Genomic DNA, 288,358 nt, shown 5'->3' with positions numbered 1-288,358 from the left:
TTTTTAAATAAGCTTTTAGAATTTTTTCTCATTATAAAAGTCATGATGGCGTAGGAAGTATCTGGAAAACCTTGAAAAGATAGACAATTAAAATGTACCCACCATTTGTGACATCAAGATAAGCACTGTTACTATTTTTTATATTTATTTTGAATCAAACAAGAATATTTATTTTTGTATAAGCCCTCCTTAATGAATGTGCAATTATGTATCCTGTTTTGTATCCATGGTAGACGATGACACTGAAATCTTGCTGAATTACTACTTAAAAGAGACAGTTCGCCAGGTGAGCAGTGGCACACGCCTGTAATCCCAGTGGCTCGGGAGGAAGAGGCAGGAGGATTGTGAGTTCAAAACCAGCCTCAGCAATTCAGTGAAGCCCCAAGCAACTCAGTGAGTCCCTGTCTCTAATAAAATACAAAATGGGGCTGGGGATGTGGCTCAGTGGTCGAGTGTCCTGAGTTCAATCCTTCCAAAAAAACAACAGAGGTAGTGGGATGTCAGTGTAAGGAGAGTATCTTCCAATGGTGGGTGAGGCCAGTCCCCTACAGGGGTGTAAGGAGGTATCTCAGGGGAGGACCACACCCCACCAACTGCTCTGTGCTGACAGTCCTTGCTCAGTATCCCTGTCCTGAGAGGTAGCTAAGTGGTTCTGAGGAGCAAGGTCTGATAGCTGCCAATCCAGGGCTGGTATCTAATCTTGTTTCTGCAGTACATTGAGGGACGTGGTTTGCCCTCTCTGAACCTCAGCTCCTTATCTTCCAATCAATGATTGTTAGGATCCTTTCAGCTCCAGGATGCTCTGTCTCTTGAGTTAGTATCCTGCAACACAGATTCACTTGCTGGCTTCATTATTATTATTATTTTTAATATCCTCATTCTTTGGACACCTTTTAACTTGCTGCTATATTCTGGGCATTGATGTATTTTCTCATCTAGTGTCGAGAGCCGTCCTGTGGAACAGGTGTTGCTAGGATCGCATGCTATAGACAAGGCACGTGCAGCTCAACAGGCTGGAGCTGACCACATCTGGGCCCTACCACGGTCTTCCTGCAAGCAGGCCTAGGGAGCTGAGTAGTCATCACTTGAAGCTGGACACCGTGGGCAGTAGATGCTCACTCAATGATCGACTGGTTATGGTGAAAGATTAATGGTCCTTCCACCCAGGATGCCCTGTCTTAATCTTCAGAACCCACGATGTATTACATGGCAAAGGGAAGTTACAGCTTCAGAGGAATGAAGAGGGCTATGGCAGCGCTTAATACAGAGAGACCATCCAGGCCTGTCCATGTGGCCCAGCATAACCACATATTATAATCACAAGGTTCTTTAGAGGGGAGGTAGGGGGAGGAGGGGGCATGTCAGAGAGATGTGATGTGGGAGGGACTCCAACAGCCATTGCTGGCCTTGCAGATGGAGAGGTCAGGAGCCAAGGAGCCTGGGCAGCTTCTAGATGCTGAGGACAGATTCTCACTTAGAGCCTCTGAAGAGATACAGCCAACACCTTGACTTTTACCTGGTGACTCTATCATCAGACTTTCAGCCTCCAGAACCGTAAGGTAATACATTTGGGTGGTTGTAAGCCAGAGTTTGTGGTGGCTTCTTATGGCAACCCTGGGAAACCTGTTAACAGTAAGTGATCCAAGAGAAAATAGCAGACGTCTTGAGCTCTGGTGTTGACACCCAGGGCTCTGTCCTGTGTAGTGTTGGGCAGTGGGTGACTCTCACACGTGGTTGTGCTCAGAGGCAGGTGCCAGTAGCTTTGAGGTTCCCTGTCCTTGCCTGGCTCTGTGTAGAACAGGACTCAGCCAGTTGCTAGGGGCCTGCATGGGACCAGACTCTAGAAAACAACTAAGGTCTCCAAGAACAAATCAGGAAGCTGTGAAGGGGTCCAGCCTTGTGGGGTCAACGGGAACATAACTAGTCCCTGGCCGCCATATTTGACTTTGTGGGATATATTTTATGCCTTTATTCCATCCTCTGATGTTGGACTTAAGGAAAAAACAGCTGCAATGATGTTCAGGAAACATTTACTGATTGTAGACAAAGGTTGTGGTTATTCATTTGGCTTTCAAGTGAGCATGCACTTAACCAGGCCTTTATAATTGATATGTGAGAAGGTACCACAGATGAAGTCCGGTGTCCAACACATTTATGGGAGTTGCTTGGCTTCTCAGCAGCTGCAGTGTTTTGTTGGTCATGTATAAAAACTTAGAAGAGTCTCATCACATGGGAATTGCATTGGTCTGTTGGCTCAGGGAAACTAAGACCACTGAAATGCACATTGTTTATTTCAAGATGATGGAAACAGAAAATAATTCTGAACAAGAAAATGTCACCCAAAGTCAAGAAGCCAAAACAATAGTGGTTAATATCCTGGGATTAAAAAAATTCTAAGCCTAAATCCTTTCTCTCCTATTCAAACAAAAAGGCAATAACCATTCTATTTTGTAAGAATATCCTTGGGAATTACATATGAAAATATTTTTCCTAGGCCGTGTTTGTGTTTTCATGCTCTGTAATCTATTTTTGAAACAGTGTAATATCTGGTAACATCTGCATTGTCTGAACTTTATGCTCAGAAGGGTCACATGGCAGTGAACGAGGACATCCTGCCACTGTCCTGAAGGATTCGCCTGTTTATTGACTGTGTTTACAATTTTCTATTCTCTCCAAAGGAATCAGATCCAATAAAATAAGAGATGAGGTCAAGGAAAGGAGGGGGAAATCCATATGATAACTCTGTGGGTTAATAAATTTTCTGTGATGGAGCTTCCAATTTGGCTCTGAGTTTCCTAGCAGCAAGAGCAAAAGTATGATAAAATAATAAACATAAAACAAACAAATAAAGATACAGTGTTTCCAGGGGCAGAAAGTGAGGGTACAAATAATTTTGGGAGGCATTTCCCCTTTACATTACATATTTTTAAGTCATAAAAATATCTTCTTATTGCAACCATTTCCCAAATAGAGAACCTATGACTATATAATAAGATAGCAGTTTTGAAACCCTTGTAGGTGATGGAATCTCCTGGAGGGCCTATATGAAACAGATTTCTGGGATCCATCCCCAGAGTTTCTGATTCATTATGGCCTGGGAATTAACATTTCTAACAACTTCCCAGGTGACACTGATGCTGTTGATTTTGGGTGTGACCACACATGGAGAACAATTACTCTATGGGAATTTTATAAAGTGACACCTTTGAGGAAATACTAAGAAGCCTAGGGCAAAATATGTTTAAAAGAAGTCTTCTCCAATGGCAGTGTAATGCATAACTTGAGCGTAGTATCAAAGCCAGAAAATTGACATTGGTGTAATCCACAGATTGAACATGCATGTGCACATGTAGATGTTTACATGTGTCTATTTGTGTAATCAATGCACATCAGAGAATAATTCCGTCATGAGGATCTCCCAGTGCTACCCTTTAGAGTCACACCCACTGCCCATAACCCTGGCCATAAGAAACCCATTTTCCATCTCTATACCTTTGTCATATGAGAATATCTTATAGATGGAATCAGACAGTATGTATGCTTTTGGGATCAGCTTCTTTCACTCAGAGTTCCCTTGAGATCCATCCATCGTTTTTCAGCTCATGGATATTTGTTCCTTTTTATTGCTGCATAGTATCCTGTAACATAGATATGAAATATTTCATAATCCATTTTCTATTGGGGGGCATTTGCAGGAAGAGCCTCAGTGCTCCTGGGGTAAGGTATTAACAGAGGGAACAAATTTGGGAATTATTCTTTCCTGAAGCATCAGAAACAGAGCTGGCTTGGATTCAGTAAGTTAAAGAGGGATGGAGTTGGAGGAGATGCAGGTATCAGGGAGGGTATGGGCAGATCTCTCGAGGACTGGGGGATATATGGTTTTGGGGTGCTGTAAGCCACTTGGGGAAGGAGCAGTTGTTCCACCTGCTTATTCCCAGGCCCTGTGAGGCCCAGAGCTCCTCATCTGTCTGTCCCCAATGTGTGGAAGATGACTGTCGAGGGTAGGGGCAGGACCTACCTGAAAGAAGCAGGAACTCATTTCGACCTCTTTACCCGACCAAGAGCTGTATTTATGAATGTTTAAATAACCAAGACACCAGATGTGTGGGGAGTGGGACACTGAGGAGAACCAAGGCAAACAGATGGAACACTAGACTCGGGAAGCCAAAGACAAGTCAGGAACAAAGAATTTCAACAAGGCTAACTGTATTAGTGATTGTGACCATCATGGACCAAACCAAAACCAAGATACAACCTGCTGCCAAGAAGAAGAAATATGAGAAATGAATTCTTTTAAATTAAGATTCTCAACTAAAAGCAATTTTGCCCCCCCCCCCCGACCCCCGGACATTTGGCAATGTCCAGGGACACTGAGCAGCATCCTACCATGCACAGGGAAGCCCCAGAACAAGGAATGTTCTGCCCTAAAATGTCAGTCATGCCGAGGCTGAGAAACCTCACTCTCAGTTCAAAGTATTACTGCATTTTAATCAACCTCACTCTCAGTTCAAAGTATTACTGCATTTTAATCAACCTCTCAGAATGTAACGTGAGAGAGAGGAGAAGTCATGGAAGAGTGATTGGAAGACCTCAAGGATCGACCTACTGGGGCCCCATCCCAGCTGTTAGAAGGTCCCTGGAGACAGAACAGAGACAGCGGAAGTGTGGAAATAATCAAAGAACTAATAGAAGACAACTTTCCAGTGCTGAGGAAAGGCACAAGGCACAGAGCAGGATGAAAGAAACTATCCCAACACTGGGAGAAGCTGAGGGAGAGGTGTGTGCAGACACAACGGTTTTTGCAACAAGTCTATAATTAGTTCAAACTGAAATTGTCTAGACAGCTTCCAGTTTCAGTCTGGTTTCCGGTTTTCTCCTTGTTGTCATTAACTCCATGGAGAGCATCCTTGCAGATAGATCTCAGCACAGCTTGGTTCTAGGTCCTGTGGCTTTTTATTCATCTAGTGCCATTTTGCCTCTTATATCTGAGACTTGTGAAGGAATCGATGCCCAATCTTGCTCCTCGGTTCGTGGTCCCCTCCAGGGTTGGCACAGTGCAAAGGCTGTCTGGGCAGTGATGTTGATTTTGCAGATGAGGAAGCCAAGTACCATAAAACACAAGGTGCTAGTCCAAGGTCCTGGGTGAGGAAGCCTGATTCTCACATGAAGTGTACTCCACAGCCTGCCACGTGCTGGAGTTAAAGAGCACGTGGAGTTGGAAGTTCCGAGGGAACTTTTCCTGAGCTATCCATTGTCTCAAAGCCCTTGTAGTTTTTCCAAGCTTTATTGCGATACACACTGCAATCTTGTTGAGGGAAACTGCTCCTCTTTACATAGACCAACTTTGCAAAACAGCCTACCGTGTCTTCTCCTTAATCGGATTTAATGTTTATTCATTCATTAGGTCCTTAGTTAATCAGCGCCTACTGTATACCAGGTACTGTTTAAGGGGATGTGACAATGAACAAGATGGATAAAGTCCTCGACTCGTCGTTGGAGACAGTTAATAAATAGACAAGCTATGAGGCAGTTGTAAATGTAGAGACAAAATGAAATCTGGGTGGAGTGCGATTAGCTTGCTGTTGGAGGGCAGGAAAGGCCTCGAGAAATGCTTTCAGAGAGGATCTAGGGTCATCTTAGCACCTCCAGGCCTTCTTATCACAGAAGATTCAGCGGTGCATAATCATTTTTCATGGCTTTCTCTCTCTTAGACCTCCCTTTGGGGAAGGTAATTGGACTCCAAGAATTCCAAGAACTTTTTCAGGCCTAGAAAGTGACGACAAGAGACATTCTGCAGAGCAGCAGAGGTTCTTATCAGAAACGCCATGAACCTCAGAAGGCACGGAGATTTCCAGATAGAAAATGATAACATAATAATCGTGACCGTGTCTCCGCAAATGTGCACCTCAGCCCCCACTGAGGTGCGTTTGCATGCACACGTGTGTGCCTCTCTCTGTGCAGCGTGTGCCGTGGTTGATCATGAATGTTGGCTTCCTGATTCCTGCCACTGCCAGCTCATTTTCACCCCAGGATGTTGGCTGATGAGGTCATGGGAAAAGAGGTGGAGGAAAGAATGGGGGCAGAGGTCACTTATTCAGAGCAGGAGGTGCTTGTGCAGGTACCCAATAGTCTCTAGGGTTTTTGTCCTTTGTTTTCATTGTTTAAAAAGATCAGAGACAGGGGGCTGTGTCTGTGGCTCAGTGGTAGAGCCCTTGCCTAGCATGTGTGACACTGGGTTTGATTCTCAGCACCACATGTAAATAAATAAAATCCATTGACAACTAAAAAATATTGAAAAAAAAAAGAGGCAGGAATTCATGTCTTGCCTCCCCCCGCCCCCCCCATCCTGTGGTATCTACTCCCATCCCACATGGACGTTATTACTCAAACTTAGGCAACACTGCATCCTATTCATGAGTTCCTTTTGAAGAGTTGTGGGATCCTCCTCCTGCAATGAATGGGCTTCTTAGTTTGCGGCTTGGGTGAGCTTTCTCCCATCCTTTTGCTGAAGGAAAGTGTAACCTTGTGAGTGATCTAGACCTAAGGTACAGAGACCCAAATCAACTCCCCCAAACCCTGTCTCCTGCAAACACATCCAAACCTCGTTTGGGCTCCCCACATCTCTGCTCCTTGGAGGTGCCCAAAGTTCACCTCTCTGTGTTAAACCACAGCCATCTCCACCTCACCCTCACCTCATGGCCCAGCAGAGCAACTGAGATCAGATTTCAGTTGAATTTTGCAGATAGATGCCAAAATTTCTTACCATGGAACTCTGGCCTGTTCTTCCCCAATCAACTTTGGTTCTTCTCACCCATTCTCAGAAATCTGTGGATTCTTTGTAAATTTGTTCATTGGCTATGTTGCTTCCCAGGGCTCACCAAACAAATGACCACAGGTAGACAATGGACATGTCTTTCTGGGCCACCACCATTCAATCCACTATATTCACCGTCCTGTTGATGAAGTTATCTCTAGGTCAAGCATTTTGCCTGGGCTCCAGAAACATGTCTGTGACAAGAACAAAGTTCCTGCTTTCACAAAAGGGACAAAGCTTTTGGAGAGAAGAGCCAAAGTTTCTCAGGGAACTCCAATGGAAGAGGAATAACAGTGGCCCAAACCAGAGCCCTCCTGGACATTTAGCCTCCTGCAATGTGCTCTTCCTACAGAGATAACCATCAAATCTCATATGACCACAGATTTACAAAGCTCTCATGTGAATATCAGCTTTGGGTGATGGGAGAGTAGCCTCTACAGATGACCCTAATGGGTTGGTCTCTCATGGTGTCCATCACGGCGGAGGTCTTATTTTCTTTTTCCTGGAGGCTGAGCTGGCACCGTGGCTACTTTTACCAACAAAACATGGAGGAAATGAAGCCGTGGGAATTCCCAGGCCAGGCATTAAGAAACCATAGTTGTTTCTAATTTTCTCTTCTTACAATGCATGGGTGTCTGGCATGTTAGAGTAGCCACATGGACAGGACATGGTCTAAGAGACATCCCGGTTGAGCTTCCAGATGACACCAGCCCCAGCGACCATGCAATAGCACGGAAGACCCCAAGAAAAGCCAGCCGAAGAACTGTCTAGCAAAGCCAACTCAACTCATGGAACTACAAAAATTGTAAGATGGCTGTTTTAAGTCACCAAGTTTTAGAATGGCTTGTCAGGCAATAACGGGTGACCAGAGTAGGCTGTGAACGATTCCTCACTGCATGAGCTGCTAAGCTGGAATCGTGTTTTGCAGTATTGTTCTGAAAACAACAACACGAATGCTGCCAATGCTTTGTGCTCAGTGCCAGCTGGCGCCGGGAGACCTGGAGCGGCCTGCTGGAGTGGAGGGCTCTGCACTGCTGCTGCCAAAAGCAAAGATTCCTATGGCTGGTGAAGTTGGAGCCAGGTCCAGAACGGCATATCAAGAAGGCTAAGAATCTCTGTCTGGAGGTTCCCCTGGGAAAGGTTGTAGGATTCCTGCTTCTGGTGGAGGGCAGGATATAATTCTAGACACCATAGCCAGAGGATACCATACCGGAAATCAGCAGACCCAAATAGAGGCTGGAAATAGCTCAGTTTTCTTTGCTGCTCTCAGGACATTTGGCTCATGGCCTGGGATTTATTTTATTTTTTTTTCTCCTCTCACTTTTAAGTTTTCTTTTCTTCAATGTTAAAGTCAAACATGGCAAGACTCTTTTTGCTTCCTTCGAATCCAGTTAGATTTGCTCCTTTCTTGGTGGCCTGCTGAGGATTCAAGGGTTTCAGGATCTCTTTAACCTCGAGGGGCTGGAAATGGGTTCCTAGGTGTGGAGAACACAGGACCACATAACACCCGCTGATGACGTCACACTTTCTCATGACACTTAGGTCAGTCAGTGGTATCTCTCAGAGGAGAAGAAGGCAGGTTCAGAGAGGTCCTGACTTGGCCAGAGTCTGTCAGTTGGGATTTGAATCTCTGATTATCATTGGTTTCTCAAGTGGATAGCATACACCGAGTATTGTTCTTGGGCCCTTATTAATGGGGTCTCACATTATGACTAAGTGCGGGAGGTGGGGTAGTCATGGGAGCCTTCCAGAGAGGAGGCACCTGAAAGCCACTTCAAAGTCAGGTGACCTTGGTGCAGCACGCTCAGTTGGGAACAGGAACCAGCAAAATGGGGTCAGAAAAGCTTCATGATTTGGGGATTCAGGAGGTGCAATCTTCAATTATTTTCTCAACTATTGTTTTGTTTGTTCTTAAAATAACCGTGCAAGCCAGTGGAGGAAAATGAAAGTCAAATTTCCCTTTCTCCTCCTTCCTCCTCTTTCACGTATGGGGTCATGTGTGGACTCTTATTCCTGTACATGCATGTGTGTGTACATTATGCATATGCACACACATGTGTAGATACGTCTATCTATACTGGTGCTCTGTCCAGGTGTCCTTTCTGGGGCCAGTGCACCTACACCCCCAACTTTTGTAAGTATTGACTGCCAACAGCTCATGGCTGGTCTTCTTCTCCAAAGAGCTGACATCACCTGGAGTACCCTCTTCACCCGGGAGAAGTTCCTCCCTCCACCCTCGGGGTGTCCCAGTACCTGGCCCTCTTGTCTCAAGATGCAACTCGAGAGTTCTGCTCCTGGTTCCTTTGTTCTCCTCTCATGAATGAGGCCAAGGATAGACCTTACCTCCCACCAGATCCTTATCTGGCCCCCTCCTTGCTTGACCCCTCTTACAAGCTTGTCTTCAAGCTCATCACATGCCCCTCAATCCCTGTCTTAGGTTCTACCTCCAGACAACCCGACCTTAGCATGTGCACGTGTGCACACACATACATGCGTACATTCTCAGGTGTGTAAGTATATACACACATACATACAATGGCTATGTTACAGATAATACAGTTGAAATCTCTGAGGGTAAAAACACAATTTGATCAAGTTCACATGAGGAGTTGATATCAATACTAGGACTAGCCTTCTTTTATTCTGAAGTCAAATCCTGCCTTCATTCCTCATTCGCTTTCTTCCCAACCAGCTCACAATATCCGTGGCTTCTTAATTCACAGTTTTGGAGTTGATTATGCATGGGGGACCCTGTAGCTTACTTCCTTCGCTCCTGCAATGCTTATTGTACACAAAGGAATGTCACGCTGATTGATTTCAGGGAGAACTGTGAATACAGGTAACTTGACTGGAGGCGGGTCTGGAGTTTTAAATAAACTTTGCTTTGCAAAGCGAGAAACGTGCCCGGCGAAGAGACGCTGTCTCCAAGGCCAGGCATCTCCCAACCTGCGTGCATGGAAATTGCGGAATGGGGCTGTCGGAAACTTTACACATTCATAAATATTGATAGGCTGACAAAGAATTTTAATGTCGAGATGTCTGACTCTGATTATTTCTGAAACATAAACACCTTTTAATTCTCCCCTGAGGCCAAAGATCAAACTTTGGCTGTTGCCTCTTAGATAAGGCATCTGACTTCGAGATGTAATCCAGATTTGTTCCCATTTCTGCCCAGCGAAGCTAACCATTCAGCTGTCAAAGGAATGAGAAAGCAGGCCCTCGCCCGGGGACCTTCTTGTTTGTCTCCCTGTGTCACTCTGAGCACACCCTGGAGGAGCACGTGTGTGCTCTGCCCAGGAACCCCCCTCCCCATTCTGGGATGGAGGCCCGTGGGTCCTCCTGAGTACCCCATGGTTTTCCAGTTCAGGACGAGTGAAGCTCCTCTCTGCACTTAGAACCAACTCCAAGCCTTAACTGTGGCCTCTGAGGCCTTCTGGGGTCCTTCCCCTCCCTCCCCCTTTGCCTAGCATGCTCCCTGCGCCTGCCTCTCACTCCACCCACTGCCGTCTTTGACTTCTTTTCACCCAGGGCGTCTCCCGTCTCAGGGTCCTTGTTCAGGCTGTCGCGCCTTCTTGGACTATTAGCCTTCTTAGTCCTGCTCTTCCTCTGGGTGGGAACTCATCTTCTCATCGAGGCCCCTCCTGAACCTGAGGGTCACCAGGGTCAGTCTGTGTCACAGTGCTTTCTCCTTTATGTAATTTTTAGGAATTTTATCATGAAAGGTCAATATTGATCTGTTTCTTTCATTGTTGACATGTGAGCAGGGATCCTATCTGCCTTGTTTTCCTCTGTCCTGGTTATTTCTGAGTTATTGAAACATTTAAAAATGTACGTACTGAGACAAGTGGATCGCGAATTCATATTTAACTTTTTACTGTCTACTGAATATCAACATTTTACCATCTCCAGGAAGCATTCTACCATTTTTACCATAAATATGTCCTTGTCCCCCTTATCATTATTTCGTAGCTTCGTGTATTAAAAACCTGTTAGACAATATTTTAATGTTTGCATCCAACCTTCCTGTGTATCTTAAGAAACTCAGGAGAAGGATGGTCTGTTGTAGTTTTTGGTTTCCTCTTTGCCAATGTTTCAAATTTCTCTCTGGTATCATTTCCCTTCTCCCCAGAGAAATTCCCTTAGGACTTTAGGGCAGGTCTGTTGGAAACGATTTTATTCATTTTCCTTCCTCTCCTCTGAGCATGCCTTTATTTTGACTTTATTCATAAAGAGTCCTTTTTTTTTTTTGTTGGATGTATAACTTGCATTGACAGGTTTTTAATTTCAACCCTTGAAAAATTTGTTGTGCCAATTCCCTCTGGTCTCATGGTCTCCCATGAGAAACCTTCAGTCTTTTCCATTGTTTTTCCTCTATAGATAATGAGTTTGTTCTCTGTCTTGAGCTTTTGACTGCTTGCTTATGATATGTCCTGGTGTGGATTTATATTGGTTTCTCTTGTTGGGGGATATACTCAGCTTCTGGAATCTGAAGATCTGTGTCTTGCACCAAATTTAGGGTATTTTTAGTTTTTATTCTTCAAATATATTTTAGAACTACATCCTTTCTATTCTTTTTGGTATCCCATTCATATGAATGTTGAAACTTTCATCACCAAAACATAATTCCTTGGGTCCCTGTTACATATGTTTAGAATACTATTCCCCTCTTTTCAGATTGGACGATTCCACTGATCCATCTTCAAGTTCATTGATTCTCCAATCATCTCCATTCTCCCATCCAGCTCATCCAGTAAGTTTCACTTTTGTGGTTTTTGAGTTATTGAAACATTCAAAACATTTAAAAATGTTTGTTGGATTCTTCTGTATGTCTTCCTATTTCTTTGCCGAGACAACCTATTTTTCCTTTGATTCATATTCATATATATTCATATATATGTTCATATATATATTGCTCAAGCATTTAAAAATCAGCTTTTTAAAAGTCTCAGTCATATAATTTCAACATCTATATGGTCTCATTGTTAGTGTCTATTATTTATTCCTATATGAGTTTGGGTTTTCCAGATTTTTCATTTTCTGAGTAATTTTTGACATATTATGAACACCTTTAATGTTATGTTGAGAGACTCTTTGTCTTTCTAAGGTCCTATAGCAATCAGTTGATATGTCTGGGGTCAGGCCCTGTGCTCTACCCACCCTAGAGGGGCTGGGATTCTAAGGATTGTTCTAGGTCTTGCCAGGGTTGTTTGGATCTGTCCCACATGGCTCCACCTAGTGGCCAGTCTGGGTCTTGGCGGGTGGTTGGCTGGTTGATAAACATTTTGATGGGTGTTCTGAATAGGGTCAGATCCAGGCAGCCATGAATTGTAAGGGCAGGGAACCCAAATGTTCATAAGCACATTTAGGAGTTTGTTTTCTTGAGTTCCTTTCTTTTGTCATTTCTTCAGTGTTTTATGGTTTGGGTCTTCTGACTAGAAAACGGAATTAGTCAACCCAGTGTTGTGTCAGGGGCTAGTGGTGGGTGTGCCCCACCCTCTTGAGATTGCAACCCAGTGAACAGGCAGAAAAATCCCTCACCCTCAGAGTTTAGGATTTTGTTACTGGCCATGTCCCCCACCCTCACAAAACTGATTGATTTACAAAAACCCACACGTACACCAAAGATGATAATAAGAGGACCAGGAGGGGACCTCGGGACACATGGATATGTTTATGGCTTTGATGATGGCTATGGCTTCAGAGATCTGTACTTATCCCCAAGTGAATCAAGATGTATTCATCAAATGTGTTCAGTTTTTTACATGCCCATAAAACCCAAGCAAACAGAAAAGAAAATGAAAACAAAAATGGGTATTTCTACAGTCTCTTTTGGAGTTGGGAGCTCCCCTTTCAGGTCCTTAGTGAGGACTTCTCCCGTGGGTTTCTGTTGTTCATGCCCAGGTCTGGTGTAGGAAGCCCAGACCCAGGTGTGTTTCAGGAAATAAGTGGAAACCCAGCGCTGGGCCAGTGGTACGCCAGGGTCTGGTCTTCTCTCCATGGTTCATGTCCCAGAGTCCTTGTATAGTGGCTCCAGGTGTCAGGTCCACGTCTTACTGTCACGTTCAGGTTAAAAGGCAGGGTTTCCTCCATTATACCCTGATACCCAGAAAGCCTCAGGTTTTAATTTGGGCATCACACCCAAACTTCTGGTATTATTGCTTATTTGTGAACACAAGTCATCGTCTGTTTCACTCATGGGGACCAGGAGGAAATGACGTCCACTCAGGTGACATCTGCACTTGGAAGTTGTGAGACCCAACTTCTAGTGCTAGTGTGGGTTAGTCCTATCTGCCCTCTGAACACCTCCAGGTCTCTGTGTGAAATGTGAGTGTTGTAATGTTACCTGTCCAGCTTGTCCCTCACCCAGGGTCACTGCCATGATGGATGTGTCAATACTTAGAAAAGTACAAAGTGGTACACAGAGAACGTCATCGGAGAGGTTGTTCTTGGGGTCAGGCAGCCACTGGAACCTCCATAGTGTGGGAGGGTTCTGAAGTCCCCTGTGCTGGGCTGCCTCTTTGAGCCTCACCACCTGCACCGTCTCTGTGCATAGCTCACTGTGTTTCATTCCTTCCTGAGCATCTGTTCCTTCTCAGGTTTCTGGATACCATCAAAAAACATTGTTGGTATTAAAAAGAAAACCGACTGGAAGCCAGAAAACGTGACGCATGACTCTGTCGCTCATAACCTTTTTGCTCTTATGGAGTCCCAGTCTCCACCTCTTTATGACAGAAAGCATCGGAAGGCAACCAGGACCTTCAACCATGTCTTGAGGGTCGAGCATTGGCTTGTGGGAGTAAGAGCTTGGGGTGAGCAAGGGAGGGATGAGAAGGTGATTGTAAAAATCTCTGAATTTCTATGGGAGCAATTCTGCTATACTGAGTTTCCACATGGGGTTTCCCTTGACCAAAAAAAAGTCTTATAGCTAAAATAAATGTCAAAACTGCCACCTGAGAGTCCCCCTTTGTAACTGTCCTGGGATCCCAGACCTCTCCAAGGGAGTCTTCTGGGTTCTCCCTTTCCCTTTGTGGCCAACTCTTGGTCTCCCATCCATGTGTGACAACTTCCCATAAGTTTCGATGGCAAGCTTCATAACCAGTCTAGGAATTTAACACCAGCAGATCAGGGAATCTAGCCTTCCCAACTTGAGGTAAAATATGTGTAGGCTTATTTTCTATTTCTTTACCAATAGCTTAGGTTTTCTGTACTAAATAATTCTATATCACTGGCATCCAAATACATTTCTACTAATAGATATTAATATTACAATATTAATATTGCATGCTAATCTAGTAGCATCTCTTAATCTATTACTACTTATTAATATATTAGCACAGTTTTGAATCTTCCTTACAGATTGGTTATTTTTAAGTGATACAGAAAACTCTAAGAGATTAGGATTATTAATAGGATAGCTAGCTTCCTGTTGTGCTTTGGATATGATGTATCCTCCAAAAGCTCCTGTGTTAATAGAGGAATGTTTGGAGGTCGAGTGATTAGATTTTGAGAGCTGTAACTTAATTAGTCTGTCCTCGTTTGAATGGACTGACTGGGTGGTAACTGTGAGAAGGCATGTGGCTGGAGGTGGTGGGTCATGGGGGAGGTGCCCTGGCCCCTTCATCCTCCCCGCTGCCTTCTGGCTGCTGTGAATGGAGCAGCCATACTCCACCATACCCTTCCGCCATGATGTTCTACCTCACCTTGGGCCCAGTGGACTGAGACTCTGAAATCATAAGCCCCCAATAAAATTTTTCTTCCTCAAGTTGTTCTTGTTGAGTATTTTGCTTACAACAGTGAAAAGCTGATTAAAACACTTTCCCAAGTTTCAGAATGTATTACTTGGAGGTATCTTAAGATACTCTTTGAATGTGTCAGCTTTCCATGGCTGTGACAAAATACCTGAGGTAGACAAGTTATAGGGGGAAAGATTTGGGCCCACTTGGCCCCATTGCTTTTGGGCCTGTGTTGGGTGATAGACCATGGTGGAAACCTGTGGTGGACCGACTTGTTCACCTCTTGTCAGCTGCAAAGCAGAGAGAGAAAGAGGCCAAGATCCTAACATCCCCTTCAAGGGCCACCCTTAGTGGCCTCACTTCCTCCAACCAAGCCTCCAGCCTGTGGACCTTTGGGTTAATGTGTAAGAACTAAACCAGAACAGAATTTTCATTACTTAAGTGTTTCCAGTAGAAAAAAGTAGAAAACAACAGTCATAAGAAAACCCGAGGGGAGTGGCTAAGAACATGTACTTATTCATAAGGAGAACATGGTGTTATTGTATTTTAATTAAAACTGTTCAGTCCCCTGGAGTTGGGGACAGCACAGATACATCAGTCAGCTTTTTGCTAAATAAGGTAACTTTCTATCATCACAGAATGTAGTACTAGATAGTGCTGATGATCTAGAATGTTATTTAAATGAAATCTGGAAGAAAATAATGATTTTTTTCCAAAAAAAAAAAAAAAAAAAGCATGCTACCTGTTATTCCCCATTCATCTGTGATATCCGTAAGGAAGATAACAAATTGGTATTGTGCCCCTACGGAGTCCTCCGAGGCTTTGATCATGTAGTGGTTCTGGATGTTTCTTTCATGGCTCTGTTGTAGAACAGCTGTCACCAACCAAGAGAGTTACTGTGTATCTGTGACATATCCTCTTTTCTTCCTCAAGGATATCAGTGATGGACATGACCATCACCCAATAAAATTAATGAAATTGTTTTTATTAAATGCTCCTGCGTGCTCATCATTTTTGACAGCTATCAAGCACATGTGTCATGTCACAGAAACAAGTTTCAACTTCTGCCTAGGATGCGTGATGGCAGCTCCCCCTGGCACACACCCCCCCCATGCCTCGACTCCGTTTTGAGGTGCGCAAGCTATCAGGACCAGAAGCCCCCGGCAGGAGGCAGCCTTTCAATTTTCATTGCTGGCTGAAGTTTCCGATGAACATTTAGATGAATGATGCAAGTATCTAAAAGTCAAGAAGAAGAAAGGCCAGGACGTTCCAACATTTGTAAACAGTGTAAGGCTTTGTGCTGATCAGGTGGCCGCAGACAGGGAAAGCTAACACCGCCGCAGCAAAACCGGGGGCTGGCCTTTCATTGTGTGTCTGGTGCGGAGCTTCCAGCGTTTGATGAATGGCTGCCCGTGCCAGGAGGTCACTGGGGAGTGTCTGGGCCTTTCATGTGGCGGGGACAGCTGCGGGCAATCTGTGGGTATGGATTACCCTGCCGTGAGGATCAGCCACATGTGAAGACAGCACACGGCACTTAGGAGGAGTCAGGAGGTAGATGGATATCAAGAACCCATCTACGACCCCGGTGAAGTCTTTGTGGGATTTTCAACTCAACAGAAATCAGCCTCTTGGCTTTTGATGTCTCCTGGAAATGAGATCATACTTTTCCTCCGATTTGGTATTTACATGAGGGTAACAGCATTTCTCTCTACATCACTCCTGTCGTCCTTATCAGTTCTACAAGATACATTCTGCTTTTGATGCCTTGACTCTGAACAAAGGCTCAGAGAAGCCGGGGAGTTTGTCCTCAGTGGCAGAGCTCATCAGCGGCTGAGCTGAGACTTGAACTCGGGTCTGCCTGATTCCAAAGTGCATGTGGTCATTGCTATTGAAAGTGAACCGCAGCTCATGTGCATGTATAACATCTTGCTTCTTATGTTGAGCTATTGCTTTTTAAAAACATTATTATGAGAAGAAGCTATGGGGGGAGGTAGGGTGTGTCTCTTGGTCTGACATCCAAAAAAGGACCACACATGAGCTTCTGTACTCTTTCTTCTTTTGGCTTGACATTCCCCAGCTGGATCAGAAATCAGGGCAATGGGTTCCCTTCATTGTGTTTGAGAAAGAAATGCCTGCTGAACTCTGTCAACAGTGTTAACAGCCCCAGAGACCCTGGATCTATTATTCTCCCTGCTAGGAGTCCTGGGTCAGTTTCCCCTGAAAACTGTCTCCTCATCCACCTTAATAGTTCCTCAATGTTGTACCTACTTGGTGTTGGTCAAAATGCCTCCAGGTTTGTGGCTTTTACTGGAAGCCTTCTGCTGTTGAGTGCATGGTAGATGTCAGGGCTGCTGGAAGACACGCAGCCCGGGAGCTCTCTCCAGAGTTCAATCTGACCTCCTACGAGGTAGACCTGTTCCTGTCCCCACGTCACACGGGATCATTTACCTCCTCACAGCCTCCTTCCCTTGTCTTCTGCAGCTCCCTGGTCTTCCTCTGCACTCTCTTGACATCCCGTAAGCATTACTGGCTCATTTCCTCCCCAAGCATCTGCTCATGCTTCATTTCTTCTTGACCTACTTTTCTGCCATCTTTCTTTATGTTGAAAGTGGACCCATCCATTAAATCCCCAGTTCAAGCCTCCTCTTCTCCTGACAATTACTCAAGAACTCCTTTCATTTTGTGTGTGTGTGTGTGTGTGTGTGTGTGTGCATGTGTGTGGTGCTGGGGAACAAGCCCACACTGTCCCCCAGCCTTAGCATGTGCTCCACCGTTGGGCATCATCACCAGGCCTATCTCCTTTCAATTTTTATTGCAATTATCACCAACATACTATATTTGGTACTTGGAGTCTAATGTCATTTGGTATAAATGTATTTAGTTCTATGGAGCTGATTTAATTGCACATCTGTAAATGTGGAATGGAAAAGACCATCGATGGGTGTTCTAAATAGATCTATTAAAATGTTCAATATGCATGGCATTTGTATTAAGAATAATGCAGTTTCGAAACTAGAGATCTATGCCAAATTTACCATCAAAATATATACCCTTTAGCTAGAAAAATGTTGATATACAGAGTTGTACACCAGGCCCAAGTTCTATGAGAGCTCAAGTAAGTAACTTTTTCTTTCTATAAAATGGAATAATAACTATGGAATTGCACTCTATTGTGCTTGGAATGAGAAATATAAGGCAAGAGTTTTGTCTGTTTCCTGTAACCCTGGTGCCTATAGTAGTGCTCTGTACCTGTGTGGGGCATCACAGATACTTTTGAAGCTGGTACATGACATTTGTCAAGCATTTGGAACTTGGTTCATGGAAGGCCATGAGCAAATCAGGTCATGTTCCTAAGAAGCTAAGCATACTTGTTCAGTGCAGAGACTGTTTGGGCTCTTTCTTCCTCACACATAGGCCTACCACACAGCAGGGGGCTAATACCCACTTGTGGAATGACTAGACAATGTCCATTAGTCAGCAGTCTTCCTTAGAGAAGGTGGTTTCCATGGTAACTGGCTGCCATTTTGGTTTGAGCCTTTTTCTTCCCCATGGTAAGGGATATTCTGCTAACTGTTGTATAAGATAAAATTTTTGTCTTTCTTTTCATAATTTGAAGTGTGTTAATGAAGGGTGGTATCTTCGGGATCTTCTTAAGAATATTTATTTCACATTCTGAGGTGTTTTTCGTTTTCTCAGCTGTCCCCAGGTTCCCCCTACACCACTGGAACAATTTACCAGTTGGCCGATGGGAGGTCGATAATTACAGAGCTGTCACCAGCATCTTTGAGAATAAATGGTCACAGTGAGCAGGTTCACACTCAGAGCTATGGGGTTTATTACTATGTCCAAGTTCCAGCCTGGCTCTGCTGGAGAGTGCCAGTCTCCACCAGTGAGCTCAGGTCAGCCTTTATTCTGCAACGTTGGCTATCCTCTGGCCTCTTTCTCACTTGGCATTAAGGAGTGGCTTTAAAATAAAGTTTCACTGACATGTTTGTGAAGAGGTAAAAAAATGAATCCATGTCTGCCTGGGCATCTCATGCCCAACATTAAGCGTGTTGACGAACTCAAGTAACTCTCAGACATTTCATACCTACTTTTCCAACTTTCTCTATGACTTTGATCTTGAGTTTGGGGCTCAGTGGAGGCTAGGGCAATGAGGTGCATGAGTACCAGGTGTGGCACTGGACATTCCCATCAATGCTGACTCATCTACTCACAGAAGTTGCTGGCCTTGGCACGGTTATGAAGACATAGCCCAAAGAAATTTTGGGTTCCCCTCTGCACTATGGTTGCAATTCAATTTAATTATCTCCCAGGGAAGTGCATTCCAGACTTTGGGGGATTGTGGCGATCCTGGAACAGTTAATCTGTTAAAGATGAGCGGTGATCCTGTTGTTTCTACTTATTGTTCTCCCAAGTAGGTGGTAACCGCACTGGAGGTGGTTTGTGCAATTTGTGTGGTCAGATATTCTCGAGGTATTAATTGAATATTTGCTATGAATATTTGCAAGCCATCCTTAGGCAAAGAAAAAAACAATAATGTGAGGCATCAATAGAAATGCATTAAATAAGACATCAGTTTCTGTTCTTGGACTTGTTAGAAATATGCTTTTATATAATGCATTTTAAAATTATAACAGTAATGTATGTTACTGGCATATAAAATTAAGCATTTATTCCAGAAACAACTATTAATTGAGCATCTGGCATATAGAAATTAAGCACTTGTTCCATAAACAACTATTAATTGAACACTTATTATGTTCCAGGTTGTGTTTGGCCATCAAAGATACGACAGTGAACAACGTACATAGTCTCTTGTGGAGTTTATCTTCTTACGGGGACAAAACAGAAAAAATAATCCTAAATTATAGTTTATTTGTCTCTGTTTTTTTTTTTTCCCTCCTCTCTCGTTGCCTTGGTGCCATGAGAGAATCAAAGCAAGTTGTTGGGGTAGAGACAGGGTGGTAACCCTGTGCCCCTCAAATACGCATCTTGGGCATTTCCATGTGAACTGTGTGTAAGAGAATCTACTCGAACATCTGGCTTGCATTTGGTTTCGTTTTATTTCAATTAACGACCCATGTTAGGTTGTCGGACAAGGTGCAAGTGTGAGTGCCAGCTTGCATTTTCATGTTTTTTTGCAGATTAGAGGAGATGAGGTGTCCAGGGGGGGGCGCCTCGGCCCCTCTGGACTTACCCTCATTCCTCAGGCCCAGTATCCCAGAAAGAAGCCTGGCCGGCGCCCAGTGCACCTGGGACAGGCAACCCGGGGCACGGCAGGCTGAGCCCCGCCTGCACAAACACGCTCGCCCGCCGTCCCCGGCTCCAGCTCGCGTCCTGCCACGGCTCTTTTCAGCTGAAATAGCATGAAAAATGAGTTCTTGTGGTGTTTTCAATATAAATAGTGGAGATGCCACAGGAATGCAGGCTCTCCAGGGACGTGCTTTCTTACAGGGCTCACGTCCTGGGAAGACCCTTGAGTTCTGCCGTGCCATCGGGGCAGGGAGGGAGGGAGGTCTGGCGGTGTCCAAGGGCTGGGGATGTTCCCTAGGCTGATTGCTCCATCCAGTTGCTGCCATCCCAGAGTTCACTGGGCCACAGGACGGCCAAGACAGCGGTGCTCGGGGCAGCCTGTGCAGAGCGGGATGGTAAGTGCTTCAGGCTCTGCGGGCCCCGTGGTCTCTGCTCTGATCCCTGTGGGAGCATGGAAGCAGCCTTAGGCCATGTGCAAATCATGGGCATGTTTGTATTCCAATAAAACTTTATTTATATAAACAAGTGGCACAGTTTTGGCCCACAGGCTGTAGTTGGCAGACCCTGGGCCAAACACAGAACCAAAGGATGGGGTAGTGCTGGTGGCTTGAGCTCCCTCCTCTGTTAAATGGGGTTGACAAAGTGCCTGCTTTGGAGTCTTTGGTAATATAAAAGAAGGACTCCAGATGCGGCCACGTCTGGGCTTGGTTCCTGAGCAGTCCCTGCCACATGTCATCTCTGTCTTCCCAGATGGCTCTGACTTATGGACTCCCTCCATAAGTCCCAAAGCCAGTTTTTCCTGAACTCTGATTCTCCGCTGGCTTGCGGATCATCTCATGCCCATGTGTATGGATCTTGTGAAGCTTAATGGCCCATCTGCCTGCAAAATTTGTCCCAGTTTCCCTCCTAAGGTGACCTCCCACTCCCTTCTGCACCTTTTTTCCAGGTTCTAACTACACTCTAATTTTTTTTTTTTTGTTAGCTGTTGATGGACCTTTATTTTATGTGCTTATTTATATGCGGTGCTAGGACTTGAACCCAGTGCATCACACGTACGAGGCAAGTGCTCTACCGCTGAGCTACAACTCCAGCCCTTGCACTTTTTTAAAAAAAAGAAACATAATTTTTAGTTGAGGGTGGACACAATACCTTTATTTTATTTTTATGTGGTGCCGAGGATCAAACCCAGTGCCTCACACATGCTAGGCAAGCGCTTTACCTCTGAGCCACAACTCAACCCCTAGCTGCACTTTTGAATGGTGCTCATTCTTTTTCATACCAATCCATTAATTTCTTCATCCATTTCTTTGTCAGTGTGTATCTTACTCAGTTCTTTCATTGGACCTTAGACCTTCAAGGTCAGGAATCTTTCATTTCTCCTTATACCTAGAGCCAAACTCTGGGCTGGGCAGGAAGTACGTACTTGACAGTCTTTTATAATGAGCAAAACGGGTTCAAGCATTCTTTCTCTCACAACCTCCCGGCCTTAATATGCTAAGTACAGATCCTAATAAACAGTAGGCATCAAATAAATACTGGTTGGTTGAAGGCTACATCATTTTCTTTGCTTGGGGAACTTGGTTGCCGAAGATCTTGACCTTTCACCTTCTGTCCCGTGAAAGGTCTGGACCTCTAGACAAGGACGGGGCTCTGGGTTGCAGGGAGGGCGGGGAGTGTGGGCGTGCATGGTGGAGGGGGATTAGAGGTCCTTGTCCTCAGCGCCCATCTGGGTGGCCAGGAAGCCAGACGCATGTCCTCTTCTCTAAACTATTTACATTTCCCAGGCAAGATCCACCACAGGGAGCACAGGCTCCTGCCTCCTCTGATGTCAGATGCGGCCGGCCGTTCTGTTCCCCTCCTCCAGCTGACCTGAGAGGTTTTAGGGAAGAAAGGGCACCAGGCTCAGAGTCCGGGAGCTTGGCGTTTGAATCCCAGTTCTGTGATTCTGAAAGGTTGCTTTGCCCAGGGGGGTCTCAGTTTCCCCCTCTGTCCTCTGGGGTAATAAAAGTATCCATCTTACATAGCCCTGCTGTAAAAAATGCACCGGGATCGAGTCACCACACGTCAACCGAGGGCCTGCCTGCATGGCCCTGGTCACTATTGACACCTGGTGCCAACCATTCTTTGTGTCAGGGACTTGTCCTGAGTGTGACATGACGCTCAGTGGCATCTCTGACTTTGACCCAGCAGATGTCAGTCACACCTGTCCTCCCCACCTCGTGAAGACCAGGGACCTGCAGGTGTTGCCAGAGGACACACCATCGTCCCCTGTGAGAGCTAAGATGGAGCAAGTCACCGAACGCCCCTGCGGAGAGTGGGGGTCAGGGGAGCCTGCGGTAGGAACGGCCTCTGAAGTGACCTCTTACTTCCTGTGCAATGTATGTGTGTCCTTGAGGATCTAAGCACTGGAGGAGGTCAGAGGCCATTCTGTGGCCACTTGACCTGCAGAAGGTGGGGAGAAGCCAGACCATCAGACCGTCAAGGTCAGCAGGAGCTCTGTTTCATGTCCACCAAGTGCAATTGCCCATGTGGATTCAGAAGCCCAGCAGCCCAGCAGGGCAGGGTGGGCATCAGTACTGCCCGTGGAGCCTCCCTCCACACAGGAGGCCTCCTTACCTGCCTCTGCTCTGCCCCCTCTGACTTAGTCTCCACACAGCAGCCAAAGTGGGTTTTGTAGGAAGCTGATATGATCATTTTTCTTCCATCTGAAAGCTTCCAAGGACTGCTCCACTATACTTGGAACAAAACCTGAACCCCTGTTCAGGACCCTCAGGGCCATAGCTGACCCCTAACCCACTCTCCAATCTCATCTCACATTGTTCTTCCCTGGCTTTCCACAGCCAGCTCACCAGGCTGAACCCGCCAAGCCCCTTCCTGCCCCAGGGCCTTTGCACTCTGTTCCCTATGGCCTCTCACACATCTAAGTCATTTCTGCCGTGGATTCTCAGCTTCATTGTCTGCTGCTCTTCAGAGACGAACACTCTATCCCACATTCCCTGGCTCCCAAAGCTCTGTTACCTTGATTTTTTTTCTTTCTTAGGACTTTTCCTAAACTATAATTATTTGAGTTATTTAAATATGACATGTGCCCAACAAGACAGATAGGTTGTCGGGCTTTAAGAAACTGCTAGTCTGGTTGGTTTCTGAATCCTTCATACTTATCTCAGTGCCTGACACAAAATAGATTAAGCAATACTTGTTTACTGACCCAGAGAGTGAATGAACTCGCTGCCCCATCTCTCACAATCTCATCAAAATCTCCCTGAAACCCAGAGACATTTTGGGAAAGATTTATCAGAACTTATGCTCAGAATTATAGACTCACCAAACATGTCCTAACTTACCAAATCTATTAAAATTACATGTTTACTTGGCCCCTGAAGTTTTCATGCATTTTCTGTCTGTCATCTATTGAATTGGGTAGAATCAGATCTGTTCTTTCCGTGCACGCGCATGTATGCGTGTGTACAAGATTGTGTTATTTCTGTTAACTTATAAACAAGCTGTGCTGCACTTTCACCTTAGGTATAAAAGTAGAAATCATTACAGGTTTCACAATATCATGTTGTGTACGGGAAATACATGCAATTTTATCTGTGAATTAAAACTTAAAATAAATGCAGGTAAAAGCTCTTGAGCGGCACACTACTGCTCCTTGTAATGATAATGTCCGACATATGAAGAGTGCTTTATGATCAGAGGAATCAGGGCTCGTGTCTAGAGGCCACTTACATTAGAATCTGAGGCCCACTCTGATCTACAGATTGGAAGCTGAGGGAGGCTCTGGGGTGTTCACTTTTAAGCAAGAGACTCTGATGCCCACTGAAGCTTTAGGATTTCCACCCCATTGAGGGGGTCATAAGCTCCAGCTTAGAAACTGAACGCGAGGCCACATCTCACCCAAACACCCACTGGATGAGTGATCTGGAAAAGGCCATGCTGAGCTGCCTCTACATAACACGTTCAACGATATCTGCCCCCTGGGATAATCATAAGGGTGGAATACCTTTTCTGAGTATCTGGTAAGCATCAGGCACCGTGGTGAGCTCCGTGGGCAGGGTTTTATGAACTTCCAAAGGAAAAGAAACCCTTCACTCTTCATCATGCTGTGAAGGCACACCATGCCCATAATAGAGATTAAGAAAACTGAAGTGTATTAAGTCATGTCACTTGTTCATGATGACATGGTCCCCAGGGGCTCACCCAGGTTTTCTGGCTCTTCATGGATGAGACTCACCCCAGTGTCTCCTTCCCCAGGGAGCTGATGTACTTGGCTCCTGAACTCTGCCCAGGCCTGCGTTCAGCACCGATGTCCAGAATCCTGGGCAGGGGTAGCCCCAGAAGAAACCCCATGGATGTCAATAGGAGGGTCTCATCTGCAAAACGGATGCCAATTTTCCAACATTACAGGCAGGAAACGAGTTGGCTGGGGTCCTTGGCCATCTCTAGACACAAGGAAAGACTTGGAATGATTGTTAAGTGAAGGGACCTTGGTATGTGTTTTCCTCTGTCAGGATAACCGTCTGGACATTCCTAACCCCATCCCACCCCACCCCAATTTTCTCTTGCCTGTCACCAGTGTGAGGGCTTTTGCCACCAACAGGAATCTCCTTTCAGCTTCCCTTTGCGAAGACGTAAGAAGTGACTGCTGGGGAGGGCGAAAGCAAAGGTCAGCCCGCCTCACATCACCTGGACTCCACTCAAGAACCTCTTTTTTCCCGGGCCAATTAGCTGAAGGGTTTGGGGGTTTCCTCAAGTGGCACTGAGCATAATCACCAACAGGGATCTTTCAGGAAGCAGAGGCAGGAATGAATTGATGGAAGTGGGCAGTGTTTTCCTTGCGTTATTGGCTTCACTTGAAAACTGGGTTCAGGAAATTGTGGGCATGATTGAATCAGTGCCTCCTGACCCCAGGCATCCGCGTGGAGTGGGAGGTTATCTGAGTTCAGCAGTGCAGCATCAACGTGACATGTGACCATGCACGAGGCCCAGACACTCATGCAAAGGCACCGGGCGGTGTCCCTTCAATGCTAGCACCAACAGGCTCTCTCTCTCCACCTCAGCCCTGGAGCTACACCTGGGAACAGCAGCCAGAAGGGGCTGTGTGACAGTCACATAGAGGAAATTTATCAACCCAGATGAGGAAGGTGGCCTGAGACAGCCTTAGACAGGCTGGGTGATTGTCCAAGGTTATGCACTTGGGCACCATATCTGGAATTTTAATCCACCAAATGGGAGCCTGGGACTTCTTTCTTCTGTGTAACATTCCTTTTTTTTTTTTTTTTTTTTTTTTGGACCAGGGATTGAACTCAGGGCACTCAACCACTGAACCACATCCCCAGCCCTTTGTTGTATTTTATTTAGAGACAGAGTCTCACTAGTTGCTTAGGCCCTCGCTAAGTTGCCGAGGCTGGCTTTGAACTCATGATCTTTTTTATCAGTATATCCATTGTATGGAGAATCAGTTGTATGTCTCAAGTGCCTTTTCTGGAAAATGATTTTCTGTCTTACAGATTCTCAGGGTACATTGGATATTTCTAAGTGGCAGAGACCAGATATTTAGGGTTTCCTGCTGACCAAGCCAGCTATTAATGGACTGAGACAAACTCAATATGGTCTGTCTTTTCTTTGTCACTTAAATTAAGTTCACTTTGGTAGACTTTGGAATAATACTAGTTTTCATTTACACAGGACCAGTACATGCATAAGAGGCAGATGCCAAGCTGAAGATTGGGACCGTGATATTTTTTAGTCATCAAAGTAATTGCTTTGTTTTCTTCTAAATTGCTTTTTTTTTTCTTTACTTCTTTGAAAACACACACTGTTGCTTGTGCCCACTGCTTGCGGAGGCTCTAACTGGTAGCCAATACATTTGTCACCATTCAAACTATTCTAGGAATGAATAGGTTCCAGTTTGGTGCCATTTTGATCCTTGACCACAGGGTGGCAACCTCTCCAAGGAAACGGAGAACAAAGTCGCATCCTTCAGCCACTATTATTATTTAAGTATCTATTGGCCCACTCCAGGGTGTTTGGCACTGTACTGAATACTTAAAAGATTTAGCCTCTGCCCTCAAGGAGCTTACCAAATACATGTCTTCAAAAGCAGACGGTTTTCAGCCTCCTTATTCAATCACCCTCTATGTTCTTAAGTCTGAGTCTTAAGAGCGAGGTATAGGATGGAGATAAGTTTCATTGAGCCCTCCTATGAGCTGGTACCATTAGGAACTTTACCTATGGGACCTCACCACACATCTGGAATCAGGTAGAGACCATGCCCTTTCATCAAACCTGGGAACGAGACACACATTCTAACATTTGAAACTCTAACCCCACAGAGCCCGTGGAGGCAGAGCCAGACCCTGGGGTACCTGCTACACTGTCTCACCATGGGACACATTAGCCCCAAGAAGTGGTTCACAAATAGAACGAGCCACAAAAGCCTACAGGCGTTTTTATGGATGCCGTGTCCCTAAGGGACAGTTATGAAAGAAGACTGGCTTTTGGAGGCATATCTGGACCCTGTTGGGTGATGCCAATAGGGCCAGCCTGTCTCCCCACAAGCTTTCCTCTGACAGAAGGGATCATGTTTTTTTTTTTTTTATATTTCAGCTAAAGATGGGCTGCAACTTTAGCATTAGGCTAAGTTAATTCTTCCTCATTAAATTTGTCTCTCAGTCTATGTACTACATATTTACACACGTGTACATACACATCCATATTTATATATACATATGTACATGTGTGTACATAATGCAATACATGGATGAAGGGTAAATAAGGGGCTGTGTGTTAGACTTAGGTAGCATCCCCTCTTGTCTGTGAGCTCGCCAGGGGCAGAGTCTTGGATGTGTTTAGCATAGTACGCAGTCTGTTTTACACCTTATGATCCAAGGCCATTCTCTGAATTGCTTCTTATACAAATAAGTCTAGAGGCGTATTGGTCAGGTTCTCCAGGGAAACAGAGCTGACGGGATACCTATAGATACACAGGAACAGACTGACTCCGAGGGAGGAGCTCATGTGATCATGAGGCTAACAAGTCCTAGGATCTGACATCTGCCAACAGGAGGCCCAGGAAAGCAGGGTGTGGTTTCAGACCAAGCTCAGAAGGCCTGAGAACCAGGGGGCCAACGGCACAAGTCCCAGTCAGGTCCAAAAGCCCAAGAAACTGGAGAGGTGGAGTCCAAGGTCAGATAAGAATGAATGAGCCAGACCAAGCTGAGAGCAATTCTTTCTCCTCCATTCTTTCTTCCTATTCAGGCCCTTAAAGGATTGGATGATGCCCATCCTCATCGGCTAGGGCAGCTCTTTCTTACCCAGGATACCAATGCAAATGCTAATATCTTCTAGAAATATCCCCACAGACACTCAGAAATAATGTTTTACCAGTTATCTGAGCTGGGCACTGTGGCACATGCCCATAATACCAGTGACTAGGGAGGCTACAGCAGGAGGATCACAAGTTTGAGGCGAGCCTCCTCAATTTACTGAGACCCTTTATCAAAATTTAAAAAAAAAAAAAAAAGGATTGTGGGTGTAGCTCAGTGGTAAAGCACCTCTGGGTTCAATCCCTGGTACTATCCTTCCCACCATCGCCAACAACCTGTTATCTGGGCCTCCTTCAGTTCTCTACAGTGATACATAAAATTAGCCCTCCCTCTGCTCTTTCCTGCTTTCACATTTGAGAATGTTGCCGGAGAAGGGGGTGGAATGTTGGAGCTGGTGAGACGGGGGTACTCTAGAAGCCGACCCTGCAATGGCAATTTGGTGCAAGAAAAGTCTCCCAGGAGAGAGCAGGAAGGGAACAGGGGAGGCAGGGCAGAGGAAGATGCTGAGGGAGATCAGCCAGTTCCTGCTGAGTCCCACAGAGGGGAGCTTCAACCAGATCCCATCAGGGAAACTTTGGATGGCTAGTTGTGCCTTAAAATCTGGGGGGAGATGGGGATTTCCGCACCTGTCCTTCATTTGTTAAGAGCGGGGAGTAGGGGGTGGGGCTTCCTATGCTTATGAGCAAAATGAGCTTAATTAGCCCAAGATCAGACTCTGTAAGCATTTCCATTGCTGCCTGCTGTGATTTAAAGTGTGCAGAAGCCAAGGGGGTGCACACATGTGGCATAAAGGTATCCATAGACACCTGGGTGGGGTATTAATATTGTCCCCTATGCTTAATAGACTCGTGACACTGAAATTTTTAAGCTTATGGTTTCAAATAATAAGGCCTGCAATTTGTTGTATCTTGCAGCTAGATGGTAGCCACCAGAGTGACTCAGCAAGTCCCAGTTCACATCTGAGAGTAATGAACTCTAACCCATTTCTTATCTGACCAACTGGTGGTGATTTATTAAAGATTGAAAAGCCTGGAAGAGGTGGTGCAATCTACTCGACATCCATGCTTTCTCCCTGGCTGGCTTCAGCTGCCCTGGGATGATTGCAGTTATCTCGATTCGCCATCAGACTCGGCCGGCACTGCCCACTGCACAGGAATCCTCTCGCCAAAAGGAAGGGGAGGCGTGGGGGCTGCTGGTAGTGGCCAACTCTCACTGAAGGTCGCATGTATGAAGCAGACAAGAACCTTTGACCCATTTTGAGCCAAGTCCAGCCCCCACGATGGGGTGGTCCATGAACCTCAAGAGTTCGATCTGTGAGACTCTAGCTAGATGTCAACTTTCTAAGACACTATTGGCCTCTAGGATTTGAACCTTCAATCTCTACCTCTCAGAAACCCCTTTGGGTGCTTTCAGTTTGGGCCATGGTTGAAGCTTGGTGGCACATTTCTGGGAAGCTAGACTATACCATGCACCTCCACTCTTCAGAAAATGACAGGGAAGATCATGAGGAAAAGGGGCTACAGATGATTTTTTAGAAAATTCCAGAGCAAACGATTCTAAGGCAGCTGTTCCTGGTCATGTTGGAATCTCAAAGCTTCCAGGCAGAGTGGCCCTCAGCACGTTCCGCACAAGCAGAGGTGGCCCTTCCTGTTCCCAGTCAGCTCTGCATTCTAAAGGTCACCCCAGTGTGAAGCACGTGCATGCTCTGCAATCCCCCAGGGGCTCTGAAGTCCTGCCATAATCACTTCAGGGAGGGTGATTACACCTCTGTCCTCATTTCGGCACTCCCCTCACTGGTCTGCACTTGGCTTAAATTGCTTAAAGCTGCAGGGAACCTCCTACTACCTGATGACGGCTCCGTCCACCTGGGCAGTCGGGGAAGAACTGGGTCCTGGAACATCCTGGGCCTCATTTCCGAGTAGTCTGTCTCCTTCCACAGCCAGGCAGCAGATCCCCCTCAGCTGTCTCAAGACATGCAGCTCGTCCCCAGTTTATAAACAGATGCTACTGTACACAGGAGGCAGCTGCGAACTTCACAAAATGATTACAGGCAAATGTGGTGTGTAAACTTGAGGTTTCTGACGTCCCCCTTTTCCCCGGATTAGAAAGGAGATAGCCAGGATTCTAGCAAAACTTGAGATGCTGAAGTGTCTTTAAGGGAAAGAGTAGTAATGGAGGTTTAGAGAATTAGCAAGGGTTTTGCAGCAGTAGGGACAGTCCTAGTGGGAAGCCCTGAGGACTTGTAGGACCATGGAGAGCCGGGGCCATCATGGTGAGATTGCTGGCTGTGAGCACCCCACAAAAGCATCTTAGAAAGAGGCATGGGAGGGATCTGGATTCAGAGCACGTGGGTGAATATCATGGGGGAGTGACACTGTGAGACTAGGAGCTGGGAAAGAGCTGGAGGTGTTTGGTGAACAGAAGGGAGGCCAGGGTGGCTGAGGAGAGACCTGGGGTCTATGTGGGAGTTGATGTTGGAGGAACCAGAAGGAGCAGCACTGTAGCAACCAAAAGGTGTTTATTACCTCCTATGGCAGTGGGAAGCCACCTAAGGGTTTTAAGCAAAATAACCAGAATAATTCTCCTTCCCTGATCTTGGGTGGCTAGCCCTCCACTGGCAGAAGTCACTGCTCTGACTTTCCTTCAGGTCTACTTTGAGGGCTAGTTGCATTTTTAATGATGGCTGCTAACTGAGTCCTCCAGCAAAGATTTTCTCTCTTGACTCTCACGTGCTCCAGTGGAGGGAACTTGGCTCCTCAGCCACATTCTCCTTGGGGAGCTCCATTGCCCAGAATGCTCAGCCTCAACACTGCCAGTGCATTCCAAGATGGATCCTTGGCCTATCTGGATAACCCTCTCCTTTCCTCTAGAATTGCCCGCTTCCCCCAGCTGCAGAGATGTATGTGTCCTAGCCTACTTTCTTGAAGACTTACCCCAGACTGGTATCCTTCCAGTAGGAATACGCACCCGTTCTCCACTGGAATATCTAAGATTATTCTTATTGTGAATGTCATGGTTCACACTGGGATTAGGCTATGCATTTACATAAATTATTTCATTTAATCCTCACAATGAACACTGAGATGACTGTTACCCTCCTTTTCCAGATGAACCATGAACCACTCTGGAAAGTTTGAGTAAATCACTCCATGGTATGAGCTACCGCATGGCAGAGCAGGATTCAGACCCAGGACCAGATCCTAATCACCTTATCTAGAGATCAATGCCAAGGCTCAAGCTTCCTCGCATGGTGTGCAAACACTTAGCATCCCCCAGAGCTGCTCCTAGCTCTATGCGAGTCCATCCTTCAGCCTCCTTGTTCCCTGACCTCCAGGTTCTGAGTACCAGGGCACAGCACCACTAATCACCTCCAGCCATCTGGGTCCAGAACCATCATTTTTCTTCAAAGAAGTGGAAACAATGGGACCCTCTGGCTGGGAATCATTTACTCACAGGGTGATAATCTGTCAGGGTCAAAAGCAAGAAGAAAAGAGAAAATCAGAGGAATTAGCAAATTGAAGTTTTAGGTCCAACTGGAGGTGAGCCATCATTTGTGAATTATGAAGTTTACATCACTCAGATCACTTTGCAGGGAAAAGCAGCTCAGGATTAGAAATTGTCAGTGTTTATTTGCACAGATGCAGTGAAGGAAAACATTTCTATGGGTCATATTAGCCCGGTTGATGGACTGATAAGAGAAGCAGAACCATCTGCCAATGGCCAAGCTTCTGAGCACTATCGGGATTGCCGTGGACCACATTTATGATAATAGGAGAAGAAAAGATCTTCCTTTGGTCATCATGGTTGCCTGGAAGATTTTGGTTTCTCCCAAGTCAAGCCCTCTATTTATATTTTAAGCCAAAAATGAGTCCCCTTTTCTGGCCTTGGTCCTCTCTGAATGTCCCTGTACCTTCCAGTCTCTATTTACTTCTCAGAACGCTTGCCAAAGTCAGTGGTTTATACCTCTGAGATTCGGGGCTTATGTCATGGTGCACGTTATCCCATCTGATGAGGCAGGCTCATGAGGCTCCCTGGGCATGGAGCAAAGAGGAAGCATTAGCAAATGTGTAACAGAGATGCTGAGAAGCAATTAGCCCAGATACTATTCATTGGGAATGGATTTCAGACCATCATTCATTCCCACATTTTTCTTTGAAAACAAGGAAGAGAATTCACGCAATCCCTCTTGGGCTTTATGCTTCAGTGCCTATGTCTGTGAGGGGGTGGCCAAGGCAGGGAGGGGTGGGGTCCTGGCACATGTCATGAGATGCTTCTCTCTGGGCTGGCAGAGGAGGGATCATACTGCCAGAACACAGGGTCCTGGGTTCCCACTTGCCCTCTTTGCAAATTGTGACCTTGGCCAATCTTCTGCCTTCTTTGAGCTTCTTGGTATAGATAAAACAAGAGAAGAGTCCCTTGAATAATAGTATTTTGACCACCGCCAAAGTGCCAGATACTGAGTTGCTTAGCGCCTTGCTTTTGCTGAGGCAGGCTTTGAGCTTGCGATCCTCCTGTCTCAGTCTCCCAAGTTGCTGGGGTTACAGGTGTGGGTCACTACAACCAGCTTGGCCATCTTGACTTTAGCCCAGTGAGACTCGTTTCAGACTTCTGACCTCCAGAACTGTATGGTAATCCATTTGTAGTGTTTAAGCCATTAAGTTTGTGGCAATTTGTTACAGCTGCTGAAACCAATATAAACACTATGCTGTATTCTAAATTAATTCATTAGACATATAAGGTATAGCATCTAGTACAGGTTTTATAAAATTCTACCAACGGAGAAAAATAAGAAATAAGATGATTTTGAACACAAAATCTTCAATGTAAATAAAACATTCATGCATAGGCACTTAAAAATAAAGCACATCATTTGTAATATTATAAGCATATTAAATGATGCTTATTAAATACTTTATAGTAGGGCTAATGGGCATGAGTGGGAGAGAAGAGAAGTAGAAATCAGGAGTAAAAGGAATGGAGGAAAAATACCCTCATGGACAAGGCAGCCTGAATCCAGGAGTGTGATTTAACATGGAGCTTTGTTTTCCTATCTCAGGTACAGATAGCTGAGTTCTAGGACTTTTTAAAATACTGTGAATCCCAGTTATTGCCTGACTTAGAGAGGCAGTCTGAATTAGTGCAGAGTCTTTGGAATACCAATAATAATGATAACAACAACAACAACAACTTTCTTAATACATGAGTGCTCCACTGCCAGACTTAAATCCATGAGTTTGGGGACAATGTCTGTTTCCTCAAGCATCATAGCTCTAGCACCTGATATTATAGCTTCAGGACCTGACACATGACAGACATTCTGGAAATAATTATGGAGTAATTAAATGAGATACAGGACAGTTGAATGCGAGACTGAGTTAGTGAGCTAATGTTCAGACTCAAGTCAAAGCTAAGAAGCAGAGGGTCCGTTATCGGATCCTTTGACTAGTTTATCAGTTCACGTCAAGCCCTCACTAAGCACCTGCTAGGTGACACAGAGAATGTGTGGCGGGTGGGGTTGGCGGGGGAAGCCAGCCTGTCCTCTGTTGTATGTCTTCAGTGGCTGTTTAAAATGTAAATAGGTAAATCTTCCACACAGGAAACAACACGAAGAAAACAGCTCAAGAACAAAGGAGTCCTTGATGAAGTAGGCATGGCAAAGAACCTTCTAGAAGTTAAGTACCGTATGTCCTCGTACCAGGTGTTTCAAGTGCTCACTGGAGTATTTGAATTAATGTTCAGCTCAATTCATGTTAAACCCTCTCAGGTTTGCGCCTCTCACTTTGAAGGCTGGAGAGAAGTGGGGCTGAGAAGACCACAGTGCACTTTGGAGTGCGAGGGGAGAGGAAGCCGGGGGAGAAGGGGCTCAGCCGCTGGCTCTAAGGCAGGTCTCCACTGAGGAAGGCTGGCAGTCTCTCCCTGCCTCGCCCTGGTCCTGGCCTAAGGCAGTGGCTAGTGCTCAGGCCAGCTGGCCTGCTTCTCTGTGGCCTCTCCACCAGCTGGCCGTGGCCAGGCAGCTCTGATGAGCCCGGCTGCCTGGTGAGTTTTCCTCTTGGAAAGAATTGGGGGAAGCTGACTGGCCCACAGATAAGGACGCAGATCTGTTACTTGGGCCACAGCTCTTGGCAGGTCCTCCCCAGGATTTCCCTGAGGCTGTCTGAGCATCGTGGGGAGAAGAGAGGTCAGGCGTGGGCGGGTGGAAAACGCTAGAATCTTCCAGGCAACCATGGTGACCGAAGGAAGAAAAAAAAGTGCTCTGGTGGTCAGCCAAGATCTCCACTCTTGGTTAATAATTTGGACGTAGACACTTTTCCATTTGGGGAAAAATGGACCACTATGAATCAGCCTCATGGGCTCGTCTCCTGAGCACCTTGGAAGTTCAAGGAGGCTGTGTGGTAGGCTGGGTGGAGATTTTGAGGAAGATAAAGAGACAGGAAAAGAACCCTGAAAAGCTCCCACTTTTACCCACTGTTTGGAATTCACTGTGGGCAATGTCTGGTTCCACTCTGGGCTCTCTTAATTGGGGATGCTATGGTGCGTAGTGACTGGGGGACAGGGGTGCTGCTAAACTTCCCCCAGTGCCCGGGGCAGCCCCTCCACAGGGCTTATCCAGCCCCTAATATCAGTATCCCTAAGGCTGAGAAGCCCTTCTCCATCTCTGCCATTCCTGTCTCCACCCACCCCGGCTTCTCTTCAAGACCCAGATTCCACTTTGGTTCTGTCGGATTATGGCAGCTTTGAACTTAACAACGTGGTGAGCCACCGGAGGCAACATGTAGAAGATAAAAGAACAATGGCGACCACGGTCTTAGCTCTCGTCTATCGGAGACATTGATAAGCTCATGGTCTATTCTTCTATTTAACCCTCAAAGCAAGTCTATGACTATTATCACTCCCCTACTTTTCTTTTCTCACAGATGAAGAAACTAAGGCTCAGAGAAAAAGTTCTTACTCGGTCAAGGTCCTAGAGTTGTGGAGTTGGGTTTTAAATCCATGTTTGTTCAAAGAGCTCAGCCTGGGTTTTTCATGTATTCCTTGGTAGTTTGTCCTCCTGTCACCTCTCATTTCTTTTCTTTCCTCCCTCCCCGCCCAGGTCAGCATTTCCTGTCTCCTTTCCTCTTATCTTACCTGGAACCACTTCTTGTTCCTCTCCCGACCTTAACCACACTTCAGGGTTGAAGCCACTTCGGCACCTTCTCTGCTTTCTGCAGACTTTGCCACTGATCTTGGCCCTGCTCTCTCCACCAGATGGGCTGCCATGGTTTGAGAGAGGCTTAAAGTCAGAGGAGACCTTTGCAGTCATAGACTGGGAGATTCTGCAGGAGTGCATGGCAGAGTCTGGAGTTTGGGGGGATAAATTGTCCTGGGGCCTCTCCCCAGAATGTACCGAATCAGAATCCGAGAGTGGGGCCTGGGTAAGTGTGAGCTTTGAAAGCTGCAGGAGTGATCGTGCGGCACGTAGCTCTGGCTGAGTAACTAGTTAGCAGATGGGGAAACTGAGGCCCAGAGAGGGGAGGTGAACTGGCCCAGCACTGGGTCTCCCAATGGCCATTTCAGGGCAAGGTCCTTTAACTCCTGTGTTGCTCCCCAAGCTCCTGATGGAGGAGAAGCTAAGTAAATACTTCCTGGATGAGTGATACCCCAAAATTCCTTAAACAAAAACATTCTTGTCATATTTGTCATCTTTCGTCCCCTCCTCCCCTAACCTGTCAAGTTTTGGCCTTTGTTCAGGTAATGATATTAAGTTCATAGCTCATGATCTTCTATGTCATTCTCCCCATTTTCTCCCCAAATTAAAGCAATGCGTTTCTCTCCCTGATACTGAGAAATGTTTGTCTTCAGTCCTTCCTTTCAAAATCGTTCAGATTCCTAAGGCGAATTACAATGCAGTAAAAAGGAACATTCGATGATTGCTGTCGATGTGCCAGAACTCGTGTTGGTTTGGCATGTGTGAGTCGTGATTTCTGAAGTGACACTGTGACACAAGTGTCTTTGTATTGATAAAAATGAGATGCAGACAGGCTAAAATGAGTGGCCTGAAGTCACACTGCTGGTTTAGCACTGATGACAAAGGCTGTGGTTACTGCATATAGGTTCTCTGTGCAATACCATGTTAATGTAATTTAAATAATGTTGACTGACCACAGGGAAACTGTGCATCTGGAATTTCCCCCAAAGGCTCTCATGTTAAAGGCTCAGCCCCCAGCTTGGTGCTACTGGGAGGTGGTGGAACCTTTAAGGGGCGGGGCCTAGTGAGAGCTCATAGGTCATTGGGGGCGTGCCCTCAAAGGTGATCTTGGGATGCTGGTTTCTTCCTATTTCTCTTTTGCCTCCTGGCCATGAGGAAATGCTCACTTCCTCTCTCCCTCCATGAAGTGCTGCCTTACCACAAGGCCCAAATAGCAATGAGTCAAGCAACCACGGACTGAAACCTACAAAACTGTGAGGCAAAACAAATGTTTCCTCTTAAGTTGTTTATCTCAGGTGTTTTGCTAGTAACAGAAAGCTAACACGGTGACCAAGTCTCCCCTGTATTTTGTACCTGGATTCTGACTGTAGATTTAATGTTGATTATAAATGATAATGTTTGCTTGTTTGTCTTTGGCAAAGGATATATGTATCAGCCAGAGTGCAGCCAGGAAGACAGAAATCAGTCTAGGTCTTTCAAACGGGGGCAAGAGAGTACAAGGACTTGGTTACATGGATGAAAGGAAAGCTGAGAAACTAAACAGGAGATGAGCTAACCATAGACTAGCATCAGCTTTTCTACCCAATAGGTGAAGGAATATAAGGACTAGGTGGTGTTTTCAGAGTTCAGAGCCATGGGCAGCAGCCTGAGCCCTGGTAGAGCTTCTGCAGGTGGGAGGGAGGGAGAGAGGTGGCGGGAGGGGAGGACCTGACTTCTCTCTTTACTGTTTGAACTCTAATCTTCAACCCATCCAGAAGCCAGAAGGCCTGGAATATAGGAAACGGAGCTTACCATGTCAGTAGCTAACATTTGAACTGTCTGGGCCTTAATGGCTCCATTTGTAATTAAGGAATCAGACATTTTTTATATCACAGCATCGTTGTCAAGATGACGACATAGAAAGTGAAAGGAGAGTTTCTAATGCAAAAAAGTCCCTCAACAAGTAGAAATGTCACTGTTGTTAAAAAACATCTGTGAAGTTGGTATCTAGAAGGACTGGAGGTTGCAGCGTATCACAGGTAGATAGCAGGTGAAAGTCCAAGTCTCTCTCTCTTTATAGACAAGGTCAAAGATCCTTAAACGAGGGATTCAAGTTTTACTCCAGGAGTGGTTCAGTCTCTTCCCCCAGGTTTCTTGCTACCTCCTCTCCCAACACACACACACACACACACACACACACACACCATACAGCCCCCAACCCAAATGTGCACACTTTCCAATTCCATCCTGGTAGGTGTTGAATTCTATACCCTTTTCTGTACCTAAAAATCTTTCCCTGACACCTTGGCTTGCTCACTTTCCCTCTCTCGGGGCAAGGGTGAGTCTAAATCCAGGTTCGCAGAGGAAGAAACTTGCAGCACTGTAATTCAAGCTCCCATTCTGTCTGCCCCAGAGAGACACAGACAGTCTGACCTCCTGGCGAGGTTACCCGAAGTGCGAGCTTCCCGAGGATGTGTGTGTTCTTGTCCAAGAACAACACTCTCACTCCTGCCCCCAGCCCGTGATAAAGATGGAAATAATTCATTAACGTTTGAGCAGACGTGCTTGGGACAGCTGAAGCAACTGGGGCATTTCAAATCCAACTCAGTTCCCAGAGAAAGTTTCAGCAGGGCTCTTTTTGCAGGTTCCCAGATGAAAAATCACCTTTCAAAGGGAGATTCTCTACCTTTCCCTGGAAGAGATGAGATGCTGCTTCTGAAAGTGGCAGGTCAGGGCAATAAGGCAGAAGGTGCCTATGAACTGAGAGTCCTAGAGATCAAATGGCACATCAGATCACATGGTGGCAAGCTCCACAGATTTGAGACCCAGTCTGCCAATAACCAGCTGAAACTATATCTGAATGCAAATTTAAACCACTGACTCATTTGTTAATCCAAGAAGTACTTAGAGTGTGTACCACGTGCCAACCTATCTCAGGTGCCGGGAATATAACAGTCAACAGAGAGAAAAATCCTGTTTGGGGAGAGACGAATAATACAAAAGATAAGGATTTCATACATTGGGCATTTGGAAGTGCTAAGGAATAAAACTAGAGCAGAGAGGAGGTGGGGAAACCTGACTGTAACTTCAGACATGGTGGCCTCATCGAGAGGGTGACATGACCTGAGGGCCACAGGGTCAAGACACCAATCCTGATTTTCTAGGGAAGGTAGACATCCTCAGGAAGCTCACACCTCACGTAACCTCACGAGGAGGTCAGACTGTCTGTGTCTCTCTGGGGCAGACAGAATGGAAGCTTGAATTATAGCACTGTAAGTTTCTTCCTCTGTGAGCCTGGATTTAGACTTGCCCTAACCCCAAGAAGGAAAGTGGGCACTTCAAGGTGTCAGGGACAGATTTCGGATATAGAAAAGGATATAGAACTCAATGTCTACCAGGATTAAATTCTTTACAACTGCTGGGGACTCATGGAGCATAATGGATCAGTCAACACTGCGACTTTGTCTCTTCCTTTCTTGCCTTTGTGGATGGTACCATTTCCTGGTGTATATACCTAGGGAGTCACAAAGTACCCATCAGTACAAACAGAAAACTTTGATTCACTAAAGACTGGAATTAAAAAGGGTGTGTGTGTTTAAGTTCATTTGGGAAAATCCCTTGAATGTGGAAATTTCTCAAACGGTAAGATGGCAGGGTTGCCTTGGACTTGCAAGTATCAAGCTGCACAATGCCTTTGGACAGATCAATATTGACATTTTCTTCCTTTTAAATTTTCTTCCTGGGACATAAATGGACACTCATTCCTCCTGGACCTACAGGAATCCTAACCCATCTCTAGTTCCATGTTGGGGAAGGACCTGTGGGAATAGAATTGACTCTGCCCCCTTCTCGGCAGAATGTCCTTCCTCTTAGAGGAGCTGTCTCACCCAGGAAGTTATGCCCAAAGGGTAATAGTCCCCATCCAGTATCTGACTTATGAGGAGAACCACAGCCTGATCTAAAGAAGGCTACTCAGTGGTGTGATTTGTGCTTCAGAGCCTCTTGGACAGGTCAAGACTAGAACTCACCTGAGACCACATCTTCATGTGATCCCTTACCCATGTGTTCCTATTTTCCTCTTTAATAGGTTTTCCCTTAAGAGGACTCCCTCAGTAAATGAGGTGCTTTCAAATCTATCTGAAGATCTGCTTGTAGGAAACCCAATCTAATTCATTATCTGTATTAGTTATATTGTTATGTAAAAATAAAATTACCCCCAAACTTAGGAGATGAAAACAACAATAGCTCTTGATTATTTCACACCATTTTTGTGAATCAAAAATCTGGAAGCAACTTTGGGTCTCTTAGAAGGTGGCATTCAAGACCTTGGCTGAGGATCTCAAGGTGTGACCGAGGTTGGAGAATCTGCTTCTGAGTTGGGAGCTGTGGCTGGCCAGAGGCATCGATGCCTTGCCCCATGAGGACCAACCTCCCCCTTGGGTGGCTTGGTGTCTTCATGGAGCAGTAGTTGGCTTCCCGCAGTAGAAGTGATCTAAGAGAAGACCAGGGAGAAGTGCTGTGGCTTTTATGACCTCGCTTCTGAAGGCACATCCTGTCATTTCTGCACAATCTACTGATTCCACAGATCACCTTATTTATGGTTGAAGAGAACCACCAAAGGCCTTCATGTTGGGAAGTGAGATGCTCTGGGGACCCTCTTGGAGCCTGGTTACCATACCACCCAAGGTGGACTTGGTTTGAATTTTGATAGACCTCATGATCTTGAGATATTTGCCCGTTCCTTTTGGCTTCCCATGTGTTTTCCAACAGTAACTGTTTTTCCTCCAAAATAACATCTCGGATGCTAGTCTGGGTGACTCTGAAACTATTGATCTTACCTAGAAAACTTAAAATCATTTCCCATCATTACCAAGAGAAATAGCAGCATCAGGAAGACATTGTGTTTTGATGGCTGCAGATATACGTTGTTCCTGTAAATGTTCTTGTATCAGGGTTTGTGTGTGGGTTGAGAATGTGGTGTATCTATATTAAATATGAAACCTTATTTTCCCCTCAGACTGCTAGGTTCAGGAACATTTGTTTTAGGCAATATTAAGTGACTGGAAAGTAAGTCATGCAGGACCGAGAAGTGGGAAATGTGGGCCAGGAACTGTATTTCTGTTGTAGATATGAGTCCAGTGTATAGAAACAGAGGCATGTTGTTAATTTATTGCAAAACAGATATAACTCATTTCCACATTGCTTTATCATTTTCTTCTCTTTCAAGAATCTAGAGAAAAGGTTTCAGGAAAATCATAAATCTGGCCTGGAGGTAGAGATAGGGTCTCTAGCAGCGCTGTTTGGCATGGGTTCCGGAACCTTCAGCACACAGTGTGTGTGGGGGAGGTGTTGGCTTGCATCATGGGAGGCAATCTCTGATTTCTTCCTGGCCCTTCCCTCATTAGGAAAGTCACTGAAGAGAAGTAGGACATAGGGTTGTGGCATTTGTGTCATTTCAATCTTTTCTCATTTTCTCTACTTTCTGTGAGATCTTGAAGAAATCAATTAACCTATGTCCCTGTTTTTTCATGTTTGAAAGCTGAGTGCCCTCTTCCCAGGGTGGCGTTGAGGAGTCAATGTGCTCCTGCCTGTGCCAACTCAGTAAGTGGGAGCTGCCACCCACATTCCCCATCTTCCATCCTTGCTCCCTTGGTCATTTTCTGTGGACCTGATAACAACTGCTGGGCATCAGGGTAGAGCTCCCCAGACCCTAGGGCATTTTTACTTGAGCCTGGTCCTTCTGTGCTCTAGACCGGCTTGCAGGAATTGGCTGTGCACGCCTCCCAACTCTGAGTTCAGAGATGTCACATCCTAGCTTGGAATCAGGCTCGCTGAGCATATTTACACCATGGCAAGTGGCCCCAGGGTGAGGTATTTACATTTGACCCAATGAAAGAGGGCTCCCATGGAGAGCCCGTTATTAAAGATTTACTAGCACATCTCTTCCCAAGGTGTTTCTTCAGGAAAACCATCTGAATTACTGCCTCTCCTTGCTCTTTTCCCACTTCCAATGCCTCTCAATCTCTTCCCTTCACTCTCTCTCCTGGGCCACTGCAATAACTCCTTACTTTTCCCAGTTTGCCTCTCTCTTCTTCTCCATTCCTTTCCTGTACCTTTATCAGAGGAATATTCTAATAGTGCTGAATCCATTGCACCACTGATTCCTGTTTAGAATCCTTCCATGGTACCTGTGCCTGTGGTGAGGGTCTGCCCTTGATTCATCAGACAAAATGGGATTTTGAATATCCTGCCCTACTTCCCTGCCCCATAGACCCGACATGCATATCGCATGAGGCTCTGTTTGGCAAAAGCACATGCTTTAACATAAGAACAACCAGTTTGAATCCCAGCTCTGCCGCCCTGAAGCTGTTTGAACTTGGGAAACTCACCTCGCCACATTGAGTTGCTCTGAGGCGTTAACACATGCGTAGTTCTGAGAACAGTGACTGGCACACAGTAAGTGCTTAATAGGTGTGAAGTTAGCTGTGGTTGTAGGTTGCCCACATGTAGTCTCCTCTTCAACCCACCCAGGTTCTTTCCTGATCCGTGAGAATGTCACGTGCAACAGTACCTGTTGCTATTTCCCAAATAGGGGATGTCCCACCCTTCCCCACCCCTCTGCAATGTCAACTCACCATGTGTGATCAGAGTCTAGCCGTTCTTCCCTAAGGTCCTACCCGACATTCTCAGGCCTTCTTTCTCTCCTACCTGAGGAAGGAAGGGACACTCCTAGGGTAGGTATGCAGAGATGGGGCACGTTCATTGTGGGTCAGCCCTGAACTGGCGGAGGGACATTGTGGCTCCTGCCTTCTGGAGATTCTGGATTGGTGTTGGAAGATGGCTGCGAGTTCATCACGACACAGAAGAGTAGATGCTGTGATGGGGACAAATGAGGGCCGGGGAGCCCCAGTGGGAATCTAATCCACACTTGTGGCTCGAGGACTTCCCTGAAGAAGTGACAGGAACTGAGGGAACTGAGCATGGGCATCATCCAAAGGGAAATGGGAAGAGGAGTGGTAGGAACTGGATTGTTCCAGAGAGAGAACAAATCACTCAGGATTGCCTAAAGCTTGGAAATGAGAGAGAGGAGCCATGGGTGGTGGGGTAGGGGCCTTTGGCTGGTTTGCCATGGCAGAAATGTGGCCTCGGGATGGAGAGGGGGCAGCCTCCGGCTTCTCTGAAGTTGAGGTTTTGTCTTAAGGACCACAGGCTTGACGAGGGTGGAGGAGGCATGGCTTGACTAGCGTTCCACCCTTAGGGATCACTCCCCCTGTTTGCTTTTGTTACCCAGAGTTATGGTCCTAACTACAAGGTTGCTTTTCTGACTCTCAGTTGCTTCTCTCTCTAGAAGGGTAATAAATTCACGATTTTGCTGAGAACACCATAGAAGATGGTGTGCGGAACAGCATATCCTAAACCCTGAAGCTGTCTACAATTAGAGGGATAATTGTCCATTTTGGATGTAGGGTGTGGCCTCCTGGGTCCTGGAAAAGCTGAGTTCCCACCCTAGCCTTCCCACTACTTGGGAAAGTGTCTTCATGTTGAGATGATGACATCATGATTTCCATTTAATAGATGAGGAGAACGTTGAATGCATATGGCTCTGATGAAGAAATGTTTATAGTGCATGATTTTTTTTTAACATGGAAGAGTGTCTGATGAAGGTTAAATTCCACACACATACACTCCATATATCTGTTCCAATCTGTTGTCCTTACATAGGGGCAGAACATATATCTACATCTTAAAATAACAAACAAGCAACTAGCCAAGAACTGGACACCTAAAAATAAGTTCATGATAATATTAAAATAAATGGTGGAATCATGATTGTCTTTCTTACTCTGACATTGGACCAACTACATCAAAGCCCCTGCCCTCGATTTCCCCACCTTGAAAGCACAGGCACACACGTGTGTGCACACGGCCTACATCACAGCTGCGGTACAGGTCCTGCCATGGTGACTCAGGGCTCTGCCCTTCTATTTTCTCAATATACTTAACTATTCTGAGAGCAAAGAGAGGCCCGGCATGACCTGCATCCCTGGTCCTTTGTTAATCAACAACTTTGGATCTATGGGATCATTTCAGGTAACAATCAGACACACTCTGAGCTTTGAGAGTCAAGCTGGGTTTACAGAAGGAGTTCTTTAGTTTTCAAAATGTCACCCACACTTTCTTAGGACCCAGGAAACTCCTAGAAATGTTAAATCATCCTTTATTGCTAGGGGATTCCCACCGAATTACACATACGATCTGGCACATGGGTTGTAAACTTCATGGTTTTCATTTTCTGGGACCAGATAAGCCTAGAGCACAAGAGATTAATTAAAAGCAACTGATGGGAGTGATTACTCTTCCCACATCTAGTTCCAGGAGAAGCTTAGCATATCAGTCTTTGGTTTGTGCTCAGTGACATAATTTGGAAGCATGATTACCCTCTCCTTATAGGAGAGAAATCATAAAGAAGAAGGGGAAAATTTCAGAGTCACAGATTTCTTCAGTGCTGGAGAACTACAAGGGTCCATAGAAATGCTGGCCAACTAGAGGAATCTGTTTATGAGCTTCCAGCTTTGTGTCAGGCGCAGTACTGTTGAAACTGTAGTTCACACAGGACTGAACTCCATGTTGGAAACCTGGCATTAAGAGTGGGCTAATTAAAAAAAAAAGAGTTGGATCATTTAAAAAGTTCTTCTTAGATTTTTATCAATGACTTAGCATTGCCTCTGCAAAGCCTGCTGTTTATTATGAAGAGGTCGATGACGACCTGTCTGTAGCTTGTAGAGAAAGAGTCTAGAGGCCATGATGGCCTGTGAGTTGGAATGAAAACAGGGTCAGAGGATCAACATGGTGGCACTGTGGCTCAAGATGTTGACTCAAAGACAGTAATGACAGAGGCCAAGAGACCTCTGCTGTGATCCCCAACCCAGCATGGTGAGTTGACATAGGAACTGGGCCTGTCCACCTTCTTCCCATCTCTTTCTCTGCCTCCCTGTGATGAGGATGGAGTCTGTTCTCTGGCTGAAGAGGTGCTCAGTCTCTAGGGGAAGAGGACATCCCTCCCTCAGGACTCTCTTTACACCACACATCATCACTGCCATGCGTCTGAGATCTTCACCAATTCAGGACTGTCGCAAAGCATAGGGGTTACTTTGTATGGAGGGAAAAATGTCAGCCACTAAGTAGGGTGAAAGAGGGGCTTTGGAAAACGGAAGGATGTAAAGAATAGTTCATCAAAGAAGAAATATAACTGGTTGGAAAGCATGGACTCAAGTTCAGCTTCATGAGAAAGCAGAGGATGATATAAGAAAGCTACATGTTGTGTCTATCAGTTGGCAAAGATGATTTTTCTTCAATGAAATTCTCTAAGGCTGGCAAGAATAAAGAGCCACATTCAGGATCACAGGAGTCTCATATGTCAGTTATCCACTTTCCATCTGAAGGAATAGGAAGCAAGATGCTCAGATCAGCAAAGCAATATTAATTAGCAAAAGATGGGAAGATAATCTAAATTACCCATACTAAAGATATAGGGTAGGTGACCATGAGTGGTTAGAAATGATGTAGTTCTCCTAAATGACATATTGAAACTGCATAATGACTAGCAAAACTCTTAGAAGTATTAAATAAAAAAAATTTAGAGAGACTGTATATACACATAATCAAAATTATTTGAGATATACCTAATAAACCATAAGGAAGTCACCCCAATGTGCCGCTAGGGGTTATCCTCAATATTTAACTTATGTTCTGTTTTGCAGTGTTGGGGATTAAACCCAGGGCCTCCAGCATGCTGAGCCAGGGCTCTACCACTGAGCTACATCCCCAGCCCTTATCCTCAATATTCAGTAAGTCAGAGAACAGCTGAGACTTTCATGGAAAGATGCTCACAGACACGAAGAAGCTTTGTGAACAGTGCTCGTGTACAAAATTGAAGGAGCTGCCATCTTTGGTCTCCCAGTGGATTCAGATTTTATTTAGAATTGTTTCTGATGATTCCGATTTCTATTACCAAAGCTCATTTCAAGGTTTTGTAAAATATTTTTAAAAATTTTGTTTAGTTATCAATGGATCTTTATTTATTTATATGTGGTGCTGAGAATCGAACCCAGTGCCTCACACATGCTAGGCAAGCGCTCTACCACTGAGCCACAAACCCAGCCCCATCATTTCAAGATTTTTATAGTGCGAGTGAAAGAAGCTTCTGCTCTGCTGACGAAGTAGCAGGTCTCGGTAAAGAGACGTTGGTTTTAGATTGCATTAACTTAGACCTGCTCCCATCGGGCCCTCTCTCAGCCATAAGTGAGGATTTGAGCCGGGAGAGCCATGCTCTGGAGAAAAATAACACTCCCTGAATGAATCTTCTTTCTCAGAATCACACATCAAAAACTTGAGAACATATCTAGGGGGAAAAAATTGTATTTGACTTAAAAGGAAACCAGGGCCACCGTGTTTTGCTTTCCCCCCGACTCTCTCTCCTCCTCCCCTAGCTGGGAAGGCAGGATCCGTTCTGCTACTTGCTCACAGTATGATCCTGGTCAAGGGAGGGCTCCTCTGTCGGGGCCTCGGGTTTCCCCATCTGTTAAATGTGTTCAACTCTGAACAACTGGAAGATGGAGCCGGCATCAGTTGAGACAAAGAACAAAATTTCCTAAGGGTAAATAAGGAGCCACAAAAAAAAAGTCTGTTGGTGTTTATTTTACTATAGTATATCAACTTCCCACAGAATTTACACAGCAGTAGGATGCAAGGCAATCCGACTTTGGCATGGATGATGGAGGCCTGAGTCTACTCCTGCTTCAGAAACAGAGGACATTTAATGGATTTCCAAGTAGCCCTTCCAGACTTAGCAGCCTCATGTCTGGGGCTTGGATTCCCACTTAGACTCCTCTGACCTTTGCTGCTCTGAGACAGGCATCCGAATCCAAGACTTTCCACAGCATTGGTCGTGGTGCAAGGGAACACCGTTTGAGACCCAAGGCCCTGGTGCTAAGAGAGATGGCAACGTGATGCTGTGACTAAGGATAATATGATGATATGCTCTCTTTTTAATAATCGATGTTAGAGGGTTTTAGTCAGCTTTTTGGCTGCTGTGATCAAAAGACCTGACAAGAGCCATGGAGAAGAGTTTATTTTGGATTATGGTTTCAGAGATTCAGTCCACAGTCAGCTGACTCCATAGTTCTGGGCCCAAGATGAGGCAGCGTGGTGGAAGGGCATGGTAGAGGACCGCATCTGAGGGCCCAGCAGCCAGGAGGAAGAGAGAGAGCTCTGCTCACCAGGGACAAAACGGAAACCCAAAGGCATGCCTCCAGTGACCTACTTCCTCCAGCCACACCCTCCCCACCTACAGTTACTGCCCCGTTAATCCACATCAGTAGTGGATTAATCTTAATCAGTGGATTTATGGTTTGGATCACTGATCTGGTTCAAGCTCTCATAATCCAATCATACCACCTTTCTTATATTGTCTCACACAGAGCTTTTGGGGGACACCTCATATCTAAACATACATAGGGATAAAAGTGCTACTATTCATGTTACTATTAACTGAACTAGTTAAGGGCTTTTAGATGCAAGACACTAAAAACTCTCTGGACAATTGGAAAATAGGATTTATTTATTTTTTTTTAGAACTACAAGGCCTAGCTCGTATGAAAGACGGACAGATGTCAATAAAGACAGGAACCAAGACATTTATGGGATGAGATATCAAGGAGGAATGAAAAGCTTCTTTGAGGTAACATTATTGACATAAGTCGCCTCCATCCCTTCGATTCAGTCTAACTTGTCTAGGGAGAGAGCGAGTAGAGGGTGCTATCTGGAGTTTCAGACTCATTATCCAGGAGAGGGAGCAAATCTTTCTTCTTTTTGACCATATGTATGACCACTTATGAGAAGACATGTGCTCCCATGATATAGATGTCATATTCCTAACCCTCGGCACAAACTTTCAAACTATTACTATGTCTTTTTAACAAGTATAACCTTTGAGGTCCAGAGGGGTTTAGTAATTTGCACAGGTCCACACAGCAGAGTTGCTGAGACTCTAATCTGGGTCTCCCTGCCAGAGAAAGCTGCTCTCCATGGTTCTTGATCCAGCAACACATCCAAAAATCAACGGCACATGTAGAGCCACAAGCCATATTTACTATGCACGGTCTCCTTTCCTGTCCCCTTTCCTCAATTTCTGCATCAGCTGATGGGGAATCATCCTGGCCGTGGACACCCCTGTTCAGACTCTGAGATCTACACTTGCTTCAGACTTGAAACTCAACACTGTTATCATTGCAAGGACCTTGGCTCTTTCACTCCATCTTGACATATATTCTGGCAAGAACTATTACCTGGAGCAAGAACCTAGCCCCCCTCCTTGGTCAACAGGACTCCAGGACCCTGCTGCCTGCCCCTGGGTCCCTGCATGAGGGCACCCATTTGTCTCGGGTCTCCTGAGTGATGTCAGCAACACAGCTTCCTTTGTCTCTCGAGGTCACCCTGTTCCTGATACCAGCCAGCTCTATCCCACCATATCTCTCACCATCTGTCTGTTCCCAGGGCAATCAGGATTCCACGGCCTGACATATTCTGCCATCTTTCTCCCTCGTCTCCTTGTGAATTCAGTCTCCTCACCTCAGGTCCTCAGGGAGTTTGTAATGGGCAGCCCAGAGTTTTCTGGAGTGGGGGAGGGCCCTGTCAATCACTCTGCAGGTGAAAGTTCCCTGGGCAGGCCAGCACCTTGCAGGGTGCTTGGGTGGCTCTCCTCTCTCTGGCCTGGGCTGTTCTTCACCCCTGTCTCTGACACATCTTCCCATGTGCCCCGCACTGGGCCATGATAGATCCTCTTCTGCTGCTCGGATTTTTTTCCCCAAAGGGAAAATGTAATATGCAACTACTCCGCCTGCCCTCCCCACCCTCTGAAATCCTACCCCTGTTTCAGGACCCGGCTCCCTGCCACTTTTCCACAGTGCCTTCCTTCGTCTCTGTGGTCAAAAATCAGGTCTGTCTCTCTTTGGGCTCCTAGTACATTTTCTGCTTTTTTTTTTTTTTTTCGAAGACAAATAGCATCTGCTTTATATCGTGATCTGTGTCTGTCCACTCTGCTGGACCAGCAATTCTCAAGGGGATGTTCTTTGACTTCCCTTGGCAGAGTCACCTGGAGGGTGGGGGAGGCTTATCCAGTCTCACAGCAGGTATGGACACCTGTTTTTGGTGCCGTACAACATTTATTTCTGCTTTTTACAGAAAGAGCATCCTCACTTCCCTGGGGGAGGGGGATTTCCTTTGCTGATTTGCATTCAGCTTCCATGGGACTAGCATCCAAGGTGCTCCTTCTCTTCTCAAGGGACAGCCAGGTGACATGTGCTATTCTCTTCCTGGCATTCTGAATTTGGGGTCCCAAAGGGACAGAAAAATTGTTCCCTGAAGATTTGTCTATTACTTCCTCCAACCTAAAACCTCCTTTTCTTTTCTGCCTAAATTTAATTTAAGCAGGGAAATGCCAAATGAACCCATGAATCTCTCCTGTCATGAGAACCTGTGGATTCTCATCTAATAGAAGGAAAGCTGAGTATGGGTGGCAGGGGGTGGGGGAGTCTTGAAAGGGCAGCCACCAGGGCCAGGTTTCCTTGCTTCCAAACTAAGAAAAAAAAGACTTACTGAAACAGAAGATTTTGGGATAAGGACCAAGAGATCTGCATTTTTACAAGAAATTTCCTGGTGGTTTCTTTAAAAATAAACTTTTTTTTTTGGCCTAGTTTTAGACTCACAGAAAAGTTGTGAAGATGCTAGAATTCCCTTCTATCCCACACTCCCTACCCCTTATTAACAGAGTTCCTTATTTCCTGTAATCTAAAGCACCCACGGTGGTATGTTTGACAAAACAAAGAAACTAGCATTGGGACATTCTCATCAACTAAATTCCACACTTGGATTTTACCCGTTTTCCTGTTAATGTCCTCTTTCGGTTCCAGGATCCACTCCAGGGTACCATATTGCATCGGGTCTGCCATCTCCTTGGGTCTGTGACAGTTCTCAGTCTCGTTTTTTTATAACCTGGACAGTCTTAAGGGACATTGGAATGTCCCCATTTCTCCTGGTGATTTTGGCACTGCAGCAGACTCTAAGAAGCTTGAGGACAGGGCTGCGTCTGCCTAGTCCCCATTACACATTACATGCTCAACGCATGCCCAGCACAGAGTAAGAACTCAATAAGCACATGCTGGAATAAACATAGCTGCCCATCTTGCTAGTCCTCACCACCCTGCACTGGGAACCTGGTCTTGCCCATCCTGCATTCCACAGCATGCCTGCCTGACCAGGGCAAACCTGTGCTGGACCTGCCACCACTGGACAGAGCTGAATACATCTGACATGGGTAGGATTTTCAGACAGCAATGATTGCACAATTATGAAGGAAAACCTAGTCATGGCCATGAGGCCACTTTTGGACACCTGTCTTTCAGTTCATTCATGGACGTGTGCTCACGGCCCACTCATGTGAAAAGAAACAGGGGAAGAAGGGGTTGTAGGCGTGTTCTCGCCAGAGCTGGGGAGAGAGACTCTTGCTCTAGGCATGATTGTAAATTTAAAAATATTTCAGATGCTTTGGCGATTCTGCTGCTTCTGGTTCAGTGAACGGGGGGAATGCGTGTGGGGGTTGGCATGCACCTCCTGGGCGGCTGCATTAGGGATGTGCTTCCCACTGCACAGGGGAAACCCTGTGGTACTCAGGCTGCTGCTTCCCTGGGCTGGGTGGTGGCTCAATTCAGACACCAACCAACAATAGGGGTGAGTACGTCTTCCCAATAAGTACCTCCCACACATAAATGCCTAATGCTGATACTACTCTAAAAAAGCCAATCATTTAAGTTCTGCTTTATTAATGAATAGCAAACGATGAAAGATACAGTCTTGAGAGGTCAAGGAGAATGTTCAAGGTCACCAGGCTGAAGGGGCAAGGCTGGGGTGGGAACTTGCATCTCCATGGTGCTCTTTATTCTGCACTTCTGTTTTTACTCTACAGAGACCCCGGAAGCCACCTGCTTTCCTTTTCCATGTAGATATGCACATGTACATTTATCGCTCATTGATTATTTTTACTATTAATAAACAATATTTTTTCCAGCTCACAGATTCACATCCAGCACTATGTAGCGCAGCAGTGACCCTCTGTATCAAAACCCCATGAGCTTATCAGAAATGCCAGCTCCTGGACTCCAGACACCCCGAAACAGATACCTGGGAGTGGGATCAGTGCTTTAGAAACAAGCCCCGCAGCAGATGCGAATTCTTGCTAAAGTCTCAGAACCTGGGCTGCAGGGAGGAACACATGACTTGCAATCGGGGCCTCATCCAGCTTCAGTTTTGGGATTTCTAGCTCGTTAGTCTTGGGCAAATCAAAGCCTCTGCAGTTAAGTGGGGAGTCCTGGCTCCACAGAATGCTGTTTGCATCATCAGAGACGCAAAGGACAGGAGCTTGGTCTCCCTCGGCCATAAGGCTCTCAAAGTTCTAAATACGTGGGAGGCAGAGGTCCACGTCAGGACGTCATGATGTCATGATTCTGTCATGTCTGTTTCTCATCTGGGGGCAGGAAGTTTTGATGGGACTTTACACACCCTGCATAGTACCATGGCCCTGGAGACCTCTGTGCTGAGAGAAGGGGATTGATATGAAGCCAAAATCAGACCCAGGAGGGTGGGCCCTGTTAACGGCACCGGCTCTCAACCCGGTTTCTAAACCTCAGCATCATAGATATTGAGGCCCCATAATTCTTCACTGTGGGGCCCGACTGGGCATGGTGAAAGCTTGGCAGAATCCCTAGCCTTCGTGCAACCCCATGCCGGTAGAATCCTGTGCCCTGGTCACGACAACCAAAGATGTTGTGGGGTGTTGCCGGCTGTCTCCCAGGGGAAGAATGGACCCTGGTTGTGAACTGCTGTATTCCTGGAGGAGATGGAACTGGTTCAAATCCTGGTTCTACCATTTACCTGAACTTGGGCAACCTGTATAACCTCCCCCCCCCCCCCCCCCCCCCGCCAGCCAACATCTGTTTCATTAGCTGTAAAACAGGCAGGTGATATTCTCAGGCCCTACTCTACTAGGTGTTTGTGAGGATTACATGAGAAAGTGCTTATCAAGAGTGTAGCAAGATTTTTTTTTTTGGTTCTGTGTTGTGTGTGCCCACGTGCAAACCTTCACGTTTAGTTTAAGAAATCCTGGAGTATTGTCAGGCTCCCCGAATTTGAAAATAAAAACACACTCCTCCTTTTTGTAGAAATGGATCTTCAAAAAGCTGGCCATTCTTAACCTCAGGTCAGAAGCCATGAACTGAGGGACTTGTTATGGGAAGGGAACTGAACTGGTCTGAGCTGATTCAGAGACGGTTTTACCTAGGACCAGATTGCTGCTGACACCTGATGTTCTATAGATTATAGCTACAGAGACTTGAATGGATCCAGTTAAACCAGACTCTGAAAGATAATGGAACTGTGCCGGTTCGTGCTCCCGAAGCGTCTCTTCCAAGTTGCCCACACATTCTTTCCTGGTCTTTCAGGACCCACCTGCACAGCGGGCTGACATTTTGGGCCCCACTCTGAATGGCTTTTCTTCGGGCCGCAGGCAAAAATCACTCTTCTCGACGTGAACCTGCCAGTTGGACCCACAGATGGAGTTGAGACAGACGAGGTGTTTGGTTTAGCTCTCTTCGGGTCTGGCTGTTTGAACACCGAATCTGTAGACGCCTGATCTTTCAAGAGAAGGGGAGGTTTTTAACATTTGGGACAAATTAACCAGTTTGACAAAAGCAAAACAGTCCTCCTTTTAAGATGGAGTGCTCCTTAAGTGCCTATACAGTTTCCAGCCCAGACCGGACGTTTCTCCTCCCATCTGCTCAGAAGGGGCGTTGGAACCCAACGTGTGTGTGCAGCAGGGTCAGACACCAGGACTCTCCTGTGGCTGGTCTCGGCAGAGCTGAGTGATTAGGCCATGATAAGGATCTCAATCAAGCCTGAACTGGGCCTGAACCTGCAGATATCCGTCTACCGTGCCATTTCTTTGGGTGATTTTGGTGTCCCCTCAAGCCCCCACCCCCTCATTTGAATACTTTCTCTTCCATTGTTTCTCCTTCATAACATGCAGCTTGATACTTTGCTGGCATGGGCCCAGTGTTGAAGAATACCAATCAGTCACCTAAATCCTATTCTTTCCAGAGCCTCCCCTATATTTTCGGGGACTGTGGCATGCTGCCGGGGGTCGGAATGAACATCAGAAGCAATCAAGATGATGAATGTCTGCTGCCCTCAACTTTTAGTAGCTTCCCATAGTGGCAGAATCATCTGCTGGTGACCCTCCCTTTGATTAAATACTTCCAAGGACATGAGGCTCACTACCTTGTAAAATGATATATTCCCTTGTGGGACAATGTCAGTTGGTGTTCTTGACTGTGGTAACTGAGCTGTGTCCTTCCTAACGCTTACACGCATCTGGAACTATTTAACTTATTTGTTCATTCATTGACTATCTGGTCCCCCTCCTCCCCATAGAGGGAGGATTCCTGAAGACAGAGAACTTCTTGATGCTCTCATTGAATGTCAATCAAGGGATGAGTGAGTGAGTTAACTAGTTCACTAACAGCAAGACGGCTCTCAGGGTGGGCACTTGAAGTTCAGATCCATATTTTACTCCTAGCACTTAGCTTGGGGGCTGAGCCTGAGTAAGCATTGTGATGTGGTGGGAAGAATGGGGATTTGGGAGACAGACCTTGTTAAAATTCCACCTTGTTCACTTTGCAGGGGCCCTAGGTAATTAATATTTACGAGGTGTAAATGTTGCCCTCTGTAGAATAAGTTTCACACACAGGATAGTGCCCAACTCACATGTTATAAAGATTAAGAGAGGTTTTCCTAAACTACTTTCTGGTGCCTGGCCCATAGTGGGTGTCCAACTGTACAGTTTTCATTGTATTGATAAGACCAGATGACTCTTACCAGGTGACCAACAAAGACAAATAGCAGGAGAGTGTCTCCCTCCAGCTGTCTTTTCAGAGGTGAGTAGACCAAAATGACCTGTTAATTGGTTCTGGAAAACCATCTTAGTATATCAGGGGGTCTCCAAAAGTGAACCTGCAGATGAGGTGGTATCAAGAGGGCAGGAACCCTGTACTTTGGCCAGGGGCCCCTTTGTTTCATGATAAAGTTTATTTCAAATATGCATTTATTTTCCTTTTCCTCAAACTTGCAGACTGCCTAGATTTTAAAGTTGTTTTTTACCCAAATGTGCCTGGATGCTGGGTGTCATATAAAGGCAACACATTCATATTTCCTTTCTCTCTCTTTCTCTGTCCAGGATTTGTCTGTCACTTCTCTAAATTAAGAACAAATCACAGTCAGTTTAAATCTCCCAATTTAATAAACACCAGATCCTCCAAATGTCAGAGAGTCTAGTCTTTTGCAAGGTCTTTAACTTGTGGCTCATATTTGAGACTAAGGAAAAATGTGGTCAATGATATGAAATACGAGGGGGGTGGTGTAGGAGCAGATGGGTTGCTCACAAGGCCAACCAGTGGTTTGGGGCCCATCTCTGCCATGCATCTGGACTGTGGACAAGCCTTCTGGTCTCTGAGGACCCTGCCTGGAGTCTTGAGTTCTGATCAGGACAGCCCAAACTTCTGCTTTACAGTGAGTGGTTAGCTGTTGAGTAACAGGGAGTTTCTCCACAGAGAAGTTTCCAGAGTAGAAGGCTTTCCAACTCGTAGCAGGATGTCAGTGTTCCAAAGCCCGAGGAAACCTCATCTTTGTCCTCATTTTGCAAAGCCATATGGTAATTTTGACCTTGACTTGTATTGTATCAAACTATGCTTCTTTTTCTGGTTGTTGGTATTGTTCACAGGAAAGTCTTTTAAAGTAGAGAGGTTAGGGAAGAAAAAGCAAGAAGAGCAGGAGTCAGTTCGAGACATACATCTTCCATAAACTTCTTACAGGTTCTAAAAGAAATTACTTCTGGCTCCTGGGCCTCATCCATGGTCTAAGGAAGGTCTCCGATTAGTTGCTTTGAGAATGTGACTTTGCAGCATTGGGAGGCTGCTGGAGTTTACTGTTCTCACATTGGCAAGCTTAAAAATGGTTCCCAGAACATGTCCACGACCAGTCCCTGGGACCTGTGAACATGTGACTTTACATTGCAAAGAGGACCTTGCAGATGTGATTAAATTGAGGATTTTGAGTTGGGGAGGTTAAACTGGATTATGTAGTTGCCCTAGTGTGTTCATGCAACTCCTTATAGGAGTAGGTGGAAGAAGGAGGTACAGTGGAAGTAGTGGGGAGCAGAGGCAATGGTCCTGTGCTACTGACTTTGAAGACAGGGAAGGGGCTGAGAGCCAAGGAACCCAGGCGGCCTAGCAACTGGATGTGATTTGCACATTGGGATTTTTCCAATGAGATTTCATCTACAGAAGGATTTCAGTGGTTAAAAGTGATTGAAAGCAATGGGATGTGGGGGCACATGCCTGTAATCTCAGTGGCTCGGGAGGCTGAGGCTGGAGGATTTCGAGTTCAAAGGCATCAAAGGCAGCCTCAGCAATTTAGAGAAGCCCTAAGCATTTAGTGAGACCCTGTCTCAAAATAGAATATAAAAAGAGCTGGGGACTGTGGCTCAGTGGTTAAGTGCCCTTGGGTTCAATCCCTGGTACCCCCCGCCCAAAATATTGATAATTTTGCTACTGGGGAGTTGGTCCCTGAGCTTAATCTCAGTTTGAAGTGACTGTGACTGAGTCCTTAATATAAAAAGTCAACTTGGGGACAAGGAATGAGGATGCTTACAGTCCACTTGGGGACCAATACAGAATTCTTCAAAGAAGGACATTATGTCCTATCCTCCTCCTCCGTAGCTTCTGTCAGGCCACTTCTATCCTGCCCACTGCAGTATTTCCTAGGCTGGCCCTGTCACAGATGCTGAGTGACTATTTTTGGACTGAATAAATAAATAAATGGCCAGTGACTGTGGTAGGAATGTGAACTGTTTTGGCCATTTTGGAAGATAGTCCAGCAATTCCTTATAAAATTAAACATCACCTTACCGTAGAATCCTGCTATATCCCTCCTTGGTATTTCCCCCGCTGAGTTGAAAACCTTGTGTCTACACAAACACCTGCCCATAAGGCTTATAGGAGCTTCATTCATAACTGAGAAAACAAGGAAGCAACCAAGGTGCCTGTCAGTAGGTGAACAGTTAAACAAACAGTAGTACGTCTAGACGGTGAAATACTATTCATGCTAAAGGGAAATCAGTGTGGAACCCCCAACATTTAATATGTTAAATGCATATTACTAAGTGAAAGATGCCAACTTGAAAAGGCTGTGTACTGGGTAACCCCAACTCTATGACATTCTAGAAAAAGCAAATCTGTAAAGACAGTAAAAAGATCAGGAATTTGCAGGTGTCAGGGGAGGGAGGGATAACTTGGTATCAGAAGTTCAGGGCAGTAGAACTATTCTTATGATACTGCAATGGTGGATGCATGTTTCTACTATTTTTTTTGGGGGGGTATGGGTGATTGAACTCAGGGGTACTCAACCACTGAGCTACATCCCCAGCCATATTTTGTATTTTATTTGGAGACAGGGTCTCACTGAGTTGCTTAGCACCTCACCTTTGCTGAGGCTGGCTTTGAACTCATGATCCTCCGGCCCCAGCCTCCCAAGCAGCTGGGATTACATGTGCACCACAGTGCCTGGCAAAGTTTACATTTTTTAATTTTTATTTTTTTGTGTTGCTGGGGATTGTACTCAGGGCCTTGTGCATGCAAGGCAAGCACTTTACCAACTGAGCTATATCTCCAGCCCCTGGATGCATGTTTCTACACTTTAGTCCAAACCTACAGAGGGCACAACACTAAGAGTGAACCCTGATAGGTCAATCCATCTGTTATAGCAGATGGATTGCTCTGGTGAGGGCTGTTGATGGTGGTGGTGGTGGTGTGTATGCTTGTGGCGGTGGGGGGCAGGACAGGGCAATATGGGAAGTCTCTACTTTCTGTTTAGTTTTGCTGGGAACCTAGAAGTGCTCTATAAATTAGTCTATAAAAATTTTAAAAGGCCACTAATCTACTTGTAATTTTCTAAACAGACTCTGCTTTTTGTGCTACTATGCTTTGCAAAATCTGTTACTTCCCTTCTCTATTCTCTTGCCTTCTCTGAATAGCTCCTATTTATTACCCAAGGCTCCCCTGAGGACTTTGCTGACTCTCCTCCTACACCCCCAACCCAGGCTGTTCCATGTCATCCTGTCCCAGTGCCTCCTGAGCCAGTACCTACCCTGCCACTGATCCACCCTGCACTGTCATTGACATACTTATCCATGTGACCTATTGCACTGCGAGTTCTGGAGGGGATAAAAATATTTTTTATTTGCAATGCTAAGGCCCAACGTGGCTCCTCAACACAGCAGGGCTCCTTAAGTATTTACTGGCTGAATGATTGAGGTTAAAGGACCCAAATGTACTTCGTAGCATCTGTCTGGCTTTACCAAAACTTCCTTTCTTTTTTCTTTTCCCAGCTCCCAAATCTCTTCCACAGTTATTTCCCTCTCATTCCTTTGTTTAGTTCAGTTATATGCATGTCAGATTTCTGTCCCAAGCCAAGGCATTCTCCAAATCCCCAAATCTTGAAAATATGAATGGGGCTCCTTAAAAGAGCCCGTTTCTTAATTGCATTTGGCTGACACTGAAATGAAGAATCTGTGTTATTGACAGGCGTTGGGCTTATGCACTTTCTTTTTAGTCTTCAGGAATTGTGTTTGCACTTGTGAGATGCATCACATCCTTCTGGAATGATGTGGCGTAAACACACACACAGGTAACAAGGGCACTTAAGTATCATCTTTGGGATGAGTGATTGAAGGCAAAATGTGAGCATATAACGTCACAGTCAAATTCCAGGGCTCTGCAGATTCTGATAGAGGGAGGACCCCACCTGTGAAAAGTCATAGGAAGTAGTTCTCTGAACAGACCAGTGGGCATCTCACCAAGGGGACTTCCATCTCATAGCATCTGCTTTATCGTCTTACAGATGCCTATTATTTGCCAAAAGCAGACATTCTACCAGTGCCCATCTTTCCCCTAGTCAATATGTAAATTAAGGTAGAGCAAGAAATAATTACCAGTTGTACTGTCTTGATGTGAGACATTGCTTATTAATTCCCTTACCAGAAGGGGATTTTAATATCTAGACAAGGTCTAAAAGAGAAAGGTCTTTGAGGGAAGAGTTGGGGGAAAGTCCACCAGGCACAGGGAGGATAAGAGGGGAGTTTGGGGTAGCAAAGATTTAGGTGCATTGATTTCCATTAATGGATCCTGTTCTAAAGTTCCAGCATGCTATTGAAAAATGGAAAGTTTGTGTTCCTGTCATTTGGAGGTGTCACAGATTCTGAGAGGCAGAGTGCAAACACATTGACAAATGGCAGGGGTGGTCCTTCTCAGATAGGATGTGGTTTACATTCTGCTGACAGCGTGGAGCTGTGGAAGGAATTGGGGTGTGAAACTTGGAGCACCCCCAGAGGGTGGGGAGACAAGTTCAGTGGGTCCAGACAGCTCAGTGCTGACACCGGAGAGTCAGCAGATGTGTGGGTGTCACCCTGGAGAGCAGAATGGGGCCAGGAGCAGTAGGCCAGAGCATGGATTCCAGGTCCTGGCAAGGAGGGTGACGGATGCCCCTTCTAGAGCTGTGCAGGTGGATATGGAGGACATGGCTCTCGGAGTGAAGTTTGGGTAGAAACTCTGATGGCTCTTCTAAGGATAGCTTCTGATGAGGTGAGCCCTGGAGGCAGTCACGGCTGCATCCTGAGGACAGAACTCAAATTCATTTCCAGAAACTGTGCTTCTCTGGGTCATGCCAGAGGCTTAACAAAATAGGAAGGTGGCCAATCTTGTAGGCCAGGTAAAGTGGACTCTAATCCTGGTTCCTCCAGTTACCTTCTGAAACAGAGGCCCAGAAAGACTGAACAACTTCCTGGGGGAATCAACTTTCCTACTGGAAAGAAGGTCATTGTTGGGCCCAAAGACAAAGTATGAGCACCTCTCGGTGCACAGTAGTTTTAAGTGCCGTCAGTTTCATCCTGTACACGACTCAGAGCATCGTCCGTCTGCCTGAGCATTCGTGTGACCCAAGTGTGACTCACTAAGGAGACAGGGTCACACGACATTTATTTTGATTTGTTACCAGGATAGAAAAACAGGCTTAAACATTTAAAACCTATTTTCAATAGAACAAAGAACTGAAAAAAAAAGTTTTTATTTTTCCTGATAAACTTACTCGATCCTTCTTTAGTTGAAAGCTTCCATATCTGTCCGTCTAGCTGCATAACCACATAATTGTCTGTCTGCCTATCACCTCTCTCTTACCTTATTCCAGAACCAACAGTTGATTATGCTCATTGCTTTAGAAAATGCCTACTTTCTCTCCTGCCTCAAAGGTGTAGCATGAATGTAGCCTCAAAATATCTTTAACTAAATGCTAAGACAATCTTCTCATCATTTTCCCGTCCACTTTTTAACAAAGGTCAAATACTGAAAACTTTTGGTTAGCTGGATTTGGATGCATGACATCAGCTTACACTGGATTCGAGAGCCCCATTTATACACTCTCACTTCCACAAGAAATTAAAACAGGTTTTAGTTCCCAGCATGCAAATATTAAAAATGAATATCATCTTTATTACCTGACTCTTTCTTCCAGGAAAATTTGAGATGGTCCTTTACTTTACTTCCCCTTCTTCCTTCAGTGTCTTCCATTACAAACCCGACTTTCCTCATGACAGCGTTAGAATGTGAGGATTTTCAGCCTCTATTTATGTAACAGTTTCAATTCAACTGGCTTAATATAGAAATTCGTAAATAAATTATTTAAAATAAACTCAGAAAAGGAAGCAACGGCCCCAAGAGTGCACAGAATCTGTCATGTTCAATTGCTTTTGCCTTCCATGTTTCAGAATAAGGCTACTAGAAAGAGAAATAAATGCTAAAGCCATGGCGTCTTTGGTTTCTAGCAAGGCATATGATAGTCATTGTGAAAATCAGAAAAATATGCCTGGATGATAATGCACTGGGCCAAGAAGCTGGTATTCAACGTTAGGTTGATGGGTCACAAGCACCTGGGGATGTTTGGTAAAACCACTGAATTGTATAGCCTTATACATGGGATTAGAATGTCTGATGGGACATTGATACAGGTAGGTCTCTAATCTTCCCTCCATTCCTAAAGATCTATGATCCTGTGAAAATATGTGTTCAATCCAGGTAACAGAATTCTCAGGACAAAAAAAAAAAAAAGTACTTGACCCTCAAAACAACAGTCTTTAGTCTTTTAGGGCTTTATTAGCTTAATTCTGGCCAGTTTTTTTTTTTATAGCTTTCATGAATCTAATTCAAAACACATTGAGAAGCCAAGTCTTTGCTGGGCTTGAGAATGTAACTAATAAAAAAGGCAAATACACCCCGGTTGCCAAACGCTGCAGAAGAGAAGTATATGACACCAGCTCTAATGTGAGAAATTGTAGAGCCTTATTTTTGTTCTCCTTTTGATAGGAAACATAAGTGTGTTTTCATGTTCTTGGAGAAAGGCCCCTGCAATATGTAGCAGTTATTTTGAAAATATCGCAATCAAATGAGGAGAACGTTCATATCATGGCAGTGAACTATGTGCAATCCAGGCAATGCCCCCCCCCCCTTTTTTTTCTGGGGACCTCCATGTAAGAGGATGCTTCTCAAATTTAATGTTTTCTGGCAGCCAGCAAAACCTCAAATCCTGTTGAAAAACCAGAAGCTCACGTCAGGGTCTCTAAGGTGATGTTGAGACGCAGATGGCCACAGGAGAAGAGTCATGAGGGCCAGGATGGGTGGGCCTGGGGGTGAGGAACCTTCTCTTCAACTCCTTCGCCCAGTGCCTCCTTCTCTGCCCCCACATAGGCACAGGTGGGCCAGTGCCCTCGTCCCTAAGACCTGAGTGGAGACCCAACAGACACAGAACCCTCCTGCCCATTCCTTCTGCAGAGAAGATCACTTTGCCAAGTAAGGATTGGCTTCCCTAGTTCACCCTCTAAGACCATTAAACATGCACAGTAGAATTTTGTTTAAAAAAATATATTTCTGCACACTTCAGTGCACTTCACAAAGCTGGTACACAAAAAGTGCATGTGAATCACTTTTCTCTGTTGAACTTCATGGAGTTTTGAGGATACTTCTGGCGACCAGGAGAACCATAAGCAATTTTCCACTCCTCATCTAAACACACGTCTGCTTTCCTTGGCTTCTGGGTGGCTTTGGCATCTCCCATCTGCCACGCCCCTTCTGCAGCAGGGTGTGTTCTGCAGGCTGCTCCTTGCACCTGGGATTCTCTTCTTTCTCTCTTGGCCTGGCCGACCGATGGCCGTGCGTTCCTCAGACCTCAGCTCCACTCTGCCCTCCCCTCTGTTCAGGGCATCCTTCTTTAAGCTCTGTGGATCGTTCTGATCAGCAGTCCTCACTTCAACGACACTGTGATGGGCACAAGGGCTTCTGTCTTGGTCTCTTCTGTCTCCAATGCCTTGGAGAGTATTCAGCATAAGCTCGATAAATAATTGTTGAGTGAATGAATGAGCGAATGAATGGACTTGCCATAGTCTCAACTCTGGTGCTGCCATCAACTGGTTGATGCACACTTCCCTGGACTTTGGTTTTAGTCTATAAACTGGAGTATAAGAATATTGTGCTTCCTACCCCATAGGATATTTACTAGATCCCATGAGATATTGCACGGCATTTGGCATATTGTGGAAAACCAAATTTTGCCAAAATAATTTGGCTGAGTTTTAACATGTTTGATAGCATTTCATGTATGTAATGTTCCTTTCATTTTATATATGAAATATATTTTATATATTTTCATTTTATATTCTCAGGGAACCTCTGATCTTAGGTCATTTCCCTAAAATTTCCCTGCTTGATATCGTCTTCCCAAGTCCTCCATGTCTGCTAGGCATGACCTTATAGTAATGGTAATAACATCTCGCATTTGTATATTTCTTAAAAGTTCTTGGATTACTTTGCATCACTATCTGCACATTCCCATCGATAGTAGAATGGATTTAAAAACTGAAGATGTTCATATAATGAGATATTCTACAGCAATGAGAACAAATGATTAAAGCTACTCACTGCAACATGGTTGAATATAACACGTTGCGTGAAAGAGACAGCATAACTCATTCCTGTGAAGAAAGAGGCGCACGTAATTTTGGTATTAGAATCAGGGTGGTGGAGGAAGGGACTGGACGTGGGCAGAGGGAGCATGTTCTGTTTTATGACCTGGACGCTGGTTACATGGGTACAATCAGTGTGGGAAAATTCACCCAGTTGTGTGCTTCTGAGTGGCACATTGTATTTTACCTCCATGAAAAGTTTAGTAATCGTTTCTCCATCTACGGTTTAATACAATTTCTCCCTCAACCCTGGGGTTTGACAGAGCAAGTATTTTAAATTTCATTTTCGAGAAGCATTTAATTACTTGAAGAGTAAATGCCTTATTGAAACTTGCATACGGAGCGCATGCTGTAGCCGAGATTGAAACCAAGGTATCCTTTGTGTAGGGCTCTTTCTACTAGATCACATCATCTTCAGGAGGTAGCAAGGGACTTTCAATATGCACATCTCCCAGAGGCCCATGTGGCGTGGGGTAAATGCTGGAAACCTTAGGTAACTTCTAAGGGCTCATCTTGGAATGGAGAGGTTTTGCATACACTCCAAAGCCCATCCCTGGCACTGTCCCCCATTTCTGGCTGGAGTAGAGGGATATTTATGATGGTGTACCCACATTAGCTGCTAATAGCTATATTGGGAGATCCAAATAAGTCCCCAAGACAGGCCATGACATCGAGAGCAGATGCTGAGGAGGACACAGGCCAGCAGATGTTAAGCAGCTGGAAAGTCTCTAGCACAGCCAGTCAGGCTCCAGATGAACTGATTTTGTCTGTGGCCTTTGGTTGAGCACCCCACGTGCTAATCCTTGCAATGGGAAGGCAGAGCCTGGCTCGCACCTCATCACCGAGGGTTGAATTGGGGAGCAGAGACTTAGCAAGGCTCTTTCAAGACCCAAGGGGCTTGGTGGTGGATGGGAAGGAAAAGGTTCCAGATGTAAGCTGTGCAGGAGAGGTCTTGAGTTCACAGGAAAACTGGCTACAGGATTCTGTGGGTTCAGAAGTCACATAAAGGGACAAGGAGAGACATGAGAAGCTCACTTCTCAAGGCAGAGCTTAAGATGTTATGTTAGGGTGCAGAGCTCGAACTTCACAGTTCCAGGGCTAGAACCCAGGCTCTCTTCACTTCCAGACCTGTGATTCCTGCTTTAATCTCCCGCTGGGTGACCTTTAAAAGTCATTTCACCTCTCTGACCATGCATATGAAGCTTGTGTACTAGGGCTTGTGGTAATGTCCCTGGCGGAACCTGACATTGCATCCTAGCAACCAAAGCCTGTTTATGGGTAAGGAACAGAAAAACAAGTTGGAGGGATCATAAAAATACGTTCCATTGAAGGAAAAATGAACCTTCAGCACTTTTCTTTGCACAACAATGGACGTGCACGAACCTCAGAATATTTGACAGATTACATCCAAATAGAGTCCTTATTCAAGATAAACGCATAGCGTTCTATTGACTCCCTCTATTCCTGAACCATGATAATTTTTATTTGCTTTAGTATTGTTGGATTTTCTCACTATTTTCTAACATTGCATTGTATCTTGGGACTTGATTTGGACCCATTCTGTGTGTGTGTGTGTGTGTGTGTGTGTGTGTGTGTATGTGTGTATGTGTGTTGGCTTTATTGGAGACCAATATATATATATATATATATATTTTTTTTTTTTTGGAAAATTGAGGTTTCCTGAAATCTGGTTTTATTTTCCCAATAAAAGCACAAAATCCATATTTTGATTTTCTTCTTTATCTTTTGGTTTTTCATGGAAATTAATAAAAAGTTCCCTATGCAGTAGAGAAAACTGAGCCCGTGCCCCTCACAGAAGTTCACTAATCAGAGTTCATATTCCTTTCACACAAATATTCCAACCTGCCAGGTTTTCAATGTATTTTGAACAGCCGGGTGCACATTCGTGGACATCCATCTTCTATTTTGAGTAGGATGCCTTAGCCCTTGTCCTTAAGTCTCACATATCCCAGAGCTTATGTGTTTTACCTCTGGATGGCTTCAATCAGCGTGATCGACATGGAGGCATTGGCTGATGAAAGTGGGTTCTACTCTGGTGGACCTCTGCTTATTTTGGCGCGCGCTCTCTCTCTCTCTTACAATCTCATATTTTATCCAGTGCACGATTTGCTATCAGCTTCAGACACCAGCATCACCCACTAAGAAAAAGAGGGGAGGCCCGTCTCTGACAGTGGTAAATTTAATGGTGCATTAGAAACCCCAACCAACACACACCATCTGCTGCCATCCCAGGGAAGACTTATTTTACGGTTTCAACTTTATGGCCTTAGATTTCAGCATGACATGACTGATGTGGAAGGGAAGTCTATTTGGATGATAAGATGAGGATAATTTGTCCCGGGAAATTATTTGCAATTGTGATAAATAATCCCTGGCACACAATAACAGAAAATCTCAACCCTTGAACTGAATTATATATGTTTGTGTCTCATAAACAAGGTAGAAAATACATTTTTTTAAAAAACCGCTGTGTTTGCAAAGTCCTTTCACTTCCAAGCTGCCCTCGTTAATAATCATAAAGAAGCACATTTCCAAGCTCAGAATCCCATTAATCTCCCTCCACGTGACCTGATTATGCACTTTGGGGAGAATGGATGGGATGCAGTTGCCGTCGTGTGTACTCTACGTTCTGTCTAGTTTTCTTGGTGGATGCCTTGAAAATGCAGAGTCTGGGGGGAATGATGGAGAAACCACTAAGATTTTTTAAAAAATGAGTGTTTCAAAAGAATTGGACTTTTTGTGGTTAATCACTGAAACAATGATGGAATGAAGAGATAGGGCCTTTTCCTTGTTTTCCTATGCTTAGAGAAGGCGAGAAGGGAATAATGTTTCTGTTCTTACTCCTGAGCCTTCCCATCATATCTGGAAAAGTTGATGGGGAGATTTAACAGAACTTTTTGTCTGAAAGCTTTTGCTTATAAATGTTATAGAATTTGGCTTTTCCAAGAGGGGGAGGTTATCCAAGGGTTGGTGGACAGGGGAGTGGCTATATGCAAGAAAGAACGTGAGGCTTCCTCCAGAAGGCCATGCAGATGGAGAGTGGGGAAGAAAATGGTGGAGTGGAGCCAATGAACAGGCAAGGCAGGCCCCTGCCTCCTTCAAGGCTGCCACCAGTGGTGCATGGTGACTCAGTTCCATCTATGGCAGTTGGACACGGAGTTTGGGACCTTGAGATTAGATCTTTGCAGTCAAATGTGTGGTCAGCAGAGAGTCCATGGAAAGGAGTCTTTCTGCCAGGTACTGTTGCATTAGAGTGTTTTCAGATGCCCAGTGCCTAATAGGAGCCAGAGGGACCTAGAGGACGAGCAATGGAAATGGAAGCCACCATGATGGGTCAATAACACAGGCGCCAAACTCTTCTTCTTAGCACTGCATCCCCCTGCGACCCTTCCACCGTGGCCCCTCTGCTTCTATCTTGTTTATTATTTGATGGTGCTGTACAAAATTTTGTCACAGAAAGGGATCTTTTAAATAAAAACCAGACTTTGAAAGCATTGATTGAGCTAATCTGTGTGAGCGCTCAAAATGCGATTCCATATCTGTACTGTGGGGGAACGGATGCAAATCAACGTAAGGAGCCTCAGAAGAGTGCAAAGGGATTGTGGGAGAGACTTGGGGGGGACAGATGGCATTGTCTTGGAAACTCCACAGGTTATCACGGGGACCAAATGAGATTGAGTGCCCAGAGTCACTCAGTATGTAACCCAGCTTGAGTACCTCTGCTCCTTACCTATGGAGCAAACTCATTCATTATGTATTTGTGAAGCATTCACAACTATTGTGTAATCTGTTCTGAGTGACAAAAATCCTGACATTCTAGAATTCCTGTTTCAGGAAATTTAGGGAGAAATGCTTTCAATTTGAATTCTACAATCGGACAGAAAAGAAAGAAAGAGGACTCAGAACACCTTAGGGTTTCTTAGAAGGTGCTCACCTGTGATTTCAACTTGTCTTGAGCTCTCAAGAAACTTAGATGAAATGATGGTATTGCTGAGTGTTATGTTAAATTCTTGCCTTGTGTTATCTTGAACTCAGGAAAACCTCAGGAAGCTACGATAATGTCCATTGCATAGGAAGACAAAGGTCGGACATCTTGCAGGACCTGTGGGATCAGACAGGGCACACATGTTTGGAAGTAGAGCTGAATGGTTGGAAGCTGATGTTTTGGAATCAGGCCTGAGTTTCAATTCTGACTTTGGCACTTCATAGATGGGCCATTTGTGGAAGCAGTCTGAGGTTAGCTGGTGTGTACAATGGAACTTATCATTTACCTCCAGAGGAGAATTATCATGGGAACTGACTTAAGAGTTACTAGACAATGTTGTGGAGCACTTGGAAATGTGTTTGGCACGGTTAGGCCTTTACAAGTGATGTGTTTTCAGTATCAGGAGAGAGGAGAAAGAAATACAGACTGGAGGCCATAGATTCACGTGTGGCTTTGGAGAGGGCAGTGCTATTATGAGACACAGGATTCAGGGTCACAGGCTAGCTCTGGATGTTTTATCTTGTTCATTGCCCATAGTGATGATCTTGCATTTGTCCATGTGTTTTACCCAGGGTCCCTTAATCTGAGCAAATTGATGTTAGAGACTGGATAAATTCTTTCTTGTGGGATTTGCAAAGTGGGAGCTGTTCTGTGCATTATAGGCTATTTAGCTCCATGCATCAGACATGAGTAGCATATTCCTCTCACTTGTGACAAACAAAAGTATCTCCAGTCATTGTCAAGTGTCCCTTGGGCAACAAAACTGGCCCTGGTTGAGAAGCACCGGCCTCACCATTGCTTCTGCTCCTTCTACTGCAACGGTACACGAGGCTCCCCTGTGAGACTCTTGGCCCACACACCCGTGGCTGCTCACAGCTGGAAGGTGCTTGCACGACTCCATCAGGAACATACAATAATTCAACCCAAGACTGTCTTTCTTCCTTAATTCCCAGGGTTGTACAGTGTTTCTTTTCAGTTTTCAACTCTGGGAATTTTTCTATTTCTCCTTCGCCAAATCCACAGCAACCATCAGAAAATGATTAACACTGTCTGTCCATGCCGCGGCTATTGAACAATCACAAGGTATACGTGCCCCCAGCACCATCTGAACTTACTAGATGACCCCAGCTAAAGACAACACAGTTTATATTTTTTACTACAAGAATTTCGTGTGGGGTATTTTTCTTCATTTTGCTTTCTTTCTCAGCTGCTAGGAAAAAACTAGCATTCTTTATCCTCATGTCCTGCCTTTCTTCTCTTTGTATCATTTTAAATAATCATCAGGCATTTCAATGAGAGGCTAGGGAGGTCTTAACAAGATCACCTGGTTTAGATATGTCCGTACGGACGTGGAGTAGTGTCTATCCTGAGGTGGGTGGGGTACCCTCCAGGGTCTAGGTTCCAGGATATTTATTTCTCTTGGTGGGAAGAAGACTGAGATGTAGATTTGGGAGGAGCTGGAGGGCTCTGATACTAATTAAGCACCAAGCTAAGCAGCTCTCACCATTGTTTTATTCAGCCCTCTGAAAGGCATTATGTGAAATGGGAGCCATAGTAACTATGCCTTAGAGAAAGTGAGTAAAGCTTGAGGAATTCACCAGCCCCATATTGCACCAGCAGTATTTGCAGCTGAGAGTCAAAGCTAGGCTCTCTGGTATCAAAGGCTGTACCCTTTGCAGCAACCAACAGGACTTCTACACAGATGGGGACCCATGTATTAGGATTCCATCCAGCCTGCTCACGTTGTCTATGTCCTTGAATCTTAATAGCGTGTACAGACTGTGGTCCACAAGGAGACTCCTCTACAAATGCCAATCAGGAGAACCAGGAAGGAAGTTTGGCTAAAACCCAGAGGACTTGCAAACAACCCAGTGGGCAGATCAAGCCTTGCCTCATCTTGGACCACTTAGTGTGCTCCAGCTCCGGGATTTCCTGATAATGTGGGGGTTGGGAGGCTCAGGGGAAGTGCAGAGGCAGATGGAACATCAAGGGCTTGGAATTCGAATCTAGGTCTGTATGACCCTGGACAATTTATCTCTTAATTTTCTCATCTTTGAAGTGGGAAGTATGATCCCACTTCCTGAGCTGGGAGAGAACCTGGGACAAGGGAAATGTCCCATACATGGTTCTTTGTCTCTTTTTGCTCCACCTGGTTATTACTACCAGACAGCTATGTAGGTTTCTCCAGCCACCTCTTCACACCTGTGGCCTGAACCCCAGCTCTGCAGGCCAGGGATGATGCATTTCTCCCTCACCACATCAGGGTGCTACCAGTTACTATGGATGCTTCCAAGAAGCAAGCTCTTTTCCCATGACGTCACCTACCCTACACATTGTTGCTTTCTGAGTTTGGGGTGGGGGGTGGGGGACCCGTCTCTTCCAAACTCAGCCACTTAATGCTTCTCCAGGTACTCTTCTCTGCTTTGTGCAAACATCTCGTTTTTCTTCTCTTTCTTGGGACTTGAGATAGTAAACTGGATAAACCGGATGTTAACCAGAGCTTTTAATTCTCTTCCTTTCATTTATCCTTACTTGAATGAGCAAACAACCCCATCTTTCTTTTTTTTTTTATGATGACTGGAGACAACGGGGAAGAAACAATATCTGCTGATGCAAACATGGGTAGGCAAGGTCCAACCAGGAAATGTTTCGAACTTATTTTGTTTTCAAACACCGTATATTCTGTTCCTAGGCACCCGGTGCAGAAGCCTGAGGTGAAATAACTTGTCTGGGGTCATACAGCTAGGAACGGGTCCTGACTCCCAAGTCTGTGATCTTGACCTCTATGATATGTGAGCCTGGAGAAGATAGTTCTGTGAAAAGTCTTGCAGGCCCATAAAATCTACTAATTTATTACCAGATGTAAAACTTGATTTAACTGCCTTATTAAAAAATAAAATTGCATGAAACTGAGACCTGCTGGATTATTCTAAGAAAGCATACTTCTTTCTGTGTTTGGGCCAGCTCTGAGAGCTTTTAGCAGGGGAGCAATTAGAATTTGCAGACCACCACCGAAGTTCCCTTTAGCTGTCTGAGTCTCGGGGAGGAAGTGAAGGCCTCATTCTTGATACGTTCCTTTTCTCCAGGCTTGGGAGGGAAACGGAGGACTCCCGTCTCCCTGTCTCCCTCATTCTCAGGCCTGCCCAGTTCTGCACATTCAGAAATAGCACTGCACCCAAGACCGCCTTTCTTCCTGGTCTCCTTCTTCTACTCTGACTGCACAGACCTGGTGAAACAGATTCATGGGTTTGGTCTGTGATTTGATTCACTGATCATTTAAAATTTCAAAGCAAGACTCTGAATAAATTTCATATGAATTAAACATGTATAAATAACTAGAAAACATTTGTTTATTTTAAAAGTGACATGTTCATTGTAAGTGATCAGGAAGAAAATTCAACGGTCCGTAGGAGAATAAAAATTCACCATAGAACAACCAATCACTGTTAAGATTTGGGAGTATTCCCTTTAGCCCAGATCATCTCCCCCCACCCCCCACTGTACTTGTAAATCATACAATTTTGGATGGTATTCTATCGTGCAAACGGGTTTCAATTCTGTTCTTTTTAAAATCTGACTTTTTATCAGTAGTAGTTTCCCCTGTCATTAAATAATCTCTTAAGACACCCCCTTGGATGGCCACCTGAATGGATGAATCCTGATAATTTAAACTATTTCTCTACTTGGTGAGATGTCTAGCTTATTTCCCATGTTTATGTCAAAGTAATAAATATTTTTCCACATATGTTTTCATCTGAGCTTTCTTTCTCCTTTCTTTGTCTGTATAAATATTTTTGTTACAAAGTACAGAGAGATGTAAGTTTAACTTTCTTAGGATAGATAAATTTGGCAAATGCAAAGGACAGGAGTTTTTTTGAAGGATTTTTGTGCATACTATGGAAGCTCTTCCCAGATGATTTGTACCAGTTTGCACCCCTATGAGAAGAGAGTGACAGTAACTGCTCTAGTGTTCTTTTGCCCAAACGGATCATGTCAACCTTTAAAAAACTTAGCTTATTCAAAAAGCAAAAAAGAAAATCTTATTCAGCAATTTGCATTTGCTAAAAATTCCTGGTGAGGATGTACATTTTTTTTTCACTTCATTAAGCACCTTTTATTTATAGTTCTTAAGTGTTATTTGCAGTTTGATTTCATAATGGCCATTTGCATATGTGAAATTTCTACCTTTCTGACGAGTTTTTTTCCATTAAGATTTGGAGGCTTTTCTTCTCAAGGTCTCAAATAGTCCACCAACTGGTCCCTCATAGTGAACTAAAAAAAAAAAAAAAAAAAATCCAGGTCTGGTAGCATATTGGTAAAATTCAGAAGCATAATTTTTGTCTTTGTTTAAAAAATACGGTAAGTGAGATATTATAACTTCTATGGTGAGACTCCCATCCCCCAGGAAATAAATGTGTCTTTTGCTGCCTGTATTTTTGTCTGTTTGGTTTGTGCTCTTGGAGACTTTCCTCAAATTTCCTGAAGACTTTTTCTGAGGCGATAGCCACATTTTCTAACTTCCAAAAGTGTTTCCTTATTCTGTGTTCCCATTTTTTTTTTTTTGGTGCAAGTTTTATGAGTAAGTTTTCAGATCTCTCTGAAACATTAATAAGGATTTACTTTTGGAATCATCTTCTGCTCCCTGCATGATCTCGGTTTCCTTCAAGGTTAATACTTACTCGATTTATCTTCTCTAATTTATATATTGGAGATTCAACTAGATAACGATGGCTACTTAATAAGGTTTTAGAGTTTGTCGTATTGGAGTGGGGTTTGTGGATAATGGGCTTTGCATTTGGGTGATCAGCCAGTGATTAGCTGTACTGGAAAGTGCTGCATACTATGTGGTGACAACGATAAAGTTTTCTTGTATGGGGTGGATGACATCTAGGGATAGCATTTAAATTAATCTATCACTGATACTTTATTTTCAACTCATTTCTTACTCCATCTCTCAATGATACCTGGTATTTACAAACCCCAGTACTCCCTAGGATTCTGCTAAGCCCACACACTTTCTCTGCAGCGGCTCCATCTACACTTCTGGACTGTAGCTTCTTTCAGCCAAGAGCAGATGTCTCTGGTTCCTGGACCTTTGGCCTCAGCATTGATGGTAGCTCCTGGATGCTGAGGACAGTTCCTATGGATTGTCTCACTTTGTACTGACAGTGACTCACCTCGAGGAAGTGCAGAGTGATGTTCGCTTTTTGTCCTGGACTTTCTCATTCTTTGCCTCTGCAAAAGATGCCATCTATCAGGCACCTGTGAGAAGCCTATGAGTTTATGGGCATTCATGTCCCACCTTGGGTACCCTCAACCCAAGGGGAGATGGAAGAGAATGGACTGGTACTTCCCACCATCAGTCCTTGAGTGGGCAGTTCATCCCATTCCACACTCAGAAGATCTGGATGGGATTCAATTTCAACTGCCCTTGGTGGTGACCTTGGTGACCCACTCTTGTTCCTGCCCTTTCAAACTTTAAATCTTTTCTTTTTTTAAGATAGTCTCTGCATTTATTTTTTAAATTATTTTTTTATTTATATATGACACCAGAATGCATTACAATTCATTTGACACACATAGAGCACAGTTTTTCATATCTCTGCATTTCTTAAATTACTTCCAAGTTTAGAATTCATGTTGTTGTTCACCTGATGTAGGTTTTAGATTTGTGTCAGTGTCTGAAGAGGCAACAACGCTGTTTCATTCACTTTGCTTTACCTAGATAATATTTGCTGAATGGAAGAATATACTCTCAGTGCCCTTCAGCCAAAGGCCACAGGTCTGTTGTCAGCAAAGCTGGGCTTACTGACTTGCAGTAACTAGGGAGAATGCTTACCATCTGAAACTGTGGGCTTTCTGAGTAAGAGAGAGTCTGGATGGACTGATGGGAGATTTGTGTTAGGCAATTTTTTGGGAGGGTTCCAAGAGGTGATCTTTACCCTGGATCACCCGCAGGCTGGGTGTCAGGGGAGTTCTATGATGAGGTCTCTAATGATTCCTCTCCGCAAGACAGGTGGAACAAAGCAAAGCTCAAGCTGTGATTGGTAAGGAAGTGACAGTAGCAGTTAATTGTTATTAGCCAGGAAAGGATGATGGTTAGTCTTTTTAATTAGCTATTATTCAGTTTGGGCGTTGTACTTGTTTTTTTTTTTTTTTTAATCTTTGCTGGGCCAGGATGTAGGTATGATCTGATCTTTGTCTCGCTCCATTATGGGTATTTTTTTTTTTTTTTTACCATGGCCTTCATCAATGTTGATGTTCTGAGAAATTGTTCAGCAGGAAAACACCATGGCCAAGCTGAGTACGGGGCTCCCCACCCCAATACTAAGACTTGGCAGACATTGCCTGGCGAGGCCCCAGCCATCAGCATCTACTTTTTCCTCTCTCAACCTTATATAAAGTTCCTTGAAAACTTCACAGTGATGTAAGTCTGTGCAGTTTGGCTGGGGCTGAAGAACATCACTGATGTCAATAGATTTTGGAGCCTATTACATTTGGGTTTTGAACTTTGGTTTGTCACTTGTTAAATGTCTCAATGAGCTTATGTTCTCTTGGACCTTTCCATCCCATGCCAATGTGACAATGATCCTCACAGAAATTTTATGCAACATACTAATTGATATAACAAAATGTTTAAAGAATCTGGAAGACTCTTTGATCTCTGATAGGCCCATACACAATACATACTCTCTTCCCACTTTTTTTCTTTTTCAGTGTTGATAAGAACATTCTTCACAAAAATCACTGTCCATGAGGGACCTACCTGCCCTGGAGTAGCAGTGAATACTCCCCAGACTCGATGCCCTCATGTCTGCCCTACCCCAATCCTCGCCTTTCCTGGTCTTCTTCTCAGTTCTGCTCCCGGGGCTGGCTTTCTTGCTGACACATAGTTGGAATCTCCCACCCCCACATCCACCACCAGCTCGGAATTATACAACAAATGAAATGTTTTGGATCTGTTTTTGTTTTTTTTTCTTTAAAGAGCTGGTAATAATTAATCCTGCTGTATTTGCAACAATGGAAAAATGGACAGAAATTTTAAAAGCTGCAAAAACCCAAACACCATCTAATGTGTTCTCTCAAAATAAGGCAGTTGTCACAATATGTGTTCTATTTAACTTTAAGTGTCAATTTCTCAGGCAAAATTTTGCCGAATGGAAAAAAAAATACAGATGAGTTTAGAAAAAGTGGGTGTGATCCTAAAATCGTATGATGGAATTTATGAATAGAATTCATGCATAAGCCAAATTTATGTTGATATTTTAGTTTGGGTTCCCCTCGACAGAGGTTCTGGGCAGAGACTGCATCAGAAGCAGTTTTCTTGGGGGAGGAAAGAAATACCTGTGGGTGGATGAGACTGGAAAAGAAACACAGTTAATAGAAGAAGGCGGTATTTCCTGGGACTAGCAGATCTTAATCTCTCTGGGAAAGCTGGGACCAGTGCAGAGCAACCCCTCCACGTCACTGTCCTGAGGATGAGGCAGCTGGGTAGTCATGCACCAACAGCCCTCAGTAATCAACAGAGGAATGTCCCTGAGGGGATTTGCACACCTGGTCTGCTGTATGCTAGGTGGCAGGTAAAGTAGGCTTCTCAGCCAGAGTCCCAGAGGACAATCTAGTGAGTGCTGAACTGTTTGTGTCCCCCTCTGACTTTATAGGTTGAAACCTTTCCACCAAAGTGATGCTGGTGGGAAGTAGGCCCTTCATGGAAGTGATTGGTCAGGAGGGTGGAACCCCATCAATGGGATGAGTGAGCCCAGGGGAACTTATTCCCCCTTTCACCATGTGAGAATGTGGTGAGATTTGAGCAGCCTTCCACTGAGAAGGGAGCTCTTGCCAGAACCCTACCAGGCTGCACCTTGACCTTGGACTTCAGCCTCCAGAGCTGTGAGAAGGAAATTTTGGCAGTTTATAAGCCACCGGTCTAAGGTATTTTGTTATAGCAGCCCGAGTTGGTGAAGACAAATGTTACAACTCAAAGCCCTAGAAAAAGAAGATCCAACCAACACCAAAAGTAGTAGAAGATAGGAAATAATTAAAATCAGGGCAGAAATCAATGAAATTGAAACTAAAGAAACAATTCAAAAAATTGACAAAACAAAAAGCTGGTGCTTTGAAAAAATAAATAAAACTGACAGACCCTTAGCCACTCTAAAGAAGGAGGGAGAAAACCCAAATTATTAAAATTTGTGATGACAAAGGAAATATCACGACAGACACTATTGAAATACTGAAGACAATGGAAACTATTTTGAAAACTTATACTGCAGTAAATAGAAAAACCTCAAAGACACCAACAAATTTCTAGAGGCATATGATCAACCCAAACTGAGTCAAGAGGACATACACAATTTAAACAGATCAATTTCAAACAAGGAAATAGAAGATGCCATCAAAAGCCTACCAACCAAGAAAAGACAGGGACTAGACAAATTCACAGCTGAGTTCTACAAGACCTACAAAGAAGAATTAACACCAATACACCTCAAATTATACCATGAAATAGAAAAGGAAGGAACTACTTCCAAACTCATTCTACAAAGCTAGTATCATCCTGATACCAAAACTAGGCAGAGACACATCAAGGAAAGAAAATTTCAGACCAGTATCCCTGATGAACATCGATGCAAAAATTCTCAATAAAATTCTAGCAAATTGCATACAAAAACATATGAAAAATAGTGCACCATGATCAGGTGGGGTTCATCCCAGGGATGCAAGGTTGGTTCAACATATGGAAATCAATAAATATAAATCATCACATCAATAGACTTAAAGATAAGAATTATATGATTATATCAATTGATGCACAGAAAGCATTTGACAAAATACAGCATCCTTGGGCTGGGGTTGTGGCTCAGTTGCAGAGTGCTTGCCTCCCACATGTGAGGCACTGGGTTCAATCCTCAGCACCACATAAAGATAGATAAACAAAATAAAAAGTATTTTTTAAAAATACAGCATCCTTTCATGTTCAAAACATTAGAAAAACTAGGGATAGTAGGAACATACCACCACATTGTAAAAGCTATCTATGCTAAGCCCCAGACCAACATCATTCTAATCAGAGAAAAATTGGAAGCATTCCTTCTAAAAACTGGAATAAGACAGGGATGCCCCCTTTCACTGTTTTTATTCAACATAGTCCTTGAAACTCTAGCTAGAGCAATTAGACAGACAAAAGAAATTAAAGGGATACAAATAGGAAAAGAAGAACTCAAACTGTCACAATTTGCTGATGACCTGATTCTATAAAACTTCAAAACACTCTACCAGAAAACTTCAAGAAATAATAAATGAATTCAGCAAAGTAGCAGTATATAGAATCAATACCCATAAATCAAATGCACTTCTATATATCAGTGATGAATCTTCAAGTAGGTTTCCAAGTTCCAGTTTTAGGGAGGACTGTGGGTGAGCGAGAAAGACACAGGATCTGAAGTCAGACTTCTTCCCAGCTTTCTCGTGGTGGTTGCATTGCTTGATTTATTTGGCTCTTGTTCCCTTCTGCCTTCCAAGTTCATGGCCCATGATCAGATGAGAGATCACCAAACCCATCATGGGGTGAGATTCTTGATAGGCACTCAAGAAAGCATTTTTTTAATATATATTTCTCATTTTTTCTCAATGAAGAAAACTTACTTGGCCTCACTAGCTTTCAGAAATGTATGGAGAGAAAACTAAAAGAGAAAACAGTTTGAAGCAATGATTTTGACCTGTACTGTTTGTGGCTGCACAGTAGCTTGCTCCGTGAGCAATTCAGAGAAGACATCCTGGTGTCTAAATTGATGGATCTTGAAAGGTTGCTGTTGCCACTGTTTCCAGTGACTATGGAGTAGAAATCAATGATCATGTGGGGCCTCCTTTGTTCACTAGTGGCTTCCAGAAAGATTATTGCAATAAAAGATATATTTTTTTCTTCCACTGAATTCTGGTTTGATCAGGTGGCCTCAATGGTAACTTCAAATATATCACCTAGGGAAACTTTCACCTCTGCCTGATCTTTGCACCTGTTTACTGATGGACAGTCCTCTTCCTTTATCTTGCCCTGTCACTAGACTGAGAGGTTATTAAGTCATAGCCACAGATAACTTCTATTACTATCACTACTAATGCATTAGCTGTTCTACCTTTCCTGCTACTGATAGCATAGGACTATGATTGCAATGACTGTCACTAATGTACTATTGCTACTAGTACTAATTCCACATGCCTATGGTGACAGTGACTATTACTGCTGCTGCAAAATGCTACTGTTATTATGTCATGACTACCTTAATGCTGCTATTATTAGCAGCAGTGCTGCTGCTGTTGTGCTTTTACTAACCGTGCTGTGGCTGTCACTACAGCCACCCCAACTGCTTCTGCTGTTTTAGTTGCTCTAATGTCCTCAGCCCCCTGTGTGGCAGGGAGATACCTTGGATAACATATGCAAATTGCTTTTCTGCTGAGAATGTTTATCCTCACAACGACATCAGGAAGCAGGCACCGTTTTTGCTGCATTTTACAGATGAGGGGCCCAGGCTGAGAAGTTAACTTGTGCATGCACCATCAAGCACCAGAATCAGAATTTGATTTTAGATCTGCTTGACAACCATGCTGAGTTCTAGCTACTACCTTCTATGACTCTATTTGAACAGTCTCTTTCACGTCTTCTGTTCTTTGCAGAAGGTCAAGTTGCATGAGCACATGGCGGGAGGGCTGAGGACACGGAGGTCGATGTTGGTGGTTTGACATTTACATCTCACTTACTGAATGAATATGGAAAAACTTCAGAGCTTCAAAGCTCTGAATGTATAACACTCTTCACTCCCTTGGACAAATCTCCCAAACCTGTTCAAACCCCAGGTTTGCAGACTATCATGTTAAAATAAGAGCACCTGACTTTAAGAATTGTTCTGAAGATCAGAAGGATGATCTCTTGAGAAAGCCTTTTGTACTTTATAAGCATTTCAATCATAAGCTATTATTACTCTAATAAATTTTGAGGCCCTGTGTGATTTGATTGAAAAAATGTTCAGTAAAGCTCATCAATAAAAGCAATTCAAGAGCAGTTACAAGAAGCTATCTTATTTTTTCTACTTTGTTGTTCTAAGGTCAATTATCACATGAAATATACTTAGGTGCACGATCATCTGACGTTCCTGGTGGCCATGCGCAGGGTGAGGACAGCTAAATGCAGCAGAAAAAGTGCCACATCTTCATTTCCAGTTCCTAACTCCTCTCATCCTCATTTGACTGGGCTGAGGTTGTCTAGGCTCATCCAGTACCCCAACCCCAGGGCTTCTTCCTGACCTGGACTTTGGATCTTTCCTCGACTTCTTGTGTTAAGGAATTTTCAACCTTCTGGAAGATCAGGGAAGGGTAAGATCCAGAGTCCCTGATGCTTCTGATGCTTCGAATAAACCAATCGTGGCTTGTTGAATGCATGAAGAATTGTCGGGTTATTCCTTTAATAAAGGACTTAATTCCCTCTTTCTTCCACTATTAAACAACCTTATGGTAACTGGTTAAATGCACATCCAGCAGTAGAAGATTATATATTATAGTCATTTATTTCAAGTTCAGATCCTATCTTCCAGGCCATACAAAATTATAGTGAAGAGGTAAAAAAAAATGGCCACTGTATTGTCTTTGATTATCTTCCCCTTCAGGGCGAATATGTCACATGTCATGAATTGCAGGGCTCCTTCACCTAGTCATTCTTTTCCCAAGGTCTGTAGAGGAATTCCAGAACATTCCAATTTCTCTTCCCTTTTTCCTCCATGGCCACTTGAATCATTTAGCTACTTTGTCCCTCTTCTCAGAGACTCCCTCTCAGGTGGGTTGTTGATTATCCTGTTCCTCTTTGCATAGGGCTGGGTTGGGTTGGGTAGTGAGGCCTATGGTTATCTTCATCATGTGCAAGATCCAACCAGAATTCCAAGACGAGACATCATTGAGCATGCCTGTCTCCTTTTTGAGCTGAGCAATCATTTGTTTGCTTCTGTTTTTTTTTCCCTGTGTTTCTTGAACCTTGATTTTGCTTAATGAAAAATCAATATTAGAGCTTGAAGTTTAGTGATTAGCACTATTAGTGATTAGTTACTATTTAATAGCTACTTGCTCCATGAAGAAACAACAGTGTAAATGAAACCTTAGTATCGAAAAGTCAGGATAGTCAGCAGTTCCCATAAAGAGGAGGGTTTGTTTTATTCTATGTTTCCATCCCTGGGGAGGTCATTCCTTAACAAATCATGAGTCATTTCAGGTTTGAGTGATTTTAGATTTTGTTGAATTCAAATCACAATTGAACAAAATGAAGTGATTGCAGCTTTTTAAAAAGTATGGTCAACCTTGTGATTCTTTTTTGGACTGATGGGATTTCTGCTAAATGTGGTCTTTGGTCATATTTGGAGATTTAAATTTAGTTTCTTGATTTATCATCCTTGGCACCAAGCAGAGTTTGGCTACCACCAAAATGCTGTTTATGGAGCTTGAAGGGTAAACTTGTACATAGCAGAGTGAATTGACAATGACCTGATTTGGACAGATGGATCAAGCTATGACTTATACCCAGCACTGAGAACCCTGTCATATCTTCCTGTGTTAGAGGCAGGCCCAGATTTCTCACCATTAACTTTTGTTCCATCTGAGTCTAACCAAGCAGATATTTAAATTCAGAATAGAATTATACATTAAATAATTTGAGCCTCTAACTATTTTACATTAACCTAAAATGAAACTTACCTCCATGTAATTAGGTCATATCAGATATGTTAAGAAAAGCATGTTTTGTACTTCCATCTGTTTGTACTAAGCCCTTATAGCTTAATTTAAAAATATATCATCGTTCAGCTAAGATATACTTATATCCTTAGGTCTGCTGCCTAAAATTAAAATTGCTTATTTTTTTCTTTATTAAATTATTTACTTATTCTAATGTGTTATACATGACGTCAGAATGCAATTAATTTCATATTACACATATAAAGGACAATTTTTCAAGTCACTGGTTGTACACAAAGTATTTCACACCATTGGGTCTTCATTCATGTACTTAGGGTAATGATGTCTAACTCATTCCACCGTCATTCCTGCCCCTCTTGCCCCTCCCTTCCTCTCCCTCCCCTTTGCCCTATCTAAAGTTCCTCCATTCCTCCCATGTTCCCTGATTATCGCCATTATGAGTCAGCATCCTCATATCAAAGAAAACATTTGGCCTTTGGTTTTTTGGGATTGGCTTCCTTTACTTAATATTTTATTCTCCAACTCCATCCATTTACCTGCAAATGCCATAATTTTATTCTCTTTTAATGCTGAGTAATGTTCCATTGTGTATAGACACCACATTTTCTTTATTCATTCGTCTACTGAAGGTCATCTGGGTTGGTTCCACAATTCACCTATTGTGAATTGTGCTGCTATAAGCATCGATGAGGCTGTGTCCCTGTAGTATGCTGTTTTTAAGTCCTTTGGGTATAAATTGAGGAGTGGGATAGCTGGGACAAATGGTGGTTCCAGTCCAAGTTTTCCAAGGAATACTGCTTTTCAGATTGGCTGTACCAATTTTAAGTCCCACCAGGAATATATGAGTGTGACTTGTTCCCCACATCCTCCCCAACACTTATTGTTGTTTGTATTCCTAATAGCTGCCATTCTGACTGGAGTGAAGTGAAATCTTAGTTTTGATTTGCATTTCTCTAATTGCTAGAGATGTCAAACTTTTTTTTTTATGTATTTGTTGATTGATTGTATATCATCTTCTGAGAAGTGTCTGTTCAGTTTCTTGGTCCACTTATTGATTGGATTATTTGTGGGGTTTTTTTGTATTGTTTTTTTGAGTTCTTTATATATCCTAGAGATTAATGCTCTATCTGATGTGCATGTGGCAAAAATTTTCTCCCATTATGTAGGTTCTCTATTTACCTCACTGATTGTGATTGTTTCCTTTGCTAATATGAAGCTTTTAGTTTGAATCCATCCCATTTATTGATTCTTGATTTTATTTCTTGTGCTATAGGGGTCTTATTAAGGAAGTTGGGGCCTAATCTGACATGATGGAGATTTAGGGCCTGCTTTTTCTTCTTTTAGGTGCAGGGTCTCTGGTCTAATTTCTAGGTACATAATCTACTATCAGTTGAGGTTTGTGCATGTTGAGAGATAGGGGCTTAATTTCATTTTGCTGCATATGGATTTCCAGTTCTCCAAGCACCATTTGTTAAAGAGGCTATCTTTTCTTCAATATGTGTTTTTGGTGCCTTTATCTAGTATGAGATAACTATACTTATGTGGGTTTGTCTCTTCTATTCTGTATCATTGGTCTACAAGTCTATTTTGGTGCCAATACCATGCTGTTTTTGTTACTATTGCTCTGTGGTATAGTTTGAGATCTGGTATAGTAATGCCATCTGCTTCTTGCTAAGAATTGCTTTGGCTATTCTGGGTCTCTTATTTTTTCCAGATGAATTTCGTGATTGCCTTTTCTATTTCTATGAGGAATGTCATTGGGATTTTGATTGGAATTTTATTAAGTCTGTATAGTGCTTTGGGTAGTATAGTCATTTTGACAATATTAATTATGTCTATCCAAGAAAAAGGGAGATCTTTCCACCTTCTAAGATCTTCTTTAATTTCTTTCTTTAGTGTTCTGTAGTTTTCATTGTGAAGGTCTTTTGCTAAGTTGATTCCCAAGTTTTTTTTTTTGTTGTTTGTTTGTTTTTTTGAGGATATTGTAAATGGGGTGGTTTTCCTGGTTTCTTTTTCAGAGGATTTGTCACTGATGTACATAAATGCCTTTTATTTATGGGTGTTGATTTTATATCCTGCTACTTTGCTGAATTCATTTATTGGTTCTAGAAGTTTTCTGATGGAATTTTTGGGTCCTCTAGCTATAGAATCATGTTATCAGCAAATAGTAATAGTTTAAGTTCTTCTTTTTCTATCTATATCCCTTTAAATTAGCATAGATAGCTCTTACAGTGTTGAGATATGCTCCTGTTATCCCTAGTTTTTCTAGAGTTTTGAACATGAAGGGTGCTGTATTTTGTTGAATCCTTTTTCTGCATCTATTGAGAGGATCATATGATTTTTATCTTTAAGTCTATTGATGTGATGATTTACATTTATTGATTTATATATGTTGAACCAATATTGCATCCCTTTGATGAACCACACTTTTTAATATGGTTTTGTATTGGATTTGCCAGAATTTTATTGAAAATTTTTGCATCTATGTTAATTAGAGATATTGGTCTGAAATTTTTTTCTTTGATGTTTCTTTGTCTGGTTTTGGGATCAGCGTGATACTGGCCTCATAAAATGAATTTGAAAGTATTCTCTCTTTTTCTATTTCATGGAATAATTGGAGGAGTATGGGCTTCTTTGTTCAGCTTTTGTTTGGAAGATTTATCCAGTGGTGAAAGAGGTGTGTCAAAGTCACTCAGAATTATTGTGTTGTCGTCTATTTGACTTTTGAACTTGAGAAGAGTTTGTTTGATGAATGTAGATGCTCCATTGTTTGGGGCATATATATTTATAATTATAATGTCTTGTTGATGTATGGTTCCCTTAAGCAGTATGAAATGTCCTTCTTATCCCTTTGATTAGCTTTGGTCTGAGGTCTACTCTATTTGATATGAGGATGGAAACCCCTGCTTGTTTCCACAGAGTGGTATGTTTTTTCCCAGCCTTTCACCTTCAGTCTGTGGATATCTTTTCCTATGATATGAGTCTCTTGAAGGCAGCATATTTTTTTTTTTTTAAATTCAATCTGCCAGTCTATTCTTTTGATTGGTGAGTTTAGGCCATTAACATTCAGGGTTATTATTGAGATATGACTTGCATTCCTGGCCATTTTTTTTTTTTTGATAATTTAACTTGACTTGGTTTCTCCTTTAATTGGGTTTTCCTTTAGTATAATACCTCTCTTTGCTGATTTTCATTGTTATTTTTCATTTCCTCCTCATAGAATACTTTGCTGAAGATGCTTTCTAGTTGTAAATTCTTTTAACTTTTGTTTATCATGGAAGGTTTTTATTTCATCTTCAAATCTGAAGCATAATTTTGCTGGATATAACATTCTTGGTTGGCATCCATTTTCTTTTAGAGCTGCATGAGTGGGCACTCAGGGGTCCCACTTAGGTGCTGATGCCGGTGGTCCTGCATGGGAGCAGTTGTTGGGGTTGTCCTCTAATAACTCACAGAGTGACAGTATTACCATTACCAGAATCCCAGGTCATGGAGTTACACAGAAAGCAGCCTCCCTGTAGCCCACCATCTTGGATCCTGTAGAGAAAGTAAAGAGGATATATGGACACCTGTAGAGTAATGACTAATAAAAAAATATCTAGCAAAAAATGTTTCTTGAAAGTGTCAAAATCCCTTCCTTATTCCTAAATGTTGAGATCTGGGAGATTCCAGCTTTGAAAAGAAGGATATCAAGTTGAGACCTGAAGAAATGTGTATAAAACAACTCACAAAAATTTCTATTGAGTTTTTTTTCTCCATCAAAATTAGTTTCATAAAGAAGCTGAACTTTATGTGGGGTGCTAATGTAGCCCTTCAGCATGATTGCATGATTTTTAGGGCCTACAGGCAAAACTGGTAGAGTATTGTTGCGGTGTTTCCCAGGGCTGTTGATGGACATTCCACCCTGAGAACAGCTTAGCGCCTGTCTTCCATCCTCTCAGATTTTTTAGCTTCTGCTCCCAGCAAACAAAATAGCTAAGTGTGTCCAGCACGCAGCTGCTCTACGATGCTTCTTATTTTCATTCTTGGTGCTTTACTCACCAGCTCTTTGCCCCTGAATTATAGCCCTACCTCTCTGTCAAGCTGCAAATCACAGATGGAATAGTTAAAAGAGCACAAAGTTGATACAAGACCTTTCTCTCCCTTAGTTACCAATTTGTCTTGCACTTTATTAGAGGACCCATCACAAGAATCACTCCAAGTTGCTGCCGAGGCTCGGGGGAGTTGCTATAGGCTCATTTGCCAAGAAATGGACCTGAGAAATAAGTGTCAAGCTATGACTTGGCTCTGCTGGGGATTTAAGGTGTGTGTTGGGGGCTTTCTCAGGGTCTTGCATATTTCAGGAGGTAAGCATTTGGTTTCCAGTTATGATGGGAATCAAGAGGTGCTTAGGGTCTCAGCAGCCTTCTAGCCAAGTCATGGTTTTCTTAAACAGAGGTTTCCCAGGTTCTGATTACACATGACCAAGTGTGAGAGCTCTTTATCTCCCAGTGAGAACAGTGTTGGCTAGTCCTTGCTATTCATAATTACAGTAATAATGAAAGAATAAGCAATATTTATTGAGTGTCCTTTTAAATCTGTCAGACCTATTTTAAGCATTTTGCTTTTTATACACCAAGAAAAATACTAATAGCTTCTCTATTTTACAGAGAAAGAAACTGAAAGCTCATAGATCTCGATGTGCTTACCCGAGGTCATGCAGGATTAGATTTCTAAACCTAGTTTCTTCTTTACGGTGCATATTTCCCTGCTTAAGCCCAATTTCCCTACCTTTATACTCTGCTATCATTCTCCATGTCTGTACTGGGGCACTTGGAGTGAGCCCATCCTTCTCTTTCCCTACTTGCCTACTGCAGTAGTCTATGTGTTTGTGTCCCTTCAAATCATAAGTTGAGATCCTAACTCCCAAGGTGATAGGATTAGGAGGTGGAGGCTTTGGGGAAGGTGACTGGTTCATAAGTTGGTGACCATATGGATGTGATTGGTGCCCTTTCAAAAGAGGCTTCAGAAAGCTGCCTTGCTCTCCTCACCTCTACCAGTGAGGACACCTAGAGAAGGTACCGTCTATGAACCTGGAAATGAGCCCTCACTTGACACCAAATCTGCTAGTGCTTTAACCCAGACTTCCAAGCCTCCAGCATTTCTGGGAAAAAAAATCCAGAAATAAGTTTCTGTTGTTTATAAGGTCCCCAGTCTATGGCATTTTATTTCAGCAACACTAATGAGCTAAGACACATTCATTCAGAAGCATTAATAGAACATGCCCAAGCTCCAACTCCTTTATATGAGTGTATGATTTAATCCCTAAAGATGTTCTGTGAACTAGGTATCTATACTTACGTGTTACAGAAACAACTTGAAGTACTTGCTGTGATCCCATTCCTGCTTGGAGATGACCGATGGCTCTTCTGACCCCAGCTTCAGTTAATCTGAGGGAAGGACCACTCTTGGCACATGAGCACACATCCATTTTCCATATCCCCGTTTGTTAAGCACTCTATTTACTGTCTGGACAACATGTGATGAAACTTTGGCTCGTCATCTAGAGTTGATTAATAGTTTTCATGCACTTTGTCTAATATTCATTTGGCGCTTAATACAAAGATGTGCTTTTGGCAAGGACTGCGTGTTGGTGACATGGGCAACACCTGATCGTAGATCACGTTATGGTTTAGAAAGAACTGCTGTGTCAGATCCTTGTATTTAGAGGAGTGCAAATCAGGTCACGTAGAGGTGTCTTTGATGGGGAAGGGGTGCAAATAGAAATGCTGGAGTCGGCTTTCTACCTCTGTCTCCTCCTCATCACTCTGGGAAGTTTGTTTTGAACATTGCTGTTGAATTGCTCACGCCCCGCCAGCCCTCCTCTCTAGCAGTGAAGTATTGGTACAAGTTTCAGGTTGGCATTCAGAGGTTGTAAGTCATTTTTCCTACTGCTTTTCTTGGATTCCCCCAGAAGGCCAAGTGAGAGGAATTTCCCCTGAATACATAATTTACAGTCCTCTCACAGATGATGGATTTACAGTTTGGTGGGTAAAAAAGAAGCACTCATCCTAGCTACCATTAGTTTGTTAGTTTCATGTTGGAAAAAAGCAGGCGTATTTAAAACGATCTGAAGCTTATGTTTAGCCTAGTGCTGAATTTCAGGAATTACAAATTATTTGTATTATAATTGCAATATTGAATTAATAAATTGCTAACATTTTAAATATTTTCATAACTCTTTACTGTTTTAAAGAGAAACTATTCAAACACGAAGAGTCTATTGTAGATCTTCTTTTCATGGGACATAGTAATAAAAAAAATCCTGAGACTGCTTTGATTATAAAGTTTAAAATCTAGTTATACAACAGTTTAGATGATTTATCCCTGCATATGGCGGATAATTTATCATTTGATATTCAAAAATATTAAGGAAAAAAATTAGCTGAAAAGGGAATGTCTGTACGTATTTCTATTTATTTCCTACACAAAATGGGGAATAGCTCAGAAAAACATGAGAACTTTTCCCATCCCACCCTGAAGGCCCGGTTGATTGAGGATGATAGCTCATCCCAGATAGTGCTCAATTATCTTGTGTTGGTGTGAAAAGCAATCAATATAACTTTCTTTCTTCTTGGCTAGTGTTTCTCCCCTCAGTACTACTAACATGATGGGCCACCTAATTCTTTGTTGTAGGAGGTTGTCCCTTGCACTGCAGGACATTCAATAGTATCCCTAGCCTCCACACACTAGATGACAGCAGCACCCCCCCACACACACTGAGTTGTGACAGCTCAAATGTCCTTAAATGTTGACATATGTCCTCACAGGGCCCAAATCACCCTTGATTGACGACCATTGGTCTAAGCTATTGTTTCATCACCTTTCAGCATCCAGAACCCTGCCATTTGGAATTGCCAGTAAGCTGGATTTCAATGAGTAGGGCCCATGAGTTCATTTTCTGTCTTAGGCAGTGGCTGAAGGGAGTGGTACAGTGTGGTACAGTGCAAGCACTTCTGTCTTGGGAGGGGCAGTCCTGCATTTTACTTGCAAAGTCTCTACTAGTTTTCCTGATTTTTCTTCTTTATAACCATAGATGATAATCACTGCCCTGATATGCCTGGCTTAGAGTTCACTGTAAAATTTGGAATAAAATCATGTATGTGAAGGGTCTTTGCAAACTCTTAAGGCATTGCACCCAGGATCTTCTGTCCAGCAATGTAAGAAGTTGTTAAAGCAAAAGCAAAGCCACATAGAAATTCTTTAAAGGTCAAATTAATCCTATAGTTTTGACGTAGCTCAGAAAACAGGCATATCTGTGTGGAGGCTTGACTTGATGAACACTTAACTGGAAGGATTGCTTTGGAAATTAGCAAAAAAATAATTGGTGAAGGCTGGTTTTGACAGTTCCCTTCAGGAGGTTGACACACAGTTTTATATGTTTCAAAGTGAGAAAATTTGGTGTGTGTGGGGGGTCAACACCAGAATGTGTTCCCAGAACTGAAGAATGCATCTGCAGTGTGACACAGGAACTCTGATTCAGCACCTTGTGAACTCTATTGTGAGTAGATTAAGCCATCAATCATTTGATTTGGCTAGTTTCTGTGTGTGTGTGTGTGGGGGGGGTGAGTTTCATCAAAATGGCCAACTTTTGTAGAGAGATCACTTTCATTTTCTAGATTAGGAAATAGATTTTTGGAAAAGCCAACTTGAAGTTAGCATTCACAATAGGGATGTGTTACAATGACTTCTTGCTCCAAATTTGGTCTTGATCCATACTCCTAAAAGAATTAATGGGCTTTATTTATTTATTTTGTACTGGGGGTTGTAGGCACTCAAATACTGAGTCACATCCCCAGTCCTATTTTGTATTTTATTTAGAGTCAGGGGTCTCTTAGCACCCTGCTGTTGCTGAGGCTGGCTTTGAACTTGTAATCCTCCTGCTTCAGCCTCCAGAGCCCCTGAGATGATAGGTGTGTGCCATCGCACCTGGTGCTTTATTGTTCATGTTTCATTCTTTTTGTGTGTGCATGTTTTTTGACTCTGGGGATTGTTCCTGAAATACTCTTTTCCTTATATAAATCGTCTAAATTCCTACTCCTTCTTCCAAGCCAACCTTGAATGTCACCTCCTGAGAGAGGTCCTTTCCTAAGTACCTGTGTTCATTTCTATTTATGACATCCTGAGTCCTATTGTGAATCTGAAGTCATGAAGCTCTCACAAAGGTGATCAGCAAAGAGTGAGGAGTCATGAATAGAGAGGAGAAGCTCAACAACTTTTGTTCAATCAATTTGACCAAATTGAAGTACACGGGTTGAAGCTAATTGGTGCACAGAAACACCTAACGACTTTGAAAGAGTTTAAGAAGTTGGCTCAGAGAAGGCATGTAATTTTCACGTTCCTGTACCTTTAAGAGAACTAGCCAACTAAACCCAAAGCAAGGAGGATGCTATCATTAACTCTGATTAGAGAATTTATTTTCAGTTCTTTGTAGAAGGATAGATAATTGTAATGTTTGTAGTGAACAAATTACTTATTATCTCTTTGAGGCATTCCCATTCAAAGAGGCAGGGGCTCTTTGATCATGGGGACACACACACACACACACACACACACACACAGGCGATCATGTATTAGTTTTACATATGAAAGCCTCGAGTTCCTTTAATCCTTATGGGACAGCAAGATTTATCAGTGGAAAACAGATCTGAACTCTCCTGACCTCACCTTGACACAGAAATCCTTAATTCGGGTATAACGACAGGATGGAAAGAGCAAACGCTTTTAACTAACGTCAACATACTCTGGCACTCTTTGTAATTAATCAGGGCAGAAAATTTGCAGACAAGAGAGTAACATAGGCTGCTGCAAGTCATATTCCTGTCTAATCAGCAATAGCACACACTTTTTCTTCACTCCACTTGGCGTTTGAAAAGGACCATCATTTGAAAATGACAACTGCTATTGTTAGGATTCATTGGAAACTTGGTCAGTCTCTGAAGACCCAGTGTTTATTGTTGCAGGCAAGGAATGGTAATGTGCTTTGGTTTCAATTAGTTATCCCAAATAATTCCCCCCTAGAAACCACTAAATCCAGCCCTCTGACTGTGACAAAGCCTGTCTCTATTAAATCTATGCATTATTTTATAACTAGTCGGTGGAAAAGCATGGAACATGATGGCTAAACATAAATGAAAAATACAAATCAAAGAGTTGGAGTGCAAAAGTGAATGATTTTATTAGCGCAGCGTAAAGGAGGTGACTTCATATTCCCAGCACGTGGGACAACAGTCCCCATTGTAGTGAGAAGCAGTCTTGCTATTGCTCAAATGGTCTGGATACTTTCACATCTCCATCATGAACTGGTAAGCACGGCGGAGGCAACGTCTTCGAATGAAAGTGGCTGGCGTTTTAAAGGGAATAGGAACATGTGAGAATAAATCTCATATTTTTCATAGGGGATTTATTTTTAAATAGCTTCATTATACAAAACGGGAAAAAGAATGAAACATGGTAGAAAGTCTCCAACTCAAGAGGCCCAGATGTTGACATGGAAGAAGGTATTTGACCATTCTGAGTCTCGTTTGTAAAAATGGGGACCCAAATGCTTACTCTGTAGGTGTGCTGGGGGTTCAGTGAAATCGTACCATCAGGAGTCAGAATATAGAAGGTACTTAATAAACGCTAGTGGCTATTATGTCTTTATAACTGTAGAGGCTCACTCTAAGAGGTAGTAGCTGTCAGAATTGTAATTAGTACATGGGTTAGGAATGTTAGGAAATGGTATTGCAAAACTAAATGTCTTGAAAAACATTGCTGTAGAAAGTGCTGATATTTCAAATATTTGACAACCGACTGGGACCTGGGCACCAACCAGAATGGTCTACAAAGGCCACATCCCTTGGGTTTGAGAGTGGGGGCTGCTGTGCCAAGCTCTCAGCTGGGTCTCACAGAGGCGTCATTTGGTGCTCTGAGGTAGCTGGAGGCTCTGAGGGCAGGGCCAGGACTGGGGAGAAGTAGTTATGTATCAAGACACTGGATATCCGGTATGTATGGAAGTATTTCAATACTTGAATAACAAGGACCGTGACACTAGTGCCTGTCAACCCCATCTGTAGAGAAACTGGTGGTGAAAATACTGCTACCCAGGTCCTGCGACATGTGCTGGGTTAGTGTTGGACCCACAGAGCTGCACCTTGATGAAGGGCAAGGCCTCAGCTTCATTTACCTGGGACGATCCATGCAACACAAGGCCAGGCCAGGACTGAGATGTGGCTCCATGTGATCTGCCTTGCTCTCAAGTGAAGCCAGACCTCTCTGGGGCTACGCTTCCTGAATCTGTGTGGAGTCTTACAATTCAGGAGCTCAAATGGCCCTGCTTGCTTGTGGAGTACCACTGTTAGGAATCAGTCCTTCATGCACAGGTGTTATGGCATCGGCTGAAGGATGTTGAAGGGGACCCCAAAACATGGGCCACATGGGACTGGGCACCACATGAAAAAAAAATACATGGTGTATTGACATATACTGTGAAGTCTTTGGGTTCAGCAATCACTTCGATATCTTTCAGAGCTAAGTCAAAATATAATTCAGATTCTTTAAAAAAATAATTGAATTGACAAATATAAATATAAGTATGCTCATAAATTGGAAAACTTGATTGTGGAACTCTCCCCTATGTACATCTCCTCAAATTGACCTCTAGAATCAATGCCATGCCAATCAAAATCTGAGAAGGACTTCTTTTCTGTTTCTTCTTCTCTCTCTCTTGAGAAACTAACAAATCAACTGTAGAATTTTATGATATGAAAATAGAAAGTACTCATAATGAACAAAGTGATTTTGAAAAAGACGTTTGCTGATTTCCATCACATTGTTCCACTGTATCAAGAGCCCGTGAAGTGCTAGGTGGTGGAGACAATATATCAGTGTAAGGTTCAGAGATTTATAGATCCATCCAATGGAATTCTGAATCCAGAAGTTGATCCATACAACTACAAGAATTAGGGGAAAGCAATGGAGAAAAGATGACCTTTTTAAAAAGCAGTGAGAATCCATGTTTGTTTTGTATCCAAAAAGATAAAACCGCTGATGTCACACCATATCCAAAAATTAATTGAAATCTTAGACCTAAAGGTAAGACCTAAAGCTAGAAGATAAAACAGAAAATCTCTGTGACTTGGGGATAAGTAAAGATTTATTAGGTAAGGGATTAATATCACAAAAATAATGATTTTTAAATATTAATTGAACTTGATTAGAATTAAAAATGTTTGCTCTTTGAAAGGTACCACTCAGATGATAAAAACATGCGGCTTCAGACTTGGCAAAAAAAAAAAATTATCATATGTTTATTGAGCAAAGGACTAGAGCAGAATATTTAGAAATCCTTATAACTCAATAAGAATAAGATGAATGATCTAATTTAAATGGGTGAAATATTTGCATAGACACTTTATAAAAGAAGACATATGCATGGTTAATAAGCATGTGAAAAGCTGCTCAATGTTACTAATCATCAGAAAAAATGCAATTTAAAACCACAATGAAGCCAGACTACTGTCCCACTGAATGTCTGACATTAAAAAGACTGCCAGTGTCAAGTGTGGCAGAGAGAGGCAGCCCTGGAGCACTTGGCTGATGCTACAACCAATTTTGAAAATTGTTTGGTAATTTCTTGAAAAGTTAAACATGTACTTACTATATAAGTTAGCGATCCCACTCCTAGGTATTTTACCCAAGTGGATGTTCACTCGAAGAAGTTTACACAATATACATAGCATCTTTTCCCTATAGTGCTCCAAAATGGAAATAATTCACCAACAGATGGACAGATAGACAAAGTGTGGAATGTTCATATAATGGAATATGATGAAGACAGAAAAGAAAAGAATAAAATATTGAGCCATATTATATTTAGCTCAAAAACCATGCTAAATAAAAGGAACCTGTTTAGAAAGGGTGAATTTATAGAGAAAAAGAATTCAACTAGTGATTCTCTGAAGCTGGGGGTTAGCAATTGATAGTACAGAAAATGAGGAAGCTTTTTAGGGTGATGGAAATGTTCTATATCACAGCTATAGAGATGCTTAGCTGCATGGATAAATTCTTCGAACTGTTTTTTTTTTTTTTTTGGTACTGGGGTTTGAACCCAGAGATGCTTAACCACAGAGACATCCCCAGTCCTTTTGTATATATGCGTATGTGTGTGTGTGTGTGTGTGTGTGTGTGTGTGTGTAATTTAGAGACAGGATCTTGTAGAGTTGCTTTAGGACCTCACTAAGTTGGCTAAGGCTGGCTTTTGAACTTGTGATCCTCCTGCCTCAGCCTCCACAGCCGCTGGGATTACAAGTGTGCACTACTGAACCTAGCTCAAACTGCTTTTTATTATACATAAATGATATCTGAAAAAATACTGAGTGATGGACACAGCACTTGACACTTGTAAGAGGAAGCAATACATATGTTATATAGTGAGTGCCTGGAAAAATACCAGCTGAACATTCCTAATCCAAGCACGCCAAAAGCTTTAGTACTTGGAGCATTTGAGATTTTCAGATTAGGGATGCTCAGCTGTGTAAAGTCCAGGCAAATATTCCAAAATCTGAAAAAAAACCACAAAAATCAAAATCTGAAGCACTTGATCCCAAGCACTTTGGATAAGGGACACAACCTACGATAGACTCTCCACCTTTCTTTCCTTCCCTTATTTCTGCCTCCCCTCCCTCCCTCCTTCTCTTCCTTTCTTCCTCTATTCTACCTCTACTATTTTTTTTGACAATTCTGTACTATTTCCCACTCAACATCTCACCAGCACTGATCTTTGCTAACGTGCGAATGGCCGTCGTATGTCAACGTGTGGTTGCTTTTAGGGTCTCCCAGTGAGGAACTCTTGAGATGGGCTGTCCATGGCCTTTGTGAGGGATTGGACCCTGGGGACAGAATTTTTTCTATACGTTAGACTTTGAAAGAAAGCTGTTATTAATTAGCCCAATGTATTCTTGGCTGGAGAAATGTTGTAACCATTTATTTAGTAGAAAAACAAACATAAATCTCCAGATAGGCACTTGGTATTAATCAGACAAGTGGAATTTCGAGCTTTATTTCTCATGTTTAGTCTTGGTTGCTGCGGGAGGCAGGGCAGCCCTTGTGGCGAGAACATCACCTTTTCAGCCCAGCAGACCCCAGTTTGAGTAATAACTCCACTTGTTAGCTATGTGACATGGAGCTCCTAACCTTAAATTCTTCCTGTGGTTTGATGTTTGGAAATGAGGCATTAAACAGAGATATGACCTAGACGGAAAGAGGTTCCCACTCTGAAATAAACACAGAAGCGTCAGCCTCCTGGGTAAACCAGAAACTCCGGCTGGGGCTCTCATTAGCCAGGGAATATATGGCTATGCTAGTGGAATCGTACTGAAAGCTGCTTTTATTTTATTTCCTATTCTTTAGTGGGTATAGGACTTAAGGCTCAATCGAAAGTGAATTGTAGGCTAGGTAACTATCTGTCTAGTTGGTATGAGCTCTCATTATCTGAAATGGTGGTCAGAATTCAAAAATCCACTGCATTCAAGAAGTACCACCTTGTTCTTTGAAATGTGTCTTTGCATGTACTCTGTTGGGTGATCCCAAAGGCTCAGTTAAGGATACCACTCACCTGTGTTTTAAAGGGCAGGGAACAGAAGTGTAGCTATATTAAGTTCAAGATTCATAGCTGGTGAATGGAAAAAGGGTGGCCCAAAGTTCCTGTCTTTGATATGGTCTTTTTCAGTGAGTAATACTGTTGGTCCCCAGCACAATAAGACATTTCTGGCCATCCCTTGTTTTTATCTTTGCAGTTGATTGTGGCCCTTTGGCTGGGGTTAGACATTTACAGATCTAGGTCATGTGTTAGTCCTCAGGTCAGCTTGGCTTGCAGATGTGGAGACATCTTTGTGGATAGCACACATCATGGAGTCAGCCTGGCTTATTGGAAAGTGTGTGCTGTATGGTCATGGACTGATCCAAGCTGGAATCTCTCTTAGGATGCTATCCATTGGGATCATATTTTGCAAGCTTTTCATTTTTGAATCTCTGTTTGCTGATCATTCAAGATGAGTTCCTATGAGAGTTGAAATATGTGCACAATTCTTGGCCTGTAATCATGGCCAACAAATGATTCACTTTCTCCAGTTTTCTCCTCATCCATGTTCAGCTCAGCTTCATGTTATAAAGGAGGAATAGTCAACAGAAGGGGCAATAGAGTTGAGAAGAACCAAGAGGAAGAGACACCTGCTCCTGTCTTCTCCTTTAGTGTTTCGCAAGAAATCTTTGCAGTTCCTTATGGTTAATTGTTAACCACTGTTGATGATTTTGAGAATTTCTTTTTTAAACTCAAGAAGATCTTTTTTATTCTCTAAGCAGAGGTTGAGGAAAAATTAGACCACTAATTTATTTTCAGCTCCTGATCCAAACACGGCCTTTGTTCATTCTGCTTTGTCTGCAGAAAGAGCTTGCTCTTCTAGTCACATGAAGTTTAACATTTAACTATTGTTTTCTCTCCAGGGAAGGCAGAATTCCTGCGGTGGCTGGGATGTGAGTGTTAGTTATCTTATGGGCTAGAAGGAGCTTTAGAGATTGTGCAGAATAATCCTTCCATTCTGCAGGTAAAAGGAAATGTCTTTTTCAAGTTCACCCAAGGGGAACCCAGCATCAACTTTCAGTTCTCCTGAAACTTCCCCCATGGACAAGTTCATTATAGCACCTAAGGATGAATAGAAATCCCAGTGGTGATCCTTCCGGCATCATTCCATAAATCTTCTTGGTGACTTTGTTAAAATGGGAATTGATCCCCAAGAAATTGATCCCTAAGAAATGACTTAGAAGAAGTTCAGAGGTAAAGATTTTACTTCAAGGAGTAATTTTTATGCACATGGACTTGCTACAGGGAAGTCCATGCATGGACTTGTAAGGGGATTGTAAACCCTGGAATTCAATGTAAAACTGCCTGGGAGTTTTGGATGAGAGGTTTGGATAGATTTTAGAGTCCCCAGAGTCAGCCAGATACAACCACCCTTCAAAGGCTGCCTCAGAAACAGAGGGATGATGTTCTTGACTGTCCTTGTTTGTTTGTTTGTTTTTTCCAGGTAGGCTCATACTCTTTTATGTGTGGTCATTGGTGGAGGAGGGGGACAGAGAAATTCCAATGACCCACTTCTTTCTCTCAAACTCGGTTGCTCGGGATCCCAGAATAGGACTAAACTTGGAAAAGTGGCCTTAGGGAAACACCCTTGCATTTCCGGTTTTCCATTGTGTATTCAAGTGCAGCATGCAGGTGGAAGACTTTGGCCTTAGAACTTGATGAGGAAAGCCCACGTGAAAGGTTAATATAAAATACTTGCATATTAACACATGATGACCAAGTATTTTTGTTTCCTGCTTTACTTCAAAAATTAGTAGGCAATTGTTAAATTGTGTACTCGGCTTCTTATCGGTCAGTGTGGTTACAGAAGGCACAGGAGGTGCAGAATACCTCAAATAGATCTCAAGGGGAAAGATGGTACCATTTATTGATACTTTTAGCTTGGCCTAGTTAGCAGAAAGGCAGAAAAATTGTGCCAACCAGTAGTCTCTCCAGTTCTTGCTTTAGGGTGTGGACTTATACAACTTTGGAGCTGCTCAAAGTCATTTTTTGGAGAATGTAGATGAATCTGGGGGGATCTTCTGACCTCCCCATTCATACCCATACTGATGTTTGGGCATGTTAGTCCTGAGAGTTAGGGACCAGGACACTGCTCCTTGGTAAAAGGAAATGTGTTGTTCCTTTCCAGGCTCATGGCTCTCCTGATGTCGTCCCAGGCGGCATAACAATACCATTTCTTCTCTGACCTACTCCTTCTTTGTTCCTCTCTCTCTTCCTTCTTAAGAGAATGTTTCCAGGATAACATTACAATGCAAATGATTTGTTATTTGTGTGATGACTTAAAACACTTAGCCTGGTATAATATGAGACCTGTACGTGTGTGTACCCTAGGGGTCTGACTTCCAGATCTGCTACTATCTTCTTCCTAGGCCAATATATTCCCAACTTTTCTTGCTCTTTCCAAACACAACATAATATACTTTGGGAATAATCAGTCCTCAGATATTTTGGGCACCTGATAATTTTATCGATAGTGACTAGAGCTGTGGAAAATAAGGATGAGCAAGACTTTTTAATGCTACTGTCGAAATGGCAATTTCATTCCCTGTCCCCCCACCCACCGCTTACTGAGTACCCACAAGGGACAGGGTACTGGGGATATGAGGAAAACCCCACAAGACTTGCCCTCAGCCCCGTGGCTGTTATGTTTACACCTTACATAACAGCTGGATTGGATAGATTAGGTGTGTCAAGACTGAAATGTAATTAACATTTCTTATATGAAAGTTTAAAATGGAAGGAAAGGACAGTCTGCTCACCTGCAGGTCACCGTGAGGAACCCCAGTGCCAGGGAGGCACAGTTGAGGAACACTCTTCCTCAGGAAGGATGAGCTCCGAGGGTCTGCCAAGATCAGATACGGCCTCATAAATCTGTACTTTGAGTTATCCAGCCATGCCACCCCTGCCCTCCTAACTGGCATGCCCATTTCCTACCCCCATGCCTGTCAGGAGTCCTGGTCTCCATTTGCTGGCTGGGCTGGGTGTCTGTCTTCATGCAGGCTTCTAGAAAGAACCAGGCATTGTGTGTGGTTTATCCCAGGTCCTGTATAAAATGCAGCTCACTTGTTAATTCCTCTTTATGATTTTGATCATAGGACATGCTAACACATGCATCAACTCTACCATGAGAGCAATTCTTATTGCCACAGTTGAGAACATGAACTTCACAGCCACATGCTTACCAAGGAAATAAGATTCTTTTCATCTTGTTAAACCATGGGGGAGTGGGGAATCGGGTGACATTAGGGGATGATGTGAGAAGGAGGTCAAAAGAGAGAATTGAAACATCCAAGAAGCCCCCTGGCCCAAAGGATGTGCTCTGAAAACCACAACCAGGCACATTCTTGATTGCCTGGATTCTGCCTGCTTCCCACCTGTCTCCTGGTCTCTTCTCCTTGCTGTCTCATCCTCCTCCATTCTGAACAGAGGGAGCATTTCTTTCTCAGTACTAGGACTTTGTACCTGCCTTACCTTTGACTGTACCTCTGTTCTTTCCAGATACTCTTTGGCTAACTCCAAATTGTTCTTTATTAATTTTTATGCATATCTTTTCTTAGCAAGGTTTCTGGAACCTTCTAGATAGAATAAATATGCCTCCTTAGGGTTCTCATAACCTTTTGTTTCTACCCTTATGTAAAACTTATTCAACTCACTTAAGGCAATTGATTATTTTTTTCCTTTGCAATTCAGTAAAGGAGACTCTGTCCTCAGTATAAAATTCAGGAAGTTCTTGTTGGGTAAGATTTTAAAAGATATCTTGGGATGTCAAGTCAGAACCCTGCTTTATAGCTGTATGATCTTAGGTAAGTTACTTAAAAATATCTCCAAATCTTCCTTATTTTAAAAATGACGATGGTGCCACCTTACTTGTAAGACTGTTGTAAAGATTAAAAGATAATAGAAATAACATACTTGATAGAAGTTATTCACAAATATTAGCGATCATTTTTATGCACAACAATTTTAAAGGTAGTGTATCTCATTGTCTACAAGGAAAGAAAACAAGATATTAAAATGTGGCCATTCTGAGAGCTAACTAAAAGTCTCATAAAATTAATTCCCACTTATTGAGTGTCTATACATAATGTGCCTTACCAACAGTATCTCATTAATTCTCACAGTTGCCTTGCAAGATAGGAGTTAATATCATTCTATGCATAAGAAAATAGTCTCAAGGAGAGTATAGAAAAATTTGGAGGACTGAGATTTAAGTCCATGTTTTCTAGTTTACTATTTTACAATCAGGTGGCTTTTGCTACCCCTGTCCCAAGGGGCCTGTGGCAATATCTACAGGCATTTTTAATTATCACAAATTGTGAAACTAGCATGTGGGTAGAGACCAGGGAGGCTGCTAATCATCTTCCAAAATGAAGATTGGCCCTCACAATAAAATTATCCGACTCAAACTGCTAACATGCTCGTGCATGGAAGTATGGTGGCCCAGGGAATGGTCATGTTCATTCAGGAACTGGGCCCTGGTGAGAATGGCTTGGCAGCTATTCAAGATGTGTTCTAGGTAGCATTGCCCAAGGACACATAGAGCACCTGAACACTGTCTGGTCTAGTTTCACTGTATATGAGCTTCTTTTCTTTCATCCTGAAGATAACATGATATTTCAGTCATCTGCTTTTGATCACATGGAGTTATGTTAGAAGCCATTTCAGAAAGTCCTCTATACCAATAAACCCAAATAAGATCTGTACCCTATAAAAAGTGATGGAATAAAAAAAAAGACCGTTGTTTTAGTCAGCTTTTATTGCTACTGTAACTAAAAGACCTGCCAAAAGGAGGCGAAGGCCACATGAACCCCAGATATGGCATGGAAATAGCCTGAGAGGACAGAGGCAGTGACTGGAATATGAAGTCACAAGAGGATACCAAGGAGGGCCTTGACCACCAGCAGTGAGGGGTGGGGCTCTACCACCACCTTGATTTTAGACTTCTAGCCTCCAGAACGGAGAAGGAATCCATTTCTATTGTTTTCAGCCTCCTCCAAGTTTGTGGCAGGTTATTAAGGCAGTCCTAATAAACAAATGCAATAACTCACGACTTCAACAGATCACCATCTGTCCACTCTTCCAGAAGGCCTCCATGAGTGATTCTTCCCCAAAGTGGGTTTGACAGCAGTGAGACACCTTGAAGAATGGGCAGCCACACCATCCTAGTAGCTACATGAGCAGCGGCCAGGCCCATATCTGCAGGCCGACCTCGGTAGCATGAACTGAGGAGTTAGTTATATCTCTTGGCCTGATGAAAGCCATTCTCACTCCCGAGCCTTACTGGAGCCATGTCTTCCTTTGTTCCAAAGGAACCAGTGACCTGGGTCATTCTCAGGGCTTTCTATCTCCTGCAGTTGGAAAAAGGGAAAATGGGGTTATACAGACTGCATCCTCTCTGTGGGGAGGCTTGGATTACCCCAACATGGACTTCAGATAATCAAGGAAAAAAAAATAAAGTTCCATTTGCCCCAGAGAGCTGCTTTGCTTGAACAAGTGTTCCTCATTAACTAAAGCGGGGTGTTTTTTTATTTCCCCTTTTCACCCTGAGTGGCAATTGCTTATTCTGACTAGCAAAAAGTTCTTGGTTTCAAGAAACTGTTTTAAAGAATTGAAAGGGAATGTGTTTAAAGAATAGTGATAAATCTCCTGGTGGCAGAAGACAGATGATAAAATCTCCCAGGAGTGGTCAAGATGGGCATGGGTTCAGACCCACTGGGGTACCAGCTCTGTGATCTGCGTGAGTTATCTACGTTCCTGAGAGCACTGATTCCTCATGGGTGGAGTTATTGTCAATTTTCAATGAAAAATTTGAAATATCCATTGTTATCCTTAAGTCAAATATTATTACTTCACCTTGGTGCCCTCCTTGCATGGAAGTATGGTGGCCCAGGGAATGGTCATGTTCATTCAGGAACTGGGGCCTGAGAATGGCTTGGGAGCTATTCAAGATATGTTTCAGGTAGCATTGCCCAAGGACACATAGAGCACCTGAACACTCTCTGGTATGACATAGGAGGACATCTGGACTTGTTTGATGCCAGAAGATAAGAAGGGAGATATCCATCTGGATTTCTCTGTACATTTCCTGCTTACCCAGGAAGGCTTCTGTAGTGTGACTTGAGTTTCTACCTTACTTGCAAGCTCACAGTTGGTGTTCCAAAGTTTTATGGATATTGGCAGAAGACATGAGACTCCTGGGTCAGAAACAAAAGACTTTATTACTTCTCAAATAGCAAGTTACATGAACTTCGCATTAGTGTCAGCTGTCCTTGCCTGTGTCCCACAGGGCAATGCAAGGCAGTATGTATGTCACAGGTGAGGAACCAAAGATTCAGGGAACCTGAAGTTTTCATTTTGAACAATAAGCATGACTTCCCATTTCTCCAAAGGAAGACACTCTTTCTTTTTAAAACTTGCGTTATTTGCTTATTTTATTAACATTATTGATGGTATATATCAATAAGGTTCAGTGTTGTATTTCAATACATGAACCCCATGTGCTCTGACCAAATCCAGTATCCCTTTATCTACTCCCCCCCCCACAACTCCCTAATATTTGGTAATTTCTCTTCTATCAGTTAACTTTTTAAACTTCCATATATGAGAAAGAACATGTGATACCTATCTTTTTGTGCCTGGATTATTTCACTAAAGAAAATGTATTCCAGTTCCATCCATTGAGCTGCAAATGATAGGATTTCATTTTTCCTTGTGGCTGAGAAATATTCATTTACATATACCACATTTTCTTCATCCATTCATCAAACGATGGGCATCTAGGTTGACTCTGTAACTTAGCTATTGTGAATACCGCCACAATAAATACAGGTGTGAAATATCTCTGTAGTTTGCTGATTTCATTTCTTTTGGATGCATACCCAGACGTGAGGTAGCTGGATCATTTCATCTATTTTTAGTTCTCCGAGGAACCTCCACACCATTCTCCTTAATGGTTCTACTAATTTACATTCCCACCAACTGTGCATGGAGTTCCTTTTGGGAGATATTATTTCTACCTTCCAAGCCTGTTTGTTATACACCCTTAAAGACAGAGTACACAACAAAGGTAGCCCATGCCCTGCTCTTGAGATGTGCAGTAATGGGTAAGACTCATGGAAAATCCTCTCCACAGTACTATCAATTTCTGTTTGTTGTTAAAATTATAGAGGACTAGGAGTAGTTTAGAAAACATCCCATGCCACCCTTCTCTCTTCCCCTTTTTGCAACTCCCTTCTTGCTTTTAATCGAGAGATAGGACTGAGGTGGAAAGAACACAGCCCTTGGAACTTGGTGTACCTGGGGTTGCTCATAGTACAACCTTGATCTGCTTCTAATTCATTATGAAATCTTGGAAAAGTGACTTAGCATCCCTGAATCTCAAGTTTTTCTATCTATGAAATGGGGATAGGAATGTCTGCCTCACATTGTGAAAATAAGTTTTGTGCACAATACATGGTTAAAGAATAGTGCCTCTGTTTATAATGGTCATGTGATTGTGTTCTTGCATGGGTAAGTCAAGAATGGAGCATGGATGTTATTTTGAGTGTCCACGTCTCCATAGAAAGCTTACCAGAAGAGAGGCTAGCCTGGGGATGAGAGACGAATTTTGAGCAAAGCTGCACAAACAGAGACCTGCTTTTCTCAAGCTTCCCTACAGATTTCTTGAGGAAGGAGGGTCCCATTTGATCCTGGTGGTGGCTCATGAGCAGGTCATCTTCTGCTAAGCATTTTCTTTGACTTTTATATGGAACTCATGTCCTGTGACCCACATATATGCCTTCATGCTTTCCATTTTTGCCTCTGTTAATGCAGATAAGCTATAGTTCCCTGTCCACACCTCCCCCACCTCCTTCCCAGCAGACCTTTGGCTTTCTTCACTCCCCCTTGACCAGTCTCTGGGGGAGTGAAGTCGGACTTACTCTTCCATGCTCAGATTTCAGAATACAGGTGGCTGAGTTCTTCCCAGAGCCTCACTTCTGCTTTGCTAATTTCTAGTGCTTTTGGTTTCTCAGGCACAGAGAACAAACCATAGCCCTGACTCCTGACGGGGTCCAGAGTGAGGAAGAGATGGAAGGATGAGGATTACCAGGGCTCTTATTCCACGTGAGTTCTAACAAGGAGAGGACCTGTATCAGATCTGTTTCCTTAGGTTTCTTACTACTGTCCAGGTCGGTGGCTGCACTTGGAGAAAATGATGCAGCTTTTTTGCTGAAATCTCTTTTCTAACATTTAGCTGTTAGTTCCAGAGTGTCAGGTTTCATTTTATGATGACTTCTGAGTACTTGCAGTGATGAAGAAAGAAAAGGTCAGTTCATTCAAGCAAAATAATCATTTATCTTGAATATATATACACCATCTATCCATTTTCATATCTGTCCAATCATACTCTATCTACTTACCCATCGACCTCTCTGTCCCTCCATTCATCCTCTATTTATCCTGTCTCTCTTAGCCTGTTTTCTGTTGCTGTAACAGAAAATAGTCTAAGATAGTTGTTGAGGCTGTTTGTTTTATAAATAAAAGATGTTTATTTAATTCACAGTTTGTTAGGTTAAAGAACATGATGCCAGAATTCTGGAGAGAGTTCCCAATTGTGCCATAGCATGGAGGAGAAGAGGAAAGGGAACAAGATGCAAGCAGAAAAGCATGAAATAGCCACACTGTATAACAACCCACCTTACCAGAATTCATTCACTCCAGGAGGCCAGAATTAATCCCTTTTAAGGGCAATGCCCCCATGACCTAATATCTCCCATTGGGTCCTACCTCTTAAAGGCTTCATGACTTGTACACCACACTGGCACCAAATTCCCAGCACATGAACCTTTGGTGGACACAGGTAAACCACATCCAAACATTGTTCATTTGTTTTATCTATCTATCTATCTATCTATCTATCTATCCATCCATCCATCCATCCATGAACCATGTCATCTCTGTATTAAGCATTCTGTTTTGGATGATCTAAATGGTATTGATTAAAATGGTGGCATTGAGGATGAAAGTCTTTATACTCTGTTTGCTTGTTTGCTTTTATTTCTGATGAGGTCCATCTGTGTGGTCCAAAGTTTTATGGGCATTAATTAATTTCCAGCTTCTAAAAAAAGAAAAAAAACTTCTGGAATTTTCCCTGCTCTGCCACACATGTGGAGTATCTGTTCTGTGGGCTTCAGAGCTGTACTGACAAACCTTCATTTTCTGGCCATCCAGGGTTTAGAGTTAGGATATTATTAAAAGTCTTATCCAGAACATTTTTATGAACTAGTAGCTGAGCTCTTTTTTTTTCCTGGGCACTGGGGATGGAACTCAGGGGTACTGAGCCATATCCCAGCCCTATTTTGTATTTTTGTTTAGAGACAGGGTCTCATTGAGTTGCTTAGTGCCTTGATTTTGCTTAGGCTGGTTTTGAACTGGTAATCCTCCTGCCTCAGCCTCCTGAGGCACTGGGATTATGGGTGTGCATCACCACGCCCAGCAAAGCTGAGCCTTTCTACCCCCCAAAATAGTTTATTTATTTATTTTTGTTGTTTAAGAAAAACATCCAGAGGAGCTTTGAGGCCAGGGCGTTTCTCTACTCTCTTGTTAATGAATGCAGTGTAGAGTCCCACTACCATGTTCTCATGAGGAGGAAATGTCAAGAAAGGGAAGCAGGTGCTGGATGAGAGAGAGAGCTTCACCAATACATAGGGGATCCATTGCAAGAGGAGGAACAGGAAAACCAGAGGCCATGGCAGAGACCCTGAGTGTTCATGGCTTTGTCAAACAATGCCAGGCAGTGGGTTCTGGGACACAGGGCATGGCTGAAACTTGACTGCTGGGCAGAGTGGACGAGCAGCTATTGGGCTTCAGCTTCCTTCAGTCTTCTCGTCAGTGGCTATGGAATAGTCCTAGGTCTGGGTGGACTCAAGCGGTCTCCATTACAGAGGAGTGCGAGGACCAGAGACACCTTCAGGGTCTATCCTGAGGCTCTGCAAGACTGTGAACTACGTACATGTGCTCATTCTTCTTCTCTGGACCATAAGAAACAGATTTTTTTTTTGCCACAAATATAGAAACAATATGACTTGTTGATGACTCATCCAAGCGATTTATTTCTATAAAAATTTCCATGTGAAAAATTGAGGAGTGTTTGTTTAGGCATTTTCTCTAATCCTGTGTGATGGACAGCCACAGTAACACTTGCTGAATGGATGAAGGAATGAGTAATAAAGGAGAATCTGTCACAAGAATTGATCTTCAGTCTGACACTCCTTAATCACCTGGGTTGTCTTCTGAGGAAGAGAGACAGTCCCCTCTTTTCTCTTTAGTTATCTAGGGTCCTTGATTCGACTTCCCACCCGTCTCCATCCTTCCCCCCATTCCTTCTTACTGAAACTTGTCCTCAAAAAAGGTACAGTTATCGGTCACTTGTGTCTTGATGTGATTGCAAGTGACTGATTCTGCAGCGTCAGGTGCCCTGAGTTTCTTTCTCGCTGGGAAACAAAAGGCTTTATTCCTGAGCACGGAGGGAGACAGTATGGGAAGGGGTGACCTCCAACCTACAGTCAGATAGGAACTGAGGCCTCTTCCTGTTTTCCCTGAAATTTACACCTTCTCTGTCTGCCTCTAGCTACTTCTTTGAATCTAAGTTTTCTCATTTGTGATATGCACCAGCGACCTCAACCTCAGATGGCTTTAGGGAATAAAATGGAAAAACAAATGTGTCTGTAGAAAAAGTGCCTGGTATAGTTCTGGGCATCACCAAGCACTCAAGAATGTGGCTCTTGTTCATGTTGTTTCATTATCACTGTTAATGTCATGGACAGGATTAAAAAGACAGAAATCATCACATAATGTCCAAAAATATTACGTATTATTTTGAAGACACGCCTTTTCTTTTCTTTTTTTTTTTTTGAGAGAGAGAGAGAGAGAATTTTTTTTAATATTTATTTTTTAGTTTTCGGCGGACATAACATCTTTGTTTGTGTGTGGTGCTGAGGATCGAACCCGGGCCGCACGCATGCCAGGCGAGCGCGCTACCGCTTGAGCCACATCCCCGGCCCAAGACACGCCTTTTCTACAGTGAAAGGTACCAGAGATGGCATATAAAACATCATATGTAAGATCGTGTGTTAAAGATCGCAGAGATCCTTGGTCACAGGTGATGGAGTGAGGCGGTGGCAGCCTGCGTGTCCTGTGCTGAGCAAGCGATCCCAACCTGACAGTGAAGCGCACATTCTGAGACTCTGCCTTCCACAGGAGAAGCCAGGATTCTCCTCCCTGATTTCACATTGAAACTTAAGTCCCTTTGAAGACGGATGTGCCCAATTCAGACTGGGGTTCAAAGACCAGAGTAAACTCTGAAGAGTCAGGGGGAGCCTAGGTTTTTAATTTCTGGGTAGGTAAGTTGGAACTTCTCACCAATTACGGGATGGCCAAGCACCACAAATGTTCCTGTGAGATTCAGGCAGCTGGGGGTTCAGGGGCATGGACAGGAGCTGAAGGGAAAGATCCAGGAGCAGCCCAGGAGGCTGAGGGAAGGGGCTTCCTGCTCCCTGAAGGTATTGTTCTCTCAAATGCTCTTCTACTGGGAAACCACTGGTGTCGGCCTTGGATGGGGAAACAGCAATGAAGATGTATTCTGCCACCAAGGAGTTCTTGGTTTAATAAGAGTGTCCCATTCACCATCACAACGTGTGCATGAGCTGCTCAAGTTAGGTAAAAGCTTATGGAAACCATGCATAGAGTTGCGTGAGGTCCTAGGGATTTGGGACAGTTCTTCCTAAAAGGGCTTGGATTTCCCATTGGGTGTGGGCAGCAATTTATTTCTATAAAAATTCATTTCTTCCACAACCTGATCTTGGAGGTAACATCCCACTGCCTTTGCCCCTTTGAATATGATTCATTGAGTACTTGCCTTCTACCCCTGGGCAAAGGCAGTGGGATGTTACCTCCAAGATCAGGTTGTGGAAGACTCTGCTTTCCATCTTACAGCCTCTCTCTTTCTGTGGCCTGTCTTGCCTTCTCTCTCTGATGAAGCATCCTTCCTTAATGGAAATTGTGAGTTGCCCTAATGGCCAACCCACAAGGCAAAGAACTGAGGAGCATCTCTGTCTGACAACCACATAAGAACTGAGGATCGACCCTCCATCCAATCATCTTCCAGGAACTGAATTCTGCCATCAAGCACAAGGCTTGGAAGCCCGTGCTTCTCCAGTGGAAATTTCAGATGAGATCCCAGCCTTGGCTGGCACCTTGATTGTGGCCTTGTGAGAGACCCTGAAGCAGCAGGCCCAGCCAAGCTGTGTTTGGATTCTTGATCCACAGAAACTGATAGTTAGTAATTGTGTGTTGTACAGCGATGGATAACTAATACATTGGTGTTACGAGATCTGTTGGGGAAGAAAGGAAAATGTAGGTTAGAGAAGCCCCAGTGGAATCTAGTCAGGCCAACTGCTTCTTGAACTTTGGGTCTGGCAAGTTATAGGGTGTGGCCCTTCTGTGATGTTGGCACTGTCAAGCTGCAGACCCCTGAGGCTTTGGGACACATGGAAAAGACGCTTGTAGAAGGAATCACTGAATCCAAATCTCTGCTCCAATGCTCACAGTCCTTAATAGAAACATTCTAGGGAATCTTCTGGGATCATAATAAAATGAAGTAACCTCCTTATGTTTCAGCAAATATTTTAAAGAACAACTGCTGGAGTGTCAGAGCAAGGACTTGGCAGGCCAGAGAGAAGACAGCGTTTAGGAGAACATCATAGAGCTCATTCAGAAAATCTCTGGTTTCCACTCAATAATTTTTGGGGTCTGAGAAGTCTAAAGATAAATGATGCAATTAGCAGGGGTCATTTCTCTTTCTGTTCTCTTCTGCCTCTGACATTCAGCCAGAGGGGATCATGGAGGACTCCACTTGCTTTATCATATGCATTGGGCTTTAAAGGAACCAAAGCCTACTGAATGCCAAAGATTTCTTCTCGATTCTTCCTTCATGCACTTCTGAACTTCCAAGACCATATGGGGATTCTTTCTACCAATTCTGTTTAGCTGATATTTTAACATTTTTAATCAGATTTATTCAGAGTTGTAGACTTTGAATTTTGCTCCAGGTGAAGCATTTGGATTTGGAGGTGTGCTTCCCGGGGCCCTGCAAATGCTGAGGAGGTTTCTGCCAAGCTGCACACTCTGAGTGGCTGTTTTACGTATTGAGTTCTGGGCAAGATTACATTTGAAAGACACAAAAAGAGGTAGAGTGAAAACAATAATGAAACATTTAGTGTTCTCCAAGCCACTGTTGTTAATTAAACATCTGCAACCATGTCAGTCATCTAAACCACAACCTATTGTACTCATTTTGGGGGGTATTTAAAATGTACTTATTAATATGATTCATTGAGTACTTGCCTTCTACCAGGTACCTGGTTGGATTTATTTCTATCAACAGTGTGTCATTCATTCAATACAGAGTGTTCTTGGTCTCTAGTAGAGAATAAATGGGGTCCCCAGTAAAGGCACCTGGGACATCTTGTTCCTTGCGCTTGAGGATGTAAGACAAAGCAGAACAAGACACAGTGATTGCCATGAATGTGGTGTCACAGTGCCACTCTTCCAGGAACTTTCCCATTACCTGTAATAATGATAAGCACTCCTTTTGCTTTCAAAAAAAAAAAAATCCTGATTTAGAAGACATGATTCACCCTAGGCAAGACAGGCCAAAAATCCTATGGGATGTAAAAATGTATCATTTGGTAAAAACAGGTCACATTTTCTGCGTCTACTTAACATAAAAGTGATTATCAAAATTTATCTAGTTAATTTATGTCTTGATAGTTTAGATTTATTCTGGGGATTTATGATACCATAAATCGTTGGAAATTTTCAAATTTTCTTGACCATTGTGTGAAAATTTGTCTTATTTTATGCAGGATCAAGGAAAAACCAGTGTTAGTTGACTCATTCTTTCCTCTCTGACAGTTTCCCAGTTGCCATGGACAATGTTCGTCCATTGCAAAGTGTAAATATCTGCTTTCCTACGTGGATATGATGACTATTGTGAATTTCTGGGGAGGGAACCTGCCACCCACACTGCTCTTTCTTTTGCTTTTCATTCCTCCAAGGAATGATTGTGAATCAGAGAATCACTGTATGGAAATCAGAGCTGAAATAGCCTATAAATCACACTTGTCATCGTTTCTCCCAACCGTGGTTGATTTATGATATATCCTAATGTCTCACTGCCCTGGCCACACCATTCTCGTGATATGAAATCACGTACACACACCATCGGGGACTACTTAAAGACTACACAAAGAGAGGAAATAAAAACACAACAAAACAAAAGAGTCAAAAGTTGGAGAATGCCGAGATAGGTATGGGATATAAATACATCTGTGGAAAATCTGGGGCTGCAAGCGATGAATGTTCACATTATGGAAAGCAACAGGGATGATCATCGGGTCCACCCTGGAGAATGTTGAGAGCAGGCAAATGCTGAAATAATTGAACTCCTGTCTCTAGATGCAGAGATGCTCCCATGACCTCATCCTTAGGCACTATGCACTGGTTATTTCCAGGCAGAGGAATGGCCAAAGTCAGCTGCCATTAAAAAACCGGGTGAAGGTTCCCATGCAAGGGGCAGCAGAATGTTCTGGGGAAGGAGAAAAGGGAAGACGGTGGTGAAGGGGGAAAGGCAGGAGGAAGTCAGGCTGAGGGTTATTTTTTCATTGTTATCCAAGCTAGACATTGGAGATCTGGGAAGAAATTTGGTGCCCTGCCCCATATCCATGTCCACCCAAATTTAAATTGCAGTTGAGATTCAACTGCCAGTACCTCATTACCCCGAGAAAGTACTTCCTCTCATAAGTCAACCCTTCAGCTTGTTCTGGGTGGAATGTCCTTCATTAAAACTGTCTCTTAAGTCCTATGTATTTCAGATAACCCTGGGGTTGTTTTCTAAAATATTTCAACAAAGACAGATAGTCAATGATGAAGTCAGAGGAGAAGTCAATGTGAAGCTGAATTGTCCTCTTGGGCTGCCGTAGATTTTCTCTCTTTCCAGGGCACATCCAGAATCAACTAAGACCCATCATGCAGGGGGAATAGGAAGAGCCAGAGCGGGGCCGAGACCCCAGTTGTGCCCGCTTTGCCTGGGTAGCCCCGTGGCTCCCAGCAGCCTGTGTTTCCAATTGGGAATAATTTCCTTAGGGATGGCTCTTGGGCAATGGTTCCACACTTGTGGGTCCTCTCCTGTCACATGTCCTTCCACTTAATTAGTTTCATTATGTCTGATTCCTTGTCATCACTTTGGGAATTAAGCACAATCTCTGGGCCAGACAGACCTGAGTTCAAGTCCTAACTCCGTCTGACTGTACGATGTTGACCAAGGTGTGGGGAGTTTCTGAGTCTCAATTCTCTCACCCACAGAAGGGAAGATAAAAGCAACTGGATTTTTAAAGTGCTTATGAAGACTGAATAGATGTGAAGCAGCCTGGTGTATTGCCTGACACAGAGTAGGCACTTAGCATGATATGGCATGATATTAGGGTTCTCCAGAAGAATGAAAACAATACGTTGATCAATTGTTTGATTGATTTTTTAAAGAAATTGGCTCAGAGAGTTGTGGAGGCTGGGTGAATCCAAAAACTCCAGAGTAGGCCATTGAGCTAAAGATCCAGGAAAGAGTCAAAGGCCCACTGTTGACAGACTTCCTTCTTTCTCTGGAAGTCAATCTTTGTTCTTTTAAGACTTTCAACTGGTTGAATCAGGCCCACTAGCATTATGAAGAGTAACCTGCTTATTCAAAATCCGTGAATTTATCCACAAACACCTTCACAGAAATATCCAGAATCACGTTTCACCAAGTATCTGAGCAACATGACCCAGTTAAGTTGAAATACAATATTATCCATCACAGCGTATGTTTATTTCAAGTAGGGAGCTACATAATTCTTTACATGCATCAAATAATCATATGCCTCAAATAATTAAAGGCAGTGCAGACCTGCTAACACTTTTTGAGTAGTCAGAGACTTTATGTGGATAAAAAGTTTAATAACTTTGGTTGGTCCCTCCAGACCCCACATTTTGTATCTTCTAAAATGTACTCCACTCTGATGGTCCAGGCCAAATCTGGAGTCAAGAGCAGAACTCCTCTCTCTGGCTGACCTGAAGCAAATATTTTTTGGAACATAAATCGGAACCGAAACCAAAAACCATACCTGATGCATGTGTAGGCAGAGCCAGAAGCTGGAGAGAAAGGAAATCTCTGCATCTTGCCCTTTGCCTTTTGAGACACTAGGTTTGGTTTCCCCACTTGCCTCTGTCAGATTATAGTGCCTGTCAATCATGCATGGCTTTGATGGCACCCTAAAGCTGCCTCCCCAGAAGAAAAAGTAGAGAAGATGCTCTGCTTCCCAGGGTCTCTCGCCCTGGTGACTTGTCACTTTATTCTTGAGATTAAAACTGATGTGAGATGAGACAAGATCCAGTCAGCAGGTAGGTCCTTAGATATGTTAGGGTGAGACAGTTGTTCCAATGGACCACAATTTCCACGGATTCCTCTGTATAAATTCCCTGAAGATGCTCACATCCAAAAAGGTTTTCTGAGGTGTGTTTCTACTCTTCCAACCTTTTCTCCCCTCTGTGGTCAGCATAAATGTGAAGTGGAGGCTCCCTTTCCTCAATCCTACTGGACCTCTTATGTATCTGCCATTTTCCTGAAATACCTTTCTTTCTCCTTCTAGGCTCCCTGTTCATCTGCTGAAATTTAGTTTGAATGAAACTCCTCCCAGGATGCCCTGCCTGGAATTTAATTACTTTCTCCTCTGTATTTACACAGAAGCTATATGTCTATTATAGTGTCTAGCAAATTACTGTAATCATTTTATAACCCCTATTGCACCCAGAGTAGCACAGACTACAGCCAAGAAGTCCCTCAAGAGATTATAGGATAGACGGATGGATGGGGAGATGGGTAGTTAGGCAGGTGGGTGGGTACATGGAGGGAAGGATCCCTCAGAAAGATCTCAGAGGTGTTCCAGTCAAAGTTTTTGTGCTGACTCTACCGCCAACTTGCTGTGTGACAAAGAACAATTTGCTTACTCTCTCTAGTTCTCCTCATGCATCAAAACAAGGATGACTTACAGCTGATAATCCAGTCATTTCCTGTTCAAATAATCTGCAGGCCCAGCATTTTGCTGGGTTTCTTGGTGGCAGGCAGATCCCAAGTGAAGATGTATCACTATTGCAGTGTCAACATCTACTGCAAGCCCAGGTCACGTTGTTACAACAGCTAGGACTCTAGAGAAATCTGTGTATCGTATCCTGCTGATTGACTGATCCACTGGGATGAGAATAGAAATGCTAACCTCTCAGAGATGCTTTTTTCCCTCCAGAATTTCTAAACATTCTGTGAAGGCAGCTTAGTGGTGTCCTCAAGACCACATGTATACCTTTGTAACTCCAACAGACAGCATAGTATGAGAGACAAGAGAGGAAGCCTAAACTCGTGAATCAAACGCCATAAGGCAAGGCACAGAAAGCGAGTCATGAAAACCGTCAACACCCAATACTGAAAAAGACCTCAGCTTCACTGAGGTCAGTAGCTTCACCCTGGATCTTAGGCATCGTTTCCTAGTGGGCATTCCATGACCTCTTGGTTTCTCTCTGAGATGTTTAGCTCACTCAATGCCAAGGTGGTCTGGCATGGTCTTAGAATGCAAAGGGACCTTTGTCAAATTCTACTCCAAATTCTATGAACCTAGAGCCTTCTGGGCTCAAGGACAGAGACAGTGGTGATGTGTCATGTGTGCCAGCGTTTAGGAGAATTCTTGGGGCAGTCAGGTGGCGTGTTTTCTATTCCTGAGTCAGTCATATGCTAACTGCATGGCTCTGGGTAAGATACAAGCTTCTCTCAATCCTGGTTTATTTTTTATTGCAAAATGGGGGTAATTATAGTAACACAACTAGGAGTCTTACTGTAGCATGGTTATGAGTTAATCCACCCAAAATGCTGAGCCCAATGATTGCTAGAGACTAATAGCATTTCCTGAGCATTTTCTACATGTAGAAGCATATCAACTGTATATTCCCAAGGCCCTCATTTTCCTCTCAAGTAGCACAGAGACAGGACAGACACCAAAGCATGTCCTTGGAGCCACTGAATGCATGACTACCAGAGAAAGGGGCCTGGGTTTGGAATCCGAGTAATTGGTTCCCAGTCTCAGTCTACCACTTCAGCTAGCTGGTCCATTTACCTGTCTGTAAATGAGAAGTTGTTATCACATCAACATGATTCTCTTAAGACACATTCATGCCTCCATCCCTTGAAATGTCAAAGTAGATTGAACTGTCTGAATGGCATTCCATCTAAGCCATGAAATAATTTAAAAATCTTCGTAACTGTATTTTCCCTGGGAAAGTCTGACAGGCACCTACCTCTTTTACTCTCTCCCTAACACACAGGCCACCCCCAGAGAAAAGGTCATTGTTCTAGGTGTTCTCTGCCTTTTGTCTCTTAGTCCCAGTGTTACCTCGCTCTGCTGGTGAAAAGCAATCAGTGGAAGTCATTACTCAAAAATTATCAAGGACATTTGTTATCTGTCAAAAAATAACCCAGAAAATTGCGCTGAGAGGTCCAGGGGTATAATGTTTCAAAAATTCTCTTAGTAGTAGATGTAAAAACTAAGTGAAAGTTAACAGGAGTGAAAGTTAAAGCATGGTGGAGCAGCATCAATGTTCATAACCTTAAATATTTGTGCACACACTGGACTACAGTGTATTCACATTATCCGCCCCACAAAGAATTGGAAAATCATTAAACCCACAAAGATTCCATTTGTCCATAGTGCCTGCGCTCATTTTCCCGGCTCCACCCATTCATCAATGGCTCTGTCTTTGTCTTATCAGTTTCTGTTTTATAGGACTGTCCTCAGACTGGATGCAAAAGGGAGATCTGTAGATACCTGGACAGTAGGGTTAGGTGCCCCTCAGGCTGCATCTCTGCCCCACTTTTCCCTGGCTCCTGCCCCCAGAGGCTGCAAAAGGAAACAATAGCTCTCAGCCCCTGCCAAGCCGTGTCTTCTGAGATGCAGCTGAATAATCAATTACTGGGTGAGTGTATCTGAATTTCCCTGGCCGCCTTCCACGTGCCTTCAGAACATCAAAGTCCACGGACCCGGCTGCTCGCCTCCTCACAGCCCTGCCACTCAACCTGAGCCTCCCAGGCAGCTCCCGCCCTCGCCAGCCTCTCCTGGCTTCATCTGTCCTGCCCACAGGGTGTCTGGAAAAAAAGACTATTGTTCCCTTAAAAAAGGACCTGCTGGAAAGGAGAGAGCGCAGACAGCAACACCTGGCCGCTTGTGACCTGGGGCAAGGACCAGGAGCCAGGAGCCAGGAGCCAGGAGCCAGGAGATGGGTTCTTTAAACAACTTTTATTTTCATTTTGGTACATTAAGTGGCTCTGTTAAAATAAACCAAATAGATCCCAAGTCTGAGGACCTACCAGTAGACCCCAAATGGCCTCTGCTTCCCCTGCACCCAGAAGCCACAGTTGGGAGTGGATCTGTGCTTCTGGTTGCCTGTGGGTTTTGCTCTAAGAAAAGTCAAACTATCAAGACATTCCACAGGGGCCTCTGGCCAACAGCGAGGGCAAGCTGGGAAACAGCTTAAGGAAGAGAAAAATTCTCGTCTGTGAAGATGTCCAGTGCTTTTGAGTGTTGGTGTGGATATTTATGTCACTTTGGGGAAAAAGATGGCACCGGCAGACTGGCTGATATGGAGGTGGTTGGCGGGCAGATCAGACAGCAGGTTGCGAGGATTCCCCTTAGAAACAAATATGGCTTATATAAGAGGTGGGTGCCCAGACTCAAGCCCTGGGAAGGCAGCATTTCTCTAACAGTTTTCATTCTGTGCCTTGCTGAAGGTGAGGACTCCATTCCATTGGTGTGGCACAAACGGGTTCGCAATTCTCAACGTCAAGTGACTCTGAGAGGGGAGGCAGAGTCAGGGTTCCCATCAGTAAAATGGGAACTGCCGTTGTACCCCTCACAGACATCTGCAGAGGAGACAAAGTGAGAAAAGTACTACCTGCCAGGTAGTGGGATTTTATTGTTTTCAGTCTGGGCATCAAGACAAGGTGATGAAACCCCCCAAGTACTTAGAAAACTCTTCAGAGGGAGCTTTGCCTTCTGAGTGTCTCATGACAGCTCATGGGTATAAGGCTTCTTTTGTGGGAGAAAAACATTCTAAAATTAGATCATGAGAGTGGCTGAGCAACCCTGCAAATATACAGGCAATATCCAATTGTACTTAAATGATTGAACTCTGTGCTTTGTGAATGATAGATCAATAAAGCTGTTAGAAGAAAAGAATGTGTAAAATAAGTGTTTTTTGTTTTGTATTTTTTTTAAAAAAAAAAACAAGAACAAAAAACACTCAGATCTTGGTGTGGGGATGGACCCATTGAGTTGGCCCCCATCCTAAAGCTTGAAGTCTTGCAGGTAGCCACATATTTGCTGATGAGTCAAATAAACAGAGTTGGCTATAGAATTAATAGAAGTAGGATTTGTGGCAGAGGGTAGTCATCACCCCATGAGATGCCTGTTTACTTGGAGCAGGCATAATCCCCCTAGAGATGATGCTTGTGACATCCCTGCAGCCACGTGTGGTCCTGTGACCCAGTTCTGACCAATGGATATGAGGGTGGGGCGGGCTGGGTCAAGGGCGATAGGCTTTCTGTTAAACTTCAGAGATGGTGCTGACCTGGACTAGGGGTTTTGTAGGGCAGAGTTCAGTGGGCCCCTCTGAGTGGGTTTTATGAGCAAACTTGATGAATTGAATGTGGGGGCAGTGACTTCTGGCTTCTGGCCTGGACGAATGAGTGAATGAGTGGTGGGTCCCCTGACTTGAGATGGGAAGGAAGAAAGGAGGCGAGGCGTTGAGGAGGGGAGAAGAGTTAGCTTTCCATAAAGTGTGACTTTCTGACTCGCATTTTGGAAAATGGGTTTAATTTCCAGTGAAGCGACATGGGAATAAACATACATAGCAATAAATTAAGTATAAACAGGGACTTCTGACCTCAGTTCTGTACTCTTTCTCAGAAAACTATGCAGAAGTAAAATGATCCTTCACCAGGTGGGAACAGGGACTGGGCTGGTTGGCCCAGATTCCTCAAACGTCTCCACTTCTGCTGGTCCCACGTGGATACAGATTTGCATTTCTAGGAATGACAATCCATCCTCCTGTTGCTACCCTGGAATGAGCCTTGTATTCTACACATTTCTAAATCCACTTATTATGTCTTGTGGCTGCTCATAGATTCCACTGGAATTTCTATATAAATAACCATGTGGGTGGATTAAGACATTTTACTTCTTTCTCTCCAAAATGGATGCCTTTAATTTCTGTTTGTCATTGTTGTTATTGTTGCTTATTTTGTCTTTGATCGGACCCTCCCGGACCTCTGGGACGATGCTCAGTATACATGGTGGAAGTTGCCATATGCTTTGTTTCTTATACCAAGGAAAAAGTATTCAGTCTCTTACCATTAAGTTTGGTGTGATCTGGAAGATTTCTCAAAAGAGTTCTTTATCAAGTTTCAGAAATTACTTTCTATTTTATTTTGTTAAGATTTTTTTTCAGGATTATATGTTGATATTTTTTTTTCCAAACACATGTTCTACATCTGTTGAGATAATCATGTGGTTTCTTTGTTTTAGTTTTAATATTGTGAATTGTGCTGATTTTCATCCCTGGACTGCGTTTCTTGGGTAAATCCCACTTGACTTAACATCCTTCACATACATTTTTAGACACAGTGATTCTAAATAGGTGTTAACAAATTGAACTCATGTTCTCAAGAAATATTGGCCTGGATTTGTCTTGTCTTGTACTATTGTATGGAATAAGAATAAGACTGGTCTCAGAGTTGGGAAGTCTTTCTTCCTCTTTGACTTACTATAAGGGTTTATGTAGAATTAGTATTACTTATTCTTCAAGAGTTTGATAGAATTGACCAATGAAACTATGAATTATGGGTATAGAGACTTTTTTTACAAGGTATTTAACTAAAAATTTAATTTCGTTTAAGACATAGGATTATTCAGATTATCTGTTATCTTCTCAAATGAGGCTTAATCATTTGTATCTTTCAAAGAATTTGTCAGTTTGATCCAAATTCTCAAATTTATAGTTTCAAGGTGGTTAGTAATATCTTATTATCATCTAAGGATCTGCACAATCTGTAGTGATTTTACTTCTCCTACTCTTGGTAAGTGTGTTATGGTGTTTTTCTTGATCAATCTAGTTTATCTTCTCAAAGATCTTTCACTTATTTTCTAAATTGTTTTCTGTTTCTATTTCGCTGTTTCTCACTTTTTTCTTTCTGGTACTGGGGATTGAATCTAGGGCCTCACATATGCTAGGAAGGTGCTCTACCAGCAAGCTACTTATATAGCCAATTTTAGTTTATTTTAAGACAGGGTCTGACTTAGTTGCTGAGCTTGACCTTGAACTTGCTATCCTGAGTACCTGGGATTACAGGTGTGTGACAACATACCCAGCCCTTCTCTTTGATTTTATTGTGTCATTTATGCTTCTTAGTTTTATTACTTTAAAAGTTCATCCTTCTTTTTCTAATTTCTCATGGTGGAGGCATTGGTGGCCATTGATCTGGAACTCTTTAGGGACTCATATAGGTACTCAGTGCTATAAAATGTCCCTAAGTGCTGCTTTCACAGCATTTCACAGAATTTCAAATATTGCGTTTTCATATTCGCTTAGCTCAAAATGGTAATTTCCCCTTCAGTTTCTTTGTTGGCTAAAGATTTACTTTGAAGTGTGCCATTTAGCTTCCAAGTAGTTTCCAGATATCTTTCTGTTATTGGTTGTAATTTAATTCCATTGTGATCATAAAACAGACTTTCATTTCTAATTTAGTTCCATTGTATGCAGAGGATGTACTTTGAATGACCTGTTTCACCCATAATAGAGTCTATAGTGATACATGTTCTGTGTGCTCTTGAAAAGAATTGTGTTCTGCTCTTGGTGGTGAGGGCCATACACATCAATTAGGTAGAATTAGTTAATGGTATTGTCATATCTTCCATGCTTTCACAGATATTCTGTGTTTATTGTATAAATTATTGAGAGAGATCAATTGAAATTTCCCATAATAATTTTAGATTTATCTATTTCTCCTTATAGTTCTATGAATTTTTGATTCATATATTTTGATACTTTCTTATTAGATGCATAAACATTTAGGATTATGTATTCTTGATGAATTGGCTTCCTTTCCCTGGTAATTTTCTGTGGCCTGTATATATTCTGATATTAATATAGCTATTCTGGCTTGATTTAGACTGGTATTAACATGGCATATATATTTGCCTATCTTTATATTTATATTAAATGTGTCTTCCCACAGGTAGCATAGAGTTAGATCTCATTTTTATATGATCTCACAATCCCTGTCTTTTCATTGGGGTATTTAGACCATTTACATTTAATAGATTATCGATATTGTTAGGTTTAAAGCTTATCTTCTTGTTGTTTGTTTTCTCTTTGTTCTATCTGTTCTTTGTTCCTCTTTCCTCTTTTTCTGCTTTGTTTTAGATTAATTGTGTGGTTTTTAAGGCTTTTATTGTCATCTCCTTTCATGGTTTATTAATGCTAAGTTTGTATATTCAGTGGTTGTGCTTAGGACACATTAGTCAGGGTTCTCTAGAGGAACAGAATCAACAGGAAGTATGATTATGTAAAGGGTATTTATTAGATTGGCTTACACAAACAGAAGCTGGATAGTCCACAATAGTCTGCAGGCTGGAGAGCTGGAGGAACCAGTAGTTGCAGAATCCAAGATGCTGACACCTCCAAAGAAGAGGAATCAATGATGCTACCCCAGTCTGAGACTGAAGGCTTCTGCAAACTCCCTGGAGAATCACTGGCAGAGTCCACTTTGGAAGAGTGAAGGATCAAGAGTCTGATGTCCTCAGGCAATAGCAGCAGCAATCATGAACCTGTTCAAGAAGAATTGAGCTTACTTCTGCTGCTCCTTCCTTGTTCTTCCAACTTTGATTCCATCCAGACCTCCAGCCTACTGTTTGGTGCTTCCCATAATTAGAGGGGGTCTCCAGTTAACTATCCCACAGGCCAATCTTTCCTAGACACACCCTCACAGACACACCCAGAAGCCTCTTAATTGTAAGCATCTCTTAATCCAATCAAGTTGACAGTTCAAATTGACCATTACAAGTATATTCCTATAACTTATCACCGTCTACCTTCAAATGATACTATACTACTTTACCTAAAAACAATAGTCTATTTCCATTTTTTCCTCTCAGCCTTTATGCTGTCATTGACATACAAATGAATGCCAATCTAAACATACTATAATCCTGATCTCTGTGTATATTACGTTACCATTTCTAGTGCTCCTTATTTTAAATGTAGATCCATATTTCCATCTGATACCATTTTCTTTCTTCTTGAAGGATTTTCTTAAACACTTTTGTGTTTTGTATGTGCTGACGGTGATGAATTATTTCTGCTTTGAGAATGTATCTAAGTTTCCTATCTTTTTCCTTTTGTCTTTATTTTATGGTGCTAAAGATGGAAGCATTTTAGGCAAGCACTCCACCTCTGAGTGACATCTCTGGCTGAAAATGTATTTCTCCAATCTTCACTTCTTGAAACACATTTCACTAGATAGGACATTCTAGTTGATTGCTTTTCCCCCTTTAAGTTCTTTAACGACATTGTTCTTCAGTCTTCTCACTTGTGTTGTTTCTAATGAGAGATCTGCTTTTAGCTTTTCTGTATAATATCATGTCTTTTGGAAGCTTTTTAGATTTTTTATCATGTCTCTGGAAGCTTTTTAGATTTTTTTTCCCTTTGTCACTGGTTGTAAGTAGATTTTCATTATGATTTGATAATTGTGAGCAGATTTTAGTTGTTATGTGACTTTGTATTATTTTCTTGCCATCTCTTATCTAGGTAGACGTTGAATTTCTTGGATCTGTAGATATGTAATTTGCATTAAACTTATCAAAACCATTGGCCACTATTTCTTCAGGTCTTCTTTCTGTCTCCAGGTGCCTTTTCCTCTGGCACCCAGTTACATATATATCACACTGCTTTGGGTTGTCCTTAATTTTTTTTTGTCTCTGAGTTTTGTTTTGAATAGTTTCTATTGCTATAGTTCCAAGTAGACTGTTGTTTTCTTCTGAAATATCTAATCTGGAAACAATCTTCAGTGTATTTTTCATCTCAGACACTGTAAATTTCAGCTCTCAATGTTCAGTGTTATTGTTTTTCTTTTAATATTTTATGTCTTTTTGAATCACAGCATCTTGTCCAAACTTAACGATTGAACACCTGGAACATGGGGATAATGACTATTTTGATATTCTTGTTGCTAATTCTAACATCTGTCTGCTTACAATGGATGGTCACTTATAATGCATTGATTATTCCCAGTTTGGGTCATGTTTGCTGGTTTTATTGAATGCATGCTTGATAATGTTTGCTAGCCATTGTGAATTTGTCATGGAATAGATATTTTTAAATTCCTCTAAATATCCTTAAGATTTTTCAGGAATGCAGTGAAGTTACTTGGAAATCATTTGATTACTTGGGGGTCTCTGTATTTATGATTTAAGCAGGTCTGAAGTAGCCTGGGATCAATTATTGCTTATAACTGAGGCAAGATCTTCCTGAGGGATCTACCAAGTGTCCTATGAAGTATGAGTTATATCTAGGAAAAGGGAATTAATCCTGTTCCTGTGAGAGTACCAGATAACAAGGAGATGAACAGAGTTCAGTCATTTATAATCTCCAGGTCCAATAGCACCTGAACCCAGAACCTGGACTTCCCCATTGTGTGACTGTCATTTGCATATGGCTCCTGTGTAGCTAACAAATCTGATCCACTGGTGTCTAAAACAAATCCCCTCCCTGCACCATGGACCGCAACCCCTTTCAAAGAGGTAAGCTGGAGCCGTTGTGATGCTGTGGTGACCACTTTCCCCCCTCTCAGGAATCACCATCTTATGTAGTTTGATGTACAAAGTCTTGAACACCATTTTCCCATGTCTCTTTTTGTTTGTTAGGTTTGTTTCAGGCAGGAGGACCAATCTGGGTGATCTGTCTTGTCTGGAAGCAGAAGGTACTCCTCTCAACACCTCATTTAATCTATCCGTCTCTGCAGTAGTCAACCCTGTCCCACTTTACTTTGTCAATGTTTTTCTGATTTCCTCTGCTTCATGATCCCTTGACTTAAAATTCTCTAGGAGGGGTTAGGAGATAGACAGAGTTTAGGGTTGAAAACAGGAAGCACAGCGTACTCTTTGGAACCACTGTAGGCTAGTTCCCAGTTCCTTTGAGACGTAAAAACTAAGGGTGGAAATGTGAACATATGGTTCAGATGGGGGACCACACCAATAAGACATTTTTTCCTTCTTAGCAGTCATGGTGACACATTGGAAGCCTCATTAAGGATCTTCTAGCTCCCTGGGTCTCAAAATGGAAACAAACTCTTGACTGGGCAGGATATATAGTCATGAGTTACAAAACACAATAAAATTTAAGAAATATGGAAGAGACTGTAATTCTGGGATGCACGCCCCCACAAGAAATTCTGACACCTAGATACCTATTCTTCAATGGAGAATCATATTGACAATCATATAGTTCTAAGGGACAATTGTGGATTAAAGTCTGGGCTCTACCATTCACCAGCTGAGTGATCTTAGGAAATCATCTAACCTCATCTGAACCTCCCCTCTTTGGTAAAATAGGATGGGGTTGATGATTTGCCAAGACTGTTTGATAAGATTAGACTCATTCTCTGAGTTAAAGTGCACTGCTGTTCTTTTTTGTTCCAACAGCCCTGTTTCTCCTCTGGATATGCTCCACTCTATTCACGGTGGGGCAACAGAGACACGTTGGGTGTACACTGTAGACCCTGTCAATCATCAGAACAACATTTCTCCAGAAATGACAATTGGTTCTGATTTCAGTTCCATACCTCAAGCTGGGTGTTGTTTCAAGTTCTTCTCCAGGAACTAATTCAGGTAGCGCTGAAAGAAAGAGGTTTTGTTCTTTGGGACACAGAAGAGGAAAGCATGAGCCAGGATTTTCTGGGATCATGCAAGTCATGCAGAAGACACTTGTGTACAGAACAGATGAGTCAGACAAGCACCATAGAAACACAGCCAAGAATCAGAGTGGACCAGGGATGAAGGTAAAGCATCAGAAACAAGGAGATGACAGAGTTCAGTCATTTATAATCTCCAGGTCCAATAGCACCTGAACCCAGTACCTGGACTTCCCCGTTATGTGACTGTCATTTACATATGGCTCCTGTATAGCCAACAAATCGATCCACTGGTGTCTTAAAATAAACCAAGATGCTTTTCCTTCTTATTGACACCAACATGCTTAATTGTACAGAATTCCCAGTTACCCTGATTAGAAAAGAAAGCAAATGAAAAAAAGAAAGAAAGAAAGGGCAAGCCCCACAGGTACAAATTTGGGCCAATGCAACCTTTGCAAGTTTTGATGTCTGAACGTATACTCCAGCCATGATTCAATGGCATGGGTGCCATTATAACTGGACAGATTCTTGTTTGGAAAGTAATTTTCCTATTTTTTTTTTTCGTTTGAAATTTTTGTTGTTGTCAAGAATTTAGAAGACCTTCCACCATCAGTGGGATCCAAACCAAGAAACCAAAGGACACAGAACCCTCTGGTGTTCCTTAGAATGGCCTTCAGCTTTTGCCGGCAGGGGGGCCTAGACAGTTCTCGGGGATGGCTGCAGGGAGCGTGGTAGGGCCTGCGTGTTTAGACAGGGTGGGGCTGGGAAGCACTCGCAGAGGCCCACCCTGGGTCTGGGCTGTGGGAACCATAAACCCAGGGCAGCCTCCGAGGTTGTAGGAAGGAGCAGACCCTCCTTGAGCTCTTTGAGAGAATGGAACGGCAGGCTCTCCAGTGGCTCTGGGGCTGGTGTCATCTCATCCCCGAGGTCATTGTCACACACGTCTTTCTCACACACCAGATGGTCCCTGTCTTGGAGTTGGCAAGCTGAGGTTGCTCTTGTCCCAGTTGGCCTGGGCTTACAGGCCAGAGCTGGCGGATGAAGTACATTTGAAACTGGGGGAGAGGGGAAGCTGCTTGGGCAGCTTCAGTGGACAGGTGGAGAACAGGGAGCTAGGGGGTCCTGTGCGGGCTCGCCCACTTGCTAGATCTGTGCATTTGGGCAAATTCCATTGCCTCTCTGAGCCCCAACAGTTTCATCTAAAAAATAAGCAGCTACAGTTTAAGGAGCCCTTAGAGAATAAGGGCTGATTAAAATAAGCTATGGCTCTGAAAATGAAGGTGGTATCAAAGGGGCCATGACTCTAGTTCCTATAGAATTTTTCAAAGATCCAAATTTGTCCCTGCCTGTTCTTTACCTTCAAGAGTAAAGGTGCAAAAAATAGGTTATACAGACACATAAGCCCTGACAGAAGCATCAGAATTCCCCAGCACATTCCCAGAGGAATGTGTGCACCAACATCTCCTTGATACTCATCTTTAAGTCAACTCACTCTTTTCCCAAATTAGAAATAGATAAAAAGGAATCTTTGCATCATGTTTTTTTTTTCACAATAAGAATTCTAAAACATCATGTTGTTTTCATCGTGCTTTTAAAAATCACCTTCTAATTAGATACCTTTGCCTGCCAAAGGCTCTTGCCCGAAGCCTGTTCTCCCCTAATGCTTGCTAATCTCCCTTTTAAACAGATGTGGAAGACACTCTGGGGCTGAGCCAAAGCACAGCTTCCCCTTGATATGATCAGCAGGCGAGAAAGGGAGGCCCTTTCCAATCACATTCAGTTCTTGAGATTTCCATTTTCTTTTGTTCATGCGCTTCTGAAAATGATCTGTTGGAAGTTGGTTCACATTTTCTGTAGCAGCAGATAGGAAATGCAGCCTCTCTCCTGCCCAGCCAGAAGTCTCATAAGACGGTTTTCTCCACGATAGACTGAAATCAGTCCTGCCCACTGGGGAAGTTTCTTTGCAAGGGCCAGGACCCTGTAACTTTACCACTGTTTGCTTTGGAGTGAGCTTTAAAGGTGTCCTCTGTAAACAGGAGTTTCTCTCTAGCTATCCTGGTCCTGGCCTATTCTTTCTGGAGTGTGGCAGGGCACAGCCTCAGCAACTGGGACCAGTCATATGACACAGGCTGTCCCTCTCCTGCTCTGGAAAGCTGCACTTCTCGGGAACTGGCAACGTTTATATTCATACACACACATCCCTGAACAAGTCTACAGAACAGAAAAGAAAGAAAACTCCTATCAATAAAACAGGCGCAACAGAATTAAAAGGCAGAGGAGCTCAGTAGGAAAAAAAATCTGTTTTTCTTTTTAAAAAGCAAAGTGGAAGATGGAGTGTGTTGGTGGGCACTGAGAAGGAGGCTGGGGTGAACTGCTGAGACAGCTGCTGATCCTATATGAGTTGCGTACCAACAGTGACGTGGGGACCTGGGTCCTCAGGAATGCAGCAGAGGCTGTGGCTGATCGCAGACCAGGTGTCATCCAGCAGATCCAAGAGCTTAGGCTCCCGGTGAACGGTAGGGCTCCTGGTGACAGGGACGTGTGGTCCTCACTGTCAGGTTGTTGGTGCATTTCACCAGGGAGGAAACCGGGGCTGAACGGACCCCCTGAACCTGTGAGTGACTGCGCTCACCGTCTCCGTTCCCCTTCACTGTGATCAAATGAAACAGGTCAAATGACCCCACATTTACAACCAAGAGCCTCAGGCTCGGGACAGCAAGATGCCTGCAGTTGCAGACCTAGTGTTCCCCGGGGACAGCAGAGGCAGTCACCGTCTTCAGGGTCAGCGCTCCTCCATCCGATTTCCTAAAATCTGCACTCCCTACTTGCCCTCAGAATGAGCCCACCTCCCCTACGCCCTGGTTGCCCTTCATCCTCTAAAACACATGCCTTGGTTCTGGGGGAAAATCCAACGGCAGCATTTTCAATACAGAAATCATAGGTTTTGAAGACATTTATATCTTACACAGACTTACACACACACACACACACACACACACACACACACACACACACACCGTTCCTAAGACTGGATGTGTTTGGAGGAGAAGAGTTTACTAGGTTTCCTTGAATATATTTGGCATTTTTCTTGTCATGGATACTCAAAGATATACATGGTATTTTGAAGATTTTTGAGCTTACAAAGCAAAAGGCCTTTTTATTTTCTGGAGAATGCCCACTAAAGAGGGAAAAGGAGTTCACTCTGATTGGACAAATTGCCTAGGGAGCTTGATGTTCTAAAGGAATTTAAATGGCTACGATTGCTCACGATGCCTTACCAAAGTTGGGCTACCCTGGTCACATTCACTATTTCATCCTTTAATACATTTTAACTGAGAATGTACTGTGGGCCACATTTTATGCTAGAGATACCAGTGAGCATCCTGAAGAAAACACAAGCTGTGCTGGGGGCTTTGGCAGGGAGCTCAGCCCAGTCTAGGATCCAGAGAAGGGTTTTCTCAAGGCAGATTTTTTGAGGGTTGCTTCTAAGGAAGTCTCTGCAGGGCCAAGAGTTCCTAGTGTGGAGACATTTTCATTGTTATGATAGAATTTCTCTAGGGATATATGATTTCCTTCACTGAACCAAAGCTTTTTGAGAAAAAAACCAACAACAACACCCTCTCTACTCCATTCATTTTCAGATCTCCTTGGTCCTGGCACACACAGGGTGATGAACTCATTGTTGGGATGATATGATGACTTTCTAGTTCTATGAATGAACCATCTGTTCATTCCCTTAACACAAGCAGGACTCAGAAATCATGTTGCTGCATCCCCAAACCACATTAGAGATCCAATCCATGTAGAACAAACAAAACCTCTTAAACATAGCATCACTTTTATCAGTGACTGATAAATGGAAGTTCTATCTGAGAAAAGATGAAATGCTGATATTATAAATCATTCATTCATTTAAAATTTTAAAGATGTTTTTGTGTATATGTATGAATTATATATATATATATATACACACACACAGAGATATGTAATATATATTTCACCTGAATGTTACCATGCTATCCATTTTTAAGTGTACAATTCAGTGACACTAATTACATTCACAATTTCTAAACCTTTTTTTTTTTTTATCACCCAAACAGGAACTTTGTAACCATTAAGCAATGCCTCCCTATTACTCCATATCTTTCTCCTCTACATGTATTTTCTGTCTCCATGGATTTGCCTTCCTGTTAGTGGAGTCATACAATATCATCCTTTTGTGTCTGACTTATTTCTCTCAGCACAATGTTTCGAAGGTCCTTCACATGATGGTGGGTATCATGGCGCCCACCTTTCTTGTGACCAGGTAATGTGCCATCATGCATTTTGGTTATCCATGCATCTGTTGACGGGCGCCTGGGTGGTTTCCGTCCTCTGATTGCGGTGCATAATGTTACTATCAACAGTAGAACAGAGGTGTCTGTTCTAGTCCCTTGTTTCCGTTCTTTTGGGCATATGCTATGTCAGTCAACTTTTTATTGCTGTGACTAAAATACCCAACAAGAACAAGTTAGAGGAGGAGAAGTTAGTGTATCTGGGCTCACAGTTTCAGAGGTCTCAGTCCATGGTCGGCCTGCTCCATGGCTCTGGGCCTGATATGAGGCAGAACATCATGGCGGAAGGACGTGGTAGAAGAAAGAAACTCACTTCATGACAGACAGGAAGCAGACAGATACCAAGGACAAATGTAAACCTTGAAGCCATGCTCCCAGTGACCTACTTTTTCCAGCCATACCTCACCTGCTTACAGTTACCACCCAGCTAGTAGATTAAAATTGTTAACCCATCAAATGGATTAATCCTCTGATTAGGTTAAAGTGTCTGTAATCTACTCATTTTTTCCTCTGCACTTTCCTGCATTAACACAGGATCTTCTGGGGGAACACCTCTTTCACAGACCATAATAGATATTGGAGCAGAATTTCTGGGTCATGTGATAATTCTGTGTTTAACTAGGGGGAATTGCCAGGCTGTTTCCATAGGAGCTGGACCAGTTGACATTCCCACTGGCAATGTTCAAATATTCTAGTGTCTCTGCATCTTACCAGTGCTTGTTATTTTCCATTGTTCTGAGAACAGCCATTCTGGTGGGTGAGAACTGATATCTCATCATGGTTTTGATTTGCATTTCCCTAATGAGTGATGAGAGCCAGCATCTCTCTGTGTGTCTGTTGGCTATTTGAATATCTTGTTTGGAGAGATGTCTATTCAAGTCCTTTACCCCTATTTTAATTGGGCTGTTTGTCTTTTTGTAGTTGAGTTGTAGTTCTCTCTATATTCTGAATATTAAACCCACACACACAATTTGAAATATTTTCTTCCATTCCGTAGCATGACTTTTTTTTTTCTTGATGATACCCCTTGACATCCAACAATTATTAATATCGATGAATATGCTTCATCTGATTTTTCTTCTTCTTGATACATGTGCTGTGGAGGTCATACCTAAGGGTCCATTGCTGAGCCACATTCATTAAATTTGCTTTGAGCAAATACTCTTTGCTTCTCCTAAGCCTTACAACATGCCAGGTACTAATGATAAATAAGAAAAACAGCTGCTGTCCCTAGGAAGGTTTTATTCTTGTGGAAGGAGACAAAAAAATAAGTTAGATGATATAAGTTAGATAGTAATAAGTTCTATGATGAAAAACAAATATTAGATCATAATAACAACTAAATATCAGAATATAATGGGATAGAGAGTGATGTAAATGGTCAGGGAAGCCCCTAATAAGAGGTGATTTGCACAGTTACCCAAGTGATGCAAGGAACCAGTTATTTAATGATCTGAGAGGAGATTGAATCTCACTGCATGGAGGCCACAGGCTGCCACCCAACCACTGGATCAGAGTGACAGTCGTGGTTTGCACCCAGGTCTCCCAAATTCCCTTTGAAACAGGTTGCATTATGTGTTTCAGGGTTAATCAGTAGAGTGGAGGACTCGAGAGTCTAACCCCAGTGGGGAGGTAGGGGAGGGGTAAGAGGGAAAGAAAGGTTGTGATTTGTATTTCTTTATCAAATGTATGGAATCTTTGGCAGCCATGAGGAGGTAATCGAATGACATATTAATTTGACCAGTATTTTGACAAGCTGCTCTGGAATGTAGGCTCCCAGAATTACTCAAGATCAATAAACAATGGCTCTCTCAGGGTAAGGCCGCAGGCACCCTGATCAGCTACCCGGGAAAGGAACGCAGCACAGGCGTTCCATTCTCCAGACCCGGGTCTGGCTACAGTGGGATTTGTGGGTGGCAGAGGAGATGAGATGCAAACACTTGGCCTTTGGTGGACATGCCTGATAAATATCAGAGTGACAAATTGTCTTCATCATTCCTAGTGCTACTATGGCAAAACTCAGAGGTGGCTCAGTGTACAAGTCACATTCCTCACTTGCAAGATTATGGGGAACCAAGCCCAGTTCCCAGAGTCTTTCTGGACCCCAGACTCTTCTTCTTGGGAAAGTACCACCCAAAAGCAAACACACCCCAAACACACTGCACTCTCCCACAGAACAACTCCCAAACAGTTGCATTTCTCAGCACAATCTCAGCTTTTAAAAAACAACAAGTAAGAGAAGACCCTTCTCTAGGGAGAAGAGTTTATTTCTGATTCCCCAGGAATTAGCCTTATTTGGCACTCTTTTCTAACTTGAGCAGCAGAAAAATTGTCTCTTTGGGACTTTGATTAAGTCTTAATCACTATGAACTCCACCACCCCTTCCTGCCCCAAGCAGGGCGCTTCAAACCTCAGACTCATGCTCCAGCCCCTGAATGTTTGTGCCAACCTGGGTATTTTCCATTCTCAGCCTCCTATTTCTGTGGGGTTTTATTTTATTTTGTTTTGTTCAAGATTTCCATTGTGATTCTTCAGCAATTATGTGTCTCTAAGTATAAAGGTCCCATCTTTTTCATCTGGCCTCTGTCGTAGCACCCATCACGGTTGTCACAGAGGATTTGAAGAATCCATTTATGGCCTATCTTTGGTGGATTTTGAAAGCTGCCCCTAATTTTGCAAAGCTGAAGTCCACCGTGGCTGCCGGATGCATCACTGTGACATTCAGCATCACCAAGAGCTCTCTGACCGATGCTCCCGGCAGATCACAGAGAAATTATTCCAGCTTAACCTGCTACCTCCCAAATTCTATTTGCACCATTTCAAAAGGAGAGGGATCAAAATAAACAGATGGTTTTTCTTTTAATTAATCATGGAGGAAAGTGATATAACAAATGCCACCATTTGTATACTGTGTAAATATCCACAAGCCACAGATGAAGGCTTGATGAGATAAATTAAAAAGAAAGAAAGAGAGACAGTTCTTGGAAACAATCAAAAATGTGAGCAGAGATCCTACAGAATGGGAGAAAATCTTTACTACCTGTACCTCAGATAGAGAATTAATCTCCACATTATTCAAAGAACTCAAAAAACTTTACAACAAAATAATAAATAACCCAATCACTAAATGGGCAAAGGAACTGAATAGGCACTTCATAGAAGAAGAAATATGAACAGTCAAAAAATGTTTGAGGTAGGAAAGATGGTGGAATGAGATGGACATCATTACCCTAAGTATATGTATGAAGACACAAATGGTGTGACTCTACTTTGTGTACAACCAGAGACATGAAAAATTGTGCTGTCTGTGGGTACTGTGAATTGAAATGCATTCTGCTGTCATATATAACAAATTAGAATAAATAAATAAATTTAAAAATTTTTAAAAAGTAAACATGTTCAAGTAGAGAAATGCAAATTAAAAATACACTGAGGTTCCGTCTCACTCCAGTCAAAATGGCAGTTATGAAGAATACAAGTAACAATAAATGTTGGCAAGGATATGGGGGAAAAGGCATACTCATACATAGTTGGTAGGACTGCAAACTGGTGTAACAACTATGGAAAGCAGTATGGAGATTCCTTAGAAAACTTGGAATGAACCACCATTTGACCCAGTTATCCCACTCCTCAGTTTATACCCAAAGAACTTAAAAACAGCATACTACAGTAACATAGCCACATCCATGTTTATAGCAGCTCAACTCACAACAGCCAAGCTATGAAAACAACCTAGTGTCCTTCAACAGGTGAATGGATAAAGAAAATGTCACACACACACACACACACACAGAACATTACTCAGCCATAAAGAAGAATGAAATAATGGCATTTTCTGGTAAATGGATGGACCTGGAGAATATCATGCTATGTGAAATAAGCCAATCCAAAAAAAAAAAAAAAACAACTAAAGGCCGTATGTTCTTTCTGACATGTGAATGCTAACCCAAAACAAGGGAGGGTGGAGAGAGGAAGAATAGACGTCCACTGGGTTAGACAATCAAGAACAAAGGTAAGGGAGGTGGGAGGAGGATAGGAGAGATGGTAGAATTAATTGGATATAACTTTCCTCACCTTGTATTTGACAGGGTATCTCTACATCATGTACAACCACAAGAATGGGATCCTAAATAGAATAAGTTATACTCTATGTATGTAAAATTTCCCAAAATACATCCTATCATGTTTAACTGAAAAAAAAGAGAGAAAGAACAGGTGTAAAATTACTTATATGTGTCTCTAAGTATAAAAGTCCCATCTTATTCATCTGCCCTCTGTCGTAGCACCCATCACGATTGTCACAGAGGGTTTGAAGAATCCATTTATGGCCTATCTTTGATGGATTTTGAAAGCTGCCCCTAATTTTGCAAAGCTGAATACTGCCTATGTATGTAAGGCAGTATAAAAAAAAATCAGATATAGTGTTAGCAACATATTTGTCCATGAGAGAAAGAGCATATAGATTATCCTGAATGTAAATGATAATATATAGTAAGAGAAATGAAAATATTCATTCACTTTGACCTGGTTCTCTGCCTAGGGAAACTAATGTGCAGGAGATAATTCAAATACATAAAAAACAATCATTTACTAATATAGTTAAAATTTTTCTCCTATTTATACAAAAACTAAAAGTCATATTTATTAGACTTTCAATGTTTTCAGGTCTATATTATGATCCACTCAGCTGATATATCCAACTTAGCTTAAATCTCATCAGTAGAATATGTAGTAGCACAACTTAGGAAATATTTCCAGCCTACTTTAAAAATAGAAATGTCCACAATTTTAAGTAGCTAATATATGAGCACATATGAACAAAAGGTGAGTTTTTAGTTGTTATGCTGAGGTTACTGTCTTAAAGAAGCTGGTAAGACATGTCATGATTAAAGAAAAGTTCCTAAAATACTTTTTTTTTCCATTTATAATATAGTAAATAAATTAGAAATGATATAAGGAAGAAGAGTACAAAGAGCAAGGACCTCTAAGAGTGAGGGACGGTCCCGCCACGTCTCTTTCTCTTCCCTTCCTAAGCTGGGGCAAAGCCATGTGCTCTGTCTTCTCACGGTGAAGAGAAGATCAAATAGATTTCTGAAGAGCAGAAACTGCTCCCCTGGAAAGGGAAGAAGATAATGATCGAGTGCGTAAAAGCAGAACCCTTCCTTCAGGGCTTTTGGAAACAATTCTGGGGCCTGACGATTCATTAGAGTAATTTTCTGTGGCCTTTGAATTTTACAGGAGAACAGGGGGGCTACCTCGAGTAGGGACACCTCAGTGTCCTTCACTGGAGTATACCTACTTAAGTCAGCTTGGGCAACCAAAGAGGTGACTTGATCTTTCTAAGGAAGGTGATCTCTAGGGAACCTTGCGTTAAACACTGCACTGATTGTAGATGAGTATTGATTCTCACGTGGTGTGTGTTTTCACATCAGGACTGTATATCCTACAACCACGGTTTTTACTAGGAGGCAGGTAGACCAGGGGCCAAATGCTTCTTGCTTTCTGAGCAGCATTGGATGGTTTCCCCGAAGGCCGTGTGTGCAGGAGCATGACGTGGGGACTGGGTGGCAGGACCGCTGGACACAGTCATAAACAGCTGAGGGGCTCCAGACAGTCAGGGCTGATGAATGACCCCTTGTTGGCGCGGTGGGAGGTCTGCAGCAGGGTGACATGGGGATCGCTCTCTGGCCCTCTCCAGTTTGTGTGTGTGTTTTATCAGTTTCTTGGGTTAAAAGTATGCTTATCACATTTTCAGCTGCCACAGAAATGGGGAGGGATTGTTAATGCACGGAGAACAGAATGCTCAACAGGCAGGAACAAGGGACCGAGAAACCAGAAAACAGACTTCAATAGGGAGAGAAACTAGTTTGATTTTGGGAGCAAATAGTTGAATAATTTTAGCACAGGAGACATGGGACTTGGTTAAGAAGCAGGGAAAAGAGATCTGATATATATTTTTTATCCATTTCCAGGAGGAATGGGGATCATGGGAATGATAGGGACGTTTTTTAAAAATCAGAGGGCCCGATGTGTCATAGGGCCTGACAGTCCCACCTTGCTTGGTCTATATCTGCAGTTCTGTGTCTGAAAGGGACTCCCATATTTCAAGAGGTTCAAAAGCATCAGAAGAAGCTCAATAAAACCACGAAAGAGAAAAAAGTAGCCAACATGGAGTAGGTATTTATTCTGTGCCTGGCACTCTGCTATCTGGAAACTTGGTATTTGTTCTCATGAGCCCAGTGGCATGGGTACCGGACTCATCAGGAAGTAGATGAGGAGACTGAGGCTTGAGGAACGTGCCCAAATATCTTTGGCCAGCATAGGGTCAAATGAGGGTTGAGCCCAGGACTGTAAGCTGCCCAGGCCCGAGCTCTACCTTCTCTTCCAGAGAAACCATCCAAGCATATTATGGATGCAAGAATTGTCTTCATCTATGTCAGACATTATCACACAGAAGAGGACACAGACTTCACTGGGTCTCCAGGTACACTAACTAAGGTCTTTGGTGTAATTTCATGGCTCAACCCTTTTCTGCTTAATTTAAGGAAGAAATTGTAATGAGCAGTCGTCCCACAGTGCAAAGATCTGCATACACACATTTTAGATTTCTTTTACTGGGACTGTGGGAGCAGAGAATAGACATCATCTGACATGGATATGTGGAAAAGAATCTTTACTCCCGCTACTATAGAGAGAGAGGTCGAACTCAAAGTCCTGTACCATCCCTTGCAACAGTAAAAATTGTGAGTCTGTGAGCCAAGCCCACAAGAATCGCACTGCATTCAGAAAGGGCTGGTCTGCCAAATTCACTGCTTCAGTGTTCTTGAGTTTCTGCTCTTTAATCCCACCTAACATTCCAGATTGCTGGGTTTAAATTCTCAGCATTACAACTCGCTAACTCTGTGGCCGTAGGTGAGCTACATGATGACCCTCCAACAAAGTGCAAAGTGGGGGTGAGAGTGGTTGTGCAAACGCCAAAGGGAAATGTTTATTAAAGAAATACTGAGCACCCCCAAGACCAGAGCAGAACGACAGTATCTGTTAATGACTGATGGTGACAGTGTTGTGACGATAGTTAGGATAAAACGAATGACTGGAGACATTTGTCAGGGCTTTGTGTTTCTTTCTTCTTCTTTTCAAAATGCTTCAGGCAAGGATTCCAGGCTGTTCAGTGAAGGAGTCTTGGACAGCACAGGATTTCTGAGGACCTGCCATTCCTATACTTGCCTGCATAGTTCACCCTAGGGTCCAGGCAGCTTCTGGCAGGATGCCAGTGTTTCCGGGGACAAGGACACAGGTGCCGAGTGTCATTTGGTTTCACTTGGTTCCGGAGACAATGCCTTTCCTGCATAACTTTTTTTGTCCCTGTGCTGATTTTATTCCTAAACGTCATTAAGTCTTTGACAGTTGTGCATGAGGTATGTTCATCTTAACACACCCCATTCAACTTATTGGAAAACGGGAGTCCTCCACCACTCTGTGTGTAGCAGACACCTGCACCCATCCACACAGTCCCCAAAAAGAGCCTGGCTGAGAACTACCTGCAGATCTTTAATTTCATACTCTCTCATAAATATGCTCAACACTGCTGCTTTAGGAAAGGTGGATCTAGAGATCAGCAAGTGACTGGGACATTCTCCCACAGGCAGTAGGTGGCACTTCAGGGTTCTGACCCCGCTTTCTAAAACAGCTTGTTCTTATCCTAATTCCAGGTTGCCTTGAGGCTGTACAAACCAACCTTCTGAACTGTGGCACAAAAGATCTATGCAAAAGACTATGAACCCAAAACCGAATTAATCAATATTGGCCATCAGAGCAGTCACATTTAAGGGGAAACACATCTTAGGAAACTCTGTACAGACATATACAACGAAAACCTCTACCATCCAAGAATGTGTCAGAATTCTTTGTTTTAAAATGGAAGACAAAGCAAACAGCACTCCTACATTTTAAAGAGGCAGTTTAGACATTCTGATATTTGGTGTCTGGAATAAAATGATAGCTCCTCAATTTCTAGCTAGTTTAGTCTTTTTCTACCACCAACTCGTGGGAGAAGTTCAAAACACTGCGATTCAGGAGAAGAAAACGTTTGTCTTTTTCCATAATGCTTCCATTTTTGGGAGTTGTTTATTTAATAATCAGAATCAGACATTTTTTTGCAGGCTTGGCAAGTGGCTACCAGTTTGAGATCCATTCTGATTTGATTAATTGGACCACAGAGAAGACACGGGAACATGACTGGAGAGATGGTTCTGGTTGTTTTTGAAACTAAACATTTGTGCTTTGCTGCGTTTTTTTTTTTTTTTCCTGTACACAGTGTTACATGTTTTTAAATTTGTTGTTGAATTGATAGCATTTCATGTTTCTTTTTTTGATGCTTTTCCTTCCTCTGGGGAGCTGCCTGATTTTGGATTCAGACCTCACAGGGCATGCAGCGTGCAGACCTGGGGGACATGACTCCGGTAGGTGCTTCGTATGGCTGACCAGCCCTTCCATATGTCACACGATGGCAGGTGGTCAGGTTAAACACACCAGAGTTTCCCAGGCAACCCGTCTTGCCCGATGGGGATTCCTCGGGAAGTTGAAAAAAGATGTTGGAGATGAAGTTGTTGGAGCCACTCGGTCTCCAGCCATTGTTTGCTTTCTTTTGTCTTCCTCCCCTCATTCCCCGCCATTCTGACCTGAGGCTCCAACGTGGGAAACGCATTCCATTTCTGGCACTCCAGAAGGTTCTTGGGGGCACACGGAATTTTTAAAAATTTCACATCAGATAAAAAATATTTTAATTTGTGAAGTATATCGAGTTCCAGAAATATAAGTAAAAAAGGTTAGGTGGTACCCAGATTTGGCCAAACAAAATCAACCCCCTTACACACAAAAAAAATTAAGGTTGGCATAAAAATTTGGACTCAGTTTCTAAAAAAATCTAACATTCTGATTTTTCTATTTATATTGTTTTCCTTGTTTCTTTAGAACAACTATGGTAATGATATCTAACGAATTCATGTAATTGATTAATTAATTAATTACATACATTAATTAATTAATCTACCTATGTAACAATTTAATCTTCCTTGACTACTTGGTTCAGGTGAAGAAAGCTTCCACTGGGGTCAGATAAGCCTTTTTTATTCCTAGTAAACTTGCAATTCATTCTAGTTGCTGTTTATTCTTCTCATGATCATTGTGTTTCTGAGATGCTACTTACTAGTTGCACATACCTTCTTATTTCACAGTGTTAACACATTGAGATGAAGGTGCTGGGAATGATGGTGTGTGACATCTTTGTAGTGAGCTTTCCGAGTGCTGCTAACCATGATGTCATTCATTAGGATTTTCCCTTTGTTATCTATGAGATTTCAGACTGTGACTTTTTCCAGGACAAAGCCAACTCACGGTTGTTGGCTGGGGACTCCTTTGGAGATAATCCTAGAATCAGTTTTTAGAATGTGGCATTTATGACAAGCTTCTCTTGGGCTCTCTGAAGACCAAGCAAAGAGAAAGGGGAATTCCTTGAATTGATCCTGAGACTGTACTTATTCCTATCCAAAGATGCAATAGTGCCATGAGTCATTTTTTTAAGTTTGCTTTTGAGTAAGAACCCTGGCGTTTGTCATTACACTTTCAGTCATGAAGTGGATAGAACACCCAATAAAACATGGGGACAACTGGTCTTCAGTCACTCCCGTGACCATTTCACTTTTAATCCATGCAGGTCTCTGATGCTAATTAAAATGGATGCTAACACAAGAGAAGGCTGGCTGGCCTGATGGACCCAGGGTCTGCAATGAGAGGTCCCCAGGTCCCTGCTTGCTTTTGCTGGCTGTGCAGAAGCCAGCTTTGGGTTAATCCCAATCTTCTGGAAACAAGTTCACTGGTCCTTCATTTTGGTGTCTCTTATAACTCCTGGTGTTCGCCTTTTAGTTTTGTTGTAGAAATGCATACGACATGTGGAGAGTTCTGAAAGAGACGGGCTTTCCAAAGTAACACCGACTTTTAAAACTGATGAGGGTGAGAAGGGTCAGATGGAGCCGTTGTCATATACACTCCTGATAGATGAAACAGAGGGGGACTCAGGGGCGCGCTTACGTCCCTGGAGAATAAAAACATAACAGCAGTCGTCTAATGTGTCATTTTAAAAGAATCTTGCCACGTTTGACTCTTGCCTTGCTGCTTCTACTCCTTCAGTGAGACAGAGCTCAAAAGGAAGGCCTGGGGTTGTCAGATGAAGTTCAAAACTCCAGGCACGCTCCTGTCTTCCACTTCAGACGCACTCCTACAACTTGGATTTCAGAAGAATGTGAGGAGGGTGATTGGTATCATTCATTCATTAAATGACTCATTCATTCTGAGCTCTCATAAGCAATATGACGCAGCACAGGAAGGTTGCTGAAGGTTTGCTGTGGGACAAGTGTCACATCGTTGAATCCTCACAGTACATGTGTGAGATCTGGGCCACTGTGGTCCCATTTTATAGATGGGGAAACAGGTTGGAAGGATGACACCGTGTTCAGATGACCGTGTTCAGAAATGGGGTTTGACATCAATATTCTGTTCTCTCTTACCCCCCTCCCATCCTTTCCCTTCCTTTTCTTCGTTGTTCCTGATGCTTTACAAACTTCCGTTGCCTCTGGCTGCACGCGGGTCTCCTGCACTGGGGCTGCTGCTGGATGGATCTCGAGACGCATCATCTTCTCATTCTTGACTCCGCAGGCTCCAACCTCAAGACTTAAAGTGTGGGTTACGCCACATCGTGGTACCTTCAGCCCAGAGCTTTCTCTGACTCCTTATCCCAGGTTACACCCAGGAGCCTCGCGGGAAGCTGAAAACCAGCAACTCTTGGGGCCTCATCACTCACCCTGCCCCAAACCTGATGCTTTTCAGAGATGGTATCTCACTGAAGAGCGCGCATTCCTCTAGGGAGGTGAGCGGACTCCTCCTGAACTCCCTGCCTGCCTCATTTCCGCAGCCTCTTCGCAACCTCTCTAAGCCCCGCCCATCCTCTCTAAACCCCGCCCATCCTCTCTAAGCCCCGCCCATCCTCTAAGCCCCCGCCCATCACCTCTTAGCCCCGCCCATCACGTCTAAGCTCCTCCCACCTCTTGAGCGTCCGCCTCCCCTGCCTCATCCTTCCCTTGCTCCTCACCTGTGGCCAGGACACCTGCAGTCCTCCAGCAGTACTTCCACCCTGCGTTGTCCCCACCTGTTTCCCACCCACCAACCAGAATGGGGTTCCTCCAAAGGCCAGCCTGCTCCTGTTGCTCCTGCCCCGTGGTCAGGCCCTTCCCTGGATGCGCACGGTCCTTGTCATAAAAGACTGTTTTTTGTTATGTGCTGGCGATTGAACCCAGGGCCTAGCATATGCTAGACAGGCATCTACCCTTGAGTACACCCCAGCAGTAAGCTCAGACTTCCTAACAGGACTCCAAGGATCTGCTACTTGTGCTATGTCATCATTGTAAGTCCTCTGGTCTTTGTGCTTGGGCCACTGGGATCTTCAGCCAGTTCCTTGAATGAGCCACCTATGTCCCTATGTGTTCTTTTCTTTACCTGAAAAGCCACCTCCAACTCCAGACTTCACCATCATAATTTCTTTTTTTTTTAATATTTATTTTTTAGTTAGATACAATATCATCTTTATTTTATTTATTTTTATGTGGTGCTGAGGATCGAACCCAGGGCCTCACACAAGCTAGGTGAGCACTCTATTGCTGAGCCACAACCCCAGCCCTTCACCATCATAATTTCTAAGCTTCCTTTATATCTCAACTCAGGTGTCATTCCCTCAATGAAGATTGACTTCCATATCAGGTCAGGTCTGTGGGTGTGATGTTGCTAGGAGACTTTGTATATGAAAACAGGCAGGAGATCCCTAGGTTAGGGTAGTGGGGTAGGAGATCAAGGGGCAGGGAGGGGAAGGGGAAGAACTGGGGTATAAAATTGACCATCTTATGCAATATGCATGTATGAATATATCACAATGAATCCTGCTTTTATGTAACATTAGAATATACCCTTGAAAAAATATGAAAATAAATAGAAGGAAGATCAGAAGAGTAGAGGAAAAGGATTAGGGAAACAGGAGGAGAGGGAAAGGAGAGGTGCTAAGGAATGAAATGGAACCAATTATGTACATGTCTGACTATGTCAGTGACTGCCGTGATTATGTATAATTAAAATGCACCAATAAAAGCACAAAACTTTGTATATTTCATTCAAAGCATTTTAAATAACCAGTGCTTATATACTTATCTGTTTACATATTTGATGAGTATTGGTTCTTTTGAGAGGTAAGTTCATAAGAACATCTCTTTTTCTTTACCATCACAACTTCCTACACCTAGTATACAGCCCAGCACATAGCAGTAATTCAGTAAGTATCTGGACACAATACTATGACAAGGCACAATAGGATCATTACATAATTGAGCAAATGGTTTTGTATTCTAGTTTATTAATGGGGAGAAAAATACAGTCTTTGTCCCTAACACAGGGATTCTCAAACTTTGGTGGTGATGAGAATCACTTTCCAAGCTTATTAAAAGAGAGGGCTGAGTCTCATTCCCACAGTTCCTGGTTCATTGCGTGATGGTGTGTCGAACATTTGCATTTCTAATGAGTTTCTGGGTGCTGCTGCTGCTGCTGCTGCTGCTGGTCTGGGGACTGCACTTCAAGACCTACTGCATTAGCCCATTACATTTTGGGGAGACGGTTCTTAGACTCTGTGTTCCGCGCATCCCTGAGAAGTCGCTGCTTCCGAAGTGCTCTGCACAGCCTTGGATGTCGTGGGAGATGAGGAGTTTTGTGCTTTCCTAGCAGACCTGGGGGAAGCTTCAGTACTGTGCCTGGTATTGCTCAGGGATTCAGTTTACAACGGCCCTTTGCTGACTAGCAAGAGTCTCCGGGTTCTCAAGGGGAACAAGTGTCTGCAACTGATAATAAAACAGGGAGGGAGGTTGGGGAGGCTTAGGTTTCCAACATCTTTCATTGAGGAATTAATTTTAAAGAGTCCCACAACAATAAAGCACCAACTGAGCCCAGACACCGTCATTCAGGACGCATTCACCCTCTGAAACTGGCACCGTGCCAGCCTGGAGCCAGGTGCCTCTCTTGGATCTGAGTCAAGTGCCCTGCGGCCACCTACAGAGCACTCAGGTAGGATCCTGAAAGCCCCTCACCTCCGCCTGCTATGCCTGATGACTATTTCAGATCCCATCTGAAGACCGCCAGCCTGATGGACCAGGTCCAGCAGCTCAGACTGGGCCTTCACCTTCTCTGCTCGGCTGGGAGGAGGATGGGAGGACCATTGGATCAGGGAGGACTATCGGAGCACTCCCTTGGCTTGGAGCTCACCTAGAGAGGCATGTTGACACACGGTTTAGGGTGTACTGCTTGTTATCCCAGGGTTGGTGGCTGCAGAAAGACACAGGAGGGTTGGACCTGCAAAGCTGAGACACAGGTTTGAATATGAAGCCAAACAAACTAACAGGACATTTTTAGGGGGAAGCGGGTGGAGTCGGAGATCACCTGCACACAGCGAGGTGCGTTCAGAACCTTGAAGCTAATACCACAAAGTGATGCTCAAGGGCAGCTCAGAGTGCTGGCTGGGACGTGCTGTTTGTCCAAAGGGCGGGTGTTTGAGGACATGTACGCCTGGTTGGCTCCAAGGCAGAGGAGTCGTGCCGGTTTTATTGAACATTTAAAAGTTCTCAGTGGGAGCCCTGAGAACATGCCTCGCTGACTCCCAGCTGCAGGAAGGGCAGCTGAGCCAGCCCATGGCTGTGCACGGAGCTCCGCCCTGGCATCTCTGCCCGAGCCACCTGTAGCGGGCTGATCCTAACCAGTGGGCATGTGCACCAGGTACTCAGTCATCACTGGGGACTAATTTGGCCTTCTAGACCCTACAGCCATGGCCCCTGTTTGGATTTTCTCTCTTCTCTTTCACCTCAAGTGACAATCTAGCATCGCTAAAGCCATAAACTGGAGCAAAGGTCATTCTTGGGATTTCCAGCTGAAAGCCTATTCTATTGGTGGAATCATTAAATACAAAACATGAGGTAGAATAAATCCTCTCTGTAACAGACCTCTGATGTGGATACTGTGACTCACAATTGGTTTTTAGCTGGTAGGCAATTGAATGTGGTGGTTATAAATATGGAAACATAACTCCGATGCTGTGTTGCCTTGAGAAAGTTACTTAGTCTCTCTGAACTTTGAATCTATCATTTGTTTAAAAAGGAAGGGTGATGAGGAGGAGATGAAAGCCTTGGAGAGCTGACATGAAGATTATATGAGAGGATGCTGCACATGTGAAGGAGTTAATATATGACTCTAGGCCCATTTGTGTTCGTTGGGTGTTTACTCTGATTCTGACAAAAGCAGTCAGGAAGCAGGACATGCAGTCTCCAGTCTTTGCACAAGGTACTCGGCACCGACGGTAATTAAGAAATATTTGCTGAGTGGACGGCCTTTCACATTCAGGTTTCTCCGCGTCAGCACTCTGGACATTTTGGACTGAACAACTCTGGCTCATGGGGGTTCTCTCCTGGCCAGTGTGCAAGTGATGTGGAGCAGCATCCTTGACCTCTGCCCACAGGATGCCAATAGCAGCCCCCAGGCCAGCATGGTGACCAAATGTGCCTCCTGCCAGTGCCCTACGTCCCCTGGATGGAGGACGAGCCCAGTGAAGAACCACCATCAACAGTAGAGAAAACGTGGCCCCTGGATTGCAGGTCTTGAGGGGCAGCAGGGCAGGCTTCCCGTTGGCTTTAATTCATGGTTTGGTTTTCTACGTTTCATTGCAAAGTAAAATCCTGCATGTTCAGGGCACATAGGGGAAGGATGTGAATCCGGGCTGGAGGAATCGAGCACTCCTACAATCGGGGCAGGTGGGACCCACCTTCCATGACAGCCTTTGTGAACGGACCATCGGGTCACTCAGCCCGCAACGAGAGGCCCGGCCCAGTGTCACTTCCACTCCATGGCAGAGAACAGGCATCCCAGTCACTTCCACTCCATGGCGGAGAACAGGCATCCCAGTCACTTCCACTCCATGGCGGAGAACAGGCATCCCAGAACTTATATTTTAGAAACTGACCACAATATTTGTTTGTTCTTGTTTGAAGCCTAAACTTAGGGAGTTTGTCTCTTCCAAGTTGCTTTTTCACTTGTGGAAACTGGGGGAGCCAGAAGAGGACCCGAGACCCATTTGGTCAGTTATTCTGCTCTGCTGATGAGGGAAAAGAGGATGAAACCACCTTTTATTTCCTCAGAGCAGATTAATGAGTCATTGGGCGTGCTCAGACAGGCTGCCGGATTGTTCTGCACAAAATGTAAGAGGAAAGAGGAGGGAGTCTTCAGGGACGTGAAGACCTGGAGTACTAGGGTGGGGGCCGAGGGACCTGTGAGGAGGGGACATCAGACATTCACTGTAAACTGGGTTCCCCCCTGTGATGTAAATCTCCTTTGATGATGGCAAGGGTTACATATCACGAACGCCCTTCATGCCACCAATCTGTCCCCTCTGCAAAGACTCAAAGGGCAAATTGTATGCAATGGGTGTTTTACCGCAGTATTCGAAGGCCGACAAAATGTCCAAACTTTAGTAACAATTGCTGGGCACTCTCATGGCCCCTAGAGTGTCCGTTGTCTGTCTGGGTTGGTGCAGGGCAGGGGGGAGAAGAGCACTAATGGCAAGGGTGGGCGATGCTGAGAGGTCTGTAGGCATCAGGAGAGAGAGCAGAGCCCTGGGGCCCATACCAGGCCCTGCAAAGCTGCTAGGCTGGCTTTCTCGGGTGCCTGGGATTTAGGGATCCCAATGCTTGTGTCCACCTTTTGAGGTACAGGGTAAACTCAGCTGTTGTCAGGCTGCCGTAGAACTCTGCCCTAGAGTTCATCAGTGGCTGTTTACATCACCTGTGTCCGAGGGGGTCAAAAGAGTCCAAGGAGCGAGATAGCCAATGGACTCTTTTGACCCCTCGGACACAGGTGATGTAAATTAGACTTAGCACACACCAATGCTTAGGACCTTAGGTGGCCCATTAACACCATTTCTTCTCTCTCCTCCATTAAATGGTTTATTAGATGTCACATTACAACCCTTTGGTAGTTATTGCCTTGGGTTTTCAGTCTCTAGGTGTTTTTGTGCTGTTTCTTCATCTATCCATCTCTTCTCGGTTGTTTTTCATGTGTAGGAATTGGGGGGAGCAGGAGGGGGCCCTGAGACTTATTGGGTCAGTCATTCTCCACCCAAGAATGAGGCAAGGAATTACAGCTTTCTCATTCTTCACAGCACCATAAAGAGTTACCTGATACGCTCAGGAACTGAATCCTGGCTTTTCCTTCTATCAATTGCTGTTCCAAATAATTATGCCTGTGAATGCCACTTGAGGTCAAACCTGTGACATGCCCAGGTGTGTCTTCGGACATGCAGGGATAGCCCTTATTACAAGGGTCCTTTTTGGTCTAATTCTGAAAGAGTTGCCGACACTGCCCGTGGCCAGCTGAGGTCTCTTTTGGTCAGGCCTGGAGGGAGGCTATGTGGACACCTGTTGGCCAACTCTTCCCACAGGGGGTCACCATGCAACCTGAAATGGATGATGTCATGCTTGGAGGTGGGTCACACCCAGTGGCCCAACACATTCTGCTGTCCAACAAAAGATGGCGAGAGGCTGAAGTTTGTAGCTCAGTGGTAGAGTGCTTGCCTAGCCTGTGAGAGGCACTGGGTGTGATCCTCAGCACCATATAAAAATAAATAAATAAATAAATTGATTAATTAAAGATATTTATTGTGTTCATCTACAGCTAAAATAAAATAAATTTTTTTAAAAAAAAAAGATGGTGAGACAGGCCTAAGGAGTGTCTCTGGAATGAAGCAGAGCCGGAAGCCAGTGTCTCATATCCAAATTATGTCTGCTGGCAATTACGTACCTTCACTGTACATCAGACATTCTGACTTTAATTTTCCAGATTAGAAAACTACTTTAATGCTTATTTTCTTTAAAAGTTCACCAGGGTTGGCCCAGTTCCAAGGAAGCAATCTATTAGTAGCAGTATGTTTTCCTCATTGTACCATCAAACTAAGTCCCTCTCAGCTACCATGGAATGTTCTGGGATACACTCATGCCTTGTCTTGCTCCTGTGTTCTTGGTTGTACATTTCAAGTAAACGTATGCTATCCTTCACATGTAGAGCTGAATTCTGAATTTTAGCTCCTGTGGAAAGACATGACTGTCCGAATCTAACCATTTGAGGGTGAAACTGTCAGGGTTATGAGTGACAGCACCTGGGTAAGTTTAAGTAGCACGAAAGGCATTTATTGAGGCAATGGTAGTTTGGATTCTTGACCCCACGGGCACTGCTATTGAGAGGTGGTGGTGGAACCTTTGGATTAGTCATAACCCCCCGTGGTATTGATGGAGGATGGAATGGATCCCTATGGGATTGTCCTTGACACAACATTTGGCCTGAAGTTACTCAAGAAACACCAGTCTTCACCTCGCTTCCCCATCCTGAAGGGCAGATGTCCCCACTGCTGCTGTCACATGGTGTAGCTCAGCCATCCCGCAACAAGGCCACTTCCAGATTATTACTGAGTGTCCCATTCTTTACTGGGTTATATCCCAGCCACTAAGAAGAAGGGTTCAGGGAATTCTAACACCTGTGACATATTCTGTATACAATACTAGTCAAAAAAGTGGACACTAAAATATGTGCGATACAACCTCAGCTAGGTTAAACAGTGCTCAGTGCTGAGGAAGGAAGCCGTACCATACTGTGTCAACGGTGGTCACCTTGAGGGGCGACTGATGAATCAGTCTGACCCTCTCCATACTTTCTATATTCTTCGCGGTTTTCAAGAAGAGCTCATATTGACTTTTGTCACAAAAATACTTATGACTTTTTAAAGTCATATCTATAAACTCTCCGTATTAGGCCTACTTCTCAGTTCTGAATTACACGTGGAGATTTATCTGCTTTTCAGGGGGCGGGGGAGTTGTTTTTGTTTTGTTTTTATTTTGTTTGTGTCTTCTTTATGTGCTTTTAAGCCAAATAAGTGTTTCATAATTAAAGCAATGTGCTCAAGGCTGTGTGTTTGCAAGAGACCTTTCATTTACTCTAAAGCCAAGTCACTGAACGAGGCAATACTTGGGCGATTCTGGAGAAGTGGTTTTTTTTTCCCTTAAGGAGGGGAAGGCATTCGATGGTAACGATTTTCCTCTGTGTCATCTAGCCGTTTTCCAGGGCTTTCTCATTATGGCAGTGCTGGGCCATTTGAGGTACCTGCTCTCTAATCAGCCCTGGCTGACTTCCAGTCCGCCTTGGCGGAAGCTCGCTAGGCACGGGGTTTAATTGGGGCCACCCACTATGGAAGCATTCCCCCCTTTGTCTGGAGAGATGGAAGCTCCTATGGATTGCATATAAAACGCCCCACACTGCCGGGCGGGCACAAGTGGGCTCTGATGTCCCAGACTCTTGTTACGTTTCAGTTCAATGCTAACTTTCCAGACTTTTCCAAAGGGTTCCTCTCCTTTTCCTGACAACTGAAAAATCAAGATACTCTGTCCAGGCTTCGGGGGGCGGGGGAGGGGGGGGAGGCGATGGGACTCTACTGAAAGAGAGCAATAAAAAGGATTGGGTTGCTATCTGGATATAAGCCCTATTTGGAACCTCTCTAAATAGATCCCAGACCGCTTTATAAAAAAGATATACACCCCTCTCCCCCTTCAGCCCTCTAGCACCTTGGATTCCTAAAATTAATTCCTTGCAAAAGCCAGTTGAGTTCTAATAATTAGTTTTAAATGATTGACTGATTGGCCTGTGGACATCGGGCCTTGACACCTTGTGGAGCATGGGGGGTGGGGGGCAATTCACCATGCAGTTTCCAGATCCAAATGGCCCATGTAATGGGGTACAGCAGGGTGGTGGCTGTGTAGCTGGGGAGACAGGGTGTCTGGAGGCCAGAGGGTGGTGAGTGGTTGGGGTAATGCGGACAAATTAAGGGAACCACGACCTTTTTGCATGCTTAAAATTGGAACTGTTTAATCTGGATGTGAATGTGGCACCTCCAAGCCTCATATTGGTTGTTTCTCAGGATTCTGGGAATAAAGACTGCCCTTCCACCACACCACTACAGTAGGCAGAGGGGAGTGAGGAGAGGGAGAGAATGGTGACAAGACCTGTCATGTGCTGAGAGTGCCCTGTAACTTGACGATCCACCCTGCATCCATATGGGACAGTACTACTATTTTTTCCCATCTTATTGAGGAAGGTAGAAGACTCTCCAAGTTCAGCCAGCTATGTTGGATCCCTGTTTGGCTTTGCAACGGCACTGGTCCACCTCGGCTGTGCCTGCACCCACCTGGGGGATCTGCAGCTAATGCAGGCTGTGCCTCAGTGGTCCTGGGCAGGGCGTGCTGCTTGTCTGGAGACCCCACTTTGGAGACACTGGACTGAGGTTGGTTGTCAACTGGTCACATGTCAGATTGACCTGGAACTAGGGGACTTTCAAATTCATTCCACTGTGCCTCCAGAACCATTAACTCAGTATCTCTGGGGAGGGGGCTTGACCAATGTGTGCCCAGGCTGAGGACATCTGCAGAGGGGGAGAGTTAGATGGCTAAAATGTTAGGATATATCTGGAGGCACGTAGACATGGACGACAATGTACAGTGTAGTTAGGATAAGAAGGAGAAAAGGAAAGACCACTGTGCACTGGAGGGCAGGGGAGGGAGCAAAAATGAGAAAAAATTGGAGAATGAGAGGAGTAAAAACAAACACAACAGTAGGACATGGCTCACAGGTGGTTGGAACCTACTGGGTGGTGGAAAGTGTCCCTCCCAGGGTAGAGTAGTAACAAGGCTCTGGAGTTGGGGCCGGCCATGCAGGTGGCATGAAGTGCTTGCTCCAGCAGTCTGGAGTATTCTCCTTCAGGGCAATGAGGTTTGATTCACTGCGTTATCAAGCATGCCTGTGCTAGCCCCATGGGAGGTACGAGAAACAGATGATGGTGGTACAGTCACCACATGGCTGGGTGGGGGTTATGGCCTCTAATATGCTGTCTCAATGATCTCACAGAGATCTCACAGGGAGGAGTTGGCAGGTGTTTGGGGACTACTCTAGGTATGCTTATTATCCTGCCTTGCCTGGCTGGGCAACCGAGGAAGTCTGCCCTGGGGGTAGTATCTCTGTTTCTGAATCTCACAGGTGCATGACCTGAAATAAGGCCATTCTGACTCTGGGACAGACCCTGAGGGTTTAAGATAGTAGTGGTGACCTTGACCACCACCCCCATCCACAGGTGACCCGAGCTCCCCAGCTGGGGATCGTGGGCAGTTGGGGCCTGTCCTGAGTGCCTGCTGGTCTGGGATCGGTGACTTGTTGAGGTTTTTAGCTAAATGCTCTAAGGCATTTAGCTAAAATATCCTATAAATGGGTGGAAATTTGTGTATAAAGCTCAGGACAGAGATTCGACTGGAATTGCCCCAAAATGCCCAGGGAGGAAGGAGATTATCTCGTGGGAAAAATAAAAGGAACAAGGACAAGTTTATGGAGCCCCAATACTGAAGAGGCAAAGGGATTATTGATAAGAAAATTCAACAAGATTGATTCAAAAAAATCCACAATACAAATAATAATCTGGAAACTGAAGAGGTGAGAGGGTTTTGAGGAGGTGCCAGGAAAGATTTGTTTCAAATTCTTTAAAGAAGACAAATACTTCCATGGACTGCCCCGCCCCCTGTCTTTTTTACTGTATTGATTGAAAGGAGCAGGATACATGTCTTTTTATTTCTATTATTTTTTCTTTCTCTTATAGATTCCATTGCAATTTTATTGAATTTCTAACCCTTCTAACCAGGGTTAGAAGCTGAATGGCAGGTTGGTGAGACATGAAGGGGAAGCCACTACAGATGGGACCTGCTTGCTGTCCCCTGCGCTGCCTGTCCTCCCGAACAAGTGCCCTGAGGCCAAGTGACCCGTGTAAAGACTGCTGAGTCACAGAGACACACAGGATTGGTGAATTGGAATAGTAACCCAACTATGAAGCTGCAGAGAGAAGAGTCTTGCTCCTGGTTCCCAACTGAACAATAAGAAAAGGCTGAAGAGGAGTTGGTAGTCCATGCTGGGCAGTGAGTGAAAACCTAATCCAGGTCTCGAGCTTCTTCTGTCTTTCTGACTTTTAGATGGATATCCATTTCACAGCCCAGGAATAGGATTGCGGCTTCAATCACACAGTGTGACCACCTTACCCGAAAGATGGATTCTGCCTCCCAAATTGTGCAGTTCAACACCCATGAGAGATGACAATAGGTCACACTCCAGTCCAGGTCTCCTCTCTTAAGGTCAATCATTTTTGCCAACATGAATGTGTTGTTCCGTACTTGGACATGCCTCCATTGTAGATTCAATCCGAAGAAGGGGAATAGGAAAGTTGAGAAGGCATATCACCCTTTGCCACCTTAAAAATCACACCAAGCAACAAATATCAGTTCTTCCCACTCAGCCCTCAGTGCCATAGCAAGGGTCCAGTTCTACGGTGGTTCTTTCTTCTTTCTGCTCCACCTGGCCTCCTCCGTGAATCAAAAATGGCACCAAAGGATCCCAGAAGCCTCAATCCTATTGGCTAGAAAGTCGTGCTGGCACCCAGAGGAAGAGGAAGTACCGAAGGTCACAATTATCATTTTGCAATACGTTCAGTTACATCGGAAACCCCCCTTAATTGGATATCCCTGGGGAGGCCAAGAATGTGTACTTCTAACAGTTTTCCAGGTGATTCTGATTAACAGTAGTTCCCAGTCCTGGCTGCCCCAGGCCTGAGGCTGAGGGAGAGCTCGTCCCTAAACCTGTGCATGATGGGACCGTAGCGTGGAGAAGCAGGGGACAGTTCTTGAAAACAAAAGTTATTTGTCCTCTGTAGGCAGCCTGATATTTTCCAGACCTTTTGCAAAGTATATATTCCACTCTTCCACCATACAGAGGGCTCAGAACTTGGCCGTGAGTTCGTGTGTGGAAATAAGTAGTCTAGTCTTAATACTACATCTTCAGCCTCTGGCACACAAGCCACTTTTAATAGTAGGGCTTGGGAAAGGGCTAAAAATAGACCATGGGGAGGCAAGGAGTCCAATCCACAGGGGAAAGCTGAGATGGGGGAACTCAACCCCTTTGAGATCTGATGGTACAATGCAGGGAGAAAAGGAGAGAATGTCTCAATGACCAGTTGTAAATGTGTGGTTAAACTATGAGGTTCCAATACCTCCTGTTGCCGTTACTAGTAGAAAAATTTGAGAAAAAGGTCAACTCCTGTCACTTGCTTGAATTTCATTCTTTATTTTGCGTGGTGAACTCTTTGTCCTTCTGGATGATTTTCTTTAAGGAACCTAGAAATCAGGACCTGCTGCTCTGTGATCTTCTGCCTCCTCTCTCTCCTACTCTCCACCGATTCTGAGGACGACCTTGTTCTTTGTGTCTCATTGCTGAGACACTGAGCAGAAAGCAGCCCTTATCTTCCCAGGTCTTTGAGAAGGTAAATCCATTTCCATATCTTTATTTTCCCTTGGGGTGCTCTTCTAGGTTTAGATGCATGATCTGGGGGGTCTTTCTCTCTAGAAATGAAAATATTTTCTACAGGAAGCTGCTAAACACCTGTCGTATGAACCCAACAAACTATTTGATGCAGCTTCGAGGACACTGACCCCTACACTCAGCTTAAAAAGGAGGAGAAAATAAGGAACTGGTTATAGCACAGTAGGTCAACCGTGGTGGGAGAAGTGGTCAATTCTTCTCACCTTCTCTTTTCACAGGTTAGGGACAAAGGGAAAAGTGTTATTCTGTACTTGGACATGCCTCCATCGTAGATTCAATCAGAAGAAGGGGAATAGGAATGTTGAGAAGGCAAGTCGCCCTCTGCCACCATTATTTTTGGTTTACCATTTATTTTTGGCCAGAAGGCGGTATATTACTAAAGATATATTGCTTTATTTAAAAAAAGTTAAACTTATGTCACTAGAAAATGAAGGGAAAACCAATGCCAATGGTACCATTGATTTAAACAAAAATCAGGGAGAAACTTTAAAACTTTTTCTCTATCTCAAAATTTTCTTCCCTCCCTTCCTTGCTTCCTTTATGAATGCCTACTGTGTGTCATGTTCTTGGCCAAAAGAATACAAGATATCAGTGATCTTCCCTCCCCATGGGTTTGCTATGAACTTTAGATAATTATTGTGTCTTGAATTTGTCGTTTTGACGTAGATTGAGACTTTTATTTCCAAGTGACTTTGAAGAGACTGCTACTTTGTAATTCAGTCTTAAGGCTGGACCATATGCTCATGACTCTCTGTCACCATCTAGAGACAATTTATATATATTGCAGGGCCAGTACCTGGAAAATTGAATGTATCATTCAGAAATTATGGTTTTGCAAGTGTTTGTGTATCAGTCCTACAGATGCGATCAGACCTTGTCTTGTCATCACCAAATGAATAGAATTGGAAGCTTGGTAATTAGATCTGTGACTATATAAGAAATTAGTCTTTGTTTCTGTGCCAAACTATGGAGGATTGGGATTTATGGGGAGTAAAGTTTTATTTGGGGTACGGGAAAAGATCTGAAAGATCAGTGGAGAACAAACCACTTACATTAGGTCCAGGAGGTGGCCAATAGCCTCTCAAAGGGTGGACACTCAACAAATATGTGTCCAGTTAAATAAGAGGCTCTGAGGCTCCCTGTTGATGGAGAAGGGTCATAGAATAGGATCGAGATCTGCACTGTTCATCTAGGTTATCTCTGGGGCAATCCTGATGCCCCAGGGAATATGTCAAAAATATCATATTATGTCACAATTGTGTGTGTGTGTGTGTGTGTGTGTGTGTGTGTGGGTGGGTGCTGCTGGCATCTAAGGGGTAGAGGCCAGAGATGCTAAACGCCCCTTTTTATAATGCATAGGACAGATCCCACCACAAAGAATTATCCAGCCCCAGTGTCAATAGTGCTGAGGTTGAGAAACCCCATAATCCAGTAAAACATACAGGAAAGAGATGTTTTCTGGGACTCTAGCGCTGACCCTCATGAGGACCTTGTATCACCAGTCACAGAAGATAAAGACCAAGAAAATTTCCTGCAAATACATCTCATTGGAGTGACATGTTTTTTTTTTTTTTTTCATCTGAGTGTAGGCACACCATTCACCCCCTTGCCCCAGTTTCTTTTGGTATTTACTTAATGGTGTGACTTACAGTGCTATGGATTCTGGATTCCTTTTCTTGTTCTGTCTGTTGCTTGGCAACTACTAGTACTGAATGTCTGATGTCCAGTTTTCTTAAGTGTCCAGTTTTTCACTGAAATAAAGCACTTAAGTCACCTGTGTCAGAACCCACCTGCAGATGCTTGCTATAAAAGCATATTTGGGTTCCATGAACGGGAATTTCAATAGATCACAGCCCAGGAATCTGCATTTTAAGCCAGGCTCATAGGTGAGGCTATATGAAGTCGTAGAAATAATCTCTGTTCTTACTTTTAAAGTCTACTTATAAAGTGCTTGGAAAAATATACTCTATCCTCATTATATTCTTTTGATATATTGTGTCTACAACCCTGGGTTTAGGAATGTTGGCCTGTCACTTATTCTAAGTTGACATGGACCTCGTTTGAACTATGTGGTACCCATAGCAGTGTAATATGTTACCATCCCTGCTACCATCTGGTACAAGACCCTGTCATTGTTCACTCTGAAGCTAGCAACAGTGGCTTAACTTGTTTCTCTCTTGGCCCTGTCTCTGCACCTGCACACTCAATAATATCCACACTTATTATTTTTAAAAAATGATGTTGCCTCTCTCTCACACACACTCACTCAAACCTAGCAATTTCCTATGTGCTCTCTCCCTGCCTACCCTACCAGGTCCTGAGCATCTCCCCCTCCCTCTGGCCTGTCACCCTTCCACAAGGCAAAGGCTTTTCCTACTTAAACTCCACTGACGCTGTGCCCCCTCTTCCACATAAAGCTGACCTCCTACTTCCCTTTGGCCTTATTTTCAAGGTCAGTTCCCAAGAGATGCCTTGAACATGTGCACACACACCTGCGCAGGCTCTCTTTCATCTCCCTGCTCCCATTTAAATTGCATTCTGCTGCTACCTTTCTAATTAGGAGCCCATTATCCTCTTCTGATCAGTTAGGTTCCGTTTCTCTTGCTGAGTTACCAATGAGGTTCTTTTCCACTGGCTCCTGAGAATATATTTCGTTCCTCATTGCAAATGTGGGGATCAAAGGATCAAATAAGTGTACTGAGACTGAACATTCACATGGCCCAACTGGAGGCATGCCACGCTGATCGCTGATTGCTGTAGGTTTGGGGTCTGGGGCCAAGATTCAGCCCTCCGGAATTGGAACCTGGGCCACTTGGAGAACGAGGAGGTCACAGCCAGGCCAAGAGTGTTCACACGCGGATAGTGACAGGGTCATTATTCTAGTCCTCCAGCTGCTCTAGATTTGAGAGTTGCCTGCGTGACTCCTGTTAGCTGGGTTATCTTGAGCCCATCTGGGCCTCAGTTTCCTATATTCATCAAGGAGCCAATGATTCCCACTTTGTTAGGATAGGGTCCCTGGCAAAGGAGGTAAGTAAAGCCAGGATAGCTCCCACACCTTGGAGATGTTGAGAAGCCTGAATCTCTTGACTCTCGCCGAAGACTTGTAAATGACAAGTCTGTAGGGACAGCGAAAGAAGTCGCGCCTCTTACCTGAGACCCTCTTCACAACCCATCTCTCCGTGCGCTCCCATTTGGTTTGCCGAGCCTGACCCTGGGCGCGCCCCTCCCGTTCTCGCGGTTGGTCCCTCCCTCCCCCCACTCCCACCCAGCCTCCCCGCCCCCTTCGCCCCCTCCCTAGAGCCCGAGCCCGGAATCCCACGCCCTTGCATCAGCCCGGGGGCTCGGACGAGCCCGGGAGCCGCTGGTCGCCAATCACCGCGCGGTGGAGAGGCGGGCGCTCAGCTCCGGCGGGCGCGCTGGGGGAGCCAGCTGGCGCGGCTTTCCCCCGAGCCTCAGACGCTCACACCGACACACAGACGCACAGCCTGGCTGGCGGGCGGGCGGGCAGGCACCGACAGAGTCTCCCAGCCGCTTGCGCTCCAGCCCCGGCCCGGGGAGTCCCCGGCACCCCCGGAGTGCCGCAGGCGGCCCGCGCCGCCGGGAGGGAGGGCACGCGGGCGGCCCGGGGAGGCGAGGCCCCGGCGCGCCCGCCCTGCCAGGTGAACGGCGGCGGCCCCCACCTGGCGCCGCACCTGGGGCTCCCGGCCGCCGCGGGGAGAATGTGCGCGGCCCGTGCGCTCCGCCCGCCACGTCCGGCCGCCTGCAGCCTCCGCGCCCGCACCTGACCATGGAGTGCGCCCTCCTGCTCGCATGCGCCCTCCGGGTCGCAGGGTCCGGCCCGCCGTGGGGCCCCGCGGGACTGGGGCGCTTGGCCAAGGCAGGTGCCATTGAGGGGCTCAGGCACAGCGGGTGGTAGGGGGCGCCAGCCCCGCCGCGCCCCTCACGCGGGATGTCATCTTTTCTCTTGCAGGCGCTCCAGCTGTGCTGCCTCTGCTGTGCATCAGTCGCCACCGCCTTTGCCGGTCACAGCAGCAGCGGTGGCAGCGGATTAAATGATGGTTCGTATATGCATCCCCTTCCCCAAGGGCCTTTCAGGACACTTTGTCCCTTTCTTACCCCAAAGAGGGAAGAGAGAGAAAAGCGCAGCCCCTACCCTGGCAGGTGTGCGCTGTTTTGGAAATGGTTCCTATTTGGAGAGCAGGGCTTGTGGCAAGGACTGTGAATTTATCAGAAAAATCAGTGCCTCAAGCGGCAAGTCACATAAATGAAAAAATACTTTTCCTCCTTCACAGATGGCTTGTTAAGAAAAAAACTCTTAACTGTGGTGAGAACTTACAAAGGAAGTGGACACCGACTAGGGTATTAATGATCAAAGGGCTCCTTCCACATATCCTTCCTCTCCTGGGGAAGCCCACAAAAACGAGTCCTGGGTGGAGTATGAAGGACCATGCACCTCTCTCTTACCACCATCTTCCTTCTCACCCATCTCCACTTCTGTTCTTTCCTTTCTTTACTGTGCTTGAGTCGTGGGTGCCCAAAGATGGCTTTTAGAAGGAGGAAAGCAGTAGCTGTAGGTCTTGGAGTCCTTTGTCTCTTCTGAGATTTTCCAGCCACAAACTTCCAGAATATCCTTAACTTCTGTCATTTATCATCTTCCCAATGGTGTCCAGAAGGGAGATCCTTGTTTGCACTGTTTCCTACCAGCTACAGGAGAACGACTAATTGCTGACCCAAGCTGTATAGCAAAACCTTGCTGTCCAGCCTAAGTTCCTTGGGATGCTATAGTTTTCATCCTTGCAGGATTAACCCTTCTTGCCAGAGGGCAAGGGATCATACTGGGACTGGAGGATGGGGGTGGGGGCAGAGACAGAAGATGGCAGAGCATGGGTGAGAGGACTAGAAACCCAGACATTAGTTCTTGGGAAATTTACCTTTTGTCCAATCCAAGGCTGCAGTTTCTAAAACTGCCCCTCCTTGTTCCATCAGGATCACATGGCTGGAGATCCCTTCTGACCCAGCCACCACCTGTAAGGACCTCATCTTTAGTCAGCTCAAGTGATGGATCAGATCACTCTTTATAGGGGACTCTGACTGCCCCTCTTCCAGTAGCCTGTTTATTCTCCCCTTGGAAACAGACTAGTAGCAGGTGTCTGGGGGGGTGGGGCTGGCTGGATGAGGCTCCTGCAAGGTCTTCAGAGTCAGCCAAGTTTCAGATGCTTTTGGAAGAGGAGGTAAGAAACAACTTCTTGTGGAAACACTATCTGGACCATTTCAGAGATGGTTTTTGTAGTCAAGTAGGATTTGCATTGGTAGAGGGCAGAAGTAGGTTTTCTGCAGAGCCTCCTACGAAATCTTATGTTTTGCTCAGGTTTTTAAGGATAAGAGAAGGGGAAAACTGTTTTTCCCAGTTTCTGAAAAAAAAAATGTCCATTATGTAGCATTTCTAGTTAAAGGAGTGAAGGCAGCAGACAATGGAAAAGACAAGAATAAAGAATATAAGAATAAGAGTTGCCAAGCAATAAAAGTCACAGATGGTATAGATACAGACTAGGTAAAAGTTATTGTCATATTGGTTTTGTTTTGCTTTCGCAAGTGTGTGCTTCATCGGAATAGCCCTCATTGACAATAACTGAGGGGTTCTATATTCCCTAGCTTTATAAAATTTTGTTATTTTTTGTTGTTGTTGACCATCTTGGGAAAAGAGAACTTCCTCTCCACCCCCCTGTCCAGTAACCAAAGACCCAAGTGACTCACTCATGTATTGTAGTTATTCACAATCTTTCTAAACACTTTCCAAATTAGTTTCCCATTCTGTGCCTCGAAAGTAGAAATGCAGAGCATTTTTAATGCACAAAGGGCATGTTCCAAATCATTTTTGTGGGATGATGCTTTTCAGTTTCAATGTTTTGTGAAAGAAAACAGTGTGCTGGCTTTGCTTTTTCAAACGGCAAATTGTTTTTGAGCTCCCCCTCTCTAGAACATGCAGCAATTAGTGCTGCTCTGGGGAGCAATGGTGAAGGTATTTTTAAACATGCCTTTCCAGGTGTCCCCCATCTGCCACGCCCCCTCCAACATGTCTGAGCGGTTTTCCACACCAGACTACATAGGATGGATCTGACAACTTTGCGGCATTTTTAGGCATCCACTATTTTTTAGGCTTACGATGAAATGGGATCATCCCTGTGAAAACTCATAGTTAAATGTTAAGAGTGAGCTGAGTGTTGGAGTTTTATCATCACAAGTAAATAGTATTGGAAATAGAAACTGCTGTTGTTTGTTAATGACCTGAGGTATGATCTCAAGTTACACACCACCTCTTGCAGTGTCGTGTACTGTTTAACTGTGTCCCCCTGCAAAAATGCTCTCCATTCAGTTTGAGCACAAAGCTATTAATCTCCTTGGGAAAAAAATCCCATTTATTTGCTTTTGTGGTTTTTGATCATTTTTATCTTCCTAACAACAACAACAAAAAAGAAAACCCAAATCTTCCATATGAATGGCTGTGTGGCTAATGTAAAGAATTCATCTATAGACCCTGAGAATCGTGACCTTTTTCATATTCTTGAAACTTATCAAAACTGTAGTTGATTTTCATTTTTCAGATGGTATTGTGGCAGAGCTAATCACAGGGACTCCAGGTCCCCGTCTTCAGAGCTGCTGGGGAGCCTCTTTGCTCTAAGTGCGTGGTACTAGGAAGGAAGGTGTCTATGAGCCGTCTGTTGCTCTTGGCCAGCCTGTTGGAGAGTGACCACTGGTAATGTGGGCTCTGGGTGCTGACAGCTGAACTTTTCCCATTGCAGATTACGTCTTTGTCACGCCGGTAGAAGTGGACTCGGGCGGGTCATATATTTCACACGACATTTTGCACAACGGCAGGAATAAACGATCACTGCAGAGTGCTGGCGGCTTCCTGCACTACCGATTTTCAGCATTTGGACAGGAACTACACTTAGAACTTAAGCCCTCGGCGATTTTGAGCAGTCACTTTATTGTCCAGGTACTCGGAAAAGATGGTGCTTCAGAAACTCGGGAACCCGCGGTGCAGCGATGTTTCTATCAGGGATTTATCAGAAATGACAGCTCCTCCTCCGTCGCTGTGTCTACGTGTGCCGGCTTGGTGAGTACACCCCAGTCTAGTCCGACTCCCTCTTTCGTGTCCTGTAAACTCGAGTGAACAGATGTCTGCAACATGAAGTGCTCTTCTAGCCAACTCCACACATTCACACTGTCAGCTTTGATACTTATAATATTCTCAATTGAATTAATCTAATCTGCTCTCAGAAAGAAGAAAATATAATAGAACTTTAATTACCATTTAGAACATTCTTTTGATGTTTAATGGTCTGGGCCTTTTCATTCTCCATGTTTGAGACGCTCTCCCAAGGAAATTAATTTGATGGATGCCATTCGCTTTGTGAAGTCTTGGGAGACCAGGCATTCTATAAATCTAACAAGCTGCATGCGTCTACATTGCTTTGAAAAGGGAAAACAGTATTTCCATGCAAAATTGCATTCAGCAGCCCTGGTAAACCCTAACCTTCGACAGCACGGAAGGCAGGTGCTTTGTTTTCTTTAATCCATTGGTGGTGTCCTGCTCACGGAAGACATCCTTTTAGAATGGGACATGGTGTGTTCTTAAGGGTGGTGACCAGGGAGGCAGGACATTTCAAAGTATTTGAGGCAAGTGTCATTTTCTCTCTGTGTATTCCTCATCTGTTGACCACAAGGCCAGGGATATTGGTGTAAATGATACCTCTCAGGATTCAATCAAATATATGAGGCAGTATATGGCATTCTGGGCTCTCATTTTGTGTTGCATAATTTAAAAATGTCTCTTGGGTTGAAACAATGTGTTGAGTTGACAGAAGAGTCTGTGTGAAAGATGTGTGGTGATCATGCTCTTGCTCTGGTGTGGCCTGGAGAGGGAAGCTGAGAAGGCCCATCGAAGATGTCGTGGGCAATGTCCAGGGAGGGTCATGGCAGAAGCCAGAGGAGAGGCTGGGGTGGGTGTGAGGCAAGTCACTCCCATGTTCTTGCTAGTTGAAACTTTGTTATTTTTCCAGCTTTTTTTCCATGGTGTGACCTGAAATTCAGATAAAATCGTTCACTCTCACCATTGTCATGATAGTCTATGGTTTATTGAAAGTATAAAGATTTAACCATTCCCAGCTGAGCTGGATCTATTTAAATAATGGCTACTGCTCACTAGTGACCTTGTTATAGCATGGTCACACACACATGTGCACACGTGCCTGGATGTGTCTTGGAATTTTTTGTTTGATTTGTGGTGTAGAGCCTGGGGTTCTTGGTGTTGCCTGCACAATTCTCTTCCAGAATCTTCAGGGGCTTAAGCCCTCCACTATGGTGCCTTTTGTGTGTGTGTGTGGGGGGGGGCTAAGATTGGATATAGGGGTGCTTTACCCCAGTTCTTTTTATTTTGAGACAGAGTCTTAGTGGCCCAGGCTGACCTCGAACTTGTGATCCTCCTGCCTCAGCCTCCCGAGTCTCTGTGGTGACAGGTGTGTGCCACTGTTCCGTAGTGGCTTAAACACTCATTCTATATACTCACAGTGAAGAGCATGAATTCTCACACCAGCACGTAGCAGTAGGGCCTTAGACAAGTTACTTACCCCTGTACGTGTCTAAGTCTGTTTGTCTTGGAAATGGGAATAAGGAGAGATGGGGTCGCAGGGCAGTGGGAGGGAATGGCTTATGGAGAAGGTGCTACAGCAGCTCCTGGCTCACCACTGTTCTCGTTCCCGTAAAACGTGGCCCCATGTTTGGTTCTCCCAGCATTCCACCATCTGTGAGTGACATGTCAGGTTAGCTCTCATTAAGGGATGTCAGGTTGTTTCTCGTCAGGGAGAGACTCGCTCTTAAACACGGAGAAAGGATCACTTAACTGTGAGTTCCAAACGTCATCTTTTAACCAGCAAATCTGCCTGGGTCAAAGGCTGATATAAATTGGGATGTCTCTACTTTTCAATAAGGCAGGTGCATAGATTTAGCTTTAGTTTCAGTTTACATCGGTGAACCACGTAATATGAGTTCTAAGATCACTGTGACCTCTGGGCATCTGACTCTGGTTATCCAGTCCATTGACACTGGCAGGCCCCATTTTGTCAGCGGTGGGGAGATTGTCATTATCCATCCCTCTGTGCCCCACCAAATTGCAAAGCCCAGACACCGGTGAACACACATGTATTGGAAGAGTCGAGCTTAGTCAATTTTCACAAAGTTTACCCCCAGGTAAGCACCAGCCAGATGAGACAGGGCATATTAGTACCCCAGAGGACCCACCTTGTCCCCTTCACTGCCCACCAGAGGCCACCACTGCCCTACTTCTAACAGTTTAATGTGTTTATTTCAAAAATTTGCACAAGTAGAACCATAAGCTCTCTCTAGGTATGAAGATTGTACAGTGTTTCCATTTAATTGTCAAACTTGGCCCCATGTTAACTATTAAAGTGTTTTCTGTTGGGGATTGTTGGGAAGAACACTGCTGAAAATGCTTGAATGTGCCTTTTGGTGAACTTGTGGCTGTGTTCTGTTGCGTAGACTCCCGAGAATGAGGTTCCTGGGTCGCAGGATATACACACGATCCGCTTTAGGGAGTCTTGCCAATCAGCTGTTCAGAGGGGTCTTAGGAGTTTACACTTCCATGGCCAGCAAATGAGCTCTAGGGGGCGGGGGGGGGGGCCTGGGCCACTGGCATTGGGATTCCTTGAGGTGATAACCATCTGCTCATGTGCATGCCATGTGTGTTAGGAAAATAATACGTCACCGTTAAATGACCTGGCAAAGTGCCCATGGGAAAGCTAGCCATTGTGGTGACTGCTAGGGAAACCCCAGAAGATAATGAGAGAAGGCAGAAGGTGATGGTAGTGAAATGCATATATTTGTACATACGGGTATGTGTATATACTTCAGTGGGAGTTTTTCCATCAGGGAATTTGCCTTCAGAATTAATCTATGTTAACAATGTTTGTAATGTCTTCTTGAAATGCACCTTGGATCCCCTTTCTCCATCTGACAGTTCTCACTTTATTTAGGAGTTGAATAGGCTGTTACTTCCTTGGAGATAACTCATAAAAAAGAAGTTACAAACTTCCCTAAGTGAGTCCCGCCAACATTAGATTTGGAGGTGATTATTTTTTCAAATTTCGAATACCTTTTCCAGGCTGCCACTACCCACTGCATCTGGAGACTTGCAGCCTTTCTCCCAGAATCTCAGGGTTACAGATTAACCTGCTGGCCTTTCTGCTGTACCCAGCCTCCCCTGACCACTGCAGTGAGGTCGTCATTTCTGCAAGCCCATGCCATTGGAGGGGGACTTCATCTTCCTGTTGAACTACAGCTAACTCAGGATTTTTCACCTGTTTTCAAATACGACAAACCTATATCTTTCTTCTTTAGTACTAGGAGCTTTAAGACATTTCTCTGCTCTAAAATACTCTACCGTGGTGGTGATCCTTTGGGTTGGAACAGTGACTTTCAGAGTGTGGTCAACTCCACTAGCTTTATTTGAGGTGCTAAAACTGTGGTGGCCTTCAACTGCAAGTGATGCTGGTGGGGGGGGGGACCAAAAATGCATATTTTAAAATTTCCATATGGTTCTGATGCATAGTAACATTGGAGAAGCACTTAATGGTTATGTGTTTGGAATTTACTGGAAAGACATTAAGTCATCTTTCTTTCATCCAACAACTGTTTATCAGCCTCTGTGATGCCAGACACGTGCAGAGCACGAGGGACAGTTACCATGAAGATGGATGCGAGGGCCGGGCACAGAGCCTACAAGCTGGGGGATAAGGTGCTGTGGGGCTTTTAGGCCTGGAAGTTCCTATTTTAGTGTGAACCAAACTGTGGCTCCACAGAACAAAGAGCTGACAGGTTATGACCTCTGGAAAACGGAGAGCTGGTCACGTGAGTCCCAAAATGCCACCTCGTGGAGAGTTACAGTGTCATTAGCATATTAGCAAGTCAGAGCAGTTCTGCGTGAATCCAATTTTAACACTGTTACATTAAATAACATATTTTTAAAGAAACTCTGTTCAAACCTAGGCTTTTCTCAGATTGTCTGGGTCATGGAAACTTTTTTTTGAGGGGCGTCTCTTCATAGTTTGGCGATTAAGAAAAGCCCCGCAGAGACGCTGGGATCTTTTGTGTGGCTTTCTAACTGTTGCAGGATGCTTCAGGGATAAGAGTTTCAACTTACGGGAAACTTGACGTTGAAAGCAAATTTGACTGTGACACATTTCATACTTTAACTGTGGCTCTGTGAAATCCCCAAAGATAGGACTGGTTCTAACTTGACCCCTCCCCTTTGCAGGCCATACTTCGTCTGTCACCATCTCATACCGTGGTTCTTCCTGTATGTCACCATGAAGGAGCGAGCAATTCTTGGGCCTCAGTGTATTTGCCCTCCATTGGTTTCTGACATGTTCCCCCGGTGACCACATGTTCCAGTCTGGGACACGCTCTGATTGTCATCCAGCCCCAGTACCACATCAGAGGCCCTGGTGGAATGTGTACCACATCCAGCCTCGATTCCTGATGTGCCATCCAATTTTGTCACTTCCTTTCTTTTTGTCCTTTGTCCCCAACAATTAAACCGTAAGTGGCATTTCTCCTCCATGGCTGGCTGCCCTAATGTCCCCATTGTATCTTTCTTTAGGAGTGGCCTTTTCAGACTACAACTGCAGTGACCCATTCCCCAGAGAACCTGGGTCCCTGTAAGGAGCTTTGGAAGCCATTGGATTTCAATAGGCGGTGGGGATGCTTTGATCTCTCCTTTTCAAAAGTATTTTATGACTCAGAAAGCTCGGTCATTGAGTGGCCTGTTGCTGGTCCTTGCCTGCCAAGTTGTCTTTAGAAAGCTGATTTCCATTCATAAAAGGGCTGAAGTTAAGTGACCTTGGTCCACGGCTCTACACTTAGCAGGCCCTGTGAGCCCGCAGGGGTTGCTGAATTACATACACCCCTTTAGAACTTCGTGGTCACTTGAGAGGATCACGTGAAATTAGGGATTAGACTGGGTTGTATTTGTATGTTTTTGGACACAGGCTGACCCAAACCAGAGGTGTTTTCTTAGGCTATTACTCAATTCATCAAGGGTAAAAAGACTTTAAAAAAAATTTTTTTTTGGCTGCTTTCCTCTATGTCCTCCTCAGACATAATTTGTAAAGAGAATTATTTGCTTATAACAACACTTTGAGCAAAATGCCAGATTAAACTCTTCAAAAAACATAATAACTAACTAAGGTCCTTGCCAGAGAGCTGGACACCAGAGGGGTGCTGGCCAGGCTGAAAGGCCTCGCAGGAGAGTCTGAAAGGAACATGCTGCCTCCCCATGCTGCCTGCCAGTCCAGGGAGGGCCACCGATGCATCCTGCTCCCAGGCCTCTGTGTCATGAGTCCTGGGCCTCCTTCCCGTGCCTCCGCCCCAGCTTTCTCATCTGTAAGGGGACATAGTTGTTCCCTCTCCTAGATTTTGGAGGCTGATGATGAGCACTTAACTTGATGAACAGTAGGAACGCCACGTTGATTGTTCTTGACTTTGAACCAGGAGATGGTCAGGCAGGAGATGGCCCTTGAATGCCCCTCTCCCCATCCCCAAGGCTTTCCAGGGCTGTGAGCAAGAACAGGAGAAGAACACCTGGGGGTTGGCAACCATCCTGGTGGCAATGCTGGGGGTTTTGTGTGAGAAAGTAACCACTAGTTTATCAACTGAGAAGAAATAAGATGGAAGAAAGGGAGATTCCAAGAGGAAGGTCAAAATACAGACCATCATTTGGATCGATTCCTGTTTGATACATCACTGGGTGCCATGTCTGTGGGCTCTGACTGAGGTTCCAGCTCCTGTGGCCTCATTAACTCACCACCCAGGTAGATGGTTCACACTTTCTGGGCTTAGTTTCCTCACTGGTAGGATGAAGCTGCTGGTGCCTCTCCATGGGGCTTATGTTAGATTGAAAGAAATACGCTCCCTGTGAACGCTCGATAGTGCCTGGAACAGTCACACTGATGGTGGATGAACTCCAATCTGAAAACTTTTGGGTGCCAACATGATACCATGAGTGGAAAACCTATACCTGACCTCATGCCATGCATGGGTCACAGTCTAACCACAGGTACACTAAAAATATTGTAGAAAATGACTTTCAGGCTTTGTGTCCATAAGGTGTACATGAAACATAAATGAATTTCATGTTTTGAGTTGAGTCCCATCACCAAGATATCTATTATGCATATGCCAAGATTTCCAAAAAGAAAACATCCAACACACCATGGTCTGAAGCCTTTCAGATAAGGGATCCTTGCCCTGTAGTATAAAGGATTCAGCAATAATCATCATCATTGCAGATCTTCTTCCATAAAGGAGTTTTCAAAATTGGTTAATGCCAACCCTTACCACCCACAGGCAGGAAAGAACTTTAGCCTAGATAAAAATAAGAGTTAATATTTATTGAGAACCTATGGCTTTTAAAACTGGAGCTGTTAGGAGACTCAGCTAAGACAGAGGTAGCTGTTTAGAATGTTTAAGTACCAGTTGACATCAATATTTAAGGTCTAAGGCAAGGTAGGGTTTTTTTTTTTTTCCATGCAAGAGATGTATTGTCAGTAACAAGTGGCATACCGATAAGGCTGTCCCTCTCAGGAAAGCAGCCCGCAAAGTAGGTTTTTTAAAATTTATTTTATTTTATTTTTTCCCAGACACTTCACAAAGACCTGGGCACTTGGAAAAATACATATGTTTAGGCCCCACCTCTGGGAATTCCATCTGTCCTAGGTAGATCCAGGGTGTGCATGTTTAATAAAGGGAAGAAAAGCTTCCTGAAGGATCCCAAATGGGCAGTGGTGACTGGTGACTGAATGTGAATTTATCCTAAGGGTGTTGGCAAAGAACCTTCTCAGGGGAAGCAGGACTCCTCGGGCCTTTTTGTTTTTGCCGTAACGGACTGTACATCATTGACGTCAGCCTGACTGTGAACATACAGGCTCGCATTAGCCAGATGAATGCTGGGGGTCAGGATAGCTAATGGGAAACAAAAGGCAGAGATCATTCTTCTTTATATATTATAAGACTTTTCCATCTCAACCAGAAAAAGCTCCCCCTTGAACTGATTGGTTGGCTCTAGGCTAATTTTCTAAGTCATCCTTTCCTCCCCTTCCTCCTCCTTCTCCTCCCCTTCCTCTCCTCTCCTCCCCATTCCCTCCCTCCCTGCCTGCCTTTCCTTCCTACCGCCTTTCTTTCCTTCTCCCTCCCCCTGGCTGCCCCCCACCTTTGTCTCCCCTCCTTCCTTCCTTAGACCTGATTGGCTAGCTTTCTGTAAGCCTGGATCCAAGATATCCAGCTGTGCCCATCATCCCGGTGCCCTCCTCCTCTTCCTCATTCTCTCATTGGCTTCCTTCTGCTACGGGATCTCCTCAGTTCCAGCCATGATTCAGACATTTCCTTGGGTGGTGGCAGGTGACTTATTCAGCCACAAACCACAAGCTCTGTCAGCTACTTCATACCTGAGAACACGTATCCAGGCCTCTGGGCTTTATTAGCTGTCATCTGCCTGCCTGTCAGTCTCAGGAGACCACGTTGAATTCACCTCTATAGAACAAGACAGAACTGGTTCTTCCTTGCAAGGTGGATGCATGCACAGAGGGAGGTCTGAAGAGATGCCCACCAGCCCTAGGCTCCACACTGAAACTTCTAGAAACCAGAGTTTGTTTCTGCCCTGTCCTGTTGCATGGATACCTGTGCTCATATGTGTTTAAAATATATGTAAATTGCATTAGCCAATGCTTTTTCTGGACCGTCTTTTTGGAGCAGGGAGTTTAAAAATAACATCTAACTTCTTGTTCTTATCATTGGACATAGATCTGTCTGCTTCTTTTAACTGCTACATAGTATTCCCTTCTGATTTATATGCTTATTTCTAGTGTTTTGATGTTGGTGAAAAGAACATGCATACATAAGACTCTTCTTCCATTCATTTCTACATTTTTGAGAGAGAGAGAGAGAGAGAAAGATATCTTACCATGTGAAAAGCTTATGTGTCAAAAGCATACAGGACATGAGCTGTGGCCAGAGGTTTACTTGCTTATGACATGTACCACTCACTCTCGCTGTCACCATTACCTTGGTTGTATAGCATGCAGAGCTACCTAGAGGGGATTTCATCCTGATTTTCCACAAGCCCAAGAGGATGATTTAGACTAGCTCCCTCCAGAGGAGCACATGTGTTGCTGGAATTGCATTGTTTCCCACCATCAGCAGTAAACGATTTAAGAAAGTATGGTACTGATTAATTTCTGAAGTCCAAATATAAACAGGCCTAATGATAGCACTGCACATTAAGTGACCAAAAATATTTGCTTTGACTTCATACACATCTCTGTCCACAAACCCAGGAGCTCCTCAACAGTTGCATCAAGTTATCCCCTTGAAAGCCTGTTCCCACGGTTTTTCTACCCAATTACAGGGCAGAATACACTCAGATACCATAATGCAAGTCTGCTGAGAGCCCTGCCTGGTCAGCATGCTCGCCTCTCCTGAAGGGATGCCTTTGATGTAGCTAAGGATTTCATTCTCAGCAGAATTCTTTTGATTGCTTATTCATGCCACTGAGCTTTGGAGTATTTTATCTGCCCTTATTACCACAGACAAGTCAAGAGGGCATGCTTTCTAATATAAATTATATAGTGCACATCACTAATTTATGAGATGTCCACTATATGCACACACTTATTTGAGGGCAGGCACTTGAAAGAGATTGAGATAAGCTGGTAAAGGAGATTACCTCTGTGGCCTTACGGAGGTCTGCAACAGAGTGCATTTAGCATCTGGGCTCACCCTGTGATTTTTACAATTCCCACCTCCCTTTCCTGTTTTACTTTGCCATTTCCAGGAGGCAAATAAAGACTTACCCAAAGTTACTTTCTCTATGGATAAATAATGCACAGAATTTTCTCTTTGCCTCGAGGATTGGGTGGATCTTTTTTTATGCAGGTCAAAGAGAAGATTGTACTCGGATGCACTCTTGATTTTCAATACACTAATGTGCATCTCTGCATCTCATCTCGGGGTTTGGCAGTCACTGTTATCCATAAAATGTACCTGGGTCAGGTGGGTTCTAGTCTTGTAGAAGCATTTTCACTGTGTGTAAAGCAAATACTGACCTGTTTAATATTGCATGTTTAACTCTGTCACTTAAGACTGAAAAATAAGTCTAGAAACATGATTCTTAGTACAGCGATCAGTAGAGAACATGGGTGCCTATGCTCAGATCCCTGCTCAGATACAGCAAAACAGAATGCTTGAGGATGGGGCCCATGCATCTGTATTTTTGAAGACTGCCCAAGTAGTTCTAAAACAGCCCAGTTTGAGCACCTCTGGTCTAGGTAAATGGAGGCTTTGGAGCTGTGACCTTAGAAATGCCTTGTCTGGTAGTTGGAGATGGTGGATGGTGTGTTAAAATGAGAGGGATTTTTAGAAACCAGTTTCTCTCACTTTCTAATGGTGTAGTCTTTAGAGTATGTTTTTGGGTGACATTGTACTCTGAAGTAATGCAATGTCATAAGAATTTGCAAAAATAACTCTAGTTCCTGTGTACCCTTCGCCCAGCTTTGGGAGATATTCAAACTGAGAATCTAATTTTCTTGCCTGTGAAGTGGAAATTAAATAAAACAAGCAACTCTCAAAGGGTGCTGCAAGAATTAAATGAGATAATGTTTTAAAATGTAGAAGGCAGAATTCTAAGGTGGTCCCCACAAGTCTTGGCCTTGGTATACTTAACCTCCCCCCATTGCTGATCTAGGTACTCCTGGGAAGGGATTTTACAATTCACCTTGAGATAGGGAGATTGTTTCAGGAATGTCTGACCTCATCACATGAGCCCTTTAAATCCAGCTCTAGTTCATAGTCAGGAGAAGTCAGACTCATAGCTGGAGGGGCTTAACATGGGAGAGAGTCTCCATGTGGGCTGTGGAGAGGAAGGGTCCATGTCAGAAGGAATGTGGTCAGCCTTGAGCCAAGCGGCTCTGACTAACAGCAGCAAGTAAACGGGGCCACAGTCCTGTACCCCGAAGGAACTGAATTCCGCCAGCAACCTGAATGAGCTTGGAAGTGGAGTTTTCCCCAGAGCTTGCATGAAGAGAGGCAGCCTAGCTGAGACACTGACTTTGACCTTAGGAAACTCTGAGCCGAGCACTCATCCGTGCGGTGCCCACACTTCAGACTGGCAGAACTGTGAGTTAATAACGGTGTTTTTTGTGCTGCTTGTTTGTGATAACTCATTGATTCTGCAGTAGAAAGCCAAGTGTCTGTGGGGCTTACTCTGGAGCAGGTGTTTAGTATTTATCGAGTCCCTTCCCTTTTCAGGTTCATGGTCATCTTCAGTCATCTGGTCAACCACTTGCCCTCCCTCATGAGGCAGGTATGAAAATGGTTCCAAGGAGAAGCAAGTTGCCTTAGGTGGCCACTTTAAAAATTGCTTAGGAAGTTGTTCTGTTTGGCACAGGGTTTCTCAACAGGACATTATGCATGAGTTAGAATGGATAATTCCTCCTTGTGGGGAACATGTCTCTGCATTGCAGGGTGTTTGGCAATATTCTAAGCTCTATTCATTAGATGCCAGTAGCCCCTCCAGTTATATCAGCCTAAAGTGTCTCCAGACATAGCCATAGTGGTCACCAGCTAATAGCTAGTGATTTAGCCCAGTCACGAACCAGCTTCATTAATAACATGCATCTATTCAAGTTTATTTTTTCTCATAGAGTATACATGCTTTTAATTTCAGTAACATTAAGGATAATGATTTCAGGTTCAAGTTGAGTACTCCTTGTCCATAATGCTTGAGATGGGAGTGTTTCAGATTTTAGAATATTTGCATAGACTTTACTGGTTGAACATCCCTAACCCAAATAGTCTGGTCTCCAAAGTCTAAAACTTTTTTGAGTATCCCATCAGTACTTGAAAAGTTTCAGATTACAGAGCAGTTTGGATTTTTGGATGAGGGTTACTCAACTCTACCACACCTTTCTTTGAGGAACTAAGAGGCTGAGGCTGCATGAATGACAACTTAGGGGCTGGGGGTAGATTGGGGCAGCAGAAAAACCACCTGGGCATCCATCAAAACTGTGTATTTGATTTTGAATTTCATAGCGTGCCAACCCAGACTACTGATGATAATTGGATCACTGAGGAAACAGATATACCTATAATAACATTTACTCCTGCAGTCTTAGAGGAAAGGGATCTAACCCTATGGATGTAGATTAGAAATGTGGTTTCTATTTCTAGGTTTGCAGTTCACCTGAGACCTAAGTGAAATAGTCTGTGTATTCTCTTGATCTATAAGGATGGGGAAATGGCTATTTCTTGGAATGAATTAAGCAATGATCATTTTCCTGGGTGTGTCTCTTGCCTAAGTACATTGTAAAGGTGTGCTAGACTTTTCTCTCTACTGCATGTGTTTGGGTTGTTTACACATTGCTTTTCAAATAGCCATGGTGCTTGGGGAAGCAAAGAAACTCTGTTTTAATGGGAATGCAGGACATGGAATCTAATTCTCCCATAGGCACAGACTTACCAGCCGACCTCATTTAATCTATCTCATCCCTTTCTTCAAAGGATTCATTTGTTAACAGTAGTCCCTTCGTACTTACATAATTTGAAATAGCCTCTCAATTACTGTCTCTCTCTCTTTTAATCTTTTATTGATTTTATTTTTTTAAATACACGACAGCAGTGGAATGCATTACAATTCTTATTACACATATAGAGCACAATTTTTCATATCTCTCTATGTAAAGTATGTGCATGCCAATTCATGCCTTTATCAATTACTGTCTCTTTATAAAGTAGGTAAACAAAGCCAAAGTCACTTTGGGACTTGCATTCCTAGCTGTCAAGAACCAGATGACATTTCCTCCCCTTTCTTTTCTCTCTATTTCTTTCTCTATCCCATCCATCTACCCCGCTACCCTGGACCCTTCTAAACCAACACATTTATTTCTAGCCTTTTATGTGTCTTACTCCTATGATAGAATATGAGCATATAAAAATGATCTTCCTAAATTCTACAGTATTGCAATGTGAAGGTCATGAACATGAAGTGTAAGGACAATGCAAAATTAACATCACGGCTAAGGAACATGTTGTGACCTCCCACCTGGGTTCCTGCTGCAGGAACCCTGTGTCTTGATTATTTCACTTTCCTCATCTCCACCCACTATTGGATTTACATCCAGACATATTTCTTATGGCCCTGAGGAAGGCCCACTGTGATCTGGCGTCTTCGACCTCACCTCCCATCTCCTCCATCACTGCACACTCCACTCAGCTCTTGGGGCCTCCATTGTCTTTCAACCCCCAGATGACTGCCTCACTAACTGAGCTTCAAATGCTCTTCCCCAGGATTCCTTCTTGGCCTCCTTCAGTTCTCCACGAGGATGTCATGGTTGCAGAAGTTCCCTGCATTGCCCCCCCCATCCCCATTCCCCTCCCTGGCTTTATTTTTCTTTATGCTATTTATTTATTTATCACTCCATACCAGATCTGTGTATTGTTTTGCATGTCCTGCCTTCCCCTCTTAAATATCAGCTCAATGAGGGTCTGGGCTTTGTCTCTGCTGTCCTTTTAGTCGCTAATAGTTCTTGGCAGATAAAAGACATTCAATAAACATTTCTTACGTGAATGTGTGAAAGTTAGAAAGAAGTCATTTCTAAATTGGACTCCATCCTGGACTTGATATTTCTCATTCATTCACTGAGAAAAAGGATAAATTGGTTTTCTTTTATGTGGGATGTCAGGAACTCAGAAATGGCAGTGGTGACTCATCATTTTCCCAGTCCGTGGGGACCTACCCTGTCTCTATCTCAACCTCATATCCATGGGATCTGGGTGCAGGTGACATGCTTTCTACAGTAACCAGTCAGAAGGCCAGCTATCCTTGTCTATAGCGATTTGTTTAGAGATAAACATGTAATAGGATCGGAGCCAACGAGGTCAAATTCTGGGACACCTGAGGGTAACAAAGAGAGGAGACATGAGCCAGAGTTGCTGGTGACTATCTTGCCAGCTGAGAATAGGGTCATCACAGTCCTGATGTCTAGCTGTGCCTGGAATTAAAGTACTTTGGGTTTCTAAACTGCAATAGGAGTGAACAAGCTATGGACACTTTCTGCAAAGAGTCGTTTGTTTCATAGAGGAAGGAGGGAAACAGAAAGCAGCAGAGTGGCTGACAGGCCAGTGTAGTGAGCCGTCTCCCTACGCATGTCAAGGACCCACCTTTATTGGGTGCAATGCCTGTCGCACAGAGTATTATGGCATCTGGCATTGTGGATGTGTGTTCCTAACAGCGTATCTTGGCTACATTATGTATTCTATTGATTCACTCCTTTGTCAGTTTTTCTTGTGATGTCTGCCAACAATAACTACAGATGGCTCAAAAGCAGTAAATACGAGTGAGCACATTGTATGCCCGGCATTGAGCAGTTGGTGGGATACGGGCTTCACGGCTGGCTTAGAGTATGACTTCTCACTCTAACCACTTCTAATTGGTTTCTTTGATTTGTTTGAATGATGACATGTGCGGTAATATTGTAAACCAAGAATGCTTATCAGTGGATTACATTGTTCAACATGCATGTGAAGTTCATTTGTGTCCTTGTTTGTCTTAATGGATCTAATTTTGCGTGCAATGAATTTTTGTTTTTATTTTTTATTTTTTAGTTGTAGTTGGGCACAACACCTTTATTTCACTTATTTAGTTTTATGTGGTGCTGAGGATCAAACCCAGGGTCTTGGCGTGTGAGGCGAGCATTCTACCACTGAGCCACAACCCCAGCCCTAGATTTTTACTTTTAAGTAATGACAACAGAAGGGATTTCTCCCCTTCATATTTTTTTCTTTTCATCAAATACAAATAAAGTCCTATGCGTAGGACTCCACATCCCTTTTGCCCAGTGTTCAGTGGAACTAGTATGCAAACCAAGATATCTAAGTTTAAACTCTCTGGTAGCCACCAGGAAAAAGAAAAAGAAAAAGGGAAAAGAAGTGGTTGGAATTTAGGTTAGTATTTTTTTTTATCTTACTTAACCCAATATGTTAAAAATATAATCAAGGCAAAAATGATCAATGAGATACTTCACTTCTGTTTTTTGCATGGGTCTTCAAAGACTCATATACATGTTAGGTTCAGACCAGCCTTGGGTCAAGAGCCCAGTACTGGCTGCTGCTTTGGAAGAGTGCAGCATCTCCTACCTGGAAGTTCACTAATGAGTTCAGAGACACCCAACAGGCAGAAGAGAGACCCCTTTTACTGACTAGTTTGCTGAAATTGCTTTTCTCCCCGTCAGCACTTTCAGAGCCTGTACCGTTTTCTGTTGAATACTCTGGTGTGGACAGGTTGGCACTCTGGTCTGGAGGCGCCAATTACATGGGAAATTGTACGCGTCGATGAAGAATCAGACTTAAGGATGCTGAATTAAGTATTTCCCTTGAAGATAACTGAGAATATATTTTGAAAGATTTCAGAATTCGTGTGTGTATTTTCTTTTATATTTGGCCCATACTTGCTAGTTCAAATAACTTTTTCTCCTTTTGGAAACCTTCTTACTGATTCTCGGCTTTATACTTTGTTTTCCCAATAACCTTCCCCGTTATGCCAAATAAAATTTAGGAAGCAAAGCAATATACAGTTTTAAAAGATCTCCGGTTCGGAAATTAAAAGCTAAGTTCACACTATTATCAATTTCTCTCTCTAGTAGAGAGGTTCAGTGACAAGAATAATCCAGAGCAGAGGACATTCAATGTACATCCCATTTAATGTATCAGAAAATTCAGTTTTCTTGTATTTCTGCTCCGATGGCTGTTTGAGCAGATCTTGTTTGCTGGAAGCAATTCTTATTGAAGCAGGCAGCTTCTACCAGAAACTGGAGGAATCAGTCCCATGGAAGGTCTTCTTCATATATCACCCCAATGCCCCTTGTGGCATTTTTCTAAGCAGGGAGTCAGACACTTTGGTTCTATTATTATGTTTCCTTATTGAATCCTGGTTTCCTTAGCACTGCCCACCCCCCACTCCCAAGAGTTTTTCTTCAAAATTTTTGAAATGAGGAGCAGGTAGCCTTTATTTTTCTGAAATCATTCTCAGTGGAGGGAAATGGTAGCAGCTGCCTTCCATATATGCCTTTTCTTTCTATTCTTGCTGGTAGGTTGATCATGAAAGGGCCTGTGATTGTCCAGAGACTGAACCAATTGCTTCATTTCATATGTGTGCGTGTAAAGAGATTTATTATAAAGAATTGGCTCATGCTCTTTAGAGACCGAGAAGTTCTGTAATCTGTTGCTGGCAAGCTTGGACCCAGGAGGACCTATGGTGTAAGTTCTAGTCTGAGTCAGAAGGCAGGCAATGGCAGAGGTACCAGCTCAAAGACAGAGCGAATTCTCTGTTACTCAGACCTTTGCTGACTGGGTGGAGCCCACCCACATTGGGGAGGGCCATCTGCTTTACTGGGTCCACCAATTGAAATGTTAATTTCATCCAGAAACACTTTTATGGATACACCTAGAATAATGCTTAAGTGTCTGGGTACCCTGTGACCCCATCAAGTTGACATAAAATGAACTGTCATAGGGTCTTTTTACTGTTCTTTAGCAAAGTCGACTTGGCATCTCTTTTCGTAACATGCTGTGGTTGTGTCTTTAGCGATGTGTTTATTTGAGTGAATCTGTCTCCTTTACTAGATGGATGGTGTCATGAGGGAATGGACCTCACAGTAATGATGTATTCATGGAATCAAATATTTTAAATGTAAAAATTCCAGCTCACCACATATGTATCCCACCAGGTGACACTCAGGAACAGTGTAGCCTAGTAGCCTGAAGAAGGGCCCTAGTGAGGGACTGATCCATTGTGCTCCTTCCTGTTGAGCTGATCTCAGTCATGACCTAACAGTTGAGCAGAGATCAAGAATGGATACAAGGGGGCCAGTGCTATGGCTCTTCTGGGGACCCCAGGAGGAGAGGCAGTGGGTAGAAATGCCCTGTGGAGACTGGCCACGGCAGCTGTATTCCAGACGTTCCAAGCGCTGGATGAGCGTCAGCCGTCACAATGAATGATTGCTCCCTTCAGCTCCTCACCCAAATGGGTAGACAGTGGGTATTCACGCTTCATTGGCAACTTGGCAGAAAAATAGGGGGTTCAACTGGAACAAATGAGCCAGTTTGAAATGATGGTCTTGCAAAACTGCTGGATAAACAGGAAATATCTGAAAGCCTGGCATATGAATATTGCCCTGTGATACTGCACCATGAGGTTTGCTGATAAGAAGGAAGGATTTGGAAAGATTCATTGTGCAGAATGTTCTGTTGCAAATTGGCTGAAAGAAGGAGGTGTTCCCAGCCACCCATACTCAGTCCTGGGTTTGGTTCTCTTCTCTGGAGGGGCACCTCTGGTACTATTGGTCACTCTTCCTCCTTTGATATGTCAAGTTTAAGGTTTATATAGCACCACTTGCTCACACATTTCTCACACCACTTGCTCACATATTTCTGTGAGCAAATCATTTCCCTTCTTTGGGTCTTGGTTTCCTCATCTGAAAATGAAGGGATGAGATTGCATCTGTCACACTCTCATCCCCAGCGTGCCTGCCTAGGTAGGCCTTGTTTGGAACGCTTGATAATGATTCACATCCCTATGTTTCCACCTATGGAATCATAATCACTGCACTGGGACTTTGGAACCTGCACTGTCAGTTAGCATCCTAGAAGATTCGTAATGCACAGAAGATTTTGAGAATCAGTTAAACAATAAAGAGTAGCTTGGCTCAGCCATTTAAAACAAGTTTTTTTTATAGAAAATTAATTTTTTCAAAATTTGCATTGCACCCAATCATTGGGCTGTAAGCCAAAGCCATGGTCAACATTCATGAGCAAGGATAAGTAATAGAGGAGCATAAATGGAATACACAATATCAGATTGTATATTATCTAGATGGGGTGTTTTATGCAATCTGTGAAATTTTGCCTTATGGACCTGTGTGGGTGGGTACTATATTTTTATCCATGGCTTTGGTCATGTGGTTTGAGACACCGTGATAAAGCATCACATTTCATGGATATATAAAGTGGTATTGTGTGAACTGCTTGGATCCAACCAGACACATCCTAAGAATCCTGCTATTGTGACGATAGCAATAGCAAGAGGTGTAGGAGTCATTGGGTAAGTGTTTCCTAGCATTGGTTTGTCTTGAAGATTATGTACATTTCTATACATTTGTGCCACTTCGTTCTCCCCCTCCCCTCCACCAAAGCACAAGAATGAGGTCCATTATTTGAGCAGAAGTGGGGCGCTTTTCCTGCCACGTGAACCAGTGCATGCCTTTCAGCTGGGCTCAGACTCAAGACGAGGCTTGTCTGATGAAGCCACCCTTCAGAGTGCTTCACCGTAAATGCCACAGACCTGTTGATTTAAGGGTTTCAGTGTATACTGTAGGTCATCAAGCCCCAAACACAGCACATGGGTTTTTATCTGAGGATTCCGTTCTCCATTGTAAATCTGTCAGCCTTGGCTGTCGAGTCAGCTACTGAGGGCAGAATGTCTGTGATTCTGTTTATCCTGTCACATCAGCTTAGGAGAACAGTTTTTTGTTACTCTCTGTAGCCAGTCCCCTGTTAAATGCTACTTTTGACTTTCTTATCTCTGCTTTCTTCAGGGTCTGTCTGGGTAGGACAGGGCTTTGGGCAGTGCAGCTTTAGTCTGAAGGGTTTGACTAAAAGGTGCCACTCATTTTACAAGGTGCTTCTGAAATCCTGCATACAGACCTCTTCTCTCAAAAGAATGGTTCAGTTTCTGCTTTTAAAAATGATCAAAATAGCATATGCACAAAAAGGTGCACAGGCAGTGATACACAGCTCCACTTTTACCAAGGGGCCACTGTCCTCCTGTAACCAGGTCAGAATATCACTGACCACCAGCTTCCCAGAGGCACTCCTGAGGCCTTCTCTCAGTTACCCGCTCCGTGAACATAATCGGCACCATGGCTCTTCCACTGACGATGGGTTTGCCTGCTTTTGAACTTTGTATAAACATAATCAATGGAATGCTCCTGTTTGACTGGCTTCTTTTGATCCATGCCTGTTTGTGACATCTGTCCATATTGATATGAATACAATGTGTTGGTTCTCATTTCTCTCAAGTATCCTATTGCACAAATAGCCACAGTGCATTTATCCATTATATTGTTGATGGACATTTGGGTTGTTTGTGGTTAATGCTGTTGTGAATATTCCTTTTGCAGTTCTAATGGTTCAAAGATGTACTCATTTCTGTTGAGTCTATTTATCTAGAAATGGAATTCCTGGATCATAAAGTGTACAGATTCAGTTGTCAGTACAAAATGACAAATGTTTTTCCAAAGTGGTTCTACCAATTTACATTCTCACAAGCTGAGTGTAAGTTCAACTTCCACCTCATTACCCAAACTTGATATATTTGTCTTTTTCTTTCTATTTTAAGTAATCTGGAGTGGACTTAGTCGATCATATTGTGTTTTTATGTTTCACTGACGTTGACCAATTTTTTTTCATATGTTTATATCTTGATTGGAAATTGGATATCCTCTTGTCAAATATCTGGGGTTTTTTTCCATTTTTCTATTGGATTATCTGGATATGGAATCTTTTTGGATAAATGCATTTTATTTTCTCTCGCTTGCCTTTTCAGCCTTTGAATGGTTTCTTTCGATAAATAATGTTATTTTAACATCTCCCAGTTCATCTTTGGCATTCTGTATTAATATTTTATGTAAATGTAAAATTCTATAAATTACATTTTTCTTCACATTTTTTTTCTGGATGTTTTAAAGACTTTTAAACTCTTTGGTTTGCAGCAACATTGTTATGATGTGTCTAGATCTTTTTCCGTTTTTGCTTAAACTTCTCATTATTTGTAATGCAGCTTGGATATACATGGTTGAAAGTTATTTTAAGTTTCAGTTCTTGAACAATTACTTTTCAGATGTGGTATATGCCTTGTATTGTCTCAGCTCCTCTTCTGAGACTCCAGTTACATATTTATTACATACATATTTTCAAATAATATGGATCATACACATTTTCTACTGATCTGTTTTCTAAAACAATAATCCTCCCTTCTTCTATGTCTGTATTTTTGTTAAATACATTAATTGACTATAACTTCAATTCTGAAATTTTGTTTTTAAAATTAATATTGGTTTTCTAGTGATTTTTTTTCACTTGCTATTTACTTTCTAGAACATGATAATTACTTCCAAAATTGTGGCTAGTAACACTACTATTTGTATCACCTGTGGATCTCTTTATAATTTGTTTTCTTTTGGTTTTGGTGCTGTTTCTTGTTATGCCTTGTGATTTTAATTAAATGATAAACATCACATGTGGGAAAATGTATAGAGTCTAGATGAACATTTAGTTTCTAGAGGCAGTTCTATCAGTGTAGAATCTACTAAGTAGACCAAATTAATCCTATCACCGATTTTGAGGCTGAACTTTTTTTTTTTTTTTTTTTTTTTTTTTTTTAAATTTTTTATTGTTGGCTGTTCAAAACATTACATAGTTCTTGATATATCATATTTCACAATTTGATTCAAGTGGGTTATGAGCTCCCATTTTTACCCCATATACAGATTGCAGAATCACATCAGTTACACATCCATTGATTTACATATTGCCATACTAGTGTCTGTTGTATTCTGCTGCCTTTCCTATCCTCTACTATCACCCCCCCTCCCCTCCCCTCCCCTCTTCTCTCTCTGCCCCCTCTACTGACATTCGTTTGTCCCCCTTGTATTATTTTTCCCCTTCCCCTCACTTCCTCTTGTATGTACTTTTGTATAACTCTGAGGGTCTCCTTCCGTTTCCATGCTTTTTCCCTTCTCTCTCCCTTTCCCTCCCACCTCTCATCCCTGTTTAATGTTAATCTTCTTCTCATGCTCTTCGACCCTACTCTGTTCTTAGTTACTCTCCTTATATCAAAGAAGACATTTGGCATTTGTTTTTTAGGGATTGGCTAGCTTCACTTAGCATAATCTGCTCTAATGCCATCCATTTCCCTGTAAATTCTATGATTTTGTCATTTTTTAATGCAGAGTAATACTCCATTGTGTATAAATGCCACATTTTTTTTATCCATTCATCCATTGAAGGGCATCTAGGTTGGTTCCACAGTCTAGCTATTGTGAATTGTGCTGCTATGAACATCGATGTAGCAGTGTCCCTGTAGCATGCTCTTTTTAGGTCTTTAGGGAATAGACCGAGAAGGGGAATAGCTGGGTCAAATGGTGGCTCCATTCCCAGCTTTCCAAGGAATCTCCATACTGCTTTCCAAATTGGCTGCACCAATTTGCAGTCCCACCAGCAATGTACAAGTGTACCCTTTTCCCCACATCCTCGCCAGCACTTGTTGTTGTTTGACTTCATAATGGCTGCCAATCTAACTGGAGTGAGATGGTATCTTAGGGTGGTTTTGATTTGCATTTCTCTGACTGCTAGAGATGGTGAGCATTTTTTCATGTACTTGTTGATTGATTGTATGTCCTCCTCTGAGAAGTGTCTGTTCAGGTCCTTGGCCCATTTGTTGATTGGGTTGTTTGTTCTCTTATTGTCTAATTTTTTGAGTTCTTTGTATACTCTGGATATTAGGGCTCTATCTGAAGTGTGAGGAGTAAAGATTTGTTCCCAGGATGTAGGCTCTCTATTTACCTCTCTTATTGTTTCTTTTGCTGAGAAAAAACTTTTTAGTTTGAGTAAGTCCCATTTGTTGATTCTAGTTATTAACTTTTGTGCTATGGGTGTCCTATTGAGGAATTTGGAGCCCGACCCCACCGTATGTAGATCGTAGCCAACTTTTTCTTCTATCAGACGGCGTGTCTCTGATTTGATATCAAGCTCCTTGATCCATTTTGAATTAACTTTTGTGCATGGCGAGAGAAAGGGATTCAGTTTCATTTTGTTGCATACGGATTTCCAGTTTTCCCAGCACCATTTGTTGAAGATGCTATCCTTCCTCCATTGCATGCTTTTAGACCCTTTATCAAATATAAGATAGTTGTAGTTTTGTGGATTGGTTTCTGTGTCCTCTATTCTGTACCATTGGTCCACCCGCCTGTTTTGGTACCAGTACCATGCTGTTTTTGTTACTATTGCTCTGTAATATAGTTTGAAGTCTGGTATCGCTATACCGCCTGATTCACATTTCCTGCTTAGCATATGAATTTCATGAGGCTGAACTTTTAATCTTTGTAAATCTGGTCTATTTCCAGTTTTCCCATAGTCCTAGCAGGTACTCTTTCAGGTATCCCAAATGAAGACCTGGGGTGATTACCACTTTTCTTCCCCTTGGTGGTTAGTGAGCTTGCATTTCTTCTTATCTCTTTATGAAACTGCTAAGATCTTGGGTTAGTTTCCCCAAACATGGGGATGTCACTTTTTGCCTGACTTCTCTGAACCAGTATTATTTTGGGAAGTAGCAAATTCCTCAAATGATAAGTGTTTCCTGTTGTTGGACTTACTACTTTATGCTTCTCTTCTCTGTGGGGTGTTGGCCCTTCAAGTCCTGGATATTTTAGTAGCCCCAAACACGTGTTTCTGTATTCCTACTTTGTTGAATCAGCAGAAAATTGTGCATCGGCTTCTTTCTGTACTCAGCTGCTTTGCTTTAGTCTCCTCAGTCCTTATCATTGAATGCCTGAGAGGAAGTGATGTAGATGGCTCAGATCACCCCCTCTTGGTTCTCTTCCTTTTGGAATCTTGGCCCCTTTGATCTGGAATGTCTTATTAGTTATTTAATATCTTCCTAGATATTATTAGAGGGAGGAAGTTTTATAAAGCTTATCTAGTTATTCAGTGGAAAGTATGGACTAGACTAGGAGAATCTCAATTTATGTTTTTATTATCTAGCTATTAAGTTACCAAAGAAACTGTGAAAAAGAGGGGGCATTAAATTTGGGAGTATGGGAACAGCCAACACAAACTTTGGTGCATACCTGTTTTATGGTTGGCACTCTGAGGAGCTGAGAGACAATCACACAAATCTTGATAAAGAGGAGCAATCAGTAATCATTTTACATGTAATGACAATTTTTAAACATAAGAGTTGTATAGTAATAAGAGTTGCACGCAAAAAGGTAGTTGAACAGTTCATTCCCTTGTCAGCTAGTAAGTAAAAAAAAAAAAATGTTTCTCTAGGTCTAAGGCCTGAGATATTTAAATTTTTTTATTTGTTCTTTTTAGTTATACATGACACTAGAATGTATTTTGATGTATTATACGTACATGGAGTATAACTTCCCATTCTTGTGATTGTACATGATGTGGAGTTACACTGGTAGTGGATTCCTACATGATCATAGGAAAGTTATGTCTGTTTCATTCTACTGTCTTTCCTATTCCCATTCCCCTACCTTTCCTCCATTCCCCTTTGTGTAATCCAAAGTACTTTCATTCTTCCCTCAAATCCCACCCCCTTATTGTGTGTAAGTATCTACATATCAGAGAGAACATTCTGCCTTTGGTTTGGGGGGATTGGCTTGTTTCACTTAGCATGATATTCTTCAGTTCCATCCATTAACTGGAAAATTTCATAATTTCATTCTTTTTATTGCTAAGTAATATACCATTGTGTATCATATACCACATTTTCTTTATCCACTCCTCTGTTGAAAGCCACCTAGGTTGGTTCCATAGCTTAGCTATTGTGAATTGAGCTGCTATAAACATTGATATGGCCACGTCACTACAGTATGCTGATGTTAAGTCCTTTGGGTATAGACCAAGGAGTGGGATAACTGGTTTAAATGGTGGTTCCATTCCCAGTTTTCTGAGGAATCTCCATACTGCTTTCCAGAGTTGTTGCACCAATTTATAGTCCCACCAGCAATGTATGAGTGCACCGTTTTCCCCATATCCTCACCAACATTTATTGTTACTTGTATTCTTGATAATTGTAAGGCCTAAGATTATTGACTTTCAATTGATAAGTATTTACTTTTAAAATACATTCTAAGTGCTTTACTTCCCCAGTAAAGTCTTATATCCACGTTGTAGAAGTTCATTTATTATTATCATTTTATAGAAGAAACTAAGTATTGGAGAAGTGTAAGGGACTGAATATGTTCCCACCTTTACCCCCCCAACACACACACACACACACACACACACACACACAACATGACTGTGTTTGGAGGGGAGGCCTGTGAAGCAGCAGGACAAATTAAATAAGGTTATAAGGGAGGGCCCTTGATCTGATAGGACTACTCTCATTGTAGAGAGAGGGAGAAACACTAGCAATTTCTCCCACCACGTGGGGATATGGTGAGGAGGTGGCCATCCGCAAGCCAGGAAGAAACCCAGTGAAACAACACCGTGATCTTGGACTTGTGGCCCCCAGAACTGTGCAAGAATAAGCTCATGTTGTTTTTGCCACCCAGTGTGTGGTGCTTTGTTATGGAAGCCCTGGTAGATTATTAAAAGAGGTTAATCACTTAAGATCTCCATTAGGTCATTAGATATGAGGCAGAAGAAGAAACTTTTGGCTACATTACTTTTTCCTTCCTTGTGAAAAGTAGTACTTAGGAGCACTCTGGAAGGATTCATTGCCTAAATAGTATTTACTCAACGTGAAGCAGAACTAAGCCTCACTAGAGTCTGTCTGTTCTTTTAGAGCATCGCAGCAGATCTGCTCTACTGATGACTAAGCTCAGAGCTCTGCTGGACTCTGGACTGGGCAGCCCAGGCTTCTGCCAAGCGGGATGGAGGAGGTGCTCAGGATGTTGAAAGAAAAAAAAAAATTCCATTGTTTCAGTTTGATTTTTCATTCAGTATTGAAAAATTCTGGGCGCATTTGAACACGGGCTGCTTGTCTGGACATGAATTTGAATCCACTTAGCTGTCAACACGCCACTGAGGAGGCCAGATTTTCTCTCCCAGTCCCAGCACAGGGTGGCCAAATGCCGCTTCAAGACAAACACTCCCTTTGTCTGGATTTTAATGTCACTTTGAGTCAGAGCTGATCTTCCTAAAATCACTCTGAATTTTTTCCCCACCAGTGGCTAAGGTAATTAGCAGCAGCGCTAACAACATTTTTCCCCCTCGGAGTCTCTGGCCTTGTTCTTTCATTAAGACACTATTCAAACACTCTTTTATATTAAAAAAAAAAATCTTCTGATACTCCCAGTTGAGTTAAGGGCTCTGCTTTGAGCTCTCAGGGGGGGTTGTCTTTGTCACTCTGCTGGACAACAGTTCCCCAGTTACTTGGCCATCTCCCCACTAGGCAGGTAACTGACTCCTTGAGGAAAGAGACTGATCCTAATCATCTTTGCAGCCTCAGAACCTGGCAGAGAATCAGTCGCATTTGATGCGGAGGATCAGAGTGGACTGTGAAGTTCATTAGGAAGATAGATGGACAGATGACCTTGGTGGGCTTTTGAGAAGTTAGAGCCTTCCATTAGACAAACAGAACCCACAAAACGGTCCCTCATTGCTAATGACCCCATCTACCATGGATTGGAGGGTCAAGTCGTGTTCACTCTTGGTTCCATGTTCTTTCAAATGGCATTTAGTGACACACACACTTTACAGTGAGTTTTCTGATTTTATTTCTTCTTTCCTCCTAATTATATTGCTGTCATTAGTTCTGCTATTAACCTGCAGGAAAAGCCGTGGGTCTGTAGGATGCCATAGTATGATGGACTTAAAGTGCATTTCCTCCCCAACCTCATTCTTCATGGCCCTGAGAAGTTATCCCCTAAATCTATTTTTTTTCCTTGCCCTAAAAAGCTCCACCTTCCCTTTGGTCACAGGCCTCTAGTGCCTCATGGCATTTTGTAATTGTTTTAGCAGAAGTACAAAAGTCCATTCAGACCCTTGATTCATTCATTCCTATTTTCTTCCTCCTCCACTTCCTCCTGCTAGGAGACGCGGTCATCTGTAAAGAGCCAGGGCTTTGGGTTACAACAACCAATGTCTGGAAAATATTCAGAGGTCGCACTCTGAAGAAATTGCTCCAAATGTAACTCCAGCTGTCCTTCGGATCTCTGCTCCGAGGTGGCGCTCTTGGGAGAGTCTCCCATCCCGTCCACTCTCTTTCCAGATGGGATTTGTCCAGGTTTCTGTGATAGCATCAGGCCTCTGCCTTTCAAAGTACTCATCTTACACTTAATTATGTGATTATTTGGCCATGGTTTGTCTCTCCCACTAAACTCTAGCGACTGTGGTACCAGACTGTGGCGAATTTTTCTCACCACCCCTGAGCGTGTTCAAGTACTCATGTATTTTGAATGAATGAATGACTCAGTCTCCCCCAGTGGACAAGCTGGCCGAGACATGGCCATTTGGGTGTTCAGAGGACCTGGCTCAGAGGGCAGCAGGTGTGTTTCAGGTAAAGGGACCCAGACATCCAGAGGTCGGAGGACTATTGAATCTTAACTACATCCATCCCTAAAGCCCAGTCATCCCCCTTTCCTGCCTCATGAATCACACAGGGGTATGATACATGGCATTGAGAGCACAGACTTTGTGGGTGGACAATCTTAAAATCAAACCCTGGCTCTGCTACTTCATAGAGTTGCGAGTTGTTTAAATCTTCACTCTGCCTACCTCCAACTATCATTATGAGGTGATTTGGAGCATGCTCTATCAATGCTTGCCATTATTCATAATAACTAGCTCAGGATTAAAACAAGTCTATCTGAACTTAACATTTATGACTCCATCTCTTAATGGTGTCAATATCCTCTTAATGACAAATGTTTTGTTTTTTCCCATTGATCATTTGTATTAGCTTGGGTAAGTTATTTACTTGGGCTGTGGTTATTGCTCAGTGGTCAATTGCTTGCTTAGTATGAAGGAGGCCCTGGGTTTGGTCCCCAGCACTACAGAAGCAGGGATAAAAGAAAGAAAGAAAAACAGAAAAGAAAAAAATGTTGCCAAGTTACTTGAGCTTGGTGCATCAGTCACCTTAACTATAAAGATGGCAGTGTTAATAGCTATCTAGTAGTTATGTGACTATGAAATTGAGTTAATGCATGTACAGATGTTTAAACAGTATTTGGCACATAACAAGCAGTCATATAGAAGCTATTATATGTTGTAATTTATGGTAATAATGATAAAATAGTCATTAATAACGTATCCCCATGTGACTATTGCCCTCTAAGTTCTTCATGTGTGTTTGATAAATGTGCTTCTACAACATTGTGGGCCATTTCCCATGAGGGAGCAGGATGCAGAGGTAAAGAATTCAGGGCATTCAACCATGGCTGAAGTTCTTGGTCTTGAGCCAGCCATCCCCTAAGACTGCAGAAAATTAGGATAATTTTGTAAGAATCAGAACTGGAATATTAAAGCTTTGTATTTTTTTTTTTGGGGGGGGGGCGAGGGGCAACAGTGCTAATCCAGCAGTACATTTCTTTTTGTTTTGCAAAATTATATTTTCTCTTGTTTGTTTTTAGATAAACTATCCATGTCGATCAAATGCGAGTTTATGTATTGGGGGGAAGGGAAAGCACACAAACAATCTACTTAATGTTGATTTTTAAAGTGGTTTACATTCTGCTTTAATCTGAGAGTTCAAATTTGCTCTCAGCATTGAAAGTTCCTTTAGAAACCTCAGCCAGCATTTGAGAGTGGGCCCTGTTGCCTGCTTCCCATGCTTCAGTGCTCCAGGCCGTGACCAGGGATTTGCAGGGCCTGACTATTTGGAAGGGTGTTCTCGAGATGGTCAAGTCTGTGGATATGGCTGGCCATGGGACTGCCTTCAGGAGAGGACTGTGGGGATCAGTGGTGCAGGGACACGGGCTCAGGCCAGTGCCATCTTCCCTTCTTTGCACAGGATGTGAGTGGGTGGGTCATATTTTGTATCATAACAGGAAATTTAAGAAATTATCTCCTTATATAGGTAATGTTCTATACCTGTGTGTTTGCCGCTGTTCTAGAAGGAGAGAGAGGGCATTGGTGTTATCCAGAGAAACAGAATCAATAAAATAGATTAGGTAGGTAGATAAGAATAGGTAGGTAAATAAGAAGGGAATTTACTATGGGAATTGGGTCATGTGATTATGGACGCCAAGAAGTCTATCAATACGGCAACTGCAAAGTGAAAAACCTTGAAAGCTGATGATGCAATTCAGTCTGACTTTAAAGGCCCGAGACCCAAGGGAGCTGTGGTGTAACTCTCAGTTCAAAAATGAAAGCTTAAGGTCCTGAGGTGGCTACAGGTGTAAGTCCCTGGTTCTGAAGGTCAGAGACCCTGGAGCTCCAGGATCCAAGGGCAGAAGAGATGGATGTCCCAGTTCAAGCAAAGAAAGAATAAATTTGCCCTTTCTCTGCCTTTGTCTTCCATCTGGGCCCTCAATGGATTGGGTAAGGCCAGTCCACAAAGCTGAGTGTGGATCTTCTTTCTTCATTCATTGCTGATTCAAATGTTAATCTCGTCCAGAAACACCCTCACCATCACACCCTGAAATAAGGTTTTACCAGCCATCTGGGCACCCCTTCATCCAGTGAAGTGGATGCATAAATCCACCATCACTAAGAGCTTATGGATTCTGGCTTCAGACAAGGGCAGTATGGCAAAGTGACTAAAATTGTGGGACAACAGCAGGTTCAAATTTTGCTTCCATCACTTGGTGGCCGTGGGGACTTGGGCAAATTTCTTCAAAGTCCTGTGCTTCATTTTCCATATCACTAAAGCAGGGTCAATGATGTCACCTACTTCCAAGGAATGATGGACTGATTGAAGTCAAATTCTGAAAATGGCATCTGGTACTAGTCATCATGCATGCTGCATCTTGTCTTGGATTATCATGCCTTGACTTATGTCTTAATTTGGCTTCTCCCATTGCAGAACCTGAGATGGGGATTTGAGTGCAGATAGTTTATTTGGAAATTGATCCCAAGAAGCAGTGGTGAAAGGGCGAGGGTAATGAGATAGTGAAGAAAAACAACTGTACGAGGTGGTCTCTAGAAGATTTTTCTAGAAGCTTTATGGGCTTGATCTGGTCATGCTCTCTTGAGAGTTAAACACGGTGCTTCCTGGAATCATCCCTGAAGGATTCATTTTAAGGCATCCCCACCCGGTAAGGCCTGCCCCTGGGCTCTTAACTCTTTCCAGTGGTGAGCAGCAGGCTAAGTGTAGACAAAAACCTGTGGTGTAGACAAAGGCCCCTGTAAGATACACAAAGATACATAGGGCTGGCTTGAGGTGGGTTGAGGTCCAAGGAGGCAAAGCTGAGCTCACCCTGACCTGTCTACTCCAGCTGGGGCTGAAGTCAGAGGGGGTCTGTCTGGCATGTGTGCAAGCCACCACAGAGACCTCTGAGATCCTAAACCAGTGGGTAGGTTTTCAGCTGTGCAGGATCAGAGGTTCTATTTAATCTTATTAGCTGATGTGGGAGATCTGGCTATGGGGCATTGGTTTATTCTAACCAGTGCTATGTCATGTGCTTTTTGGTACCAGAAATTCCTTTTGCTTAAAGGAAGACATACCTGGCCAGGCATGCAGATAAAACATTCTCTTCTTAAAGATAGATCTATACAAGATTCTACATTGCAGACAGCCAAGCTATCTGCAGTTAATATGTATCAGAGATAATTACTTAGGGACATTGCAGTTACAGTTGCTATAGTAATTATCCTTGGCATTAGCAGCCACTGTGGTGGTAATTGAGACGAGGTTGCACCCTTAATGCTACCTACTGATGTGCACTGAGCTCATGGTGTGACCCAAGGACTGTGCTTTGTCCTTGGGCATTTATTCTACTTATAGCCCAAGACAGCCCTGGGAGGTATCTGGAGTTGTATTCTCCATTTCATGACTGAAATAAAAATGACCAATGACCAGGGAGATGAGCCAACTTTCTAGGAACCTGACATCAAGTAGCAGACAGAGGCTTTTCAGAGAAACAGCAGGCATCACTTAACTGGATGGTCTTTTAGCAAAACAAACCCCATAGAGACTTTAGAATTCGTATAGCTTCCCTGGGTCTTTTTTTCCCCCAAGAGGTAAAAGCAAACAGAGTATCTGCTTCTGACTCAGGAAGTCAAGCGCTACGCAATGGCAGCAGAACTTGGTATCTCTATATCTCAAGGGGTTTCTGCTTTCCTCCCTGTTAGCTTCATCCTCGACACCACCCCCCACCTCTGCTACATGATTCCCAGCATGGCCAAAGCAGTCCTGGTCTCACTTTCCACCAGCAAATGGTTTCACACTAACAACAGTGAAGTCTGCAATGCTGACGCATCTGACCGGCTTGAGACCAGCTTGTTTCTAACAGAGTGATGCTTGTGGTCAGTCCAGGGGCAGGTGGCAGCTCTGTCTGTTTTATCTCATCCAACCCAGACATCTGGGTACATATTTTCCATCCTCCCTCTCTTTAGGTCTTGAATTTCTGCTTCTTAACCCATTTGCATCTACAGCAGTGGTTCTCAGCCATGAGCAATTATTGCCAGGGGACATTTGGCAATGTCTGGAGACATTTTTGGCTATCACTTTGGGAAGGGCCGTTGCTACTACACTATCTCCTGGCTTCCCTCGTTGTCAAGTGGCAACAGCTTTCTTTACCCAACTGGAACATCTAGAGATGAAGCCTTCTTTGATTCTAGGTGAAACTTGGGCTGAGTATGGTGTCTAGTAATAGATGCCAGAGGTGCTGTTCAATTTCCCACAATGCCCTGACGGGCACAGAGACTTAACCTGCTTCCAAAGGTCAAGGCTGCAGAGACTGAGAAAACATCCTGATCAGTGCCTTAAAATGGTTGGTTTTAAAGTCATCATACCCTTGGCATTGAGAAACTTGCACTTTGCTCTCAGCCTTTAGATTTTGACTTTTTCTAAAGTGATTGACAGTTTTAATTGCTGCCTCTTGGAAATCCTCCATCTTGTTGCACGATATGATTGGCATTCCTACCACCCTGGGGTTCCTGCTCTTCTTGGGGCTTTATACTCCTGGTTTCTTACCCTTGTCATCCTTTATGTCAGGTGTCCCAAATTCAAATTCTGGGCTAGGTAGTTTTTATAAGGAAATCAAGAAATCTTGATGCACATAAGTGGGTACAGAGAGTCCTCTAGCAAACAAGGAAACTGCGGCCTGACTCCTAGCACCCCAGGCTTGCCAGCTTCTCTGAGGTTTCCAAGCAAGGCACACGTCTAGGTCTTATGTGACATCTTCCCATGTGTGAGGTGGGCAACTTGTTGAACATTTTTTAAAGCTATGTGTGGATATGAATAGGCACTTACTGGTTTACAGCATAATTTAAAATATGAGTGTTTTCCATTTTGTTTTTTTAAGATAAATCCTCTTACGCTTTATGTGCATAAGCGGACAAACCTATTCAGTTCTTGGAGTTGATTGACGTTGATATGCCAGTGACTCCATATTATTCTGGGTCTTCATATCTAGTCAAGATGAATGCATTCAGCTTGTCAAAAGCAGAGCTCCCTCTTCATCATTGAAGCATAGCATCTGCAGGACGACCGTAATGGTGTAATGGTCACAGGGAAAGGTCAACATGGTCTATTCACGCTGTCAGCACAGCATTTGGGAAGTCTAACATGCTCTTATATCTGTAGCTAGGAGAATTGGAAAAATAAGGAATCTCTCCTCCTTTTGAATATATTTCACTTGCAAAGGAGTAAATAAACACGCAAAGCTCTCTTTTTTCCACCCTGTTGATTTTTTTCTTCTTTCCCATGTCTAAATCAGATCCTAAAACTATTTTTCTTCCTTACTGTACAAGTAGAAATAATAACGTTAGATTTGGAACAACGTGAGTATTTTAAAAAGCAATGCGGATTGGCACATCATCGGTGAACAAAGCTGGGAAGTCCTTTCATATGCAACTCTGAAAACAATACTGTTTTTGGAGTCCACCTGGTCCCCGACTTGGGTTTACAAAATAAACCAACCCCCAACTCTTGCTCGCATTCTTGGAATCTTGATTTCCCCCGTGTGCGGGAACTTAGAACTTCCTCTTTGCAGGTTTTCTTTGACCAATTGTTTTACCTTCAACATTTGTTTTTCGATTAAGATTTTTTTACCTTCAAAATTTTCCTGCGGTTTTGGTCTAAAATGATTTTTTCAACCTTGTGGTTCTGATAACAACTTCCTTCAGAATTTATACTAATCATGTGAAACTGGTTCATAACCCATATGGCGTCTGGAAACAGTTATTTTTAAATGACTTTATGCTGAAGTGTAGTCATATTTTTGTAGAAGGGCTGCGATCTGGTTTTAATTTACGGCAGTTTGAAGCCATATTGATTTTTTTTTCTGCTGATATTTCGAATTTCCCTTCATGGCAAACCCAGTAAGTTGATTAACCTCTTGGCTTCCCTCCCTGTCAAGTGGCAATAGCTTCATTTACCTGGTTGGAATGTCTACAGATCATATGTTCTTTAATTTTAGATAAGACTTGAACTGAGGGTTGTAGACAGTCATAGATCAGTATAACTCCATGCTAGAAGTTTTGGTAGTCAAGGACTAGTGAAAATTTTAGCTTTTTTTGTGCCAGCTGGGTGGTCTTGGGCATGTTTCTTAACTTTTGCCGGGGAGGCTCGGTTTCCTCATCTACAAAATATTAATGATATTCTCCCGACCCTAGAGTGTTCTTAGGAGAACTAAATGAGATTAAGCAGCTTGGCACCCTGCCCAGCCCATCATGGTCAAGAGCCTCATAAACATGAGGAAGTACCATCACCACCACAGCTCCTTGTAGTAACAGTGGTAATAATAATCACAGGAGTCACCTACATCACTTTTCTCTATAACAGGTTTTAAAATGCTTTTCCAGTTCAGGTTTTTTCCAGAATCCTGTTTCCTGGTGCTTCCTGTCCTTTTCATTATTCTATTTTTAAACTTCTCTTCCACATCACAGGGCCCTGGGTGCGTGCTAGAGGTGATTGACTTTTTAAAGGGTATGATCCTTGTCCTTCTGGAATGCAGAGCCTCCCACCTGGTCGGGGTGGGTGTTCTGTTAGAGAATCATGGAGATGAACAATTGCAACTGTCCTACGGGCTTCAAAAGAAAGGTGCATGGTGCTAAGGAGGAGTGATTCATGGAGCGAGGAGGCGACTCTGAAAGAAACGTGATTCAGCCGCGAGGTGGTGGAAAGACATCCTAATCAGGCAAAAAGGAGACCTCACAAGTGCCTCAAGGTGGAGACAATGGCTTGTGCAGATGCTCTGAAGGAGGAAGAAACGGCCCTGAGCCAGCAGGATGCATCCACACTGAGTGGGCAGCTGAGGAGCAGGGTCCTTGGGGCCACATTCCTGGGCCGTACTAGACTTTCAGAGAACTTTGGCCTCCCCACAGACACTCCCTAACCACCTTCCAACCCCATCGCAGATCACATTTACTAAGTGCTGGTTGATTCAGAAGGAAGACCTAAATGCGTGTTGAATCTCCCCAGAGGTAGATCTCCCCAGCCTACCCTTGGTATTTCTCTCTTCTGGGGCTCACTCTGCCCTTCTTCAGATGAACTCAGACCAGAAATGAGTGTTGTAAAGCCCTGCTGATAGGGGAGAGCATCCGTATGCTCAGGAGTCACAGGTAGATGCATTTCACACCTGTTTGATTTTCTCCATGTTGAGGGCCCAGGCAGACGCGGCGGCGGCTCTGTGGGAGTGTCGGATATGTGTGGACGGTTGTGCTGTCTGATAGCTTTGCTGCCTGCCTTGGAGTGAGGACTGCTGGGTTGGTTCACCTGTGGATCTCACACAGGCACAGGCTAAAGGACCATTCCAAACCTGATGAGTCGATGGTCAAAAGCAGACAAGAAGAAATCAGGATGCTTGTGTGTGTGTGGGTATATACACGTTCTGTCTTACCTTTGGCTGATAAAATGTCCTAAAGATGATAGATTTGGGTTTGTAATGACTCTCCTTAGGAAGAATGAAGATGGCGATTCTATGTTAATTATGTCAGTTACAATTTTTATTTTCAGATCCCAGAATTTCAAAAATCCAAGAATTTCCTGATTTTATTTTTATAGTAGGGCAGGAACTGTCTTGAAAATTTTCCTTGAAAGATCAAATCTTGAGAGGGAATGTTAGTTATTTCATTGTTATTCATAAACTCCATTTAAAATTGCCTTAGCTAACTCTCTGATAGGTCAGTTCCCTGTTCCTTTCTGGTTATGAAAGTATGTCTAAATACTGATCAATTTCTTTTGACACAAATTTTTGACATCTAAGTTATATTTTCTCTCTCCCGAAACTTTCTTCTCCAATAACACTAATAACTATCATTTTTCTTGGTGCCAGGGACTGGACAGATATCTAATCCTCACATCAGCCCCCAAATAAAGCTATTTTAAAAAATCTTTGAGACTGCCGACACTCAGAGGTTAAATTGTCTCAAAATTATCACCTAGCTAGTATACAGGATTTAAAAGTGGCTCTAACGCCTTCCTATCCTATGACCACCAGCTCTGCAGAAAAAAGCAGTGAACGGTCTATAAACAATCCTACTTACAATCATAGGCCCCTTTTGCCCAGTAAAAAAAATTCTTTGCCAGTAGAACCATTATCTCTCACTCTGGCCCCACTGAATGGCTGCTGAGGATGTATTTTAATGTGCAGTGATATCAAGCTGAATGGATTCCGCTGGACAGATCTTTCTAATGAAGTTGATGGTCTTGAAAAACAAACAAAATCATTATCAATCATGTGAAGCCCTGTCAACTTGAGTCAAACAGCTTGGCAGCAATAATCCCTCCAGGACACGTGATGCTTCCTAGTCAGCTGAAAATGGTGTAAACCAGAGCTCCGTGAATCCTCCCTGGAGGGGGCGGGAATGATCCCTGTGCTCGGCCTGTGTTTGTCAAGGGTATTTGAAAAAGGATTGGAACTGGAGCAAGAGTCACGTTAGAGCCCTCTAGGTTATAATAGCGCAGCCTGGGGAGGGGTTTTGGTTGGCTGGGGGTTTAGTCTGTTGGACGGCTGTAACAGAACACCGTAGACTGGGTAACTTCCAAACCACAGATCTGCATCCCAGTTCTGGAGATTGGAAGTCAGAGGTCAGGGTCTGGCATGATCAGGTTCAGGAGAAGACCCTCTTCTGGGTTGCAGACCTTTCTTCTTGTGGTGTCCTCATATGGCAAAAGGGCCAATGTGGCTTCTGGGGCCTCTTTTATCTAGACACTAATCCCTCCATCTACCTTTATAACCTAATCGCTTCCCAAAAGGTCTTTCCTCCTAAGACCACCCCCTTGATTTTAATCATATGAATTTTGAGGGGACACTGTAAATGTTCAGACCAGAGCAGCTACCTTATACAGTAGCAGAGGGTTCAGAACACGGTCCATCGGCCTGTTTATAATCTGAGTCCAAGCAGCCTGGGCCCCGAGAGCGCCACCTTGCCTGGCTCCCCATTTCGGGGGAGCACATACCTGCAGGAAGCCTGTTGTGCTGAGGCCTTGCCCTATGTAGGAGATAATGGTTCTACATGCCCCACCATGCAGTGGAGACTGCACAGGACTGGGGACACACTCATTAGGACTGCACATGGGTTGTAGGCAGTGTGTGGCCACTCTGTGACCTCAAAAAAGTCACAGCCTGCCCTGTGACATACATTTTTACCTCTTTGGTGACCAGATGGTCACTGAGAGCCCTTGTGGTTTTCAGCTGCTTTAAAGACTGTCCCTAAAATGTAACTGACTTTGGGGAAACTGAGATCACATGACCCCTTTGCTGTTACCTGCAGGTTCTGGGTCTTTTTCGTCCTTTAAGAACTACACTTTTTAGATCTTGGAGAGGTAATGATCTCTTCATACTGTCTGAAAGTTCTCTCTTCCAGGCCACTCATCCAGACAGCATATAATAGGATCTGATAGTTGAGTTTGTGCCTTCTGATTTAATGCCTGATTCAATTGAATAAGAAATGAAACGCATTCTCATTGTACCAGAGGGGTGTAATTTTAGTACTTGGTGCTTTCGCAGGAGGCTCTGTCACCCAGGATGTACATTCTGCCAGGATGGAGGTGCTCATTCACTCAACCTGTAGTCACAGTGCCCACTGCAGGCCAGGACCTGGGGATGCAGTGGCCAACATTTGTGCTGCAATGGGAAGAGCAGACTGTAAATGCAGGCATGTACAGTGTTTGACTGGGCACAGTGTTACGGAGGAAAGTTCAGCAGCAGCCAGGCAGGAGAGGTGGGATTTCACACTGGGAGTTCAGGAAAGTTCTCACTGAGAAAGCCACAAGAACAGGAGGAAATGAGACAGAGAGCCACATGTGGAAAGTGTTCCGGGCAGAAGGAGCAGACCTGATGAAGTCCCACACCGGGGATCCCATGTGGCATGTTTCAGGACCAGGCCAGGTAGCTTGTGCAGATTCAGTGAGGGCTGAGCTCTAGGAGATGCAGGCAAAGGAGGAGGGTGTGTTCAGATCAGTCCTGAAATTCATGACGTCCCAAGTGGACCATGGGGAGAGCTCTAAGTTTTGCTCAGAGTTCTGAACAGAGGAGGGAGTGACATCATGTGACCTGACTCCTGACTGCCGCCTTTCCGGTAACATTGCCCGTTATGCTTGGCATGGAGTAAGTGGTCAACAATTTGATTAAATGATTCTTATCATTTTCCTCCATTTCCTGTACAACGACTGGACATCTTTAATCTGGGACAGTCTGTCTGATACTGGAGTTCCTGTGAATGTAAGTAGTCAATGAAATGTATCATTATTTAGCTCACAGCAGCATGAGTTACATTTCCCTAAGGGCACCTCTATCCAGTTTTCCAAACCACCTTCTTCCTGAGATGTGGAAGTGTCCCTTGGTGAGGCTCTGGAGGCTCAAAGGGAAGCATGGGTTGATCTGATATGAACTGGGTCTCCTTGCCTGTCCTTTGTGGGAAGAAAACAATACGTTTACCTTCTGTTCTTTGATTTCTGCAGGAAACCAAGTACAGTTGTAGGTTTTGTTGTTGTTTTCAGATCTTATGATCTCATTATTTCTACGGCCAAGAGACCAGTTGGTTCCGTAAGCTCTTTGCAGCTCTTTGCAGTTATAAAAGGGAGATTGATCAAATCTTGTGCAGCCACCTTCTTCCCTCTCCCTGTCAGGAGTACATAAGCATTTACTAGGGATTGACATCCTAGGTCCCCCTTGTTAGCCCCAGGCCTTTTTTGGTGTCGTATGAGACTCAGAAAGCCCAAGGACTTGGTGTCTCACTCTTCCATGGCATTTGTGCATGCAACTCATGCTAGGGCAAGTGGGTGGTTTCTGGAAGTAGTTTGATGTCCTTTAGATTAAAAAGGAAAACAAAACATACACACATGGGGTCACTGGACAGACTGATAAAGTTGACAGCAGGACAGTGACATGGCTTATGGCAGCATCGCCAGCGTATTTGGAGATAATGTGATTCAGCACTATTCACACGTGGCTGCTGAGCACTTGAAATGTGGCTGGTGTGGATGAGACACTGGATTTCAATTTTAATTTATTTTAATGACTTAAATAGCCCCAGTGGTTAGTGGCTGCTCAACTGGAAAGTCCAGGCTGTAGACTTGATGGGGTGAAGGAACCTCTGCAGGGAACCAACCAGCAGGCGAGGTGACTCTTCACAGGTGATAAAGAGGAGACCAAAGGTACCCAGTTGCCTACAGAAAAGATCCACGCACCCTCCTTAAATTGTCTCCTCTGCCTCTTCCTTGTCAGTCTAATCTCCTGTGCCATCCTGGGTTGGTTTTCGTTGCTATTATCTCTTTCAGAAAGCCCAAGCCGTAGATTTTGACATGTTTCCTGGTCCTGATGCTCCTCCTCCTTCCAAATTGTCCTCCTCCTTACAGCCATGGTCGCTCTTCCTCTTTAAATCTCCCAGGAGCAGACATTTTTCTCAGGATAAAGCTCAAAGTCCTTAACTTTGGTGAACCTCGTGGCTTTTGTCTGTTTTATTCCGAGTTACAGAATCCTGCCTATTTGCATGTCACCTCAATGTAAATTTTTGCTAATAATATTAATTTTATTTCAAAGCATGTGTGTGTTCACATGGTGTTTTTAAGGCTCGGGGTTTCTAAAAATCCTGCCGCATTCCACTCCCAGTAGCGTGTGCATGCCTGGGCACACAGCCATGCTATGCTTGAGGAATCCAATAGCCTCAGGCACGGAGCCCCTCTCTCCCCTCACCTGTGCTCCCTCACCCGGAGCTCCTTCCCAACCCCCTCCTGGTTCACCTGGCTAGCCCTGGCCTCACAAAGGGCTAAGCTTAGATGTCCCCTCTCATAAGAAACCTTCCCAGAAATTGGTTAGTGTCTTGTCGTTGGTCTCCCAGACTGTTGGGTGGTAGGGGTCAGGCAGAAGGGGTTTGTCTTGTCGGGTCTGCTTAGCTGTGGGTTTTCCTGGTCAGAACCCCAGCACCCTGAGGACAGTGAACAGCCCTGCTTCATTCCTTAATTCAGGGCCTGGGTCAGCACTTAGCCCATTATAAGTGCTCAATATTTGCTGAATCGATTAATCTGACAATCACACACTGGGGTGAAAGAAGTTTTCCAGACTATTCTTCCCTGCCAAAGAGAAAAAGAAAATGGTAGCTAACAAAATAAATCCAAATCCCTCTCTAGGCTGGCACTTACATACCTTTTGTGGAACCCGATAATGCAAAGGTCCAGCTACTCTCGTCTTTATTTGCTGTTGAACTTGTAGCTCCGATTCTCCGTCTACTGACCCTCCTCATTTGGTTGGCTGATGCCAGTTTCATTAGAAGCTGCTGTCTGGCCTCAAAAGCACCATTTGGACATTTTTCATCCAATTAACGGACACTCAGAATCCGTTGTGCATCCGATGCTTCTCTTGGTCCTGGGAAGCTGGGGTATTAAGCTGGACTAGAATTTGCAAGATGCCCTCCTCTCTGCAACCCCGAGTGCTGGTCAAAGACCATGGTGTCTTCAGCCAGGGAAGCAGCAAATACAAAAGGCCATCCAGGTACTCGCTGTGTAGCAGGCAGTGTTCTGCGTGTGTCCTGGTGTCTGAAGCTCAGAGCAAGCCGACAAGGTTCACTTACCCTCAGTCATGTTGGGGAAACTGAGGCACACAGCATCATCAATGCTCCCAAGCTCACAAGCCTTATACGCAGTGGAGACAAGGTTTGAACCCAGGCCCTTGGTTCCAGCCTGTGCAATCTGAAATTCTGACTTGGGATTATTTTTGGTTAGATGATCAGGGAAGAATTTTCTGAGTAGATAAATCCAACCTTGTAGAGAGTATGGGGTTTATAGTGTTCCTACTAGAGAAAGTCAGAAACAGGTTTAGCAAGTTTAAAGAAGGGCAGAAAGACCTGCCTGCCTGCCTGGAAAGTAGGAAAGGATGGGGGTGGGTGGAGTGGTGAGAGATGATGCCCGAGAGAATACAAGGGCAGTCTCCATATTTCTCATCCAAGTGGTGTAGATGTGTCTGTAGCACATAAATGAGAGCAGCAGTCATCAGTTAAATAAACAAACTACTGGAGAAAAAAAGGCCCAGTTTTACCCACAGCCTTGGTTGTTGATGGACAAATGTAAGACATTGGCTGTCATCTCAGTTTACGTGTTATCTTAGCTATGGTTGGAGAATCAAATAAAACTCTTTCTTTGGCAGAAGTTAAAGAACTCAACATCCTGCTGTTGATTTTCTTAATGTGATCACGGTAAGCCACTGATACACAGCCTATGATCGCTTCTTTAGAGAAAGACGTGATAGCAGAAGCAATTCTCTTTAAAATATGTTCCATTAAAATACCAGAATGGGATACGAAGTAAAGTGCAGTGTACGAGGCATGAGCAGGCAGAGTTATAGCAGAACCGCCTCGGTGTGAAAAACGTTCTTTACAGTGTGCATTTTGTGATTGCTTCCAAAACCCTGTTTTTATTGGTAATCCAGAAGACTAGACGTGCTTGCTTTGTTTTAATCCAGTTTATTCCATGATGACGGCGACTTGGGCCATCTTACATTCTGCAAAGCATAAACTGGTTCCTGACAGCCTACTAGATAACTATTGGGCAGGAGATGGAAATGAGCCAGAATTTGGCAAGAAAGCCACTCTTGTCTTCCTGCTACACTGTGCTCCTAACAGGAAGAGACCTTGCATGACAGCGGAGTGAGCCAGGGACCTCAATGAAAGCATGAGGCAAACTTGGAAATCCTGCACACTCTCAGTTATGTATGTGTTAGCGAGTTAACAGCATATGCATTGGTCTGACATCTTCTCTTATTTATGTCTCTCTGAAGCTGGATCTGGATGGAAGGTATTAGTCTAATTTAAAGCACACAGCCTTTTGCTATTTTTTGCCCCCAGGCTCCCTCCTTCCTATCCAGCATCTGTTTGAAATGGCCATTTGGATGCAACAGAAGGCAAGCATAGTTCACAGGACAGAAATGTTTACCCTCTTGCAGGCTTCTGTAGTTTGTTTCTGTAGGAAGGCACCAAGAATCTGCGAACTCACAGACTTCACAAGGTTAAATAAACTGGGCTTTTATTCCAGCCTTCTAAGAAAGCTGTGTTTATCTTTCTGCCTCATGTTTACAGTGATCATTCATTCATTTCTCAGTGCACAGTCTTTACCAAGCCTTATACAAATGTGTATGTGCATATGTACATACGTATGTATTCATACCTATTATGCACACAGCTGAGCAGTACTAAGAGTAAAATTTTATGTTATCTTCACTCTACAAATGAGGAAACTAAGGCCACAGGTCTAAAGTTGCAAAGATTTTAAGAAGTGGAATCAGAATTTGAATCTAGGTCTAGACTCAAAATTCCAATTCTTTTTCTTTCATTCGTAGACCTCTTTTATACATATTTCAAGGTATGTTTTCCTTAATAATTGAATTTGCATGTGACATATGTATGAAGTGAGCTTTGTGTCAGGTGATCAGGCAGATATGAAAGAAAGAAAAAGAAATGCCTCAGCTACCAAGACATGTCTTGTACCAAGAAGTGCATCTGATGTAGGGTTGAACTAGGGCCAAGGTCACAGAGTACAATGTCTACAGGCACCCCACTGGTAATACAAGGGACCTGGTAGAAGTGGGGACTTTGAACTGGAAAGCTAGTGTCGTAGCCTTACTGGGCAGCCACTCCTTAGCTGCTGCCAAGTACCTGTGTATACAAAACAGAACTTCTAGCTCCTCTTGGGAATTGAATGAAATAACAATAGTGTGCTCAAATTCCTACATGCAACAAAGTGTTAACACAGAGAGGAACAACAAAAATCTACAAAGAGCCAGGTTGGGCCTGTGGGTATAAATTTGCAGTGTCTATTCTGGAAGTTTGGTTTCCAGCCCCTAGAAATTCAGATTCTAAAAGTCTGGACCTGGGTACAGCATTTGGATCTTTAAGCCTGGTGTCCACCCAGGTTGAAGTCTGGCCCTTGGGTGGGCTCCAGTGGGACTTAGCATCAACAAACGTTTTTATTGCTAAGTATATTTCAGCCTCTGTAGTCTTTTACAGAAATTGTATTTTGCCTCACAGTAAGTTACCTGAATATCTTCCCAAATGCAAATAGGGCAGAATTTCAGATGTAGAAGGCCTTTTAAATCAAGTCCAGTCTCTCCATTAAGTGGACAAGAAAACTTAATGCTAGATAACCAAGTTCTGCTTCTAATCAGTTTTGAGACTTGGGACAATTCCTTGTTCTCCCTGGATCTCATTTCCTTACTCTATAAAATCAAGGGAATGGACCACACAATTGCTAACATCCCATAATCCTGTGATTATTTTCCTTGGTTGTACCTTAAGGCAGGGGGCAAGGGGGTGGGGCAGGAGAAGATAAATAACTGAGGGAAATTGGGACCAGCCGTTTCCAACATGGTGGTCATCTCTGGTTCTTCCACACCACCCCTGGGAGATCTTGGGATATCCTGTCAATCATCCAGCCCCTCCAGGCAGCTGCCCAATAGGTGGATACCATGTAGTTACTTCATCGTATCTGTAACAGCTGGTCATTGGCATGGCTTCCAGCGCCAGCTGTCTGTTTAACAAATGAACGCCATCAGTTCCAAGAGGGGCAGGGCCTGGTGGAGAGCTTGACATAACCCATCACCACCACAGAAACAAGTAGAAACATATGTCCTCCTGATGGCACATCAGCAGGCAGCAGGCTGGGGAATGAGGAGCACCGTCTACCCCAAAGATGATTTGCTCCACGTCTTGCAAATGCACCAGGCGCTGTTCATGTGGTTTCAGCTGAGAGACAGGACACGTGTCCTCTTTTCCTTCTTGGAAAGTCACTATTTTCAGCCAGTATGTATTGAAAATCAACTGCATAAATCCCTTCCTATCCAGACTTTAGTAACAAAATGAACTTGAGTGGTATTTAAATAGCAAGTGACACCAATAATTGACAGGCTTTGATTGTCAGGCTGCAAGGAGTTGGTTTATAGAGTAAGTGAAACTCATCTTGTATCAAAATATTTACCTGAATTGCTATGATATCGAGAGTTTAGACTGCAGTATGTGACTCTGCAAAGTGGTAGTGTTTAAGTTTTTAAAAAGAAACCCGAAGCCCCGGTGGCATAATAAAACTTGGTAAGCTGCATTTTAGGTGATTTGTGCTCACTATGGGAATTTCTGTCATCTAAATTTTTGTCATATTTCACGGTAATGCCAGGCAGAATGTGTGTTAGGTTGGTACTCTCGGAGGCAGCAGATCTCTACAATGTGGGAGTTTGCACAAATTGCACAGAACCTTCAGCCATTCCTCACTGTATACGAGTTCAAATAGATCCTCCGAGGCAGTTCACTCCCATAGGATGTTGACTTTGTAATATTCCTTCCTAAATTCAGTGTGAATGCTCATGCAATGCCATCTGAGTCCCAAGGGCACAAAGTCAAACACAACACTGTCTCTGCTTCACCAGGGATTTACATTTCAGGGAGTGAGGGGGAAACTAGAGAAGTCACAGCCTCTTTGGTAAGTGCTGTGTTAAAGTACAGGATGGCGCAGAGGCTTATGGGAGGGCTCCGTAAATCAGAATGATGAATTGGGAAAGGAATATATCTGATTAGTTACGTTGATCTCTCACAGTAGAAGTGTTTCTTTCATCAATGTCTTGCTTATTTTTATGACCCCCTTAGCACCAATCATGTGGCTTTGTTTGTGAAATGAATTTATTTGCAAAGCACCTACCATGTGCCAGACACTTGGCATGCAAAGAATGAGCAAGATAGGCACAAGTCCCAGACTTCGTGGAAACTAATAGAAGCAGTGAACAGTAAACACAGTGGCAAAGAGTAACAGGATGGACCATCAAGTACTGATAAGGGCTGTTACAGAAAGATCAAGCTGACCGAGATGGAAAAATGACAAGATCTGCTTTGTTTCAATAGGGTGGTTGGAAGAGGTTGCCTTTAGGAATTAAAAAAAAAAAAAAAATGAAGTGATTTTTCTAGGAGAAGAGCAGGCACAGGAAACAGCAAACAGAGACTGGGATCTGAGATGGGAGCTGAGGTTTCCTGTTTATGGCCGGCAATAGACCCAGTGCAGCTGGAGTTCAGTTTTTAGAAAATGGATAAGAGAGGCAGAGACGTTAGAGAGGTTAGTGGGGGGCTGGGTTTGGAATGGACTGGACTGGACCAGAGGGAGGCTTGTAATTCTTATTTTCTTGGCTGAGGATTCATTCTGTTGTAATGGAGCATGAGGGAGGCCTGTTCAATGTGATGGTTTGTGAAAGTAACTGTGGTTTATAAAAATAGCTATGGATGAGAGAGAGCAGACTGTCAGCAGGGGACAAGCTCAGAGGTAGGAGCTCTGGAGATCCACTGGACATGGACATCTGTCAACATTCTCAGCCATGTGATGCCGCAGTCTGTAGGATGCTTCTTGCAACAACGAGGAATTAGAGGTGGGGAGCACAAATGCGGGACCTGAATATCTCACCGAAAAACACCACTTGGATGGCTGTGCAGTGAGACCATCTCCTCTCATTCACTCAACCCCCTCCATGTGAAGACCGACTGCAAGACACAAGTCCAAATCCTGGAATGCTCTAGGGAGGAAGGCTGGCTGCGTGGTCTCATGCAAAGTGCATGGTAATAGGGAGCATCTTAGTCACTCACAATTAACCAACAGCCCTTGTGGCGGCCGTGTAGTTCCCAAATGATAGCCTTCAGCTTCCCTTGAATGGTCAGGCTCCTGAGAAAGACCCAGAGCAGAGGATAATATGTCAGTCAGCTCTTTCCTTCACCTTCCCTAGCTGAAAATATCTTCATGATCCAGCTACTTGTAAAGGTCATGCAGCATTGGGATCTGTCCTTCTTGCTGATGGGTGGGGCATATTTGGCTAGCTGTGGACCTGGGAAGGCATGGTTTCTCTTCCTTATTATTCTGTATGTATCTTTCTCCCAAAGGTGGGTGGACACACAGGACATGCCCCTGGACATGGCGTGGCTGTGGGAGGCACAGCAGTCCAGCCACGCCCATTGTACTTAGAATACACGAGTAGAAGGAAATGAGAGCATCGCAGGGGGGAATGTGAACTAGGTGAGGAGTGGAAAGAAAGGCCCTGCTCCAGAGAGCAGTTCAGCCAGGTAGCTCCAGATCCACGGAGGAACTTTCTCAATGTCGCCGTTGATCGCAGGGCCATTCCTTTATTTCATACTTTCTGGTATGAAGATGGAGATGGGAGGCCGTGAGGCTGACCCTCTGACTTGACACTGCTTGACCTCAGGCTTCATTTCTGAGAAAGTTGATTTGTGTCTCTAAATCTCTCTGATCCATGCAATGTGCCATCCCAGAAGTGGTTTGTTCTGAAAGAGTCAAACTTTAAAAGTCTGTTATTTGAACTTCCCCTTCCCCTGCCTGAAGTCACAATCTTCTGAATTTTAATAGGATCCATGTAGCCAGATAGGCCTGAAATATGGAGGAGTTCATGAAAAACAAAAGGCATTCATGGACTGGAAGAGTTGTGAAAGTCAGGTGAGCTTTTGCAGAAGAGATGCTTCATGCCCTGTCTGGTACCTGAGAAACACGGCAATAAGGGAAGGTAGGGAGAAGGAGAGAAGGACTCTCCAACATCTAATCATCATATATTAATTAATAAGTGTTGAAACATAGGTTGTGGCTGCTTATAAAATCTGTATGCATTTGTTAGCATTTATGGCTTTTAAAAAAAATACTAAGATTCATACAATAGGTTATTATAAATGTATCAACCATTTTCATATAATAGCTTAAAAAACACAGTCCATTCTGAAGAATGGAGCCAGGCATGTCTTGGACAGAATCTGGGTACATATAACTTCCAGTGTTGAGCTGTGAACCGCTGTATTCTCGTCTCATGGGATTTGGGCTGTTGAAGTCACTATGTTGTTAATATCTTTTGAGAGCTGGTAGAATGATGTGATCTCTACTGGTCCTGGTGATTATAGTGTAAGTGCTTTGAAAAAAGGGACTGAATCTATTCATCTTCGTATCAGGAGCATAAGCCATTGCTTGTGGTCAAAGCCATGTCAGTTTTGGAGCTAGATTAGGTTGGTGTAAGTGAAAGAAAAGGATAATTCATTTTGAACATCCAGGTGGGGGTAGAGAAGGAAACCAAGCCTTCTGAAGCAGGGTTTGGGAGCCTTTCTTCCTAGTTTATCATTATCAGTGGAGACTCAGAAAGCCACAGAGACCTTCCCTGCCTTGCTGAGGTTCAGAGTCCCCTGGACAAATCAATCTTGTGCAAAGATACACCCATATGGGCTGCAGGCTGAGGACCCAGCGGGCATCTGTGGAGGGACCTTGATGTGCCCCAGGTGCTTGCTGCAAGGGAGGGCCGTTACCTGTCTCATCAAAACAGATGGCCAGCATGTGACCTGAGAGCTCTGCTCCAGGATCCTGATCCATCTTGCCACATTCTCCAGAAAGTGCCCTCAGCAAAGACCTTCCATGCATGCTTGCAGGCCATTCACAAATCCCCCTTTCCCCTCGACGCTGCTGGTTAGGTCTTCAGAATGCAGGAAGGCTGGATTGAAGCCTCTGAACCCACGAACATTACGGACGTGAAGCCAATGGGCCCGAGAGGGACATAGAAGAGGAACAGCCTGGTGATTTCCTTCTCTGTCATCTTTGCCATCTCCACCAAAACACACCAAGGCCCAGAATCCCTGGGTTAAGCTGCTCTCCAAGGTAGAGACATTCAGGATTTTGTCTCTGTCTAAATATCTTTGGTTATAATTGTGAGATTTTCATTAGTGTGTTTCAGTTCTTCAAACTTGGCTTAGTCTTCTCATTGCTTTTTCAATAAACTGGAATAATATTCATGCTTTTATTTTATTATTCAGTTGGACTAGAATTTGGGGTCCAATTGAAGAGGAAAATTATAATATAAACACAGTTAGAAAAAGGCTTGGCTTCTCGGCTTTGTTCCCTCAAATAATAATGATAAGAATAATAAATATGCACAGAGTGTTATCCCCAGGCCAGGCACTGTCTTTAAATATTAACACGTTTAATCCTCTAAAAACCCTGCAAAGGAAGTGCTCCCATTATTCCCATTTCACAGGCCAGGGCCCTGACTATCCCAGAGGTTTGGAACTTCCCCAGGAGATCAGGAAAGAACAAAAGAAGTACTTCAGCATGACAGAATTGTGGACACTTGGTGGCTCTTATCAGCCTCATGCTGCTCTGTCACCAGACTGTGAACAGCTGTGGAATATCAACAGTACCTGATGAAGTGTGGATTGACAGGATTTTGCAGGGACATTGGTGGCTATACAAATCTGGAAAATATAAATCCCCACCTATCACATTCTTGGTATCATGAATCCTACGGTGGTAACATTGATAACCTGGCACCTGCCACCCAATCTTTGTTTTCTTTTAAAATCTATATATTTTTTTTTCATCTAAAAGCACAAGATATTTTTCCCTTTGATAGTAACAGGGGATCTGGAACATGCTTTTTTGAAATGCATGTCTGTTTGGAGATCTATTCCAATTGTCTGTTAAACCATCTCTGTGTGTAGATGCCAATGACAAAAAAAAAAAAAAAATCCATTTAGGATTCCTAGAGTTCTGTGCTTCAGAGAGAACTGAGGATGTTATCAGTGTCATTTTGCACTTGGTGTGATTCCTCTCTCTGTCTTATTCTCTGTGGCCCAATGAATTCTGCCTGTTCTCCCCTGGGACTTGGTAAACAGTTTCTGACTTATCAAGTCCCTAATGTCCTATTTAAAGCCACTGTAAAACTTTTTTTTTTTCTTTTGTGGTCCTGGGGATTGAAGCCAGTGTCTCTTTATCACTAAGCCACATCCCCAACCCATTTATTTTTTATTTAGAAATAGGGTCTTGCTAAATTGCTTAGAACTTCACTAAGTTGCTGAAGCTGTTTCTGAACTTGCGATCCTCGGGCCACAGCCCCAGCAAAGTTTAAATCTCGCTTCTCAAGACCTTCATTTCTATATTGAACATTTCCCTTAACCCTTTGTCTTCCTCTCATTCCATTTTATCTCAGTAATTTTTGTTGTTAGTGGAAGGAACCCTAACATATCCTCTTGCCTTTCATTTTTCTCAAATAAAGACTTCCTGGCCTTCATTTTTAGACTTTTATTTCCCCCGACTCCTTTCCCCAACCTGGACCACAGATTTCTGTTTTGTGTTGATGACACTTTCTTTTTTACTTTTCTTTTTTGGAGGGGTATCAGGGATTGAACCCAGGGGCACTTAACCACTGAGCCACATCCCCAACTCTTTTTATTTTGAGACACAGTTTTGCTGAGGCTGAGGCTGGCTTTGAACTTGCAATCCTCCTGCCTCAGCCTCCTGAATCAGGTGAGCACCATTGCTCACCCAGCCAACCTGTCCCTGATTCTCAATGGAGATCATCCTCCTACAATCAATTATTTGTTCTTTAGTGCTATTGTTTGAATAAAATAATATATTTTTTGAAAGAATGAGGTAAACTTGTCTGAAATAATACTATTTTTAAAGTTTTTTTGTGGTTAGGTTAAAAATTTAAAAAAAGAAAAATAATTTGATTATTAGTGACCACAAATCTACTTCTTTCCCAATATTTTTCCAGCCAGCCTATGAGGGGCTGAATCTGTCAATTTATGCTTGATTAAAAATAAAATAGAATAATGATAGTGCCCACTGGGCTTTTTTTTATTATGGCATCAAGATACTTCTTTAAGATTTATGTACATCATTTCATTGGGAGTTCTGATTCAGTTGCAGTGAGCATCATTAGTCTACAAAGTCTTAATTCTTTTTTTTTTTTTTTTGGTGGACATAAGGCCTGGGATGCAAGCTCCTTGGATGTGGATCCCTCTTCCAGGAGCGTGTAACTGCCTGATTCTCATTTCTCTTTAAGGCTGTTCACAATGAACCTTTTCAAGTGAATTGTGCTTCCGTCCCACCACTGAATTTATCAGGTATTCCTGGAATCTGTATACTCCTTTTGCCTGTTAATTCTAAAGCCTTTAATGGAATTGAAATATGACCTACAGGGAGGGTATCTTAAAGGAAAACTGGGGGAGATTTCATGAAGTGTGATTTATACCTGATGTGAGTTCCTTGAGAATTATTTTTTGCTCTTTTGGTTTTTTTGCTCTTGAAATCTAAAATAGGAAATGTCTGCTCACCAAATGTACTTTCTCACCTTTTAAGGTAGAAAATGGTAAAATATCCGAATAGAATATAGACCATGGTCAGTAGGCACTTTGTTTTAAAGCCCAGAAGCTAAACCGTGTGACAGTTTTTCTATCTGTAATCTTGGAAAAGATGGAACACTCTGAACTCTGTACATCCCAGGTTTTCAGTTTTGGAAACACTGCAATGAAATTGACTCAGGTGCATTAAAACAGGTCTGGGACCATAACGTAGAGCTTCTGTATCTTTTCTTATCTTTCATAATGAAAATAAGTGAAACACAGATTGTCCTATAAATAGGATGTGATCATATCTTTTACATAAATAAGCCATCCTGTAGGTAGGACATTGGGCATTATGTTATCTGGGATATGGGACAAAGGGGGCTAATGTGGAGAGTCACTGTGAACCTGTCCTTCTGCGGACTCCATCGAACCACCCAGCTTTGCCCTCGGTTCCTTCTGTGGAGGGAAAGGAGAGCTGGGTGTGTTTCCTTCACCACCAGCAGCTGCCAGCACCTATTTTGCAGTGGACATGGGGCCTTTCCTGTCCGCCTGACCTCACACTCCACGCCTGCCTTCTCTGCAGGCAGCAATATCTTTGCTTTCTTCCTGCTCTCATGAGCTTTTCTGATGGTCAGTTCTGAGCTGTTCATCTCTGAGTTTCATGAAGACTGCCCCTGGTCTCAATGAAAATGCACATCAGAAAAGCACTCTACAATGTCCCACCCTTCATTTCCCCACTTCCTACCCTTTCTGTTACTGTTCCTCTCAGAACCCTGAGCTCTTTCTTCATGCTATATACAAAGAAAATATTTTATTTTCATATATTTACTAGTCTAATTTTTTAATTGGAGGCCAGGAGGGGACCAAGGATCTGTCTCCTTCACCACTGTCTGGCTCCTTTGGGAATCACTGGGCTTATATTCGAATGTTTTAAGATGTATTCACTTGCTTAGATTCCAACAGTTTCCATCAAACCAGAAGAAGAATATTTTTATTATTTATTATGTAGCACTGTACGATTCTTGTTTCGTTATAAAGAATTATTGCAGATTTGTGTTCTGGTCATGCTGCAGCGTGTGGATCAGTGTGTTTGTCCCAATATAGAAGGATTTTATTGTTTTCTCAATATAGAAGTTTTCACTACTTATTTGTGTAATGTACAGATTTCAGAAACAGAGAAAATTGAAAGCTTCCAAACCGGTTAGTCCGGTCAAGGCTCTTAAGTGGCTTAAGCCTTTGATATTAGTTGAACCAAGTAAGGAAGTTAGTGAGGCTGCAGGGCTTTCAAGGATAATTCACTTTTTTTTTTTTCTTTAACTAATCACTTTGTCCTGGGGGACTGTAAATGGTGTCTTTTGTCTGCATGCAGTTTGGATAAGAAGAGGGCCCAGCTCAAGGAATGGGAAGCCCACGGTCCATCTGTATGTACTTTCTGTGGGGATTTCCTCCCAGGTACCTGGGAGGTTGAAACAAGTCTCTCTGAGTTCCCATGTCTTGGGACCTCGAACCTCTTCCACTTCTCGTGTTGGCAGGCTCTCAGTATCCCTCCACTCTGCAAATGTCTATAAACTAAGAAGCAAATGCATACTGGCTGCTAATAAGTGGTGTGCACCAGGGTGACCCAAGCAGCCCCTGGTAGCAAGTGTGCATTCACGTCACATGTCACGCAGGGACAAAGTGTTGTGTTTTGTTTGTTTCCTTCACTGGAGAGAGACATGAAGCCACCAAACCACGGCCTAGGATGATTTGGAAGCAGGAGAAAGTCTCTTGGATGGGGTTCTGAGTGCAGCTTCTTTGAGGAGATGGCGTTAAAGCTGGGGCATCAAAGTGAGCACGAGAAAGCCAAGGAAGCCCACTGAAGAACAAGACGGCAGGTGACAGAGGAATGTGCACCAGCAGCGTCAGAGTGAAAGGACTTAGTAGGTTCACAGAGTGAAAACGACATCCTGTTTTCAATAGCGTGAAGAAGAGGGAGAGCCGATGGATGAAGCTGGCAGGGTTTGAGGGGGCAGATTGTGCAGATATTGAAGGCCAGGAAAAGGGGTACCATCAGAGTACATGGGATGTGTGAGAACCTGGCTGATACGGAGAGGACAGGTGCAGTTCAGAATACTAGATGGTGTCCAAATGAGCAATGACGGCTTCTGCTAGCATGGCCTGGGCCAGATGTGGAAGGGCATGCCCCTCAAATATAGTCCTGGAGATAGGATAGACAGGATTACTGGGATTGTGCGATTTTACTTTTTTTTTATTTTTATTGCCTATTAGTTCTCCTCTCTCATAATCTCCAAGGGGATGTGGATGCGAACTGTTTCCTTTTTTTCTTTTTGTAGGTACCTATTACTTTTAAATGCCTATGCCTAGAATAAGACCAAGACTTGGGAGTTCAGTGACTACTTGGTGAATGAAACCATCTGTTTTTGTGTCTGGGGTCTAGATACCATGTCAGTGCCCCAGTCCATAAAGAAGGTGGCATGAAAATCAGGACCAAACCACACATTGTGTTTTGTTTGTTTCCTTCCATGGAGAGAGACATGAGGAATAAGAAATTGAGTCCAACCTAGGGCCAAATTAAAGCCTGAGGACAGCCCCTCTGCAGCCAGTCACCCACTTGCCCTGCCCCCAGATTGGGTTGGGTGCCAACCCTGTGTTCCCAGAGGGAGCTGTTCTTGTCACCTTACCCCACTTAATCCATGTGCCTGTGTCTTCCTGGTTATCCACACACTTTGTGATTCTCCTGTACAGGTGTGTGCCTAGCACATACCTGCATGCCAGGTACCTGCTTGGTGCCCAATGAATATGTGTTGAGTCAATCACTTACCCTCCTCCTCATCAGTCATCCAAATTGCTACAGTCTAGAGCATTTAAGGACTTTGGCTCAGGTTATTTTCTCTCTGTGTGTGAGGTGCAGAGATAACTTTCCACATTTTGTACATGAAGGAGGTGAGGTCCAGCCCGTTGGTTCATAGCCGTTCATAATATTGTGATACTCACCTGGACAGTTCAAAAACAGAAACCACCGAGGTTATCAGTCACATTAAAAAGTGATTCTGAGGTCAAAGATACAGGATTCTGCCTGGGGAAGACAGTGTATGTATGTTCTTAAGAAACTCGGAGGATGCAAAGTTCAGCAAAATTGAAAAGTTTCTGGCCTGTTATCAGTGCTTCTCAATCTTTAATGGGCCGGTGATCTGAGTCAGAAGAAGATTATGATTCCACAGGTCTGGGTGAGTGAGACCCAAGAATTTTGCATTCCTAACGAGCTCCAGGTGAGGCCGAAGCTGCTGGTCCACAGACCACAGTTTTCACAGCAGGGCCTGGGTACCAGAGGATTCTGATATCCAGAGAAGGGAGCGTAGCTCATGCTCAAAGGCAAAGGTGCACTGTGGCAGCAGAATCAGGTACACATGCTGTGCCTTGAACTTGGAAGGGGAAACTCCCCGGGTGGGCTCACCGGGGTCCTCTCCTTATTGATTTAACAAGTCTCTCTCTTTGTAATAGTGTAGCTCATTAGACCCCTGCTTGCAAATAACCACTCACTCCTTCCTCGGCCATCCTTGCTGGTTCTTTTAACTAGCACTTGTGAAATCAAGATGGAATATCTTGGTTTTACTATCTATACTATGAACTCTGTTGAAGGTAGCCAGGCATTTGTACATTCAGCCCTCTGCCCCGTGTGTACCAGTGTCCGCCGGGCAGGGGCAAGCAGTACCACCTGTTGCTCAGCCCCTTAGGCACACAAACCAAGATTGGTGGCCTAGTTGGGAATATAGCTCTGCAGTAGTGTGCCTAGCATACATAAGGGCCTGGATTTGATACCTGGGTGCCACCCACTCTACTCTAAAAAAGTTGACCATGGTAAGGAGTTCTGGCTCAGGAGATAGAGTGCCAACACTGTCTTTTCCCACCTGCTAGCTTATCCTCAGTTTGCAACTCCGTAAAATGGGAAGAGTGATAGCAACATGTAATGGTGCAGATCAAATTGAGATGGTAGATGACCAGCAATTTGCCCAGCTCCTGTCCACGGGAAGTAGTCAGCACATATTTGCTGGAAACCTATCCAGAAAAAAAGAGATGCATGGAATCTTGAATGTGCTCTTTGTGTTTGGCTTTTTAGTCAGGTCTAATAAGGACACGAAAAAATGAATTCCTCATCTCACCGTTACCTCAGCTGCTGGCCCAGAAACACAACTACAGCTCCCCCGCGGGCCACCGTCCTCACGTACTGTACAAAAGGACAGCAGAGGAGAAGGTGCAGCGGTACCATGGCTATCCTGGCTCCCACCGGACCTCCCCTGGCCACTCCCCAAGTCACACTCCCCCTGCGTCCCAGAGTCCAGAGACTGAGTACCACCATCGAAGGTGGCAAAAGCAGCATTTTTGTGGACGACGCAAGAAATGTATGTAAGGAAACTTTTTCTCGCTCTGTTCTTAGTTGGGCCTCCACGGGGTTTCTCGCGTGCTGTTGGGTGACTCTGCAGGTTAAGATGGGGCTACGCTGAGCACCTACGACAATGTGGTCTTGGAGAAGGACCAGTACCATTTCTGCCTGGCAGAAGCTGGATGAAGTTCTTCTGGGTGAAGCTAGGAAAGACTTAGATTTATCTTCCTTCCTTCCTTCCTGCCTCCCTCCCTCCCTCCCTGCCTCCCTCCCTCCCTCCCTGCCTCCCTCCCTCTCTCCCTCTACCTTTTACTTCTCTTTTAGCATCTCTGAAATTTGGCCAAGGTCTTATCTTAGTGATAATGATGAGAGAAAGCCAAGGCAAATGTCTAGGAGTGGTTGTCTGTTCTTTTGGCTCATGAAGAGGGGCAGCAGTGAATGACAGGACCCCTGAGCATGCTTTGTGACCCAGGCACCACCTTCTGCATATTCTAGACAAGCAATGTCCAGTAGAAATACATTACGAGTCTCAAATGTCATTTTTAAATTTAACAGTTACATTTTTTTAAAGTTTCAAAAGTTCAATTAATTTCAATATCATTTTATTTAATTCAACATATTCAAAATATCATCTCAATGGGTAATTGTTATGAGAAATTGTTAATGAGGGATTTTGCCTTCTCTTTTCATATTAAGTTTTGGAAATCTGGTATTTATTTTACTTTTGGAACTAAATTTGAGTTGAGATGATGAATTTTTTATCAGAAATACTTAATCTGTGTTTAGATTTCAGAAGATTTAAGGTTGAAAAAGTCGATTTACATGCTCTAGGTTATTCCAAAGATATACCTTTTTCAATAGCTGCATTGTAGATTGTACTTTTCAAATGAAATGAAATGAAATAAGTGGATTCCTCTGTTGCACCAGCCATAGTTTAGTGACTCAGAAGCCACAGTGGTGAGCGGTTCCCTCAGTGGATAGCACAGGCAGATGAGGGCCCTTCTCAGGGAGATGAAGAATTGGCATTAGAAGGAGTTTAATCAGGAGCACCAATAAAGTAGCGACTTTTCTCCATTTTTATTGGCTCTGGTGTTGTTGAAACATCTCCTTGAGGAACATCCATTTAGTACCTGTCTATGAGGGTGGTGTCAATCACAGGGGTGAGATAGTGGTGATGGTATGTATCTGACATGAGACATCAAAGCTCATCTTCAGAACAGCCTTATGAATTAGTAGTATTCTTTTCTCATGGAATATGCAACTGAGATCCAGCGTGACAGGGCTAATGAGTGGTCAGCTTGCGTTTTTACAGCTGAGTCTTCATGATGACCATCTTATGGCTCCATCAGTTGTTATAGTATTAAATTATTTCTATTCTTGTTTAATACATAGTTATGTCCTGAGCTTTCTCAATGTCCTTTCCTTTCTAGGGCACCCTTGTTCTTGTCACTGTGTTTTGACCAATAGTGTCAGGCCTGCCCCTACAGACACTGCAGGTCTCTGCTCACAGACTGTGGTGAAAAGTATTTAATATAGTTTTACCATCATCCCTGACTTTACTGTTTCCCCAATAACTAAGAGTCCTCTGAGATGGCTCATCATGTGCTGTGTTTAAAACCACAAGCTAAGCACAAGTTTCTAGAGAAGTTCACTTTTTATTTGGAAAATAACATGAAGTGTCATGAATTCAGATCCCAAGGGTAATGTCTATTTTTACGATTTCTGAGTAAAACAAAATTAGCATTTTTCTTCTTTAAAGATCCTTTAATTTATTTTTGTTGACCTGCTTTCTCTGCCAATTAGAATAATAGCTGCTTTTTTTCTGACTCTCTAGAGCATGTTGAACGTGCTACTGATCTACCTGTCCACCCACCCACACATCCAAACAGCTATTGCATGGATTTTTCTTGACCACACACTAGGTGCAAAGTGCCAGGGCAGACAGCTTAGTGGAGTGGTGCAGCGGGGGTGACCAGTCTCTCTCCTCCCCTATTTAGATCTCTCTCCATCTGTCCCATCCAGATATTCTCTACTGATATTCCTTCCACACGCTCTTATTTTCATCACAGATGCCCCCAAGCCTCCTACTGAGGACACCTACCTAAGGTTTGATGAATATGGGAGCTCAGGGCGACCCCGAAGGTCAGCCGGAAAGTCACAGAAGGGACTAAACGTGGAGACCCTGGTGGTGGCAGACAGGAAGATGGTGGAAAAGCACGGCAAGGGGAACGTCACCACGTACATCCTCACCGTCATGAACATGGTAAGGGAGGCTGCGACGTGTCCTCTGGCCCACAGAGGGCCAGAGTTCACAAACTCCAGCCTGGGCAGAATGACAGAGGGAGCCTAGTGGTCTCCCTGGGAGGGGACTGAGATTTGAGGAGGCTGCCTTCACGGGCACGTGACTGGTGAAATCGAATCCTACACACCTGTAAATATGCCTGATGAGTTGCCCCAAACGGTTGTGAATTTTTTTTTGAGACTTTCTTTGATTTCCATTGTTCCAACAGGTTTCCAGTCTATTTAAAGATGGGACCATTGGAAGTGACATCAACATTGTGGTGGTGAGCCTCATCCTTTTGGAACAAGAACCCGTAAGTGGCAAACTTCACTCCTTTGCATTTATTGAATATTCACCATGTGCAGATCCACGCACCAGTCATTAGGTACTCAAATTTGGACTTACGCGAACCCTTTTCTAAAGGAAAGTACAAGCTAATAGGGCTATTTAATCTAGTAGTGAAACTAAAACACCGCAAAACATATGTATATAAATATGCAGATACGCGCACAATTGGTACACAAAATATTAAATGTATATATAATATAAATGCAGTATAAAATATAAATATTATATAAAATATATAAATATTACATAAGCTTTACTGTGAGGGTGCATTTGATCATAGATTTAAGGATTACTTGGCTTTTGAAACTGGCTGTACCACATGATTGCGGTAGATACGTGAGGATGTTTTGAAAATATATGAAAGTAAGTTATCGGAGAATTCCTGTAAACCTGCAGTCTCCCTCGCACCCTCTTCGGCACAACAGAGGATCAACAAGGGGTCGTGACTGCCCTTGAATTAATTACAGTGAGGTGCAGGACACAGGCGTGGGGATGATCACAAAAGCAAACATATAATAACATGCGAAATTGCATGGTACTCCCTGCTTGGGAGTGTTCTGCCGTTGAAGCTATTTTTCCGAAGCAGAGATTACCCATCCCCTGAGGCTTTTCCTCTTCATCTGTGACCCCAATAAAGAATGTGAAAGGCAGGGAGTCAGGGGTGAGACGGACACTGATCTAGCTGCCCAGGTGTGTAGAGCCAGGGAGGTTAATGACTTGTCAAATCCTTCTTGGAAGTTCAGAAAGACAGAAGGGGTGTGTGTTGGCTGGAAGACACTTTTGTCTCAGCCTACCACTTATCCATTGCCCCAGGATGTTGAAGCTAGAGACACCCTAATTCACGGATAATTAAAGTTCTTTCTCAAACCCCTCAACTTGACCCAAGTCAGTAGTTTTGACTGAGCAGGCATTTTGGTAAGCAATTGCTTTAAGGGTTGTTATCTTACCCTTGAGAACTTTTGTTGCACTGATTAGTTGCTTTAAAAATGATGAGCATTTACCTAGTAGATATTTTTCCTGAATAGATTTTTCCTCCTCCTGTCTTAGCTCAAGTGTTTTTGTCTACCTACCTTTTCCCTTGAAGCATGGTATTTCTGTGTTCGCCTGTATCAATGGAATGACTCAACAGTCTCATCTCTGTGGTTAAAAACTGTGCTCTGATGTGTGTGGGTTTTCCGTAGGGAGGATTGTTGATCAACCATCATGCAGACCAGTCTCTGAATAGTTTTTGCCAGTGGCAGTCTGCCCTCGTGGGAAAGAATGGCAAGAGGCATGACCATGCCATCTTGCTCACGGGATTTGATATTTGTTCCTGGAAAAATGAACCGTGTGACACTCTAGGTAAGGTATGAACAGATCCTTTTATGCACACCTGCATTTGGTATGGAAACTTCTGCTGGATAAATGACCATTGATCCTTATTGGAGAGTCCTAATACAGTCATGTCTGCTTATACACCCTGAGAGGGATGAGACAGGAGGGAATAGACCCTTATGAGAACACCATCCTATCCGCAGCCCACTGCCAACTCAAATCTCATTATGCAGCATATCACTATATTTAAATTGGGGAAGACCCTCATGAAATCCTGGAATCCTGGTGAATGTTGTTCTGTTTAACTGAACATGGTGTGGAATAGGGAGCCATTTACTTTAATCCTTTTGTATTTTTTTTATTGACCCTGCTGTGATCATTGAGGTCTGATGTATGTCCCTGTTTAACAAGACCCATTGCTGTGACTGCAGAACCAGGTAGCTGAAAAGAAATTGACTGCTTTCCCTGGTACTGACTGTGCCACTAGGGAGCAGCGCCTCCTTTGGGAAGTTGCTTGAATATGCAGGGCTCAGTTCTTCCCTGTTCATACAAGACAGGGAGAGCGAGGACTTTTCCATGTAGGCTAAATTTTCTAAAATGTTTCATTGCACTTGTAAAGGATTTAACCTTTTAAAAAAATTTTTGATAAACTAGTGATTATCTAGATCAGGATCAGTAAACTTCCTCTATAAGGGGCTAGATAGTAAATGTGTTAGGTTTTGTTAGTTAAGTCTCTGTTTTAAGTACTCAGATCAGCTGTATGAGGACAACAGCAGCCATAGAAAACACATAAACCAATGAATGTAGCTGTGTTCTAATAAAACTTTATTGACAAGAGCCAACAATGGAAGCCATAGTTTGCTGACACAGCTAATGATCTAGAGTGATGATAAAATTTGGAGGGAGCTGAGAAAAGTTTACATGATTTGCTCACATCATTTTCTTAAAAGTGCTTTCAAATCCCTCATGATATATTAGAGATAAAGGTAGATAGGATTTTACAAAACTTTTGGTTGTATTTTTTCAATTAGGTATAATATACCCATAATGCCCTATAAATCTGTTTTAGTAATTCACTTTAATCATGGTTTGCAAAAAAACACCATTTTAGGAATTATTCCATATGGGGAGGGTATTCCTTAAATGAATTTTAAAATGTTGCCTGAGTTTGGAATGTACAAAGTAATATCTAATAGCCTGACACATGGTTGATGTTTTGAAAACATCTTCTGAGAAGGGGGCATTTTATCAGTCAACCAAAGGTCAAAGTACAAGGAAAGTCTGATGAAAACTAATACAGTCCCAGGAATCCTACCAACTGTAGGTCACTCTCTTTAAGCCACATGTCGTAATGTAAAGAGTACGAGCTTTGACTTCACACGTGTCTGCACTTGATTCCCAAATCTTGAATTTATGGTGGTGTGATCTTGAGCAAGTTGATACCTCTTTCTGAGCTCAATTTCCTGATCTGTAGTCATAGCCAGACACATTGCACAGTGTTTCATGTTGGGGGCATTTGTGTAGTGATGATGCTAATAAGGCATATAAATTTTCTGTGCGTGATGCTCTCCTATATATAAAAGGGGAATTATAGTAGGTTTATGACCTCAGAAGAATGTTAGGAGGAACAATTAATGGCAATATCTAAAATCAGCAAAAAATATAACATGAATATTTATATATTGCTTCTACTACTACTACAGCACCCAGGACACAGAACTATATACCTTAAGTGTTTTTTCTGGCTAAAAATTGAATGCATTAATCCATGAAACTAAAATTGTGTGAAGCATTTGGAGAAGGTGATAAATGATCATGCATGCTTGTGCCCCCTTGGGATTAACATCTGACATTGATCTTTCCGTAGGGTTTGCCCCCATCAGCGGGATGTGCAGTAAGTACCGAAGTTGTACCATCAATGAAGACACGGGGCTGGGCCTTGCTTTCACCATTGCTCATGAGTCGGGGCACAAGTGAGTGGCTCCTTGATTCACCACTTTGCACAGAAACTGGCCAAGAGGTTCTTTGGCACTCCTCTAATGATGGCTATTGATCTGGGTGGAATAAACGGGATAACTCATGAATGCAGCTTAGAACAGGGCCTGACTATAAGATGAGCTTGATCAAGGCCAGTTATTGTTCTTGTTGCTCTTTTTATGCTGCAGCATTACGTTGTGTGCAAAAATGGACCACAGGCTTCTTCATTGATTTTCTGGTCTTTTAGGAATTTATTTTTCTTTTTTGTTTTGCTTGAGTGAATTTATTTTCAGCTCATTCTTTACATCAAGGAAATAATCATGGAGACCTGCAAACTTCCTGGATGCAATAGCTTGCTGATTTAAATAAGTTTTTGTTGCACATCCTGGATATCCTTATAGTGGGTAATATTGTGTGCAGTTATTCTTTCAATTGATATGATAAATCTTTTTTGTGAGAATAGAGTTAGAAACAGAATGAGAAAACTGTGTAGTGAAATGAATTCATTTTACTGGGCATATAATTTGCTCAGGAGACAATCTCCAGAGAATTATTAGACACTTGAGCAGCCACAGCTGCACTGGAAAAAATATACTGCTTCACAAGGTGATGGTTTCAAAGGGCACTGCTCTTTGGATATACCAATCTAGGAGTATGTGTACATACGAACAGTGTGTGCACATTTTATTTAACAGATAACTTTTATACATCTTCTGAGCATCTGGTTCACTTCTGACATAAAGCAAACATCAAGCTGGGCACAGTGATGCACACCTGTAATCCCAGCAACTTGAGAGGCTGAGGCAGGAGGATCGTAAGTTCGAAACCAGCCTCAGCAATTTAGCAAGGACCATTACCTCTGTCTCAAAATAAGAAACAAAATGGCTTGGAATGTGGCTCAGTGGTAAAGCCCCTCTGGGTTAAATTCCTTGTATTTAAAAAAAAAAAAAAGCAAACATCATCCATTCAACAACTGTAATTCATAGTTTGCTATTTTGGTGCTGATGTATTTTATGAGCTAAGTTTATTATCTTCAGGAAGTCGGAATCATGGCCACTGCTCTTATCCAATAGTTTCCCAGCATTTTATTTACATATACACATAGCCACCTTCCCAGCGAGGTATGAATGAACCAATTTCATTGTGAATGGAGGTGCAGAGATGCCCATTAAGCACAAAGCTCTTTTGTATAGAACAGGAAATAAAATATCTGTTCATGTCAAGCATATGTCTGAATTCGTTCCATGAGCATGAAGTCCAGATTAACGGAGCTCCCGTACACAATACTGGCATTGAAAGATGTCATCGTTCTTACGTATGAGTTAAAATTACCCAAGACCAAACCCAACATTTTAGATAAAGGGAAACAGAAACATACCCTTCAGGTAGGGTGGGAGAGAGGAATCAGATGTAAAATACAAGTTCTAGGTGGAATGGCCTTGTAACTTTAGGTTTTATGGGGCAGGCATATAAAGAAAATAATGTGTTCTTTTCTAAAATACTACTAAGATAAGTTAGAAAATTGAAAAATTTTAAGGACAAAATTTAATCCATATTCAGTTTTCTTGTGTCCAGGAAATTCCAGAGAGGTACTAATGAAGCACCATTACCTCTTTGAGTAATATCTTCAATCTCTCCCCATCCCTTCTCCTTTTGGGGGAAATAGTGCTTTTCATTTACAGGTTTCAGGCTTTCATAAATATTGTTAGAAGGATTGTTTCCCACACAAATCTCCTTGGCTTCCTGGTTAGGTACAAAGAATTAGGCAAAACACTTTTCCCTGCATCTATGTTGAGATTAATGAAGACCTATTTGTGAACGGTCATCTCTATAATACCTAGATAGAATCATGGTACCCAGCCACCCTGCCATTTCTTGATTGAGAAATTGGACAGAATGTTGGGAAAATGGCCAGATTATGGACACATGGGTCACAACAAGGCCATCTGTGGTTATACCATATCTATTTGTTATAAACTGCCTTCAAAGGATAGCTATAAAAATTAAATTATATCACAATAACATCTTTATTTGCACACATAGGAATTACACCTGCCTTATAAAAAGGCAGGTTTTACTTCTTTAAATGATGAGATTAAGAACCTCCTAACTTATAACAACATTCATATTTATATCCCCCTTCCTCTGCTTTCCTAAAAAAAAATCACAAAAGGCTTTTTTATACACTGAATGTTTTCCTTATAGATGATTAAAGTAGTCAGGGAACTACCTAATACACACCATTAAGTAAGCAAGTAAGCTCTGTCTGTATCGTGGGGGGATATGCAGGGTATGTGCACTAATAACACATTTATTCTACAAGTTAGAGAACTAGAAATCATTTAGGGCCAATGAGCATAATTTCTAGGGAGTAGACCTCCTAAAGTCATTTTTACTAATTGGTAGAATCTTTTGCAATCAGATGGAACAAATTAAAAATTTTCTTCTATATTTAAAGGAAGTCCTTCATATACCTTCAATAGATGGTTTCAGCCATTAATTTTTAAAGATGTTCATTATTATAAAGGAATTGTATTCAGAGTTTCTGAATTCAGCTAATAAGTTGATCATCACGGGAGAGAAATGTTTAGATCACACTAGCCTTACGTATGAACTGTTCTTAAATAACTTGTAATTAATGATCTTCTCTCTGCACCTACCTCCTACTCACTCTGAACTTCCATGCCATAGTTCCATGATTGGAGGCAAGCAAAACATTTCGCTATTCTAAATTCTAGAAGTTGACTGCCCTATCACTTTAGCTTAGGAATCCTGACCAAGATTTTCTAACTCTTAAAGCGTGTAGCAGATCCACCATTATTTGATCTTTGTGGCCTAGAAATAATATCTTACAGCACTTAGCATTCTTTAAAGTCCTCTGGGTGAATTTTATAGCACTCTGTCGTATCTCATTTTTGTCTTTCTGTGTCTTACGGTTTCAATGCCCGTTTCTCACTGGGGTCCCTGAATTCTCAGTGCATCTCTGAGCTCTCTCTGGTTGTAATTTGGAAAGTGGACCCGCAGCTGGGTGGTCTTCTGCATTCCCTTTCAGCTTTGGCATGATTCACGATGGTGAGGGGAACCCCTGCAAGAAGGCGGAAGGCAACATCATGTCTCCCACGCTAACCGGGAACAACGGGGTGTTTTCATGGTCTTCGTGCAGCCGACAGTATCTCAAGAAATTCCTTAGGTAAGAGGCTAATGCTGGAGGGTGCTCCAGGGCTGGAGTGGTGGCAGGAAAGAGTGTCAACAGGTATGAAAACAAACCCCAGTAGAAGTGTCTTTTGCCCTCCATGAGCAGAAAGACCAGAAAGTCCTGTGATGGTGTCATGGCCTCACACTGCCATGTGCAGTCCCCTTAGCGGTCCTACTACTGTCCTCCCCCATGGAGTAGAGGAAATGAGTCTTCAGTTAATGGCGTTGCTGAAGGTGCTCCACCTGGTGCCCTGCAGATGGAGGACTCACACCAGGTCTATTCTGACTTCAAGATCTGCACCTCAGAACCCCATCTCTCTCTCCTCTCTGACTTCCAGAGGCTACTAGACATACTGCCTTTTCACTGTAATTAATCATTTTAATCGGATCAATTTGTCTTGGAGTTATAAAAAATGCTCCAATGGTATATTTTTTTAAATGAATAGAACATTTTCTTGATTGACTTTTATTTGAAATGGCATGGGCTAGCTGTATGTCCAAAAAACATCCAAAGGAGTTAGAACTGTGTAAAATCCTTTTGATAACTCGGAACTCCCAGACTGCTTGAATAAAAGCAGGAGTTTTTTTGATTCACATTAAACAATGAATGCTAAGTTCAATTATATGTATGTAGGTGAACCTTTTTAATCTGTGTTGACCCACATGAGCTCTTAGGTTCTGATCCTGTCTCTTTTTGACCAGATGTTAGTGAAGTTTCTTTGGGAACAGACATTTTTTGATTCTTTTTGACCCGTACAAATGTATATTATTTGCAAATGTTCACAGAATTAGCATAGGCAAGGCAAAGTAAATTCAAGGCCATCTGAACAAATGAGGACCCTAGGACAGAAAAAAAAATTAATAAATGTTTTGCTCACAATAAGCTTTGCCACATAGATTTTCTTATTAGTTTTAAATTTATTATTTGGGGCCTGAAATTATCTATTCCAACTCAAGTGAGAATGGAATCAAGAAATATTATAATTCATTAATGACTTGGTATAGATGGAATTTTCATCATTAATATGTTACTGTTAAATGGTTTGTGTTAGTAATAATAGCAACAGCTTCTAACTTTTCTTACGGTGCTGTTAAGCCATTACATTTCCTTGTTTGATTTGTGTATTAACTCTCATGGGCGTCATTGTCATTAACAGGGGCATGAGAATTCTACAACTTGGTCTTGGACGCATGGTCCATAGGACCCCTTTCTGTCTGATTTCAAAATTGCATTTACCCACCCATGTGAGTTAACCTCTCTGTGATACCACAGTTTAATTACTTAAGTGGAGATAATGTGCGTTCTAAGAACACACACATCAGGACTGATTTTTGTCCCCAACTTCCCAATTCAACAAATCTCAGACATTTTTTTTCCTTCATGTCTAACATGCCCTCCTCCTCGTTTTCCCAGTAACCTTATTTATTTGTGTTTGTAAAGCTTATTTGAGGTAAAGTGCATCTTTGACCTCTGCCTCACCATCTATAAAAAGCACAACATGATTTAAAGCTCTACAAAGTCAGGTACTGTCTCTGTCTGGTTTGTTTTGTATACCTTTAGGGCTTGGTCTAATGCTTGCCAGGGAGAGGGCCCTCAATATAAATGTGTTCAACATTGCTGAACAAGATCGTCGAGTTGAGTTCTACATGTTTACCTTTCCCATCCAGTCCCAAGCCACATCAGTTGGATGGCTAGAACTCCTAGCACCTATCACACCCCTTATGGCTGTGCACATTCCTTCCCCAGGACAGGACTCACCCTTTGCAATAGTTGTGCACTTTAATGTTCAACATACCCATTTCTTTAGCCTTGTTAGATTTTTCTTTGCGTGACTGCATTCAGAAGGGTACTGTTTTAAGTGGAAAGATCACAGATCAACAGAGTAATTAAAAGCCATGTGTTATCATTACAGCACACCTCAGGCTGGATGTCTAGTGGATGAGCCCAAACAAACAGGACAGTATAAATATCCGGACAAACTACCAGGACAGATTTATGATGCCGACACACAGTGCAAGTGGCAATTTGGAGCAAAAGCCAAGTTATGCAGCCTTGGTTTTGTGAAGGTATGTTGCTTGTGATTTCAAACTTACATTAAGATTCTGCAGTGCATCAATGTACCTACCCAAAGGATAAACATTTGGCTTGCTGAGGCCAAAGGTTAGAGTCTGGGTTATCTCTCAAATGTCAGTTGTTTGGCATGATAATTAAGTGGCAATTTTACTGTCAACGATTTATCCAGACTTATCCCCCATAGGCCAGGCCTGGTTTCAATACCACTTAACTGTATCCTTGGAAGCAAATTCCTCCTCCTTAGATGAAGAATTTATCCCTAGCTGTAAATATGGGAACAATAGCTTTTGCCGGCTGCTAATCATTGCTTTTGTTCTCTTCCTGTTCATATTTCCTTTAGTATAGTATGCTTAAAATCATCACCACCCCACATACTTTTTATAGTACAAGGAAACTGTTATTGGCAGTCAAATGTTTTGGGTATGTAAAAATACACAGTGTATCTTGAGTAGTCTTAGTAAGATTATTAAGTATTTTTTTAAAGATTGTGAAAATGATAAATTGGAAAATGCAGAAGCCCAGGATGTAGAAATGAGAGCAACCTCATTTCAGTTGGTCAAGAATTGCATTGAGAGCATTACGGTACATCAATAAAGAGTAGAATTGTTTTTAGGTTGGTTTTTTCCCAGTGTCCAGTGAAAAACATTGAAGTCCTAGGTATTTAGATACAGGGAACTATGAAGGTTTATAGCTTCTCTTTCCACTTCTATTATTCCTCTCCTTTCTCCTCCTCTTCCTCTTTGCCTTATTTCTCCCCTCCCACCACCATCGTAACAACATCATAATTACCAATAGCACCCTCACCATTTCTGTTCACCACCATTGCCACTGCCGTTCACCATTCATCACCATCTTCACTACCACCACTACCATCCCTCCTGTCACCTACACCACCTTCCACCCTCCCACACTACCAGCATCTCTGTTAACACTACCACCCACTTTTATTTTCAGCAGTTTCTAAGTGAACCTCTGTTCCACACAAGGCATTTGCTTAGAGATTTATCTCACTTGACCTCAATCTTCCCCAAAAATCTTTGAAGTAAAAATTATGACCGCTTTCCACCTGGAGCTGAGAGAAGATATTTAATTTGCTCAAAACCACAAAACTTGTATACGGTGAAACCTTAACAAAACAAACCATCCATGTTGACACTGTTTCCTTCTCTCAACTGGCAAGCACCAGGTTTTCCTAAACTAACATTCAGTCATTAACAACTACCTTCACGATGTCTGTATTTTTTCCACATTTTTATTGGTGCATTGAAGTTGTACATAATGGTAGGATTGGTATGTTTCTGTATTTTTATTCACTTAATGCTGCTTCTCTATAAATCAACTTACTTTCAAAATAGAAGTTGAACCCTAAAAAAAAATCTATCAAATCATAGATTTGATGTGGGGCTATATGACTTAATGCAATTTGAGTATATAACTGTTAAAGTTTATCTGGTTCCGTGTGTGTGTGTGTGTGTGTGTGTGTGTGTGTGTGTCTGTCTGTCTGTCTGTCTGTCTCCACATGTCCCCATGTCCTCCACACCACATAGACTTGACTTCAGCAAATGCTGGTATATCATGTGAAGTTACTAGATTTACAGCTGTTGCTATTTGCCTTTTGAGACTTTTGTTGAAAAAGTTTGTCCCTTAACTTTGCCTGTCACTTCATTAAGAGGATTCATTATTTTTCTCAATCATCCATCAGATTTGTATTACACATTTACTACGTAGCAAGTGCAGAATTGGTTGTGAGTATTTGTTTAGAAATACAAAGAAAGTTCCTAAAATCACTCTCATTCTTTCAGGATCATGCATGCAGCAAGTGCTTGTGGGGTGTCTGCTCTGGGCGAGGCAGTGTGCAGGGCTTAAGCAACCATTCTTAAATTATAGATTGCTTTCTGGAAAACACCCCACCCCCACCCCCATATTTTTAAAAGACAGTATGTCAGCCTGAGGGTCTTCCCTGGGAAGCAGAACAAGGGGAAAGGGAGTTTCCAAACTAGAAGATGGACTAAAATGATGAGAGGCACAGAGATAAGGATGTCTGGGGCAGGGGGTGAGGGGTTAGCGAGACTTACTTAAGAGATAAGACGGTGTTGAGGGAAAATGGGGCGGGCAGGCCTGGCTGGTGGATCCTGAGTGTGGGTTCCTCCCCCACAGCCTCGCTTTCTATATCATTCCTAATCCTAATTATAACCTGAGCCACGGCCACACACTCTGAGGATCCTAAATGGGCCCCGCTGGGCTCTAACCAGAAGGGGCTTCCAGAGCAATTAAACCTGTTTGTCCTGCTCCAGCAGGAGATCACGTGTATCCAAGGGCCTGCATTAGCCCATCATTACTTTCTACCCCTTCAGTTTGCCACCTTTTTCCTTTAATCCACGACTCAGAGAAAGGCAGTTTTGCGTAGTCGTTAGAAGCACCAAAACAAACACCAGAGCCGGTTCTCAAAGTGTCTTCTCCAACCTGCAGATAGTTTGGCAGCATCACCTGGAACTTGTTAGAAATGCAAATGCTTAAGTCCCATCCAAGACCAGAGGAATAAGAAACTTGAGGTGTTTTCAAACTTCTCTATTTTAGAAAAGATTCTGGTTGATTCTGATGCAAGTTCAATGTTGAGAACCAGAGGTAGACGACCTTCAATGCTAAACACACACACACACACACACACACACACACACACACACTCTGACAATTTCAAACTAAATAGACCTGGGTTTAGGGTCTTAATCCACCATTTGCTAGAATCATCACTTGGGCAAGTCACTCTGCTTCCCTCAGCCTTAGAGTATACATGCATAAGGAGAAGGTAATATTTATTAGTTCTTCCCTGGAAAATCTGTGGGGATTAATCTCTTGGTGCATTTGTATCACTGCTAGGAATGAGGTAGCTTCCTCTTGCTGTCTTCCCTCTATCTTCAGCATTGTCATTACCATTACACTTGACTCTGCTTCAGTTGCCTTGTCAAAAGGGTCTGAAGACAGTAGTCTTATTACTTGTTCCCACTTCCCCTCTTTTTTCAGCCTCAAATTTTCTGGGTATCTAGCCCATAACACTTGATCTTTGTTCCCATCCAAAGTGTTTGTATTAGTCAGTATTTCTTTGCTATAACAAAATTCCTGAGGCAGTCTAGTTGAAGAATGAGAAGTTGCTTTAGCTCACAGTTTTGGAGGTTCATGGGTAAGGTACTGGCATTGGCTCAGCTCTGATGAGAGCCCTGTTTTCTGCATCCCACCATGGTGGATGGAAAAGTCAGGACATGTGTGGAAGCAAGCAATTAACATTGCTAAATAGCAAGCCAGATAGGCTGGATGGGGTCAGGTTCAGGATTGTATAAGAATCCACTCTCCAAAACTAACCAGAATTCCATGAGAAATACCTTTATCTCTTTAAAGGGCACACTCACAACTGACCCGATGACTTTGTACCCAGTCCCACCTGTTGGACAGTTCCAACATCTCCACACCGAAGACCAAACTCCCAACACATGGACTCTTGGGGACAAACCACGCCTAAGCCATAGCAGTGTTGATGAAAATGAGTTGTTAATCTGGCTAATAGTCCATGTTAGTTGGGCAGACCTACAGGAGGGTTACTTCTGTAGCCTCTGGGGAGGACATCCACTTGGTTATTACACACTCAGAAATGTTTCCTGGCTCAGAGAGTGATTGATGCTGTGAGTCAGAGGTCCATGCATGGCAGGGGAGTCCAATCAGTACTTCCATGCTGGTACTGCCCTGAGTTAGAAATGGGCAGCTGAACAGCTGCTCCATCTTTTGGTTGATACTGTGGGTGGGCAGGCAGCACTATTCTGTCATACAGCAAGGTCTGTTGTGTTTGCTTATAGACCCACTGAGAGAATTTGAAGCTAAAAGGAAATTGTGGGGAAGGTATTTTAATTCTAGTGAATGTTTTGGGACCATTGTCTCAGAAAGCATTCTCTTTGAAGGATAGTAGGATGTGTATGTGTTTCTTCTTCTAAGAATGTGACATTGGGATTAAAGAACGGAGGATAAATAGAAACTTCCTAGTATCTCATCACACCCCCTTTGTAATATATCAAATTTATTACATCATGCTTCAGTGTCTCCTGACTTCCCCCACATACTTATGTCCCGACAATACTGATGTCCTTGTAAGGGTTCCAAGTATTTCCTCTCTCCTGTGTCCAAGGCCTTGTCTGTGTATTTCCCCATCTTAGAACACTGCATGGCCACCGGAGGGACGAACACCTCATCATTTTGTGTTGTTGTTGAAGATTCAGCTCAAGAGTTACCTCCTTTATCCCCCATGGAGACTGGAACATTCCTTTCTCTGGGCTTTCTCTGCATCCTCTGTGTTAGCCTTACCACCTTGTAACCATCTGTGTCCTTGCCCATTGGGTATAGTGACTAGCATGGCGGACAGGATCGCAGGTGCTCAGTGTGCATTTCTGGATTAGCAATGAGGACTGGAGCCCACATGTTTTTGGCACAATTCCTGTTTCCGCGAAGTGGAAGACGATGCTGTCTTTTCTCATCCTTCCTCGAGGAAGCATGCTTGACTTGTCTGATCAAGAAGGTGAGCCTGCACACCAGAGGAGCTTCTCAGCATCCTGTGTTTGTGCTCTTGCCTCCAGGAAGCATGCTTCTCTTCCAAAATCCTCTAGGGGGTCTGCCTTGGATGGAGATTTGTGTCTGTCTGCAAATGGGGAGGGGTAGTTAGTTTCACACAGCATTAGGAGACCCATTTGGCCACAAGTCTCAGCCACATTCTCCAGTTCATCTTCAGCTGTGTATAATAAGATGATTATTTTGATCTTCGTTTGCCTAGCTCCAGTGTCTTATTTATCTACTGATAGAACAGATAGGGGCATTATTTATTGTTGCTTTTCAGTCCAACGGTAAGGAAATTGAAGTTAATTATCTAGCCACAATCAGGCAGAAAGTGCCAGTGGACAGGAAGACACACACACACACACACACATTACTATTTTCATTCATGCGTATCTTTGGAATATGCATTATCCACACTTTTCATGTTAAGATATAAATGTTTTGCTCATGTTTACAAAACCAGCAAATGGCAGAACTAGATTGAGTCTTGGCAGCACATGCTTTTGACCACATCTAATGCCTCTCCCGTATCTATCTGGAGAATATAGAATGGCACCAGTGCCCATCCACTTAGGAAAAAAAAAAACAATAAGGAAAGGGTACAAAATACTTCAATGGCCCATCACAAAAGAAGGTCAACAGAAAACAGTCTACAGTCCACGAACACATAAAATGGTGCTCAATCTTAGTTATCAGAAGGACACAGAATAAATCACATTGAAACCCAACTGCACACCCAAATGTCATCAAGCACATGAAGCAACTAGAACTCTTTCTGTTGCTGATGAGTGTGGAAAATGGCGCATTTACTTTGAGAAATGGTGTGGCAGTGTATTTTTAACATGGGAAATTAATTACAACTTTATCTTCTGATCCAGCAAATCCACTCCAAGGTATTTACCTTACAGAAATAAAAGATTATGATCATAAAACACTGGTCCAGAAATGTTCTTAGTTACTGCTTGATTCATAGGAACCAAAGACTGGGAGCAATTGGAATATCCTTCAAAAGGTGAATGGATGAACAAATTCTGGTGTATTTGTACAATGAAACTCTAGTCATCATTCAAAAAAAAAAACTATTGATTTACACAAAAGCATGAATGAGTTTTTAAAAAATTAAGCAAAATGCTATAAAAGAATCCATTTGGAAAGTTCTATTTATATGGCATTTAAGAAAAAGCATCACTAATCTATGGTGACAGAAATCAGAACACTGGTTTCCTCTTGGAAATTTTGGGGGTGATGTGAATGTTCTGTCCTGATTACGGCATTGTCTACAGTGGCATATGTATTTTGTCAAGACTCCTAGAACCATTTGTTAAAATGGGTGCATATTATTATAGTAAATTATACTTCTGTAAACTGGATTTTTAAAAATGATACCATGACAATTTTTGTTGATTGTTACTTTTTAATTGTTAACTTCTACTTTTTAATTATTGCTTAGCTTAAAAGTTTGAGCAAATGAGTTTAAACATAAGTGAGTTTAAATCCAGGGCAACCAGAGACTTACCTGCTAAAGGCAACTGAGGAATTTGCTTAACTTCTCTTGAGGCTCTACTTTCCCATGAGCACAGCAAAGGCAAGGATTGTGACCTTCCTCACAGGGTCATGATGAGGATGCAGAGAAATAATTCAGGGAAAACTCTGTTCAGCAGCATAGTTCGTCAGGTTCTCTTATGTTTTTAAAATTGAAGATTGTCCTTAAGTATTCCAGAGTTGTCATGACTAGTGAAGGTGACTTGTATTTATAAAGTCAACAATTTTCATTCGTATGCTGATTTACTTCACAATATTTATTAAAGTCTGCCTTGTCCCAGACATTATTCTTGGGATGTGTCAGAGAAAAAGCAAAGTTCCTTACCCACATAGCAATGAATTGTAATGGGAAGGAAAATGGCGCATAGAAGACACTGTAAATAAGTAAATGGTGTAAAAGTCAGAAGTGCTGAGTAAGTTGGGAGTGGGATAAGAGAAATTGGGAGGCTGATTGCATGGTGACTGGCTAAGGTTTTAATTGTGTAGTGATATGAGGTGAAACTTGGGCCAAGACTAGATGGAGGTAAGAAAGTGTTAGGTATTCAGATAGTAGGGAAAGTAGAACAGGCAGTGCAAAGGCCTAAGTTTGGAGGTGTTTGCAGAACAATGCATAGCCAGTGTGGATAGAGCAAAAATGGTAAAGGGGACCCGATGATATGTGGCTTGGCGGAGGATAATAAGGACTTTGGATTTTTCTAAGTGAAGTCGGAGGCATTGCATAGTTTTGAGCTGAGAAATGCCATGAGCTGACCTGATGTGGAAGGATGTCTAGCTCAGTGCTGTCCTCTAGAACTTTCTGTAGTGGTGGGAATGTTCAACATCCAATATGGTAGCCACTTACCACATCTGCCTCTTAGGAACTTGAAATGTGACTAGTGTCCCTGATTGAGGAAGTGCATCTTTTATTCATTTAAAGTGATCTAAATTTGGTTTTAATGAGCCACTTGTAGCTATGGGCTACAGTACTGGACAGCACTATGTTGAGAATGAACTAGGATGGATGGGGAAAGACAGAACTCGAGGCCCATGGAAGGGTGTGGTGGTGAGCCTCTTCAAGGTGGCTTGGGACAGGGAGCAGTATAAGTGGAGATAATTGTTCAGACTCTAGAAATGGTTTGAAGGTACAGCCCATGTGATTTCATGATCTAGCGGCAGATTTTCTGATAGAATGTGAGAGAAAGAGAGGAGTTAGAGATGATGGCAGGATTTGGGGCCTGAATCGCTGGAAGGCTGGAGATGCCAAGACGTGAGATGGAAAAGGCTGAACATGGAACAGGTGTCGGGGGCTAGTGAGGAATTCAGTTCTGGAGGCGTGAAGTTTGAGATGTTGTATAAAACTTGATTTTCAGAAGCTATTCACATTTTCAGCATGTCGGGTTTTATGTGAAGGCATGTACGTCCTGGAATTTAACCAGAGAACGTGATCAGCAAGGGACAGAGGATGGAGAGCCCGAGACTCTTTCCTTAAAAATGTGGTCTCCTTCAGCAAAATCATATACAGGCAGTATGAGACCTTGGGGTCTCTGTGGTTATTTCATTTTCCCTGAAATTATGACTTAAGTCCAGGTAATTATAGATAAGGAAAAGTTAGTTGAATAGTCTCGAAAAAGGAAAAAGGGAGGTACACACAACAAAAGCACAAACTCGCCTCTCTGTTTACTTTGAAAGGGAGCTTTCTCGGGGGCATTCCCGGTCGCCAGAGCATGCAGTTGGCTGTAATTACATTTGACTTCTGCTCTTCACCGCAGGAGAAATAACATGTTCATGCAGCCTGTATGAGTTCACTCCAGAGCCTTTGTGTGTGTGTTTGGTTTGTTTGGTTGGTTTTGCTTTATCTCTCGGGTCCTCTCCGGCTGCCCCTTCTCTCAGCCTCATGGCTTGGCATTGCCTGTGGCAGCTAGGACAGGCATTGCCTGTGCCACATGAGCTGGGGGTATAGGTTACGCCTTTCATCTGGCTGCAAGAAAGAAGATGACTTAATTCTGAAAGCCCTTCTAAGGGTGGCTTTAATTGTCTCAATGGCTGGGTCCTCTCGCTCCTCCAGAGACTGCTCTCTTTTCCACATTATGTAGATCCCTGGACCCCAGGGTCACTTGATATGGAGACACACGGAGGTGGTCATCCTATGGTAACTGTGTTGGGGGCTGCCTCCTGCTTTCTAATGTCAGCGGCAGTTCAGAGAAACATATATGTATTTTGTCTTAGGAGCTCTTCTGGGATTTGCAAATGTTATGTGAGCCCCTGTCTGAGGCTGCTGCTGGTGCTTGTTTCTAAACAGTGACGTGAATTTTCTTCCATTCTCTTTTGAAGGAAAGATTTTTATGATTTACAAGGTCAAGATCACCACATATACTTCTGGTTTCTCTATGTTTTCTTTTCCTAGTCCTAGAGAAAGCATGTGTGTGTGTGTGTGTGTGTGTGTGTGTGTGTGTGTGTGTGTAAAACATTACCAAGCATGTTCTGGCCATATTTTCTAATTGTAAAATCTTTATTAATTTGAATGCTTGGGGGAGTTGGGTGTTTGGTGGATTGAATTTTCACTGTCACAACAAGAAACCACAAAAGTCATCTCGTATTCTCCTGGTGTTGAATTCCCCCACCCCAATCCATGAGTTCCCATTTCGACCTTTGAGAACAGAATGTGGCAAAATGCAATCACTTTGATGGTCTGGGGTGTTTTGTGACATTCCATTGGTGGCTAGTTCTGAGTTGTGACTTGGACAGTTAGAACTGGAAGTCTCCTGGTCCTGGTTCAGCCCCTTTACTCTGTAGGTTGGGAACTGAGGCCTAGAACACTCAAGAGCTTTCCAACATCCATTCCCAGCAAGCCCAGGTCTGGAGCCATGGTAAAGACCCTGGATTCTGGAATATGAGGCCAGTTCTAGTGCCAAGTGCCACTTGCCACTAGCTGTGCAAATTCACAGCTTTGAAAGTGTCTGTAGCTTGCTCCGCCTCCTCAGCTGCATGAGTTTAGATGAAGCAGACTTTCAGCTTCTGCCACTACAATGGTGGTGCTCCTATTAATTTCCAGGTGGTGTCATAAGCTTAGTGTGACATCCAGCAACAGAAATTTGTTATGTTGTTATTCTGGAAAAGGAAAAGGCTAACAGCAGGGGTGGGTGGGGATGTGTTCCCTGTGATCCTATCTGGGATAACCCATTTTCATGGCCTTTCCAGCTTCTAAAAGCCACCTGCATTCCTTGACTCACGGCCCCTTCCTCCACCTTCAGAGCCAGCCTCCTCCTTCTACATCCCACTCAATCTCTCATTTCTCCATCTCCACTTTCCCATTTAAAAACCTGCAACTACATTGGGCCTACGTGGATAATTAAAGAGAGTCCGTCCATCTCAAGGTCGTTTGATGAGCAGCCTCAGTTCCCCCTGCAGCTCTCATTGTCCTTTGCCGTATAAACTCACATAGTCACGGGTTCTAGGGATTGCCATGTGAGCCCTTTTCTGCCCACCACAGTCTAGCAGGAAACTGAAATGGTTTCACAGGTCTAGTGTGAGAATGAAATGATCTAGATAATTAAACTTTGTAATCAAAGATGAAGAAAGGAATGACGATGATGTTAATGGCCAAGGTTTTGGATAACTCCGTGGGCCAGGCAGGCTAACCATTTTGCATGCATCATATGGTTTTTCTCTGAGGACAGCTCCGTGGAGTCAAGTGCTAATTTTATCACTTTTTTATGGGGAAAACAGAGGAAACTATAGCTTTCAGGAATTCTTAAACACATCCCTAGAGCACACATCCTGGAGTTCCAGGAAAAGGATTTGAATCAGAATTGCTTTATCCCCATTTTGATCTATTCTGCTGCACTGTTTATTATTGCCATTAGAACCCAGATGTCTTTGGTCTAATCCAAGGGTTCTCTAAATAAACTGCCGCGGCCTCCCAGTTGCTAAGCACATGACCACATTGTGGTTAAAACAAACAGCTTCTGCAGTTGCTAGAGCATTTGGCCTTTACCAACTCCACCTGCCTCTCCTTTCTGAATAATTTGTCTGATTTCAGCCACCACCTCAAAATATAATATTGTGTACAAAAGCTTTGAATATTTTCTTTTTTTTCCTTGCATTACCACCCTTACCAGTCCCTTCTTGCCTTTCAGGACATTTGCAAATCACTTTGGTGCCACCGAGTGGGCCACAGGTGTGAGACCAAGTTTATGCCTGCAGCGGAAGGGACCATGTGTGGCTTGAGTATGGTAAACTGCATACTTGTTAGTTTTGGGCTCTGGAAACTTAATGAGGCATAGACACAGACTCTTTGCGCGGTGACCTCAGAATGGAGTGCTTTGGCTGCATATACTTTCTGCCTTCTCTTTAAAATGATGAGCATTATTCAGCAGTGATTACAAATCTGAATGCTAATATAACCGTCAGTTCAATTGTTGAAGCAGATTTTTTTTTGCCTTTGTTTTTCTTCTTTTAGATGGAGTCTCGAGTTGAAATCTATTTGAATGAGCTAGTAGGTTTCATTGCACTCCACTTGCCTTTTAAGCTTGATGCCGTAGGTAAGAGTCTCAGGGAGCACATGTTCCCATAAGTAGCAAAGACATGACTGCCTCTCCAGACCAAGGCCTCTGCCACTCAGTTCACCTCACAGGAGCTGCCTTGGACTTTCTGACATGCTGCAGAGGTGCCCATCACTTAGAGTTACATTGCTATTGAAGGGTAAGAGGCATCTCCATCCACAAGTGCCAAAAAAGCCTTTTTGCTTGTGAGCAATAGCCCCCTCTGTTATGGAAGATTATGGCAGACCTCTGTGTTTTGAAGGAAACATTCTCAGGTATTAGTTTCTCTTTTTCTTCCCCTTTCCCAGCAGAGTCTGTAGGGAAAGTTCACTTGGATAAGTGTTAGTCAGCTTTTCGTCACTGTGACAAAAATACCTGGGAACATCCACTTAGAGAAGGAAAGATTTATTTTGGCTCATGGTTTCAGTGGCTTCTGTCCATGGTTGGTAGGCTGCTGGCTCCATTGTTTTGGGCCTGAGATGAGGCAGATGAACATGATGGTGGAAGGGTGGAAAGAAGAAAGCTGCTCAGCTCATGACAGTGGGAAGGAAAGATGGAAGGAGGTCAGTAACAATATATACACCCCAGTAACTTACTTCCTTCAACCAGGTCCCCACTTCCTATGGCATCCATAAACTTCCAGTAGTCCAACTCTGGACAGTAGTACCTTGGGGAACAAGCCTTCAATACATAAATCTCTTGGGGGCCACCTCATATCCAAACCATAAGAAGGCACCAGTAAATGGTCCCGATTTGGAGAGTTCACTTGAAAAACCGAACATGTGCTACAAATGATAACATGTCAGTGGTTTACAGATCTTTGTTTTTGACTCTTTTAAGTCAACACAAGCCTGTGTAGACAAATTGGCCATTTAAAGTGAATTCAATTTCTGTGCAATCTTTTCAGTACTAGATATTGGGGAGAGGAGACTCTGAGGATATAGAAGTGAATAAAACTCAGCTATAACCTTTCAAGAATTTATAGTCCAGCAGAGAAAGCTATGCAGAGGCAGTAATTCCAACTCCCTTTAATGCATATCTTCTATAAGCACCAGTGGCTACCGAAGCCTAGATGAATGAAATTGAACCTTGCTCGGGATTAGGTATGCTTTGGGGATTCATTGCTGTGAGTGGGTTCTCCTGGGCCTACACTGGAGTGGAGTATCTTCAGCTGGAGAAGAGAAAGAGGAGACTTTTGAGGGAAAGGCCAAAAGTAGCGACAGAGCATAGACACAGCATATGAAAATAAGTGGGTGGTCAGCAAATGTATTTTTTATATTTATTAAGGCATTTATTCAACATCTCTTGGAAGGTCTATAATATTTATATTTTAAAGAAAATACATTTTTAAAAATTGAAGTTATGTGCAATTTTTAATCAGATATACTGCTCTTAGGAAATCCCAATGAGGATTCTCATTAAAAATGCTTATAGACGTTTTATAGCTGTGATGATACAAAGCAATGGGTTAATTAATCAAATAGTTAAAAATAACCATTCAAGCCAATTTAATTTTGAAGACTGAACTTGTAACTTGAGAATTAATAGATGATTTTCATTAAAAGAAAAAGAAAACAACTTAGCATCAATAAACATGGGAAGGCATATATAAGAACAGATTAATATAAATAATGAAAATATATGATGTATAACAGGGCATAAGATTTAATATATAAGTAAATTAGGAACCTCAGTTCCATAGGGACTAAAATGCACTTGGATTAGACTTCAGTAAACAGAACAGGAGATGAGTCAGACCAGAAGTTAGGAAACCAATGTCCTAATGCCACCATCCCCCACCCCCATTATTTTGAAATGTGGGGGTGGGGTGTATAATCATGCTCTGAGGAAAGCCCGCCAATGTGAGCAGAAAGCATCCCCAGTAAGTCCCATCTGCCATCACTCCTGTGTAATAATGACTGCATTCTGGTACATATGCTCTTGTGACTCCTCCTTCCGTGGAGAGCGGAATTGTAATGAATGAGACTGTTCACCCCATAAAGGCTGAGGGCACCGCTGCTTCATGTTTTATCTGGAGTGTCAGGGGCAGTGCAGCAGCTGGTCAGAATTTTGTTTCTTTCTAACCAGAACTCAACCTATCCTACCCCATCCTTAGGCAGTCCCCCTCCTTCAGTGATGATTCTTACTATGAATATTCAGAAAATAATTGAGAAGGAAAGCCAGGTACTTTCATCTCAAGATATGTGTGCCAGGAAAGAAAGATGCATACATGCTTTCTATGCAAAGGTATTGCTGTAAGTCATGGCCATTCAGTTTGATATTAGAAGTACTGCCAGAAATATATATATATATATATATATATATATATATATATATATGTAGTTGGATAAAATTGTGGATGTATCTGTTTAGTATTTATATTTTATATAAAGATTTTCTATACACATGTGGATATTGGCATGTCTCTGGATATTTCCTCCACATTCCTACCTTCTAAACTCATTGGAAAGCAAGAGGGAGCAAGTTAGCAGCAGTCTAACCTAATACTGGGATAAATACTGAAATCATAGAAAGTCCAATTAGTTGAATGACTGGAACAGATCTAAAAAAAACTTACTAATTTCCAAAAAGGAAATTAGATTAACAATTAAGGTATGTGGATCAGTAATTTGCCTCAGAGGTCAAAGGTAGGATGAGTTCTGTTTAGGAACCTTGGCTGCTGAGTCCAATCCAGTCTCTGCTATTAGGTAGTTATTTGGGTAACTGTGTGACTAAGCAAGTTAGCATTTCTTTCCTAAATTTCTCTAACTCCTAAGTGCCGTGCAAGGCTTCTATGAGATTTTAATGTGAAGTTCCTCGTTCCCACTGATGGTCAGCTGCAGCTGCTGTGGCTGCTGCACGTGTTGCTGGCTGGTGTCAGCTACTGAGTCCAGTCCAATAGAGGCCCTGTGATCCCTGGTAGGGAAGAGGCATGCTTATTTGAGGGATAAAACCCTCAAATGACCGATTGCTTTCCCCCAGAAAGTTCTCAACAATGTTATATGGTTTCATGCAAACTCTGCAGTGGTAATTAATCCAGGGAAAAGAAAAATTAAAAACAGAAGAATTAATCAGCACAAGGCAAGAAGTTGAAGAAAGGAAGCAATATCTTAACCCAGACAAAGTGCTCTGGCAACCAAGCCACACAATCAACAGCTACAACGCCCAAGGTGTCACAGGGGAAAAGTGAAGATTTAAAAGTCAAAAAAAAACACCCCATAATTTTGTAACTGAACCCCCATTCCTCCGCAAAACCTGGCATGGTCCAAACCCAACCTTTTGGATCTAATTGCAGAGGCTTTTGGGAAAGTGTGCAGTGTGCTAAGTCATGCAGAACTTACTCATATTAAAATCACCACAAGAAAAATATCTAGCCCCCTCCCCCCAAAAACCCTACCAGACTAATATAACCCCCAAATCCCCAAGAAGGGAGATGACCAGCAAGGTCTGGACTATGCTGCAAAGAACTCAAAGGGGAAGGTCAGCCCAGATCACAGCTCCGCCTTGTGCAGATCACGGGTGAATGAAAGACTTTGAAGTCATCAGAGGGTCTGAGATGAGGACCTTTCATATAGTCAAAAGGGTAACATACGTTATCTGAAGACCATGATTGGTTCAGACTGGAAGTTACTTGGGTTCCTAAGAAATGCCCAATAGTGATGTTGCCCAACAAAAATATATTGTATGTCCAATTATCTGTTCTTAGGAGATAATCATCAAAATGATCAATACTTTGTTAATATCTTAAAATCCGTTTCTCCTTGAGTGAGTGACCTGAGTTGTCCCTGGGTAGTAGCACTGTTTCTCATTGTCAAGGGAGGCCCCTTTGCAATTTCGCCCGACTCCTGGGTTGTTAGGTGGAACCTCATCCCATGTTCCACCTTGACAGTTCACGGATCATGTGAGGCTCAGCTTGTTGGTGGGAGATGCTGCTTCTGTCTAGCTGGGCAGCTTTTCAAAATGCAAGCAGCCAAGGTGGAGTAACTGTTAATAAAACTGCGCAGAGAAAGGGACCGATCAAGGGGTCCTGCGCTTTCCTCTTTGCCCACAGACCCGTTTCTCCCATTCCTATACAGGTGTTCACATCTCCCTGTGCTTTCCCAGGTGTGCTCTGACGGGAACCGTGTCCCACGTTCTTTTCACAGTGGTGTCGGCAAGGCCAGTGTGTAAAGTTTGGGGAGCTCGGGCCCCGGCCCATCCATGGCCAGTGGTCCACCTGGTCGAAGTGGTCAGAATGTTCCAGAACTTGTGGTGGAGGAGTCAAGTATCAGGAGAGACACTGCAATAACCCCAAGTAAGGCTCCCACAGAAAGCCAGCCAGTAACACACTGGTTTTCTTCCCTCTGGGGAATAACAGTCAACCAGGATTTTACAATTTGCACAGAATTGGAGGCAGGGTGGGCAGAAACCAAAACACAGCAAAGAACTTATTCCACGCATGAATGTGACCATCAAGGACAAGTCATAGCCCAAGTTACTTTCTTAACCTACCCTGGGCTCTACAGTCATACAGTCAGGTGCCTGAGAGATTATGGAGCACAGAAGCTCAGTTGGTGGAATGCATGGCTGTCTGTCAAGCTGTGAGTTGGAGAAAATGTGCTTATTTTTGCTTTGCAGGAATGTATACCAACGTGGGCCGACTGTTCTGCCTGACTTCTCAAAAGAAACAAACAAACAAAAAAAAGTTATGTGTGAAGTTTTCCAATTTTTAAATTATTGACAAGAAATTCAATTTCCTTTGAAAACAAAAAGCCACTAAGAGGACAAGTTAAATCACGAATGGATTGAAATTGGCCGATGGTCCCTGTGGGCACTCTGGTTGAGTCAGACTAGAGTCTGAATTGCCATCCATACTCTGTGTAAATACCGGTGTGCTTAGGTTACTGTTATATATGCTAAGTTACGGGTCAGGTATTTTCCATTGCATGTGATCTAGAAAGAGCCTAGGCTTCAGACAAAGACTCCAGGTCATGTGTCTGCCACCTCTTAAATGTATGGCTTTGAGAAAATCACTTGAACTCTCAGCTCGTGTTTGTGGGTGGAATGGAGACATATGTAATACCCTCCTGTGATCCTGTGATGTTCTCGGGAGAATTAGAAATTGTTTCTAGAGAGTGCCTGTAACATAGGGAGCATCCAGTGGGCACTCAGAAGAAGGATCTGGGGACTGTGTGGTGTTCGTTTCTCTTACCCCAAGTTCACCAGGAAGACAGGATCACTCCACAGAAGCAAGGGGGAGAGGCAGAGACATCACTGATGGTCCTGGACCTAGAGAATGCTAATAGGGTCAGAAGAATGTGATGGGGACCTTGAAAATGGTCCAGGTAACTTCCCAATACAGTCTGAGTGATGGAAGAGCCCAGGGCTTAAGAACATAGATTCTGAAGCCCCTGGATTTGCCTGCTGGCCTGCTAGCTGTGTGGCCACCCACAACAGGCTCTCTCTGTTCCCAGAGTCCTAATTTGTGAGAATAGGATAATGATAGCACCTACAACAGCTAATAGTTATAGAATGTTTTCAGAAGGGACTGGTATGTCATAAGCATTGCATAAATGGTAAATTGAGAATTAAATAATGCAACTAGAGTAAAAGGAAACTTTTAAAGAGACAAAGGGTACTTCATCTGAGTCAGCAGGCTGAGCTGGATCAAAAAGGATTTTTTTGTTTGTTTTTTGTTCCTCCTGCCCCTCCCCCAAATTATAAGGAGCAGTTTGGAGTTAACTTGACCATGATTTGTCAAGCACTACTTGGGATATCTTGGGTTAACCTAGGGTTTTTCAGCTTCAGCACTACTGACATGAAGTGCTGGAAAATTCTTTTGTGGGGTTTGCCCTGTACATTGCAGGATAGTTAGCAGCAACTTTGTCATCTGCCCATCTGGTACTAGTAGGATCACTATCCAACTCCCCACCCTCAAGTTGTGACAAATGACAATAATGCCAGGCATTGCCAAATGTCTTATGAGGGGCAGAATCATCTTCCATTGAGTTGCTGGGGTCTCATCAGATCCAGTCACTGGGCATACAGGAAGGAAGGCTTTGATGCATTTATAACTCATACCAGATTATTAAAACCACCCTTCTGAAACTTTGAACACAGCCCATGTCTTGGCTAGAACTGTTAAAAACCTTTATATTACTTTACATTTTTGAAGCATATTTCATGGATCTGGTTTTCATACATCACAAAATTTTACAATCTCACTATTTTCCCCAAAAAGAAATAGATGGCCCAGTTTAATAGTTCTGCTGGTAAAGTGCATGCGTGACGCCCCCGAGATTTAAATTAAAACCTTTCTCATATCTATGGGATGGAGAACTCTCATTATAATAGGGACTCATTCGTGGAAATAACATATTGTAATTTCAGAGATGCCTAATAAAAGGATTAATCACTGAAGTAATTCTACTCAGTGCAGTTTCATCATGTTGATCAAGATCGAGGATCATCAGGATAGTGTTTATTGAACTCTGAATGAAGTCACAAAACATGTAGAGGGTCGGCCATCCCAGGACAGCTGAATTGATTGTTCTGTCTCTGCTCTTAATTTGCTTTTTTTTTTCCCCCTCCCAATTTCAAGTTACTGGTTTCTTTCTTGCTTCAGTTTCAGCATTGGGTTCCTCTGTTCACATCAGCCAGCTGACCCTTTTTATTTTCTTATCTGAGAAGCAATATGGGGCCTATTTCATTTAGTGGTGTTTTTCCCAGTACATATTTTATTTCATGAAACATGGATCATTCCTGCCTGGGTTATGGATTTATCAAATGGTTGAGGTTTCATAGAGTGTAAAATCTGTCTACTCCTGGAACAGCCATTACCAGCAGCACCTGTGGCCACCTCCGTTCACTCATGTCTGTTCTAGGAGTTCTTAATTGGTCCAGTCTCTGGTTTCTGTGTCTCACAAAATACTTCTTTAGACATTTGTTCCCAGTCTGGTTGATGGTGACACATGGATTGAAATCAGTTGTTTTACAGATGGCAGCTGGATAGGGGAGACAGAGAATGCTGATCACAGAAGCAGCCCCTGCCTGGGCACCATGCTGCAAATGGCGGAGTCAGACCAGATCCCCAGTCTTAACCCTTTGACATCTTTTTCTGGTTGCTACACCATAAGAAAGCCTGGGTGTTTTAGTCAGCTTTTTTCACTGCTGTGACTAAAAGGACCCAACCAGAACAACTGTAGAGGAGGAAAAGGTTATCAGAGGGCTCATGGTTTCAGAGGTCTGAGTCCATAGAAAGCTAGCTCCATTCCTCAGGGCTGGAGGTGAGGCAGAACATCATGGTGGAAGAGTATGGCAGAGGGAACCAGCTAACATGATGATCAGGAAGCAGAGAGAGAGTCCACTGGCCAGACACAAATATACACCCAAAGCCACGCCCCAATTCCCACCTCCTCCAGCCACACCCCACCACTCCAGTTACCACTCAGTTAATCCCTATCAGGAGATAAATCACTCATTGGGTTAAGACTCTCACAACCCAATCATTTCTCCTCTGATCCTTTTTGCACTGTCTCACACATGAGCTTTTGGGGGACACCTCACATCCAAACCATAACACTGGGGAAATTCTATAAATTTCTCAAGAAAATTAGCACTTTCCTGAAGCATGAGTCTATGGAGAAAGAATTATCTACCAGCTGCTGTAACACTGCTAAGAAAATGGAGAGCAGAGGGAAACCATGGCTCTAGAACAATAATTGTATGGAATCTGTGGCCCATTTTCCAATCAGCCATTCCCAGGTTTAATTATTAGAACCACCAGCATACTTGAAAAATCACACTGATTTCTTTTAAAAGCACAGGTCATACATTCTATTTGAGAGTCTGTGGAGGGGCCCAGGAATCCATGGGTGTCTATGTACGTATATATGTGCATACACATGTATGTACGTATACTTAATGGAGCTCCCCCAAGTGATCCTAAGGGCAATCCAGCCACCTGTAGTCAGGATGAACTGCACAGAAGCAAATGTAATATAAGGACAGAATCAGATGCTTAGACTTTTGTATTCTGTTTCCATTTTTTTGTTTTTAATCATAAATAGCTTACTATATGGAAGGATTTTATGGTAGAATTTTTTCTTAATTTGTTCTCACACGCTTAAAGCTACTCAAAAATGTAGAGTTGGAAGATTAAAAGGAAAACTCAAAGTCTTGGCTTTGCCTTGTCCCATAATGACAAATGAAATATATGCGTATGTAAAATCCACATTGCAAACTACCCAGTGCAGTGTGGGTAGGTAATACACAAGTATAAAATATTTTAAAACAGATATAATTTGTTTGTGCTAACTTTGCCCCAAATTAAAATACTACATCAGTGGCCAAAATTGCTCTCATTTTACAGATGAGGAATTTCAATAAAATTGTCTAAAGTCAAGTTGGGAAGAGACAGAATATTCAAAACCAGGTCTGTCTCCATGTAAGAGGCTGGCACCCTGGCCACTATACCACTCTCTCTCCCTCTTCCCACATAGGGCTCCTAACTCAGTGACACGTGGGCAAGGTTGAATAGGAAAGAGTCCTGGGCAGAGTCTGGAGGCCCAGGGGTGAGCTGTGCTCTGTTTCCTCTAGCTGTGTGGCCTCATCATTCAGCAAGTTTTATAAGCTCCATCCTCTCTCTCTTTCCTTTCATCTGTGCAATGAGGGGAAGACTGCTTGAGTCTGGAGGTCTTTTCCATGTTACAAGTTCTGTGAGTTGAAAGGTAACACGCCGAGGTGCCCTTTCACTTCATGACATATGATCAGTCCAAATGAGAGTTATTTGTTGACTCTCAGACAGAAGGTCTTCCACTGAGAAATTTGTTTTAAATATGCCTTGTGAAGATGACTAGGAATATTGAAGTTATGATGAAGCACGTTAAGGTTTTCCAAATGCTTTTTAGATGATCATTGAAGAAGTCTTTAGGGGTTTGATCTAGCACCATGTCTGCTGTGTGTTTAAGTAGTTTCTCCAGAATGTTTTGAGATAGCACAAAAATCTCGTCTGGCCATGTGGCCCTTCCTGTTTCTGCTGAGCCCATCTTAGCAGGCAGTTATGGGAGAGATTGATAGGATGCTGGAGCAAACCCCAAGGTGTTTTATAGCATGATCGTGCTTCCCAGGAAGACCAGGAATTTTAATCCCATCAATTTATTAATCTGGAGCTCCCTTTATGTTACATGTTGGCATCAGATCCACAGTTGAGTTTCAGCCTTTGGAGAAGGCTATGAGAAGCGGGTAATGAAAAGAAGGAATTGCTCTGTGCACAGAGTAGACTGGGTAGGTGGTTAGTAGTGATTGTCACTGTGGTTGTGATGGTGTTTGTCTTGCTCTCTGGTTTTGGTAGATGAGAGTCTGCCAAGTAAGATCTTAAAGAGCTTGCCCTTAGATCATAACCATTTATGTTCTAATGGGATTCCCTACTCTGGAAAGCCATGTCCCACTGTGCTTGGCAGGAAAGCAGGAGGCCCCCTGCAAAGTTAAGTGCATGAAAACAAAGCAATGTTTTCCCTCAGGATCAATCTAAATATCATCCTGAGGACTGACAGCTGGACAGGAGATCATGGAAAATGGGACTTTGTTCCTGCTGCCCAGGGTCCTACCCTTCTCCGTGAGGGTGCATTTTGGAAAAGCCTAGGAAGATGATGAGAGTCCTGGGAAGTGGGAGAAGCTGGCGATGACAGTAGGTCCCTGTCAGGAGGACCGGAAGCCAGTGCCACGTGAACACACAGGATGTTACTAAAGATGGTGGAGTGTGTCTACAGATTTCCCTGATGCAGGAGGAAGTCTCCTTCCAGACGTCCTTTGGACATTGGTGTTTCTTCTTTTGAGAAATGTCTGTTGAATTCTTGTGTTCATTTATTGATTGGGTTGTTGGTTGGTGTTTTTTGAGCTCTTTATATTTCTGGATATTAATTCTCTGTCCAGAGAGTAGCTGGCAAATATTTTTTTCTCCCAATCCGTAGTCTCTCTCTTCATGCTCTTAGTTTTTTGTCTTGTTTTTTGCTGTGCAGAAGTTTTTAAGTTGAATGCCATCCCACTTACTGATTCTTGGTTTTATTTCTTGAGTTTTAGGGGTCTTATTAAAGAAGTTCATGTCTTTGCCTGCATGTTGGAATGTTGACCCTATGTTTTCCTCTAGCTGTTGCAAGGTTTCTGGTCTAATTCCTAAAAAGTCAACTTTGAGTTGACTTTTGTGCAGGGCAAGAGATAGGGAAAGGGGAGACACGGGGAATGATACTGATCAGATTATGTATGTGCATGCACAAATGCGACAATCCCACTATTATGTATGATTATAAGGCACCAATAAAAATCATTAAAAATTATCCTTTCATTAGTCATTAAGGAAATTGCCAGAATATAAAAACTAAATAAGAGAGGGCAAATAAGTCTGATTTTATATGCCAATTAAGGAGGAATAGATGCCTAAGGCTATGTTGAGAAAGATTTTGAGCTCAGGCCAAGTTTCTGCAAAAAAAAAAAAAAGAGAGGAAAAAAAAAAAAAAGAATCCCTGATTCATTCATTATGTCTGCAGTGGATGAAGAGGGATGTGGGAAGTCATATCTCCGTATTTCCCTTCCTGTGATAATCTGTGTACAGCGGCACACACGGTAACAGTGCTCGGGTGGATTGTCCCTTTCCTTATTATTGCATGTGCCTCATAGCGAGGCCTTGGATGGCTAGCACTGAAGTTCTTGAATTTTATTTTTTAGGCCTCAGTATGGTGGCAAGTTCTGTCCGGGCTCTGGCCGTGTTTATCAGCTGTGCAACATGGAGCCCTGTAATAAAAACAGCCTGGATTTTCGAGCCCAGCAGTGTGCAGAGTACAACAGCAAACCTTTCCGTGGGTGGTTCTACCAGTGGAAACCCTACACCAAAGTGGAAGGTAACTCAGCCTCTGGGACACGTGCTCACAAACGTCTCCGTGAGAAGGAACAACTGAGAAGCCACCGCTGCCCCTGTAACAGAGCTTCACTGTTCACCCCTCACTCCCCAGACTCGTCCTGGTTCCGTTTCTGTTCACTTCCATAGGTTTTGTTTATTTTTCCACACCTTTTTTTTTTTTTTTAATCCACAAGACACTCCTTGTCTCCCCAATCCGTGAGCCAAAGGATCCATGTGTTTGGTTATGTTTCCAAACTTAGTTTTGACGTTTCAGCAATTTTGTCTCCCAGGGATCTTAATTGAAATTGGTACGAGTTGTCCAGACCCCAAACTCATGAAACCATATATACCCCATAGAGACATTGTCCTCAGTAACTGACAAGTCCAATGATTTCAAGCCCAGGAAGGCCTGTTTGTAGAGAGCATGTGTGTATGTGGGCACCTCCCCCCCAAAAAAAAGCATGAATAAAAATGATCCCTATACTAGATTCTCAGTACTTACGATAACTAAAAGTTATGGCTTGTGTTTTGCTTTTTAAATTAACGTGTTTTTATTTTGGCTGAAGACCAAAGCATTTATTTTAGTTGCAATGTGAGAATTTAATGTGCTTTCTATTGCCTACGTAGAATAAGCTGTCACTGTTCTAGTTGTTTTCATTCTGATTTTATATCCACTTGATTTATCAAAACTCACCCATGTTCCCTTGAGAAGATACATGTGAATCCCAAATACCACGAGCAGAAGGTGTGTGGAAGGAGAAGAGACCCAAATTTTCTGACAATTTACGAAGTATTCTTATGCAAAAGCTCAAGATGAACTTATATTAATTGCCCATCGAGGAAATTAATGTAATTAGAGACATCAGCCTAGCAAATAGCACCTCCAAATCAAGGGGGAAGAGGGTGCATCTTTGCTCAGTATCATCTCAGCCATTTCAGGATCATTGATCAAGTTCTGGGTCGTGATTATCCAAAAGCCCAGCTGTAATCACACAGGAACACTCTGAAAGCCATGTCTTAGGAGAAGTAATGAAGGTTGTGAACATTACTACAGAAAAGAGACTACTTATATTACAGACTTCGAAGAGCTACTGAAGAGAAAAGGTTTAAATTTGTCTGAAACTGCTTTGGAGAACGCCATTCAAGGGCTATGATCTCTTGAAATCTCCTTCGAGTTTCTCAGACCTCCCTTGCCAGCCCCTCCAAAGTATCCTTCCTTCATTCCATTCTCTGACACCTTCACCCTGCCAAATTTTTCATAGCTCTTATCAGGGCCTGAATTTATTCTTTTTAATCCAATCAATTTATTATCTTTCTCCCCTGGAGAATTTAGGCTCCACAGAGACGAAGCCTCTGCCCATGTTCAGCATGCTCCTATCTTCAGCATCTATGACTTTAGAAATGAATGAATGAATATTGTCTCTCCCCAATGGAAGTGTGTCCGTCCCCAGTGGAAGTGTGTCTGTCCCCTTTGCGAGATGGAAGTTCTTCATCACTAGAGGTGTCCTCCCAGGAAGGATGCTATGTAGCCTGGTGGAACATGGGAGTGGACAGAACAGCTGGGGCTGCTCCTGGTTAGGGATTTGAAGATGTGTCCTCCCTTGGTGGCATACTCTCCTAATCCTGTGTTTCTTATGTAGGGTCCTTCCTCTGGGGCTCCGTGTCCTTCCCTGCTCTTCCCTCTGTTCTTTGCTTTGGCTTCTCAGATACTCCTTGGTCTTTCCCACATTGCAACTGTCTTCAAATATGGTGTTCATGAAACCTGTTGTCTTTTAAATGACTTCTACGTCAAATACATGAAGAGAAAGTCAAACAGATGAATTTTATAACTTGAAAGATGATTTTTTTTGATGGCATCAAATTGATAAGCTTCTGCAGCAAAAGAAATGATAAAGGGTATGAAGAGAGAGACTGCAGGATGGGAGAAAATCTCTGCCACTGCTCTGCTGATAGATTAATAATCCAGAATGTATGAAGAACTCAAAGAGTTTAACCCCAAGAAAACAAATAACCAATCAAGAAATGGGCTAAACTAAACAGATGTTTCTCAAGAGATAAAACACACAGAGTCAACAAATGTATGAAAAAGTGTTCAACCTCTCCAGCAACCAGGAAAACACAAATTGGAATTACACCGCAATTTCATCTCACTCCAGTTAGAATGGCTTTTGGGTTTCGATGTTCTTTTACTAACCCTATTGCAGTTTTCACTAAATAGGGAGCATGCAATCTCACTTATTCTCTCTACAGATGTTTACTGAGCTTTTTTTGTGTAGGAGGTGATCTGTAAGTTGCATGAGAGAGTGTGTGTCATCCACAGCCTCAGGAATCACACTTCCCCAGGGAGAGAGATAGAAAAGTTAAGGACATCAGGTTTGTCCCTCTTCTTCTTATACTTACATCAGAAGAGACTGACTGTGACTTGAGGGTCTGTGACACTCATGCCATTGAAGAAGAGCAAGGGAAGACTTTATTTGTAATTGTAAACAGCCCTTGTTCTACATTAGTGAGCTCTCCCAACCCACCCCATCACCTTTTCTCTTTCTGTTTCTAATGGATCAGTTCATAAACTTTCCCAGGAATCTGGCTGGAAAATGTGAGCTTTCTGGAATATGTTAATACTTGGGAATGATAGAGAAAAGAGAGGATGTGTGTCATCCAACTTCCTAATCTCATGTGCAGAAATTAGGAGGCATTAAATCTGATATTTTTTTTTTCAAAAATCATAGCTGAGAAACTTAATCCACCCACACATCTACATATTTCAACCATAATAAATTAATTTCTTTCACATTGACTTTTGACTGTGTCTTTTATTGGGGGTTTTGATGAATCATGACTGTTTGCAATCTATTTACACATTTGTTGTAAAACTGTTGTTAGGGATGTCACTCAGTGTCGCCTACATAAGGTCCCATGTGAGTGATGTCATCTGGAATTCTCAGCCAAAGAGAGCGCTTTCTGTTTGAGAAGTTGACATAGTAACTTCATTCTGATATGATAACATGAGCACTGTAAAAATAATATTTTTTTTCTTTTACCCATGGTCTTAGAAACTTCTGAGGGCCTTCATGAGGCTTTTCTGCCTTTAGGAGTCTTTATTTCTCCTCCTTCTTCTTCTTCATGTTATGATTTTGCTCTATGTGTTTTCTGAACATGATTGACAATGTGTTTTTTTTTTTTTTTATGAAGTGCCTAAAAACTTTCCTCTTTACAGATGAAATAAATATCTAAAGTAACCCAGTCCTAAATCAAGGCAATCAAACCATGGCCTGAACTGTTTCTTAAAATCAGTTTCATTGGCACACGACCCATGAAGCCTAGAAGATTCACTATCCAAGAGACTAGCTACACAATCCACCAGTCTTATATGTGGTGACTGTCACCAAGGATAGGCTTTACATGGATTGTTAAATGGTCATTTTTGTGGTGGTTGCAAGCTGGCTATCAAACCCAGGGCCTCACCCATACTGGGCAAGCACTCTACCACTGAGCTCCAGCTTCCCATTCCCTGGATTGTTAAGTGGGGTTCATATTTTTAAAAGCCACATGCCCATGTGGGTCTGCAGATGCACACACATGAAACTGTGCATAACGTCATCTGTTTTGATCATGGTTGCTGAGTAAATTTAATGGACCTTTTGATGATCAGAGCATTTCCTTGCAATTTTCCCTTGACCGTGTCCACGCTTATCTCTTTGCTTCTAGAGGAAGATCGATGTAAACTGTACTGCAAGGCCGAGAACTTTGAATTTTTCTTTGCAATGTCTGGCAAGGTGAAAGACGGAACTCCTTGCTCCCCCCACAAAAACGACGTTTGTATTGATGGGATTTGTGAAGTAAGTGAACATTCCTGCCTTGGGGGTATGGCCCTGCTGCCTTTCCTCATAGTAAATGGATGCTGTCAGGAGTGTTGTGAGAGATTCTCTGCAGGCAAGGTTTAATTGGGATATGAATGCCACCTCCAGGTTACTGGCTCGATTTCTGCATGTCCCCTATCTAGTCATTTCAGTTTCTCTTTCAGTCCTTTTCCCTATGTGTAGAATAGCCTACTTTCCATAGTGAAGTAAAAAAAAGGAGAACATAAATAATGCTAAACTTCTGCATTTTTCTAAGTACATTCACTGCTTTGTTAGAACCTCAAAATATGTTTTTCGAAAGAGAGCTGTTTCTTTTCCTTTCTTGCCGGGTGCTCACTCACTTTCCCATTTCAGTTTGACTCTGAGCTCTTTGATCCTCTTAGGGGGAGTGTGTGGATGTAGGTATGCTGTCCAGCTGTCCAGCATTTCGTCTAGTCAGAGCTGGCCTGAAAAATCTCACCTGGAGTTAGTAGTAATTTTATTCCACTTTCACAGGTATAGAGTCTTAGCTAATGCATGTAACCTGCTCCGTTACGTGTCCAATAATGGTGGAGAAAAGATTTGAGAAACTTGACACTGTACTTTTTAATCAATAAATATAGAAAACATGCACCTTCTAGTTATTCTCAGTCACTGAATTTTCTGATTTCATATTTTCTCACTTTTTTTTTTTTTTTGGTCATAGCCAGTGGGATGTGATCATGAACTTGGCTCTAAAGCAGTTTTGGATGCGTGTGGCATTTGCAATGGTGATAATTCGACCTGCAAGTTTTACAAAGGCCTGTACCTCAACCAGCACAAAGCAAATGGTAAGAGATGCTGCTCCTTCTCTGCTGTGGCTGGTGAAGCATGGGTGCAGCTGAACAAGTTCAAGTCACACTGACATAGTACCGGTGCCATGACACACCGAGATGAGAGCTTCTGTCACTCCTGCAGGAACAAGGGAGGGTAGATGGTCTTTAGAGGGGAGTTTTGCCAATATAGCATATCTCAGGAATGCTTTGAAGGAATGCCGTCCCACTCTGCAGTTTAAATGTGCCAACCAGCTTATCCTAGCCCCCACGAGCATTTGCTAAACAAAGAAACTTACTGTGAACGCTAGAAGACCTGTGCTCACAGTGGTACCTGAATGTTCAAAGCAATTATCTAAACATCTTGAGTAAAAGTAAACCTTTGATCCCTGTTTTCTGAGTCTCACTGGTAGGGATATATGACTAGGTTTCTTCTGGTGAGATGAAAAAGAACAAGGAGTGTTCTTGAGTTTTGTGGCCTTTGTTGGTGTGTCAGTCAACTCTCTGTCACTGTGACCAAAATACCTGACAAGAACAACTCAGAGGAAGAAAAGTTTATTTTGGCTCGTAGTTTCAGAAGTTTGGTCCACGGTCAGCCAACTCCATTACTCAGGGCCCAAGGTGAGGCAAAACATGGTGGAAGTGTAGGGGGTGGGGGGAATCGGCTCAGGACATGGCGAACAAGAAGCAGAGAGAGCTCTGCTCACCAGGGACAAAAATGTGAATCCCAAAGGCATACCTCCAGTGGTTTACTTCCTCCAGCCACACCCTATCAGCCTACAGTTAGTACCCTGTTAATCCACATCAGGGGGCTAGGAACAGATGGACGTGTCTCTCAACTGCAAACACCCGCTTGGTAAAACACTCAAAAAGCCAAATGTATTTTCTTCTAATGTTTCTACCACTTGAAAATGAGTTAATTTTTCATTTTGACTTTGAGGAATGGGAACAAATATCAGTTAATGATTCAAAAACTCTGCGGTATAAAGATGGACACCTCTCCTCTGCAGGTGCTTCTAGCTGCCCTTCTCCAATGCGCAGTGTAGACTACAGAAATGTTCTCTTCTTTCCATTTAGAATATTACCCAGTGGTCGTCATTCCAGCGGGAGCCCGAAGCATTGAGATCCAGGAGCTGCAGGTGTCCTCCAGTTATCTTGCTGTTCGAAGCCTCAGTCAAAAGTATTACCTCACAGGGGGCTGGAGCATTGACTGGCCCGGGGACTTCTCCTTTGCTGGGACCACATTTGAATACCAGCGCTCCTTTAATCAGCCGGAACGTCTGTATGCACCAGGACCCACAAATGAGACGCTGGTCTTTGAAGTAAGCCCCTTCTGCTGATTCAGTTCTCAATTCTTCTAGCTGCATTTATAGTGAAGACTCTAATTTGAGCTAGCTCAAAGGACTCCCATCCTTTTGTTTCAAATTTTATTTCCTAATAGGCTAACTTTCAAAGTACAAGGAGGAGCTGGTATGGTGGTGCATGCCTGGAATCCTAGTGACTCTAGGAGGTGAATGAAGCAAGTTCTAGGCCAGCCTCAGCAATTTAGCAAGACCCTGTCTCAAGAATTTTTTAAAAGGGATGGGAGTGCAGGGGACATGGCTTAGTGGGAAAGCACACAATCTCCACTATTGTGGAGGGAAAAAAAGCACAAAGAGGAAATGTCATTTAGCAATTCCATTTTGGAGAAGAGAACAAAAGTCATTGGACTTCCAGGAGAATGTGTTGATTTTCCCATTTTATATGCCAGCCTCTCACCATCATGCTTGGCTTTCCTGAACTCCAAGGAGTACAGCAGGAATACTTTTGAAATTATTCCCCTTGATCTGTGTCTGTCAATTGGATGGTTCATTGTAGTTATCCAAGACACAGGTCAGCTAGCCTGGGAGGAGCAGTTATATAATAGAGAAAATGTTTGCTTGAGTGTCCACAGAGTTTGTCATACTAAACCATCATAATTTTGTAGGTTGTGATTTCCCAAGAACCAAGAGAATTTGAATACATTATTAATGGGTAATAATGACAGTAAAAAACCCAGCCAACATGTCTGCAAATGACCGCAAAATGATTCTGTTTTATGTTTTATGTAGTCCATGTCATCATGTCTCTGAGTTTCCTTTGTTCCCATTGGGAAAACGGGACTGATGGTTTGCTCCCTCAGGCACGTGATTTGCTTCAGCATGCATAGAAATGATATTTGCATATAATGTATGCTTAGGAAACAAGGCATTTATGTTTGTCATTCTGAGCTTCCGTTTCTTACTTGAAAAATGAGGGTGGAAAACCTAAGAGTTTTAGTCAATGATTGCAACAAAATACTTGTGATAATCAACTTATAAAGAGAAAAGGTTTACTTTGGCTTGTTTACTTTTGGGCCTGTGGTAATGCAGTACTTCATGGTAAGTGCATGGTAGAACTGCTCACCTCCTAGTCACCAGGAGGTAGAAGAGAGAGAAAGAAGAGGATTCTGGTTCTAATATCCCCTTTGAGACATGCCCATGAATGACTGGAAGACTTGCAACTAGGTCTCACCTCTTGGTTTCCACTACTTCCCAATAGCATGCACCAGGGCCAAGCCTGTAACGTGGGCCTTGGGGGGACACTTAGCCAAACCAAAGTACTTACCTCACTGATTTGCCAGAAAAATATGGGATTGGGTGTGAAGAAAGGCAGCTATGTCTCCTTGTATTTGAGCATCATGCTAATCAAGGTCTCACCTCTTGGTTTCCACTACTTCCCAATAGCATGCACCAGGGCCAAGCCTGTAACGTGGGCCTTGGGGGGGACACTTAGCCAAACCAAAGTACTTACCTCACTGATTTGCCAGAAAAATATGGGATTGGGTGTGAAGAAAGGCAGCTATGTCTCCTTGTATTTGAGCATCACGCTAATCAATCTCATGCATTAGTTTATGAATCCCCATTTTACAGATGAGAACATTAAGCCTTAAAGAGATCATGTTATAGGTGGTTATAGGTGGCAATAAGTCCTATGGAAAAAAATAAGGGTAAGAAAAGGAGATGGAGATTGTTTTTGGATTAGGCAGGATGGATAATTAAGATGGATAATTCTTTGAACATCTAAGTGGCAGGAATGAGGCTTGAACTAAAGTCTTTCTGACTCTGACTCTGTTACCCATGACATTATTTTATACCAAAGATGCTGGAATGGCTCAGCCACCTGGCATAGTAAGATTTTTCTCAACACAAAACTGCTGTGGATGCTCCCTGGGAGGTACAGAAGCATCCAAGAGGTGGGAAATACAGTGAGAAATAGACAGTACTGTTTGGAAATGCCTGCCACCCAGATTTCACAGCACAGTGAGAACATGACCGTGTGTCTTGCCCAACTCAGACATAAAGCTTGATCTAAAAGTTGAACATTAAGAGGATTGCTATCAGGAGTTAGTGTAATGGTTTTTGCTTAAAATTCTCTGTTTCCTCCTCTATGGCTCAGGTATAGTAATTTATTCGGTTAACATATTTGTAATTTCTGTGTCTTTGGTACTGTGGAAAGTGTCATGGTACTCACTTCCATGGGACTTATAGCCTGTGTGTACTCATGGCTGCAGGTGTTTTGTTGAGATAAGTAATCAGTAAAACAAATTATTAGAGGCAGATTCTCTGTGTCTAATCAGAGGTACCCATATATCTTCCATGCACCATAGGATGGACAATTCTTTGAACAAATACCATGTGACTGTGACATTAATGGTGGCTTTTTGCAGCTCTTGATAGTTCAGTGGGTGAAGCAGTGAAGACAAGTTTCTTACCCTGTATGTGGAAGTTTGGGTGCCGTGTGTGAGTTCTCTGGGGAGAATTTAGATGACATCTTGGAGTTTCACCAATGGATTATTAGATTTGTTAGAAGGTTAGAAAGCAGAAAAGTGAAAATACCCATGAATTAGTCATTGAGTCACTCTGTGTCAGATGCCCTGGGCTTCTGTTGTGTCCCGCATTGATATTAAACCAGGCATATAATTGTGGATCAGATAGGAAAAAATAACAGGTGCAGTAGTACACACTTGTAATCCCAGTGGCTTGGGAGGCTGAGGCAGGAGGATCATGAGTTAAAAGGCAGCCTCAGCAACTTAATAAGACCCTAAACAACTTAGTGAAAACCTGTCCCAAAATAAAAGAAATAAAAATGGGCTGGGATGTGTTTCAATGGTTAAGTACCCCTGGGTCCACTCCCTAGTGCCAAAAAAGAAAAAAACACCAAGAAGACTAAATCTCCCTGCTATTGAAGGTTGGAGTGTGGGAAAGTACAGTATAGTGTTACACAAGTAAGTACAAAAATGGACACAGGGTTATAGGTGGCAGTAAGTCCTGTGGAAGAGAATAAGGGTAATAAAAGGAAATGGAGATTGTCTTTGGATTCGGCAGCTGGTGGAGAAACGCTCTCTAGGATGAAACTTTAATGCGTAGAATAAGCCAGACAGAGTACAGGACATTCTGGTGGAGGATACAGCTATTATATATAACCCCATGTTGAGAGCTAAAGTTTTAGAACTTTAAAAAATGTCCCATGTAACTGGAATGTGGGGAGAGAGCCCCAGGGTGGGGTGGGGGGTGAGAGGGGAGCCACAGAGAACATTTCATCTGTGGTCAGCAGTTTGTGTTTCATGCTAAGAAGATCAGGATCTCACCAAAGTGAGGGTTTCAAAAACTCACTCTGGCTGCTCTGTAGGTAGGTGGCTGGAGGGGCACCAAGTGAGTCAGGGATAAAAGAAATGGATTCTTCTAGAATTCCAGGAAAGAATCGCACAAAGCTGAAACTGAGACCGTAACTGAGGACGTGGACCTGTTTGTAGATTATTTTGAATTGAGAGCAGAACGTCCTTGGAAAGGTTACTAGGGACGGGTGGGCGGTGAGCTCAGGGAGAGGGTTGAAGGGATGGTCTCGGGCTTCTTCCTTGAGACTTTGGTGGGAGCTCTGACCAGTTGCACGGATCTGGAGGATGCCTGCAAACAGGGTTGGGGAGGAGAAGTTCCGTTCTGGCCACTTTATATTCCACCTGTGTCTTTGATATTCAAGAGTAGCTAGCAATAACACGTCCTCCATGTGTCTGCCGTACATCAAAGCAGCCTTGGAATGAACGCATGAATTGGTTCCTGAAAACACCTAAAGTAACAGTCGTGTATCATTCATTAACTGAGCGGAGCACTTAGGTTCCAGTTTTCTTTGATAAGCTGCCTCTTGGGAGTAGCCAAATAATCACCACTGCCAAGAACAGTTCTTGCAAGGAAACTGCTGAACCCTGGTTGGCATCACCAGTGAAGGGGAACGTACACCTGGCGTGGCAGCCGGGCTCAGCTGGGAATGGGACCCTCACGGGCATGGCGGGACTTGGTATGCAGAGGCCCATCTCTTAGCACCTTGGCTTCTCATAGTTCATTTCCCCCCTGCACCTGCATGTGCATAGACAGGAGTGGATCCACCATCCTAGGTGTCTTTCTATTCCTGCTCCAACTACACGTGTTTTCTTCCAGATTTTAAGATGTTTGAAATCGGTGTCTGCGTCCTGTACTCAAAAGCTGTGCAAAGTCATTTTTTCAGTATACATTCCAAGTGGTCCGCTGATCTCCAGAGGCAACCAGGGATACCCAGTTGCAAGACCACGCGGTCTGTTCTTCAGATTTCAAAACCCCCGCTTTCCCTACAATGTCAAGGATACTTGACAGGGTTGGAGATGCTGCTTTTGGAGCACAGGGCTGCCCCATGAAGGGTCGCTCTCCACCTGGTAGGAATGGAACAGCACCAGCCTTAAGCCTTTACCTTGGAAACTGAGTAGAAGGCAAATCACTCTCACACTCTCACACACACACACACACACACACACACACTCATCCATAGGTAACTTTAGACCCAAAGATTAAGAGCACCTTGACCCCACCCTTAACCCTGAGCAGCTAATGTAAGCCCAGCAAGTTTCTTAATCTCTGTGCTGTCCACCTTTATAAAAGGACCAAATAACACTTGATACTGTGGCATTATATCTAAATGGCCCTTATGCTTAATTAAGGATAATGTAAGATAAGCTCAGGGCCTGCCAATCTCAGAGCATATAATGTCTAGCAATATCATCACTATTTGCCTCTGAGCACATCACATATATATTAAACACAAATAAAAATCTATAACTAACTCTCAGGCTATAGTTAGCCAGCTGGAGCTGGTGATCACAGACTCAATCGAGCTCCCAGATCCTATGAGATTATACCAGTGCTTTAATATCAGGCAATTTTTTGGAAAAAAAAAAAATGGATTTCTAAATGTCTTAAGGAAAATTTTTGGACCCAGCAAATGTCTGAGTTTGCAAATGCAGCTGTGGACCATGATCATGAGTTACCATGGTCCTCCAGACTCGAGATACTAGGTCCTGGGGCTTTAGCCTGCGTGGTAGAAGATCCCTGAAGATCTCTCTACACTGATCAGAGGTTGTCACTGAGGGTACTCTTCTGTCCCTCCCACTTCTTCATTTGACAGGGAGGGAGCAGGAATTCCAAATCATAGTGGACTAAGGCCAGAGTAATGTGGGGTACAAGAAGGACTCTGGCCCTTAAAATTACACTTTAATTAAACCAAAGGCATAAGATTTGACTCCCCAGTTAAAGATTTGTTGATATTTTTAAAAAAAATTTTCTGGGGTCTTTCCCCCCCCCTTCTCTCTTTTTTTAATCAAGCATCTGAACAGCAAATTTCTTTCCCTTCTGAGAAATGCATTTAGCTTGAAAGGCATCAGTGTCAGAGCCACACGGCTTCCCTGGTGGTGCCAAGAGGTCTTTGATCTATCACTAAGCAAATGTACACAGACTGAGTTCTGGGGCTGGGGGGTGGTGGGAGAAATTTAAAAAAAAAAAAATCCTGACTCAGGAAGCGGGGCTAGAAGCCTCTCACGGCCTCTGCCACCGGCAATCAGGACAAAGTGCAATCACTCCTGATGAGGAATAGGTTTTCTGCAACTTTGTGACAAGCAGCCATTTTTTTATAGTTTATCTCTCTGGTTTTGTTCATAAACACAAAACCCTTCCCGTGTTCCCCAGCTCTGTTTGTAATCTAAGCTTTGCTGTTAAACATATATTCTCTGCAGAAACAAAAAAAACACAACAGAAAATAAGACAAGAAATGATGGTGCGTGCCAAGCAGGGTGACTGAGCTCCTTACTTTCATCTTTAAAACCCAAAATGTCCCCTTGTTGCCTGTGTGGACCAAATTCAACAACTGACTTGTTGTCACTGGGGGTATCCCAGCTTGGGGCTGAGCCTCTTTGTGCCTTCTTTAAGCGCAGCTCCGAGCATTGTTCGGCTGCACATTTAGCCCTGAGAAAAGCTGAACCTTTGAGTTGTTCCCTGGGTGCAAGATCTCATCCCCAGCCCTTTTTATTTTTCATTTAGAGACAGAGTCTCATTAAGTTGTTTAGGAACTCACTAAGTTGCTGAGGCTGGCCTTGAACTTGCCATTCTCCTGCCTTAGCCTCCTGAGCCACTGGGATTACAGGTATGGGCCAGTACACCCGGCTCAGACATATATATATATTTTACTGTACGTAAATACAAGAAGAGCGAGCTAGAATAATATCTGTAATAATATAGAATTTTAGTTTCACTGTGGGGGAGTAAGGTCACATCTGCTTGGCTATTGTTTTCCAAAGTCTTTTATGTGCTCATTCAGATTCAATGAAAGCTTAAATGAGTGTCCTTGAAATGTGAACTGTCAGAAAACTATGTGGGTAGAAACTTGCATGATTAATTAGACATGCCTTATTTGTATTTTTAAAGGATTTATGGTTTCATTCAAAAGTTACAAGTACATTTGAAGGTTAAAAAAAAATCAACTCCAGTAACCTCGTATTATGTCTATTTTATCTTTTAAAAGCATTTGGGTTAATAGCTTTAATATTTAAATTATACTTTATTATTCTCAGGAGAACATCAAATTTCTGGTCAGTTTTAATCACATGCTTATATCTCTCCAAAGTTGATAGAGCATAGTTACTTCAGAAACTTAAAATTACAATAAGTAATGAATTGCATTTTTCCAAAACTAGACCATATCTTGATATCCAAGTGACCCATGACTTGATTCTTTAAAGGAAGTTAAATAAAGTTCATATGCCTCTCCATACAGCAACTATCAATTGAACCAAAATGAATACTTTGGGAGCCAAAAAAACGCTCACTCCAATATAAAAAATGTCGAATATGTTTTACAATCCTGTGGGACGCTGAAATCAGAGTGTGGGAACTTACCAAAATGGAAAATGCTATTCCATCCACACAAAGTATAAGTCTACAAACAAAAGCACTTTCTCTTTGGCCACTTAAAATTACTGCATATTCACTAAGTTCTCATTATAGTGTAAAATTCAGCACCAGAGTGTTTGCCAAGGCACACAAGGGTTCCACTGTGAGGGTCAGACTCCTCTTTCACTTATATGGGCGGCAGCATATCCTCCCATTATCTTAGCTAATTTCTATTTTCAACTACCTCAAGACTTATTGATTTAGTAATTAATATCAAAGAAATTTTCTTCTCTTGTTCCTCTTGATGTCTGATAAAAAGAAATGAACCAGAAGTGGGGTACCCATTGGACAGACCTGTGCCAGATAAGAAGTACCAATGGTTAAGATACAAATCCTGGCAGTCAAACTTTATGGTCTCAAGTCTAAAGTAGGTTCAGAGCCAACCTTGGTACATGGGCCCTATTCTTTCTGGAAGCATAGTGGGTTAGACAGGGACCATAATTGGCAATGTGACTCACAGCCACTGTGTGGGTTTGGATGAATCACATAGATTACTTGGGTCCTCCGTCTCTCATTTGGGAAGTGACTTCTTCGGGATGACCAGAAGCCTTCCACTGTGTCCTGTAGTGGTGTGGTACCAGTAACCCTGTGTTATTAGACAATGGCTTCATTGTAGCTTTCACAGACAACATAGTATCTAGAACATTACAGAACACACATGCACACACAGTAAATGACTCCCAGTGATCAAATGTATTCACTTAAAAAGTGAAACCTTGCTGGGTATAGTGGCGCACACCTGTAATCCCAGCAGCTCAGGAGACTGAGGCAGGAGGATTGCAAGTTCAAGACCAGCCTCAGCAACTTAGTGAGGCCCTAAGCAATTTAGTGAGAACTTGTCTCTAAATAAAATATATAAAAGGGCTGAGGATGTGGCTCAGGGAGTGGTTAAGTTCCCCCTGGGTTCAATTGCTGGTGCCAAAAAAAAAAAAAGTGAAACCTTCTTTCAAATTGAAAAATCTTACATTGAGGCTAAATAAATAAATAAATGAGAGGAGAACTTCTGCTGTGAAAGTTGGGAGCCAAGGGACCAGAACTTGTGTCCTCTGAAGATCCCTGGATGTCTACAGTACATGTTTTAAAAACCACTGTGTTTTATCATTTCTTAGGACTGGCCTCAGAACCATACAGTTTAAAGTTAAGTACAGTGAAGAGCATGTGTAAAGTAATGAAACTGGATCCCCTTCAATGCATTTGAGGAATTGGTGTGTTTCCTGAAAATATTCGCCTTGCCCGGTCCGTGTGAATAATTCCCCCACAGGAGGCTGCCGACCTGCTGGTTCACAGAAGGCTCACCTCAATCCGAGAGGCGGTTTTGCCTTCCTGGGATGGTGGGTTCACCAGATCATTACACATACTCCTGGGTGTTTTCAGTGCAGAGCAGAGTAATGCAATCCTGGGAGTAATTGACTGCTGTCAGGTAACCCCAAGACATAAGGGCATGGCCTGACACCAAATAAAAGTTATCTTCTGCTTCTGGTTATTTTTATATGTCAAAACTTTATAGGATGTCTAAGCTCAATGTTTAAATGAAATGGGAAACAGACTTTCACTTTTATCCCTAAGTCACGAGCCAGTCTGACTTTATAATGCGGTCTCTATTAGAGACAGTCCTTCTCCCTGGGCTCTTGCGCTGATGGACTCAACCCTGGCAGCAGGTGATGTCAGTTTAAACAGTGCTGACCTCACTGATTTTCTCGGTGGCCAGGGGACATTCCTCAGGGTAATCAAGGATTTGTCTGATTGTTTTAGGCCCTAGAATTTTTAGGCATTATTTAAGCCCATCAATCACATTTCTATTTTGAAATGTACACACACGTACGTATAAATGACACATTTCTTCATTGCTCAGGGAAAAAACGAGTCACATACACACATGCTCCAGCACAAGAAGAAATAAACATTAATTTGGCAACTATATGCTCTCTGAGATCTCTGTAGATACGATTTTCACAAACTAGACAATTTCCATCTATTTCGACTTATTCTCTACAACAGAAGTCTGGCATAAAGATTAAAAAAAATCTAATTGGACTTAAAAAATATCTAAGTGTTAGTCATCTGAAAGATTAATAAGTGAGCTTATATTTTGATAGTGTTTAGGATATTATGGGTCAGAAGTTCCTGTACTATGTTTATTTTATTGGGCTTGGGAACAAGAATTAATGTGTGTTAATTCTGCACTCCCCAAAAGCCTAGCCTAGTGTGTACTGGGGAAACAAGGCTTTAGAGTTACATTTTTAAGTGGTGGAAGTGTGCACACTGAGAACCAGAGTTGAAATATAAACGACTTGGTTGCAAATACTCATTTTTTTCTGAAGTAGACATACATGCTGGGCTTTGTGTGTGGGGCTAAAACTTAGCATTTTTCCATTTTGAGGTTTACATGGAGGGAATTTAAGGTCACTCCCTTTGTGCTTTGTTTAAGCACTGTGGAAAAGGTTGTTCACTATACACAATTTTAGGCCTTGGCACTAAGGATTCTCATGCAAAACGTCTTATATTTTGAGATCAGCTAAGGTGTCCCTTTAGAGATGACACATGGTTTCGAAGTGTCTGAAGACCAGCTTTCTTGCCACCTCTCCTCCACCCTCCATCCGTGTCGGTCCCTCTGTCTCATACACATGCACACACAACAGCGAGTGAGTCATCTTCTCTATCAAAGTGTCAAGCAGCTGGAGGGGACGTGAGGAGCTCCTCTGTGAGTGTTTCATTATTAAGTGACTTCATCCCCACCTGAGGATGACATGACAACACACGTTGCTAGTCTGCAGCTGAAATCTGATCCTCCGTGTTTTTACAGTGATGCTTTTTAAAAATGTCTTTAAAAGGTTCTCCTTTATTTGCCACCCCCCCCCCATTTTTTTTTAATTCCACCTTGTTAAGCAGCAGAAGGGAGTCATTAACTCTTCGAAAGCCCCTTCGTATTTGATCGTGCACCGAGGGAGAATCCTGCAGCTGAAACACGCCGGGGCTGTCCCAAGGACAGTAAGTGAGAAATAGGTTAACCCCAGGCTAGTTTCGAGGCAGGAAAAGACATCTAAAGAAAATTACTATAATAAACAACTTCCTCCACTCTTTGGCAAAAGATGATGATGGGGTGGCGGGGGACCAGGGGGACAGGCACATTGATCAATGAGATGATAGTGTGTGAGCGCCGTTGACAAAGTATTAATTACCTTCTGGTCCAGCCCCTTCCTCGTGACCCTGCCGGCTGAATCCTCCCCGGGGTAAAGGGGATGAGTGACGATGTACCTCCAGATTAAATCAGTGCAGGGAGAGGAGTTTAGCCAAGCAGCGGGGCCTGAGTGAGGACGCGAAACACAAAAGAGTCCAGGAGGTGGGGAGAATTAATTCGGAACAGATGACATAAAACTCAGATGCGAGAGGACGATTCCCAGGTCCTCTGGCCTCGCACATCATCTGTCTGGAGGTGGCCGTTTGCTGTTTGAAGCAGGGGCCTCTGGTGAATTTGTGGCAGATACCCCTGCGCTGGGCTGGAGGATGCTATTTATTTCTGTTTGCTACACTTTGAGGAATGCTGATGAGCTGACCTAGAGCCGTGGGGGAGCTTCAGTGCATCAGCCCACACCTTTGAAGCAGCCTCACAGACGCATTTCCAAGTCCCCGGCCAGGGTCTCTGTTGCCCTCTCTTGTCAAAGCCGACTCACTCACACCTAATAGCCACGATGATACCTGGTCACGTTCTTCAAGCTTCGCAAAAGCAAGAAGGCAAAAAGAACTGGATGCCTTTTAACCTCACGGGACATGAATTTGGGCACCGCAAAACGGCTCCTCCTTGTGACATGTAAGGTGGCGCAATCTTGAGACTGATCAAGGAAGGACCAACCAGTAGAGTCTGTTATATTGCAATTGTTCAAATAGCGATTAAATAAAACAAAAAGGCGGGGGGGGGGGAGGGGAATGGATAGAGGAGATTAAGAATCCTGTTTAAATTAGGTAATAGCATGTTCAAGAAGTAAAAATTTCAGGGCTGACTCCCATATCACAAAGTAATGTTTTAGCTGGCTGTTGAATCCCAGAGATAAAATTCTTTCCAAAAGTTAATACAGTTTAAAATTTAAAATTAGAATCCTGGCCACCAACGCAGTGTTTGGGAGGCATTGTTGTGAGCATTAAGATGTCAGGGTTTGTAGTTAGATATCACCAGGGAGCTGAATCCAGTGCTGCTTCCTACCAGCTCTGAGACCTTGGGCTTTGGTTTATTTACCTACACTCTACTAGAATATTAATAGAGCCTTTTTATAATACCAATATCAATTTTAAAAGAGAACGTATTTTACAATGCTTTGCCTGGCATACAAGAAGCCTTCAATAAGTATTGCTCTTGTTATTTTTAAAGCAATAAAATATATTATGGAAGATTTAAAAAACAAAACAAAACAGGTTTTCCTAGCATGCATTAAATAAAATTAAAAGTGGAAGCAAAAGAAAAAGAAGTTAATTACCCAAGATTACTCCAAGTGTCCTGGGTTTTAAATTTGTGTGCCCCAGGCAGAAAAGACATCACTGCCTCCCCCCTCCTTTAGAAGGCAGTTGGTAGATCCCAGCCTCCTCTGTGGTTTTCCAACTTAAGAAGCTGTAAATTTTATAACTCTGCACCCTGCGGTCAAAAGCTGCTGAGTGTTGTGTCTGAAGTCAGGTGGTTTGTGTGTTAAAGGTAGACATTAAACAGTTCTTTTGAGGACCTGGAAGCATTTAAGGAGGTTACTTGCCAGCTGTAAATTAGAGACCCAATGCCAGTTGGCTGGAAAATTCTTTGGATTAAATCCAGTTAAGTAGACTGAATCACTGGCAGTCTTTCCAGATTTGTGCATTTAACAGCTTGGCTACACAGTCTGACGTGCAGCCTGGGATGGTCAGAGTGGCATCATTGTGACGTCATGCCATGACAGCAGGATGGGTGCTCCTGGGACCCCGGAGTGCTCTTGACAAGGTCTCTTAAAGGCTTTAAAAATATTCATAGGTGATGGGTATTCATTTTCAAATTATGTCCTGTGTGAGGTGCATTCTCCAAAACTCTTAGAAGTTGGACTCTCAGCCGTGTGCTAGTGCACACCTCTGCTAGCTCCTCCTGGTTCCCAGTGCAGGTGCTGTCTGTAGTTAAAACGATGGTCACACTGATGTACTTAGGTGTAAACCAGGCCAGCAAATTGGAGCATATGGTCTCCATCCATGAAGGCAAGGAGAAGTTATTATTAGACCAAAGGGTCATTTAGAATTTGAAAAAAATGACTCATTGACTCAAAATCCACGTGAGGAGATCCCAGATTCTAAGTTTGGTAGAACTGGTTTTGTGGCCTTGGAACCTACAGAGTCGCAGGTGACCTTGTGCTCAGAAGGGCCCTAGATTTGCTTTAATGCTCTGCTAAAGGTCTTGAATTTTCATTTTGCATTGGATCCATAAATGATTGGTCATTTTTCCTGAGGGTGAGACTGATTTCTCTAATAAAATGATGTCTCTCTGAGAACAGGAGAGACCCACAGAGATTTTTTTCAGCTGGGCAGGCAGCCGGTGTCCCAGAGATTGTAAGCCTGACATAGAAGATAGCAGGCAACTGCTCTGTTCTGTCCCTAGTCCTTCCTCCTTAATAATACAGAATAAGGAGAAGGGCAGAGAAGAGAACTCGTCCTGAGAAGAGAATAATACTGTGTGATAATTGCATGTGCTCAGACCTTTTATACATCTGGCCTCCTTGCCTATCTGCTTGAGCTCTGACTTCCTTTAAGAGGCCTTGGTGAACTGATGTCATAGTAAATTCTCCAGTGAGCTTGCTCCTGGTCTTTACAGATATTGTCTCCGAGCCCAAATGACCACACAGCTCTGCCTGTGAATGGATAGTTCCATAGACTCTGAAGTCAAGCCTTGAGTCCCTTGATGTTGTAAAGCTGAGTGGCTTTTATTTACGAATGCACTCACTGAAGGCACCGTTATATTTAAGAATAGCAAATGTGCTATACATGCCAGTGGCTATAAAGCTGTAATGGAACACACACACACACACGCAGGCATCCAGCTACCACGTGTTTTATGAGTTGATAATTTAAAGTTGCCCGTTCCTGTGAACATTTACAGCACCTTGTGTCGTTTCTCATCTTGCTCTGGCTAGATACATAGGTGCCTTATAACCTTGATAATAGGAAATGGACTCATTCCCCCTGTTGCCTTCAGATTTTTCTGTTCAGTGCTATTCTTACTTTTAGCTCAAGTATTTCATTTTCCTGAGGCTCCTTTCATATTTCCATTTTAATTTGGGGGAAAGGGTGGTGGGAAACACCATCTGATGGTTCTTTGTGGGGAATAGAAAGCTTCAGAGAAAACAGAAGCTCTTTTTTGGTTGCTTTGCAGCTTCTTGGCCAGAGTATCAACAAGATGGTTTGTTTATGGCAACCAAGCTGCTTTAGGTGGCTGTGTGACTTCAGGTGTCCCTGTAATGCTCCCCTGCAGCTTCACAAAAGTGTTGGATTTCCAGCCCACGCAGGTTCTATAGCTCTATGCTTTGAACCTGTTAATTAACTGTCACTGAATTGATCTTACACGCAGGCCTGCCCCATCTCCTCCACTGGAGGATATCACCTCCCTTCCTTCCTGGAGTGCTATTTTTAGTTCCCTGACTGTGGAAGTCAGAGGAGACATGACGGTGGCTTAGGTCAGGATAGGGACAGTAATAGGAGAGGTGATATGAAGTGTCTTGAAAGTGTAGATAACCCCGTGTCCTGGCCTGTTAAATGAGGGTTATGAGAAAACAGAGAAGAGTCCAGGGTGGCTGTCACACTCCATATTGGCCTAAACATTTAGAAGAATTGGCGGTCATTTAATGGATGAGGAGACTGAGGAAGGGAACAGCCTTTCTGGGGCCAGAGGAGATGATGATTTCAGTGTTGGACTTGGATGTACCTTTTAAACATTCAGGAACAGATGCCAGGTAGGCAGTCAAATAGGTTAATGGGAGGTTAGAGGCCAGGTTCATATTCAGCTGTGCAGCCAATATGGCGGCCATTAACCAAATGTGGTTAACTTAAACTTATTGAAGTTTGAAGGTCACTTTGACAATGAATAGAGAAGAGATAAGGAGGATTCAGCAAATGAGACTGGTAATGAAGGTAAGTGAAGTTAGGGGTAAAAAGTAGGGATTTGTGGTTAGAGGAAAAAAAAAGGAAGTGATCAACTGTGTCCAATCTTGGTAATTGGTGAGTAAGACAAGGACTGTCAACTACCTGGTTATGACAAGGTGCCCTTGAAAGAGCAGTTTCAGTGATGTGGTTGAGAGGAAGATCATAACAGGTGGTTGAGGAGACGAGAAGGCAGACAGTAAAAACAACTCTTGGAGAATTTTTTTTGTTATAAAGGGAAACAAACAGATGCTTTCATCTTCAGTCTGATTTTTCTCTTAAATGCATCTTGCAACATGTTCACAGCATGTTTTTGCAGTGAAACCACATGCCATGTATTCAGGCTCTAAAACGTGGAAGTAGTACATATTGTAAGTACTTGTTGAAACTTCACTAAGCCATTCAGGGACTTAGATATTCTGGTAAATCACCAGAATATCTAAGTCCCTGAAGCTCAAAAGGCAAGAACTCCCTTTTTTATAGTTTCTTTGCATTTCCATTGAGGATCCATCCCCCTATGTCAGTAGAAACCAGAATATAGCTTGGTTGGGGGCCTGGGTGGTCTAGAAAGTGGAGATGGGTAAGTAAAATTCTTTCTATGCAGTGCTGACACTTTCTCTCCTGTATGTCCATGTGTGATGTGGTTCCACTGCAGAGTAGCATGGTCCTGCCTCAGGGTACATGGCTTTCTGTTGGTCTCACACAACTCGCCTGCATTTTATTGCCCTATATGTAGATGTGATACACCACATTATTTTCTTCTCTACAAGATCTCTGCATTTTTGTTGCACAAAGAAAATGACAACCATAAGTATCAGATTTGGAATATACTTTCATGAAGGAGAAATTGAGTTGAAATATCAGGGAGCACCAGGATTATCTTCTGAATGCCCCCAATGCTACTTTGAGGGTGAATAAAACTCTAAAGTGCGTGCATTTATACCACATGAAAACATTAACAGAAACCCTAGAAATGCTGGATAAGGGAAGCTCATTATTTATTCAAGTTGTGTGAATGCAAGTCGAACACATGATTCCAAGAACAACTGTATGGCTTAGCTGCAAAAATAGGAAGAGCAAAGATTATAAAGTTCTTCAAAACTAAAAGACCCCAGGGATTTTTAAAAGATTTTCATGGGCAGCTGGTGAGTATCGGACATTGTTCTTTTTAATGGTGCCACCTCTTGTGTGGTTTTAGATTTTGTTTCAATTGGGGTGAGGGAAACACAGGTCCATCAATTAACATGTTGGTTGTTTCTGGGTGGCACCTAGGATTTGTTTTGTTGCCTTACAAGTGATGTCCACACCATGGAATCTTAAGTATCAACCATAATGTTCCTGGAAACTCTTAAGCTAATAGCAAAGTGGAAATCATTTGGTGGCATCCTAAAAAGTAAACTGGTACAGTGGAGGTCCTTGAAAAGCCACCACCCAACCAACTTTAATTGAGGTGGGATCCCACCAGACGGAGATAGAGCCAGAGGTTCCTATTTTTAACTCGTAATAGGCTTTGCCTCTTGGGCATGAATGCCCAGTTCTGGTGGTAAAGTATCTTCCACAAGACTGATGGAGCTGGAGAAAGGTAGTTATTTATATTCATGCTTTGAGCTTGGAAGGAAAAAGAAAGGAGTAGTTAAGAAAAAATGGCATCAAGAAAAGGGCTTTTGCCTACATCAAAACCAAGGTGATCTATTGCATTGTTGAGGCACATTTTGGGGAGGTTTTATTTAGGCTCATCCTCTAGTGACTTGTGTGATCTTGCACATATCCTCATTTTATTCAGTGGAAAAATGGGAAGTTGCATTATAGAGTTGTTGGAGGAATGTTTTGAGATAATGCATAGAAAAAGTCCCTCAGAGTATATGACACCCAAGAAGTGCCTGAAAGAGATTGCTCTCATCCCCATAGTCAGACCTTAGGGGATCAGATTCACCCCGAGTCCTTGCGTTTTTGAGACTCAATCCATTCCAGTCTACATATTACCAAACCAACTCTGGCTTTCTTTTTTCTGTACCTACGGGGATTAGGACACAGTTAACAGACACATATTTGGGGGCAAGTTCTTTTTGGAAACCCATTTGGATTCTAGAGTGGATGCTAGGCAACTCTAAGTGGGGTATCCTTTAGGCTTGGGGGTACTTTTCCTGCGCTCACCTGCTACTGACAGTCAGGAAAGAGCTTATAACTAACATCCCAAGATACATCATAAAAATGAATATGTGTCGGTGCCACTTCATCCTGCTCATCTGTGGGGAACCACTGAGCAGATGTGGACCGTGCCAGACCTTCAAGTTTAAGTAGGGTAGAAACCTGACTCTATAATTTTTCTTCATTTGAATGTAAAAACTGTATGTATGTGTGTTTATATATATACATTTTTTTATCAATTAGTATACCTGGAGTTAAAGATTGTGCACTTATGGTAAACAGCAAATTGTGCTTTGAATATTAGCATCTATCTAAATCATAGTTTGATTTTATGAAAGATCGTATTTTAAAGGGAAACCTTTAAATCGACATAAAACATTCTTGGGAACAATGAAGCAAATTGACTTTAAGCTCAAAATGACTTGCAAATAGCTTTAAGATGTTTAGCGAGATTTCTGGAATGCCAGGGTCTGACTTGTATTTTGACCTCTGATTTTTATCTCACACTGTCCCCAGATTCTGATGCAAGGCAAAAACCCAGGGATAGCTTGGAAGTATGCACTTCCCAAGGCCGCAAATGGAACTCAGCCAGCCACAAAAAGACACCAGCACACCTGGAGTACGGTGCCGTCGGATTGTTCCGTCTCCTGCGGTGGAGGTAGACCACTTCCTAATTCCATCTTCCAAGCCTGTCTCCTCTGAGAACCGGGTGCTTCTCTCCAAGACTCTTTAACAATGCCTGGTTTAAATAAGTCACCCAACAACTGTCTTCCAGGGGAACCATCACTGTGAAACATAAATATTGTACTATTGGAGAAATTTCCGATGTAGAAAAGAACAAATGCTCACAAAGTTCAAATCGATCACCACCAAAGCTCAAAAATTACATGCTTGAAACTTATGAGGGGAAATGTATGAAATACATTTGTTTATAAATACAAGCATATATATATATATATATATATATACATACATACATACATACACATACACATACACAGTTCACTTTCTCCTAATCCTGACTTTCCTGCTTTCTCTCGTTACTGACATCTCACTGGGCTCATAGACAGTGGGATCAAGACAAGTGAGAACATACCAGGCAAATTTAGGATGACCATCTGAAATGTGAATATTGTGTCACCCCATGCGTAAAGGCATAGTAAGGTCAACAAAGTCTCTTTCAGGAGAGAAGCGGGTTCAATCCAGGAAATAACCTGTGCCAGGAAAGAACGGCAACCATCCACTTAACATGGACAAGGAAAGAATTTTATATAGATGCCAGAAATGTCACATATTTTTAGGTGTCAGTAATTGTCATACTTGCTCCTTTGGGAGAAAGACTGAAAGTTCATACTCATAAACATGTCCATGAAACCAAAGCATGATTTCCTACTATCAGGAGCACTGGGTGACAGCAGGTCTTCCTCCTGGGCCCATCCCACTCAGCAAAGCAAGGTCTCTTTGAATCAAGGATAAAGCAAAGATACAGAAAATGAAGAAATTCTTGTGTCTATGAGGCTTGTCTTTAGGCAGCCTTGCTAATTAACAAAATACAAGAAAATATTTTTTAAATGCATGTAGAAAATAATCACCAGATAATACATCTTTGTTAATAAATATTTCAATTGCAATCTGCTAGAAAGAAAGAATCCTCCAGAATTCTTTCATCAACAGTAGGCAACATTGATACTTTCTATCATTCTATTTTTAACATATGAAAACACTCATAGGTTTGACAGTCTCAGCCATGTGGCATAAATGTCATTTTGTATTCTTTCTTACTGAACAGCTATACTGTACACAGATCTTTGCACTCTGCTCCTTTTTCCCTTAGTCTCAGATTGTGAGCAATTTCTCAAATATCAGATGTGCTTTAAGAACTTTTCTAATGGCTTCTTGCTATTCCAGGGAGAGCATAGCATCTTGGGAAAGAGACAGAGTTGATCCATTTTTAGTTCACAAGGAATAAATCCAAGCATGATGCGGTTGCAGGAGAAGTGCCTGGGGAACTCCCTGCTTGCCTCAATTTAGCAAGGTCTTCATGCAGTTCATAGACTGTGGTATAAGCCCTGGGCATAAGAGAAGGTGGCTCCAGATGAATAAATTCTATGGAAGTATACCAGTAATTTCTGGGAATCTCAATGTAGTTGTGATCCCTGCCTCTTTAAAGCAAACCTGCTTGCACCCAAGTGGCTGGACTGAGTGCCAATCATCATAGCAGGAGGGACATTTAATTTGCTTCTCTGAATCCATTTAAGGGAAATTATCACATAAATTAAAAAAAAAAAAAAAAGAAGCACAATTCAAAGGGGAAGCAGCTTTCTTACTAGAGGAGCTTAAAAATGTAGTAATTCATACACACACAAAAGTCTCCAATACAAAGTCCTGAAATGAACAATCAAAGCAAGGCAGTCAGATGCCACTCCACAAGCCCACAGTTCCAGCTGATGGCAGGAATGCACATTCAGAGTTCCAAGTTTTGCAGCATGATATGTATTCAGTAAGAAAATACAAGATGCTTCATGACAAAGCAGAATCTTAGCCTTTTCATACATAATTCATTAGTGGGTTTTCTATGAAGAACATTTTCCATTAGATGTGTTAAAGCTTGCTGAGGTGTTTCCTTTTATGGTTGCTCTTTCCAAAAAGTTGTATTTATCGCTTTATGATGCTGAAATCTACATAGTCTTGAAAAGTAAAAATCTACACATTCGATGATTAAAATTTATTATCTTGGAGATAAGTGGAATTCAAGTTAGTTGCAGTCATATCAAAGGGAGGTGTTTTTACAAAATATTTTTGGATTCTGTTCCCTAAATAGAGTTATCAGAACACTGGTAAATCCAAAGCTAAGTTTGGAAAGCAAGTTGAACTCGTTAATTATCTGTTATTTTCACTCTTGTTCCTTCTGATGTCTTATTAGGTTATATCAGTGTAAAGGCCATTTGCTTACGAGATCAAAATACTCAAGTCAATTCCTCCTTCTGCAATATAAGAACCAAGCCAGCAACTGAACCCAAAATATGCAATGCTTTCTCCTGCCCGGCCTAGTAAGTCATGTGGTCATGTCTTTCTGTTCATACTTGTGTGTGAAGGCCTTTGCTGCTGGTGTGAGATGCTGCAAAGCCTGCTGTCAATGCTTCTAATTGAGAGAGATTGAAAAGTAGATGCAATCTCTAAAATAAATTTAGAAAGAAAAGATGGTTGAACTGGGGAATGAATTCTAGAAGGTGTGTGCGTGACTATACCACAGAGTATCCCAATTTTATATATAACTATTAATGTATCAATTAAAATGGAATAAATAAATAAATAGAAAAATCAATAGAGTAGAGAGAGGGCATCAGGGGAGGGAGGCAGGAGGGAAAGAAGGAGGTCATGTTAGGGATTGAAATGGAGAAATTACATTATATGGATTTATGAAAATGTCAAAATGAACTCAGATATTATTTATATCTATTATGCACTAAAATAAACTTTAAAAAGGTAGGGCTGCATTATGACTTGAAAAGTAAAAATCTTAATCTGCATTAGACCACTCAGTTGACTTGAGCAATGTTATCTTGGGATGTGAAAATGTCTTTTTTATTTTTAACTTTTAAATAGAAACTCCACTTCTCAAAACTGAATCAAACAGATATTTAAATAACACACAATTCTATATTAGTAAAATGTACATGTGGTTGTATGCTTAACTTTTATATAAGTCATCCAAGAATTTAAAAATCATACTGTTGTGCAGACCGAGAAACCCCAAATGCAAATTACATAGTAGCAAGACACAAAAAGGCAAAGCCAAGTGGTGATGCCCCCTCAATGATGGTCCCCGTGGGGAGCTCGGTGGGTTTGTTCTTTGATTGATTTTTGCCACACCATTGTTTGAACACTAATTTTAAGTAAGCTTCCCAGGCAACTAGAGTCTAATGCGATTTATCTTCTGCCAAATATATTTATATAAATGGACAGTTTCTTCTAAAGCCATGGCGCAGTCACCAGTGCTTCAGGTCCTCTTAATAAGCAGTGTGTGGTGTTGGGTGATGCAATCATATGGCGTGATCTTTTTATATATGGATCTGTGTGTCTTTTCCTCGGAACTAGTGGTGCATTTGTCAAAATCGTTTGGGGTTTCAGCTACCCACCAATCCCATATGCCCAACTGTTAACCCAGTTTTTCTCTTAGGGTCTAGAACCAGCTGTATCATGAACACAAAAAGGAGAAAGAAACTGGGCAGGGGACTTCTATGGATTTTCCTCTTTGGCTAAGAAATAACTGAGCCTAAGAAATCCCCCGGAGGCTCTCACATGTGGTTATCAGAAAGTGCTCTTGACCCTTGTGGAGTAACCTCTTGAGGTGGTGGTGGAGATGATGCTGTGTGCTCTAGTCTGCGTCTGTGGACATATAGGGAGAAGCAGAACACTCAACTGGCAAATTGGTTCATTTGAAACCTCCTCCCCATCATTTATTATTCCAGCCAACCAAAGAAAGAGACCTCTTTTTCCTGTATGTGCACGTAAAGCCACACCAAGGTCATGCCTGCCTTCTAGAACCTCCCTGATGACTTCGTGCAGACATGATATCCTGTGAGGGACATGCTCACTGCTAAGAGCAGAACAGTCCCTGCAGGTTCTGTAGAGAGGAGGTGGTGTGCGGATGGGACTTGTCCTCCCTTTTTTCTCTACCTTATTATCTGTTGGTATTTTCTTCTGGGATAAAGGATCCTCCCAGGGACTATTCTTCCCCACTAGGAATAAGGGTTTAGATGCCTAGACCTGAGAAGTAGAAGGACAAAGGTTTACTCTGTTACTTTCACACATAACAAACATGCCATAAACACTGGCTGTATGCGAAGCCCCTGAGAACTGTGGTATGGAGATGAGTAGTGTGTGGCTTCTGCAGTCCGTGAATCGACAGTGGAAGGGAAGAGATGGGTGTGTGAAGAAGTAATTGAGATGCAGTGTGGTGTGCTACGAAATGTGTGTAGGAAGTAAAGTATGATGGGTCTGGGCTTGAAGGTGCAGGTGGCTGGGGCAAGGTGGAGAATTAGCTGGGCTCACTGTGGAAAAGCCCCTATGCCGTGCAGAAGTCTGTGTTATTTCTAGAGTCTTTGCAAACCCATCACATTAATCCCATAGAAGAAAGTTGAGTTTAGTAGGAAAAAAATACCATTTCAGAAGTGAATGTTGAAACAAATAATTTCATAATGTTTTATTTATATCTTGTTATAAGACACAAATAATTGTATAAATAGGAAGAATATTTTGTTGGATATCATCTTTCTTTAAATAAGATACTATGGATTATGTGATATTCCTAGAATTTCATATTCCTAGAATTTATTTGCTTAATGGTGTAGATTAAAGGTCTTTAATGTCACACATCAAGCTTTTAGGAGAAACCAGAGGAAGATATTATGAGACTAGAGAAAGTGACAGAATTTCAAAAGTATTAAAAAACATATTTGGTCTTATCTAAAACGATATTTAGAATCTAAGATCAGCTTTAGACATTGCTGCTGTGATTCAAGTGCATAACAGCCTATCTGGAGTATCTATTTTATGCTTTCCCTGAAAATCATACAAGTTCAATTATTCAAAAGTGGTTGCTGGAAAGCATGATTAGTTTCCATTGATGGGCATTCCAACATACACCAAGCCTTAGATAGTTGTAAAAGAACTGGTCTGTCAATCATTAATGTGAGGTTAGATCTCTAAGTAATTGTAAGCTTTAAGAATAATCAAAGTAGTAGTTTGGGGAACTGCCCACTTGTGATTGTGCTTTGTGTTAATTCCCATGGCAGCACGTATCAGAAAGTCCCCTCTGCTCACACACCCACCTCTGCACTGGGTTGAAGGCTCCTTCATGGAAAGGACCTGCCTCATTCGTTTTTCCAACCCCCATGCCTAGAAGAGGCTCTGACACATAGTTAAGATCCTAATAAATTTGGCTGAGTGAATTGCTCAGATATTAAAATGGCGTGTATTTCTTCCCCTGCAGAAGAAATATTTTTCCTAGAACCATGTGGTGCTTCCTTATATCTGAGTCACCTTAGCATATGATTCAGAATTAGTACAGATTGCCCTCATTGGTTTTAAAATGGATCTAAGGTATTCACCAGCTGCTTATTCTGTTACAGTAAATGCCTTAGCGGTCACAATACTAAGTCTTCACTGAAAGTAATTTTGATTTTCGCTGAAAGTTGGCTGCCAGGTGAATGGAGCGCGTGCAGCAAGTCATGTGCGGGGGGCCAGCAGAGCCGGAAGGTGCGGTGCGTGCAGAAGAAGCCCTTCCAGAAGGAGGAGGCGGTGCTGCACTCTCTCTGCCCGGTGAGCACGCCCACCCAGGTCCAAGTCTGCAACAGCCACGCCTGCCCTCCAGAATGGAGCCTTGGGCCTTGGTCACAGGTAATGGGGTCAGACTTGGAGTCACGGGTCTTGGTCCCCACTCAAGATGAAGGTGAACATGCAGGTGTCTTTGTCCAGGGGTGCTCAGCTGTTTACATCTTCATGGGAATCAGGCTGGATTAACACCGTGGGGACCTGGGAATCTTCATTTTAGCTATTGTTCTTGAGTGATTCCAAAGGGACCTGAAGTTTGAGATCCCCTATCCCAGAGCTTAGAATATTCCTTAGTGGTTTATAAAATCATGTGGGGGCCATTTAGGTATGCCTAAGTGTAGCGAGAAATTGGTACATAGACCTGGCAACTGAGTTCTCCAAAGCAAATGGAAGTATACAAGTGCAAAGAGTGAGCCATAGCAAAAAATATTTAACTCTCACTTTGTGGAAAAGGGAGAGAGTTAAAACAAATTAAAAGGATCTGGGCGTCAAGTTTGCTACTGTCACAAACTCCCAGAGAAAGGCTTAAGTAATAAGTTGAAGGAGACATTGAACTGTCATTCACCACTCAAAATTTCCCTCTCAAGGAGAGGCTCTCCACGGAGGGAAGGCTTGTCCCTAGGACACAGGCTGCTGGCATCTAGTGCACAGAGGCGGATGTCTATGATGCTTTGTGTCTTCCACAAAGACTAAGTGTCAGAGGTCTCCCTCCTTCAGGACCTCTGCCTTACCACCCCTTACAGGTGATGGTTCATCCTCTGCTAATCCATAGATGGCAATCAAACTTTAGAGAAGAGCTCAAAGCTGCAGGGGAATGGTCACTTGCACTGTAAGCCCGGTGGCAGCAGTCCCTTGTGTCATGCAGAGGGCTGATTTCTGAAGTTCAGCAGTACAGTGCCACTTTCCCAGAAGAAGGCAGAGGATGACTTTTTTTCCCCATGTTGGGGTATATCTATTAGATTAAGAATCCAGGGGTGGGAAAGAATGTCTTTGAGCATGCTTTGGGGTACTTTATGTGAGAACACATTCATTTTTAAATGTAAAAAAGGGTAAATGTATATAGTATACGATGTTGAGTCTGTTCTCTTTCTTTCCAGTTGGGAATTATAATTTACAAAGGGAGAATTCAGAGGACTGTTTTAGCCAATATGTATGGTAGTCATGGATAATGGAGACTGGTGAATTTCAAATGGCCCTGATGAAAAACATGTTAGTTCATGGAGTTTGCCCCAAATGTCACATGGAAATTATTTCTTTTGTGAAATTTTGATTACTAGAACCAAATGTGTCTCTTCGAGAACTTGCTCATAACTAATATAAAAGAGATCCTTCAGAATGTATCACAACCTGTTCTTGCATGAGCAACAGGTCGCATATTTGGCCATTCTGAAATAGAATTGCAAACATAAAATTAGAATTTTTTTAAAAAAAGAATTAACCATTTAGATATTTTGTGACAGAGCAGTGATACATGCCATGGTTCACCCCCTGGTCTGGCTTCAGACCCACTTGTCCACTGATCTCTTTTCCTTGGCAACTGTGTGATTATCTTAGACAGGATGCTCTACTCTTGGATTCTTAGATACTTCTTTTGTAAAAAAAAGAGTGACAGTGATTGGGTCCTAAAGTTGTCAGAATGTTGTGTGATACAGGCTCTGTTGTTGGGTGCTAAATTACATCATTACATGGAAGGGATTCTCCCTGATGTCATTGTCATCTCCTTTAAGAATGTGAAGAGTGAGAATTCACACTGGTCCTCTGAGCAAGCTGCGAATGCACCCTGCTGATTGTGAATAGTTAAGAAACCCAGGTAAAAAAGAGAGGCTGCTGTGGCATATGGTCCTTCTGAGAGAAAGATAAGATGGTAGGGGCCAAGATGGTGACACATTCCTTGAGGACAAGCCTGGAGCCAGTGACCTTTTAAGTGACTTTGACAAGTTTATAACTATTCCCCTGAAAGCAAGGAGATGCTTTTGAATAATTCTTTTGAAGGTTGAGAGTAAGAGTGAAAGAGTAATTTGCCCATCTGAAGCTTTGTATTATGCAGATTTACTCAGGTCTTTTATGAGTTCTTAGTAGTCTCCCCCAAAGTTAGGACAATACCCAGAAGGCACAGTTGTCAGGGATAAGAACCTAGTCCCTTGTGCCCCCTTTCTCTGACACCTGACTACTGTTGATGTAGCACACACCTATAGTCTATCTGTCTGTCTGCACACATTTCTGCTGTTACTCTTCTTGTTAGAGTCACAAGTGATCCTCTTTGGTCAAGCACCCAGGTCCACTACACCTTGTAACAGACACATACAATTATCCCAATGGATAGGTGCCCTTTTCTAGTATACTGGGCTGTGTGATGAATGTAACTCATCTTCAGACCTGGGGTCACCAGCAGCCATTAGATATTCGGCAGGTTGAAGGCAAAGCTAATCATGGCAAGTTACGTAGTCTTCCCTGGGCCCCTAGGTGGGTTTCGCCTGCTGCAAAGGACTTTATTGGGAATTTTGCTCAAACACTTACAAATAATCTTGCAAACACTTCTTCAGTGTGAAATTAACTCAAATGAAAAGCATTTACTAAAATAGCATGCCAATAGCACTTTTTCTTCTTCTCAAGTGTTCCAAGACCTGTGGACGAGGAGTGCGGAGACGTGAACTCCTCTGTAAGAGCTCTGATGCAGAGACCCTCCCCGAGAGCCTGTGCGCCAGCATCCCCAGACCCGAGGTGCAGGAGGGCTGTGTGCTAGGACGATGTCCCAAAAACAACCGGCTGCAATGGGTCACATCTTCGTGGAGCGAGGTATGAGCTCGGCTGCACTATTGGGTGAGGAGAGGGTTCAATGCTCAGCTCATCCACCAGCATCCAGTCAGAGGTCTCCTTTTTGCTACACACATACACCAGGTATCTACTAATTGCTGATTCCTCCTCAATGCTTGTTTCAAACATGTATAAAGTGCCCAACATACTTACCAGGCCTGTGCCTGGGTAAGGGATACAAAAGTCCATAAAGCACACATAGGGAAACCAATGTGGTAGGCAGGGTGCTATGAGAAGTCTGTAATTTTCTGAGAAAGTTCAAGGTCAACCAGAGCCAGACTTTAGGAAGAATTCTCATCAGCAGAGACTCTCCAGGGAGTATGAAGGATGAGCAGGAGTCATGCAGAGGTGGGGTTGGGGCAGGTTGTGACAGTATCGCATACTCAGCGGGCCGGGACAGGACCAGGGTGGGGTTATGGTGGGAAACTTCATTGGAGAGGGGTCATAAGGCCTTGGGTAGCAGGTTAGGAACGTGTCCTGCAAGTACTGAGGAACCAAGTGAAATCTTAAATGAACAGTGGAACCCTCAGGGAACAGGCACCCAGCAGGCAGACCCAAGGGTGGGGAGGCCCTGTGTGGACACTGCAGGAAGGAAGACGGAAGATGAAAGTGTTTGGGACAGAGAGAAGCCATATTCTTGAGTTCCTAAGGAGACCATTTGGAACCTTCAGGCCCATGTGCTGGTAGGAGAGAGGGAGGAGCTGTCTCCAACTCTGGCTTGGGAAACGCAACTGAACTCATAGATATAGGAAAGAGGAAAAGGATCTAAGCCCAGAGCACACAGTGTAGACAAATGAGGTCTCGGCTTTGAGGGGTCTGCAGTCTGGTAGGAAATTTAGAGAGGGAAAAAAAATAATAGTGGGACGTTGAGCGAGCTTGGTGAGCCTCACTGTCCTTTCTTCTGTCTAAATGATAAACGGGTCCATACCACGAAGCAGTTATGGCAACACAGTCTCCCTCCTCCCCTTCTGTTTTCTTTAAAAGACATTATGACCTGAAGGCTACGTGCGTGACCCTGGGCTGGCCCTGCTGGCCTCATCCGTACAAGGGAGCTGTACTTGTTGGCTCCATTGTAAAGGGGGGCGTTCAGTTTCACCCATTATCGTATGTGATATTTACACTGATACCAATTTCATTGATTAACTGGCTTCATGAGGCTCCATACATTATCCCCTAATACTGTTTAAAATACTTTGAAAAACATGGTTTCTCCCAGTTATTTCATGGACCTCCATCCTCCCCTCTCTCTCTCCTTCCAGCCATAACACAGCATTAGGTTACATCTCATCCAAGGGAGAGGCAGGGTGATCATAAGGGACAAGTATTCAGAAGTGTCTTCCCCCTCCACTGTCTCTTGACTCTCTTTCCTTGGCTCATTCTCCCAGCTGCTCAGAAAGACCTGGCGTGAATGCCACCAGTGCTTCTGTCTCATCCTTCTGCTGGGGGACTTTATCTCACATCCACATGGCATCTCTCAGTCCCCATGAACAGTGTGTATGAGTGAGCTCTGCAAAAGTCACTTCAATACTCTGTCTTTTGGTCTCCTCGCCTGTAGCATCCAGAACTCCACTGATTATCGTTAAGTCCCTCACAGGCATGTGGTTGACACCATAGGGAGGTACATCTATCCGCTCAGCAGATTTGACAGTGGCGCTCTGCCATCTCAGGCCCCCTCTCTCTGCCCCCAGTGTTCTGCAACCTGTGGTTTGGGCGTGAGGAAGAGGGACTTGAAATGCAGCGAGAAGACCTTCCAGGGAAAACTGATAACTTTCCCAGAACGAAGATGCCGCAACATTAAGAAACCCAACCTGGACTTGGAGGAAACCTGCAACCGAAGGGCTTGTCCAGTGTACAACACGGCAGCTGGATGGTACACGTCGCCGTGGCAACGGGTGGGTGCACACAGATGTAGGAGTTTGACGTTCAAGTGAGATGCAAAAGATGAGGCAGCTCACCAACAGTTGCTCATTGCACATTAGCAGTTGCCCAAGCATAAAGAAGAAAGGTTTGTGCTACTTATGTGACCCTAATCTGTAAATTTTAGTTTTTATGTTTAGAAAATTGGTATGATAAAAACTGGAAGAGTTGCTTTTTTTGCCAAGTAAGTGAGGCAATGAGTATAAAGCACTTAACATCAGGCCTGTGACACTCTGCTAATTTAGAAATGCTGCTCACAATCACAGCTCCTGTTTTTGAAAAATACCATAACAGCTAGCATTTTCCAAACCATTTGTGTGCAATAAATCTGTATGTGCATTCTCTCAGCTAATCCTTGAGACAACCCTCTTAGCAATCACAGCGACCTGAATTCTCTGTCCTCAGCGGTGAGAGACACCCTTTTTCTGAGGACATTGGGTCACTGGTTTGGGTTTTATGGGCTAGATGGTATGTGATGCTAAGTGGGAGAGAAGAGCATGTCCCCAGGGATGCTTGTGGCAGAGTTGCTTTGTTCTTCACAGCACACATTCAAAACAGCTGCCCACCTTACCACTAAGCACAGGGGCCATGTGTGAGTCCAGGCGTTATGTGTGTAAACACGCATACATCCAGGAGGATCTGAAAGTAAAACATGAAGGAGAATGGCATGGTTATTTCTCATGGGCCAGGCAGTATGCTTTCCATATCGCTAGGCTCTTTATCTCTGAGTTTTTAATGATTTACACATTTGAAATGGATTCTAATATTATTATTGAGATCAAGGGTTAGCCAACAATTGTCAAGGTGCCAAGTCTGTGTCCTTGACCCTGCCATTTGTTTTTGTAAGCTTTTTTATGAGAATATAGCCACATTCATGCCCACACTGACTATTGCTATGTTCATGCAACAGAGAGCATGTAGCCCCTAATACCCACAATTCATACTATCTCACCAAGTTAGAGGTTTTGCTATTTGAATGTTATGCTAATTCCCAAGCTCATACTTTTTCCACTCCAGCTTAAATTTTCCTCCCAAATGCAAAGTCAGATAGTGATGTTTGTCATCTATCTGCATTAAATTAATAAATTACTAAAATTTTAAAGCAAAACAAACTCTATTTAAAGGGTTACACTTTTCCCTAATAACACTTACTTATTTATGCCTCTTATGAAATAGCTTTATCAACTTTTCATACACCTATCTGGGTAAAAAAAAGAAACACTGACCATCATTAATTGTACAGTAAAGTTACTGGCTTGTAGGAAGCACCCAATCCCCCATGCTAACTCAGAATGACCGAGGGCATAATTCCAGTGTCTCCGATTATCACTTATTTTCCTGTCCTAATTTAGAGTTATCCCCCTCCACTATGGCATCTGCAAAGTTGGTCTGGAATTCTTTAAATACTGCACTCCATTCCCTAGATGTGTCTGGGTTTGTTTCTGCGTTCTTAAGGCTACTTCTGGAATCTCTCTTCTTTATGAGTCACTTAACTGGGAGACGCATGCTCTCGGGCTAGACAGCCTTTGCTTAAGACCCTTCTGATCAGATCAAAGGCACACACACACACACACACACACACACACACACACACACACATCGGGATGAACCGTCAGCGCCTGAGCCTGGCTCCAGATGATCTCTGCTCCATCAGCAGGCATCTCGGTAATGTCACGACCGAGGAGATTCCTTCTGTTTGACATCACCGACCTCAGAAAGGACAGCATCCAGAAGGGCCCTTCTGACTCCCTTCTCCTTTCCCTTCTCTGCAGTGCACAGTCACCTGCGGGGGAGGGGTGCAGACCCGCTCCGTCCACTGTGTTCAGCAAGGCCACCCTTCCTCCAGTTGTCCGCTCCACCAGAAGCCACCAGTGCTCCGAGCCTGCAACACAAACTTTTGTCCAGCACCTGAAAAACGAGGTAAAGGGCACCGCGCCTGTCAGTTCCACTAGTCTCTGGAGAATTTGTCACAAGCTGACGCTGTTTGGCGGTGCATCTCGTGTGTTCATAGCTCTATGGCCTGTCGCACATTCCAATGCAGACTTGATGATACTCCCCGGAATTCTACAAGCTGCAATGCTGGGGCACTTACAGTCACAGTAATCTGGTTTTCTGGCTCTGGAGGGAGCATTTCATTCTATAAGGCTTTGTAGCCACTCATTCTTACTTCAAAAGTGGGAAACGGCCATGTTGCAAGACCCTTTTTTAAAATTAAATGTTTGTTCAACAAACATGAAAAAGTAACCACCATGTGTCAGAGATTATGCTAATCAGTGGGAATATAAGAGGGAACAAGAATGGCCCTCCAGGGGCTCTCGTTTTAATGGAGGAGACAGATAAATTATAGTCAATTACACCGAGTGCGTGCTGTCCTAGGACTGCACATGAAAAGGTTTCTTAAGTCGGTTCAAGTGAAGTGCAGCGGGTGCTGCTGGGAAATTCAATTACAGGAGAGAACTGCTTTCCTAGTCTAGTTCGTTTTCAAAGTCATCTGACAAACACCAGGAAGTATTTTTTTTTAGCCTAATCAGATTTCCTTGTGCAAGACAATCATTTTCTAGCATAAAACTGCTGGGTTTTCTTTTCATCCAAACCCAGCTTTTTTTCCAAGACAGTCCAATCTCTTACCCTGCTTTTTCCAGTTTGTGGTGAGTCAGACTCAGGACTGTTCCTCCCGGGCTCCCCTGTCTGCATCGCTTCCCATCTCTAAGTTGTTCTGGGTGTACTTAGCTCCAGGCTTGGGGCGTCAGTTTCTTTCCTCTTCTTTAACGAAAGAAGTTCTTGTTATCTGCGTTCTATGTTATCTGGGCTGAGGTTTGCAAAGACACAAGGAAGGTGTTATGTAGCAATTGCTGAAAAACAGATCATCTCTAGTTGATGCTAGAATGTTCTATGGGGAAGAAATGTACATTTTTGAGGAATGGATCATGAACTCCCAGACTCTCTCCTTTCTTTACCATCAGTGATTTCTCATTTCCCCTGGAAGTCAGACCACCATGAAGCAACCTACACATACCGAGGCTTGGTCTAGGGAAAAAAAATGCACCCCATCAGCATGGCCGAAGGACAGTAGCCAATCATGAGAATACCTCATTGTATGTTACGGCTGTGGGATGCCTTCCCTGGTGTCAAGATTGGGGCTTCACCTTGGATGATTTGCATCGTACTTACTTGAAGGGAGACCACTTGTAGTCTCGTCATTCACAGTGCACTGCACCTGGTGTTTCACATTGGATGTCTGGGCTACAACTAGGGAGAGTAGAGTTGGGAATGGCCAGGTTAATTGGGTATTGCTAATATACTGCTCCTCACGGAACCCCATGTCTTCAGATGGATGGTATTGCATGAGGAAGCAACAAGGATTGTAAAAACATAAACACAGATTTCGATCCCTGCTCTGAGACTTACAAGCTACACAGCTTTGAGCAAGTTTTTATTCAACAGGGAAATAATGCTTACCTCGAAAGACCACTGTGAGCATTAAATAAGGTAGTTCGACTTTCAACACTTGGTTATTTTGTACTTACTAAGAACTATTCTCAGGTCTGATACAAGCAAAACGAACAAAATTCTCACTTTCATGCCAAACTTATTGCATGCAGATGGAAACAGCAAGCCGACCAGTAGACAGGTGTGATCAGATGATAACACAGCAGGAAGGAAACTCAAGGAGGGTATAAAGAAAGAGTGACTGGGGAGGAGGAGATAGGAAAGCAGTGTAGACATCAGGTCAGACAAGACCACTTTGAGGGGACAGAAGATGCTTGGGTAGGAAGGCCTTGTCCATCATTTTTAGACTTAAGGTCTTATTATGCCACTCAATTATAGCTTGACCTTTTGGATTGTATGGTATTCCATTGGAGTATTTAATATTCCAAGTTTGGAAGAATTCTTGTAATGATTTGCTCACAAAGCAGGGCCCATTGTCTGTCTGTCTTGTAGGGGTGATCCCAAAATGGCAAAACATTGTAGGAAATGGCTTTCAGGATATCGAGCTTTTTTGCCCAAATGAGCAGTTGCCCAACAAGCATGTGAATAAGTATCTATAGACATAAATATATATTTTAATTTTCCAAAAGGTGCATAGTGGGTCACATCAGTTTGCCAGATGACATTAGGTCTGAGGCCCCTAGGGTTGACCCTGGAGGATTGAAGAGGTGGGACCTGTTTTCCCAACAGTTTTTGTAATTCCACCAAGGTATACGACGACTGGAAAAGTAATTGAGGGTTAAGGGGACAGACAGAGTCCAACCTAAGTTAAAAGGGGGTAAGGTCTGGACCTTGTCATTAGATATATGTAATCCTCCCTTCTGTAAGAGTCTGGAGTTCCTTATAGGCGGAACCTAACACTTTGGCATCTGACCACAACAATAATGATGCCATCCATGTAAACATATAGAATTATGTCCAATCGCCTCAGAAGGGTTTGCAGGGCTTGTGAAACAATGTTGACAAAAAGCTGGACTGTTGGCCATTCCCTGGGGTAACACCACCCACTCATATCTTTGGTCTGGCCCCTGGGGAGGGAACGGAGAAGGCAAACTTCTCTCAGTCCTGGGGATCAAGGGGAATAGAAAAGAAGCAATCCTTGATATCAATCACAATGAGAGTCAAATCCCGAGGGATGCAGGGGGTCCAGGGCAGCCCTCGCAAGGGGATACCAACGGGAATCATCCACTCATTAATCTTTCTTAGGTCCTGTAACATTCTCCATTTCCCTGTGGCCTTGTGTATTCCAAGGGCTCAGGGAGGGCCTAATATGCCCTAGGGACAGTTGTTCTGATATTATCTCTTTTAACTTTTGTAGTTTATCTAGGGGAAGCGGCCACTGTTCCATACACACTGGAGGGCCTGGAAGCCATTGAATGGGGGGGACGGTAGGAACAGTGGCCTCTAGGATTGGGGGTGAGGCCTCACATGGGGTGCAGGAGTGTTCCGCCTCGATGTCTCAAAAAGTGGATCCCCCCGGTAATTGCTAAGGGGACCTGATAGGCCAAACTGTTGTTGGCATCTCTCTTCCTCTAGGATATCGTCATAAATCCCTTTGTGATCTGTGGTGATGAACACCTCAGCTTCCCCTAAAATATCCTATCCCAGCAGATTAGCTGTCAGGCCAGACGCCACCAGAGGGCGTACCTCTCCCTGACTACCATCTACATCCTTCCAAATAAGCCAATCCTTGGTTTCTTCAGACTTTGTCACCCCCCATCCCCCAATAACTGAGGTCCGGGAATCAGCTTCCATTGTGGGGGAACCTCCTCTTTCCTTAATACTGTCCGATCCGCTCCAGTGTCAATCAAGCAGTGGATCTTTTTCCCTGCTATGAAGATATCCGTTTTTGGCCTAATTCCCAGGATTATTGGGACTGTCCAGTGTGCCCTAGGCGGGCCACTAGGCGGGGCGCCTCTTTTGGGTAACGGGGCTGGAGGGTGCCCCATTATTAGTTTAAAGGCTTCCCCTTAAAATCAAATTTGGACTTATAATCCCTCTGCCAATGGAATCCCTTTCTACACAGGGGCAAGGCGTCTTAGGCGGGGTTTGCCCCTTAGGTGGGCCTGAGGGACGTCCCTGCGGGGCACCAGGTCTTATTGGGACTTTAGGGCACTCTCTCTCTTGAAGTGGCCCTGTTGACCACACCCACAACAAACCCCTTTCCCGGCGCCACTGGAAGAGATGAGGGCGGTAGTAAGGGCCTCAGCAAGCGAAGCCATTGGGGCCTACAAGGCTGCGACCAACGACTGTGATTGGTGGGCCTGAGTACCGACATCCTTAGTGGCCACTATCCACCTCCCATAGATCTGTCCTTCATCCCGCACAGGCTGGTTTGTGGTCTGTGGTTATCCCCTCCCAGACCAGCATCTTGACAAACTGGTCCCCAAGGGGCCCTGGGGGAATTTCCTTTGGAGGCTCTTTTCCACCTTCTCAATGAAGGTGGCAAGATCCTCGGTAGCCCTCTGAGTAATTCCTGCTACCGGGGGCTCTGAGGGGCCTTCCTCCAACTTCTTCCATGCCGCCAGTCGTAAAGCCCGTACCTGCTCCTGGTAGGGGGCAGGGATAGCAGCCTGCTGAAGGCCTGTGGAAAATTGATCATTGGACCCCAACAGTATCCCATAAGTTACAGGAACCAGGGGATTAACAGCCTGATTCCTCTCAGCCTGAGCATGGCACTCCTCATTAAAAAAGCATACCATTTCAGGTACAGGGGACCAGGAAGCACGGCCTTGGTTAAGTTTTTCCAGTCTTGGATGGTGCACTGTTGGTGGGCCAGACACTGGAGGATGGTTTCGGCCCAGGGAGAATTAGGTCCATCCTCGGAGATGGCCTTTTTTGAGTTCTTTCAAATCTTGGGCCTCCCAAGCAACTGGACATAACAGAGTCTTGAAAACTCAGGAAGGACCCCAGATATGGTTCCCATGTGGGGCGCTAAGGAACCTAACTTGCAGGCTACTACCTGCTCCCTGGTCCAGGGGCCAGTCTATTGCCCTCAGGGTTAGCATTTACCAGGAAAGCCATACACAATGGGGATAAGTCATTGCTGGTCTTAAGAGATGGTGGCTTAACCGGCTTTTCTGGGTTTGCACAAGATGGCGGAGAATTTCTGTGAGGAGAGGGGTGACAATATGGCAGAGGCTGCTCCCCATCCCGACTATCTACCATGTGTTCCGGGACAGGAGCACTTGGTGCGGAACTCAGAGGAACAGGTTAAGGATCAAAAGGGTCTAGGAGGCCATTGTCAGAGTGAGGCTTTAAGCCTTTCTACTCCTAGGCAGAGAGAGGACTCCCTTGCCGTGACCCAAGTCACTCCTCAACAAGGGTTTCCCAAGCTGGGTCACCCTTTGAGGTAGGAGGAGTAGGTGTCTTAAAAGGGTCTTTGCCGCACCTAGATGTTCCTTCTGAGGGGCCAGGGGAGAAACAAGCTTTGAGGGCAGATAGGATTGGGTAGACCCCAAGAGGGGGGTCCTCTCCCAGGTTAATCTCCCTCTTCCTCACCAATTGTTCTGTGCGGTCCCAGGTGACCCAATCAAAAAGATTGGCAGCCACCAACCAGGGCGCAGCGCGTGTCAAGGTTTCTCAGACCTTTTCGGCCTGGGCATCCGAGATCTCTAAACCTCGGCTTTTAAGCATGAATCTCAGTGCTTTAAGAGCTGGAGCATCATGCTCAGTGTGAGATTGCCCCATCTCTTCAGGGAGACCCTTACCTCAGAACTCGCTTGGCTTGGCTCGTGAATACTTTCACTTTTGGTGAACCGACTTCTTCGTGTCCCTGTTCGGGCGCCAGACGTCAGGGGTTTTAGTCCTCATTCCCTCTCGACCTGCAGGAGAGAGAGGGAGAGCACGCCCCGGCCAGGATGAGCCAAGAAAGGAGAGGGCCGACTGACCGCCCGCACCCAGCCCTCCCTCGCGGGAGGACAATCAGACGCATCAGGGAGACCAGTCAAGGCAGGAGCCCGTTTATCGAGGAAGTACACACAGCTAATATAGAGTACAGAAGCCAACCGGAACAAAGGGCGGTTGGGCGGGAAGGGCTCACGCGTGCCCATTCCATGGGCTGTAAGGGAAAGCATGAACTGTCCACGAGGGCGGAAGAGTCCTGGGCCTATCCTAGAGGTGGTCCCATTTTTCGTCACAACCCACAGCACCGCCTTCTGGCTAATTGCCAGGCGCCATCTTAGCCACATGTGGCCCCCGGACCAGGGAGCAGATAGTAGCCTGCAAGTTAGGTTCCTTAGTGCCCCACACGGGAACCATATCTGGGGTCCTTCCTGAGTTTCCAAGACTATGTTATGTCCAGTTGCTGGATTCTGAATTACCCAGGTCACTTATATGGAAAATAGTACTAATGTAAGCAAGAATAAGCAGCCAGCCTAATAATAGCATCCTAACTAGGGTTTAAACGCCTTATCTTAAGTTTAAGAAGATTGTTCTTATGGTGAGTAACTTGCCACTTGGAGTTCGAATCCAGAATGAAGTTGCTCCTCACAGCAAATGGGTCCACTGGCTTTGCCTGAGAGTAGTGGATTCAGGTGGCGATTCCATCAACCTTGAGAGCTATGGGTGTTGTGAGGATCACCATGAATGGTCCCTTCCAGCGAGGTTGCAGTTGTTGGGTGCAGAGCAGGCTGAACTGTGTTGTCTGCAGGGCAGGCTGAACAGATGTTGTCTGCAAGATAGCCCACGCACTCAACCCCCCCCTCTATCTGGTCCTTTATCACCTGTTTGCCTCAAGTCTGAACATTCAACCCTGCTCAAGGCTGAACACTTAACCCCCCCTTGGGCCAACAAGGCAGCTTGCAGACCCAGAGGCCCCATTAGATTTGGACTATAAAAACTCCCTCCTGCCAGCCCCCCCCCCCCTTTGCTCTCTCTTTCTTGCTCTCTTTGTCTTTCTTGGACGCACGCTATCTCTCTCTTGCTCTTGCTCTTGCTCTCTCCCTCCCCTCCCCTCCCCTCCCCTCCCCTCCCCTCCACTCCACTCCACTCCCCTCCCCTCCCCTCCACTCCCCTCCACTCCCCTCCACTCCTCTCCTCTCCTGTTCTCTTCTCTTCTCCTCTCCTCCCTCTCTCTCTCTCTCTCTCTCTCTCTCTCTCTCTCTCTCTCCCCCTCTCCCTCTCCTTCTTTCCTTCTTTCTTTTCTCTTTATTTTCTTTTGGTTGCTCTGAGTGTTGTGGTCACTTTTCTTTCAGCAGTGATTCCTGTCAATGTCTCTTTATGTAGACCCAGTCTCTGGGACGGAAGCTGAGTGGCTGAGGAGGGGGTCCTGTCTCGTACAGAGCTTTGAGGTGGGGCCACATGTCCTGGTGGGCTTGTTGTAGGGCTTTTAGGGAACGTAAGAGTTCAGAGTCATCAAATTCTACAAGCAGCTGCTCAGACAGGCAGGGGATTATAGAGGGGTGTGGGTATGCCAAACACAATTTCAAAGGGAGAGGCTCCTAATTTATAAGGGGAATTTCGTACCCTATACGTAAGGAAGGAGGGCTACCCAGTCTCCGCCAGTCTCCATGGTATGGTCAATAGGGTCTCTTTTAGGGCTCTATTCATTCTCTTTATTTGTCCTGAACTTTGGGGTCTGTAAGCACAATGCAATTTCCAGTCTGCCCCAAGAATAGACATGAGTTCCTGGCTTACCTTAGACACAAAGGCCGGTCCATTATCCGACCCTACCAAGACTGGGAAGCCATACCTGGGTAAGATGTCTTCCAGCAACTTTTTAACTACTACTTGAGCTGTCTCACGCCTAGTTGGAAATGCTTCTACCCATCCTGAAAGGGTATCTATAAAAACTAGAAGGTACTTATATCCGTATTTGCCAGGTTTTACCTCAGTTAAGTATACTTCCAATGGCTCCTGGTCTGTCTCCTCTTATCTGATTCCCAGGGTTGGTCATGCTGTGGCCCGCATTCGTCAGCTGGCAGGCCTTATAGGTAGTAATAATCTTCTGGATCTTGGAATTTGCATTTTTAATCTTTATCTTAGCATGCCTTAGTAGGTCCTGCATCTTTCTCTCACCCATGTGGGTGGAGCGATGCACTTTTTGTAAAATTCTATTGCCTAATTTTTCAGGTATTATCACATGACATCGTCAGTCTCCCCACCATCCATGAAGGCACTGAGTCACAGGCAGTTCTTTAATCCACTCTAAGTCCTCCTTGGAATATTGTGGCATTTCTGGTGGACTTCGGGGTCCCAGGCCAGGCAGGTTGGCTATCATCACATCTCTCTTTGTGCGGCTATTCCCCGAGCTGTTTTATCCGCCAGATTGTTCCCTCTGGATACCATGTCCTTAGGTTTCTGATGTCCTGGAGTGGACAATGGCCAATGTCTTAGGCAACCTTAGGGCGGTAATGAGGGCCAATATCTCTTCTTTATTTTTTATAGACTTTCCCTCGGCTGTCAGTAGCCCTCTTTCTTTATAGATGGCGCCATGTATGTGGGCCATGGTAAAAGCATACCGGCTATTGGTGTACACAGTCAGCTTTTTGTCTTTTCCCAGGGTTAGTGCTTGGGTCAAGGCTATCAGTTCAGCTCTCTGGGCTGATGTTCCTGTTGGGAGGGGCTCAGCCCATACCACTTCAGTCTCTGTTACCACTGCCATGCCCACATACCTCTGACCTTGTTGAATGAAGCTGCCCCCATCTGTAAGCCAGATAAGCTCTGAATCTAGGCAATGGCTGGTCTTCTCTGATGCCTTGGACCTGTGCTAGGATCTGTGCACAGTCATGCAAGGGAGCCTCCAAGTCGGGGTTGGATAGCAGGGTCATGGGATTGAGAGCTGAGGGTGCCTGAAAGGTGATTCTGAGAGGGTTAAGTAACAGCCTTTGATAATGGGTGAGCCGGGCGTTGCTTAGCCATTGGTCCGGGGGTTGTTTTAGGATTCCCTCAATGGCATGGGGGGTGGTGGTGATATATAGCTCTTGTCCTAAGGTTAGTTTGTCGGCGTCCTTTACCATTAGGGCAGTGGCAGCTATCATCCTCAAGCAAGGTGGCCAGCTGGCCACCACAAGGTCCAGCCTTTTTGACAAGTAGGCCACTGGCTTCTTCCAGGGACCCAGATACTGGGTCAGGACCCCTTTAGCAAGCCCCTTGTGCTCATCAATGTACAGATAGAGTGGTTTTGTGACATTGGGTAGCCCTAGAGCATTGCGGACAGCAATGCAGTCTTAATTTGATCGAAGGCCCTGCCCATCTCCATGGTCCCCTGGAAGAGCTGAGTTTCTTTTGTGCCTTCGTACAGAGGCCTGGCTAATTCAGCAAACCCAGGTATCCACAGCCCGCAAAAGCTGGCATATCCCAGAAACTCCCTCATTCGCCTTGGGGTCCGGGGTACAGGGATTTTTAAAACTGTTTCTTTCCTGGCCTCTGTTAGCCAGCATTGCCCGTCTTTTAACAGATGCCCTAGGAATGCCACCTCAGGCTTGCAGATTTGAGCTTTCTTGGCTGAAGCTCGGTAACCTAGGTCCCCCAGGGTCTGCAACAGGTCTCTGGTCCCTTGTTGCCCCTGACCATCAGAGATTGTAGTGCCTCCGGGTTGAAAGTGAATTTGAGCTCCAATTTTTGTAAGTCACTTCCCAACAGCGGGTAGGGGCCATCAGGGATAACTAAGAACGAGTGGGACACCCGGCCCGTGCCTAGGTCCACTGTTCTTCAGGTAGTCCATGAACCTTTGTTAATCCCTGTAGCCCCCTGTACCCAAGAAGTCCTTTTAGATAATTTTCCATGCGGCTCCTCCATCAATATGGAGTGTTGAGCTCCAGTGTCCACTAAGAACTCCATTGGAGTCCCCTCCACCTTAAGAGTTACCCTGCGCTCGGGGAGGGGAGCCGAACCTGACGCCCCTAATCTTCCTCTGTGTTAGTCACCAGAGCTGGGGTGCGTCTAGGGGAATGGGGTTCCAGCCCCATTTCCTTTTTCTTAGGGCACTCCCTTGCCCAGTGACCTGTCTCCTTGCAGCAGGCACACTGGTCTCTACGCAGTCGCGGGCCGATAGGTCAGTGCTGCCCCTGCTCTTGGTCTCTCCCCAGTTCCCCGAACTTTGCCTCATTTCCCTTCCTTGTACTGCTGCTACCAACACCCTTGTCATTTCCCTGGTGGCATCCCTATTACTATAGACTCTCTGTGCTGTTGCCAAGAGATCCTGAACACTCTTACCCTATAGATTCTCTAGCTTTTGTAGTTGCCTTTTAATATCTGGAGCTGCCTGATGAACAAAAGCCATTTACTACTGCTGCCTGATTCTCCGGAGCCTCTGGATCCATTGGGGTAAATTGTCTAAAGGCTTCCATTAACCTTTCTAGGGAGCTAGTAGGCGACTCCTGTTTCCCTTGTATTACTGTATAAACTTCAGCCAAATTAGTTGGTTTTCAGGCCGCAGCCCGGAGACCCACCATTAGAGTCTGGCGATAGACCCGGAGCCTCCCCCTACCTTCTGCCGTGTTGTGGTCCCACTCAGCTGCGGGAACCTACTCAAGGGAAAAGCAGCAATAATCAGGTCAGGGTTGGCGGTAGGTTGCCCATCATCTCCAGGGACCGGTTTCCTGGCCTCCATCTGGATTCTTTCCCTTTCTTCCGTGGTGAAGAGGCTACGGAGCAGTTTGTGGCAATCATCCCAGGTAGGCTGGTGAGGAAACAGACCACTGTCCAGGAGAGAAATTAAACTCTTTGGGTTGTCAGAGTAAGGGGGGTTTTGATTCTTCCAATTGTAGAAAACACTAGTGGAGAAGGGCCAGTACTGAAGTCTAGGGTTCCTCGTCTAGTCAGGGGGCCCTGTCTCCCTGAGGGGCAAGACCACGGTGATGTCAGGAGATTGAGCAGGGGACAGGGCGCGTTGGGCCCGCCCTTGGGTTCCCCCTGCTGGTCCTTCCAGTGGCCTGTCTGCTCTTCTTGCTCCTCCCCCTTCACCCCCCTTATCCGGCCAGTTAATAGGGTGCACATAGGGAGGGGGCGTGGATTCTGAGGATTCTGAGGATTCCGAGAGAAGCGGGTCCTTGCCCCCTTGGAGGACTGGATATAGGGGGGCTGACGGTCCGGTAGGTCCCAGGGTTTGTGGCCCAGAATCGACCTCTTTTGCCACAAAAATGTCAGCCTCATGTGCCACATGTAAAAAGGGAGTTAGCCAATTAGGGGGGTCCTCGAGTAAGTCCATCCACACCAAGATATAAGGAATCTGATCTGGATGTCCCTCTCTTTTTGGATAAAAAATCACATTCTTTACTCGGAGAATGGCACTTTTTCCAAAGGTCCCCTCCGGGGGCCACCCTACACCAAAGGTGGGGCCACTTGGCAAAACAGAGAGTAACTAGCTTTCTTTTCTTTATCTCTATTCCCAAATTACGTCCTCTTTCCCTAATGACTGTAAAATGGTCAGTCAGTACAGTCAAAGGAGTAGTCTGAGTTTGCCCCATGTCTAGGTGAAAAGAGAAAACAGCTACAATTATTCACAAAATCAAGATCGTAACACAGACAGACAGCAAATGCCTCGCGCTGTGAGCACCCTGAGGCCATTTCAAAGAGGATTTCAGAAGGCAGAGTAGATCTTCCGCTGCAGGAGTCCCTTGGTGGCTTATGACCTGCAAGAATTCTGAGGGGGATTAGATCCCTTGCCAGGGTGTTGGGGTGGAGGCAGACAGGACAATACAAACACAGATAGCACAAAATTTGCAGCACGGCCACAGAATTTGCAGCGCGTCGTGGATTGCTACCCAGAAACTAAAACCAGAGGCGAACCGCGGATCCATCACCTACAAAATACATTACCAAATACTTCACGGAATACTTTACTAAAGGCAATCCACTCAGAACCCAGAAGGGGCTGGGGACATCTCCCACAAACCCCGTCGGCTGCCCTTCGGTGCATCCACCTGGACCTTTTGCCGACCACACAACACAGAACCAGAACCTGCAGGCAACCAGAGTACAGAAACTTACAGATGGGCAATGCCTTTACTCACCGGCCAGGTTCTCGTCACCTCTCGATCGGGGTGTCTGGGTAAGCTTATAAGAGGGATCCCAGACGAGCCCCCATCTATTATGCTTGAATTTGGGACCCCCAAAAGACCACCAGAGACCAAGATCGATGTAAGCAGCAAAGAGGTGTTTATTGCCAGCTAGCTCGGTCCTCCGCACGCACACAGCAACTGGTGATGCTGAGAGGCCCGAGCTCAGGGTTTGCAGCAGTTTTATACACTCTTTGGGGAAGGCAGGGACCCCACATACATCATAGCATCTCAAATCATCACACACCACGGGAAAATCAAACAAGAACTCTAAAACATGATTAGCATATCAAGTGGCGGGAAAAATTTAGAAAGGATTATTGGTTAGTTCAAGGGGTTGACACACTTAAAAATGATCGGTTTAAACCATGAGGGTGTCGCAAGGGGGGTATGTGCCAAGCTGCAGGGCTTCTAGTTTAGATATTGGTCACCACACCTAGGTGAGGCCATCTGGAATTTCAGATATTTCGATATCTTGGCCTCTCTTAGGCCATCACCATCTGCAGCTTTTCTGAGAACTGTTTTCACAGTGCTTTTCTGTGGTATTTTCCTGACTTTAGGACTGCAGTAGGTCAGGGGTTAAGTTTCAGAGCAAAATGAGGTCCCAAGTAGAATGAGGTTGCTTAGGTCTTCCATTTGGAAAGAAAAGAAGAACCCCATTTCATCTTTACACCGAAGTTTAGATTTAATTGAGTCTAAAGTTTTCATTTTAGCCATGATAGTTAGAGAAATGAACATCTTCAATAAATAGTGAGCAACTACTTTGTGATACAGTTTTAAATGTTGCAGACAGAGTCTCTGCCCTCAAGTAGTTTGCATCCTAGAGAATAGATAAATAAGTAACCACATAGTATGGGTTTCAATAAATTCAGTGTAGAGAAATAAAGCAGGGTATGAAATGGAGAGAACTTCCTGGGGGATCGGGGAGCTGGATGGTTCTATAGATAGTCCTAAACGTCTCACAGATAAATGACCATTGAGTGCAGATTGAAGTGAAAAGGAAGCCAATCAAAAGTCTAGGAAAATTGTTCCTAGAAGAAACACAGGTGGAAGTCAGAGCGTGCTGGTTCAGCTGGGTACCCGCAAGGGGCTGGCCTGGCTGGATGGGGCAAGAGAGGGGAGACAAGAGGAAGGGGAAGTCAGGGCTGTGGGGAAGCAGATCCTTATCCCCCATGTAACGCTGTACCTTCGACTCCAGTGGGGTGTGAGGGTTTGGGGCAGGGGCATGACACCAGCTGCTTTAAAAGGATCCCTGGACTATTGTGGCATAGCAGAAAGGGGCTGGGACAGGGAATTTCAGGGAGAAGACTTGAGACTTGAAGAAACCCTAGGCCGATCTGATCACAGAAAAGGAAGCTGCAGGTTGGGAGCAACAGGAACACAGTCACACATGACTGGGAAGGGCAGGTGGAGAGTCCCTGAAGAGCGGACTGGGAAGCGAACTTCTAGGTTCCTGCAGAGGGGATGGCTTGGATGAGTCGAGGCCAGAGGCAACGTCAGACTTGGATAAGGAGAAGAGAAGAATTCGGGCTTTGAAGAAGAATATCTTATTCGTGTATACTAAAGACCCTAAACAATTTTGAAATAGAAAATTCACTTTAAGGAACAGTAAAATGCCTGGTCCCTCATGCTTCAGTTATGCCTTTCTGTCCACATAAAGAAATTGGTGTATACACATGGTTTCTTGTACCTGTTGAGGCTCTGCTGAGAATCCCAGATGTATGATGTGGCACTTTCAGTGCATACTCACGTGTCATCTGACTTGAGCAGCTAGAGAAAACAGAAAGAAGAGGTATTAACTCACCTATTTGCAAACTGGAGAGATTTATTTAAACCTACACAGGTTGGCGCCGGGCCTCAAATCCAGGCGTCCCGCCGCCCACTATATTAGTCTCCTTGCTCCCCCAAGTATAGTTCCTGGCCCAGCAGCACCAGAATCCCTTAGGTGCTTGTTAGAAATACACAACCGCACCTGCCCGCCCAAACTAAAACTTATGAACTGAACCCCAGAGAATTCCCAAAGTGCTAATCTAGGGTACGTCCCTTGAACCCTCATTTAGCTGTAGATCCCAGGAGATGTGAGGGGGACAGACATTGATCTCTTACCAGATATGACATTTTTTTTTTTTTTTTTTTTGCTTTTAAACATGTATCTTTTCTCCTATCTGCTAATGTTTGCCATCCTTCTGGTATCTTAATTCTGCCCCTGCCACACTTCCCTGACAAACTTCTAACAAATAATGGGAAGAAGCTCACGTGTGCACAAGGTCTTTGTCCTGTAGACCCCCATCTTAAATTGGTTCAGGCAGAGCTAAGATGCTAACCGCATGTTCTCCTTTTAGAGGACCCATCCTGTGTGGATCTCTTCAGCTGGTGCCACCTCGTTCCTCAGCACGGTGTCTGCAACCACAAGTTCTATGGTAAACAGTGCTGCAAGTCCTGCACCAGGAAGAGCTGATCTCCACGTCCTCCTCGACGGCTTCCGGCCAGGGTCTCCCCTTTCAGCCTCCAGCCAGGAGACGGAGCACTGCTAGCCACCAGTGAGCTGGTGCAGGGTCAAGGAGTGGGCAGGTTGCCGTCGGATTCCATCCCCAGAAGCACACGGTACTCTGAAGCACTTGAAAATAGAAAGCGATGACAAATCTGACTTGGAAACAAAAAGAAAGAGAAATCTTTGATTTGCACTGTTAACGTGAAAAGCGAGGCATCACACTGAGGTATGTTGGATTTTAATTTTGACACTGTGAGACGAGCCCTCTGGAACTTCAGAGGATTCAGTGGCAAAGACATCTGTTTGAAAGAGGTCCTGGTAAGCCCTCAGGTCCAATCAGACCTGGATGGAACACCTTGCCTGTGACTTGGAGTTCACAGTTTTGACTCTGACTGTGAACACCCAAGCCAGGAGTCGTCTCAGAAGCCAAACGGTGCTCACACCATTGTGCTTGCTGCTGGACTGGCAAGCTTCATGTTACGTTTATTTAGTGTGTGTGTGTTGTTTATTATTTTGTTTAAAGTATATTCTGCTTTATAGAGAAAAGTCTCCAAGACTAAAATTAACAACTTGAAAAGTGTTCAAAGGATTATTCTGGAAGGAGGATGATGCAGACTATTTAAAAATCTCCATGTGATTGAAATTCACACTCGGGTGGAAAAAAATCTCATCCAAGGCAAATACCACTGCCTTCTTTGCACGGTCCCCCTCCCGAGTTTTGGTGCTTGCTGAACAATTCCGTGGGAGGCTGGAACCGGCTCTTTGGGGGTGAGTGGTTCATTTCTGGTAAATATCTAGGGCGAGCTAAATGGCAGAACAGCCACGTCCCAAGGAGAGGAGCACGTCATTCATACTGCTCTGTACATATTATCAGAATGCTTGGAAAATTAAAGGCTGCTTGTGGCTTTTCCTGCCAATAGACAAATTTTAAATTTGCCCCAGGATTTAGTTAACAAGGGGAAAAAAAAAACACAGTGGCAAGAGAAAAGCCTACCATTCTTGCTGCATTATTAATAAATCACAATATGCCAAGACCCTTCAACAAATAAGAGTATTTTCATAGTGTTTCAGATGAATTTTCAGTCAGCAGAAGCCAGCTGTTGTTGGGCATTAATAAGCTTAAAATTGTTCTCAATTGGAAAAACACCACACTGTTTTGCCAAAACCAAAGTAACTTACAAGACTGAACCCCCCTGTAATTTTTTTTGAGAAGTGGTTATAAAGGGCATATTTGTATGATGCTACTCTATTCAACTTCTTTGATGAATGTAACCCAATTTTACTGCTTTAAGAAGTCTCAGTTCAGTCAAGGATTAGCCAGCTCAGCATAACCAACTAGACCGTGCTTGGTTAAATTTAGCAGCATCCTTTGTTCCCATACTAATTAAAATCATGAGTTCTTGAATCTCAGAGAAAGAGCGATTGGGAGCTTCTCTCCACCCACTGGCGTGGCGGCCAATTTATCCCGAAATAAAAATGGTTCCACAGCACCACCCTCGTGCCCTCCAAAAAAAAAAAAAAAAAATGGCAAGTTATTTGTGTCTTTATATAATTATCATTTTGTTATTTTATGGAAAAAATTAATTTATTAATAGCCTATTATGTGTTATCACTTGCTTCACTGAGGAAGTGGTATTCTGAGGAAAAATGTTGAATAAAACCCTGGATTATAGAGAAAAGTCAAAAAATATATGTGTAATATTTAATTATTTTATAAGTTTTATAATAAAGTATTCTGTTTCTTTATCTTTGAAACTTGTTAAGTTCTTGAACGAGAGAGTGGGAATTCCGTTTATTTCCAAGGTCACTTAACTGTACAAATGTGGGTCAAAAAATCTCAAAGGAACTTCGTTGAGAGAAGGAAAATGTTAATGACTTTTCCTCTTTGGGTGAGAGGAAATCCAAATGGAAAAGGTTGGAGTAATTGTGTTCTCCTGTATAGGCTTGTAAACATTTATTTATAGAAATCATCTGAGACAAAGCTACCATAATGAATTGTTAGTCCTCTCTGAAAGGCAGCCTGGTAAAATTTTTGCAAAAAATGGAGAGAGGAGGGAGGGAAGAAGAAAGAAGGAAGAAAAAATAAGGAATTGTTTTTGAAATTTTGAATCATCAGACCAATGGAGAATAAAGAACTGTTTAGACAAAGTAAATCCAGTTGATCTAAATACATGGTACTTTCCCTGGTATCTCGGTTGCAACACAACTCATATGCACAGCCCTCGTATATATTTCAGGACTTCATCTGATTATCGCTACTTAGCAAACAAAAATAAACTATGGTTAAGAATGGAAAATGAAGCTGGTGACCGGGGAAAATGTCTTTGTAGCATTTGGTAATATTATTAGAAGCAACTAGATTAGTGTTCAGTGGGTGTCAGGTACTGTGCTAAACCCTTTATATACACTGTCTCACTTAATCCCCACAACGGCCCAGTAAGGAAGATACCATTACCCTTAGTTT

General features: G+C 43.4%; 1 protein-coding gene across 1 annotated transcript; it reads left to right on the top strand.

Moving 5' to 3' along the window:
* Nucleotides 1-151,950: 151,950 nt before the first annotated feature.
* Nucleotides 151,951-287,643, top strand: Adamts18 (ADAM metallopeptidase with thrombospondin type 1 motif 18). The gene is made up of 21 exons (XM_071604334.1): nucleotides 151,951-152,032; nucleotides 203,627-203,913; nucleotides 205,960-206,153; nucleotides 206,401-206,484; nucleotides 207,701-207,860; nucleotides 209,701-209,806; nucleotides 212,863-213,000; nucleotides 214,919-215,072; nucleotides 225,330-225,425; nucleotides 229,880-230,028; nucleotides 236,436-236,608; nucleotides 240,316-240,446; nucleotides 241,153-241,276; nucleotides 242,336-242,580; nucleotides 259,363-259,504; nucleotides 261,770-261,896; nucleotides 265,044-265,248; nucleotides 267,796-267,978; nucleotides 269,685-269,888; nucleotides 271,686-271,833; nucleotides 285,746-287,643. The coding sequence occupies exons 2-21, from the start codon at nucleotides 203,652-203,654 to the stop codon at nucleotides 285,859-285,861; spliced, it is 3,141 nt and encodes a 1,046-aa protein (XP_071460435.1). The 5' UTR covers nucleotides 151,951-152,032; nucleotides 203,627-203,651; the 3' UTR covers nucleotides 285,862-287,643.
* The last annotated feature ends 715 nt before the right edge of the window (nucleotides 287,644-288,358 follow it).

The sequence above is a fragment of the Marmota flaviventris genome, chromosome 18, assembly GCF_047511675.1.
Source record: "Marmota flaviventris isolate mMarFla1 chromosome 18, mMarFla1.hap1, whole genome shotgun sequence".
Lineage (NCBI taxonomy): Eukaryota > Metazoa > Chordata > Mammalia > Rodentia > Sciuridae > Marmota > Marmota flaviventris.
The sequence above is the reverse complement of the archived record's forward strand: the minus strand, read 5'-3'. Positions and strand labels throughout refer to the sequence as shown.

Excerpts from the sequence above, each read along its gene's own strand:
- Adamts18 (XM_071604334.1), top strand. The coding sequence starts at position 203,652 with ATGAATTCCTCATCTCACCGTTACCTCAGCTGCTGGCCCAGAAACACA. Across the intron at positions 213,001-214,918 it reads TATCTCAAGAAATTCCTTAG|CACACCTCAGGCTGGATGTC; the intron begins GTAAGAGGCTAA and ends TTATCATTACAG. Across the intron at positions 259,505-261,769 it reads TTCCGTCTCCTGCGGTGGAG|GTTATATCAGTGTAAAGGCC; the intron begins GTAGACCACTTC and ends ATGTCTTATTAG.